The 260,066-nt window shown below is 42.1% G+C and overlaps 1 protein-coding gene and 3 non-coding genes across 4 annotated transcripts; 3 read left to right on the top strand and 1 right to left on the bottom strand.

The window, feature by feature from the left end:
• Positions 1-32,446: 32,446 nt before the first annotated feature.
• On the bottom strand, positions 32,447-145,750 carry LOC126188571 (uncharacterized). The gene is made up of 8 exons (XM_049930173.1): positions 145,663-145,750; positions 133,152-133,940; positions 86,907-87,043; positions 84,808-85,029; positions 74,982-75,161; positions 67,844-67,972; positions 53,028-53,196; positions 32,447-33,054 (listed from the first exon to the last, which is right to left on the bottom strand). The coding sequence occupies exons 1-8, from the start codon at positions 145,748-145,750 to the stop codon at positions 33,020-33,022; spliced, it is 1,749 nt and encodes a 582-aa protein (XP_049786130.1). The 3' UTR covers positions 32,447-33,019.
• Trnaa-cgc (transfer RNA alanine (anticodon CGC)) lies at positions 98,270-98,342 on the top strand. Its single transcript has one exon. It is a non-coding gene; the product is annotated as a tRNA-Ala (tRNA).
• On the top strand, positions 113,705-113,777 carry Trnav-cac (transfer RNA valine (anticodon CAC)). Its single transcript has one exon. It is a non-coding gene; the product is annotated as a tRNA-Val (tRNA).
• A 36,765-nt stretch (positions 145,751-182,515) lies between the features above and the next one.
• Positions 182,516-182,590, top strand: Trnas-uga (transfer RNA serine (anticodon UGA)). Its single transcript has one exon. It is a non-coding gene; the product is annotated as a tRNA-Ser (tRNA).
• Positions 182,591-260,066: the final 77,476 nt, after the last annotated feature.

Genomic DNA, 260,066 nt, shown 5'->3' with positions numbered 1-260,066 from the left:
AAAATGTGGCATCCATACTTCTTTTTCTTTTTTTGTTCTACAGTTCTAGAGTTGTCGTTTCTTCGCTAGACAAATTCTTGACGTGAAATGCAAGCACATACAACATGAGGAATAAACACAGCATTACAGGTGCCGCACATTTTGTAAACTGCAAGATAAAGTCTATAGGATGGACACGACATCCCGGAGTCGCAGGCCGACATGGCGCAACGTCGCAAGGGGAACGAACTGAACAGTACAGACTTCCCGACTGAACATACATAGTGCCATAACACAGTTTTACGTTAGACAGTATTATTTGTTTCCAGTAAATTTGTAACACACTCGTTTAAATACAACTAAATGTTAGGCAGGAGCATAAGTTCGTAGCGTTTTGCAATAAGTTTAAGAAGCATAACAGACTTTAGCCATCAATAATATAGTCTCTTTCACTATTTACAACAGTCGGCCAATGTAGGGGTAACTTTTCGATTCTGCGACTGTAGAAATCACGTTGTTTTGAGGCGAAGAATTCTTCCAGCCATGTTCGGAGCGCATTTTCATCCGGAAAGGTAGTTGCTGAAAAGTTGTTCGGTAGAGAGCGGAAGAGGTGACAATCTGAGGGCGCAAGGTTAGGTGCAAAAGGTGGCTACGGAATGAATTCCCAACCCAACGCCTGTCTAATGTGTTTTGACAGTCTAGCAGAATGCTGGCGGTCGTTGTCGTGGAGTAGCATCATTTCATGCATCCTTGCTGGTCATTGTTCTCGTATTGCCTCTGCAAGACAGTTGTTGACACCAAATGTCATCAGTGATGGTTGCATCCCAAGGAAGTAATTCGTAGTACACCATACTGTCGCTGTCTTCTGTGGATGCACCCAGGTCTTTGTACGGGGAATTGCTGCTTTGTTTGGGCTCAACCATTCCTTTCTTTTGCAGAAGTTAGCATAAGGCACCATTTATCGCCACCAGTAACGATACAGAATAGGGAAGGTCGGCGTTGTTCACGAGCCAATCGGTGACGAGCAAGCAGAGATGTACAAATGGCCACCAACTGATTTCTATGATTTTGAACCTTCTGTATTGCATGCAAATGTTGTACGATGGTGGAATGATCACAGTTCATCACATTTGCCAGTTATCACGTCTAGTGATGTGGATCATTGTGGATTAATGTGTTTAAACGATCTTCATCAAACCCCAAAGGTCTTTCTGAACATGGAGGGTCACCAATGTCAAAACAATCCTCCTTAAAATGAGAAAATCGTTTTCGCCATGATCTATCGAATGGCATTATCTCCATACATGAATCAAATGTTTCTGGCTCCGATCACTGTTGTCACCTTTCCACTGAACTCAAACAGAAGAATATGTGGGAAATTTTCCGTTTCTCCACTTGGCATTCTATTTTCTAGCGTCCACAGCTCCAGACATTATCTCGAAATGACAAAAGACAGTACTTGAAGTCAAAGCGCAACAGTAAACTACAGATACAAAATAGCAATCGATAAATAAACCCACAGTAACTGGAACACTAATGTGCAAAACAAAAACATTACAAACCCATGCACCAACCTGTTACAATAAAGCCATGGTTTCAGAAACCTATAATCTGAGTGATAACTTTAATATAATACATTCCATCATTTATGTGGTGGAAACAATACCCAGTGCGAATCGAAAGTGAAGGCTAAAGTTTCCGCTGAAATATTGTGTACCAGTGCAGATTCTGGCCTGCGAGTGAAATGGTCCATCATCGTGAGTAGCGTTGTGTCGCACACGCCATGTGTATGTGTGTGCAAACACTGTGGCGTCAAACATTCCGCGCCAGACACCAGAGCGACTGCGTTTTATATATGTGTTTTGGTTTTGTTTATTTTTTGATTTTGCTTTATATGTTTTTGTATCTTTCATTCCTAGTTATTAGTGCATAGTGACGGGATAATTCGAATGTATTGTTTCTTGCAGATTAACCATAAGTTGTGAGTTTGTGTTCTTAGAAGTCATTATTTTCCTTGTCGTTTCTCCTGTGACTGCATTCTAAAAAGTTTGTCGCTTTTGCATGCGGGAGTTTTTCGTGCAGCACAGTTTCGCCATATTGAGTTCCATGCAGGAGTAAACCATCGAATGACAGCCTACATGGTCTGTACCAACTAACTGGTTGCCCCGACGTGATCGCCTGTGTAACATCACGAAGGAGATTTGCAAAACGACATACATAACGGCTGTGACTGGTCCTACCACATTGCGAGTGGCTGTACAGTTACCATCTTTCTGGCCACACAATCTGGCTTTGTAGTTTGTGCAGGTGGAGGCTAGCTTTTTCTATTTCGGAATTTCAGTGGACGCTGCCCAGTTTGAGCTGGTAGTAAGACAATTGGATCACCAGTACTCTGTGAAGGTACAGGATGTAATTATCTCACTGTTAGAAGTTAACGCCTATGACTGGCTTAAAACAGAATTGGAAAGCATTAGGATCGCAGGGAGAAAGAATCTCACTCATTAAGATATGGAGACATAAAGCCCTCGCAGTACTTTCAGCACCTAGAAAGCAAAGTGGAAGCAGGAACCATACTGGACAACTCATTGTGCTTGATACGGAGCAGTTGTTTACCACTGCCTGTCAAAGCAATCAAAGAATCCCTGGCTGACACATCCTTGGACATGGTAGCAGAAATGGCAGATAAAATCCAATACACGATGGTGCTGGCCCCTGTCAGCACCACCACCACGCAATGCGCTAGCGTGACGCCAAACATTTCACATGCGGATTATGACGTCTTGACACACTATTATCTCATTGTGACTCAAGCAATGACAGAGGCCAGAAACGTTAGCACAAATACTCATACAGCAGATCATCAACGACCGCTTTTGCAACCAGGCCTGTGTAGCAAGGTATCTACTGATATCATTGAGAATTCTGGTAGCAAGCACCCAGATGCTCAACCCCCCCTGCGTTTACCCGTATGTCAGCTGCAGTCGGAAGTAGCCGCCACCTCTGATTTCCAGTCAGTGTGTCAGCGAGTGTTTGTTGGTAATTGGCAGTCCAGGTGGAAATATTTAATATACACTGGATCCAGTTTCTGTATTTATCCGGAGACCAAATGGTTCAAATGGCTCTGAGCACTATGGGACTTAACAGCTGTGGTCATTAGTCCCCTAGAACTTAGAACTACTTAAACCTAACTAACCTAAGGACATCACACACAGGATTCGAACCTGCGACCGTAGCGGTCACGCGGTTCCAGACTGAAGCGCCTAGAACCGCACAGCCACACTGGCCGGCTATATCCAGGGACCATGTTCAACAGAAGATAACCATCTGCATCATTCTATCTGACCTCTGTGAACAACTCAGTCATAACGACATATGGCTAGCATTAGATCTGGGTTTGTGTCGAGCTTTCACATGGGATTTCACCATCGTGTACATCAGCGAACGCACTATTGCAACAGACTTTTTTGCCGTATTACAACCTGCAGTTGGACGTGAAGAACATATGCCTGGTTGATAGCAGCACTCGCCTGACAGCGTCTGGATTTCAACAGGATGCAGCTGTGCACACTACCAAACTGATTCAAGTCACGGGTAGAGAGTATGTCTAACTGTTGCGCCGATTTCTGGCCCTGACATCTCCATCTGGCCCATCTAAGGAGGTAATGCAAAACACTGTTCATTATGTCAAGGCAGCCAATAAGCCTCCCACATCTTGTAGACTGCGACATTTGGCTCCAGACCTGCTGGCGATCACAAAGGCAGGGTTTGATGGTATGATCTGTGAGGGAGTCATGTGCCCACCCAGCAGTCCCCATTCCTCACTGTTGCATCTAGTTCTGAAGAAGTGTAGTGTGTGGCGCCTGTAGAGCGATTATAGAGCTCTTAACCTGAGAATAATATCAGACACATACCCTGTGCCATTGTTGCATAATTAGAATTATGTGTTAATAATGCCAATATTTTCAGTGTACTAGACTCTACTAAATCATACACGCTAATACTCATGATGGAACTGGATATCTTGAAGATAGCTATAATTACCACTCTGGGACTGTCTGAGTGAATGTTATGACGTCTGGTCTCCAGAATGTCGCAAAAACTTGCCAAAGGTTTACTGACTCAGTCTATCTTTTTGGTTGCCTATATTGACGATATTATGATTTTGTCAGCCTTGTCAGGGCAGCACCGTCAAGATTTAGAAGTGTTCAAACAGCTGGAATGACATGGAGTGGTCATCAACACTGCTATATGTATCTTTGGTCAGACACAAGTGGATTTCCTTGGATATAGAGTATCATACCTGAGACGGTGGAAACTGTCTTGTGGATTGTATGGCCAAGCACCACCAAGGAATTACGCCGATTCCTGGGAATGTTTAACTTTTACTGCCACCACCTGCCACACTCTGTTGAGCTACAAGAGCTACTAATTTCAGTGTTCTCTGGCCTGAAACATAATGGAAACTAATGGTATAACCTTGACATTTGAGGCAGCCAAGAGTATCGTGGATGCTACATTGTTCACACACCCTGAGCCTAATGCACCATTAGCACTGATAGTTGATACTTATCAATCGGTGACTAGTATGGTGTCATAGAAATGGTGCGATGACACGTGGCAACCACTAGCGTTCTTCTCATGAAAACTACACCCTCGCAACAGAAATGGAGTATGTATGACTGGGAACTTCTAGCCATGTACGAGGCCATTATATACATCAGACCTTAGCTGGAAACCAGGTACTTTTTATCTGTACTGATCACAAACCATTTATATACGCCTTTTGTCAGAACATCAAGAACTGACAGCCAAGACAGCAAAACCAGCTCATGCGCATCTCACGTTTTAGTTCCAATGTTCGGCATATCTTTGGTATTAACAATGTGGTAGCCAATTGTTTCTCTCAGGTAGGCACCATCTCCAGCACATTCAGTTACACTAATCTTAGTTAAAGCACAACAAATGGACCTGGAATACTAAAAGCAGCATCACCAGCATTCAACCTCCAGCTAATTGAGATTCCTTGAACTGATGTAAAACTGTATTGCACCGTTCTCATCTCACAATCTCGTCCTTCCCTACCAGCCACTTTCAGGAGAGATGCATTCGCGACTGGGTACGATCAATGACCCCTCTGGTGACAAACAGTAATGTTTGGCCAGGGATATAAAAAGACTACCGTGAATGGGTGAGCAGTGGCATTAGCCTGGATAGCCTCATTTCTGGGAAATGTGGGTCTGCATGTCTAGGCAAGATTCATGAGGATTTGGTTAAATTTTGATAGGATGGATTGGCTAACGAGAGGAAGCACAGTGCTGCTGGCTGACAAGTTTGGAAAGACTGTATTCCAATGCATAAACCTGTGAACACAAGGATCTGGTTACAACAACTTCGTGCAACTTACAGAAACAACTGTGTAAAAAGTGGAAGTGTTAATGGGCAGTGAGTGTGCAATCTACATATAGACTAACATGGGCATTTATTTTTCCTGCCCAATCAGACTCAATAGGATACTATCTAATTGTATATTTGAGTTGGATACATCGTTGGATTATGCATATATGTTTTCTAATGACAGTACTTACACTGATTAACTCACCACTATAACACTGTTCTACATGTTTTGGTGCCATTATAGTTATAATTAAAATGTTTAATATATAAAGTAATATGGGTTCACTCCATTTGGTGCTACTTCATGTTGCCGTTACTAAGGTAATGTCTCCATGAAGTGGGGGTATGTAAGGTAACAGGGGATAATATGGAACTCTTTCAAGTATGTATGGTAACAGGGGATAATATGGCACTCTTTCAAGTAATTTAAAATTTAAAGCACAGCAGCAGAGATAATATGCTGGGCAAAATAGACCGGAAAATACTTGTTTTGTGTTTTGATGGACGCTGTAGTTCCGTTGGATAGTGTTTTGGTTTTCTTTTAATTGCAACGAATTATATAAGTGTGGTGATAATTTATAAAATTATATAATGTATTTAGATTGAAGTATTTAAATATTATAAAATATTGTAAACGAATTGTGGCCATGTTTAGCGATTATTTTGACTATTGTGGTGTCATGTGACCCGACTCAGGACTGTGGATATGAGCGGGAAAATCGTGGTCTTTTGTGGTTGGCCGTTGTGGTGGCGAGTTGGGAGCGGCAAAGTGCCGGGAGTGCAAGCATGGACGCCAGGGTATGCGATGGAACAAAGTGAAAGTGTGTGGGTGTGAGACAAATAGTGTACGAATTGCACCGATTATTATTTGTGAACTTAAAAATGCATGGCCACAACGTTAAAGTGTTTCTTTTGAATAAATAAGTTTCAATCTGTACGTGTATAGTTCAATTCACTGCTCTTCAAAAGCCAGCCAATATCAGACTCAATAATAGGAGCGATAATGCAACCGTTTACTACCAACCCCCTTTACAGATGAGCCACGTGAAAAAATAGGTAGTAAACGACCCCGAGTTCAGTTGCACTGTCCACTGCACATCACAATGAACTGTGGGCAGCACTATGAGTCTGACCTGGCCGACCTTTGTGGCCGAGTGGTTCTAGGCGCTTCAGTCCGGAACCGCGCGTCTGCTACGGTCACAGGTTCGAATCCTGTGTCGGGTATGAAAGTGTGTGATGTCCTTAGGTTAGTTAGGTTTAAGTAGTTCTACGTTCTAGGGGACTGATGACCTTAGATGTTAAGTCCCATGGTGTTCAGAGCCATTTGAGTCTGACCCGTTCACCCAACTGGCTAAATTTTGCAGCACAGCTCACCACATCATGACAAGCTACCACCCAACCAGCAATGGGATCATTGAGAAATGGCACTACTCACTTAAAGCAGCAGTGATGTGCCTTGACACCAAGTTGACTAACAGCAATCGTATGATGCTACTGAGCCTAAGGAACACTTATAAAGAGGCTTAGATGCTTCACTGGTTGACCAGGAGTACATTGCAGCTATCTGGTGAATTTGTGGACTTGTACACTCTGCCACAGCTGGATCAAGATCAGTCCTACTTTGTTCATCGACTCAGAGACCACATAATCCAGTACCGCCCCCACCAGCCTTCCAGACATGGAATAGCCTCTACCCTAGTGCATCAAGACCTCAGTACCTTTTCTCACGGAATACTAGAAATGGAGGTCACCAAACCATCTCTACAGCCTCCATAAAGTGGCCCAAATTATGTACTCATAATGGGAGGAAAAACGCTTGACATTTCAATTAATAGGAAACTGACCATAGTTTCCATCAAGAGAGTCAAGCTAGCATACACATTTCAAGAAGCGCTCCCATATGGAGTTCCAAGGCTCTAGCCTTGTCTAACAGCTGCCCTGTCACCAACACTACCATTACTAGCACCAACTCCAGCACCAGCGAACCTGCCAGCCAGGCAACACGTTCATTTCCCAACCCTCTTTTCAGATATCACTCTGCTTCCACCAAATGGCTCATGTAGCGACCATCTTATGTCACACAGTGTTGTATTGGACACATCCTGTGTGTGCGTTTGCAAACAGTACAATGTCAGACATCTCGCACCAGACATCAGAAGCACTGTTCTTTAATATATGTACGAACACTTTATAACTAGAGATAGTTACTTGTTTTGCATTACATACTGATATTTACGTGTTTCGTATATAAATTGTACAGTGTGATCACAAAGTCCCATTACCCCTGTCACATGTCCACATATTATTCATAGATGGCTACATTGTGTTAATATGGAACCATAGCATAGGACAACTCTGAGATAGTGTGACTATTATTTATTATTTATTTCAGTCTGCGTGTGTGTGTGTGTACTCCATTGTTTAAAACAGTATGATTCTACAGCATGTATGATGCGAAATTCTCCTCAACAACACTGGCATGATGGTAGTAAATGCACATGTAGTGGCATCTGTACATTTTTCAACTGTCTCGTAATGTGTGGCAGCAACCTCCTGTTTAATGGATATCCATAAAGCATTGTCGCAAGATGACAGATCGTGACTTCAGGATGACCACTCCAAAGCTGCAGGCATATGGATAGAACCAGGTCTAAACCATTATCGGCAAATGCCTCATTGAGATACTGTGTAATGGCAATAGCTTAATGGGCTGATGCTCCATCTTGCTGGAACTATACATGACCGAACAATCCTCAATCTTGCAGATGTGGAATAAACCAATCATGTAACATGGTGAGATATGCAATGTGAGAACGGCACCGTCACAGAAATATAGACCTACCAAGTGGGTTGCAGACATTACAGACCAGATAATGACATGTGATGGGTTATATTCAAGTTCTTCATAAAAGTGTGGGTTTTCTTTACTCCAAAAATAACTGTTTCTCACTTTTGCACTGCAATATATTGCACACTTTCCCCAGAAAAGCACTGTTTTATTTCAATGAAGAGTTGTAAATACATTGACCATTCGCCCATAAGCCTGATGACGTTTTTGCACATCATTATCATTCAGTTGTTTTAGAAAAAAATGTTTAAATGCCTTTAACTTCAAACCATTCTTCCTATGGTTATGTAATGTCGAGTATGGAACTACTAGTTCCTGTGATTGCTTACAAATGGACTTTTTGGTGAATATTCTACAGGCACTGCAGTCTCCAATTATTTTTCCAGTCATGTAGGTGGTCATCCTGAGATGTGCTCATCTTTTAAGCAACAGACTGCAAACAGCTTTTTCTCCTGCCATAAAATTGTTAGTTTTGGTGAGGAAGGTTTCTGAAATGTTACAGCTATTACATGCTGAATACCTCTCACTGATTTTCCTGTATCGAGTCGTTCATGAGTCCACTTGTTCATTATGATCTGTTCCTCCATAGTGTAAGTAGCCTCATCATCCAGGCTTTAGTTGTATATCAGGACCTGTCACAATAAGAAACAACAAATCATTAATATCTATGTAATCTCCACCTATAACTAATGGATAATTTGGATATTTACTTCCTATGTACTCAAGACTTTCCCTGAAACGTTCTGCGACGTTTGTTGCGGATGATGGTGGTCTATAAAAACATCCTAATACAATGGTCAATCCTTGTCTGATTGACAGCTTTATCTAGACTATTTCCAGTCCGACGCAGTATCGATCTCAACTGCGTTTAAACAGCTGTTAACTGCAATGAACACACCACCTTCCACAGCATCAGTCCTATCCTTCCTAAACACTGTCCAATCAGAGTTCAAAATTTCACTCCTTTATATGTCTGGTTTCAACCAGCTTTCGGTACCTAATACAATATTGGCATTGCTACTGTTTATTTCGGAGATTAAATTAGGGATCTTGCTACAGACACTTAGACAAATTACTAACATGAGACTAAGCACATTTAAGTCCTTTGGAATGACCTGTTTAGGCGAACTAACAATTTTTACAGTCGGCACACCCACATCAGTGTCATGAACTGGTAATTTTTTTGTTTCCCATGGGAAGGAACCTAATCTAAAAAAAAAAAAAAACCATGTGCATGCCACAAGTACTGTCTGCTATCTATTGTATGACTGCCCTTTGGAATCTGTTATGATACGTGCTAAGCTCCTCGACATGGACGCATCTCGAGAAATCTCATGCATTTGAACAGGTTAGGGACACGGAAAGCTCTACTCATTCACGACACGTGGAGTGTAGCGGTTTTTATCTGCGCGGTTGCAGATTAATTCGGTAACGGTGCTGCAGGGCGGGTTGTTCAATTACTGTGTGAGGATGGTCTTTTACCCTAAGACGGCGGGAATGCTCTGTGACTCCCATACGCAGAGAGTTGGATCGTAAATTAAGTACTATACTCGAGGTTTTAGAAATATGTAGAGCGCTGTCTGGTATACTTTGATGATGTTCGAGAATTAACTGTGAATGGGCGTACTGAGCAGTCATCTATCCATGTTTGCCATGATACTCGCAAAGTAGAGAAGGGATGGTTTAGCTATGATACTGAAACTGGGGAAACATGCTGTCACATGATTGGCCGTTGTTGGAGTTACTGTAAAATTCTTCGCGCTATCAAGTGTGTTGCTTAATATTACAATGCATCAGCGGTGTCTTTTCCATCCCATCCGTGCGTTGGATACCACATAATGATTGAGTGACAACGCTTGTTTGAGTTGGGGAACAAGTTTTGTGGATGGGTGACAACTTCTGGGAGTTGCTGGCAGCGAAACAGTGATCGTGTACATGAGTGCAAAATGCGGAATCACTCGAAATGGAACCCCGGATTCCTCATCAATTCTGTCACTGTGACATATGAGTTTATATGTAGTGGCCACAATCACTTTCGGACGGTAGTTTGGAAACTCTCCACAACGCTGCCAAACTCTCCTAGTTTCCTTATGTTGTAACTGTCTTTTATTTAAAAATGATTCGATGTTATGCTATCCGCTATAAGAATATGATTTACACTGTGCAATGTCTAGTTTTCTGTGAGAGGTCGTGGATCAGAGCGTCTTAATGTCAGTTAAGAATCTGAGACAGGCATCGAAGTCATGGCAGAAAAACGAAATGTTTGGGGTTGTACAAAAGCGTGTTACAAAACAGTGTTTGAGACAAGTAAACAGGATCAGAGGGAACGTGTAATACGAGAATTTGGTTAGAGTATGGGTGATTAAACTTTAAACTGGCCTCTGCGGTGTCTGTATATTTAATAAGATTGTATCCACATAGGCAGCAGCGGTTTGATGTGTGAATTCGAGCCGGCCGGAGTGGCCGAGCAGTTCTAGACGCTACAGTCTGGAACCGCGCGACTGCTACGGTCGCAGGTTCGAATCCTGTCTCGGGCATGGATGTGTGTGATGTCCTTAGATTAGTTAGGTTTAAGTAGTTCTAAGTTTTAGGGGACTGATGACCTCAGAAGTTAAGTCCCATAGTGCTCAGAGCCATTTGAACCATTTTTGTGAATTCGATGTACACCATTAGGAATGCTTGGATGGCCGCAAGCCGGGTTATTCTGGGGAAGTATTGTGAATCCTGTTTCTCTGCACTGGAGGCCGACTGCCGCTATGCGTCATTGTGCCCGCAATGGTGCCTTCGTGACTTCGTGACTTCTAACTCCTATGAGCTTTAATAGTTCGTAATTTTTCACTGTTTGACGGGGGAGAATAAAAATGATAGCAAGTTGGCGTGATAGATTTGAATGGACGCGGATCGGTAGTACTTGTTTCTAGTTTTGGGACGAACCACATTGCGCGCATTTCCACCGAATGGTCAAAGCACGGTCCTGCTACAGTAACTCAGATCGTTCTGTTTCTACACAGGGTGCAGAAGGTGTTTGATATGTCTTTCTCCGACTTCAATTGGAGCTAGGACTTGTGGAAAGCTGTAGAAATGGGTTTGACTGCAGGACGTGTAGGGTGTGATTAAAACCAGGTTGTAATTTTACTGTAGCAGACAGGTTTGAGGAAGGTGACTCTTATAGAGATATGAGAGTGCTTGAAATATGATTCACTTGTGGGTGTGAGCCTATGACAGCATGTGCTTGAATGGACATCATTTCTAGCAGATAGGATAACACTACAGATATGAGAAGCTAGTGTACATTTTTCTTCTTACGACCTCAATCATCTACTACTACTGTCTGTCATCGCCTATAACTCAGTGGATATATCGCAGAACCTCTGATATGGTCTGGGGACAGAATGCGTTGCAAATACACTACTGGCCATTAAAATCGCTACACCACAAAGATGACGTGCTACAGACGTGAAATTTAACCGACAGGAAGAAGATTCTGTGATATGCAAATGATTAGCTTTTCAGAGCATAAACACAAGGTTGGCGCCGGTGGCGACACCTACAACGTGCTAACATGAGGAAAGTTCCCAACCGATTTCTCATACACAAACAGCAGTTGACCGGCGTTGCCTGATGAAACGTTGTTGTGATGCCTCTTGTAAGGAGGAGAAATGCGTACCATCACGTTTCCGACTTTCGTAAAGGTCGGATTGTAGCCTATCTCGATTGCGGTTTATCGTATCGCGAAATTGCTGCTCGCGTTGGTCGAGATCCAATGACTGTTAGCAGAATATGGAATCGGTGGGTTCAGAAGGGTAATACGGAACGCCGTGCTGGATCCCAATGGCCTCGTATCACTAGCAGTCGAGATGACAGGCATCTTATCCACATGGCTGTAATGGATCGTGCACCCACGTCTCGATCCCTGAGACAACAGATGGGGACGTTTGCAAGACAACAATCATCTGCACGAACAGTTCGACGACGTTTGCAGCAGCATGGACTATCAGCTCGAAGACCATGGCTGCGGTTACCCTTGACGCTGCATCACAGACAGGAGTGCCTGCGATGGTGTACTCAATGACGAACCTGGGTGCACGGATGGCAAAACGTCATTTTTTCGGATGAATCCAGGTTCTGTTTACAGCATCATGATGGTCCCATCCGTGTTTAGCGACATCGCAGTGAACGCACATTTTCGATCAGCATTATTTCGTATCGTTTGCAAGCAGTTATTGACGAGATAACATTATACTTAGTATTAGTGCTGGGTGTGTCGTATGTTCGCATTTGAGCATCAGGTTTATAAATTATAAATTATAAATTATAAATTATATGTGTTTGTGTAAAGGAAATGTCTATGTCCTATTGTAGGGAGGGTATGGGTTTAACTTGGAGTACTGTGATAGCAAAGGGAAGAGTATGTCTAGTCATAAGGAGGGTACAGATATTTCCAGAGCCACAGCGGTCAACAGAGTGTATTTCCGACACTTCGCTTATTGCCGAATATGGTTCAATTGAGACCACGATCGTAAAATTTAATTGTAAGTATAATGATAGAAGATATGTGTGAGGGGTTTTCTAGAATGTGTCCGTGTATGGAAAGTCTGTGGTGGTACTGATTCTCGTTCCCATGTTAACAGTAGCAGTCTTCCCAATGCACAGGCCTGTTCGAGTGTAGGAATGAATCAGAGTTAACTTTACCATCCTTTTTTAAGTGCACAAAAGGTGAATAGGCAGTGAGGTTATTTCTCACTGCAAATTTTTCAAATTACGTTTATGAGTTATGGTACTTCATTTATAAACATCATAAAAATTATGACTAATAACTTCACTGCTAAGCAGGGATATGTTGCTATAATATATCAAACTTTTTTACGAAATCACACGAGAAACGCCGCACAGCGAAAAGAAAAACCTGATGCAAATCCAAAAACACAGGGTGTACACGCGGACAAGGAAAAAAATTCCCGGGCTTTTCCCGGATTTCCCGGTTAAAAATACACCTTCTCCCAGTTGAAAACACGTTTTCCGTCTTAAGTGACAGTATATTTTCCGTCGGAACTGCAAAACTTATCAATCCTTTGGATGGTTATGGTTTTAGATGTGGGCGTAGAATTTCCCGGCACTTTAGAAATCTAAACTCAGGGAAAAAGACACGTTTTGGAAATATCTGATGTGCAGCAACATGTTCGCTGCGTAATTTTTGTATTACCAAAGTATACATTGGAATTCCACCAAACATCGCTTGTTACTTTCCGAATCATTGCAATCGAGATTGCGATGCACTTTTTTAAGCCAGTCATAGCTCATGTCACGTGATCTCGCCAGCCAATGACAGCGAATATTCAGTGCTTAGGACAGGTGATGTAGTCAGGCAACAGCAACATCATTGTTAAGTAGCGTGAACGCACAAGTTAATGGTTTAAATTAAAATACACAATGTTGCTACAAGAAAAGCAAAGCTTTCACAGGTTAGTATTGGTCTCTAAGGCTAATAAGCGACAAGGGAAGCTAAGCTTTCGCATATAATGTTGATCATTTTTGCGCAAGTTACACTTTAAGATATATCACACAACTGTGCTTGTAAAATTTTTAATAATAACATAAATGTCTGATCTTCAGGATTATAAATTCTTCTAAAGGGCTCATCGTTAAAGAGTTGATTTTAAAATGAGAGTAAAACGCTCTGTGATTTAAGAAATTCATGGTACATTATCGCACATAGTTCAACTTGGGTAAAAGGATATTTACTTTGAAAGTAACGCTTTTCAAACATTCGCGACCTGTTAGAAATAGGTTCGTTTGAGCAGTTGCCAGAGAGCGCTAGGTAACATGCGACACCCTGCTTGCGCAGCTACGATGACGTAGGAAGCCCGTATGTACGTACGTGTAAAACATTAAAAGAAACAAGACATCACAGGATACTCCAAAAGCATCGGAATTTCGCGGACCATACTAAAATGTGCACACATTTAAAGTGTATACTTAAAGTGCACATTCGTATGTCCAGATTCCCAATAAAGTAGACCTCGACCTGGTATTAAGCTTTTCAGGCTAGTTTTCGGGATGTAAATTTTCTTGGAGCACCAGTACTGTATTATATCATGTTTGGTTCTTTATTATGGCATAATGCCATACCTGCTAGAAGATGAAAACATGCACTTTAAATGGAGCGAACAGTTGAAAATAGCCAGTACTCTGAAATTAAACATTTTGTTTCAAATACATTGACTACCTCTGCAGATAAGGTTAATAAAAGTCAAATTTATTTAGCAAAAAGACAAAAATAACTTCATTCTCCTGCAAGGCGATTAATGCTTGGTTGTCAGAAAGGTGGAAATAAAATAAAATCTTAAACTAATAACATATTTTAGCCTTCTGTAATTATGTGAATGTATTTTAATTCACTTGATAGCTCCCGGCCACAGATATCCGTTTTGTTTTCATTTTACATGAGATTAAACGAAGGGGAAACAGCAAAATCACTAAAAGTAAACACGGGTCACATGGAGACTACCCACTGTAACTCAGACTGCTCTGGGCATCAGCCCCGGATCTACGATATTTGCGAACCGCATCAATACTAAAGAAAAATCGAATTTTCAAAAATATGTGCATCTTGTAGCATCTTTCTGAAAAGTCTGAAACATAAAACATGTGTTCGAGGAAATGTAAGACATGTTATTTGGTCTTAAGTGTGCCGAAGTGCAGTGCCATGCTTCTTCATACTGGTGTGGTTTCTCGATCTGATTACGTCTATTTTGTCACTGTCTGCTAGATAAAACAAAATAGGCCTTCCTAATATTGCAGCAATTTTGTAACACACACCAAATAAACGAGACTGTTTTGGCACAAATGGTCATTTTTATAGCTTGACAGAATATAATTCACGAAGTACCATTATCAAATGCCTATTAGGCCTACTACAAGCAAAAAGCTTTATGTTAGGAAATAGTTTCACATTTCATTCATACGCACCAGTTTCTCAAGCATGAAATCAAAAAGAAGTATTACGAAATTTTTACATACATTTGGAATCGTGTTATTCTTCTATAATTTGTGTGATGTCCCCGCTTTTTCTCGTTCCTCATCATAACAAACAATCTTGTCATCTCCAACTCTGTAGCTGTTCTTGTTATTGTCTAAATTTGTTCGCCGATTAACTTCACGAACCCTGCCAGAATCACCGGTTTAGTTAACCTGCGATTATTCTCCAGTTAGGTGTTGTTACACGTTCGTATAACATATTTTCTGCGTTACTTCCAGAATAGAACTTAAGGGGCTGCTTGCCGGGGACTGTACAACTGGTCCTTACTAGAGTAGCGATCTGGCCAAAACTTTTTTGTCAAAATTTCATTTTCTTGGATACACCGAGAAGATAATACGTAATATTTCTCACTTGTTATTCCTATTTCCATTCTGGTAGTCTGAATCTATGGATTTCGCTAGTAATTATAACAATGCTGATCATTCGCAAACCCAATCAACTACATAATAAGACAGCGATTGGCATTCATCCGCTCGGCTTTACTCCGCTCAGCTCGTATAGCCCCGTCCCCTTTTATCTGCGGAAAGTTTATTTCTAGATGCAACGAGGAATCTCCTGACAGAGACGTCGCGTACACCATGCACGCATTCAAAAATCAACTTATGATTCATTCTGAAACCAACGTAAAATATGTTCAAACATTTAAAAAAAAAAAAAACCAACAGGGATGCGCTTTAAAATCATGTGAATGATCGACAGATCAACGTGCGCTGAATGCTAGGCGCTTTGTGAAACAAGTTTTTCTTCCTTTAAGAATATGATTTTGGCGATCCCTTTCCCCCGGTAGCATCCAGCTGCTTGCTGCGACTGCTTGCACAGCCAACAGCCACATTCCTGTAGCCAGAAGCGGGAGAATCTACTACTCAAAACGCGACTCAACTGCGCATGCGCAGAAGCCCCCTCGTAACTGCTGAAACGAATCTATCAATCTAATGTAAGCAGTTGTGACTTCACGCTCATCGGAGACAATTTGTTGTTATGAAGCATTGCATAGTCTTACTAACGCCGTTGACACATTTTGCTGTTGGCAGACGCTTGCATGAGCACTGTGCGTCGTTGTTGTATATGGCGCATTTCCTTTGGAATTTAAGTTATTTTGGTTTTTTCTCTCTCGTTTATGTTTTATTGTTGAAGTATTATTCTGCAGTTTACTAAGTTTAGATTCCACTCACCACATTAATGTAGTTCAAGCCACAGTATTTCATTTTCCCCCTCATCTTGCAGTAGGTTGTTTGCTGAAGTACTCGGACCGAGTGAAGGTATCCCTGGTGCATATGCTCTCATGGTGCCGATTGCTTGGAGAACATTCTCCGGCAGCTCGTAATCGTGACAGCACTTACCAACACAATTAACACCAGCTCATATTGTAATTATGGCGTTCACAACAATAGTAGTTAGTCTGTTCTGGAGAAACGTTTTTATCAAATTTAGTTGGCTGAAGGCCCTATCCACCTCTGCGTTGGACAATGATAAAACCAAAAGCATAATAGGCAGAACTGAGAATTCGCAGAAAGGATTTAAGCCGCTGCCATCTCTGTATCAGTAAATTTCATTCCAGAACACTGCAGCATTGATTTGTTTCCATTGGACAGTAGGGAGCTTGGACCACTGAAAATCAATTTTTGTTACTGTACTGTCTGAAAAGCCCATTTCCTTAGCCAGTGATACTATTGGTTCTTTTATCACTCTCAAGCATTCTCTTGGAGCAATTAAGGATACTTTTTGCAGCACTTTTACATTTTAGGGCAAGTGGCGTTGCAGTTCAGAACAAGGGAAACAAGAAAATGTTCACATCTTTCCATTATGACATTCTCAACCTCAGATGAAATTTTGTTGGAAGTATTCATATCCTACAGTAAGACTTCGACTTCATGACCTAAGTATATTGTTGGAGACTTATATTTTCGAACATCTGCTGTTGAAAGATCGCCTCTATACCCTGGTGTAACAATTCTCGTTACCAGCCCACTGATTAGTAAAACATCGTTTAGCAGCCGTGATTGGTCTGCAGAATTTGACTGAAATTCCTCATTTACCAGCTGACATTGTTCCAAATAAGGTTTCAGAAAAGTAAGATAAATTTTGTTTACGTCATCACTACATATTATGGAGGACTTGGGCAGTGTAGCACTTCTCATGAAGCACTGCTATCTGAAAATGGGTTTTTAGTTCAAGCCATTGAGACATGTATTGCACTTCTGAACTATTTTCGGTGGATTAGCTCCGTCATTTATTGCACTGAATAACTTTCTATAAGCAATTTGGCGAGATGAAGACTTGGAAAACAAAAATTCGTTTCTGAGAACAAAAATTCCAAATTCTGGGGCAAAGTTTCAGCTGCTGCCGAAGATACCGCCAGCTCCACGGAATGGCAGACAAACGGAATTAAGGCAAGATGAGGAACTGCTCTTTTCAAATTCTAATACACACCATTATTGATGTCTACCATGACAGCTGCATTGTCAGTACCCAAACCGCGCATTAAATGAATGTTCAAGCCAAACTCATTAAGCAAAGATTTCAGACCATTGGTTACTACCACTGCGTTGCCTTCCCTAACTCCACCATTCCCAAGAATGTGGAAACAATGCGACCTTGTGCCTCAGAAAACTACCACACACGCAGCTAACAATATAATGGCACTAATGTCTGTAGATTCATCCAAAAGTACACTGAAATATCCGTCTCCTATGCCATTTTTCAGAATGGCATTGAAATGTGGCTAAAGAATGTTTTTAATCACACACTACACTTGCTTCCACGCAAACGCATCTGAGAGACATGGTCAGCACCTATAAAACACCTTTTTGAAAGGCTGCAGACGTGATCCACAGGTCTTAATTCGGAGTGGTTAGCCACAAATAAACACAATGCAGCTTCTGCAACAGGAACTTCATTGGACTACCTAACTACATGTGCATCCAGTTTCAACTGCCCCCATGAAGAAGAAGGTGACGCAGCTTTTATGTACTTTTTGCCTTTAGAATGATTCAATAAATCCAACAGAAGCGAATTTATAAACTGCACTGGCAAAATCGACACCGCATAGTAGGAGGATCGGCAGGGATCTCAAGGAGGCTGTGTTTCAATTGTTTGTTGCTAAGCCACTCTTTTCTAAAGTTTTGGGTGTATTTTTTGTTCTTTTGCTTCGACATTTTGATGAGACAGCTAATAAAAAAGTAAAAAAAATCACTGATTACAACGCTATTAACTGCACCTTAAACATTAACAGTTCAACACTATGCACTGTGCCGACTTTGGTCCACGATAACTCTTGTAACTGCAATGCTAAAAGCAAAGAACAAAGACTGGAAAGGATTATTCTGTTGTGTTGAGGCAGGGGAAACACTATATCGAAATCTTATTATTAAGAGTTATCTGGAGTCATACTGTTGCCAGTTTAGGATTTTTCACGCTAAATATAATTTCAAATTGTATAGTGGAAAGACTGAATTAAATGCAAAAATATTGTTGCAGACATCAATCAACAAGTCCGTTAAAAAATCCGTTGACTGCTAAATACAAAATTTCACCCGCTGACTGTGTAAAATCCGTCAAATTTAGCGGAAATTCCGCTATCTTGGCAACCCTGATACCGCCTCTGTGAGCCAGGGGTAACGTATTGCGATACTTAGTCTGGATAGTAAATCGTGCATACTAGATTACTGGATAAAATTATCTGTAATGCCTTAGTAAACTGAGGGCTGTTTTTAGCAAGAAAGACATGATCTAAGCAATAATTGCAACGGTTGATTGAGTGCACTGCTTAACTACTATCGCAGGGTTGGCTATGAGAAATGCGCCTCCTAAACAAAGCAGCATGTGTCAAATCATGAATGTATTATGTATTTCTATGAGACATAAATGGGGGTATTTGTAGCTATTCACATTAACTGAAGTTTTCATACGGAAATGTGAAATGAACAATGAACCTCATAATAACTTGTTATAAAGTAATATTTCGGAACATACGTCTCACTTTCATGATCCTGCAACAACAGTGGACTTTTTCTTGCTGCGGAATATGTGGATGATCTGAGTGCGCTTTCATGATTCCTAATTTCAGGACAAGCTGCAATGGGTTATGGAGGGATTTTTTTGCAATACTACATGTAGCACAAACGCATAGTCCAAATACTGGTTTTCTTGCAACTTAGAATAATTATTCAATTTTAGTTCTCAATACGATGTTATTATATATATGCAGTTTGCACCTTTCTGGTTCAAATGGCTCTGAGCTCAAATGGCTCGGAGCACTATGGGACTTAACATCTGAGGTCATCAGTCCCTTAGAAATACTTAAACCTAACTAACCTAAGGACATCACACGCATCCATGCTCGAGGCAAGATTCGAACCTGCAACTGTAGCGGTCGTGCCGTTCTAGAGTGAAGCGCCTAGAACCGCTTGGCCACACCGGCCGGCTGGCTCTGAGCACTATGGGACTTAACATCTGAGGTCATCAGTCCCGTAGACTTAGAATTACTTACACCTAACTAACCTAAGGACATCACACACGTCCATGCCCAAGGCAGGATTCGAACCTGCGACCGTAGCAGCAGCACGGTTTCGGACTGGAGCACCTAGAACCGCTTGGCCACAACTGCCAGCTGCACCTTTCTGTACGAGTTTAAACTATAATGTTACATACTGATTATCGACACCTTTGTTAATTGAACCTCTACTTACTTTGTTGTAGTGGTGGGGAATGTTTATTCAATGACCGCTAATTATTGCTGGAGCATGTCTTCCCTTTTTCCTGCTTGAGTCATTGGGGCTGATTTGTTCGCCATTGATACCGGTATTCCAGTGTAGATTCAGGCACTACTTTGTCGCTTTCGCATTGAGATGTGGTGCCCTCTTTAACTCAAAAGCATTTCCACTGTATCGAAAGTAACTGACATCTTTTTGCAAAAACCTTCGGGTACGCCACAGCTGCTGCAAATACTTTTCGGGTACCCCACAGCCCCCCTCCCCCACCTCATAAGAGTCTCACTGAGTAGTGTGGGAATATAATTACATTTACGTACTTCAGTGAACTACTGAGAGCAATCAGTATTGAGCTAGGTGATTTAGTCATTTGTTCACTGCCTTGTAATACATTGCACAAGTCAAAATGCCAACAGCATTCACAGTGAGTCCACTGTGAATGCTACTCTCAAACAAGGGATGAGTTGGTTGACGTTTGTAAGCAGTAGGGAGTCACACTGACTGATGTCAAACCATTGGCAGCTGCTGCAAATCGGTGTGTTGGAAGAGCTCCCGAGAGACATGTACAGTACCTACGATGCCTGTATCAGAGGTACCTGAAGTACTATGCTCTCCTGTGGACTCTGTCTCCTCTGCATAAAGTACAGGTTTCTGTCATTGCCTGTCCACTTGACTGCAAGTAGTGCTTCAGTGGTAGATTTAGGTACCTTGTACAGTGGTAGATTTAGGTACCCTGTACAGGGTAGGTGAGGACCTGGAAGGACTGAGAGTGTTGTACCAACCCTGTAAGCAACAAGTTTGAGATGCTGTCTTTTACTGAAACTGTGCAAGTGGGACTCACTTCACATGTTTTGAGGAAACCTGTTTTGTCCAGTGTTAGGAGGAGGCAAACGCAAATGGCAGGAGTGTATTAATAGTTGGCAGTTCAAATGTACAGTGAATGATGGTACCCCGTAGGGAAATGGCAGTAAGGGACAGGAAAGTCCACCTGGTGCACTCAGTGCGTATGCCTGGAGGCATCATTCAACATGTTCAAGGGACTATTCTGGTATCCACTGGGGGAACAAGGTGCAACAAGCTGCAGATTGTGGCGCACATTGGAACAAATGATGCCTGTCGTCTGGGCTCCAAGGTCATTTTTGGCCCATTCCAGTGATTGGCAGAGAAGACCAGCCTTGCATGTGGAGTTTCAATGAAGCTCACAATTTGCAACATTGTCCCCACAACTGATTGTGGTACTTTGGTTCTGAATCGAGTGGAAGGACTGAACCAGAGACTTTGAGGGTTCTGTGACAAGCTAGGTTACAACATTCTGGACTTGCGCCATAGCGGTGAGAACTGTAGGGCCCCCTAAATAGATCAGGTGTTTTTAGATTAGGCAAGTCTCCATCCAATCCAGATAACGATAGCTGTAGGAAACCCAGAAATATCAGTGTAAGATCGAAAGAAATGCCTCCCATAGATGAGAGCATTAAAATCCTAATGGTAAACTGCCGAAGCATTTGCAACAAAGTGCCAGAGTATGAAATGCTCATGAAAAGCAGTGAATCTCATGCAATATTAGGTACAGAAAACTGATTGAACCGGAAATTGAGAGCAGCGAGATTTTTGGGGAAAATTTAAGTGTATATCGAAAGGATAGCCAAATGGAAAATGGAGGTAGTGTATTTGTCATAGTAGACAAAAAACTGAAACTCACCAAGATAGAAATTGAAACTACATGTGAGATTGCTTGGGCAATCAGGGGTGGGCGTAAAATGATAATTGGATCCTTCTGTTACCCACTAGTCCATCTCTTGATGTAACCAAAAATTTCAGGGAAAATCTCAGTTCACTTGTACATAAGTTCCTCAATCACACTGTAATCACTGGTAGACACTTTAATCATCTAACAATAAATTGGGAAAATTACAGTTTTGTTAGTGGTGGACATGATAAGACATCCTGCAAAACTTTACTAAATGCCTTCTCTGAAAAATACATTGAACAGCTAGTTAGGAACACCACTCATGATAGTAATACGAGTGTCGTTCAGTAAGTAATACCCCAAATTTTTTTTAAAAAAGCCATTAATACACTTAGGCAAACATCCTTGTTGGTACTTCACATTGGTGTTTGTTCTGTGCACCGATGAAGTTTTGAATCATTCTGGCAGATGGCTGAACCGTAGTACAGTGTCAAAATGGCGTCTACATACGTCTCACGCTAGAATCAGTGTGCTATTATTGAATTCTTGTGTGCAGAAAAAGAAACCTGGTGAACATCCATAAACATTCGTGTGCAGTGTATGGCGATGCTCCAGTTGATAGGACTACAGTTGGGTGATGGGTAAAGAAAGTTACAGCCTTCAGGAAATGCAGAAACAGAGCTCCATGATCAGCCACACTTGGGATGTTCTGTCACAGCTATTGGACATCACTGCCTCATCCACCCTACAGTCCAGACCTGGCACCCTCAGACTTCCATTTCTTTGGGCTGCTTAAAGATTCTCTATGGGGAACACATGTCGAAGATGATGAGAGTGTCAGTCATGCAGTGAAAACATGGCTACACCTACAGGACAAGAGCTTTTACCAGCAGGGAATACATGCTCTTTCACAATGTCGGTGTATGCCACAGAACATTATGGAGAATATGTAGAAAAATAGGACATGGACAAGACAAAAATCAAACAATGGAAAATCCAGGATGGAATATAACAATATTATGAGAAGGAAAGTTAATACTAACCATTTAGCAGAAATGCTGAGTCACAGGTGGTTTCAGTTGCCTGAGACCGCAGTCGTGTGTGAGTTGCATTTGTGTGTGTGTGTGTGTGTGTGTGTGTGTGTGTGTGTGTGTGTGCGCGCCTTAATGGCCAAAAGCTTTAATTGTGAGAGTCTTTTCGTAGTGCCTATCTGCGACTCAGCATCTCCGCTATACGGTGAATAGCAACTTCCCTTGTCATAATATTGATACATGGACAAGACATTTCGATGTATATTGTCACCTAATTCTGACTCTTAACAATAAATATGTTCTGAACAAAAAAATGTGGGGCATTACTAATGAACGATCCTCGTATATTGAATCTAATGGCAACAAATAGACCTGACCTCTTTGAGGATGTCCACATTGAAACTGGTATCAGTGACAACGATATGGCTATGGTGACAATGATGAACCAAGTACAACTTAAAGAAGCACATAAAAAAATCAGTAATGTCATATCCCAATGAGGAACTTGAAACTTTCGGCACAGATCAGGAGCATGTAGAAGAACTATGGCTCAAGTTTAAAAGAATAGTTGACCATGCGCTGGATATAATTTACCCAGTAGAACAGCTCATGATGGAAGGGAACCTCCATGGTATACAGTCACTGTAAAGAAACTTCTAAAGAAATAGAGATTACTGCATAACAGGCTGTAGGTAGAGATGCTAAATGAAATGTGCTTGGCTGTCAGGAGTGCAATGCACGATGCCTTCAGTGACTACCGAAGTAGAATATTGTCAAATAACATTTCACAAAATCCAAAGAAATTCTGGTTGTATGTAAAAGCTGTTAGTGGGACCAAAGTTAATGTCCAGTCACTAGCGAATGAGACAGGAACTAAAATTGAAGGTAGAAAAGCAAAATCTGACATGCTTAGCCCCATATTCAAATGTTCCTTTACAAAAGAAAACCCAGGAGAATTGCCCCAATTTAATCCTCATACCACTGAAAAGATGAATGAAATAAGTATTAGTGTCAGTGGTGTTGAGAAACAGCTGAAATCGTTGAAACTGAATCAAGCTCCAGGCTCTGATGGAATCCCTGTCAGATTCTATACTGACTTTGCAGCTGAGTTAGTCCCTCTTCTAACTGTAATCTTTTGTAGATTCCTTGAACAAGAACCCATATCCAGTTTTTGGAAAAGGGCACAGGCCACACCGGTCTACAAGAAGGATAGTAGAAGTGATCCACAAAACTACCATGAATTATCCTTGACACCAATTTGTTGTAGAATCTTAGAACATATTCTGGCTCAGACATAATTAGGTAACTTGAACAGAATAATCTCCTCACTGCCAATCAGCTCAGATTTCGAAAACATTGATCATGTGGAACACAACTCGCACTATTTTCACAAGACATACTGAAAGCTTTGGTTGAAGACAACCAGGTAGGTGCAGTGTTTCTTGATTTCTGAAAAGCATTTGACTCAGCACCATACCTACGCTGATTGTCAAAAGTATTATCGCATGGAGTATCAAGTGAAATTTGTGACTGGATTGAGGACTTTTTGGTAGGGTGGACACAGAATGTTGTCTTGGATAGAGTATCATTGTCAGATGTAGATGTAACTTTTGGTGTGCCCCAGTGAGGTGTGTTGGGACCCTTGCTGTTCATGTTGTATATTAATGTCACTGCAGACAATGTTAATAGTAAAATCAGGTTTTTTGCAGATGGTGCAGTTCTTTATAATGAAGTACTGTCTGAGAGGAGCTTCATAAATATTCAGTCAGATGTTGATAAGATTTTAACATGGTGCAGAAATTGGCAACTTGCTCTAAATGTTCAGAAATGTAAAATTTTGCACTTCACAAAATGAAAAAACTTAGTATCATGTAACTATAATATCAATGAGTCACTGCTGGAATTGGCCAGCTCATACAAATACCTGGGAGTAACACTTTGTATGGATACAAAATGAAATGATCACATAGGTTCAGTCATGGGTAAAGCAGATGGTAGACTTTGGTTTATTGGCAGAATACAAGGGAAGTGCAATCAGTCTACAAAATCACTCCTGTGACCCATCCTAGAATATTGGTCAAGTGTGTGGGACCCATACCACATAGGACTCACAGGGGATATTGAGCATATACAGATATGGGCAGCATGAACGGTCACAGGTTCTTTTGATCCATGGTAAAGTGTCACAGAGATACTGAAGAAAATGAACTAACAGACTCTTGAAGACAGACGTAAACTGTCCTGAAAAAGTCTCCTAAAAAAGTTTAGAGAACAGGCTTTAAATGATGACTCTGCATACTACAGACCCCTACATACTACTCACATACGGATCTTGAGGATAAGATTAGAATAATTACTGCACACAGAGGCAGTCAAACAATCATTCTTCCCATGCTTCATATGTGAATGGAACAGGACAAAATCCTAATAAATGGTGCAATGGGACATACTCTCTGCCATGCACCTCACGGTGGTTTGCAGTGTGTAGATGCACATGTAGATATAGCAATGTCTTTAAAAACGTCTTCCTCAGAAGGACCAGCAATTAATGCTGGTTGTATGATGTTATGGAGGTATGTTAAATATGTAGCCATAAGGCACAAATGAAGATCAAATTCACATCCATAATAATAGAACCACAAAACATCATGGTGGCTGCTATTAGAAAGTGCTTCACAAATGTAACTAGTAACCTGACCATTGGTTCATTATGTTGTCAATAGTGTACTGTACATAATTATTAAAGTGTGAAATGATGTGTTATGTTGTGGGTGTATGTATGTAGTGATTAAAGAAATAATGGTACAGCAGCTGAAAAGGACAGCTAGATGAACCTTTCAGTCAATGTTGCTGCCTTGGTTAAACAGTAGAACAATGTCACTTTCATATTGCGATCAGTATTGATGTAATTATGTCACATTTAATTACACAAAAATGCATAGTCATCTTTTATACCTGAAAGCACACTCCTTGATTTTTGTTATAATATGTGTACTTACAAGTTCGCCACCATTACCCTTCTTGCACCCAAACACAAAGCTGCTGAAAGACCTCCATTATTTGCACATTTGTAGCATTTACGAAGTGACCAGTCACTCCACTGTATAAAGTCCAGGTATTTCTCAAAGTTAACACACTCAAATTGAATAAAGTTTCTTCTCACTCATACTTTTTTCAGAATTATTTCCAATCTCTTCTATTAGTTACTAGCACGTATCTTTCCTTGCCCATTGAGCTACCCTCAGTCTCTGAATGGCTTTAGAATTAAAAGTCAGTGTCTCCCTTCCATGAATCAAAATTGTTAACACACACTGACTTAAGCTTTCCATTTCAGTCACTTCAAAAGCTTAGTTGTCAAGATTGTGTGTAGTTTACCAAAAACAACTTTAGGCCCATTTTACTCCTTTGTTTATTTCTTTTCCTGACCATACAAAAACTCAGCAATTGGTTCAACACACTGATTTCATTGTTAATAAACACAATTCTCTTTTGATGTGTTGATTACACACTATTTTCATCTTAAATTGCTTTCTAGGTTCACTATCAAACTTGCTTCACTAAGTTCTTCCATAGCACTAGAGGCAAGCAGAACAAAATCAACTGCAAAATGAAAATGAATTTGACCCATAAATACACATTTCTTCTTTTTCTCCCAGGAGGAGGATCTATAAACTTTCTCGCTGAGAGTAGTTTTCATGACACAGAATCCTCTTAGTGGCAACTCCATCATAACAATAATCTATATACAAGTACGGTTGGTCCTCTGCGAAAATTGGAAAAATATCATACCAGACCTGATTCAGCACTGACTGGTTAAAGGGCACTGGAAAGGAAAGACAGAAGGGACTCCTCTATTACTTCTGATTAACACATTACACTGATGAATTCTAATGAAAGCTGTTGTGTCAATGTATGTATTTTTCAGCGTACTAACAATAACCGTTACAAACAACATGTGGAAGCTACTCCATTATGATGTCATAACAAAGGAAATAAACAAGATTCACCGATATGAGTTTCTGGCATGTTTAACTTCAATGAATGTCTTTAAATAACAAATGAAGCCCTGATGATGAAACTGTGACTTCAAACTGTACAATGGTGAAGTAAAAAACACCACTGAAAAGACAACAGCTGAAATTTATTACTAAGTTTTCATTTCAGTTATGCCAAGGGTGGCCACTGCCTAGCATAGTATTATGTCCATATTTAAGAATTTAAATAAAAATTTGTACTGCTAAAGTATCAAGCCTAAATATGAATGAGAATTGGACATATGACCTAAACTCCTTCTCCCCCTTCTCTTTGTCCATCTCCTCATCCTCCCTTTCTCTTCATCTCCTCCTCTCCCTCTCTCTGTCCATCTCCTCCTCCTTTCTGCATATGTCCATCTCCTCATCCTCCCTTTCTCTGTCTACCTATACTATCCCTGTCTCTGATCTTAAGCTCTGTATATTGTTATTGCAAATTCAGATTCCATAGTAGTAGTCTAAGTCTGATAAGTCTACTGTCATAGTTAAAACTGTTTGAGAGAAAGGAAACAAAACTGCACGCATTCACTGCAGATCAAAGCACAACAGTTTCTTTCTCATAGTCAGTTGTAACACAAAACTTGTACATTGTTGTTTAAAAAGATATATAGGACCTATGTGCACATGAATGTTTATTAAAGTTCCTGTAGAAGATTTAAGTAAATTGATCAAAAACTTTTCAAGGTTTTTGCTAACAAGTTTGCTATTACACATTATATATATTATAAAAATGTGTAGTCTAAGTCCATCCAAACATTTGTTAGAGTGACGTGTAAAGAGATGATGAAAATCGGTCAAAAGCTTTTTGAGATTTTTAGTAACAACATTTCAAATTTGTATATTCCATATATACTAATACATTGTATTTATTTAAAAAATATAGAACCTATGTCCATCTGAATGTTCATTAGAGTATTGTGTAAAAGTATGAAGCAAATTGGTTGGCCAAGTACTTTTCAAGATTTTTGGTAACGGTGTTTCCCCTTTCTATATTAAATACATATTTATATATTACAAGTGAATCTGGTAATGCTTCACAATTGCTAAATATGTTTGGGAATTGGATATACATTCTTATCTCCTTCTCCAGCCTTCTCTCTGTCCATCCTCTTCCTCCCTCTCTATCCCCATCAATCTCCTCCTTCCTCCTTGTCATGAACACGCTCTACTGTGCAGGAAAAGTTATCTCCATAAGGACACCATTACGGTGTGGCTAATGGCTGTATAGTACTTTAGGATGTGTTTGTCTGTGACTCATCTTCACTATATACTGAGTAGCAATCTATCCTTTTCTTTACGGCAAGACAATCATATACTGATGGGCAATAATGTAACTACACAATAAATGAAAAGTAAATTCAGTATTCACATTGATTGCAAAGAATATACCAAAATTTTTCCATGAAACCTGTAGAAATTTGTGGAGAGAGTCACATAATAGGTTTAGTTAGGAATAACAGTGAAGAAAACCCTATGGAGTGATTGAAATCAATCTTGTGCAAAGTGCAACTGGTACATAAACTGCAGGCCCATTATTCTGTGAAGATGCAGGCATTTTTTGAGATTTGATGGCCACTGATCTGCCAGCACAATTTACTAGAAGATCAAAAGCCATATTTTATTTACCTACACATTTTAATGGAAATAATATTCAAATCTGAAAACCCAAGGATTGCCAGGCTGCCACTATGATAAAAGTTATGGCCATAAAGAAAACGTGTTTTAGTAAAGTTCTAAATGAAATATTTGATCAGCTTTTTGCCGTGAGGACTACCATATCACTCAGTTAAGTTGAATATACTCGAAAACTAGTTAAAGATACAAGTCATGATGGAAGAGGCGGCAATGGGGGGGTTCAATTTCCAACGAGACATGACCCCACTGAATATAAATGAGTTCTGAAAGTGAATACACTCTGTGAACATTGCTGGAGAGCTTCAATGTATTTAAAGAACAGCATCATGGAACCACTAAAAGTAGCGCGATGTATATTTATCCACAAAGCGTTCATCTTCAATTCACTACATTACACACACACACACACACACACACATACACACACACACACACACACACAATGTTCTCAATTGGAGAGAAGTCTGGCGACCTTACTGGCCGAGGTAGCGTTTGGCAAGCACAAAGACATGCAGTCACCATGTGCGGGCAGGCATTATCTTACTGAAATGTAAGCTAAGTGTAGAATATTGTCAGTGTACTGCTGTGCTGCAAGGGCACTATGGATGACAATCAAAGGGGACCTGCCATGATAAAAAATAGCACCCCATAGCATCACTCCTTGTTGTCTGGGCATATGGTGGGTGACAGTCAGGTTGGTTTCCAATCACTGTCCAGGGCATCTCCAGATTCATCTTTGGTCTGGAACCTCATTGGCTGGACTAGAATCCTCTCTGGCGATGAGTCCTGCTTTGAACTGAGCCCCAATGCCCAACTTGTACACAACCACATCGTATCTGATCTGCCATCACGAACAAGCAATGGATTCTCTGGAACATTCTGTGTGACCCCGCACCATTTGTCAGAAATTAGCACCAGCCAGACTAGGGAATTACCATCCCAACATGTAGGCTGCTGTTAACACCACATCACAAAAGGCCGCAATTGGATTGGTGCTGGGACTGGAAGCATGGACTGCTGATGACTATCATCGCATTGTGATCAGTGATGAATTGTGGTCCTACTATACCGTGGATGACCACTGTTGGTGAGTATGGAGGTGACCTGGGAGATGTCCCATTCCTCCAATGCTTTGGAGTAGCACATCAATGTTACTCCTGATCTCACAGTCTGGAGAGCCATCGAATATGACTTAAGATCACAGCTGGTAGTGATTGAGGAAACTCTGGTGACACACTGGTACATGATCTCTCAAATGACACTATTATGGTGGCAGTTTTCAACAGAACACATCTGTCTATGAGCTGCATGCATTATGTTGAGGTATCCCTGCTGCCAGCAAGATTTACAGATCTGTCCCTATTACAGCATATGTGCAAACAGCAGCTTGGATATCAACTCCATCCCGGTGCCATTATAAAGGATATCAAGGACCAGTTACAACAGCTGTGAGGTCAGCTAGCGTCAGGTGAGGATACAATGGCTTTATGACAGACACCCTTCCCAACCAAATCAATGCATGCATCCAGGTCAAACAGGTACAATGTCATACTGATAAGTGGGCTCATACTGCCAAGTTCTTTCTAAATTTTCTTGATTTTGTGAGCACAGCAATAACAACACACACGATCTCAACCCATGACTTTTCATTTCATTTCCTCTTCCCCTTTCGAGTGTTCCATTTTCTTCGGCAAACATTGTATTTTTAATCTATCACCAAGTGCAAAACATGACAGTCCACTGTCTTTGATAAACTTTTGTCCAGACAGTATGCTGAACATTGGAAAGGTATGTTGAATTTTGTGCCTGTTACCTTATGAAAAATCCGTAAGATAACAGATGCATCTACACTCCTGGAAATTGAAATAAGAACACCGTGAATTCATTATCCCAGGAAGGGGAAACTTTATTGACACATTCCTGGGGTCAGATACATCACATGATCACACTGACAGAACCACAGGCACGTAGACACAGGCAACAGAGCATGCACAATGTCGGCACTAGTACAGTGTATATCCACCTTTCGCAGCAATGCAGGCTACTATTCTCCCATGGAGACGATCGTAGAGATGCTGGATGTAGTCCTGTGGAACGGCTTGCCATGCCATTTCCATCTGGCGCCTCAGTTGGACCAGCGTTCGTGCTGGACGTGCAGACCGCGTGAGACGACGCTTCATCCAGTCCCAAACATGCTCAATGGGGGACAGATCCGGAGATCTTGCTGGCCAGGGTAGTTGACTTACACCTTCTAGAGCACGTTGGGTGGCACGGGATACATGCGGACGTGCAGTGTGCTGTTGGAACAGCAAGTTCCCTTGCAGGTCTAGGAATGGTAGAACGATGGGTTCGATGACGGTTTGGATGTACCGTGCACTATTCAGTGTCCCCTCGACGATCACCAGCGGTGTACGGCCAGTGTAGGAGATCGCTCCCCACACCATGATGCCGGGTGTTGGCCCTATGTGCCTCGGTCGTATGCAGTCCTGATTGTGGCGCTCACCTGCACGACGCCAAACACGCATACGACCATCATTGGCACCAAGGCAGAAGCGACTCTCATCGCTGAAGACGACACGTCTCCATTCGTCCCTCCATTCACGCCTGTCGCGACACCACTGGAGGCGGGCTGCACGATGTCGGGGCGTGAGCGGAAGACGGCCTAACGGTGTGCGGGACCGTAGCCCAGCTTCATGGAGACGGTTGCGAATGGTCCTCGCCGATACCCCAGGAGCAACAGTGTCCCTAATTTGCTGGGAAGTGGCGGTGCGGTCCCCTACGGCACTGCGTAGGATCCTACGGTCTTGGCGTGCATCCGTGCGTCGCTGCGGTCCGGTCCCAGGTCGACGGGCACGTGCACCTTCCGCCGACCACTGGCGACAACATCGATGTACTGTGGAGACCTCACGCCCCACGTGTTGAGCAATTCGGCGGTACGTCCACCCGGCCTCCCGCATGCCCACTATACGCCCTCGCTCAAAGTCCGTCAACTGCACATACGGTTCACGTCCACGCTGTAGCGGCATGCTACCAGTGTTAAAGACTGCGATGGAGCTCCGTATGCCACGGCAAACTGGCTGACACTGACGGCGGCGGTGCACAAATGCTGCGCAGCTAGCGCCATTCGACGGCCAATACCGCGGTTCCTGGTGTGTCCGCTGTGCCGTGCGTGTGATCATTGCTTGTACAGCCCTCTCGCAGTGTCCGGAGCAAGTATGGTGGGTCTGACACACCGGTGTCAATGTGTTCTTTTTTCCATTTCCAGGAGTGTACATGTGACAGATTCTGAAACTAAATGCAATTATGTATTTGACACCAAGACTTTTGATGGTTACATGATGCTATTCCTTAAAGACTTCTTGAGTGAATGAAATGATTGTACACTAGATGCAAGATAACATGTTCTGGATGCATCTGTGCTGTTCATAATATCTCTCAAGCATTTAATTTCTTCCTGTGGGGTAACATCAAGAAGAAATTTTCCATCCTTCTCTTCGAGAATTGTTACCAGAACTGAGAAGGCTCATTATTACAAGCATAAAGAATATGACATCAAAAGCACTAAAAAATATGGACCTGGGTTTTTCTCATAAAACACAGAAGTCTTGCGCTGTAAAGATTTAGGTTTGATGTAAAAATTTCAAATCCTTCATTGAGATTCTAGCAACATCACATACTTACATTGAGTATTGGTAAAAATAAAAGCCTTATAAAATTGTATTATAATGTGTAACCACATTTGGTGCCAGCAGGGTAACCTGCTAAATGAGTCACTACTGTAGTGGTAGTTGTTGGCTGAAAATAAGGTAAGCTGATGCAACATAACAGCGTTCCTTCACCTGTCATATCTAGTTAATTATTGGTGCTATCAGGAAAGATATGTGCAGTTTATAATGATTTCAACATTGAACATTGCATATCTAATGAAAGTTTTATTAAAATATTATGGAGATCGTAGCCGTGGTTGAAAATATGACTCAAGGACATCATATTGTGGCTTATGAGCTCAGACCTTACCTTGAGTGCTGCAATTTGGCACTTACTAGGGTCAAAATCCAAAATGTTCTAAAAGTCTTATACTAATTTTCAAAACTTCTTGTAACAATCACAGTTCATATATTTTCAACAACTGTAATTCAGATTACATCATAAAATTCTAATTTATTCTGTACAACTAAAAAGGTTAATAACAATAAAGTGCTGAAAATATAAACACCAATAATACAACCTGCAACTGTGTTCTAAAACTGTGAAAAATCACGAAGAACAGATTTTTTTTTTTAAATAAAAGAAAATGACAGGAAGTTATTCTTACATCTATGAACACACAAAAGGAAGGATATCAGGACATATACTTGTAAAATGGCAAGAGTCCAAGAAACAACAGTCTTTAGAAAATATAGGCTCAATTTCCAGGCAGAGTGTTCTAGATAATACAATTGAAATACAGTAATTTCAGTGACATATAAAATACTTACAATGTTTGATTTGCCAACATACATACACACATACATGCACACATAAACATTCAAAATAGATTTATTAAGTACAATTCATATAAAACCAGAATTTTGCTTCAAAAATTTGTCACACTGCTTTGTACTTCTTAAATTATTCTTGACAATATTAACAGTGGACACATTGTGCTTTTTCAGGCTTCCAGCATTTAAGGAGATACAGATTGCTCGGTGAAAACATTTGCTGAAAAATTAAACACATTATCTTATATTACCTTTGGAAATAATTACATGAAAAAAGTATATAACAGACTTCATCAAATAAATTATGGTAAGCTATATTAAGAAGAAATGGTAGTATCTTTAATCAAATGTAAATATTCTGCCACTATTTGCACCAATCAACATGGATTAAAAGTTCATTTCTTGCATTTCAACCTGCTCTTGATTGAAATTATGATTCTACTGTCACTTAAATTAACAATGTTTTCTCTTCTTCTTCTTCGGTTATCAACCCACAGGTTGGTTGGCAGCAGCACGCCATTCCGTTCTTTTGTCAACTTTCTTCTTCATATCTGCATAGGTCTGGCACCCGATGTCATTTATTACTTGTTGAATGTAGGTTAATCTAGGTCGTCCTCGGCGAGTTCTTCCTTCAATGATTCCTTCTAATATTCTCTTAATGAAATTGTTATGCCGTAAAATGTGACCTATGAAGGTTATTCTTCTTTTCTGTATATTTCGCCAAAGAGATCTGTTTTCTTTCACTCTTCTGAGGACATCTTCGTTTGTAGCCTTGTCTCGCCAGCTGATTTTTTCCATTCTCCGGTAGCACCACATTTCGAATGCCTCTAATCTTCTCTTTTCTTCTTTTCCACAAGTCCAAGTTTCACATCCGTAAAGGGCTGTACTCCACACATAGGTTTTCATGACTCTCTTTCTTACGTCTAAACTAACATTTCTACTCGTCAGTAAGTTTCTTTTTCCATTGAATGCTATTTTGGCAAGTTGTATTCTGTTTTTAATGTCACTTTTGCTCCTTCCATCTGCTGTTATTTTGCTACCTAAGTAGTTAAATTCTGTAACCTGCCCTAGTTTCTCTCCCTTTATTGTTATTCGTATGGGTTCATTGTAGTTCAGGGCGCCACTCACCATCACTTTAGTCTTTTTCTTATTTATTTTCATTCCATACTGTTCTTTTCTATCTTCTCATAAATTTGTCTCTCTCTTTTCTTTCTTAATTTTTTTCTTTAAATAATAAAGAAATTTTTCACAACACCATCTTAACATATACATGCACTTGCCATTTTATATGAACATTTTCATTTTTTTTAAATCTCCAACTGTCATGTCAAGACACTGTAATGAAACTTTTCAAAATAATCAGCAATAAACATCACACCTGGGTATTAATAAACATTAAAAAACAAGTAGTGCAGGTACCTTGAATAAAAGCTTGTGAAAGAAGTACTCTGCCCTGACAGCGATAAACAACAATAAAGATTACAAAAGAAATGGGGTGAAAAGGAGCAGCACAAAATAAACCAATAATCAGACATTTGTATCACAAGACATGGCCTAAAAGATTTTGATAATAATAAGGAAAAATTCAGGTACAGGGTAATTACAAAGTCCATGAAACATTTAAAAAAATATTAAGAGTGAAATGGTACAAATCACAGCTTTTGTAAACCATAAGCCATGATAAAAAATTGTACTGTCTGCAGTTCTGCACTCATATGCGTAACCATCTTGAAAATGGAAACTTCGCAAGCATATTAACCTAGAGTGATGAAGCCACTTTTCATCTTTCAGGAAAGGTCAACCAACACAGCACACTTATATAGGGGATACAGAATCAACATACAACAGTCGAACACATCCAGGATTCCAAGAATGTTAACTGTCCTGTAAGATAGATGGTGGGCCATCCTGTTTCACTGGTATCACCTATCTCAACATGCTGCAGCTGAAGCTAATGTCACAACTGAAAACTGATAGCAGGGATTTTATCTTTCAACAAGATGGTGCCCCTTCATGTTTCCATAATTGTGTATGGTGTTACGTTACCTGAATGAGACAGACAGGTCATTGGATAGGTCGTGATGCAGTCATTGACCTGGTGTTGCTTAAGTGGCCACTACAGATGCTCTACTTGATGCCCCTCAAATTTTTTTCTTTTTTTTTGGGGTGGGGAGGGGGGTGGGGGTGGGAGGTGGGGGGTTGGTGAGGGGAGAGTATATCATTTATTTTCCACCTCTACCACAAAATTTTGAAGAGGAGCAGCTGTTCTCACCAACACTCCTGATATTCTGCATTGGGTTTGAGCAGAATCTACCCATTAGATGTGCAGTGTGTGATGAAAGGTGAGTGCACAGTTTTTTAACAACATTTATAAATGTTCTGAATGTTAGTCTTTCATGTACTGTTTCATGTGTTATGTTGTTCTTGGCCATTTACATGTATCAGTATTCTGAAATGTTTCATGGACTTCATAATTATCCAGTACACAATAAAACAAATCTCATTCTTCAGAAAGATAAATCAAATCTAAAACTTTCAATGAGAGGGAAGAAATGAGAAGACAGTTCTCAAGGAGAGAAACAAGTTGTAAAAGAAATGCTTCCAAACAGAGAGAAGAGCAATTTTTTAAAAATATTTGTAGCTTTACAAAAATGAGTCATGCTTTCAAGCAACAAACTGAAACAACAGTTGTTGACAGCGACAAATGTACTATCAAGTACTACAATACATATCTAAAATGTCTTTTGATTGTTATGCTAATAATTTAAATGATACAGTACATAACAGTTTTATAATTCTAAATGGTGAGAGATGGAAAAGAATTAGAAGACCCTCTCACTCATGACAATGAAAAGCAAGGGTAAGACACTTACACCTGTTAAGAAAGAACTATGAATGGTGTTGCATCTCACAAATTAAAACTGTGATGCAAAATAATACAAGGTCTGTCTAAAAAGTATCCAACCTTTGATTTTCCCACACAAAATAGAGATGATAGCGCGGCGCCACTGTACACAGTAAAGTAAGAGGCCTTTATGTGCATGTGTGAATTTTGTACCTGCCTTCCAGCATGTCAGTCACTGCCTGTCGGTCACTGAGTGAGGTGCTACACAACATGTTCATAGGATTACCGATTCTCTCAAGATGACTGAATGTGTTGAACAAAGATACAGCATCAAATTTTGTCATATGCTTGATGATTCTCTAAGTGAAACAATTCATAAGATTCAGCAGGTGTTTGGAGAAGATACAATGGGTGTAACACAAATTAAGGAGTGGTTCAACCAATTCAAAAATGGCCGCATATCAGCAGAGAGTGACTAGCGTTCTGGCAGGCCCCAAACTGCTTGGAGTGCAGCTGTTGTTGAGTTGTGTATCACGAATATGCACTGGAAGGACAAACAGTGGCAAAGGAGTACTATCAAGATGTTCTCCGGTGATTGTGATGCAGTTCGGGGCAAAATACCAGCCATGTAGACGGCAAAAAACTGACAATTGCATCACGACACTGCTCCCGCCCATTCATCCCACTTGATCCAAAATTTCTTGGCCAAACATGGAATTACAGCCATTCACCAACCTCCCTACTCTCCAGATGTGGCTCCTTGCAACGTCTGGTTGTTTCCAAAGTTGAAGATGTCACTGAAAGGATCCCGTTTTGAGAGTAGAGAAGAGATAATTCGGAACACGACGATGGTGCTGAACACCATTCCAAAAGAAGACTTCCAGAGGTGTTTCCAGCAGTGGAAGGATCGGTGGGCTAAGTGTGTGCAAGCACAAGGGGCCTATTTTGAAGTGGATTAGGGTCCCAACCCCGTCAGGTATTCGAAATATTTTTTCTGGCCAAATATCAGATACTTTTTAGACAGGCCTAATATATACGGCAGTAGGTAATAGATTTGAATTACTCAACATTCCACTACCAGATTGAACTTCCTTGACAAATAAAATTAAAGTAACAAAAAGAAAAATATGGTCGAGATAACAGTAGGGAGGATAAATTACTCAAAATACTGTGTCTTGACTCCTTTAACTGTTTTATGATGATGTCAGATTTACTTCGGATGCTTTCATAGCTGTTAACAGAACAATAATACAATACATATTCTTTAACTCTGACACAGAATTGAGGTTTTAATGAGATGTTTGTGGTAATTGAGGCTCTAAAAATGTATGATCATTATTGGTGTATAAAATGCATTTAGCAGTACAAAATAAGGAAGTACTAAAATATTATGTGACATACATAAGAACTACTTGCAAAACTATATTTAAAGCTGAGAGACTTGTTCTACATCAAGGAGGTTTGTGTGACAATTAACACCTCTCACTGAGTGAAACAAAAATATATTACCTCACTATCACCATTTCAGTTGTGGTCCAGAACTGGAATAAAACAGGAGGTAGAAAACTATTAATAGTGCCCACAGTACTGACAGATACAACACTATTCAGTAGTAACCACAACAAATTTCATAATTTATGGCCACGGTGACAGAGTAAGAGTTTTTTTATTGGTGTGTGCAGCATATAGGTGTTGGGAATGCCAGTGGAAATCTCAAAATCATGTATGCTTGTCTCATGTGGTTGAGGTTTTTGTCATTAATGTTTTAACAAAAACTGATACCTACAATATTTTCCACAAACTGTTCAACAACTAAACAGTAAATATCACAAGAAAGAAAACATAGTAAAGTCCAAATTGAATTTGTTAATTCCAAGTCAGTTTTGTTCCCCATAAGCATTTCTTCTTTTCTTTTTGATGACAGAATACAAACTTAAGTGAAAGAGGATTACTGACCAAGTGTGTTAATGGACAGAGAAAAGTAGTGGTTTGACATAGTTATTTCGTAAGTGAAAATTATTGGACAATTTAAGGATACAGACTTATCTCTTGAGAGGACAGCATCTTGCAAGGAGTTGCCTAGGAAATGGCAGGTCCTCTTCTTTTGTACAGGTCCCAGCAGATAAATCAGGTATAGAGTGTAACATAATACCCTGTTGCTCTCATGTCCAATTTTTCATCCCTTATATTACTAGCCAGTTTGAGATTGGCCAACATGGACTCCCTTATGATGAACAAATATAAATGGACTATATTCGAACTACTTTACACATATTAACTGTCTTTTGAGTATTACACACAGGTTACATTGCATTCTGGTGAAAGAATACAACATGATCAACTGATGTTGATTAACTTACTAAAGTGAACTTTTGCTAGCACACATTTAGCACCAAAATGGTTCTGTGGACGTCCAATTCTGAGAAAAGAGGCAGGAGGAGACAGTATGAAACTGTTGAGGGACTCAAGGTGTAACAATGCTTATCTGCCTTAAAAAAAAAAAAAAAGAAAAAAAGTAACACATGGCAAACTCTTCAAGGTTCGCTGGCTATTCTAGTATGCAAACAGTTATCGAGAGATACTAATGTTCTGAATAAGCTCTTGGAAAGTCATATTTTAGCTTTGGTGAAAGTAATTTGGGAATAATGGATTGAGGGTATTCAGACAGTGTTTGAAACTCTGGCTTATCTTATAAATAATGAATAAATTCACTTTCAGCATTCTCAAAATCAGGGCCATAAACCAAAGAATATCAAAGATTAAAAGGTAGGTGAAACATGAATTAAACAGAAAAAAGTTAGCTGTCTTGTTAGAACTAATAGTTACTACAGGCAGTTGCTGATAAGCTGGGAGGAGATGGAACAAGGGATAATTGCTTGGAGCTTGCAGATTAGTGCTCAGAGCATCCAAGGTGGGGGGGGGGGGGGGGGGGTAAAATATGGTACCTGCTTCTTTTGTCACATGAAAAAGGGCACACAAATTCAATGTCAGACAGTCTCAAAATGGGATGACTGCCTTTGTGAATACCAAAAGAACTACCTGTGAGGGAACTGGGAGATTATACTGACATAATGAGCATACTGGCCTGTGGTTTTACTCCCATGCACTGTTAGTCACATCAAGCAGAAGACGTGCTATGTTGTACTCCACCATTTTCATTGTTTCTAGTGGGACAAATTGACATAATGTTCATCTATCATGGTACAGAAGATGCCACTAAACCAACTAAATTGAAAATCTGTGTATTTATCTAGTTTACTTCCAGATCCAAGGTGACGTGCAGGGTTTCCTTTGTGTATGAGTGAGACAAGTGGCAGATAAATTCACTTCAAAATTCCAGATTATAACACTTTATGTACATGTCATTCCCCCATTATCTTTAATTGATTATATCAAAACTTGGGTAATATTCATTTTCAAATAGTAATGTTTACTACAAAAAATTTAATTTTTGCTATTTCATCAGTAGGAAACAACTTCTGTGTATTCTACCAATTTCAGCAGTAGCCTCATCATTCCCTCAAATTTCATTGTACATCAATCTTATGAAACGTATATTTTTCAGAATTTTGGGACATTTATAAGTGCTGTGCATAACATATTTCATAGTAAATCTATGGCTGTGGGCCACAATTCCACATTTTACAAGTTTTGGAAACAATATCTTACTGGGAAAATTATTTCTGTTAATTGCAGTGTAGATATTTAGACAATTGCACCAGGGGCCTGCAAAAGTGGCAGCTGAGGAGGATGCATCAGTTCTCCCACCTCTCATCTTCCCTTTGTTTTTAAGTGTCAATGAGAAGTCTTCAGCCAAGTCCAGCTTGGTCTGTGACTCTAAGCTCACACTGCTGCCACAGTGTCTTTACTATGACAAGTGTCATCCAAGTAGCTTCCAAAGAAGTAGCAGCTATCAAATGAACACCTGACATTAACCAGGGTGTATGTGGCAATACTGCTCTTCATTCATGCTGCTGCTGGCAAGACTTTGCAAATCTGTTACTGCTCATTATACAGCAATTGTGTGTGTCTGCATCACATGGAAGTGTATGTTTGCCAAGAGGCAGTGATTTTCATTGTGGAATGCTGCTACTTTGTTCATGACTTAAGATGACTGAGTTCCAAGCCAAACAAAGAGTGTACGTATTTCTTCGCAACCTTGACGACAGTGCCAGAAGAAACAAAGTCTTATTTGCACTGAAGATTGCAACAGCAAAGAAATGTGGTGTTTCACTACTGAGCATACAGACAATATTTAACAAAGCACCAGCAATGGGAACCTGTGGTCAAGATACAATGTTTCAGAGAAAAGAAATTGGTGGAAGAAGAACTGTCACTGAATTGGACTATTTCTAGAAATATGTTCATCACATTGTATTGGAATTTTCTGAGCATGGCTTATATCATATGAGGTAAAAAGAGAGGCAGATGTTTTAAATGACAAATTGCTTTTACAGGGGGCCACCATTCAAGTAGAAAAATTCTGAAATCTTTGGGATTTAGGTATTGAAAATGCATCGATGGAAGACGCATTCTGATGCACAGATCTGATATTGCAGCAGCCAGGGCTAGTTTTCTGTGAAAAATGCACACTACTAAGAAAGAAACCATTGCTGTCCTATTACATATCTCGATGAGACATGGTTAAATCAAAGTCATGCCACAAACCACATCTGTCTGGATCTGAAAGGCAATGATGGGTTGTGAAAGTACCAACAGGTAAAGAACCAGATTTTTTTTTCTGCTACGCAGGATCACATGAATATGGCTGCATAAAAAGCACAAAATTAATATTTAAATCCTGCAAATCCAGTGATTACCACTAAGAAATGAATAGTGATGTACTCAAACACTAACTTTTAGACTTATTACATGGATTAGAAGAGGGTTGTGTGATCATCATGGATAAAGGCAGTTATCATTCAAGAAACAAGGATCAAATTCTTACTTCAGTTACAAATAAAGTGGATAGAAGAGAAAAGTATTTTGATTACTGGCCGCTATATAAAATAGCCATACCGTAGGTGCAATCACAACAGAGGGGTATCTGTTGAGAGGCCAGACAAACGTGGTTCCTGAAGAGGGGCAGCAGCATTTACAGTAGTGGCAGGGGCAACAGTCTGGATGATTGACTGATCTGGCCTTGTAACACTCACGAAAACGGCCTTGCTGTGCTGGTACTGTGAACGGCTGAAAGCAAGGGGAAAATACATCCGTAATTTTTCCTGAGGGCATGCAGCTTTACCGTATGGTTACATGATGATGGCATCCTCTTGGGTAAAATATTTCAGAGGTAAAATAGTCCCCCATTCGAATCTCCGGATGGGGACTACTAAGGAGGACTTCGTTATCAGAAGAAAGAAAACTGGCGTTCTACGGATTGGAGCATGGAATGTCAGATCCCTCAATCGGGCAGGTAGGTTAGAAAATTTAAAAAGGGAAATGGATAGGTTAAAGTTAGATATAGTGGGAATTAGTGAAGTATGGTGGCAGGAGGAACAAGACTTCTGGTCAGGTGACTACAGGGTTATAAATACAAAATCAAATAGGGGTAATGCAGGAGTAGGTTTAATAATGAATTAAAAAAATAGGAGTGTGGGTAAGTTATTACAAACAGCATAGTGAACACATTATTGTGGCCAAGATACGCACAAAACCCACGCCTATCACAGTAGTAGAAGTTTTTCGTGCCAACTAGCTCTGCAGATGACGAGGAGATTGATGAAACGTATGATGAGATAAAAGAAATTATTCAGATAGTGAAGGGAGATGAACATTTAATAGTCATGGGTGACTGGAATTCGACAGTAGGAAAAGGAAGAGAAGGAACATAGTAGCTGAATATGGAATGGGGATAAGAAATGAGAGGAAGCCGCCTGGTAGAATTTTGCGCAGAGCATAACTTAATCATAGCTAACACTTAGTTCAAGAATCATGAAAGAAGGTTGTATACATGAAAGAAGCCTGGAGATACTGGAAGGTTTCAGATAGATTATATAAAGGTAAGACAGAGATTTAGGAACCAGGTTTTAAATTGTAAGACATTTCCAGGGGCAGATGTGGACTCTGAACACAATCTATTGGTTATGAACTGTAGATTAAAACTGAAGAAACTGCAAAAAGGTGGGAATTTAAGGAGATGGAACCTAAATAAACCAAAAGAACTAGAGGTTGTGGAGATTTTCAGGGAGAGCATTAGGGAACGATTGACATGAATGGGGGAAAGAAATACAGTAGAAGAAGAATGGGTGGCTTTGAGTGATGGACTAGTGAAGGCAGCAGAGGATCAAGTAGGTAAAAAGACGAGGGCCAGTAGAAATCCTTGAAACTGAAGAAATATTGAATTTAATTGATGAAAGGAGAAAATATAAAAAATGCAGTAAATGAAGCAGGCAAAAAGGAATACAAACATCTCAAAAATAAGATCAACAGGAAGTGCAAAATGGCTAAGCAGGGATGGCTGGAGGACAAATGTAAGGATGTAGAGGCTTATCTCACTAGGGGTAAGATAGATACTGCTGACAGAAAAATTAAAGAGACCTTTGGAGAAAAGAGAACCACTTGTATGAATATCAAGAGCTCAGGTGGAAACCCAGTTCTAAGCAAAGAAGGGAAAACAGAAAAGTGGAAGGAGTATAAAGAGTGTCTATACAAGGGACAATATTATGGAAATGGAAGAGCATATAGATGAGGATGAAATGGGAGATATGATACTGCGTGAAGAGTTTGACAGAGCACTGAAAGAGCCCCCGGGAGGAGACAACATTCCATTAGAACTACTGATAGCCTTGGGAGAGCCAACCCTGACAAAACTCAACCATCTGGTGAGCAAGATGCATGAGACAGGCGAAATGCCCTCACACTTCAAGAAGAATATAATAATTCCAATTCCAAAGAGAGCAGATGTTGACAGATGTGAAAATTATCGAACTATCAGTTTAATAAGTCATGGCTGCAAAATACTAACACAAATTCTTTATAGACGAATGGAAAAACTGATAGAAGCTGACCTCGGGGAAGATCAGTTTGGATTCCGTAGAAATATTGGAACACGTGGGGCAATAATGACACTATGACTTATCTTAGAAGATAGATTAAGGAAAGGCAAACCTATGTTTCTAGCATTTGTAGACTTAGAGAAAGCTTTTGACAATGTTGGCTGGAATACTCTCTTTCACATTCTGAAGGTGGCAGGGGTAAAATAAAGGGAGCGAAAGGCTGTTTACAATTTGTACAGAAACCAGATGGCAGTTACAACATTCGAGGGGCATGAAAGGGAAGCAGTGGTTGGGAAGTGAGTGAGACAGGGTTGTAGCCTATCCCCAATGTTATTCAATCTGTATATTGAGCAAGCAGTAAAGGAAACAAAAGAAAAATTGGGAGTAGGAATTAAAATCCATGGAGAAGAAATAAAAACTTTGAGGTTCACTAATGACATTGTAATTCTGTCAAAGACAGCAAAGGACACGGAAGAGCAATTGAACGGAATGGACAGTGTCTTGAAAGGAGGATATAATATGAACATCAACAAAAGCAAAATGAGGATAATGGAATGTAGTCAAATTAAATCAAGTGATGTTGAGGGAATTAGATTAGGAAATGAGACACTTAAAGTAGCAAATGAATTTTGCTATTTGGGGAGCAAAATGACTGATGATGGTTGACGTAGAGAGGATATAAAATGTAGACTGGCAATGGCAAGGAAAGCATTTCTGAAGAAGAGAAATTTTTTAACATCAAGTACAGATTTAAATGTCAGGAAGTCATTTCTGAAAGTATTTGTGCGCAGTGTAGCCATGTATGGAAGTGAAACATGAACGATAAATAGTTTAGATGAGAAGAGAATAGAAGCTTTCGAAATGTGGTGCTACATAAGAATGCTGAAGATTAGATGGGTAGACCATATAACTAACGAGGAGGTATTGAATAGAATTGGGCAGAAGAGAAATTTGTGGCAAAACTTGCATAGAAGAAGGGATCGGTTGGTAGTACATCTTGTGAGGCATGAAGGGATCACCAATTTAGTATCGGAGGGCAGTGTGGAGGGTAAAAATCGTAGAGGGAGACCAAGAGATGAATTCACTAAGCAGATTCAGAAGGATGTAGGTTGTAGTAGGTACTAGGAAATGAAGAAGCTTGCAGAGGATAGAGTAGCATGGAGAGCTGCATCAAACCGGTCTCTGGACTGAGGACAACAACAACAACAATACAAAAGTGGAGATGTTGGTGAAATTCTGGTGCCACAAGCACCTTTATATTCAATATGAACTGACAGCTCCATTGTCAATACAACACCATATAAAATGTGTGGGCCCTAGTGGAAGGAAAAGTCACATCCAGAAACCATACATTCAGATTAATGATGTGAAGAATTTATTTAGGAAGCAACTTTCGATGTCACAGTGGAAGACTGTATCAAGTGCATATGCCACACTGAAAACCAACAAGAAAATTACTTTCTGAAGGAAGGCATCTGAGTAAAGTTCATTGAAAGCATTGTCTTTGCTTCAAATGACTTCTTGGATAGTGAGTCTTCAGAATAGTATAACTAAAGAGCAATAAACTACATTAAACATTGCATCTGTTGTTCCTTTCAATCCCAGAATCTGTGAACAATGTTTCCTCTAACCACTCCCTGTCTCTCATCTTCCCTTTCCTTTCTCCTCCCCAAACAATTATCAATATGAAACAGAACAGCTGCCAGATGTATGATGCCTCTGCTGCTATATTTGTCAAGAGTTACTTATGGGGAGCAGAGACCTGCGTTTTTTGCTTTGTAATGGGGCTAAAACAAACATGCAAAGTTAAGGAATGCTTAAATGTTTATATAATCTGAACCATAATAGCTTTATAATTTTACAGATGACTACTAATAATGTATTTGGTTGTAGTATACAGTGTGTTCATAATTAACATTCCACTTCCAAAATACCACAGAAAGGGAACCATTGCTAAGGATGATGTCAAATTTGAACAGCATATTTTTGATGCAGGGAGAAAGATCACAGAAAAAAAAAATCAACAAAAATTTGTCCAATAGACCGTCTTGCAAGCATCAAAATATGCATACTAACAGATGCACAGCACAAGGGTATTCCTCAGTTTGCATCCAAGATGGCCAATGTGACTGTTTTCATGTAGGATTGTGCGCTGCTGGTAAACGTCTTTTACAAGAATGGCGACTGTGTGCAGTAGCCCTACAGATGTTCCAGACACTCAAGAGTGTGAAAAAAGCCATTGGTTTGATGTCTGTCTAGAGAAAAGATTATAAAATTCAGAAAGGTAGGTTCATAACAAGTGCAATGTAGCAGAGGAAGGAAAGTGGTTGAGCCAACATCTGTTGAAGACGTGGCCATAGCATTGCAGGAGGGGTCGAGCAGTGGTGTGCAAACATAAAATGCCCAGGGAATTGCTTGAATGTTAGATGTGCCTGTGAGCACAGTGCATAAAGTCCTATGAAACATCCTGCATGGTTATCCATACAGAATCAACCATATTCAGAATGTGCTTCCTAATGACCTGCTTGCAAGACAGATATTTGTTCTGGCATTCCTTGTTCACATGGAAGTGGACAATGAATGCCATGGAATATTCTGTTGACAGACAAAGCCCATTTCCAACTCCAAGTACATGTCAAGACTCTGAACAGCAGAATGTGGGCAACAGAAAATCCACATGCACATCAGCCAGGTACCATTTCATTCTACGAAGGTGACTGGGTGGTGCAGGTTGACAGTGTGGTTTATCATACGGCCATATTTTTTTGAGTAAATGAGTTTTGCAGATCCATTATCTGTACTGTCACTGGTAGATACCATTCCATCTCTTCAACAACATGGATGTGTGGGTAGGATCATTTTTAAAAAAGATGGTACTCCACACATGACACAGCAACTGCTGCAGAGGCACTTCAGAAATGCTACAATTATCAGCCGTCATTTCCCTACAGCCTGGCAGTCCAAGATTACCTTATCTTAATCTGTGTGACTTCTTGCTGTAGGGTATATGAAAGATGATGTGTTCAGTGCTCCAACTACAAACACAGCTGAACTGAAGGCACACATTGTGCAATGCATTCTGAACATGACCCCCAAGACACTCTGAGTTATTGTGGAATATGCTGTTTCTCAATTTCAACTTGTGGCAAAAAATGTTGGACAGCATGTTGGACATATCTTGCGCCAGTCTCATGAAAATTATGAACTGATCTCATTTTGCTTTTTATGGCATTTTTGGCCTAAGGATTTTGCTTTTTATGAGGTTTTTGGCCTGAGGACAATTAAAATCAATTTTTCCCATCCAATGTAATATGACCTTGCCACACCTGTTGACTGCTGAACTTTTGAGTCATGAAACTGAATAATGTGGATGGTGTCACATGCAGCTTGAACCACAGCTGTCACATAGTGATTCATCTGTCATTTGTAGCCAACCCCCATTTACATCTACATCTACATCTACATGATTACTCTGCAATTCACATTTAAGTGCTTGGCAGAGGGTTCATCGAACCACAATCATACAATCTCTCTACCATTCCACTCCCGAACAGCGCGCGGGAAAAACAAACACCTAAACCTTTAATGTGGATCACCTCACACTTTCCATTATTTAGTGTCAACTGCCACCTGCCACACCATACAGCAATCTTTTCTAAATCGGTTTGCAACTGATACTGGTCTTCGGATGACCTTACTAGACGGTAAATTACAGCATCATCTGCGAACAACATTATGATATTTACAGTGCCATCTATTGGAAGCATTTTTGTTGAATTTTTTTGTTCCATGATGTTCCCCATAGGAGGAAAATGTTAATCAGCAAATCCTGCCTCTACCAACTACTGTTTCCTTTATTGCCATGATTGTTAACTGGAACAACATTGCTTTCAACACTGTTGTTTATCTACACATTTTCATTAGGAACAAAATTACAATCATCAGGTCGCCATTGATGGTTATGGTTATTATTTCTCCATTTCCTACCTTTCTTAGGATGGTGAACACCTACTGTTCGGATGTTTACATTGCCATTCTGATCATTCTTAAAATTACTATTAGTGGTATTACTATTTGTATTATTACGTGCCTGCTCCTCATCGGCAGCAACATGCTCTCACATTCCAAATATTCAATGAAACAATCAAGATTGTCTCTAGTTTGCCAATACCATGGCAATTTAGCTTCAAGACCTAGTATTATGATTTCAGGTTTCAACTTTTCTGTCAAACGTGACAGACATGAAATCCAAGATCTGGCAAACTCTTTGATAAATTCCTTGCCTGCATTGAAGTGTTTCTCACTCCAAAATTCTCTCAACACCTCATTCTGCTTATGACTAGGCCAGTATTCATTAATGATAGCTGTCTTAAATTCCGCTAATGTGCTACACTTCAACATGACATCAACTGACCAATGCATGGCATCACCTGCCAAATGACTTCTAATAAATGAAATTTTCTCGCGTTCAGACCAAACTGATGGAAACACATCTTCAAAATCGTTCCAGAAATCTAGTGGATGGATATTTTTGTCTAGATCGAACTGTAAGAACTGCCAACACCTGATAAAAGCGGCGTTTGCATTAGATATAAAATGAGAGTAAAGTAGCTTCAGTAGCTTCTGGTAATGGTAGTGTACAACAAGTTGTAGCTGCAAAATGAGTTAATTATGCTCATAACCAGCATAAAATTGGCAATTGTACCTGAAATACTACTCTTTCCCATAGACACTGTCTCCTCTCCAGGAAATACAGGACCTATCACAATTCTTCAACTTGACTGTGAGTGTCATGTTAGTGGTGGGTTTTGTTTTTCTGGACAGCAAACAAATTAATTTTAACTAAACTTACTGAGGGAGTTCTCATCACAGCAGATTCATCTGCCGTGGGTGGCCAGACTGTATCAGAAAGAGTTTTTGGTGTGCAAGGGATGGCAGCTGTCAAAGTGGAGGTACTATTAGTGATAGGTGGGTTTGATGTTGACCAAGGTGTGGATGGAGCCATCCGGGAGGAGGGGTTCAACATATAGTTATGTGGTACGAAAGGTGGGGGAGGACCAGGTGAATTGAATGGGATAGAAGGTGTCGATGTTGTGGAGGAATGAGGATACAGTGTCCTGGCCTTGGGTTCAGGTTATAAAGACGTCATCAATAAACCTGAATTGGACCAGGGGTTTGGGGATTTTGGAAGCTAGGAATGTTTCCTCCAGGTAGCCCATAAAGAGATTGGCATAGGAGGGTGCCATGTGGGTTCCCATGGCTATGCTATGAATTTGTTTGTATACCTCCCCTTCAGAGGTGAAGTAGTTATGGGTTAGGATGTAGTTGGTTAGGTGTACGGGGAATGAAATGGTGGACTTGGAATCTGCAGGGCAATGGGAGAGGCAGCATTCAATTTCTGTAAGGCCTTGGGCATGAGGGATGTTGGCGTATGGGGAGGCTGCATCAATAGTGATGATTAGGGATTCAGGAGGTAAGGGTGTGGGAATGGTGGATAGCTAGTGCAGGAAATGGTTGATATCTTTAAGGTGGGAGGCTAGGTTTTTGACAATTGGTTGGAGACATTGATGAACAAGGGCTGAGATTCTTTCAGCGGGGGTACTGTAACCAACCACAATGGGGCACCCAGGATTGTCAGGTTTGTGGATTTTGGGGAGCACATAGAAAGTGAGTGTGTGAGCTGCTGTTGGGGTGAGTCGGAAGGTAGATTCAGGGGAGAGGTTTTTGGGAAGGATCTAAGGATTCCAGCTGGGACTGAAGGTTACATTGGACTTCTGGGATGAGGTCACTTTGGTAGAGCTTGTAGGTGGAGGTGTTGGACAAGTGGTGGAGGCCCTCTGACAGATGGTCACTCCACTTCATCACAACAGTGGTGGAACCTTCATCTGCGAGGAGGATGAACCTCCACAACATCCTAGTCCATCCCTATGCCACTCCCACCCCCAATTCCTGCCACAGGGCTCATACCACTGTGGAAGGCCCAGATGTAAGGCCTGCCCAACCCATCCATCCAGCACTGCCTACTCCAATCCCATCACAGGCTTATCCTACCCCATAAGAGGCCGGGGCACCTGAGAAATCAGCCATATTATATGCCAGCTCTGCTGCAACCATTGCACAGTGTTTTACATTGGTATGTCAACCATGCTTCACAACCTGTGCCATCTAGATCCTCCGCACCACCACCAGCTTTTTAGAGCTGCACAGATGATAGCTATCCTTGCAGCACATCTTTTGCTCCTGTAACCTTCCTGGCCTAAACATAAGGTATGCTGCCCCCCACCTCACACACACCCAATAGCCCAATTTGCGTCTCATGTCCTAGCCTACGAAATGCAGTGCCCAGCGGTCTACCACCTGCCCCATCTACCTGCACCCCTAGCTAGCACACAGACAGCTCTAGATGCTTCACCCCACCCCCTCCGTGCCTCCCACCTCTCTGCATCTCTTACCCCACTCCACCCCATATCATACTACTGTAGAAATAATACAAAGAAAGAGGCAGTAGCTTTATATGTAAAGAAAACTGAGTTAATTTGCAGGCCCTCCTGATTAACAAATGTCCTCTTGAATAGCTTTTTTGAATGCTGTGCCTCTATAATGGATACCGGAACACACAAGTTTTTAGTACTGACAGTTTACAGACCACCTGCAGAAAGTGTAGTAAGCTTCATAAAGCAGCTAGAAATAGTTTTAATATTGTTATGCAAACTTAACTTGAGAATTAATTTTTGTGGAGACATGAATGTTGATTTTCTGTCAAGCAAATCTGAGAGAGGTCATCTAGAGTTGTCTATGTCCAACTTTGGATTATTTTGCACAGTAATATTCTCTATGAGAACCGAAGCACATAGTGCAGTAGCTACTGAAAATGGTTTATCTGATCATGATGATCAAGTGTCCACAACTAAACATACTGATCAGGTTATAGAAGAGAAGTGTTGTACCATAGAATAATGAACAATAACTCAATAACAGTGTTTAGAGGGAAAATACATGAAGAATGCTGCAGGAAAATTATTAAAGCAGACAAAGTTGATGGAAAACTCAATTCTTTCTTAAACATATTCCTGCAGCACTTTAAGTCTTGTTTTCCCCTACAGCAAACAATGCCAAATTGAACAGAGCCAAGGAAAAGGGGCGAACAGCTCCAGGGATTAAGGAATCTTGTGCTAGGAAGTGAGAACTCTACTTAATCCAAAGAACAAGCAATAATCGAGTTTTGAAACTCTGTTACCACCAGTACTGTTGAATGCTATACCACTTCATTCAGAAAGTGGAACTCTTGTACTGTGCTCAAAAAATAAACACTCTAAGATTAAGGGTAGAGTAGTGTGGAACATTATTTAACAAGACAGCCCTCATAATATAACTCAGGCAAAAATGATGATACTTTCAAAGCACTGTCCACCAAATTCAGTCATTACTTCCTCACAGTAGCAGCAAACATTCCACCCAGAAATAAACAACCAAATACAGATGCATTACATATAGGTGTGCAGAATTTAAGGATGAAAGTAACTTTCGCATGATGTGTCATTGCCGAGTAACATAGCTCAATGAAACTTGGACTGTGCATAGGAAAGGAAGGAAAATTGGAGTTTAACGTCCTATTGACAGTGTGGTAATTGAAAATGGACCATATGCTCATATTACAAAAGAATCATAAAGGGAGTGACCAAGAGTGAGCCTGAAGCAATTAGGGAACTCAAGGAAAATCTAAATCTGGATGGTCGAATGGAGATTTGAACCATCATCCTCCTAAATGTGACTCCAGTGTGCTAACCACTGTGCCACTTTGCTCAGTCATACATAGAAAGCACTACTATAGTACAGTACGGTATAGAAGATAACAGAGAGAATTTCCCAATGAGATTAACAGAACTGACACTTTGAATCAAAGACGAAAACTACACTGAAGTCACCACAATTTATAATAGTCCCCTGGACACTGCAAAAGATGGCACCTGACTCTTAATAGGATTTGTGATCACAACAGACAGCAGTGCATGCTCTGCAATGTTCTCCCACGCTAGTCACACAGTTTGTAAGGAGTTACTGTGGTAGGGCTTTCCATCCTGCTATCACTGTTGATAAATGCTGGATGCTTGTTGGTGCAAGTGGACATGACACAGTACGTATCCCCAATGCATCCCCCAAATGCTCAATGGGATCTAAGTTGGGGGAATGAGCAGGCCAGTGCAGAATACCCTCTCATTCCAAGAACTCCTCCCTCTACACTGTTTGATGCTGTTGCGCTTTGTCATCCACAAAAATGAAGTCAGTGTCAAAAGTGCAACCAAAAAGAAGCACATGGAAGAGAAGTAGAATGCAATAGTAATGTCGACTGATGAATGTACCTTGTTCAAAGATATGGGGCTCAATGTGCCCATGCAATATTATGTCTCCGCACAAATAAACACTTGGACCCCCAAAACAACCTTGTTTTACAATATTCTTGAGTGCATTATTTATCCTCACATGGTGAGATGTGAGAACACACAATGCATCTTCGAACATTGTCAGGCATGACTGTTTTGGTGGTCCTGGCGTTATGGTATGGGGAGGCATAGGGATGTACGGGCATACTGAACTCCAAAATTATGAACCCAGTACACTCACCAGTCACCATTATGGTGGCACTGTACTCCTCCTCCATGTGTATCTTTTCAAGGGTGTGCATTTATCCCTGACTTCATTTTTATGGATGACTGCATCAAACAGTGTAGGTGAGGAGTTCTTCGAAAGAGAGGGCATTCAGAGAATGGAATAGCCTGGCCGTTCACCTGACTGATATCGAGCATATGTGGGATACATGGAAGAAATATAGCAGCACATCCACATGCATGAATGACCATCCAACAGTTGTCACCGATGCTAGTGGAGGAATGAAACGTCCTATCGCAAGAACTCTTTACCAACCATGTAGCCAGCATGGGAGCAAGTTGCAGAGCATGCATTGCTGTCTGTGATCATCAGACACCCATTAAGAACCATGTCCCACATTTTGTAATGTCCAGGGGACCACCACAAATCACAGTGATATCAGTCTGCTGTCTTCGAATAGAAGTGTGATTTCTGTTCATCTTACTGCCAGGTACCTTCTGTACTATACCATAGCAATTCTTTCTATGTATGGTCCAAGTTTCATCAAGCTGTGCTGCTTGGCAGTGACACATCACGTAAAGGTTACTTTTGTCCATTTAGAGAAAATAGGTGAGGAAAGATGTGCTCTGAAACCAGTGCTTTCAAAATCCTTTCTCTCAGTTATTCAACTCATGTAACACTCATCTGCTCCTGAAATGCAGAGCTCCAAAAATTAACAATATACTCATGACAATCAAGCATATGTAGTGGCCTGATACGATTAAAATATTGGTAGCTTTGAAGTAACTGATCAGTCATATGTAGGTAGTGCCTTGTTTTGTCCTGATTCCCAAGTAGAATACTCACATTTCTTCCCTTACGTATCTTCTGTATCTATCACAGGCACAGTGGCCATCATGCAATCACTAATGCTGCTCATGCCACTTGGAGAGAACAAGGTAAGAATTATCGGAATGGAAGAGTCCTTATTCACCTTGTCCAAAGAAGTTTGACATGTAAAACTGTCAACAAACACTTCTATCTTGATGTTCTACAATGTTTGAGGGAGGACATGATGAGAAAACATCTATAGAAGTGGCATACAAAAGAATGCCCTCCATAATGACAATGACAATTCATCAACACATATGGCCCACATCATTCAGAAATTTTTGATTAAAAACAAGATGACACTTGTTTCCCATCTGACATACTGATAGGCTGTAGATCCATGTAAGTTCTTTCTTTTCTCCAAGATGGAAATCAAGTTGAAGAGGAGAAGATTTGACAGGGTGGAGAAGATTCCAGCAGAGTCACAGAGGTTATTAAACGCCATTATGAAGAAAGGCTTCCAGGATGCATTTCAGATGTGGCAGAAATAGTGTATTCTCTCCCAAGCTGCTTACTTTGAAAGGGTTGGTGCAAAATAAGATCAAGTAAGATGCAATCATTTTGGATAATATATTTCTGGAGCTTTTGGATGTTATCTTGTAGATCAAATTTTCAACATGAAATATGTAATGACTGTATCTTGGCAATTACATAACAACCTTTAAGTTATATGAAACATAAGACATTATTCCATTTTGTTTGAAATACACCTCTTTTCACCATGATGCATAGCATAAGATAATAAAGAAATCACTGACAATGACATATTTTAGCAACTTGAAATGGCTTTATTTACATAGTTCTGTGATTAAAATATTTATCTTCCCTTAAATTTGTTAATATAGCTCAGTTCACATGCTTATTTGAATCTACCTGTTGGTGATGGCGATGCAGGCACATCTATGAGTGGCAGAATAGTCTGACGCAGAGTTTCCAGAGTCTTTGCAAGTTTGCTATTATTGGTAGCCAGTTCTGATCCTTGAATTTGCAGCTGCGAAAGTCGCACTTCCAAATCATGGATCTGCTTCTCTGTGTTGATTACCTGATGAATTTGAAGAATATATAAGTAATTGTTTGTGCTTTAAAACAATGACATTATTCATTTGACTGCTTTCACTTACAGAAATAAAATAGGCAGATGGAAGAAAAGAAATATAACTACCATAAAACAAAAACCGAGCACATGAGCATGATTTAAATATATTGCGTTGGTGCAAATTTGGTGGTTCATTCTAGATAAAATAAGTTATACACACAGTGTTGTGATTTAATACCAGTCTAGACATTAATTCTCAGTAATTCTCTATAGCTTCATTTTTTATACTTTTTACTTGTTAAAATTAATAATGCTGTCTCAAACAAACTGCTACCAGTCAACATTTGATAATATCTTGCTTAAACTGTTATTTTTAAAAGCTTCATCATCAGCCAACTATAACGAAAGAACTCTACCTGTCATCACTAGAAACAGAGCACCAAATTGTGACAAACTGCACTTATGCAATTATTACTTTCCATGAAATATTTCAGTCACTTTTCCTGAGTGTCCACAGAGACTGTATATACAATTTACATACAATGACATGCACAACTTAAGTAATGCACTAAGAGAGAGATGCTGAACCTGTACCAGTCATAAAAAACATGCATGCACGCACACACAAGCGCGCGCGCGCGCCCACACACACACACACTAATATGTATCACTGGCTGCTATTGATCCAGTGTAAAAGCCAAGAATGACTAGTATGTTGTTGATAGATAAAAACACAGTGATAAATTATGACAGAATGAATAAGAAGAAAATGAAAATAAATTAAATACAAGTTGAGAGAAAGAGTGATGACTAATGATGCCAAGTATGAAGCTACACGTAGGCTATCAAACAACAGCAACTGCTATAAGAAATATTCATAAAAGTTGAAAGGAAAATCCACATTCAGATACAATTGCAATTTTACTGTCTTAGCATAATTTTGAAGCTTGAGGCTTTAAGAATAAAACATAGGTATGGGTGTACACAGAACTTTATCTGGGAAAAGGATTGGGGGGGGGGGGGGGGGGTGAAGGCAGCATGACTAAAACTGCCATTTTTAATTTTTGACATAAATGAGTTGGTCAGTTTCAAAATGTGTTATGCAACAGGAGCTAAGGTAATACAGTGCTACAACTGGCTAAACAAGAGGTTTAGCTCAAGTGTATGAAAAATCTGTAATGAATGAAATGGTTCAGGGTTGAAGCGAGGAAGGGGAGTTGACATCACATGTGCCCCATCTTGCACATGCTTCTGAACATAAGTGTGATTAAAGGTAGATTTTCATATTTATTTACTAGAGTCTCAGCTCATTATCAGGAATAGGAGAACTGAATATAAACTATAATTTGCTGCACTGTCTAGCAGTCACGTGAGCTACAAAATCAACTGCAGTATCTTCTGGCTTGTGATGCAGTTCCTAGATCCCCAATCATCATAAATGTCACATATTCCAGCTCTATTCAGTCAAGTACTAATTCAAATGTCAAATGAAACAAAAATAATAAGTGAAACACAATTATCATTGTGAGGATGGCCATGGAAGGCTGGTGATGAGAAGTTTCTCGAAAACTGGCAGGTAAGGGTTGAAACTGGAGAGGGCAAGGAATGTAATCTTTGATTTATTTCTAGTCCTCAGGGAGATAGAAAAAAGAAGAAATGGGTGGGGAAGTGTGAAGGAAGAATGCTCCGCTAGACAGATCCAGAGGAGAAAAGTATTCACCCCTGACTTTGCGAGTTGTGCGGAATCAAAAGGACATTTCAGGGATTGGATATGTAAGTGCAAGTTCTAGGATTTTTGGGTAAGTGTTCTTATGCCCCTCTCCCAAATTTTTTCTTTAACCTTTGGCTTTTTGGATGAAGGCAGAAAATTTTAAAGCAAAAAATCAAACAATGCCTTTTTTGGAAACCTTTTTATTCCTTGCAGTTAACATAAATTCAATATTTTACAAAATTATACATTCTTTCTGGCTGTTTTGGATGCGAACTGTTTTATAATCCTGTATAATCTAACTAGCCGGCTAACACTAACTCTGTTGTGATCATAGCTAACACAAGAAACCTGCTCTTGCCCCACTGTAGTTCACAAACAGTTCTTAACTCTTTCAAGAATGGTGAATAACCACACTGCTCCAACAATAGTAATGAGCAAAGACCAGAAAATTTGTAAATCTACCATTATATTTGGAAATACATTATTAAAACTACTTATCAAGAGCATTGCGGAGGCACAGAGGGGAAAGTGGCTCAGACCCAAAATTAGCTGCATGATTCCTTTTTCAGTGCAAAGTTCCTTCTTTCAAATCCTGCTTATTAACATCAACACTGTACAATGATGCCACATTTTCTACACACTTTGATAGTGCAGAATCACCTAAACTGATGTAGTTCCATAAGATATCAAATGTGTCCATAATGTTGTCTATGTCCACTCCAATAGCTGAGTGGTCAGCGCGGCAGAATGTTACGACAAGGGTCCCGGGTTTGATTCCCGGTTGAGTTGGACATTTTCTCCACTCAGGGACTGAGTGTTGTGTTGTCTTCATTATCATTTCATCCTCATCAGTGGAAGGCAATGGGGAACCACCCAGCTGCTTATCATCACTATCATCATCATCACCACCACCTTCCAGTGAGCCAGTTTAGATGACCATCACCTATTTGCCTCCATTTTGCTCTTCCCTAGACGCTCATGCAATGGACCTCTCTGACGAGTCTTCCCCCATGACAAGACCTGCCATAAGGCAGAACATGAAGAAAAAAAAAATGTTGTCTACGGCAGCAGGCCTTATATTTATATTTCGTACAACTGCACTGAGAGTAACAATGAAAACATTTAATTTATAACCATCCTCTGGGCTCAGGTTTAAATCTTCTTCTGGCATTTCATCTCTACAACACTTTCTTTCTCCTTTCTGTTTTTCTATGCCGGAAATCATACAGTCAAGTCAGCTGCTTATCATCACTATCATCATCATCACCTCCCAGTGAGTCAGTTTAGATGATCATCAACTATTTGCCTCCATTTTGCTCTACCTTGATACACTTCTTGTCTAGATATTGTTTCCCAATGTTCGCCTCTAGACTTCTGATCTTCCTTAATTTGATCCAGCCACCTTTCTCTGGGTCATCCTTTTGGTCTTTTACCCTACACATTTATATCCAAGTACTGTTCTGGTAGGTGGTTATTCTTCATCCTCTTCGCATGTCCAGACCACTTGAGTCATGCACAACTCAGTCTCTAAGTGATTGACAGATCCACTCTCATCTCTCTGCTGATGTCTTCATTCTTAATTTTATCTCTTCTAGTCTTATGCACGGTTGATCACAGAAATGTCATTTTGCATACTTGCAACTGGCTAGAATCATTTTAATTACACAGCACTCCAAGCTCTATGTCATAGTCAGCAGGAGACACATTGTAAACACAGTCTGTCTGTCTCACACAAGTCAGGTGATATTCCAATATTACCTACTACATTGCAGCTTTTTGCATAAATAGTATTGCAACTGTTTCTCAATTCCTTTAAGTCTTCCTTAGGACACTTAATACTGACACTTTCATCATTTACTGTAACTTCCAATGCTTGAAGCAAAATGTTACGTATGTTTGCTGCAATAAACACTTCATATCACATACAACAAATATGTACCACATTCAAGACAGCAAGAAATATTGAAATGTTTGCAAATACTTCCAAATATCCTTTAGTTCAGTATATGCCTCCACAGTCATATTAAAGTTAAAAACAAGTGCAATGACTCTTCATAATCCTGACAAATGTTTAGCAAATGGGGACATGGCACCTATCTGCACAGACTGTCACATTTCTGTCATTTTGAGAAATGTGATTATGCCCATGCAACTCTCGGCAGCACGGACACCACTAAGATTTAATGAATAAGCAATGTAAGGTGAAAATTGCCAATGAATTTCTTTTAATACACGTGCTGGAGCACCCTAATAGATGCCACTCATATAGCTCCCAATGTCATAACCCTGTCCCCAAGTCTGAAAGTTGTAAGCTTTAACACTTCAGTTCATCAAAAATAATTTTAGTGATTGACAGACCAGTCTTCTGGTCACAGTCACCAAAGTCGAGAAAATACTCTCTATTTCTGTACTGATTTTCTTCAAGGGCCACATACTGCAGTGTTAACACCTTCTTCTCTGTTTGGGCTTCACTGGGAGTTGCATCTACCATAACAGAAAAATATTTATTAAATTTTGCCTATGTTAAAATAATCTGCCAAAAAAAGTCTCCAGTGATTTCAATAAATTCATTCTGAACTTCATGTGGTAGATAATGAACCATGCCTTTTTCTCCTTTTTGTGATGCATTAACATTTCTTAATTGCTCTTCTATAAGTGAATCAAACTTCACCAAAAGCTCTAAGACACCCGAAAAGAAAAATGGACATTTTGAGGCTCTCCAACTAAGGCACTATCACTTCTCGAAGCTAAACCTCTTTCCAAGAGAAAATAAATTGCTTGTATTATGTGATACAGTATTTCAGTTCAATATTGTTCTTCTCTTATAATGTTTTGGTCTAAAGAATTTTCTATTGCTGAACTACAATTTAGCATATTTTCTAATTTGCACCTTTCCAAGTACACAGTTTTGTGATCAGTACTACTTTCATGTCAGCTCACTTTTTCTCTTAGCTTTTCCAACCTGTTGATAAATCCCAGCTATAACCTAGAATCAAAGCAGACTTAAGAGATATCCATGAGTTGTGAAAACAATCAACGAGCATAGCAGTACAATATTTGCTTTTCTTTGCTCCAAACAGGCCAACATCTTTTTGAATTTTTTTTAAGATGTGCTCACACACATTTGAAGTCAAAGGTTGATTACTTCCTCAGTCTCACAGATGTCTTTTTGGTGTTTGCTCAGGTCCTCATCTAACAGTTTTTTCTACCTGTAAACTGCTGAAGCCCTTTTTTCACTGCAAAGATTGAAACTGACATCTAAAAGCTTTTCATTCCCTATTGATACAGCCATTAAAACATGTTCAGTTCTGGAATGATTTCATCACTATCACTGTTACTTACTTTAATATTCATTCTCACTTTTTTGTGTGCACTCCTCCTCAATGCAAATGTCACACTTACTGCCATCTCTCTCTTGATCAATGCGGTTCCATTTCTGCACCACTGATGCGACAAATGTTTCTAAATAGTGTCCTTTATTGATGATATTTGTTTTACGGGCATTAGGTCATGTTCCAAAGCACAATTATCTGCCTAATGTTTTGTCTTTCAATGCTGGAGACATCATCAGAGGCTTTAACACCACAGAAAGTAATTCAATCTTGATCAAGTTCAGCAAGCTAAACTTTTTATATGTATCCATGCAATATTCACTTCATGACATCATCAGATTGCTGTCTAAGATCACAGAGTCTCACAGATGTATGTTATGCAGCTTCTAGTGGGAAAGAATTAGCACTGTTTGTTTGATTTAGCACTATGGCCCACAACTTGTCTAATTTCAACCTTCTTCTTTTCTGTTAAAGTTGTTTTTACGCTTTTCAATTAATATGGCCCCTCTGCACATCCTAGTGCAGTAATTATTAGATTTTGCTAAAACCTGATCCCAGTCCATGATCTGCTATTGCTGATTAATCAGTCTTGCCCAGACCTCTATTGAATTCTGTGGTTAAATGTCCTTCTTGCATACCATTAAATGTCTTTCTTGCTTACCAACATCTGCAAAATTTTGAAAAATGGGACTAATTTTTGGGTGAGAGGGTTGTTTTTAAGTACCTAGACCACAATAACTTTAATCAATTTTAAGTATAACTGTCTAGCTAATGATGTATCTTCATTTCTGAGAATCCTGATCCTCCTCACTATCAATTAAGGAAGCCTCAATGTCATTTCCACATCCTTCTGACTCCTTTGACACTGTTGGTTTACTGAATGGCACAAAGGGCAACAATATAATCCCTTTTTCACAGCACTACTTTTTCTGCCTTATTCCTTCATTTGTGATAACCTGATGAAGCACTGTAACACTTTTTCCATTTGGATCATTCGTTTACATTATAACACAACTCCTAAAAGTGTGTGATGCAACAACACAAAAGGGAAAATTCCTACACAGGCACAAAAAAAAAAAGAGCGTACAGCAGCTATTCAGCTTGAGAACTGCTCTGAGAACTGCTTATGAGCAATGGCAAGCTGCAATACAAAAGAAAATACAGCTTTCACAAGTCCATTCTTGCACAAATTTGGTACTGTAATCTCAGATTGTCAAAACTTGCTTTTGATCATTCGGTCTCTACAGTTTCTCACAGTAGAGGCAGGCTGACAGCACATCAGCTGGCCAGCAGCTTTCTCAAATAAACAAAAGCGAAAGCATAAACCATTTTAAAATGACCAAAATGTAAACATTTTTGTTGATACTGTTGTCCTAATTCTACAAAAGATGAAAATCAGTTTGAAATGATGAAAAGAAAAAACTGCCAAATACAAAAACTGCAGATGACACTTAATAAAACTTTTTATGTATTTAACACTTATTTGGGGGGACAGAACTAAATTAAAAGCTACCCAACATGAAAACAGTTAAATCTTTTTGTATTGAATTTATCGTCATATGAAACTAGTCAAAAAGTTTTAAACTCCCAGTTATGATCAACACAAAAGAATGAAAAACTTTCTAAATCTTACATAACTTTATACATTTACAGGAAAATAGGAAAAGTTCTGTTTCAATGGCATTTGCAGTAACCACATACGCTTTCATTACTGTACACTGGTTGCTTCCAAGACCTAATAATAATTTAGATTATCTTCAGTTCTTCGATTTGATACTTGCACAGCACACAGTTTCGTCTCTCTCTCTCTCTCTCTCTCTCTCTCCGTGTGTGTATGTGTGTGTGTGTGTTTTTGTAAATTACACCTACACACAATCAAGTTTGTTAAACAGTTGAACACCCACCAGACCTCATTAAACAATTGCATATTATCGCAGGAACACTGCAATACTACCGTATTTACTCAAATCTTAGCCGCACTTTTTTCCGGTTTTTGTAATCCAAAAAACTGCCTGCGGCTTAGAATCGAGCGCAAAGTAAGTAGAAGTTCTGAAAAATGTTGGTAGGTGCCACCACAACTAACTTCTGCTGTCGAATATATGTAGCGCACACAGGCATGCTTTGCAGGCACGAAGATAAATACTGGCACCAAAACCTCTGTGTCAGTAAATAAATTTAAAAAAAAAAAAAAAGGTGGAAGACGAGCTTTTTTCTCCACCCCGAGTTTTGACCACTGCATTTTCATACATTATCCAACGAAGTAAATAAAAAATTCCATATTGTTCATCTTTGAATGTAGCAGCATTTCAATGTACTACGAAAATTCAACTGGCAAGACTGTTTGGGATGTTTGTCAATATGGCCAACCCTACGTTCTGAGTTTTTTCGTACCTGTGAGAAGAGATGGTTGCTAACAGGAACTTGTATGAATTGTGAATCACATGCAATGTTCTCTTCACCTTAAGAGTAATACGACTATAAACATTTTGCCATGTATTCTTTCGTGTTTGCTGCTATCTCATTTAAATCCTGTCCGCCTAATAAACTACGAAAGTAAAGTGAGACAACAGCAAACGCAGAAGAATATACAAATCATGTCATGTTTATATTCGTATTAGTCTTATGCTAATAGTGATACAGTCAGAAATGAAGCACGGCAATTGACTAGATTTTTAAATCTAAAATGACTAATTTCTCTGCAGAATGTAATGTACTAAAGAGGTGTCTGCAAAGATTTTCAAATGGAAAAAAATTTTCGCTAAACTCTCGTTCAGAACATCTTCTATCATATGCAGTCTATTATTTGGTTCTTGTTGATCATTATCAAAGAAAGCAGCAGTGTAAATGACAACAAATAGCAATCTCTTGCCATTGTTTCGCTAATGAGATGATTCCTTTTTTTTTTTAAATTGTAAGCAAGCGGCGACAGGCCGTAAACACTCATTATCAGAATGCGACAAACAATGCATGATACAGTACAGTAATGCATTTTCTGTTTAGAGTGACGTAAACACCTATAACAAAGAGAACGGCACTTATCAGATCAAAGAAAAATAAGCAATCGATTCAAACCAGATGAAGCACGTGAAAAAGGAAAGGTACCTGTATAAATACGGATGGAGCACCTGACGCATAGCAATGGCTACCTGGTGGTGGTTGTTGGGATGTTTAAGGGGGACTAAACAGCGAAGGTCATCAGTCCCCCATTCCAAAATCAGGCGAGCCGAAAATCCACGGAGCAGGTAAAAACCAAAGGGGGAGGAGACGTCCCCCCAGGCGCTAAAAGAACACAAATGGAGCAACAAACATTACAGACAAGAACAGGACAGAGGAACACCAGACAGAAAGAAACAGAAGAAAGGAAGACGGCCGGGGACTGGTTGACTGACCACGAGAACAAAAAAGGGAATGAGCCAACCATCTCACGGCACACCAGAACAGCAACAGACACAAGGACGAAAGACACAGAAAAGGAAAAGTGCAGGACCTCCCTAAATCGAACCATAAAACGGACTACCACGGATAAAATTTAAAACGGCATCAGCCATGGAGGCATCGTCAGATAAAACCAAAGCCAAAGTGCCCGGGAGATTAAAAGATTGCCGGAGTGTGCGCAGTCGAGGACACTCGAGCAAAATGTGGCCGACCGTCAGCCGGGACCCACACCGACACAAGGGGGGATCCTCCTGACGCAACAGATGGCCGTGCGTCAGGTATGTATGGCCGATGCGCAGCCGACACAGGACTACCGAGTCCCTGCGAGAAGCCCGCAGGGAGGAACGCCACACATCGGTCGTCCCCTTGACAGCCCGCAGTTTATTCGGGGCTGTCATGCCACGCCACTCAGCAGCCCACACCCCAATCAGCTTACGGCGCAACACCATCTGCTGGTCGCGAGCCGTAAGGCCGACCTCCAAAGCCGGGGCGTCGATCGCCCCTTTGGCCAGCCTGTCTACACGTTCGTTCCCTGGGATGCCAACATGACCGGGCGTCCAAACCAGGACCACCGAACGACCAGAACGGGCAATGGCGGAAACAGTCTCCTGAATGGAGGACACCAGAGGAGAGGAGGGATAGCAGCGGTCGATGGCCTGAAGGCTGCTCAGGGAGTCACTGCAGATGACGACGGACCTACCTGAGCAGACACGCATATGCTCAAGAGCGCGCAATATGGCCACCAGCTCTGCAGTAAAAACACTGCAGCCAGCCGGCAAGGAGCGCTGCTCAACATGAGCAGCATGAGCAAAAGAGTAGGCAGTGCGACCATCAACCAGGGAACCATCAGTGTAGACAGTCTCACAGTCCGAAAATGAGGCGAGGAGAGCAAGAAAACGGCGACGGAGGGCCATAGGCGGAACCGAGTCCTTAGGTCCCTGTGCCAAATCCAGACGGACGGATGGCCAGGACAAACACCAGGGAGGCGTAGGTGCACGGACCCGGAAGGGAGGCGGAAGAGGGAATGAACCCAATTCCGACAGCAGGGACTGAACGCGGACAGCGACGGAAAGCCCAGACCTAGGTCGCCGTTCGGGCAGATGGAGGACCATAGCAGGGAAAAGCAGGCGACGATTGGGATGATCTGGCGAGCAATGAACGTGGACAACATAGTCGACGAGCAGACGATGGCGGCGAATTCGCAGCGGGGGAACCCCGGCCTCCACCAGTAGACTATCCACGGGGCTGGTGCGAAAAGCGCCAGTGGCAAGCCTAACCCCACAGTGGTGTAGGGGGTCTAACAACTTCAACACTGAGGGGGACGCAGACCCATAGGCCAGGCTCCCATAATCAAGCCGGGACTGCACAAGGGCTCGGTACATCCGCAGCAGCGTGCAGCGATCTGCACCCCAAGACGTGTGGCTAAGGCAGCGGAGGGCGTTGAGGTGCCGCCAGCATTTTTGCTTCAGCTGAGTAACATGAGGAACCCATGTGAGTCGGGCATCAAACACGAGTCCCAAGAAGCGGCAAGTGTCCACCACTTCAAGCAGGTGGCCGTCGAGGTAAAGTGCAGGATGAGGGTGGACCGTCCGACGCCTGCAGAAGTGCATTACTCGAGTCTTGGGTGCAGAGAACTGAAAACCGTGAGTCAGAGCCCATGATGCTGCCTTGCGAACGGCGACTTGCAGCCTGCGTTCGGCGACTCCCGTAGTCGTGGAGCTAAATGAGATGCAGAAGTCGTCGGCATACAAAGAAGGAGACACCGACGACCCCACTGCTGCTGCCAGACCATTAATGGCCACTAAAAATAAGGAGACGCTCAACACCGAGCCCTGCGGGACCCCATTTTCCTGTATGTAAGAGGAACTAGAGGTGGCACCGACTTGCACCCGGAAAGAGCGGTGCAATAAAAAGCTTTGAAGAAAAGCCGGGAGCCGACCACGAAGACCCCACTCATGCAATGTGGCGAGGATGTGATGCCTCCATGTGGTGTCATACGCCTTCCGCAGATCGAAAAACACGGCAACGAGATGCTGACGTCGGGCAAAGGCCGTACGGACAGCAGATTCCAGCCGTATCAAATTGTCCACTGCAGACCGGCCCCGGCGGAAGCCACCCTGGGATGGAGCGAGGAGACCGCGCGACTCAAGGACCCAACACAAACGCCGCCCCACCATACGTTCGAGCAATTTGCACAAAACGTTGGTGAGGGTAATGGGACGATAGCTGTCCACCGCCAGTGGGTCCGCACCGGGCTTCAAGATGGGGACAATAACACCCTCTCGCCATTGCGACGGGAACACGCCTTCGCTCCAAATGCGATTAAATATCGCGAGAATGTGTCTCTGGCAGTCCCTGGAGAGATGCTTCAGCATCTGTGCGTGGATGCAGTCCGGGCCTGGTGCTGTATCAGGGCAATCGGCGAGGGCAGCGAGGAATTCCCTCTCGCTGAAAGGAGCATTGTATGTTTCATAATGACGCGTGTGGAATGAGAACGGCGTCCGCTCGGCTCGCTCCTTTAGAGAGCGAAAGGCGGGGGGATAGGAAGCAGTCGCAGAGCTCTGAGCAAAGTGCGCGGCTAGCCGTTCAGCAATGGCGGCAGCGTCCGTGCAGACAGCGCCGTCCAAGGAGAGCCCAGGGACACCCATAGGGGTCTGGGAGCCATAAATCCGCCGGATCCGGGACCACACGTGCGAGGACGAGACACGGGAGCCCAGGGAGGAGACGTACCTCTCCCAGCACTCCTGCTTACGCCGTGCAATAAGACGGCGGGCGAAGGCACGGAGCCTCTTAAAGGCGATGAGGGTCTCCAGAGACGGGTGCCGCCTATGACGCTGGAGAGCCCGCCTACGGTCGCGAATAGCCTCAGCAATCTCCGGCGACCACCAGGGGACAGTCTTCCTCCGAGGGAGGCCAGAAGAACGGGGGATGGAAGCCTCGGCCGCTGAAATGATGGACGTGGTTAAAACACGAACCACCTCGTCAATGGCACCCTGTGGGGGAGACGCAATGGTTGCAGCGGAAGTAAAAGCTGGCCAGTCAGCCCTGTGGAGAGCCCAGCGGGGCAAGCGCCCAGAAGAATGACACTGGGGCAGTGACAAATAGATGGGAAAATGGTCACTACCACACAGGTCAGGGTGCACTCTCCAGCAGAGGGATGGGACAAGGCCAGGGCTGCAAATAGAGAGATCGATGGCCGAGAACGAGCCATGGGCCACACTGAAATGCGTGGGAGCACCGGTGTTCAAGAGGCTAAGGTCGAGCTGAGCCAACACATGCTCCACGGCCCGACCGCGAACATCGGAGACAGTCCCACCCCATAGAGGGTTGTGGGCATTGAAATCACCCAGCAGCAAAAAAGGTGGCGGCAGTTCGGCTATCAGAGCAGCCAGGACATGCTGTGCGACAACACCATCAGGTGGAAGGTAAATACTGCAGACGGTGATAGCCTGTGGCGTCCACACCCGAACAGCGACAGCCTCTAAAGCTGTTTGTAGAGGTACAAACTCGCTGTGAAGAGAGTTAAGGACATAGATGCAGACGCCACCAGACACCCTTTCATAAGCTGCTCGGTTCTTAAAATAACCCCGATAGCCACGGAGGGCGGGGGTTCGCATTGCTGGAAACCAAGTTTCCTGCAGAGCAATGCAAAGGAAAGGATGACGGCTGAGAAGTTGGCGGAGCTCAGCTAGATGGTGGAAGAAACCGCTGCAGTTCCACTGGAGGATGGTATTAGCCATGGATGGGAAAGGCGTGAAGGGACTGGGGGGGCAGATTACGCCTCCGGGGCCCCTGCTGCTACTGAGTCACCACCTGGACAACAGCTATCCACTGCATCCGAGGGACTGGCGAGATCCATGTCCTCAGCGGACGCCAGGATCTCCACCTCATCCTCGGATGCAGAGGGAGAAGGTTGCGGTGGGACAGGTGCCACCGCAATTTCAGGATGCTTGGGAGCCTTTTTCTTTGACTGCTTTGCGCGCTGAGCCTTAGGTGGTTCTGGCTGGGAGGGCCTCACTGGGTCAGTCTCTGGGACTGAAGACGACCGTGACGCCCTACGACCAGCGACCGGTGGTTGTTTGACAACCTTGCGGGTGTCCACTTTGGCACTGGGCAAAGCCTGGGATGGGAGGGCCCCAAGGGACCCCTTCCGAGCGAGAGGAGCCGAAGAAGGCTCACGCTTCTCCGGCTGTGAAGGGGGAACAGATGTCCCCGGTGGTTGGGGTAGTGTTGCTCCTGAAGTAGATGGAGCAGGAGCAACAGGGAGTGAAGTGCCCCCCACAACCAAGGGGGCCGGTGAATGCTGACCGAGCTGAGATCGAACTGGTGTTGCAGCAGCGGCATAACTAGTTGGCATTGGCACAGGATGTAGCCGCTCAAATTTCCGCCTTGCCTCGGTGTAGGACAGGCGGTCCAGGGTCTTATATTCCATTATCTTCCTTTCTTTCTGGAAGATCCTACAGTCCGGCGAGCAGGGGGAATGGTGTTCTCCACAGTTAACACAGATAGGAGGCGGGGCACATGGAGTATCAGGATGCGAAGGACGTCCACAATCCCGACACGTGATGCTGGAAGTACAGCGAGATGACATGTGCCCGAACTTCCAGCATTTAAAACACCGCATCGGAGGAGGGATATATGGCTTCACATCACAACGGTAAACCATCACCTTAACCTTTTCGGGTAAGACATCACCCTCAAAGGCCAAAATGAAGGCACCGGTGGCTACCTGATTATCCCTCGGACCCCGATGGACGCGCCGGACGAAGTGAACACCTCGTCGTTCGAGGTTGGCGCGTAATTCATCGTCGGACTGCAGAAGAAGATCCCTGTGGAATATTATACCCTGGACCATGTTCAGACTCTTATGCGGCGTGATGTTAACTGAAACATCCCCCAACTTGTCACAATTGAGCAACCTCCGTGACTGGGCAGAGGATGCCGTTTTGATGAGCACAGAACCAGAGCGCATCTTGGACAAGCCCTCCACCTCCCCGAACTTGTCCTCTAAATGCTCCACAAAAAACTGGGGCTTGGTTGACATAAACGATTCCCCATCAACTCGCGTACACACAAGGAACCGGGGTGAATAGTCTCCACTGCCTTCTTTTGCCATACGTTCCTCCCATGGAGTGGCCAGGGAGGGAAATGATCGTGGATCGTATTTCCTGCCGTTGAGGTTAGACCTCGATCGCTTAGAGACTGCTGGTGGTGGCCCACCAGCGAGAGATGATGTACCACGCTTCATTGCGGGTCATCCGCCCTGATGCCACCTACTCCGACCAAGGGCCCTCCCCACGGGCGCCACCCAGCCACAGCAAAGGCCACCTGGCAGGATGGCCATTGCCGGGAGTCCCGATGCCCCGGGGCGATGGGCATCTACTCCTTGGCATACGTGGGGAGTTAACGGCGCAGGCATCAGTAGAGCGATCCCTGTGTTGTCAGGGGGCTACAACCAAGAGGGTACATGGCGGCCCCACCACAACGGACTGGCTACCGTGCTGGATCTTAGGTGCAAAAAATGGCCAAGGTCGTCGTCGCAGTTAAAAGAAACGCTGCAGAGTGCAGTGTGGTAATCGCCCAAGAGATCGAAAACGAGCGGGACACCATTGCAACGACGAGAAAGACGGCTAAAGGTCTAATTGCACGATGGATACAGTGCACCATGTAAGGCGCCCTTCCCCAATTGGCTCGCTCTTCGGAATAATTTAGAAAGATGGAGGTCAAACCCGAGAGGGGACCATCACATAAGGCCGAAACATGTGAGACTCCTTTTAGTCGCCTCCTACGACAGGCAGGAATACCGCGGGCCTATTCTAACCCCCGAACCCGCAGGGGGAATGGCTACCTGGTAAAGGTTAACTGCTAAGCTTACAACTTGAACCAAACTACTGTAGCTGTATCATCATTCATTCAACCTAAATTGTGTCTCATATTACAATGGACCAACTTTGTTTCGATTTGAAGGTGTGGCCTAAAACTTTTCTCCCCCCTTGAATTTTGAGTCTCAAATTTCAGGTGTGGCTTAGATTCAGGAAATTTTTTTTCCCTTGATTTCGAGTCTCATTTCTCAGGTCCGGGTTACATTCGAGTGTGGCTTAGATTCGAGTAAATACGGTAAATACACAACACATACAATTTTCATCCAGAACATGTAAACAGCAGCTCTTCATACCATCTCTGTAATATTGGCAGCTGTAGTGTTGAAAACTTCTTGGGAGACCATTTTTTTGCATTCTCCTTCAAGGGTTGTAACTCTTGCTTGGACATTAAGATTCTTGTCTTGAAGATCTGCCAGATTAGTCTGGAAAACAAAATACCAACTTCCACAGGCACAATTTTTTACAAGACAATTCTTAACATGAAAAATACATAAGTAATAACCAGATGCAAATACGCAAGCAATGAAACAGTTACAGTTATTCAATTAAACTGCACCACAAAGAGAGTATATTCTTGATGTTTCATCATTTTGTTTGTATATGATGTGTTTGGATGGACTGCATAAACTATGAGAGTGCACTTCACTCAAATATAACTAAGCAGAGATTTAAATTTTAAATATGGTCAAAACTTACATGTTAGGTACAGACAATAAAATTTATTCTAGAGTTGAAACTACTTTTCTCCAATTGTTCAAGGATTTGTCACAACTAAAGAAAAATTTGTAAGTAGATGAATCTTTAGGCAAAAATCAGAAACAAACAAAGCTGTAAATATTGTCTTCTTCTTTGTATGTGGTTATATTGATCAGTACAAACTAGAGTATTTCTTTATGTATTTGGAAAACTCTATTGAATACTATTTTAGCAGAGAAATATAAACAATAGCTTTATTGCAACAAGAGAATATTATGAAAAGGATAAGTGCTACCCACCATAAAGACAACACACTGAATTGCAGACAGGCACAACAAAAAGACTGTTACACATTTAGCTTTCAGTCAAAGTCTTCTTCAGAAAAGAAAACACCCACACATTTGCACAAGCAAGCACACCCGATGTACAAATGACTACCATCTCCGGCCGCTCCAGCCAGAATGTAACATTCGCATTGAACAAACACAGCAGTCCAGGATGGGGCAGGGAAGGAGAGGGACAGCAGGGTATGTGTGGGTGGGTTGGGGGTTGGGGGGTGTGGGTTGGGGGGTGGGGGGGAGGGGGGCAGTGACATAATAGTGCTGTCCAGTGGAGCAGGCAGGGACTGGGTAGCAGCAGGGAAAGACTGCTAGACACAGTATCGGGAGGCTGTGGGGGAGGGAGGGTGGAAGGGAACAGTGAGTGGAAAGGAGAGGGGCAGACTGGTGGGTGCATCAGCAGAGATTGGTGAACTGTGAGGGTGAGGGGATGTGAATTGGGAGGAGGTGTAGGATAGAGGGGACGAAAACTGTTGTGTGGAGGATGTGGGAACAGTAGGTTACTCTATCCTCATCCATACCCTGCTATCCCTACCCCTTCCCCACCTCACTCCAGATTGCTGCTTTTGTTAAATGTGACTGATGCATTCTGGCTGGAATGGCCAAGGGTAGTGGTCATGTGTATGTGAGATGTGCTTTTTGTTATAACTTCAAGTTGAACAAATATATTTCAAGGACGACACAATACATGAAAGTCACAGATCAAGTAAACAGAGTAAGACGTGTGTCACTTTAACAGTCAAATCATAACTGGGTCCAAGTCTAACGGCCGCTGGCTAGCTGACTGCTTAGGTGGTGCTGCTGCTGCATGGGTGGCAGACAGTACCACATGTAGAGGATGTGCGTAACTGCACGGCAGCACTTTGAAAGATTGGCGAGTCACAACACTTTTCCACCCTTTCAAGTTTTTGCACAGGTCTTGATGGAGGTGGCCTGTAGATTGCTAACATCCATAAGTGTTGTTTGACTGGCCGTAAAGTCTCAAGGAGGAGGCTTCCAGTACGGACGGAAGTGTCCCCAATGATAACGGGTCGAGATGACAGGAGACGTGTGGGTCGAATCTGCTGGGGCCCTGTGCACCAATCTGCCCGTTGCGGCAAGTCCGGTTGTTATAACAGGAGACATGGGCGATATGTCCGCGTCCGTAGGAGAAGGAGGCGAGTAGAGTTGCTCCGACAGATGGTGGTCATCTGGTTCCTGCATGAGCACGTCTCCTGTTGGCATCAGTTCTTGTACTGGCAGCGATATTATGGTGAGAGGACTGCATTGTGAGGAATGAGAGATTCCAGGATCCTGAGCGTCAGGTAGAGCCGAAGGTGGTGTAGCAGCATCCGGAACAGGTGTGGCCGGCAGAAGAGGCTGAAGCTGGTCCGAATGATGCACTGCAACACCCGTGTCCATCTGGATTTCATACAGGCATCAGCCACGGTGTCGTAAGATGTGGCCAGGACTCCATTTTGGCTGCCTGTCATATCCCCGTACCCATACAAGGTCACCGGTGGTGAACCGGCCAAGCGAAGGCACCTGCGGTGTGAGGTGGAAGACCGCAGAAGATGAAGTAGCGTGTGGGGCTGTCGGCCATGTAAGAGCTCAGCCGGGCTGTGGTCACCCATGGGGGTGAAATGGTAAGAAACCAGAATTTGGAGAAGCGCATCATCAGCAGCATAAGAAGTCAGGAGTTTCCTCATCTGAGCCTTAAACGTGCGGACCAGTCGTTCAGCCTCACCGTTTGACTGTGGATGAAACGGAGGGGCCGTGACATGCATGATCCACAAAATCGGAAGAGGCAAATTGCGGACAATTATCAGTAACAAGAGTAGATAGAAGGCCATCCAAAGAGAAAATGCGAGCTAGAGCATTGGTGGTTGCCGCGGTGGTAGGCGATGTGGAACGGACAATGAAAGGAAAGTTAGAGTAGGCGTCAATAACGAGAAGCCAATAAGTACCTAAAAAAGGTCCCGCGAAGTCAGCATGAATAAATTCCCAGGGCTTCTCAGGTGAAGGCCACGGTGACAAAGATGACTTCGGGGCAGTGGCCTGTGATGCACAAGGGCCACGGGCAGCGAACATGTGTGCGATTTCAGAGTCGACGCCGGGCCTGTGCACATGACGGCACACCAGAGATTTTGTGTGAGAGACACCCCAGTGCCCTTGGTGAAGGAGGCGCAAGACCGAAGCATGCAAAGACACAGGTACCACAACATGTGGCGAAGCATTTGCGGTGGAAAGGAGGATGACACCATACCTAGCAGTGAGGCAGTAACGCAAAGCGTAGTAGTTCCGCAACGGATCAGAAGTCTTAGCGGACAGACGATCTGTCCAACCCTTCTGAATACAGCGTGAAACCCGGGAGAGGGTAGGGTCAGAACCCATAGCAGCTGCCAGCCGGTCCCCGGTGATGGGGAACCCATCCACAACCTGCTGCTCGGCAACATCCAGGTGGAAACACAAAAGTTCGTCCCTATCGAATGCCAGATCAGGACCCATGGGAAGGTGAGACAGTGCATCAGCATTCGCACGTTGAGCCGTCAGCCGGAAATGAATCTCATAATTGAAACGAGACAAGTAAAGAGCCCAACGCTGGAGGCGGTGTGCAGCCTTGTCGGGAAGTGACGGTGATGGATGAAACAAGGAAACAAGTGGTTTGTGATCTGTAACAAGATGAAATTTGGATCCATAGAGAAAAACACCAAACTTATTAAGAGCATAAATAATGGCCAAAGCTTCTTTTTCAATTTGAGAATACTTTTGTTGGGCATCCGTGAGCGTTTTGGAGGCATAAGCAATGGGTTGTTCAGAACCGTCAGAAAAATGGTGCGCAAGGACTGCACCAACCCCGTATTGAGAGGTGTCCATGGCAAGAACAAGATCTTGGCCAGGTCGATAAGTAGCCAGGCACGGGGCCTGTTTCAGCATAGTCTTCAATTTCTGGAAAGCCGCACCGCATGACGCGGACCAGTGAAAAGGCACATTTTTATGCAACAGGCAATGCAACGGCTGAGCCACCGATGCAGCAGACTGTAAAAACCTGTGATATTATGCTATTTTCCCCAAGAAGCCCTGCAGTTCCTTAACAGATGTAGGGCGAGGAAGGGCATCGATCACAGGGACAGTTTGCTGGAATGGACGAATACCATCCCGAGAGAGTTGAAACCCCAAGTACGTTACAGATGTCTGAAAAATTTTGATTTCTGAAGATTACACTTAAGACCGGCAGTCTGTAAGACATGAAAAAGTGTGTGGAGATTCTGAAGATGTTCTTCAGTGGTGGACCCAGTGACAACAATGTCGTCCATGTAATTTATACACCCAGGGACAGTGAGCAATAATTGTTCCAAGAATCACTGAAAGAGAGCAGGGGCACTGGCAACCCCGAATGGCAATCGTTGGTATTGATAGAGGCTGAAAGGCGTGTTAAGGACCAGAAACTGCTGGGAAGCAGCTTCGAGAGGAAGTTGATGATAAGCTTCTGACAGGTCAAGTTTAAAAAAATACTGGCCTCGAGCAAGTTTAGTGAACAATTTTTCAGGTCAAGGCGTAGGGTAAGTGTCGATAAGGCTTTGAGCATTTACAGTGGCCTTGAAATCGCCACAGAGACGAATATCACCATTTGGCTTAGCTACGATGATGACAGGAGAGGACCACTCACTGGAAGTGACAGGAAGCAAGACCCCTGAAGCAGTGAGACGATCCAGCTCCCATTTGACCTGATCACGAAGGGCCACAGGAATGGGCCGAGCCCGAAAAAACTTAGGTCGAGCAGTGCGTTTGAGAGTGTTACGAGCTTCAAAGTCGTTTGCACGGCCTAACTCAGGAGAAAAAAGGGACAAAAATGTCGTCAACAAGGAATCCAATTGAGCATAAGGAATAGCATCAGAGACGCTATTGACAGAGTCATCTATGGAGAACCCAAAAACGCGAAAGGCATCGAGACCAAAAAGATTCTCCGCGTTACTATGGTCGACCACAAATATGGGAACAGAGCGAACGACAGATTTGTAAGATACCTCTGCATCAAATTATCCCAAGAGAGAAATCTTCTGTTTATTGTGAGTCCGTAATTGCCTAGTGACAGGTGACAGGATTGGAGAACCCAACTGAAGATACGTCTGAGAATTGATGATAGTGGCAGCAGAACCAGTATCCACCTGCATGCGAACATCTAGACCAAGTATTTGGACAGTGAGGAATAACTTCCCACAAAGGGAAGAAGTACAATTGACAGACAACACAGAATCAGAATCAGCGCCATGTTCATGAACATCATGTATGCAGTCGGATTTGCAAACGGATGACACATGACCCTTTTTTTTTTTTTGCATTTGTGACACATGGCCCAACATTGTGGACAATCCTCTCATGAATGTTTCGTAAAACACCGTGGACATGAAGGAAGTTGCCATGGGTTTTGCTGCAGTTTCTTAAAGGTTTGTTTATGGTTAGGCCGAGGCTGTGCGTGGGAGCGTACTGCGGCCACGTTGGCCGGCGGGGACATGCCACACGCTTCGTCAACAGCGCACAGAGGTTGTATTTCCCCGACGTCACCCTATGCCTCTATTTGCACTCCAGTGGCGCGAGAAATTTCAAAAGACTGAGCGATGGATAGGACTTCATCTAGAGTCGGATTTGCCAACTGAAGGGCACATTGCCTAACTTCTTTGTTGGGCGCCGATCAGATAATAGCATCCCATACCATGGAATCGGCGTAGGATTCTTTGTGAACTTCAGTAACAAATTGACACTTTCTACTGAGGCCATGAAGTTCAGCAGCCCAAGTGCGATAGGACTGATTCGGTTGTTTTTGATAACGATAAAAGGCAACACGAGAGGCTACCACATGCACACGCTTTTGAAAATAAACAGACAAAAGTGTGAGCACATTTCAGCAAAGGACAAAGACGCAGGATCTTTCAAAGGAGCCAACTGCGACAACAACCGATACATTTGAGGTGAAATCCATGAAAGGAACAGAGGCTTACATGTTTGGTCATCCGTGACATGAAATGCCAAGAAGTGCTGTGAAGACGTTTTTCGTAATCAGACCAGTCTTCCGCCATCTCGTCATAAGGAGGAAAAGGAGGTAGAGACAACGACGAGAGACGCCCCGCATTTGATGCCGCAACGAAATCATGAATCACATTTGTGAGAAGCGTTTGCTGTTCTATGGGACCTTGCAATAGTTGCTCTAAAGTAGCCATGGAAACACGTGGGTCAACGATGAAAAAGAAAAATTCACTACCTCGTCGCCAATTGTTATAACTTCAAGTTGAACAAATATATTTCAAGGACGATGCAATACATGAAAGTCACAGATCAAGTACACAGAGTAAGACGTGTGTCACTTTAACAGTCAAATCATAACTGAGTCCGAGTCTAGCGGCCACTGGCTGACTGGCCGCTTAGGTGGCGCTGCTGCTGCATGGCTGGCAGACAGCGCGACATGTAGAGGACGCGCATAACTGCGCGGCGGCACTTTGGAAGATTGGCGAGTCACAACACTTTCTTGTGTGAATGTTTGTGAATTCTCCTTTATTTTCTGAAGAAGGCTTTTGCCGAAAGCTGAATGTATATCTATCTTTTCATGGTACCTGTCTGCAGCTCAACATGTCATCTTCACAGTTAGTAACAATCTATCGTTTTCATAATACTGTTGATATTCCTATCTGGACTTTCCATTGTTTTATTATAGTATTACTTTTTTCAGGCAAGTACCACAGTCACAAAAAATTTCTGAAATAACACCATTTTTGCCGCTGACAATAATTGTTGCTTATTTTCCACTATTGGGTCAATATCTGCTATTGCACCACTGTCAAGTGGCAGCTGTCGTGCATGAAGACAGACCACCATACTATCCAGCAACCAGCAAGTGGCGGGAAAATACAAAACTTATAAAATTGTTCAAAAGTTATATCAGAAATGATGACAATGCTTAGTGCAAGTACACAATAAAAAAATAATTTGTCAGAGCATTAGCAATCATCAAAAAGTTAATAACATCACCAACTGAATGCCCTTCGAATTGTTTTCATTCATGTCAACACAAAGAGACACAAATGTGATTTTATCGCCATTTTTGGATATGTGTACAAGTGAAGCCAGGACCGAACAACTCTAGAAATAGATCCAATGTTTACAACAAATTAATGTTACTACAAAGGCAGCACATAATACCTGATCACATTATGCGTAAGTTTCTAATAGAAAGTCTGTTATTTTTAACACGCCTGACTGAATAGATTGTGTTATTTGTCCAAAATATATTTCCATACCCAACAATGATCACTGGCCTTTATCAGGCTTGTAATAACATGCCTTGTCAAGGCATTATTAAGGCATTCATCCAACTGGATTATGCACCAACTACTATTATCAACTTATTTCATTACCAACTTACTCGATCTGCATTCTGATCTTCTGTCACCCATGTTATCCTCTTGCTGAGGGTATCATTTATCTGAGAAAGGTTTTTTGAAATCTGATCCATAGTTTGAAGCATTAATTTTCTCTGACCACTGCTGTCAGCACCAGATATATCTGGTTGGTGTGATGTATTCAGCAGGGTGTTCACCAATTCCTGGAAGTAGAGCATACACACGCAAATGATAAAATGTAATAAATGTCCATAGTAAATATAACTTCCAAAGAAATGTAAAAATAACCTACGTATATGCAGAATTGATAGATTTACTGTAGGAAACATGTCTCATGCATTAAACATAATCAAATAACAAATATTTACGCACAATTTAGGGCACAAGTTGCAAGATGAAGTTCACTTATCCCCACGAATTTTGATAATACTATTCACGTAAAATATACTGGTGCCTAATTTGTCCCTAGCTGGTTAACTATGCCATATTTGTAAGTAGAATGTGACAAACCAACTTCGTCAATGGAAGGAATACTATGTTATGGTCTATTCTGTATAATGTTAAAATTATTGAATAATATTCAACATTTAGTACATAAGATGAACACACAAAGTGATCAGTGAACAACATGTTCCTTTATTTTCTTTTTCCTACATCTATTTATTATTGTTTGGCCACAGTCTAGTCATCTTGGACATGCTCAACATTTCTCTGAAGTCGTCTTCAGCTGCTTGATAAGCTGATGTCATATTAAGTTGCTCCATTTTTTCCATCTAAAGCAAGAACTACATTATTTAAGGTGCACGGCCCATGATTTTTATCCTGACAGTGGATGCCGAATGCACTTGATGAGCAAATTTTTTTTGTCTCTGAATTCAGGACTGCAAGGAGGTTTACAGCCAGAGAGTACAGAAATAATGCCGTGGAAGGTAAACGAACAATGTGGAGGATATGGATAACACTTTAAAACTGTCAAATATATAAATAAATCAGATGAATCAGCAAATAGAAAGTAACTTCTTGTTTTATATAAAGGTAAGAAAATTTCCACCTTTTTTGCAACCTGGAATATATTCTTGAGTCTCAGATATTTTGCCCATTCATGTTTGGCATCTTAAGTGGTCTATAATACATACAGAATTATTTAATTACCGGTATACATATTCTGATTGAGATTTGTGGTGAGCCTTTGGCAGTTTGTTTACAGCTAGCTATTTCTATTTGCAACTATATGTTCGTGTTTTTTATTTAATTCATTTTCGCAACATGTTTTACAGCATTTTGCTGCTCCATATGTGCTAAACGCACACGGTACAGATTTTTTCCCAGTCAATACTTTTCTGCACATAACCTGTACTGTAAAAAACTGCGCATGTTTGTAGTGCTCTTGGTTACATGCTATACAGCTGACTCCCTCATTCAGTTCCCATAATCTATCAGTCAGCTCTACAGCATGTGACCATGAGCAATGCAAACAAGTGCAGTTTTCTACAGTATAGGTATGTGCTGAGAAGTAAACAGAAATGGCTAGATCGAAACAAACTGATAGAGAGTCACTATACATATCACATCAAAATCTGTATAATTAAGTAATTCTATATGAATTATAGATCACTGAGATACCTAACAGGAATAGGTGAAACACATTGCAAAAGATGGAAGTTTTCTTTGTGATAAACTATAATTGAAGTTATTATTAGCAGTTGAGGAAAATGGCTGCAAATATTATTAATATAAACAGAAAATAGTAAAAACGCAGTGGCAAGAATGGGATATACAGGGTGTCTCATGAGGGATAGTCAATATTCAGGGATATGACAGGAATCATCTTTTGAAGGAAAAAACTTGACATTGACAAATGCCCTATCCTAATTGGTTTCTGAGATAGAACATTTTTAACGTACACTTGGTTTTGGGGTAGTGGTGCACGCATACGTGTCTTACCCACTCATCATCTTCGACATTTTATTCTAGCCCAACCTATCACATTGCTATCAACTCCTTTGCTCTGGGTGTCTTTCTACCATTAACTCACTGTTGTCCATCATGGGTTGTAAGTGAAGTTAGTGCAATCAACTGAGAGTGTATTAGAGAGAAACACTGATTGACTGTGTTTGTACAGAAGCTAGCTAAACTGCCACACATCTACACTAATGAAGAATGTGCAGGTATGATGTATAATAACAGCTTTTGCGACAGTACTGGCCCTGATGTTGAAGTTGGTGCTTTCCAACACATCGAATTCCTGATCATAGAGTGTTTACCAGAGTTTTCAGCACATTGTGTGAAACAGGTATTCCCCCTAAGTTTCCAGTTTCCTTGTGAGTGTGTAGTTCAGCAACCCATACAGGAACAGCAAAACATTGTTGAAATGGGGCAGCATAGCTCTACTACCAGTACATGGTGACTTTCTGCACGTATTAATTCTCTAAACACACATACAGGGAATAATACACGTGGAAAACTTGTGTCCATTTCATCTACAGTGTGTCCACAATCTTCACATTGGTGACAACGCTGCACAATTACTATTCACAGAAGAAGGTACATTTACCTGGAATGGAATCAACAACACATGTAATAATCATCAATGGTCATAGAAAATTCACATGCTACAGTGAAAACCAATTTTCAAGTTATTTTTTTTTTTTTTTAGCAATGTTTGGTGCAGCATGATAAGTAACAAACTGATGGGTCCAATCATTTTAGAAGAGTAAATGACAGGACAGAATTACTTACATTTTTTGGAATATTCATTTGTTTAACACCTAGAGGACATTTATTTGGCCTCATGGAGGACTGCAGTGTACTAGCAGCTTGAGAGAGCCCCACCACAATTTGCCACATGATTCAGGGACTATCTCAACCACACTTATCCTAATCACAGGATTGGTTGAGGGACTACAATTAATTGGCCAACAAGATAGATTTTTGTATATTGGGTTGGTTGAAGTCTGAGGTGTAGAAACAAAATGTGAATATGTCAGATGAACTGCTTAGTTGCATCATGGATGCTGGTGCCCTCATTAGGGAACATGCAGAGGCACTCAGACAAGCAACACAACATGTTCTCCCAAGAGTGTCCAAATGCACTGAAGCTGATGGTGGGATATTCAAACATTTATTGTGAACTGTACAACAGCTGTAATGTGACATGTACGATAATACTTAAAGTGTGTGAAATATATGAATTTTTGAATTGATACTTTACAAAAGTATGTTGTAATGTATACCAAGTGTTGTACATGTGTAAACCTTACAATGTATTGAATCATACAGAAAACAAATAACAATGTACATTAAATGTGCTCTGCCTCGGAACTGATTCGGAATACAAAGATTTTGCTTCAAATTATTATTCCTGCCATATCCCTGAATATTGACGATTAATCCTGGGATGCTCAGTATAGTGTCCTATCCCATTCACTGTGGAGTGCAACAACTGACCTTTCAACAGTTTCGCAGGAGATAGGGGTGGAGGGGGAGATGCGAGGGCACTGAATTGGCTTGGTATGATTCATAGCACCCCCCCCCCCCTCCCCCAATACTGCTACCAAACTACACATTTTTTTTCATTAATGGGCTCCAGAAAAACTACAGTTAGTGAACCTACTGACAGATATTCAAGAGTAAGGTATTAGTTTAAAGTGTAGTGCATACTCTCCCAAATAATATGAAATTGTCAATTTTGGCCTATCATTTTCTTTTTCAGTTATGACAACAACAAAAGAGGTGCTGTGCATCATTCTCAGAATATGATATCAGTCCTAATAACAATTACCAGGAACACATTAAGACAGAAATTACAGGGATAGCATTGCAACATCTGTCAAGTAAGCATCTAAAAGTGGCACATGTAGCATGAGCACAAACACTGGTAACATAAACACACTTATGCACACAATAGAGTGAGAACCAGTATGGCTGTGGATGAGTTCATAGGGAAGCTTGACATGAAATGGAGGTAGATCCAATATAAGAGTTTGCACTCCCAACTGTTTCATGACTTTCTAAGTTTCGTTAATGTGTCAGTATTGACAAAGAACTTAAGGAGGATATTTCAAGACTATCAATCTGGCGCCAAATGTGATCTACACCACTATTTATTGTCTTAAAAAGATTTGAAGATTGTCGTCGATAACATCATATCATTTGTTTGAGCTGAATTTTCAGGAGAGGATTTCTTAGATTTCCAGCTGTGTTCAAATCGCGAGAGATAATGCAGCAGAGACAAAAAATCAATTTTGGGTTGGAAAAAAAAATTCTATATTCTATTGTCTAGTGGCCTCCTCACAAAGCTACACTGGCTCTCAGAAAGGATAATTTTGTCATGACTACATAAGATTGTGATAATGCAGGTATAAAATCATCAAGTCAGTGATCAACATTCCTCTACCTCTTCGGGGGACACCACCTTGACAAAGCACTGTCCGTGCAAGTGGAGAGGCTTGTGTATCCACAGGAAGCTGAGGGCTATGCCGAAGGTAGAGTACCTACTGCCGGAAAGGCTTCAGCCGATGGATCAGACTAAGAGTGTCCCACAACGTCCCATCTTCCCTATCCACTCCTAGTCCTACCCTATTCTTTGACCCAACCCAAGGTGTGATGCGAACTGTGCTGAGGGGTGCATGGCCCATGGGAAGATGTGTCGCAAACGGAGCCTCAGGGATATCAGGCGACCTCCCTGAGTAATTAGCCTTACACCGCGCAGGGTACTCGTGGCGTGGACCTCCTAGATCCCCAAATCTCGTGGGGCCAATATGGACACAACTATAGAAAATAAAAAAAAATGAAACTGAGGGGCAAATTGAGACCTCAGATACCCAAACATCGGGGACAGAACTGACGGAAGGCATTTCTACTACTGAATCAGGGTCTAAACCTGAGCCAGAAGTGGGAACTGTAACTGAGAGGCTAGACCAGATTAAGATCAAAGGCTTGTCTGAGAGCCAGAGGAGGAAGCTACTCAGGGAATAGAGGAAAAAGGAAGGGAAAGAATGGCTTCCTAAAAACAAGTGGAGAGAAGTAAAGGGACTAGAACCCAAGACCCCCAGGAAAAAACTGGGACACACAAGGTTGAAGGGGACACGCAGACCCCCACAACGTCAAAGACAGGCAGTAAGTGGATAAGGGAGGAATCAAAGACTCCCTCCTCCCTGGACAAGCGAGTCCAGAAAAAACTGAGGGAAGAAATAAGGAAACAGATCTATAGTACTGCAGTCTTGGTTTTTGGGATGGCAGTTATCCAGGAAGGTTATCCACTGGTGGCCATCACTCCACTGCAGGAGGAACTAATACAGATGGCCCTCTTTGAAAATATTTTGGGGGGGAGGGGGGGCACTGGCCCAGGTCCCAACTTCAGGAGGGTATATCTAGATCGTGGTGCACTCATTTTTGTCTATGAGGGGGTGCACACAGTAGAATGTCTCAAGGACAAGGCGCCCATGATATCCCTGTGGGAAGATGCAAAGCTGCTGGTCAAGATGGCAGTGGAGCTTCTTAAGACCACAAAGATATCATTATGGGTACCTAAGATCCTTAAGGAAGTCTCTCCCAAGACTCTGTTCGGGAAAATAGGGGCCCAGAACCCAAAAGCCCCGACAGAAGACTGGAGAGTGATTAACCTGAAGGTTGCTCCGGAAGGATGAACCCTGGTGGTGAAGGTTGGTGAGAAGTCCCTGAAGGCAATGCGGGAGCAGGACCTGAAACTGTTTTTAGGGTTCTCACAGGTCACCGCCAGGGTTCTCAAAAACCTCAAAAATGGCAGTAAGACAGAGCCTGGAGGTGCTGCAGATTAATCTGATTCACAGTAAAGGGGCCTCTGCTGCCCTGAGCTGCTGCCTGGGGAGACAGGAAGTGGACATGGACCTGATACAAGAACCCCATTTATACAAAGGAGGTGTATTGGCCCTCGGAGGCACAGGAGGTAAGCTTATCTATGTTAGGAATCTAAGAAACTCCAGAACATGCATCTATGTTAGAAAGGGCATTTCTTTCATGTCAATGATGGATTTCTGCTCTAGGATCTTAGTGACCATCAAAATGCAGCAATGTGAGGAAGGTATCACGAGGGAAATTATTTTGGCCTCAGCATACCTTCCTTACAAAGACAGCTCTCCCAGACAGCTCTCCCCCTCCCTTGGAGGTGAGGAGACTGGTAGAGACTTGCCATCGGCAAGGTGATAAACTGCTGGTGGGATGCGACACAAATGCACACAACCTAGTGTGGAGCAGCAAGGACACCAACAGTAGAGGGGAGTCCCTTCTCGAATTTCTCTTAGCTAACAACTTAGAGGTCCTGAATGGGGGCAATGAACCTACATTCAGGAATAGCAGAAGGGAAGAAGTAATTGACATAACATTTAGTTCCATGACGATGGGTAGCTATGTCAAATAATGGCATGTGGTGTTAGAGCCATCCTCATCGGACCACATGTACATTAAATTCAAGGTTGAAATGGGAATCAGACAGACCATGACTTATAGGAATCCCAGGGAAACAGACTGGGAGACATATAGGAGGGACCTTGACTTAGGCTTATCAGAAATTAAAACCTCGATAAGGAAGCCAGTAGAATTTGAGGAAGTAGCAGAGGCTGTTACCTCTGCCATAGTGATCTCATATCTGGACAACTGCACATTCACCAGGAAGTGCACAAATAGGAGTGTTCCTTGGTGGAATAACAAACTGGAAACCCAGAGAAAACAGGTACGGAGATTGTTTAATATTGCGAGACGCAATGGGCTAAATATCGTGAGGCCCTTGTCAATTACAATCTTGTAATAAGACAAGCAAAGGAGGCATCCTGGAAGGCATTCTGTGAGGAAGTGGAGGGCACGTCTGCACAAGCCAGACTTCACAAGATTCTCACTAGAGTACCAACCAATCCAGGAAGTACGTTGAGGAAGGAGGATGGGGAATATACGAAGACAGCACATGAGATGCTGGAATTGCTCCTCAAAACTCACTTTCCTCAATATGCTCTGCCGGATAACACAGACCAGTATGTGAACCCAGAGAGACAACGGTTCTCAGGCACTCGAAGAGAGGACTGAGAATAGGCCAAGGAGTGTGTGGACTTCAACAAAGTCCAGTGGGCGGTGGGAACATTCCAACCGTTCAAGTCACCTGGCCCAGATGGAATTTTTCCAGCTCTCCTGCAACATGCAGGAGGAAAGCTTATGAGTCCTATGAAGGCTATTCAGGGTTAGCTTAGCAGTAGGAATCATTTTGAATGCTTGGAGGGCAGTGAAGGTTGTCTTCATCCCAAAGCCAGGGACAATTGATCATACCAAGGCCAAGGATATGAGACCAATCAGTCTGTCCTCCTTCATTCTCAAAACATTGGAAAAACTGGTTAATGTATATGTTGGGGAGAGGAGGCTAAGTAGGATACCTCTACACCTGAACCAACACACATACCAACTAGGTAAATCATGTGAGACAGCTCTCCACCAACTCGTTGGGGAGCTGGAAAAAGCACTTCACTTCCAAGGAATAGCCCTCTGCATCTTCCTGGACATCGAGGGGGCCTTCAGTAACATGACCTTTGATTCCATCGTAAGGGCAGCAGAGGTGCATGACCTGGAGACCACTATATGTAGGTGGACCAGGACCATAGAGGCTACCATGATGAATGAAAAGATGGTAATTAAGACCACTAGAGGCTGCCCACAAGGAGGAGTTTTGTCTCCTCTATTGTGGAATCTAGTGGTGAATGAACCCATTGAGGAACTAAATTCCAGACAGTGCTTCTGCCAAGGATACACAGATGACCTTGTCATAGTAATACTTCGCAAATTCACTGACAAAGTCAGGAATATGGCACAAGGAGGGTTGGATATTGTGCAAAAATGGTGCGTTAAACAGGATCTGAGAGTTAATCCTAAGAAGTCTGTTGTGGTGCCATTTACGAAGAGACATATTCAGCATGCAAGTTGGAATCTGCAGCTCTTCAATGAAACTCTACCTGTGAAGGGGACAGTGAAATATCTAGGGGTAACCTTGGATGAGAAGCTAACTTGGACCACTCATATTAAGAGTATCTGCTCCAAGGCAAAAAGTAGTTTAGTGAGTACTAGGAGGGCATGTGGCAAAAACTGGGGCCTCAGTCCCAGGAGTATGCACTGGATATACACCATAGTGCTTAGACCTAGGATTTCCTATGGGGCCGTAGTGTGATGGAAGAAGGTAGAACAGTGGGTTGCTGCTAAAGAGCTTGCTAAGGTGCAAAGATTGGCCTGTTTTGCCATAACATGCAGAATCAGTGGCACACCAACTGCTGGAATGGAAGCCATGCTGGATATGCCTCCACTTCACCTATGGGTTACGATGGAAGCAGCAGCTGGGGCACACAGACTTAAAACTGGCTGAAACTGGGTCTCATTCGGATATCCAGAATCACACACTACCATAATGAGTGAGGTAAATATAGTTATGGCTGGGGAAATGCCTGCGACTATATAATAACTCCCAACTGCTTCGACAAGCCTTACAACATAATAATTGGAAGTAGGGAGCAGTGGGAGAAAACAGTTCAACACCGTACGGGGGACATCGTTTGGTTCACAGATGGGTCGAAAACAGACCAAGTTATTGGGGCAGGGTAGTATGGGGTTCAGCCAAGACTGGAGAGCATCATCTCTCTAGGGAAACTGGCCTCTGTATTCCAAGCTGAAATTACTGCAATCAGGGCATATGTGGAGGAGAATATGTGTAGGTGCTACAATGACCGTAGTATCTACATCTATTCAGACAGCCAGGCAGCCCTGAAATCACTGGCAGCTCCTGCTACAAGATCTAAGATTGTTGCAGATTGCCACAGGGCTCTGGTAGAGCTAGGGGAAGCAATAGGGTGAACCTAGTGTGGGTCCCTGGCCACTCAGGGATCTGTGGCAATGAACAAGCAGATAGATTGGCTAGGATGGGGGCAACAACTCCATTTATTGAACCGGAACCTGTCCTGACAATCACTAAGGCTATGATCAAATTAGAACTATGGAACTGGCTTAGGAAACAGCACGTAGGATATTGGACCAAGGTCCATAAACAAAAACATGGTAAGGTAATGATGCCCAAGCCATGTTTTAAAAGAAGCTCTGCAATCCTGGGATTGAACAGGAAAGAGATCAAACTCATGACTGGACTGATGACTGGCCAAGAGAACTTCAAAAACACCTACACACAATGGGTATAATGGAAGAGGACCCTAAATGTAGGATCTGTGATGAGGGTGAAGAAACAGCATCACACCTAATCTTCGAATGCATGGCATTGGAGAGTAAAAGATACAGAATCTTCGGGACAACTAGACCTAAGGAAATTTTGTCTAACAAAAACTGGTAGGGGGTCTCCTTGCACTATTTAAGAACACAGGTTGGCTTTACTAGATATACAAGGAGTGATACCACACAATAAACCTAGTTTCGGTGCGGGCAGTGGTGGGTCAAACCTAAGCTGTTTTAGCTCTCCTGTTAAAATCAATCAATCAACATTCCCCTAAGTGTTGGCTTTCTTGATCATTGGTGCAAATGAAACCCACTTCTCTCCATACTAAACAAGTGTTAATGTTAGCACAGACATTTGATACTCTTAGAGATGAGGATGTCATGGAGAAGCTAAATGCACACAATTAAAGTCAGAGTCACTCTGTCTATGAACAACTTGAAAGATTCTGTAAGATATTTGTGGTGGTGGTGCTAATAATAATAATAATAATAATAATAATAATAATAATAATAATAATCATTAAACCATGAGAAACCTGTCATATTCCATGTATAATAGTTTTATTTGAATGATGTGACTAAAAAACACACACACACACACACGAAGGATTTCTAACATACCCTGACTGTTGTCAAGTTCTGCACAATATTTGTGGAAAGTTCTTGGTATTTTGTGTTCTGAGATTTGAGGTTTTCAACTGTAGCTGCAAGGTCCCGTATTTGGCTTCCAAAACCAGCAACACTGCCTTGTAGATCCTTGATGGTCTGAGGCACATTTACTAGCTCTGGAGCACCATCAAGCTTCTCTTGGACATTGTGGAAACCATCTTGTACATCACCGAGCTGGAAAGAAGTTCATCATTTTTTAAATACATGTCACACAATAATGATGTGCCTTGAAATGAATATGAATATTAATCTGTTATGTAATAGGTTATAGTCAGGTGTAAGGTGCAGTCAGTTTTGCTAACATATTTTTTTTGCCAGCAAAAACTAGCAGAGTAAGTAGTTGTTCAGCAATGCTGGAAAACAATTAATATACTCATTTTCTTAACTTTATAAAAACATTTCTTGGTACACTGCTATTTTTGTAATAACAATATTCTGATAACTTAAAATTATGTTGAATGTATGAGAGATCTTGTAATAACTAAATAGCTATGACATGTCTCATAATTTTAGACAACATTGTTGGGAACAGTTATTTAACAGTAAAGTAAAATTAGTTCTGTGACTGAGGTCAGCACAGCTGTTTGAAGTCTTGTCATTGTCAGCTGAATGGCCTACTAAAAGCCAGAACCGGTCATATTTTTAATAAATGATAATGCAATCAAAAGCACTTTTTATTGATTTTACTTTATGATGTGTCTGCCAATGTCCGTGCCACAGTGGTAGCACCGGTTCCCATCAGATCACCAAAGTTAAGAGCTGTCAGGCTTCGCAAGTAATTGGATGGGGGACTGTCCAGGTCTGCCAAGCAGTGTTGGCATGTGGGGTGCATTCAGCTCTTGAGAGGTCCACTGAGGAACTACTTGATTGAGAAGTGGCAGCTCCAGTAACAAAAACTGACAACTGCTGGGGGAGCAGTGTGCTGACCACATGCCCCTCTGTATTGGGCCTTCTGAGGCCTGCCTGTTCGGATGGAGATTATGATCTATCTAAGAGGTCAGAGCAGTCAATGACAACATGAATTTTGAAGCATGATAATGATTCTTCTTCCACCACAGAAATGATAGATTGAAATATTTTTGTTCTGATAAGAAAGCTACGGAGATAACATCAACATAATCTACAGGAACTTAAGTTATTTTTGATACAAAATAAGAATTTGAAATACTCTGCATGACAAAATCAAAGGCAAAATGCCATTAAATAACTCAAAATGTGTAACCAAGGAGTGCAAGCCACTGCAACAGGTTACCTTGTTTCAGTAATGTATGATATCCCACACACATGGACATGTTTAGAGATACAGTAGCTGTGGTAAAGGCGAGGGAATGAGTAAGTTGTGGCTTTACTGAAGGAATTGTGATGACTTTTGTCTCAAATGATTTAACAATATTTTGACTGTACTGAGACATGTCTCAATATAGCACAGTATTACATCAGAAAAGTGTTTCACATATGACAGTTCAATTATTCAATTGTCTACAAAGTGATTTAGAAAAGCAGTGACGTAAAAAATCATTTAAACATAGCCTTAAGCCTTTTCTAATAGAACAGTGCTATCACTCAGTAAAAGAATTCTTGAATTGTATCAAATAGCTTTTGTAAGTGAGAAAATCTTGAAATGTTGCAGAAATGACTGCCAATGTTGCTATTTGAACTTAGTCGCTATTAAATTAACAAAACATTAGTCCAAAGTGCTTAATTTATTTCTGTCACACACCATTTGGAATGAGAAAGACAGGTCCACGCCCCATTTTCCCCAAGCTGCACTGTTTGAATGAAAAACCTCACTTTCTGTTTCATGAACACAAAACAGCTTCCTTCGATTCTTGTTAGATTGTGTGCATTCTTGCTTTTTTATTGTTGTTTGTTATATAGAAATTATTAATCAGCATTTTAACCATACTCTAACTTTTTGAAAATTTAATTTCTGTTTCCCCCCGTTTTCTAAACTTTCACATATTCAGTATATATGGTATTCCCTGATTTTCATGAAATTTCATACATTTAAATTCCTCTTGAAACAACAATCAGTTTGTAATCACAATTACCTTTGAACTAAAATTTGCTAGCTGCTTTGCAAGCATGATGATCTGGTTGTACAGTGCAGTCTGATTCTTCTGTAGCTGCCTTGTGAGTGAATGGCACTCCTGAAGCTCAGTTGGAACATTTTGGTTACCTGCAACAACTAGATAACAAGATTTATTGTGTAATTTTTTTTACTGCATAACATTTCCAAACAAAAATTAATAAATGGACAGTTATTCCTCTTGAAATTAAAAATTAATATAGCAAGAGATCTTTAACGCCTAAGTTCCATCAAGCAACAGAAATATGAAAATATTTTCTGATTATGGAGTGTTGTGAGAAGTTAGACATGACAGTGATATGACGAAACTGTAGCTGACACAACTAACATGACATTCACATTATATGGATGGAACTCTATAATAATGGAAGTACCAAATAAAGAAAATGTACAAAATCACTGGATTACTGGAGGTTCATACCTAAAGTTTGAAAATTTTCAAAATGAAAGTAACAATTTCTATCATCATTGTTAAAAATAAAATTCACAACAGCTGCTGGAATGAATAGTCAATCTCCCATTTTTTACACCTCACATAATATGCAAATGCTGACACAAGGAACCACAATACAAATGCTAGCACAAGGAACCACAATACATTCACTGAACCAGAGGTTTAAATAGAGTAGAGATTTAAAGAATGACATGGGAGAAGACATACACTTATAATACAGATGATATATTCTGCAGTAACACTTTAATAAGGTGTCAAATGCTATAGGTCTCAGCTCTCAAAGTAGTGTGAACTGTGACAAATTCAACTTCACAAAGTTAGATACAATGACCAACACATCATTTATGAACCAGCCCATACCTTAATACAGATTTCATACAGTGTATGACTGTTATTTCCTAATGCCATTGGTTGTCTTACACCCATAATTTTCTAGTGCAACATTAACAGACAATGTTCATTATACATACCTTCTTATAGGCCCATATCTTTGAGAAGAGAAGACATGGGAGAAGTGATGATTGGGAAGGGAAAGGGGGGGGGGGGAGGGAGGGAGGTAAAGATCATTACCAAATGAGCATGATACAAATGAAAACATTTTTGTTTCCCACAACAACTATAGGAACTTCACAATCTGAAAATTTCCTTTCCATATTGCAAGTGAATGCAAATCACAACAATAGAGTATATGCTAAAGAATTTATAAGACAGTGTGTGTAATTTTTTACTACTGTCAAGTGTGTCCACAAAGCATTAGGACAATAATATTTGATGAGTAGTAGAATGCAAAGCATGGTGTACAGACTGACGAAACAGACAGAGTATCAAAATAATGGAAGCACACGGCTATAGGTTTGTTAATATAAAATACTTCAACTTGAACTTGACAATACTGATAGCAAATATCGATTGTAACATTTAACAATGGCTGTTTGTCAATCTGACCAAAGTATTAAGATAATTCATATAAACTGTTCATGAAGAAACTAGTCATGGAAATACTATTAACAGTGTGTCAATTTAACAAGTTCAACATTAGATAAATTGAGCCAGTTCAAACTACAATGTTACAGAGACAACACCAGTGCAAGGCTGGTTCAATATAGCCTGTTGCTGGGCTATATTCTTTTTAACAAAAATTCAGCTTTGTAAAATAATGTAACATTTGCTTTGTCATTATTTCAGTTGATATTAATAACATAGCTGTACGAGACTTGCATACTTCTGTTGCTATATAGCCTACACTGAAAGAAAAGCATTTATAATAAACCAAACAACTGAATATCAGTAACAAGAGCATGGATTCAGTATCACTCAGTTCACCACTCAACATCTTTTTAAATAATACACTCCTGGAAATTGAAATAAGAACACCGTGAATTCATTGTCCCAGGAAGGGGAAACTTTATTGACACATTCCTGGGGTCAGATACATCACATGATCACACTGACAGAACCACAGGCACATATACACAGGCAACAGAGCATGCACAATGTCGGCACTAGTACAGTGTATATCCACCTTTCGCAGCAATGCAGGCTGCTATTCTCCCATGGAGACGATCGTAGAGATGCTGGATGTAGTCCTGTGGAACGGCTTGCCATGCCATTTCCACCTGGCGCCTCAGTTGGACCAGCGTTCGTGCTGGACGTGCAGACCGCGTGAGACGACGCTTCATCCAGTCCCAAACATGCTCAATGGGGGACAGATCCGGAGATCTTGCTGGCCAGGGTAGTTGACTTACACCTTCTACAGCACGTTGGGTGGCACGGGATACATACGGACGTGCATTGTCCTGTTGGAACAGCAAGTTCCCTTGCCGGCCTAGGAATGATAGAACGATGGGTTCGATGACGGTTTGGATGTACCGTGCACTATTCAGTGTCCCCTCGAAGATCACCAGTGGTGTACGGCCAGTGTAGGAGATCGCTCCCCACACCATGATGCCGGGTGTTGGCCCTGTGTGCCTCGGTCGTATGCAGTCCTGATTGTGGCGCTCACCTGCACGGCGCCAAACACGCATACGACCATCATTGGCACCAAGGCAGAAGCGACTCTCATCGCTGAAGACGACACGTCTCCATTCGTCCCTCCATTCACGCCTGTCGCGACACCACTGGAGGCGGGCTGCACGATGTTGGGGCGTGAGCGGAAGACGGCCTAACGGTGTGCGGGACCGTAGCCCAGCTTCATGGAGACGGTTGCGAATGGTCCTCGCCAATACCCCAGGAGCAACAGTGTCCCTAATTTGCTGGGAAGTGGCGGTGCGGTCCCCTACGGCACTGCGTAGGATCCTACGGTCTTGGCGTGCATCCGTGCGTCGCTGCGGTCCGGTCCAGGTCGACGGGCACGTGCACCTTCCGCCGACCACTGGCGACAACATCGATGTACTGTGGAGACCTCACGCCCCACGTGTTGAGCAATTCGGCGTTACGTCCACCCGGCCTCCTGCATGCCCACTATACGCCCTCGCTCAAAGTCCGTCAACTGCACATACGGTTCACGTCCACGCTGTTGCGGCATGCTACCAGTGTTAAAGACTGCGATGGAGCTCCGTATGCCACGGCAAACTGGCTGACACTGACGGCGGCGGTGCACAAATGCTGCGCAGCTAGCGCCATTCGACGGCCAACACCGCGGTTCCTGGTGTGTCCGCTGTGCCGTGCGTGTGATCATTGCTTGTACAGCCCTCTCGCAGTGTCCGGAGCAAGTATGGTGGGTCTGACACACCGGTGTCAATGTGTTCTTTTTTCCATTTCCAGGAGTGTATATCAAAATATATCCACAACAATTTACAATTAATAAGAATGTCTCAAATCAAATACAATAATTACAGTACAAGATGAGATTCTCATGCAATTATTGAATGTAAATTTTTAAAATTAATAACACATAAAGGATGACAATTATTGAATTATATGAAAAAATTGTAAATTAGTTACAAACTATAGCTTGCACACACTTTATTTAACATGTAAATGTCACTACAGATATTTGGATTTAGGTTATGACATGTTTGATATGCCTGGCTATGATGTGGCGCAGACAAACAGCAAAATTCTGCATTACTTGCTGAAGCGTTGGAACATCAATGCTGTTGATGACCTCCTGAACAGCTGTTTCCAACTCAGAAAAGGTTTTGTGGTTATTGTTGTATACCTTGTCCTTAATATAGCCCCACAAAAAGGAGTTGCATGTGTTCAGATCTGGAGAATATGGCAGCCAGTCGAGGCCGAGGCCCATGCGAGTGGCATCTGGGTACCCCAGTGCCAGAATGCAATCCCCAAAGTGATCCGCCATAACATCGAACACTCTCCTGCTTTGATGGAGTCGGGCTCCTTCTTGTATGAACCACATCTTGTCAAAATCAGGGTCACTCTGGAAATAGGGATGAAATCATCTTCCAACCTTCACATGCCGTTTGGTAGACACCGTGCCATCAAGGAATATACCACTTATTCTATGACTGGACATTGCACACCACACAGTCACTCCTTGAGAATTAAGAGGCTTTTCAATCACAAAATGTGGATTCTCAGCCCCCCAAATGTGTCTGTTTTGCTTATTGACAAACCCATCCAAATGAAAGTGTGCTTTGTCGCCAAACCAAACCATGCATGAGCATACTAATTCCCATCATGTCCCACAGCCAATGATGCAGTGTGAAGATTCTAACACAAACTGTTAGAAGTTATGAGATTTTATTTCATATCGTTCAATAATTGTCACCCTATATTAACATGTTACACCAATAGAATTTATCAGTTATCCATAAACTAGAAATGATGAGTTTTCACCTGCATATAAAGTTCTCATTTAATAATCATGGACAATGAAATCTGTTGTTCCATGTTGGATTGAAAGGATGCACAATAACAATTATGTTAACAATTTACTATCCAACAGCCTGTGTCTCTGTTATAATTAGCAAGAATATAACTTTTTTATTCTTAGAAACTGATATATGGTTGATTAACTAGAAAATCAAGGCAGAGATCCAAGACCTCAACTGGAATTTCAATTTCCTTTCCAAATACAGCATCTCACAACACAACAAATTTACGCATGAACCCTGTCTAAAATATGTTAAACCTCTGCACCATAACGTTTTCTTAGGGAAGATGCCAACATCCTTCCTTCTACATCTACACTGAGGTGACAAAAGTCAAGGGATGCCCCCTAATACCATGTTGGACCTCCTTCTGCCTGGCATGATGCAGCAGCTTGGCATGGTGTGGACTCAGCAAGGGATTGGAAGTCCACTGCAGAAATATTGAGCCATGCTCCCTCTATTGCCGTCCATAACTGTGAAAGTGTCACCGTTGCAAATGGTTGTGGAAGAACTGACCTCTCGATTATGCCCTGTAAATGTTTGATGGAATTCATGTCAGGCAATCTGGGTTGTCCAATCATTCACCTGAATTGTCCAGAATGTTCTCCGAACTGATTAAGGGCAACTGTGGCAAGGTGATATAGGGCACTGTTGTTTTGGGACATGAAGTCCAGGTAATGCCTGAAATTTGGTATTTCCGTAAAACTCTTGATGTTATGGATCTCCCTAACAATTTCCAAAATCTGTTGATTTCTGTCATGCGGCCATGATGACATCTGAAACCTTTCCACGTAAATCGCCTGAGTGCAAATGAGTTCCGCCAATTTACTGGCCTTTTATACCTTTCGTACATAATACTACCACCATCTGTATTTGTGCATGTCGCTATCCCATGACTTTTGTCATCCTCAGTGTATATACATGTGCTGCAGGCCGTCACATGGTGCACAAAGGTAGGTACGTTGCACTACTGCTTGTGTTCACCCCCGGTAGCTGAGTGATCAGTGCGACAGAATGTCAATCCTAAGGGCCCAGGTTCGATACCTGGCTGGGACAGAGGTTTTCTCCGCTCTGGGACTGGGTGTTGTGTTGTCCTAATCATCATCATTTCATCCCCATCGACGCGCAAGTCGCCGAAGTGGCATCAAATCGAAAGACTTGCACCCGGCGAACGGTCTACCCGATGGGAGGCCCTCATCACACGACATTTACATTTACTACAGCTTGTCACCCCATTTCCCATTACACTCGCAAATTGAATGAGGGGAAAATGACTGTCTCTATGCCTTCATAGAAGCCCTGTTTTTCTTTTATCTAGTCCTCACTGTCCTTATGTGAGATGTATGTCGGAGGCAGTTGGATTGTGCTGCAGCCTATCACAAATGTCTGTTCTCTAAACTTTCTCGTGAGTGCTTTCAGAACATAAGACCCGGTTCCATACATTTGAGATGACATAGTATTTCTGTAATGCTTGGGTGCTGTTCAAACCTACTGGTAGTAAATCTAGCAGCACACCATAGAATTGTTTTGATGTATTTCTTTAACCGGACTTGGTGGGGACCCCAAACTCTTCGGCAGTATACAAGAATGGGTACACAAGCGTTACATACATTGTCTACTTCATAGATAATCTATACTTTCTTAGAATTCTACCAATAAACAAAATGACCATTCGTCTTTCCTACAACCAACCTTGAGTTCTTTAATGCGCTGTATAACTGAAACTACTCATTTTCGTAATACACAAGTATAAATATGAGATCCGACAATACGGCACATTAGCTTTGAAAGCACGGAATTGATGATTACGGCTGCTCGGTTTCTTTCCGTAAATCAATCAGAGCACAGACCACATGATATTCTCAGCAAATCATGACATATTAGGAAATATTATGTTGATAGTTATTACTTTAGATCCGCATAATCACAAATGAAACAAAAACACATTTTTGTGCCGTCCGCCTCTAAGCCAAAAAGCATGTCACAAGAAAGTGTTTTATTCAGTTGTGATTAGAAGGATCTGAAGTAAAAATTATCATCATAATATTACACACAAGTGAGGGTCAAGCATTTAAGGGTATCGTAATCAGTCGCAATAAACACCATTTGCGACTGACAGCTGTATCCTTTACTACTGGCAATGATACAGTCACTGGGCACAACTGTTTACCTACGGGATCAAACCTGACAACTGAGACTGACAGAATAACGCAAATTAGAACTAAATATTTGTAATACACAACAAAGCAAATACCACTGCCGCTCGTTTCAGGCTCAGCAACTTAAACCGCGATCTTAGTTCTGGCATAAACACACCCTTGCAAATCGCGACGTATTCGGAAAAAGGGGGAAATATTTCTGACAACCAATATTACTATTATAGTTATTATAGTAATTGTTACAAATATTCTGCTGTTGCGATTAACGCTGTGCTCTTGGGTCACAGCCTAATCATACCCTAGATATTTTGGGGGGGGGGGGGGAGGGGCAAAATAGCTGAATATTGCTTACAAGCAAAATTATAAATTTCAAACTGCGCGCTAACATACAGATCAAACTGCCACCACCATCTGGATTTTACTTTCACATTCGTTTGTGAGCTACAGATCAGTTTGTCACCACAACCAGATTTTTTTTTCTTTCACATTCGTTGGCTTCGCTGAATCATAAACAAGCTATTAGCTTCCATTCCAAGGTAGACCTCGGGCTAAGCTACAAATCAGTCTGTCACCATAACAACATTTTTTTCTTTCACATTTGTTGGCTTCACCAATTCACAAACAAGCTGTTACCATCCAACATAATCTAGACTAAAGGATAAGCTACAGATCAGTTTATCACCACGACACATTTTTCTTTATTTCGCCTTGGCTGATTTCGCCAACTCACGACCAAGCTGTTAGTTCTCAACCTAACGGAGACCTTGGACTAAGCTACAGATCAGTCTGTCACCACAATCAGACTTTTGTGGCAGTTCAAGTTGTGCTCTGTGTCTCAGCCTATCATACCCTCGGAATTCGCGAAATATTCGGGGGGAAAAAAACCAGCCGAAAACAGCCTAACCACATTCCTGGAGAATATAAATGTCATTCCTTCATGCACAGCAATTTGAGCTGTGCTCGTGCATCCAAACCTCAACCATACCCTTGGGAATCGCGATATATTTGTAAAAAATAGCAAAATATTCATCACGATCAAGAATAGAAATCTCTTTGTTCACCCGCAACAATGTTGTGACTGGATGCCTAGATCGCGATTACTGTGGTCGCTGTATTGGCTAACAAGATCCGGTGTCCTTTGATCGCTGTGATTGTCTGACAGCAGCAAATCGAGCAGTCGCCATTATTCTAGCCGAGTGATCCTGTATCCTTCTAAAGTCACTTAAGGATGACACTGTCCTAAATTAATATCAGCAAACAGTCACAGATTGCTCCTCTTCCTATCAATCAGATCATTTAATTATATAGAGAACAAAAATGGTCCTATCACACTTCCCAGGAGCAGTCCTGAGATCACTTCTGTCTACTTGCCATCCAGGACAACATACAAGGTGTTTTCTGGAAATCTTCAGTTCTTCCTCAGTAGCTCTACATCCGAGGCTTCTGTTGAATTTCCGTAATATTCTTTTTTTTACAGTATGGGGTTATTAGCCCCATGCCCAACCCCCAACCTGGAGGACCAGGATTTGTATGAGGTTTACTCCTCTAGGGAAGTTGGCTTCACTACGCCTCTAGAGCCCTCCCTGCCCTATGTTGTGGGACACACTTTGTCTGGCTCCTCTGTCGGGACCAGTCCGACTTGGGAGACCCTGACAGTAGATATGCTACCGCCGGCATAGCTCTCGACTTCACCGAAGCACGCAAACCCTCCCGCCCGGTACTGAAGGTGACTACTATAAGGCGGTGTCCCCTGAGAGGGTTTTCTGGAAATCTAGGAATATGAAATCAGCTTGTTGCTCTTCATTCAGGGTTCACAGGATATCGTGCGAGGGAAAGGGGAGCTGAACTTCGCATGAGCGATGCTTTCTAAATGCGCGTTAGCTTTACTGCATCGAGCAAATTTACTAAATTCGAACTTATAATGCGTTAAAGAATTCTACAGCAAACCGGCATTAAGGATGGGCCCGTTCTTTTACCCTTCTTCTATTCGGGAGTCACCTGCGCTTTTCTCCAGTCCCTTGGGACTTTGCACTGGGACAGAGATTCGTGAAAAACGCAATGTTTGGGACCATACCGAAGAATGCGTTCTGTAAAATTGAATTTAGATTCCACGAGGATTTGGCAACTTGTTTTCAACTCTCTGGCTGCTTTTAGCCTGCCGCTGTGGAAGAGCGGTTCTAGGCGCTACAGTCTGGAACCGTGTGACTGCTACGATCGCAGGTTCGAATCCTGCCGCGGGCATGGATGAGCGTGATGTCCTTAGTTTAGTTAGGTTTAAGTAGTTCTAAGTTCTAGGAGACTGATGACCTCAGATGGTAAGTCCCACAGTGCTCAGAGCCATTTGAACCATTTGGCTACTTTTAAACGTCAGGGATGTGCATTTAAATTCTGCGCGCAGTGATCAAACTATAACGCTGACCCACAGCACACAACGGTGCGCGGCCCCACTCTAAAGCCTGTTGTGGTTCTGAACGACGCCGATACAGTGCAATTAGCGGCATGGGCCGTAAGGGTTGTGAGACGACGCTGATCGAAAGTAAACTTATTCTGCACTTACATGTTGTTGTTGTTGTGGTCTTCAGTCCTGAGACTGGTTTGATGCAGCTCTCCATGCTACTCTATCCTGTGCAAGCTTCTTCATCTCCCAGTACCTACTGCAACCTACATCCTTCTGAATCTGCTTAGTGTATTCATCTCTTGGTCTCCCTCTACGATTTTTACCCTCCACGCTGCCCTCCAATGCTAAATTTGTGATCCCTTGATGCCTCAAAACATGTCCTACCAACCGATCCCTTCTTCTAGTCAAGTTGTGCCACAAACTTCTCTTCTCCCCAATCCTATTCAATACCTCCTCATTAGTTACGTGATCTACCCACCTTATCTTCAGCATTCTTCTGTAGCACCACATTTCGAAAGCTTCTATTCTCTTCTTGTCCATACTAGTTATCGTCCATGTTTCACTTCCATACATGGCTACACTCCATACAAATACTTTCAGAAACGACTTCCTGACACTTAAATCTGTACTCGATGTTAACAAATTTCTCGTCTTCAGAAACGATTTCCTTGCCATTGCCAGTCTACATTTTATATCCTCTCTACTTCGACCATCATCAGTTATTTTACTCCCTAAATAGCAAAACTCCTTTACTACTTTAAGTGTCTCATTTCCTAATCTAATTCCCTTAGCATCACCCGACTTAATTCGACTACATTCCATTATCCTTGTTTTACTTTTGTTGATGTTCATCTTATATCCTCCTTTCAAGACACTGTCCATTCCATTCAACCGTTCTTCCAAGTCCTTTGCTGTCTCTGACAGAATTACAATGTCATCGGCGAACCTCAAAGTTTTTACTTCTTCTCCGTGAATTTTAATACCTACTCCGAATTTTTCTTTTGTTTCCTTTACTGCTTGCTCAATATACAGATTGAATAACATCAGGGATAGGCTACAACCCTGTCTCACTCCTTTCCCAACCACTGATTCCCTTTCATGCCCCTCGACTCTTATAACTGCCATCTGGTTTCTGTACAAATTGTAAATAGCCTTTCGCTCCCTGTATTTTACCCTTGCCACCTTTAGAATGTGGAAGAGAGTATTCCAGTTAACATTGTCAGAAGCTTTCTCTAAGTCTACAAATGCTAGAAACGTAGGTTTGCCTTTTCTTAATCTTTCTTCTAAGATAAGTCGTAAGGTTAGTATTGCCTCACGTGTTCCAACATTTCTACGGAATCCAAACTGATCTTCCCCGAGGTCCACTTCTACCAGTTTTTCCATTCGTCTGTAAAGAATTCGCGTTAGTATTTTGCAGCTGTGACTTATTAAACTGATAGTTCGGTAATTTTCACATCTGTCAACACCTGCTTTCTTTGGGATTGGAATTATTATATTCTTCTTGAAGTCTGAGGGTATTTCACCTGTCTCATACATCTTGCTCACCAGATGGTAGAGTTTTGTCAGGACTGGCTCTCCCAAGGCCGTCAGTAGTTCTAATGGAATGTTATCTACTCCCGGGGCCTTGTTTCGACTCAGGTCTTTTAGTGCTCTGTCAAACTCTTCACGCAGTATCGTATCTCCCATTTCATCTTCATCTACATCCTCTTCCATTTCCATAATATTGTCCTCAAGTACATCGCCGTTGTATAAACCCTCTATATACTCCTTCCACCTTTCTGCCTTCCCTTCTTTGCTTAGAACCCGGTTGCCATCTGAGCTCTTGATATTCATACAAGTGGTTCTCTTCTCTCCAAATGTCTCTTTAATTTTCCTGTAGGCAGTATCTATCTTACCCCTAGTGAGACAAGCCTCTACATCCTTACATTTGTCCTCTAGCCATCCCTGCTTAGCCATTTTGCACTTCCTGTCGATCTCATTTTTGAGACGTTTGTATTCCTTTTTGCATGCTTCATTTACTGCATTTTTATATTTTCTCCTTTCATCAATTAAATTCAATATTTCTTCTGTTACCCAAGGATTTCTATTAGCCCTCGTCTTTTTACCTACTTGATCCTCTGCTGCTTTCACTACTTCATCCCTCAGAGCTACCCATTCTTCTTCTACTGTATTTCTTTCCCCCATTCCTGTCAACTGTTCCCTTATGCTCTCCCTGAAACTCTCTACAACCTCTGGTTCTTTCAGTTTATCCAGGTCCCATCTCCTTAAATTCCCACCTTTTTGCAGTTTCTTCAGTTTCAATCTGCAATTCATAACCAAGAGATTGTGGTCAGAGTCCACATCTGCCCCTGGAAATGTCTTACAATTTAAAACCTGGTTCCTAAATCTCTGTCTTACCATTATATAATCTATCTGATACCTTTTAGTATCTCCATGATTCTTCCAGGTATACAATCTTCTTTTATGATTCTTGAACCACCGAGCGAGGTGGCGCAGTGGTTAGCGCACTGGACTCGCATTCGGGAGGACGATGGTTCAATCCCGTCTCCGGCCATCCTGATTTAGGTTTTCCGTGATTTCCCTAAATCGCTTCAGGCAAATGCCGGGATGGTTCCTTTGAAAGGGCACGGCCGATTTCCTTCCCCATCCTTCCCTCACCCGAGCTTGCGCTCCGTCTCTAATGACCTCGTTGTCGACGGGACGTTAAACACTAATCTCCTCCTCCTCCTCCTGATTCTTGAACCAAGTGTTAGCTATGATTAAGTTATGCTCTGTGCAAAATTCTACAAGGCGGCTTCCTCTTTCATTTCTTCCCCCCAATCCATATTCACCTACTATGTTTCCTTCTCTCCCTTTTCCTACTGACGAATTCCAGTCACCCATGACTATTAAATTTTCGTCTCCCTTCACTACCTGAATAATTTCTTTTATCTCGTCATACATTTCATCAATTTCTTCATCATCTGCAGAGCTAGTTGGCATATAAACTTGTACTACTGTAGTAGGCATGGGCTTTGTGTCTATCTTGGCCACAATAATGCGTTCACTATGCTGTTTGTAGTAGCTAACCCGCACTCCTATTTTTTTATTCATTATTAAGCCTACTCCTGCATTACCCCTATTTGATTTTGTATTTATAACCCTGTAATCACCTGACCAAAAGTCTTTTTCCTCCTGCCACCGAACTTCACTAATTCCCACTATATCTAACTTTAACCTATCCATTTCCCTTTTTAAATTTTCTAACCTACCTGCCCGATTAAGGGATCTGACATTCCACGCTCCGATCCGTAGAACGCCAGTTTTCTTTCTCCTGATAACGACGTCCTCTTGAGTAGTCCCCGCCCGGACATCCGAATGGGGGACTATTTTACCTCCGGAATATTTTACCCAAGAGGACGCCATCATCATTTAATCATACAGTAAAGCACTTACATAATGAGTGAAAATCTTCTTACGAGATTGCTAAAGTAGTCGGTAGACCTAGTTCGACAGTATAGTCGATGATAGATCAATTTTGTGCAACTGGGGAGTTAAAGTCTAGGGGAAAAAAGGTATGTGCCAACACAATCAGAAATACCTTCAAAACGTCTGGTATCAAGGCTGGGTAGCGCCCAAGAAAGTTTGGGTCAGTGAACAGAACCGAAAGAAACGTCTTCACTTTGCGATGGAACATAGATTCAAAAAGAAAGATTTCTGGAATAGACTAATATTTTCTGATGAGGGTAAATTAACGTGTTCGGGTCGGATGGTAGGCGAATGGTGTGGCGTCAGAAGACTGCAATCTTGCGCCAACGGTTAAACACAGTGAGTGTGGGGCTGTATGAGTGCTGCAGGAGTTGTAAAATTACATTTCATAGAAGGTACAATGAATCACCATATGTATATCAACATTTTAAAGGATAATTTGAGTCCTAGCGCCGAAAAATTAGGTCTGCAAGGAAAATACATTTTTCAATAAGGTGACGACCCAAAGCATACGGCTCTAAATACAAGGCTATGGCTCCAGTACAAAACCCCAAAACAACTTAACACCCCTCCTCAGAGCCCAGACATCAGTCCTATTGAACACTTTTGGAAAGAACTGGAACATAGCATCAGGAGAAGACACAGTTCTAACGAGAGAGGCCTAAAAGAAGCACTTCAAGACAAAATTCCAGCCTCTCTGACGGCAAACATCGCCAAGTCGATGCCCAGAGTGATAGCTGCAAAGGGAAGTCCCACTAAATATTAATTTTTGTAATTGAGCGGACGAATACTTTTTGAAGTAGCCCTTGAATAAATTCTCCATTTTGTCAAATTTGTTATCGCTATAGATGTATTTATGTCCTTGTTCATCAATTAAAGTGACTTACCAAGGTTCGTTGCATATGACTGGATGTTCAAATTTTATGTTCCCTCATCTTCACGTGACATATACTTACTTAGTTTAAAAAAAATTAAAACTGGACGAATACTTTTTGGACTCACTGTATGTGTTATGCGTCAGTGTCGCGAGAAGCTGTATTGTTGAGTCGTTACAGCAATGGGGCAGTTTGCTTTATGCAGCGAATTGATATTGTGGAGTGTTACATAAAGACAGGCTCCATCACGGAATGTAGAGCAATGTTTCAAGCGAAGTATCCCGGTAGGAAACTCACCACGACCAGCACTACGGAAGATCTGTACAAGAAATGGAGGGATGTGGGATCCATTCAACATGTGCACAGGAATAGCCGACCGACAATGAGGACTCCTGAAAGTACAGACAGAATACGCGTGGACATTACGAGAAGTCCTCGCAAGTCGGTAAGGAGGTTATCGCAGTGAGCTGGTGTATCTCGTACATCGTGTACTGAAGGTGGTACAAGAGTTGAAATTTGAGAATCAGGAAAAATGACGTCTTTATTGTAACCGACTGATAACATCAAGCTAACGGTTACTTGGATCCCTTGCTTCATTTTAAGTGAGATGAGGCCTGGCTTCATTCGTCAGGTTACGTAAACTCCCAGAATTGTAGGTACTGGTCGCAGGACAACCACCATATTGTGCATGAAGATCCTCTCCACCCAGAGAAGATAGATGTTTGGTGTGTGTTCTCCAGAATGCCCATTTTTGGCACCACATTTTTCAATTACACCTTAAACAGTGCCAGACATCTAAAGATCTTTGACTCTTTCTAAGCACAATTAACAGATGCAAGGAAGCTCTATTTAGTATTCCAACAAGATTGGAGCAACTGCTCACTCATCCAAAGTATGAACCACATCACCAACGTTTCCTGATGACAGACTTGTCACTACAGGCCTCTGCCCCAAAGGTCCCCAGCCTTAACATCGTGTGAGTTTTATGTGGCACACTAAAAAGCAAAGCGTATGCTGACAATTCTCGCGCAATAGACGATCTCAAACGGAACATTACTAGACAAATCATCAACATCACCCCTGCAGAATTACAGCATGTTGTTGGTAACGTCATCACACGAAGTCAGCGATGCCCACGGCCATCACTTCCAGCATCTCATATAAATAGGTAACTACAAGTTTTTCAACGTTACTATTGCCTATTCTCTTCTAGTTAGTTCATTGTTTCTTGAACCAAGGACGTGAAGCGTATCGGTTTTACGTGGAACGCCCTGTATGTTCCCCATGTAAGAGTTTCTGCGGTGGTAAAACGAGGGAGTGTCTGTACGATTCTCCAACGTGAATCATTTGTCATTGTTTCATTCGATTTCCTGTCTATATCAGTGTAGGAATATCTAGTGCATTGTACAGACTCTCCCCATCTTCTTTACAAGTTCCCAACAAATTCTAAATAAAAGAACAGAATCGTGGACTGACCAACAGCTGTTGTAACGCATATTAATTCACACACAAACGGTTTCGGTCAAGTGGACATCTTCAACTCAGGGATTAACATTAAATAAAGTTAATGGAAGGTTAAATGGTGTAAATACATACTTTTTTCATTTGCACCTTCTGACACATATACGCAGTCAGTTCAAAAAGGTTCGACACTGGATTAATAAGAAACTGAGAACTGTTTAGATGGTCATTTTAATGCTCCTGGTGTTCTACATACTTTCTCCTGACTTGAGTACAAAGCAGGAAACTTTCATGCGACCAAGACAAACTGTCAGAAAAGTCCTTTTTGGGATGTTATTCAGCTCGCGCATTGATTATGTCGTCAAAGCGCTGTCCCTTCATGTGAATTTCTACACTCTGCCGTTTTGTGTACGTTTGTATTGATAATACCAAGTCTTGCCAATCCGTGATGATTTGCAGAAAAGAACTGTCCGTTTTGCATTTCAATGAAATAACGGCAGCTACATTCTGTACATAACAAAATTATTTTTTATATATTTATTGTGACAGCCATCTCTGTCTTGCAGTTTTACATAGTACGATTAGATTTACCTAAAAATTTCATAGTTACTTTTGAAGACAATATATTTTGTTGACGGAGAGATGCTCAACTAATTGGCCGAATGCACATCTCTTGTTTACAGTTGTTGACACTGCAGTTGCTGCGCTGACGTCGCTTATACCCCAGGAATAAAATCAGTCTTAGAACTTCTTGGACGGACGGTGTAGTTGCATCTCTTACCCTGCACATTATCATCAGTCAGTGTTCTGCATACTGTCTAACCAAAGCCGTATTTCCAGCTGATTACTCAATATAGTCAGAAAGCTGGTGCGATAGGCCTATTACGTAAATTTGTAGGCCATTGTGCAACATACTAATTGCTCACTTGCACAGGGAACATAAGAAAACAAAATAGATAAACTGAGTCCAGGCGGTAGGCGCCTGTGAGACTGGCACTCGTGGTACTTGAAGATCAGTCACTGAAACACAGTGCGTATGGTTATACAAATATTAGCATTTCAGCGCAACCGCACATACCGGCTGGTTATAATTAAAATGCAGCTACTCACAGAGGTCCAATGCGGGCTGTAATTATTGTACGGCAGCGAAACTTGGTAGATATGCTAATGAGTTAATGCGGGACCAATTTACGACGGAAAAAATTAGTTCTAATCTTGGCCACCACGTGCAAACCTGAGCATCTCGTCGACGTCCCCGGAGCTCACAGTCAACGAAATGTGTATATGGTGGTTAATAATAAAATAAACATTATGCCTTTCTCACTTGTCTGACCTTTGCTGCCCACGCCCCATTCGTAATTCACTACATACGGAAACACTGACACAAGTCTGTCTTTCATTCACAGCGCCAGATCTGCACATGGTGGCCAAAATTGGAAATAATTTTTCCCGGCGTAAATGAGTTCTGCATAACACAAGAAAATCTACCAAGTTTCGCTGCCATACGATTATTACAGTCCATACTGGGCATCTGTGAGTAGCTGCACTTTAATTATAACCACCCAGAAGCAGGTGGAAATAACTTCAACTACATTCTGTACATAACAAAAAATATGAAGCGAGTTTCTGATTCAGAAATCGAATTTTAATGTTGTTTGTTTGTGAGACAATCGTGTTATGTGTCGTGTAAGAAGGAGAAAGGTCTACTAGCGGCAGAATAATAGCCTGTCGAAACTGCTGTTTACCATTCGGTGCTATTGGTGCTTGCACTGGTCATGGTCCTACGACTGCCGTGCGAATTGGAATTGCTGCGTTCAGGAGGGCTACACTCAATGCTGTGTAGGATGCTCGAGGCAATTAGTGCCTAAGAGGACCGACATACTGTTTGCTTGACTTTGCACGTCCGTACAGCTACGTCACATGCGCTAAGTTAGGAAATGGGTTAGTTTCCAGTGAGAAACTATCTACTCTAAACGGTGAGTGCGGCAATGCCCGGAGCACAATGGACTGTCGGCACAGCGACCATTGTTGCGGCTTCCCTTGATTCGCTAGCAGACAGTAACGCGCCCAATGACAACACTCGGCTCAAGAATGCCATCATGTCGTCTTTTCTGAAGAGTGCCGATTCTGAGTGCAGCAGCACAATGAGCGTAACAGTGTGTGGAAGCTCCGGTCACTTCTGGTGGACATCGATGGTAATTTGGAGAGCAGCCGTTATATTTCTCGCTAGTTAAGCGGGTGGTCGACTTCTGCCCTACCCACTACTCAGCACGATCTTCAGATCTCTCATCCACTGAAAACATTTGGTCATTGGTTGGCAAGGTACTTGCATGCCACCACTCATCATCCACTACAATTCAACTCTGGTACATAGTTTTCCAAGCTATTTTCCTGTGTCTTACGTTCTGTTTAATCTTATTGTTCTGAGTCTTTTCTTGACACTCGTCTCAATCTGTTACTGAGCGGGCGCTGAAGACCTTGCCGTCGTGCGCCCTTAAAACCTTCTCCATCTCCAGCTCATCAAAAAATGGCTCTGAGCACTATGGGACTTAACTTCTAAGGTCATCAGTCCCCTAGAACTTAGAACTACTTAAACCTAACTAACCTAAGGACATCACACACATCCATGCCCGAGGCAGGATTCGAACCTGCGACCGTAGCGGTTGCGCGGTTCCAGACTGTAGCGCCTAGAACCGCTCGGCCACCCCGGCCGACTCCAACTCATCAATTCTGCTGTATAATTGACGCAGCATGGAATGACGTTCGTGTATCTGTTATCGAAGCCCAGTTCGTGTCAACGCTCAGCTAGGTTAGAACTGTTGTTGCTGTCAAAAGTGGCAGCTCAATGTATTAAATTTCGCACCATATACATGTATTTGCAGTTGCGAATACGGACAACCTTCAGCTGTACAATGGTGTGAGGACATTGAAAATTTGTGCTCGACCGGGACTCGAACTCAGACTTCCCGTTTGTCGTAAGCAGTCGTTTTAACCACTTCAGCTATCCGAGCAAACTTCATGGCCAGACCCATTCTTCAACATGTCATCTCATCGTGTATGTACCGGCCAAGCGACTTTTAACTAAAACCTCTCTCCTATATGGGAATACACATAATGACTACAAATGCTGGTTGTAGACACACAGACGAAGACATATGGAAGTCTGGATCTGGTTGTGAAGTGTGCTTAGATAGCCGTAGTGGTTAAGGCGACCGTTCGCGACAAGCGGAAAATCCGGGCTCGAGCCCCTGTCCGGTACAATTTTTTAATGTGCACACATCATTGTACAGCTGAAGATTCAACATATTCGCAACTGCGAATACATCTTATGTATGATAAATCAAGTCACGCTCAGATAATCTCATAAAGGACATGGAGATGTCACATGCTGTCCAAATCACCACCTCTCAGATTCAGAGTTTCTGTTTTATCTAGATTATCTTCCCAAAACAATTTTAAGAAATTCTAAAAATTTCCAGTACGAAAATGGAGTCCAACATGCCGCATTTCACCAGCGAAAGTCTACAGTAAGTGAGCTTCTTTATGAGAGGTTGTCTACCTCGCAGATTCAACCTCCATCTTGAAATCCCCACAATTTTCGTGGAAACAACTCAAATTCCATGTTCAGCATTGCCATATTCCGTGTGAATTGGCTGCACAGCTTCTCAGCCTGCTGCTTACGTGGTGGGTGCTAATAATGGACTGGGGAGGCACTGTGTCCGATTAGGGTAGCGAGCGTAATGTGCGCTCCGGCGCACACGACGTCATCCGGGTCAAAGACAAAAGGTCGGCGGCGACTGCGTGGTCCGCGAGATGCGCCGGCGCGAGGATCGATACGCAACTGCGGCAGGCGGAGCGTCTGCCGCGTCCTCCACGCGCCTATTGTCCTTGCAGATCCGAGTAAGCCACAAATCCCGGCTCACGGCAGGGATGCTGCAATTAACAGAGGTAGTGGGAAGTTTGCTGACTTACATGGGCGAGAGGTTGGCAAAAGTCAGAATGGATTTCCACAAGGTTCGACCTTAGCACCTCCCTTTTATATTGCGACAAAAAGAGCTATCTCTTTTTGGAGATAGTATCTCATCTATGTTCAAGCCAGATAACATATAAGTGGCAAGAGAAATGATAAATAGTATTACAAAAAATATTATGTCACGTTCTACTACCAATTTGCTCCAGAACATCGAAGAAAAAGTATTTTCAAGTTTGTATGTCAAAGATTATATAGTAAATAACTCAAGATAAAGATAATTAATTTTGGTTTTATCATTCATTTCACATCATTACAATTAATCACACAAATCATCCATGAAAATGTTTTGTATTCATGGTGCTCTGCAGCCTTTATGAAATTGATAAATGACATATATCTGTACTAGCCTCTTCCCTGCGGCTTCTCCCATATATCCATTCGACACATATAATGAACACACCTCCACCTCTGTGTCTGCCTCATCCCCCACCTCTATCTGTCTATATCCTTGTCCTCACTCTCTACCCTTTCATCTCCTCCTTCCTCTCTCTTTGTCCATTTCCTCCACCCCTCTCTCTGACCATATCTTCCTCCCTCTCACCATATTCTCCTCTCCCTCCCTCTTTCCATTTCCACCTCCCCCTCTTTCTTTTCCACCTGCCCACTACCCCTCTACAACTTCCACCTGCCTCATGCATCTCCCCTCCTCCTATCACTCTGTCCATTTCTTTGTCCCCCTTAAACTGTCCACACCTTCTCTCTCCATCTCAACCTGCCCCAGCCATGCTCATCGACATGTGCAGCCCCTGCAATATAGTTCCATAAAGCAGGCCAATACTACTGCCACAACACACCTGTTATGCAGTGCAAGCTACATACCAGGAAGTTGAAAATCCTTTATTTCCCCCTGATGTGCACGCTACCATGGAAGACAGGTCACTAAAGCCGACTGATACTATTCCAACACAACACACCTATCATGCAGGGGAATCTATATGTTGGGGCCCAGAAAACAGTTTCTTGCCTGTGACATGTAGGTTGTGATGCGAAGCTGTTTTGATTTGGCAGACCAATAATGTTCTCATGCAACGTGTCTGTCATACAGGGCAGCCTATACACCAGGGGTTGGATCAAACACGTTTGCACTAGTACTTCTGCTCTTATTGGAGCTAGGAGGTAATAAACCCTACAGTGCTGATACTTGTGAGGCTTGTAGTTTCTGTGCCAGATTTGGTTGAAATCATTCCACATGTTGGGATGACATCCTGGATATACATGCAGACACTCATATAATTTTTGTTTTGCCTTCGTACGATTTCTGTAGACGTTTTGAAGATTTTACTTTAATTTTTTGCTTGGTTTTTGACACATCCTCATGGAACTCTATATGAGGTGCATATATAATACAGGTGTCCTACTCGAAAGAGGCACCGCTAACAAACATTTGCTTAAATTACACTTGAAGTCTTTGCATGAAAATCAGGAAATGAAATGAACGTGTCATACCTTGTTTGTGGGGAAAAGAAGGCGAATCACAAAAGGTGCTGAAAGTGGCTGCCCTTGACTTGTAAACACAGTTGAACACAATGCAGCATATTCTCGAGTGTTGCTGCCAGAATCTCTGATGTCACTGCCTTGATTTCACAGATGATTTCTCTCGTAAATCTTCCAAGTTGTGTGGTTTGTTCCTGTATACCTTGACTTTCAGGCCACTGCAGAAGAAAAAGGCAGATGATGTCAGGTCAGGTGACCTAGGGGCCACAGTGTCATTTCGAAATCATTCTGTCAGGGAGGTATGATTCGACCTCAGCCATGGTCACTAGAGACGTGGCACCATCCTGTTGGTACCAGCTACAGGTGAGTTCATCATCATCCAACTGGTTCACGAATTCTCAAAACATTTAGATGTAAACTGCACTTGCCACAGTGGACTCGAAAAATATTGGTCCGATGATGCAATGCTGTGATATTGCACAGAACATGCCAATCTTTTGTGAGTGCAGAGGTTGCTCGATCAGTACATGACGATTTTCATTACACGAGAAATGTGTATTCTGTGTGTTTAGGTAGCAAGAGAAATGGAAGCATGCCTCATCACTGAACCATGTGTACAGCAATATTCCTGGCCTCTGAGGAATAAACTGCTGAAACCAATGGCAAAATGTATTGCCTTTGCCTTTGTCATTGATATTCAGTTCCTGAACAACTGTAAACCTGTATGGATTCAATGCTGGCTTTCTTTGCAGCTCTGTGACATGTGCACCGTGACATTCCACATTTCTGAGGTACACATGGGTCAGACTTCGCAGGAGAGGCCAACAATCGTTGTTTCACGTCGCTCATCTTTTCTATCAATAATGATGGCCGTTCCCCACCGTGAAGATCCAACATCGTTCCACTGCTCTCCATCTTGTTCACTAACTTTTGTACGCACCATTTAGATGGTATATGCTGGTCACCACATCGTTCAACAAATATTCGCTGATATGTCTTAAAGGAACCAGTGTACCATTACTGTTTTTCAAGAAACACGCGCTCTTCAACAGACTAGTGAACATTAACACGAATTACTGAACAATGAGCTCCATTCACAGAGACGCGCGGAAACACACTATTGCGTCAAACGATGTTGCAGACTGCAGAGTTGCCACGTCAAACGTCACACATAACACTGTGCCATTTCAGCGGAATTTATACACTTGTTTGTGGAGCTTATTTCAAGTGGGACACCCTGTACAATATGGACATACTGAAAGCCAGTTAAAAGACTAAAGTAAAATCTTCATAACATCAACAGAAATTCTATGAAGATAAGATAATACACAGTGGATGAGACTCAATTAGCCAATAATATAACCATTCACAGAGAAAACGGAAAAGTACCTTGAGTTGTCGTTAGATGGCAGCACCTTGAGTTGTCGATAGGTAGCACCACTGAAAGAACTGACGTGACCAAAGCCTACACATCAGAATCGGTGAAACAGACACATCTGCGTTTTGACAGCGAGAGTGTATCATTTCGAGTCCACGGAAGTGCTGGTGTGGAGCGGCGTGGCGTACGAGGGATTGATTGGCTCATTCTTTCTGGAAGGTCGCATCACAGGGGAAAGCTAACTTGAGTTACTGAGGGATACTGTACAATCATTCATGAACTTCAGAATAGACCAAGCACTGATGAACTGTGGTAGTAGCAAGATGGTGTTCCATCACACTTCACAAACACTGTTCGGGCATTCTTGCATGAAATGTTTCCTGAGCAGTGGATTGGTCGACGAGGACCTGTGAGAGTAGCCATCCCGATCTCCATACTTCCCCCACCGGCCTTTTTTTCCCCTCTAGGGTTACTTTAAGGTGTACGCTAGCCCATTACCAGTGAGCAACATCTGCATGAGGAGATTGTTCAAGAGTTCGACGACGTTCCAGTGAACATGTCCAGGGAAGGCGTGTGGAAAATGTTTCTGTGCATTTGCAAGCCTGTGTTACGTAGGGGGTGGCCTGGTCGACCACTACATTCAAAATCGATGACTGTGTCATAACAACTACCATCATGTGTGCACTATCCCATTTTTGTAACCTTTATTAGCATTTAGCAATAAAAATAACATATAATCAAAAACTGTCTGAGTCTGGCCTACTCTGTAGAATGCCCGATTAAAATAAATAAATATTGATCCCTGGAACATGAAACCAACTAACTAACTAGCTAAAACTAAATTGGTGCATACTTTGTAACGACATAAGTTTCAACTTGATCTATGCAGCGGGTTTGTTTATACGACTTTTTACAAATAGTGGTGTTAGGTGTGCTTCGTTAAAGGAATAAACAAGGAAGCTGCCCGCCTGTCTGCTTCAATATATGGATTTCAGGAAGGTCATGTGCGAGAAATACAAGCTGGGTTTTACATGATCGGGGTTTCTGGAACCCATGCTGGTTGGGATGGAGCTCTTTCTGTTCAAAATGCCTCGTTACATGTTCTAGGATTCTACAACAGGTGGACGTCAATGAGACAGGACATTAGTTTTGTGGATCACTTCTGCTACCCTTCTTGTAGACACGTGCGATCTGTGCTATCTTCCAATCACTAGGCGCGCTTTTTGTTCAATGAATCTATGGTATTTTATGGTTAACATGGGAGCTACTCAGCTGCAAATTTTGTACAGAATTTGAAAGACTTTCCATCGGGTCCTGGGGCCTTTCTAGACGATTTCTCTGTGGCCTTGACACTCGTATCTTCTTTGCAGTAGCACGGGAATTAAACTGGGTCAGTACATGAGAATATTCCTTAGTAAAGAAACATTTCACGTCGGAATTGAGCGCTGCTGCTTTTTTTTACCCTCAATTGCAGTTTCTATGCTCTCCACGAGTGTCTAGGCACTAACTTTCGTACCACTAAAAGCGTTTACATGGGACCAGAATTTCTTTCGGTTTTGAGAGAGATCCTTCGATAACATTCTTCCACAGTAGTCGCTGGAAGCTTCACCCATTGCCCTCCTGACATTGAAAAGCGTTTAATTGATTATCTCCTTATGTGTAGCCCTACGCTTTATTTAGATCCATTACGCAATTTATCTTTAGAAATTTTCTTTAAGGTGACCGTATACTAGGAGGGTATCTCCCGTCATGAAATGTTCTACTAGGTACATCCGCATTCACACATGGTCGACCATTCTTTCAGACTAGAGCCTCAGTTTTTCTACAAGCTCCTGCCCGTAGATAAATGTTTTTAGTCCCACTTTGAGACATTACACGACTTCCATTTTATCTTGTTTTCTAAGCATGCAAAATTTCGTATTTGCTTCAGCTGCCCTCTGCTCTTTAGTAATCATAGTTGCTACAGCTGCCTCGTGGTCATTGCCTCCGGACTCACTTCGCTTCGTCGGGCAGTGCATCTTCTAATTAAGTCGTTTATTCATTACAATATTGGCATTTTCTTATTTTATTTTTGCAATTTAACTTGTGACCACTCTGCAAGCAAATGCTTCAACTTACGTTTTAGAAACTTGTATATCTCTCTCTTTATATCGTAGAAAAACTAGAATAAGTTCGAGACTACATGTATCTCGGATGTGTTAACAGAGAATGAATGGAGTTGCGCACCACAACTCATACTTACAGAGAACAATTGGATATTTTGTATCAATTTTAACATCCGCCTGAGGAATTGTCCTTTGTTTTCTCTGGAATGCTCTCTTTTAAAATGTAGAAATTTAGACACTGAGGATGGAGGACAGAGTAAAACTGGATGTCTTAGTTGGTGTGACGAGGAAAGAAAAGGGGGAAAATGAGCTGAAGTGGTGAGAAGCAAAGAAGTGCTATGTTGAGCCGGTGCAGACAAATAATTATTAGCAGTAATAAAAATTCGTATCAAATGGGGCTGTATCGGGATTTCAAATTGAAATGCCCACGGAGACCAGGCCTCTGGACCTGGCGTTCAGTTTAATTCGTTAAACAAATTAAAACTGACAATTCCGGTTCTTAGCGTGGCACTGCTCCAGGTGATCGATAAATCGTAAAAATTAGAACGTACTCGTATGTCAAACGTTAATAAAGATATGGGCTACGAACTGAGCAATGGACTGAAATGGGAGGATAAGCTACTTTTACACGGTTCTTACTGGGGAGTGACGTCAAAAGGATGTGTGTTCCAGAAAAATCGATACGAGCACAAAATTCGATAGCATTAAGTGATTTATAGATCGCGCCGTTTAAAGGCAAAAGTGCAATGAAGATATGTTATAATTAAATGTCAGTTAAAGACACATTGGCAGTAAAAGCCTTCAGGTGATCCTAAGAAGAAAGCAACTGCTTACTGAAAGTTGCATGAGTCCACTGTGGTGTAATGCTTAGAGACTGGAGTTACATAGTCGAAAGAAGTAGGTTCTGGTACTGCTACATCCAAACACACTATTATATCTCTTCGCGTTTGTAAAAGATTCCAGAAATTTCTTACCATGTAACAGAAGTACTTTCTGCAATATTCGTTGTTTTTGTGACTTCAGTCTGATTAAAAAACGAAGGATTAAACCGCTGCGAGTGAAACCAGCAGCTATGATATTTATATTCTTGCTTATGACAAATATTTGGTCATTTATTGCCGAATAAATCGTGATTTGCGAGGGTACGGTTAGGCAGGAACCTAAGGGCATAACATAAATTACTGCGAGTGAAACGGGCGTTTGATAGCAATCGACAATGTGCTACGTCATTCTGACGCCACTTTCCCCACAGGAATTTGGCGAAAGTAGCCTCTTCCTTGAAGCGGGCACTCGATACAGAGATTACAGTTGTACAATTACATCGTGATGGCAACCATGACACTGTTCAGCGACAATTTATTGGTGGTGTCTATGCATTATCTGGTCGCAGAGGTACCAACGCGTCAGTTACATCTGTGGAATCCCGTCACCTGCTTGGCATAAGGTGTCTCTTCTGAAGACAATGGTGGATATTGTCGAAAGCTCGAAATTTTAAATGTGGAGAAGTTACGGGATAACATTTTACACAACAAACACATCAACTGCTAACATTTTATAAAACAAACAAATCGCGAACTCATCGAGCATGAACTCTACATTTTGGACTCATGGTTCGGGGAAACTAAAATCAGTAAATCATTACCAAATTAAGGAAAACTGGCGCACACCGTAATATTACACCGTTACGATTTACACTGGGGTCCATACACTTCGGTAAGTAAAACTGACCTGCCATTATTTAGATTTATGCACCACATCCAATCAGTGGCGGATGTTTCTTTCGTCAGTCGACTCGACTGAATCGAGTTATCGAGTAGTTGTACTTTCCTATTTAGCACGCGCGTCCGCGTCATCATATTTTATACGTTTTTGCCTGACACATAGATAAACTACCACATACCTACGAGAAAAGTCGCGGTGATTCTAGTGATCTCGATACGTTACTCTGTGTGGCATTTGTTCGAGAAAAGTCGCGAATATTCAACTGTTTTCTTGTACAGAGAACCTTCGATACGTAGCGTTATAAATACGGACTATTCACAACATAGGAAACAAGTTTACATTCAGAAGCAGAAATATTAAGACTGAAGAATGAATAAGTAAAAAGTCGTAGTAGTAGCAAGTGCACGTGTGAAGATTAGTCAAGAGTGAGAGTGATCAGTTGATTGTGAAGTATTAATAATAGTAATTCAGTGTCTTGTATATGTGTATAATCGGTTTAAATAAAACTGCCTTAAACTTTGCATGTGACTTGATATTTTTTATTGCGGTAAAAGTAAAGGTAGATCAAGATTTGTTTAGCGCCCCCTCCTTGAGAGGTTTTTCTGCATCCGCCACTGCATCCAACGCCTTATCAAAATGTGTGAAGTTACTCCACAATGTTCTGTTCCATTGTTCTGAAGTTTGCTGCTCGTTTCGTTCGCAGCAGTTTAATATTTTATTTTTTAATCAGACTGAAATAGTAAGAACGAGGGGTCCATTCACTGAGAGAATTCTGGGAAAGAATAGCTAGCTGCGAAGGTTCTTGTGCGACCCATTCTTGTGTACTGTTCTTTTGCTTCGATTTATCAGATCTTTGTATTAGAGGAGAAGACAGAAGCGTATTAGAGGAGCAGATCGAAGGAAATCTGAGGTTTACGCCCGTTTAATAACTGCCCAGTACAGTCAATACCGGAGTGTTATAAAGACTCTCAGGGAACTTGGGGAACTTCATACGTCTCTCTCATTTTGGATGATTACTTCTTTACACGAAGCGCTGTTTGGAAGTTCTAGTGAGCCACTTGTCCGTCCCCGGTAGCTGAATGGTCAGCGTTACGGATTGTCAATCCTCTGGGCCCCGTTTCGATTCCCGGCTAGGTCGGGGAATTTTCTTCGCACAAGGACTGGGTGTTGTGCTGTCCTCATCATCAGCCGCTGGGCTCGCACTGCCTGCTGCTAAGAAGGTGAATGTTTTTGCTGATATGACTTGCAATAACGACTGCGCGAAACGCCGCTATCTCGTTCGGGATGCTACGGCAGACACCCTCTCGAGCACCCCGAAGACTTCTTGAGTCCTCGGCTGTGATGGGTTTCAAGCTGTCAAAAGAACGATGGCGTGTGCATGCGCGGACGAGAGAAAGGCTGAGGCGTCTTCGAGTGCACAAGGATGGACTCGTGTTCGTCGTTTCCGTAGTGTAGCGGTTATCACGTCTGCTTCACACGCAGAAGGTCCCCGGTTCGATCCCGGGCGGGATCCTCATCGACTGCAATCGCTGAAGTGGCGTCAATTTCGAAGACCGGCACCCGGCGAACGGTCTGCTCGACGGGGGGCCCTAGCCATACGATAAAAAAATAAATAAAGTGAACCACTACTACAAACAGACAACAAAACGGATCGACTGGTTCTATCGTAAGTCTTGCGTAACGTCCGTAACAACGAGAAAAGAGATTATGGCGCGCACAAGTACCTACGGGAATTCATTTCTGCTGCATTCCATCCGCAAATGGTGCGAAGCGGGGCGGAGGGGGCGGGGGACGGGCGACGGAAGGGAGGTAAGGGTTTAAAGTCCTATCTACGCCGATGTCATTAGACATGAAGAACAAGCTCAAGTACGAAAAAGCGAGTGGAACAGGAAGGACAGCCTTCAGGTCGACTAATCCGCTGCAAATGCGTTCTTTTATTTCCCCTTGAAAAGTAACAGTGTTAGGTCGATGCCAACACAAGTTTCCTGAGAAATTAAGTTAAAAGGTGCCTAGGAGATAATCTTTGCATTAATAGTTCAGAAAAACTGTTCCGTGTATAGCACGGGCCGCCTATTAGTATTTCAACTCGCATGGGAAAGGAGTAGCAGCGTGAGCGGCGACGACGACTTGACAATAAAGCAAAGAGCGCACAGTGGCTGGCGCAGATTAAAAAAGAAGACATAAATCATAGTGTAATTCGTCAGCACTGGTTTATATTCGTGTCTGACTAACGTAATGCTACTGGTTGTGCCAGGGATGAATATTTGATTGAATTTGTTATTAACTGCCCTCACATAAAGAAGGCACAGTTAAAGATTACGAGGTACATTGAGTGTAATAGTTTTCATAATGTAGTCAAGATTGGGTGTTCAACAATTCACTGTTTACGTGTGGAAGGATGAACTTACAGATGCGAGATGAACTTAGTTCGAATTTATTACATGCAACGTTTTACTTAAAAACGCCAGATGCGTTACAGGGAGTGATAATTATTCTGAGACTAAGCTCTTCACCCTTCGAAACGGAACTTGATTATTGTAGGAATTACGTGCATATAGGCAGTCTAGGCTGACTTAGAACCCCGAGAAGACTTTTAAATGATTATCCGTTGGGCACATCGGGAATTTTGTGTACCAGGACCCGTTTTGAAGGACGGTTAATTCGAGCCAGAAGTATATTATTTATGCTTTGGAACGGGAGGTTGGGACAGTTATTAGTTAAATGCAACCATTTCAAACCCATTAAATAAGAGAACAGCCACAAAACGAAGATGTTTGAAGACTCTCAGGCAGAATACCAATATTTGTTTTAACAGTACACAAAAGACACTCCAGGGAAATCATGCTGGTCTTTTCACCAACATGCTAATATACTGAGCGGACCTAGAACGACTCTACGAAGAGTTACAGAGAATTCTAAATGACAGCAAATCCCACTACAAGATTTTAATTGGAGAGTAAAACGAAAACTAAAGCACGTTTCTTCTTTCTTCGTGTGTGTGTGTGTGTGTGTGTGTGTGTGTGTGTGTGTGTGTGTGAGAGAGAGAGAGAGAGAGAGAGAGAGAGAGAGAGAGAGAGAGAGAGAGAGAGAGAAAGAGAGAATGAACATAGCAACGACCAAAACGATATACATTTTATCAAACCATAAGTAGATTGTGTAGCATGTTACGTCACAAGTCCATTTCAAAAACATAAGCGACTGTAGCCTTCTATGATGCAAAGTAAAAGGAGATTCAAAGTCATAAAAAAATTCGTCAGGCGGGAATTCGGAAATGTAAATTATAAAAATTTATCCGAGAATAAAGACGTGAGGGTGATCCCATTAATTCTGATGCTGAGGATCTTAGGAAACGAAAATTATTGGCCCTACAGACGTAAATAATGGCGGTACTCTAGGCAAGAGGATTTTTGGCGCCCCGCCACTCCATCTCGTTTCTTTCGAATTTCTACGTTTCTAGTATTCGTTTGAATTTTCTGTTGCCCAACAAAAATTATTATTTAAAGCAAGTATAGCACGTGCTCCTTCTTTAAAAGATATCCTCGTGTTTACAATTACAATTCTGCTGTGAGAGGTAACTATATTGGAGCAAAGAAAGCCGCGCGGTATTAGCCGAGCGGTCTGAGGCGCTGCAGTCATGGACTGTGCGGCTGGTCCCGGCGGAGGTTCGAGTCCTCCTTCGGGCATGGGTATGTGGGTTTGTTCTTAGGATAATTTAGGTTAAGTAGTGTGTAAGCTTAGGGACTGATGACCTTGGCAGTTAAGTCCCATAAGATTTCACACACATTAGAACTTTTTTTTTTTCTTTTTTGAGCAAAGTAAGGATCACGGTCGACCTACATCGTATCACGTTTTGGATGGGAACGGGGTGTGTAGGAGAGAAACGCTATAGCCATTTATGGCTTAGAAGAACAACTAAAGACATCAGACCGACGCTGATTAATAATAGATAGAGAAAACACAAGGTAATATATTTTATTCCTTCATTTCCGAAAGTTGGAAACTCCAAGCTGCCATCTTCGAGGCCTCTTCAGAAACAACAGTAACAACAATATCGCTTCCGCTCCAAACTCTTATCACCACAGTTGCCATACATTGCATCACCATCAATGCCTCATTGAATAGTGTTACAATAAACCTTGACTGTTAATATTACTTATAGTAGAGATCGAGCGGTTCAAATCTCTATCTACACGCTTAGAATAATATCAGCCAAATGTTTTAGCTTGAACGGCGTCTTCCTTCTTTTGTTTAATAGTTCGTTTGCTATTTTATACACCACTTAGCTTCTTCGCGACACTCATCGTGTTATCAATTATTTACGCCATTCACCGCGTTATCAGTCACTCAAGATAAATATTTCTGGCAAAAACAGTGAGTAATTTTACTATCAGTGTCTCCGCGAACTGTATCAAAGTGTAAACATTCTTAACGCTGCAAAATTAACAGATACGAAGCCAAGATAATGAATTCCAGGCGACACCATCTATATATAAGGCTTCATTCTCAGATGAAAACCGAAAGAAACGAAGGAAGATGAAACTCCGTCACTGTAACATATCTTATGATCAGCGCGACGGCGTGAATGCCGTAATGATCGACGAAGTTTGTGACGGATCCGGATACCTGTTACATATACAGCACGAAATAACATCCCACGCGCACGACTACTTCCGTGATTTTTATCAGCAGCCAACTACAAAATCGCACCTATGCAACAAAATACTTTGGAGGGTTGAGAATTGCCTCACACCGGAAGACTGAATCATTCACGAAGAACGCTTTGCGGATGACGAAATCAAACTAGAAGCTTTGAAGGCCCAGAGAGGAAAATCTTCGGGTTCTGATGCGCTTTCCACTGAATTTTAGGAACATTTTTATGCAATCTTGGTGCATCACTATTGAATTTGCCAAATTACATATGACATACTGACCGAATACTCGAGAAACTCAAAGAGGTAATGATAGTTCTAATACCTATCACAGAAAAGTCAAGAGGATAGAGTAAATGATGCCTATCAGACTCCTTAATGTTGATTTGAAAATGACAAAGCGAGCAATCAAACTGAGGATGGGAGCTGTTTAGGGGAAAGCTTTGGAATGCCTCAGTACTGCGATACATCCGCGTGAAATGTTACTGCAGCAGGTACATTTAGAGATGTCATTTGCACAGCCACAGAATGTAAAACCAAAGGTGGTTTCCTTTTCATCGACTTTGAAAATATCGTATGGTAGAGATTACTGTTAAAAGACGAATAATAGCTAATATGCGCACTGCGTAACTGAAAACGAAAGCAATGTCAACAAGTACACGAATCACGAACAGATGAGGAAAAACACAACTGTACTGCAATTGTAACCTGCGACTACAACAATCGCCGTCCAACTAAAGTAAATAATGAGCCAAACGCCATGCTAGGGGATGTTATTGTCGTGTAACCACTCCGTCACAGGCCGTGCATTATGAATAGGTGCTAGTTCGTGTTGAAAGATGCAGTCTTGGTCTTCAATAGTGGGAAGCAAGAAGGTGCTTAAAACATCAATGTAGGCCTGTGCTGTCATAGTGCCACGCGAAACAACAAGGGGTCCATGCCCCCTCCATGAAAAACACGACCAAACCATAACACCACCGCCTCCGAATGTTATTGTCGGCACTACATACGCTGGCAGATGACGTTCACCGGGCATTCGCCATACCCACACCCTGCCATCGAATCTCCACGTTGTGTACCGTGATTCGTCACTCCACATAAAGTTTTTCCACTGTTCAGTCGTACAATGTTAACGCTCCTTACACCAAAGGAGGAGTCGTTTGGCATTTACCGGCGATATGTGTGGCATATGAGCAGCCGCTTGACCATGAAATCCAAGATTTCTCACATCCCGCCTAATTGTCATAGTACTTGCAGTGGATCCTGATGCCGTTTGGAATTCCTGTGTGATGGTCTGGACAGAGGTCTGCCTATTACACATTACGACGCTCTTCAACTGTTGGCGGTCTCTGTCAGTCAATAAACGAGGTCGGCCTATACGCTTATACGCTGTACGTGCCCCTTCACGGTTCCACTTCACTACCACATCGGAAACAGTGGACCTAGGGAGGTTTAGGAATGTGGAAATCTCGCGTACAGACGTATGACGCAAGTGACACCCTATCACCTGACCACGTTCGAAGTCCGTGAGTTGCGCGGAGCACCCCATTCTGTTCCCTCACGATATATAATGACTACTGAGGTCGCTGATATGGAGTACCTGGCAGTAGGTCGCAGCACAATGCACCTAATACACTCCTGGAAATGGAAAAAAGAACACATTGACACCGGTGTGTCAGACCCACCATACTTGCTCCGGACACTGCGAGAGGGCTGTACAAGCAATGATCACACGCACGGCATAGCGGACACACCAGGAACCGCGGTGTTGGCCGTCGAATGGCGCTAGCTGCGGAGCATTTGTACAACGCCGCCGTCAGTGTCAGCCAGTTTGCCGTGGCATACGGAGCTCCATCGCAGTCTTTAACACTGGTAGCATGCCGCGACAGCGTGGACGTGAACCGTATATGCAGTTGACGGACTTTGAGCGAGGGCATATAGTGGGCATGCGGGAGGCCGGGTGGAAGTACCGCCGAATTGCTCAACACGTGGGGCGTGAGGTCTCCACAGTACATCGATGTTGTCGCCAGTGGTCGGCGAAAGGTGCACGTGCCCGTCGACCTGGGACCGGACCGCAGCGACGCACGGATGCACGCCAAGACCGTAGGATCCTACGCAGTGCCGTAGGGGACCGCACCGCCACTTCCCAGCAAATTAGGGACACTGTTGCTCCTGGGGTATCGGCGAGGACCATTCGCAACCGTCTCCATGAAGCTGGGCTACGGTCCCGCACACCGTTAGGCCGTCTTCCGCTCACGCCCCAACATCGTGCAGCCCGCCTCCAGTGGTGTCGCGACAGGCGTGAATGGAGGGACGAATGGAGACGTGTCGTCTTCAGCGATGAGAGTCGCTTCTGCCTTGGTGCCAATGATGGTCGTATGCGTGTTTGGCGCCGTGCAGGTGAGCGCCACAATCAGGACTGCATACGACCGAGGCACACAGGGCCAACACCCGGCATCATGGTGTGGGGAGCGATCTCCTACACTGGCCGTACACCACTGGTGATCGTCGAGGGGACACTGAATAGTGCACGGTACATCCAAACCGTCATCGAACCCATCGTTCTACCATTCCTAGACCGGCAAGGGAACTTGCTGTTCCAACAGGACAATGCACGTCCGCATGTATCCCGTGCCACCCAACGTGCTCTAGAAGGTGTAAGTCAACTACCCTGGCCAGCAAGATCTCCGGATCTGTCCCCCATTGAGCATGTTTGGGACTGGATGAAGCGTCGTCTCACGCGGTCTGCACGTCCAGCACGAACGCTGGTCCAACTGAGGCGCCAGGTGGAAATGGCATGGCAAGCCGTTCCACAGGACTACATCCAGCATCTCTACGATCGTCTCCATGGGAGAATAGCAGCCTGCATTGCTGCGAAAGGTGGATATACACTGTACTAGTGCCGACATTGTGCATGCTCTGTTGCCTGTGTCTATGTGCCTGTGGTTCTGTCAGTGTGATCATGTGATGTATCTGACCCCAGGAATGTGTCAATAAAGTTTCCCCTTCCTGGGACAATGAATTCACGGTGTTCTTATTTCAATTTCCAGGAGTGTATTAAAAAAACGTATGTTTTTGGGGGTGTCCGGATACTTTTGATCACATAGTGTATGTATAACTCAACAGACGAATCAAAAAGAGAGATGGGTCTTAGTGGAAAAATGTCATTCTGTGAGTATTGCAATATGAGGTGAACGCAGCCATTCGACTTACGAAGAAAAGAAATGGATCAGGTAGTAATGGTACTTCAGTAGCAGTGATTCAAGCTGAAGGAAAAGTAATACAGAGGGGACGTGCATAATTCTTCAGAGAACGTCTGCGAAGGAAGACAGTGCCACAAAATTAGAACAGTGCTGTAACTTTTCCTCTGTAGTAAAACGGAAACAGACAATAATAAAAAAACCGTAGATTTATCAGCCTCTTCCCCGTACTTCTTCGAGAAAAAAGGCACGGGGTCAGTCCATGCTAAAATACTGCAGAACAGATACATCAGTGCTCCATCATCCGTTAGACTTGATCAGTATACGGGAAATTTGTACCTAAAACACGAGTCAGGCAAACTAATCCCGCATCGCCAAAATTATTGAAGTAGCCACAGGGAAAGTTTTCAGATAGCAAAACAAGGAAAAACATGTATTAATATGCGTCAATGGGACATTTATGAACCAGATTTCTTTTTTTTTTTTTGACATTGTGCGGTTGCGTCTAATGCACACAAACTTCAGCACTGAATGGTAGAACTTAATAGAACAGGTTCAGAAGTAAGTCTGAAAATATATATTGTATTGTATAGAACTGGGGACCTAGAAACGACGGAGAGGCTTCGTCCCCCTCACTGGTTCACACACAATAGGCTACAGCAGTCCATTCACCCCACCGCCGCCCCACACCGAAACCAGGGTTATTGTGCTGTTCACCCCCAGTGGACGCCCCAGGGGGACGTCTCACACCAGACGAGTGTAACCCCATTGTTTGCGTGATAGAGAAATTATTGTGTACGCGTACGTGGAGAAAGTGCTTGCGCGGCAATCGCCGACATAAGTGTAACCGAGGCGGAATAAGGGGAGCCAGCCCGCCGAGGCAGATGGAAAACCGCCTTAAAAAGCATCCACAGACTGGCCGGCACACCGGACCTCGACACTAATCCCACGGGCGGATTTGTGCCGGCGACCGGCACGCCTTCCCGCTCGGGAAGCAGCGCGTTAGACAGCGCGGCCAGCCAGGCGGGCTAAAATACATATTACTAAACGACTAATACGGTTTATTGCACTCGGCACCTGTTACAGGTTGCATATCTAACGGCTTCCTGAGGTAACAAAATTTTATTACTGTAGAAACTGCATAGTCTTGAGTGAGCGTAACTCACCGTGTGCAAATACCCAGACCATATGCGTCCAGTATTTGAGAAAGGGAGCACTTAGTGACTTGCAGGAAAAAAGTTTATCGATTACTACACTTTCGCTGTCCATGCAGTCAAACTTCAGCATCAGACATGACGTTTTAATTTATTCAAAATTATGTCACTTTACGACACAGTTTGGGAGAAATTACGTCATAAACATTGAAATGCGTGAAAAACTAGCTTTTGCTTACAATGGAGCGCAAATTACCCACGCTTCACTAATCCATTGTTTGATAAAAAAAAAAGTCGTGTGACTTGGGCCTCCCATCGGGTAGACGGTTCGCTTGGTGCAAGTCTTTCGATTGGACGCCACTTCGGCGACTTGGGCGTCGATGGGGATGAAATGATTATGATTAGGACAACACAACACCCAGTCCCTAAGCGGAGAAAATCTCCGGCCCAGCCGGGAATCGAACCCGGGCCCTTAGGATTGACATTCTGTCGCGCTGACCACTCAACTACCGGGGGCGGACAGTGTTTGATAATGAGAGCACTTCCAAACAATTTCACACCTTTTCTAAACTTTTTCTCCATTACATGCTTAATATCAAATTTTTAACACGTTAACTCTTAAGTAATTACAAGTTTGAAACTGTTTTGTATATGCAGGTTGATTCTGTAAAGAATCTGGGATTTACTGATTTATTATCAAAAGACTGCAATAATGTATAATCAACACAGCGCAAAAAAAATGTAAGTATAAACAATGAATCACAGAATCAATTGTCGAGTTTCTTTTTGGATTTTAGGCAATTTAAGTCAGTGGCTAGGTGAAACAGAAATAGCCTGTAGTGTGTTTGGTAAACTAAACACAGTTTTCTAAACTAAGCTTATAACACGTATCAAAAGAAAAGTTTACGGTCACTGCACATTCCCAGTTCTCACTTATGACAATGAGGTATGAACTTTTAAAGCGAAAACTATTAAAATATTTAGGGTGACTCAACGACAAATAGAGAGATGCCTGTTGGGCGCAAGTAAGCGATACAGGAAGAAAAATGGATCAGTAGATAGGCTGGAGTGGAAGACATAATTATGATAGAAATGAAAATGAACAAGAAAAGACCAAGGGGATGACTGACCTACCTGAATGTGGGAAGTTGACATTAGAAATCGCGCACGAGCGTTACGGGTTTGTATAACTGAAGAACGTAATGCATAGAGAATTGCAAACAAACTTTATATCCAGTAGTGAATTTCGAACGGTTGATGTGCTCATATGTCGATAAAAATGATACGATATTGGAATTCCAATATAAAAGACAAATTTAAAATGCAGGAAAGTTTCGCTACAGAATAGACAGATGAATAATTTTAGTGGAATAATTTTCGTATTTTATATGTTGTGATGGGGCTGAGTAAGCTTGATTTGAAAATGATAGGAGGAAAAAGCACATTCAGTTGAACTTTCACAGAACAGACAAAAAAAGAGACACAATAGTAGTTTAATGGTATGTCTAATAGTCACATTACTTTTTACACTAATTAAGGAGGGCGAGCTTTCGACACCGTTCCTTACAAGAGGTTATCAATCAAATTGCGCACCTGTGCAACATCGTCTGTTGTGCGCATGGATTCGTGATTTCCTGTCACAAAGCAGCGTTTTGGCCCTCTAATTATGTAAGCGAAATTGGAGATCATCTAAACAGTCTGTTATACTGTTTGAAGACATGCCGTCGTTTACCGCCTGGTTAAGCCATCATACGAGCAAAGCGAAATTCAAAATGATTTGGGCAAGATATCTGCATTTGGATGAAAAGTGGGAATTGACCTTGAACAACAAAATGTGTGAGGTCCTCCACATGAGTCGACTACTAAAAAAATTCGTTAAATTTTAGTTATATGACAAATCATACAAAATTAAATGTTGCCGATTGAATTAAATACCTAATGAGCAGCCTTCTGTACAACTTAAGACTGGCACAGTCGCATTAAACGAATGGGGAAGGCGAACCATATACTGGGTTTTATTGGCAGCACACTTTGAGTGGGTACTGGAGAGGTACTAAAGAGACTGCCTAGACAACACCTGTCTGTTCTCTTCTGGAGTATTACTGCACAGTATATCCTTACCAGATATGACTGCGGAGGGAAGTTCAAAAATTGGCTCCTACATTAGTATTAAACCGAAGTAGGGCAGCGAGTGTCACTGTTATGATTAGCGTGTTGAGATGGATATCATTAAAACAAAGGCGTTTACCGTTACCTCGGGAGCTTTTCACGAAATTTCAATAACCGACCTGTTCCTCCAAATGACAAAATATTTTGTTGCCTCCCGCTTACGCAGGAAGAAATAATCATTATGATATAATAAAAGAAATTATACTTAACTGTTCATTTTTCCATGTGGTGTTCGAGAGTGTAACGGTAGAGGAGGAGCCTGAAAGAGGTTCTATGTATCTTCTCCAAACACTTAAGTGTGAATTGCAGAGTAATCATGTAGATGTAATAAAGACAGCCAGGACTGGCTGCAAGGAATGGCCAGCAAGCGACATACTCAAGCTTCTCGTTTGTCTGTACAATAAACAAAGGAAGTGATAAAGTGGGATGACGCCAACACTTCGTGACGTGCAGTCGTAAACAGTTTGCGGTCGCCTGCGTCGCTAGAATGTAACTGTTGGCGGGAATCACGTAACGTTCTTAACGTCTCCCGAAGGTACCACGAAAGGCAAATGAATTCTACAACAAACTGTGTGTGTCATCAGATACAGAACACTTTTCGCGATCGTCACAATGTGAAAAATCTACCTAAATACAAAATGAATTTAGACAAGATTTCCTATGCACCTTACTGTTCAAAAGTATTCGTCTACCATAAATCTTCTCAAATATTTGTTAATAAATCTGACCAGTGATACCATATTCATGTCTTATGGTTATACAATTCCTCACTGACACTGAAACTCTATACACCGAGGTGACATAAGTCATGGGATAGCGATAGGCATATGGCGAAAGTATCGCGTAAACAAGGTACAAAAGGGCAGTGCATTGGCGGAGCTCTATTTTCTACTCAGGTGATACGTGTGAAACGTTTCCGACGTGATTATGGCCGCACGACGGGAATAAACAGACTCTGAACGCGTCGGACATTCCATTTCTGAAATCGTTTTGGAATTCTACATTACGAGATCCACAGTGTCCGACGTTAGCGCGAAGTTGTCACTGCTAACAAACAAGCAACACTGCAAACCGCAGGAATCAATGTGGGACCTATGAGCAACGCAACCGTTAGGATAATGCGGTGAAATTTGGCGTTAATGGGCTATGGCAGCAGACGACCGATGCGAGTGCCTTTGCTAACAGCACGACATCAACTGCAGCACGCTCGTGGATTCGTGACCATGTCAATTGGATCCTAGACGACTGGAAAACCGCGGAATGGTCAGATGAGTCCAGATTTCAGTTGGTGAGAGCTGATGGTAGAGTTTGAGTGTGGCGCAGACCCCACGAAGCCATGGACCCAAGTTGTCAACAAGGCACTGTGCAAGCTAGTGGTGGCTCCGTAGTGGTGTGGGCTGCGTTTATATGCCATGGACTGGGTCCTATTGTCCAACTGCACCGATAATTGACTGGTAATGGTTATGTTGGGCTACTTAGAGACCAAACAACGATGGAATGTTTATGGATGACAATGCGCCATGTCAGAACACTGGACAATTCGAGTGGTGATTTCGCCTACCAGATCGCCCGACATGAATCCCATCGAATATTTATGAGACGTAATAGAGGGTCAGTTCGTGCACAACATGCTGCACTAGCAACACTTTCACAATTATGGACGGTTATAGAGGCAGCATGGCATAATATTTCTGCAGGGGTCTTCCGACGACTTGGTGAGTTCATCCCACGTCGAGTTGCTGCACTACGCCGAGCACAAGATATTCGATACGATATTAGGAAGTATCCCTCGATTTTGTCACCTCAATATATTATTATTATTATTATTATGTTGACAGAGAAAGCATGTACCTTTTGATGTAGGGTCTAATTTTATATTTTATTTTTCAACATGACAGAAAGAATTCCACAGTTTTTACACCGATGTAACTTTTCATGCGGAAAATAGGTAGGCCTCGAGGACACGAAGTTTTTGATACTTCCATTTACGTAGCTAGCAGCTTATATGTTAGGAGGTATCCCATGACTTTCGTCACCTCAGTGTATTATTATTATTATTATTACTATTATTACGAGCTCATGTTCGTAAAATGTTTCAATTTACCATCAAATCACTAACTTCGTTTTTCTTTCAAGTAAATAAATCTTTCATTGCAAAACTAGACATCACACTGGTGAATCTTTATGCCCCGTTTGTTCATTTCCCATTCTTCGTTTGGTTATGAGAATTCGGACAAAAATCCATTATGTAATGTCTACAGAGTCTTGGTTTTTTTCCGCTCAAACATTTGACCAATAAGGCATCAGTCCAGATAGTTGGGTCAGTTCGGAAACATGACGATGGAAGAAAGGTGCTATCGTGTTTGGAGGTGCCCAAAGCCGCACCATGAATGAAGTTGCCCAGTTTGTTGATCTATTAACGAGGACTGACCAACGAGTCTACAAGAAATAGTGTACCACTCGGAGCCATGTAACACGGCATAAAAACAGCGTTATAAAAAGAACCTAACCGTCAGAGATCGTCGGTTTCTTATCAGTCTCAATCGGTTTCCAACCCGACAGGAACTGTTACTGTCAGTGGGTGCTAGTCCGTCTCAGATTGTTCCCGAACGAACATTCCGAAAAGAAGATCATGCAAGGTCCACCTGGAATCATAAAAGGTCATTGTTTATAACAGCACATATAGCTACACGTCATTCAGTTCACCAAACAATATAGGAACTAGGCAGTAGCTGACTGGAGGCGTATAGTGTGGTCCGACGAGTCTCAAGAAGTGACACTTGCCTCCGGTCCCTGTCGGCTAGGACCCGTTTATGACCACTGTTCATACGCCGAGTTAAGTGGTAGCGGGTGGGACGTCGGACATTCCACGTTGATAAGCCAACAAATCGGGCAACTTCTTTCATCGTGTTGTCATGAGCACATCCAAACACGGTAACTCATTACTGCCACTGTGTCACATCTCCACGTCGACCTATCTTACTTCACTGATTCCATGTAAGTGACTGGCACATACACATTCACTATCTTGTTGAGGAGGGGTCTCATGACCTGCTGGTCACAGCTCAGCGCCATCTACAGCGCTCCAAAGCGAGCAGTGTGACCTTTTAAAGGGGGTTCTAATATTTAGTCCAATGAGATTATCAATACATTCGTCCATCTATGGTTTCGATTACGTCCTTATGAAATACCTTAAACACTTTCCTGGCGAGTTTCAGTGCGACTGCTCTGAAAGGAACGCCTCTGTTCTTCTACATAAAACATGCGGATTAATGAGTATTGCAGCAGACGTCGCGGTATTGTCACTGTGAAAGATGGCTACAAGATCATAATGTTAGCGAGGGTTAGTAGAATACATACTAAATCAGAATAAACTACAAATTCGCAAACAAGTGGGTCTGTTAGCCGTGGTGTCAGGTCATCTAGATATAGGAATTTAGCGATGGAAAACATGTTTTTCCTCTGCGTTATTTCATTCGTTCTACAACAGACTGATGTACGTTAAGTTTCGTTTAGCACAGTTTGTGGGAGGAATGCACGAGAAATTCCTGGAGGAGGTTGAGGATATTAACAAATCACAGAAAATACATTTACACAGTCTAGAATACTACTAATTCACGATAATGAAACTTTCAACTCAATGTTGAGGTGGAGCCGGCCGGGGTGGCCGAGCGGTTCTAGGCGCTTCAGTCTGGAACCGCACGACCGCTACGACCATAGGTTCGAATCCTGCCTCGGGCATGGATGTGTGTGATGTCCTTAGGTTAGTTAGATTTAGGTAGTTCTAAGTTCTAGGGGACTAATGACCTCAGATGATGAGTCCCATAGTGCTCAGAGCCATTTGAACCATTTTTTAACGTAGCTATCTACCTTTGGTGCGACGAAGACGCTGGTGTCGTACACAAACGTAAACACAAACAAGACACCACTCAACGCAAACACAAACAAGAAGCCCCTCACGCCCCCATCCTAGCGCAACAGTGAATGCTCCCGGCAACGTCGTTCCATAGCCAAATGTCCTCGAGCGGATGTTTTCCGAGCAATTTCGTCTGTCTCATTTCGCTAAATTTTTATTGCGGTGCAGACAGTGATTCGAAAAGCTCTCAAATTTGCTTGAGAGTATTGCAACCTACAGCAAACCGAAAAGTGAGAGAGTAAAATAAATATCCAAAAAATTGGGTCAGTGCGAGTAGGGCTCGCGGACTGAGGGTTCCGTACAAAATTATACTGGGAGTCAGTCATAGAAGTATATATATACGACCGTATCAACATTTTTACAGTAGTTCTTCAGACTACCACGGACATACAAAAAGAAGTGAGAAGGGGAATGCAGTTTATATACACTATGTGACCAAAGGTATACGGACACCCCAAAAAACATACTTTTTCATATTAGGTGCAATGTGCTGCCACCTACCGCCAGGTACTCCGTATCAGCGGCCTCAATAGTCATTAGACATTGTGAGAGAGCAGAATGGGGCGATCCGTGGAACCCACGGACTTCGAACGTGGTCAGGTGATTGGGTGTCACTTGTGTCACACGTCTGTACGCGAGATTTCCACACTCCTAAACATCCCTGGGTCCACTGTTTCCGATGTGATAGTGAAGTGGAAACGTGAAGGGACACGTACAGCACAAAAGCGTGCAGACGGACCTGGTCTGTCAACTGACAGAAACCGCCGACAGTTGAAGAGGGTCGTAAGGTGTAGTAGGCAGACACCTATCGAGACCATCACACAAGAATTCCAAATTGCACCAGGATTCACTGCAAGTACTATGACAGTTAGGTGGGAGGTGAGAAAACCTTTGATTTCAGGGTCGAGAAGCTGCTCATAAGCCACACATCACGCCGGGAAATGCCAAATGACGCCTCGCTTGGCGTAAGAAGCGTAAACATTGGACGACTGAACAGTGGAAAAACGTTGTGTGGAGTGGCGAATCACGGTACACAATGCGGTGATCTGATGGCAGGGTGTGGGTACGACGACACAGCACAGGCCTACATTGATGTTTAAGACCTCTCCTCAGTGCAGCACTCCGTGAAGAATGGGCTGCCATTCCCTAAGAAACCTTCCAGCACCTGATTGAACGTATGCCTGCGAGAGTGGAAGCTGCCATCTGCCATCAAGGCTAAGGGTGGGCCAACATCATACTGAATTGCATCATTATCGATGAAGGGCGCCACGAGCTTGAAAGTCATTTTCAGCCAGGTGTCCGGATACTTCTGATCACATAGTGTATGTAGGGAGACAAGATTTATTAACACTTTTTTTTACTTACTAAAACATGACTACAACTTACAATTTATGTTTGCATAGAGTAATGTTTGGATATTATGCTTTTGACGGATGATGAATGCAATGTATGTTCAAATTTCGTATAGATACTTGTCATGTGATATAATTACAGTTTAACAAGTTACAAATTTCTTACTTTACTTGTACTGTGAAATCTTATTTTTTGCTGAATTTCATGATTCTGGGGCAATGAGAGGTACTCCTATAGGTTTTGATTAGCCAGTTTGCAAGTATCGAAATATGAGACATAAATGATCGAAGCTTTTGATTGCACTGACTTAGAAGCTTATAATTTTTGCAATTCTAAGGGACCATAGACCTTAATAAGGTGAGCTTGATAGGTCTACCCGTTGCTCAGGAAAAGGGTTCTTAACAGTAGTATGGACGGACGGACAGCCAGCTGGCCAGACAACAAAGCCATCCTGTCAGGGACCCTAATATAGAAAATTATACGTGAACCACTGCGGAATAAACGAAGAGGTACATGAATATCCTTTCTGTGGCCATAGGACTGGTTTACAATGACAAGGTCGACTTAGTTGACGAAAGGACGCCGGTGTTTCCACCCCTTTGATGAATGTCAGTCCCCATCCTCCGAATCCAAGTAATGGATGGGGAAACTGGCTGAGGAAGAATGGATAGAGGATTGGCGTCTTTCAGTATTATGCGATAAGGGTCAATACTACTCAGCGATCCAACCATTAACAGAAGCTACCGCTCCGCCGTGGTTTCACAAATTTAAGTGTAGTAGGAAAATGATCGTGCCAATCATGGTTCAACTCCTTCCTTCTTACCATCGGACAGGCATAAAGGATAACGTTTCTTACGACGGTCAGACGAAGGACGAAGAAAATGCAAACCACTTGCTGTTATCCTGCAGTTTCTTTGAAACACAGTAAATCTGCTTACTGCAAAACCTCATGGAATTAAAGATATCTCTTCGAACAAAAGCTCCTGTTTTATTGTCATGTTGATATTCAGATATACAAAGCCCTGCTTGATTTTATCGGCTGGTCTCGGCGGAGGTTCGAGTCCTCCCTCGGGCATGGGTGTGTGTGTTTGTCCTTAGGATAATTTAGGTTAAGTAGTGTGTAAGCTTAGGGACTGATGACCTTAGCAGTTAAGTCCCACAGGATTTCACACACATTTGCACATTTTTTTTTAATTTAATACGAGATAGCAACACGTGTTTATGAAATTTGGAATACTACATGTGGTTAAATAAACACCCTCACCACCAATTGTATGCTCACCAAGTCCTGCTGAGTTCTTTTTTATATTCTGTTTTCTCTACGGGTGGTAATCTGTAAAGGTTCTTTAGTTATAATTATTGAACCTACACGGGCGCTCTAAAAAATCTTAAATACTTGTTCAAAATCTTTAAATTGTGATTTCTGTGTATATGTGTTTTTACGAGTGATTTTACTAAATAGAGACAAAGGGCAGAAAGGATCCCCGGCACGATAAGGAGCAAAAAAAGACCTGTGGACATACGGGCGGAAATGCATTCAAAGGAAGGTACACACACTTGAAGCTGGAGATAGAAGATCTTCGATTTGACAGTGTAGGTTCCAATGACTGAAAGCACATACGAGAACGCATAAAGGAAGTGGGTATCTTCTGTATGTACTAGTCTTTTAAATCCACAGTGAAGATGGCTTTTACAGTGTCCTGTAGGGTCACTGCTGAGCCAACTACTTTAGTATAAAGCCTGCACGTGATGTAATTGATTAAAAGTACAGGCAGAACACTTCCACTTTCCTGGTATGTTCTTCTTGGCTGCACTTCCCTTTGGAATGTTTTCTGGCCATATATATGAAGATGGTATCTGTTCTTTCGGACATGTCCGCAAGAACAGATACCATCGGTGACCATGCAGCTCGTTGGAATGAAGTTACAATGAAATGAATACCCATAGTTGCATACAGGAGTTGATATATGTCAACGGGGACAGTTGAAAATGTGTGCCCCGCCCGGGACTCGAACCCGGGATCTCCTCGTTACATGGCTGACGCTCTATCCATCTGAGCCACCGAGGACACAGAGAGGGTAGAGCGACTGCAGGGACTTATCTCTGGCACGCCTCCTGTGAGATCCACATTTGCAACGTATTGTCCCGCACTATATTCATCAACGCCTGTATGCAGCTAGGGGTATTGATTTCATTGTAATTTTGTTTTCTGGTCAATGTCCATATGACCATTTCTGTTCCTTATGCTCTCAGGGATCATTAGCTCAGTTTGTGCCCATTTAGCAAAACTTGGGGACCCGTGTGAAACTTTCATGTTTTAATAGTTTGAAATAATGACAGTATTTGGAATAAACGTAGTCGTTGGGATCAGGGTAGTTGTGAAAACGAAGAGAAAAAACATATTTAAAAATGAAATGAACGACGTGAAATAATAATCATGAATTTCTGATACAACCTTGTATGTACATTTCGAAGCATTAATACTTGTAATTTCCAACTTTCGACCGTAATATTTACATTTTGCGGTTGTCGAAGAGAAATTTAATGAGAAATACGAATGTAAAATACAAAGAAGTAAATAAATGCAAAATGCGTAGGTTAGAAACAGTGTTCGCTTCTTACCTCGTATATCACTTATGCCACAGTAACCTCTAACGGTATTTCGAGATTTTAAGTGCACTCCGTACTTTATGTAAGCACGTTCGGCTGAAGTAGCAATAGGCAAATCACAGTTCAGGGTGACAATGACAAATATGTTGGTCATTTCCGAAAATGTATGCGTTTTGAAAATTCAAGCTGTGTGGTGGGCAAAGATAATTGACTACCTCAAAGGTCACGGTTATTATCTATGACAATGCTGTATACAAATCATCCAGTTAATAAGTACTTTAAAACAAATAAAATGGTACTTGTAATAAGATAATATGAAAAGGGAGTACCTTATTCGTGATTAATAAGTTACCTTCATAAAAAATATAGGTATGAAGCCAAGGTGTCCTTTTGCCTATGACAGATTAAAGTCTCATTATAATATTTTCCAAAAATAGTGAGTTTTAAAGCAAAATCGGTATGCAGTGTCGGAAGCCGATTAAAAACCTTTCTAACAATACGTCACGCGTCCCTGTACGATTAGTATGAGTTGAGAAAAAGGAATGTTGCCTTTCGAATATATATATGTACTGAGGTGACAAAAGTCATGGGATGGCGATATGTACATATAAATATGGCGGTAGCATAATGTGAAAGGTTACCAACGTGATTATGGTCGCACGACGGGACTTAACGGCTTTTGAACGCGGAATATGTGTTGGGGCGAGATGCATTTCATTTCGTTCCAGAAATTGTTCGGGAACGGAATATTCCCAGATCTCCAGTGTCAGTAGCGTGCTGAGAATATAAAATTTCAAAATGGAGTCACTTCACTTAACGACCGAGAGCAGCGACGTTTGCATACAGTTGTCAGTGCTAACAGACAAGCAAGCTGCGTGAAATAACCCCAGAAATCAATGTGGGACGTACGACGAATGTATCCGTTAGGACGGTGAGGCGAAATCTGGCGTTAATACGCTATGGCAGCAGACGACTGACGACAGTGCCTTTGCTAACAGCACGGCATCGTCCGCACCGCCTCTCCTGGGCTCGTGACCATATCAGTTGGACCCTAGACGACTGGAAAACCGTGGCCTGGTTAGATGAATCGCGATTTCAGCTGGTAAGAGCTGATGGTAGCGTCCGAGTGTGGCGCAGGCGCCACGACGCCATGGACCTAAGTCTTCAACAAGGCACTGTGCACGCTGCTGGTGGCTCCACAATGGTGTGGGCTGTGTTTAAATTCCATGGACTGGGTCCTACGGTCAAAGTGAACTGTTCATTGACTGTAACAACGATGGATTTTTTATGGATGGAAATGCGGCATGTTAGAACATTCTGGACAATTCGACCGAACGATTTGGCCACCCAGATCGCCCAACATGAGTCCCATCGAACTTTTATCGAACGTAATGGATAGGCCAGTTCGTGCACAAGATCCTGCACGGGCAATGTTTTCGCAATTATGGACAGCTATAGCGGCAGCATGGCTATATTTCTGCATGGGCTTTCAATGACTTGCGTCCATGCCAGGGCACGATGTTAGGAGGTATCCCATGACTTTTATCGCTTCAGTGTAAGACAGCCTTGTACATTTGTATCAAAGTTGGCAGTATGGTTGAAAAAATCCAAGCCAAATGAAAATCTTCAGTGCTCAATTATCAACATTTATGGTGGTATATGGTATACGGTACTTAAATTAGCGCAGGTTTGGCAAAGGGCGGCCAAGAAATGGGAGACTGGCACGGTGAAAAGGCCAAAACGTCGAATGAGAAGATTGTTACAAGAATACCAGAATGCAGAAAGATTTTGATACGCAGAGTCCCGCTTGCGCGCAGGGAGTGCGAATGTGGCTACCTTGGTCGATCTGGGTGCGTAGCGCAGCGACCTGGTCGCGCAGGTCGACGAAGAGCCACATGACGGCGAGCGTGGCGACGACGCACGCGAAGACGACGAAGGCAGCGCACGCGCGGCAGAGCGCGGCGCACGCCCCCTTGGCGCGGCCGCGGCCGCGCCGCAGCAGCAACAGGTGCGCCGGGCCGGAGCTGGTGCCCGAGGCGCCGCCGCCCCCGCCGCTGCCGCCCCCGCCGGCCGCCTTGGCGCGGGAGCGCACCGCTCGCCGCCGACCGACCGCCGCCCCCGGCGCGGGCCCCCACTCGCGCTCGTCGCCGCTGGAGGCGGAGTGCAGCAGCGCGGCCGACTTGGCGCAGCCGGCGAGCGCGTCCAGCTCCCGCCGCTTTCGCATGCGCTTGGCGGCCGTGGCGGCGGCGGCGGCGCTGGCTCCGCCCGCGGCGCGGCCCCGCAGCGGCAGCTGCAGCGCCACCGAGCCGCCCCCGCCGCCGCCCCCGCTCTCCGAGCCCAGCGTCGGCGTCGGCGTCGACGTCGGCAGCAGCAGCAGGTGTCGCCGGGCGGCGCCGGCCGTCGCCGCGCTGTCGCAGTCGGCGCACCACGGCAACTCTACATACGCGTAGATCGCGCTGGTGCTGCTGCTGCCGCCGCCGTCGCCGCTCGCGTCGCTGCCCCGCCTACTGCCCTGCCAGCTGGGCGGCAGCTCTGCGTGCTGTCGCTCCCCGCGGCCAACACAGCCCACTCGCCTTAGCCTCGCCGGCTTACCGTGCCCTCTGCGCCGCACTAATTTCACTGTCACTTCTCACAGTCACAAACGAAGGGCTCTGTACAAATCGGCGCAGTGATTGTGCCCAATCCCGAAGTTTATGGCATGTTAAAAAAGACTGGATACACCGTAGATTTGTCCCCTAAGCTGTCGCGTCCTCAAACTCGTTTCTATGTAACAAGCAGCAACGTCTCCACTCTCCACACAGTCATAAATGACTGACAGTCTACGAAACGTCTCGCAGTACTGTTACACTCCGCTGATTTCACTTCTCTGAGGCGTCAGTACAAGTTAGTAAGAACGACTTGTCCACTGGCTATCCAGTTCCAAAGACTATCGATGAAATGCTAAAATATCAACAAACACAGCATTAGACAAATCGTAGATTTGCGTGAAAAGCTGACGCGCCCTGAAGATCACTACCACATAAGGAAGCTGAAACGCGTGCGCTTTACACTGTGGCACAGTTGTATGGCACTTTATGTAGCACGGCGGCGGGCACCATTACAGTCACTCTCTCGATCAACAATACCACGTAATTTCCTCAGTTACTCGAAAAAGAGCGCTTTATATAGCAGTCAGATTTCTTTGCTAGAAGCTGCTGAGAAGCACGTATTTAAAAACCACCACACACGAATTAGTTCTCAAAAAGTATTACAAACATCCACAACCACAGCACTCTATTCTCCAGTAGCGCTCTTCTCTCGCTTTGAGTGGGCTGAACTATGTATGAGTGACAGGCTACGAGCAGGAATGTGTGTAACAAAGCAGTTTACATACGTAGAGAGATGAACCTGTCCGCTAAGAACACAATACAGTAAGCAGCAGTGACTGTCGATAACGGATGTTACAGTAACTCTAAGACAGGGACGAGCATTTCAAAAATTTCGGAACAGTATACGAACCCGTCGGAGGACGTATCTTTTTTGACTCCTGAGTGGGAAATCACTTCAAGCTTGGCGTTTACTAATTGTCGGCGGAGTTGTTACGAAGACAATAGACGGCTAAAAGGATCGGAACGTCACACTAGTCAACAGTAGTAAGGAATGCTCTGAAGATAATGCTTAGAAAACCATCTCGGATCAGTCCAACACGAACGTCAGAGCGCAGTGCATCAGAGCAGAACACTTGCACAGTCGCACTTTCTTGATGCAACGAGAGTTCTGAAGCTGTCACTGGGGAGGACAAATGCGGGAACGTGCTGAGACGGGCAAAGTAATCGACTGTTAGTGCGCCGCGGGTGGATCCGGTTGTACGCGACTCGTGTTGGACGGCAGGGAAGCCCCTGGGGAGCCGGGGCGGACACACCCCCCGGCCACGCCCCGCTGGCGGGCGGACGCGCAGCTGCGTAGCAGAGTGCTGGCGGGACGGACTGCCGGGCTGTGCTGGCGTGCGCTGCGTCGGCCGGCCGGGACGCGACTGCAGCAGCGGCAGCGGCACAGTAGCACGGGACAGCTGACGATCGACCGGCGCGGGGCGGCGGCGGCCACGGCACATCGAGCGACGCACGCCGGATGCGCGTGGGCGTAGGCGCGTGCCCTACATCGCCGCCCGTTTGTTGTCATGAGAGGCACAAGTCACTGTCCCCACCTATGGACGGCGGGATATCTCCTTGCTGGACTACGCTTCTCTTCAAACTCCCACTATCGTTAACAGAATAACGTACTGGCGGAAGCAAAGCCGCGAGGGCTGGTCGATGAGTCCTGTGTGAGTAGCTCAGTCGGCGTCCCGAGATATGCAAAGGTTTCAGGTTCAGCTCCCGCTGTGTCACATAGTTTTAATCTGCCAAAGCTTTTCACTACAGTGTTCAAATCTCGCGAGGCTTATAGGTCGTATAATTTTTTGACCTGAAAACGTCTATTCGGTAGTCGATCGAACAGTTTTGTGTGACAAAATGCCGTCACATTTGAATTACTGATAACTACGAGACTAATAATGCGTAAACTGTGGTTGAGTCCGAAACGATAGATCATATTTGTACGTGTTGGTTGCAAAGTATTTGTTTTGCCTCTGAAGTCATCGTACCAATGTAGGTCCATGATAGTTACGAATTAGCTTTGTGTAAAGTTATAAACTAGTGTACGATGGAAACACGATTAGCAAGGACATCGATTTGGGGAAGAACTTCCAAAGGGGTACTACGGCTCAATATGAGAATCGGTATTAAATTGAAAATTACAAAATAAAGAAAGATACTGTCTCAGATGACTTGTAAACATGCTAGAAACTGCAGAAAAAGCAACTCAGTGGACGGTTCGCCGAAAGGAATCCAAAAAACCTAAAAAGTAAAGTGCCGAGCGAATGCGAGAGCTACAGCAGGTGGAAAACAAAATGATAATACTCTGTGTCACCACTGAAACACTTGTTAGGTTTTTATCCCGACGTTTTCACAAAAATCAACGGCGCGGACGCGAACTGCGCATAATGTTTTTGGATACCATATTAATTAGATTCCGTTTCATTTATTCTTTGCGACGATTTCAAATTTAAAAAAGACCGCCATAGTACGTGGCAGAGAGGAAGGTATGAAGGTGCATTAGGTCTGTGAAGCATTTTATTCCGTTTAACATGTAAACATATGATTTGTCATTGTATATGTGACACGTTCCACATATAGCTTCTCTGCTGCAGGACGTATGAAAGTATTAAAAAAACTGCCTCATGTTATGAAGGGACTGTAGGAAAAACACGTTGACACTTTCACAGCGAATAGTCTCGTGTGACTGGAAAAGAAATCAGGTCACTTCTCTATACAAAAGAGTAACAGAGAGGTTTCCCATTTTTTTCGGTCCAAATCAAAGCAGGACATATTACTGTATTTTGTTGGGTCCAAAAATGTTCAAATGTGTGTGAAATCTTATGGGGCTTAATTGCTAAGCTCATCAGTCCCTAAGCTTACACACTACTTAACCTAAATTATCCTAAGGACAAACACACACACACACACACACCCATGCCCAAGGGAGGACTCGAACCTCCGTCGGGTCCAACCCAGGATATCTTTTCCAAGCTATTTGAGAGTCTTAAGTGTTTACTGAAACATTAAACTTTATTTATCCAGCTGTATTTTTCTCCTGAAATGACTTTTTTCAGAAATGATTTTTTGCTTTAATTGCATTATATAATTCATAACAAGAAAGTTATGAGTTAATTTTAACATTTAGAATATGTTTAACAGTAGATATTGAAAGTCTGCCTCTTTCTGCAGACCAAATGTTCCCCGTAATAGAAAGAAAACCCTCTCTTACGGGGAGCAAATGTCCCAGTCAGACATCGCAAAAATCGACTAGTTTAAAAATATTGCAATATCAGAAATCAGTCTTTTGGAACATAGTAAAAATTGCTTTCCTCTTTCCTTCAAAAGTATGTGGTACTGTTTCAAAAGCTGAACAACAAACAACCAATTGGTTTCAATTTCCCGTTTCGACGATAAACGTTTATCAAATAGACCATCAATATTTCTGCCCGCCTAGCTAGTCGCGCGATCTAACGCGCTGCTTCCCGAGCGGGAAGGCGTGCCTGGACCCCGTCACAAATCCCTCCGAGGGAGGGGGGAGTCCAGAGGGAGCCGAACCGCACAGTAACCGTTTGTTCGGTGTGGGGCGGCGGTGGGGTGGGTGGACTGCTGTGGCCTGTTGTGGCGTTGTGACCCACTGGGGGCTATGGAGGGACGAAGCCTCTCTGTCGTTTCTGGGCCCCCGGTTCAATACACAATACATGCACACAATATTTATGGAAGCTTTACAAATTTCATTAGCAACTTGTACGCACTCTTCTCTATTAGATCAAGCAATTTCGGCTCGTAAATTTACCCACTGAAACCAATACTGGTTACTAAGTTTATAACAGAGAGGCACGGCTGCAAGAGAATGCTTAAAAACGCGATGTCGAACATACAAGTCTAAAATGAGTAAAAAAAAAAAAAAAATCTTCGGCAGTCATAAAATTCTCAATTTCCGGGCATTACCCCAGACAGCACTAAAAATCCAGAACTGCCTAGGCTAGTCGTGGTCGTATGGTAAGCCTAGTAATAGATCGCATGCACCGATATCGTTGACGTCCGTCTGTTGGAGAACCCTAGAGCTGGAAGCATTATGACATACCTGGAGAAAAACAAGTTTCTCTCAAATAACCACCGTGAATTCATAAAAAACACGATTATGAAAAATAGCTTGCTTTATTCACATACATCCTGCAAACAATATATTTGGTTGAGCAGCCAGCTTCTACGTTCTTAGATATCCAAATGGTGCTAGACACTATATCATGTCGGATACGATCATAAGGAGTATCGTCGCAAATACCGGTATGTGATGGGCTCCAAAAATATGTCGCTAACAGAACGGCGAACGTTCCACGGAAACGAAAGTAACTGCGGATGTGTTGTAAGGAAGAGTAACAGGCCGGCCGAAGTGGCCGTGCGGTTAAAGGCGCTGCAGCCTGAAACCGCGAGACCGCTACGGTCGCAGGTTCGAATCCTGCCTCGGGCATGGATGTTTGTGATGTCCTTAGGTTAGTTAGGTTTAATTAGTTCTAAGTTCTAGGGGACTAATGACCTCAGCAGTTGAGTCCCATAGTGCTTTGAACCATTTGAAGAGTAACAGAATCTGTAATGATTTCAACAAACGTAAAGATTTATCAGGCAGGATCAGCAGCACTATCAGATTGTTTGCTGATGATGCTGTTGCTATTGGAAAGTATCGTCGTTGGACGATCACAAGGAACTGCAGAAAGAATTGGACAAAATTCCCACTTGGCTTAGTGAATGGCCGCTCTCATTCGAAGTCGACAAATATATGGTAATGCGCATAAAAAAGATAAAGAACCTACATTATACCAAAACACCTAAGAGGTGAACATGTCGGGCATCTCACATCGTATAAGACTATTAAGAAGGTATATTAAACGGTACGATCACGTTAATATTAAAAATGACGAATGGAAGACTTACGTCTCTTGGAAAGGTTCTGGGAAAATACAATATATCTATAAAAGGAATTGCATACTACACACTGGTGCGTCTTATTCTGCATTTACATGTACACAGACAATCTGCAATCCACCGTACGGCGCATGGTGGAGGGTACATGCCATTCGTCACACCAACTAGAAATTTTGTCTAAGTCGTCTTGTATCTTCCTACAGTCACTCAAGTTCGACACCTTACCATACACCACGGCATCGTCAGCAAACAACGGCATATTGCAACTCATCCTGTCCGCCAAATCATTTATGTACACAGAGAACAACAGCTGTCCTATAACACTTCATAGGGCACTCCTGACGATACCCTTGTCACTGATGAGCACTCGCCGTCGACGACAACATACTAGTTTCTTATAAATTAAGAAGTCTTAGAGACACTCACATATCTGTGAGCCTATTCCATATGCTCGCACCTTGGTTAAGAGCCTGCAATGGCGCACCATGTCAAATGCTTTCCGGAAATCTAGAAATACGGAATCTGCCTGTAGCCCTTTATCCATAGTTCGCAGTATGTCATGTGAGAAAATGGGAAACTTAGTTTCGCACGAGTAGTGATTTCTAAAACCATACCGATTCGTGGACAAAAGCTTCTCGGTCTCAAGAAAATTTATTATATTCGAACAGAAAATATGTCCAAGGATTCTAGAGCACTGTTCCAATGTTTGGAGCCCTTATCAAGTAGGTGTGAGAACAGACATCGATCGAATCCAGAGAGGCAGTTCTAGGGTCGTAACAGACCCACTAGGCGATACGAATGTGTAACAGAAATTCTCGGGGAACTTGAATGGGAATCCGTGCGAGAAATATGACGTAGTTCTCGTGGAATCATGTGTGTGTGTGAATTCTTATGGGACTTAACTGCTAAGGTCATCAGTCCCTAAGCTTACACACTACTTAACCTAAATTATCCTAAAGACAAACACACACACCCATGCCCGGAGGAGGACTCGAACCTCCGCCGGGACCAGCCGCGCAGTCCTTGACTGCAGCGCCGTAGACCGCTCGGCTAATCCCGCGCAGCGCACGGAATCATGTTGAGTAAATCTGGAGAACCTGTTGTCGAAGAAGACTGCGTGTCCATTACACTACACCAACGTAGATCTCGTGTAGGGGTAATATGAATAAGCTATTAGGAGGCGAAAAGAAGCATGTGAACCGTTATTTTTCCTTCGTTCAAAATGTGAATGGAACAGGAAAGAAAACGATAATATTGTCACAATGTATCCTCCGCCATGTGCTTGTGAAATACTATACTTCGCTGCGTAGACGAAAGGCATCAGATGAGTAGCTTATGCTGTACGGAAACCAGAAGGCAGTAGATTATGACGGCCACGTTGAAGCTGTATTGCTTGACCTTTTGAAGGCGTTTGATACAGTTGCGCACAGTCACCTAATGAACAAGACATGAGCGTACAGAAAATCAGACCAGTTTTGCGATTAGATACAAGAATTCCGCGCAAAAAAATCGTATCATGTCATTCTTAAGGGGGAGAAATCTTCAGCCATCGAAGTGGCTTCAGGGTACCCCAAGGGACCATTACAGGACCATGCTGTCTGCAATACATACATGGTGAATCGCATAAAACGTAACACTCCTTTTATTTCGCACAAAATTCAAGAGTCCGGAACGAGGTTTTTGACAAACGATGGTACGCAGAGGGGTAGTACGATGCTTAACGTTCTTAACTCTTGTATCATCTGAGACACTGAAGCAAGTACACAGAAAAATATTTTTGTTAACGGGATTTGAAAGCTCTCGAAAATACGAATACAGTGACATAAAGCTTGTTTTTTGTATTTTTTATTGGCATCTACACACAAGTTTTAATCTTTAGTACTTTACTCGTAAAATTTCTTGGTGCGTTTTTAATTGGCTTCCATAGGTACAATACAATACTTTTGCTTACGAACATGGCGAGACATAACTAGTTAGAAACGAAGATTCAGAAATACAACGCTTGTTAATTTACATAAATTTCTACGTTTGGCTTGTTTCATACAATGATGGTACACTGATCAGCCAGAACATACCTAATAGCCGGTATGTCCGTCTTTGGCATGGAAGCAGTGAGGCCTTGGTAGACCGCTGGAGGCACCACCTCTGCGCACACAAGTCACCTAATACGCATAAACTTCGGCGAAGGGGGTGATAAGCTCTGACGCCACCTTCAATCACATCCCTTATGTGTCCGATCGGGCCGGCCGCGGTGGTCGTGCGGTTCTAGGCGCTCCAGTCCGGAGCCGCGCTGCTGCTACGGTCGCAGGTTCGAATCCTGCCTCGGGCATGGATGTGTGTGATGTCCTTAGGTTAGTTAGGTTTAATTAGTTCTAAGTTCTAGGGGACTGATGACCACAGATGTTGAGTCCCATAGTGCTCAGAGCCATTTGAACCATTTTTTTTTTTTTTTTTTGTTCGCTCGGACCCAGATCTGGCGGGCTGGGCTGCCAGCACGTCAACTGGAACTCGCCACTGTGTTCCTCCAACCACTCCTCCATCATACTCCTAGCCTTGTGACATGGCGCTTTATCTTGCTGAAAAATGCCACTGCCGTCGGGGAACATGTTCGTCACAAAGGGGTATACGTGGTCTACAACCAGTTTAGGATACTGTTTGGCTATCATGGTGCCGTGCACGAGCTCTACTGGACCCATGGATGCCTACGTGAAAGTTCACCAGAGTATAATGCAGCCGCCGCCAGCTTGTCTCCAACCGTAGTAGAGGTGTCAAGGAGCTGTTGCCCTGAAACGACGGATTCGCGCCCTTCCATCGGCATGATGGATCGGGATTCATCAGACCACGCAAGGCTCAGCCACAGCGCCAACGTCCAGTGCCGATGATCACGTGTCCATTTCAGTCGTAGTTGCCGATGTCGTAGAGTTAACATTAGCACATGCATGTGTAATCGGCTGCGGAGGCTCATCGTTAGGAGTACTCGGTGCACTGTGTGTTCATACACACAAGTACTCTGCCTAGCATTAGAGTCCGATGTTAGTTCCGTCACAGTTCGCCGGCTATCCTGTTTTACCAGTCTGCCTAGCCTACGAAGTCCGACATCTGTAACGCGGGGATGGTCACCCAACCCCACGACGTCTAGAAGTGGTTTCACTTTGGTTTCGCCATGTGTTGTAGACCCTCACCACAGCAGTCCCCTAACACCCGACAAGTCGTGCAGTTTCCGAAATGCTCGTGTCCAACCTCCGGGCCATTGCTATTTGCCCTTTGTCAGACTCAGATCGCGCGCCTTCCCATTCTACACACGGACAGCACGTTCACTGACACTACACATACCGTGTGTGTGTCTGACGAGCAGTCATTCCTCGCCACGTAACGCTGGAATCGCCTGGACGGGTTCTATCAATAGCGAGTCGGTGGTCATAACGTTCTGGCTGATCTTTAGTGGCGCACCACTAAGAGGTGTTTAGTATTTTAATCAAACTTTTAGTCTACTAAAAGAAGAAACCTAAAGATTTCAGAAATCCATGCTTAGGAAACTTAACATGGAAATCTCTGAAAGAAGTGTGGCATTATTCTCACGAAACGCCGTTCGGAAAATTTAGAGGACCTGTATACGAGTAGAATTTACGATATTTTTACTTCTGCTATCTAGTATCTCACGTAGAAATGATGAAAATAACATAGTGAAAATTACACCGCGTATGAAGGAAAACCGACAGTAATATGTGTCTCGCTCTGCAGGCGAATGGAATAGGACATGGAGTGAATGATATTGGAGCGGAGTACTGCAGAACGGCAAGCGAAGTATGTCTCCCTCACAGCGAATTCACTTGCTCCTTCTTTGGTGCCTTTGAGGATATTTTCGTGGTGCAGTAGGTGGAGCCATTCTAAATCAAAATTGTCTCGATTGTTTCATGTTCACGTAAACGTACTTTTAAATCACGTTACATACAAAAAACCGTGAGAAAATGGAATTTCACTAGATCGACATAACTATCGGGAATAATAAATTCTTTTGCATGCAATTTGTTGGCAATAACGAACAAAGATTAATCAGTATTTCCAGCAATGGTTAAGAAAGACTGCAGCATGATAATGTGAAGACAACGCAGTGTGCGTGGGAACCGCACTTATTCTTTGTCGGAAATACTGATTACTCTTCGTGTTTTGCGCCGGCCGCGGTGGTCTAGCGGTTGTAGGCGCGCAGTCCGGAACCGCGCGACTGCTACGGTCGCAGGTTCGAATCCTGCCTCGGGCATGGATGTGTGTGATGTCCTTAGGTTAGTTAGGTTTAATTAGTTCTAAGTTCTAGGCGACTGATGACCTCAGCAGTTAAGTCGCATAGTGCTCAGAGCCATCTTCGTGTTTTGCTGTCACCATCGGTAAATATCCTTGAACTGAATATCGCACCAGTCTAATTTCAGGCCGCTGTATCGACTGGACGCATAAAATTATACATTAAACAGCATTCGCTTTGTAATGAGGCTCAAACTGACATTCTGGCTTGACACTGGGCGCCCCATGCAACGGCTGACGCCCTCTGACACAAATGCACGCGCACACAAGTACGCACGCACACACACGCGCACGCCCACACACACACACACTGAAAATATATTCAGACACACCACAGAAAAGACGTCTCTCGTAGTTTAAGTCGGACACTTAGAACTTAGATGTTGCCAACACGCTGAACAACAGATTCCTCAACACACAACTGAGTTAGGTGGTGCAGTCGTAAGGCACTGGACTCGAATTTGCGAGGACGGTCGTTGAAATCGCCGACCATCCATATAGAGTTTTTAGTTTTTCCGTGGTTTCCCTAAAGCGCTCAAGACAAATGACTTAAAGGTTCTTTTGAACAGGATACAACCTATTTTCTTCCCAGACTGAGCTCGTGCTCCATCCTTAATGACCTCGCAGCCGAAGGGACGTTAAACGATAATCTTCTCGACAAACAAACACACACACACACACACAGGCGCGTGCGCACGACTGATGCAGTGAATTCGTCATGATCTAAAACCCTGCGTGCAAGAAGACGCAAGGAAATTGAAATGGTTGAAACATTATACATGATATCTTATCACAACAAAAGAAGACACTCCATCAAACATGAAATTTTGAAACGTCTATGTTAAGGCACAGCATACTTTCGGATTCAAGTGCTGGAGAAACCTATCTTGAGAAGGGTGAGACTGATATTTTATCCAGCCTCGGTGACTCGAATGGGTAGTCTCACACCGTATAAATGTTGTTGCCCTTAAATTTTGTTTCCTCTTGATAGTCTCATTTACCAGCCAAGTGACAGTGTGCAGGGTGGTACCTCATTTTTGGACGCTTTAATCTCTTGTCCTTGTCTCTGATATCGGGCTTGCTCGTTTCCCCATTCGCATTGGAATCCAGCAGAATGCTACAATGCTTCCCCGTCCCCTCACCCCCTTTTCACTTTACTTTCATAATAGGCGAAGGAAACCCTGGATGTTGTGTCTGATAAGTATGTACGCGAAAGTGCTGAGAAAATAATGAGGGGTTCGAGACAGATGATATACTGCCGCCCACGGCCAATCCCGGATCACATTTACTAGCTTCAGTTTCTTCAATATCACGAACAGCTTTGCACTGAACACTACAGCTTAGTGGGAAGACGATTTCTGAAGACGCGATCGCGAAAACAGAAATACTATGCGAATCGTGCTACGTTGTCTCATCAGTGCAGACAACATTAAAATTATAACAGGCAAACGAAAACACTTTGTTGCGAATAGTTTCTTTGCTGAACTTTCTCGACTCCTGAATAAATCTATTCCTCCTATGAAGCCCAACTATACAACTGTACCACTCTTGACCTAAGATACTGAGATCAGTGACACAGTTTCTAAACAGCAGTTCTTAGTGTGAATCTGAAGAGGCTTTGTTGCCTTCAAACGGTTATTAGAAATTTGTTCCATTGGTGGGCAAGGATTAGCATGGTATGCTGGTGTCCATTGAGCAGTCTACATTTAACCGTCAATTCCCTCTGCTCGAGCTTCAACGCATCAAACACACTAGCTCGGCACTGGTGAATGGAACTGAATCTGTCGTGTGTTTAAGTGAAATTCTTCTGCACATGTGATTGCGACATTATGCTGGCTGTATAAACATATTCACCTTGACGAAGGCCATAACCAAACAGTGAACGTCACGGTAGAGTATTCGAGCACTATGAGGTAGTGAAACAAAGAGATAAATTCAATTCTGATTGGTTCCAGTCGCATAATTCTACACTTATAGAAAATAATATTATAGCCACGGAAATAATTACTCACAATAGTCTCCGTTATCTCAATTTGAAGATTAAATTCTAATTTTTGATATGATCAAAGTGTAACGATCACCAGTATGAAGTTTGGCTTCAACACGCAAGGGTGTTACTAAGTACGATCTGGTTCGAGGTAGTACGGAGTTGCTCCTCTGTGACCTGCGAACTGACGGCGAATCTACTGTTTATCGTGGAATTCGATCAAAGGCAACTTGCCATTGTTCACTTGTACAAAACGTTGCCAAAAGTTGCAGTTACTTTATCTAACAGACAAAGAAGGCGCAACCGTATCCGAGATCCCTAACGCACCCTAGTGCCGTGACACGTGATCCAGAGGTGAAACTGAGTCCTGGTGGCGGACGACGAGGTAGAGGAGGAGATGTAGTGACACGAAGTTCCTAATCGTCCGATAGGCGCCAATACACTGAGTTATATTCCAAAACTCTCCGCTATATTTCATGCACTTTGTGTATGTAGCTGCGATACATCTGGACTGCCCTAAAAGACAAACCAACACTGAAGTAAATATCAATGAGAGGATGGGCGTCGGCTTTACTATCCTGGATGACGCAGACCGCCTCGTTGAATCGAGATGCCATAATGAGTACGATTTGGACATGGGAAAAAATTTGTTGAGATGAAAATGACGTCTGTTAGCAGTGTGGTGAGGTTGACATCAGAAAAGAAATTGAAAGAAGGAAGGCGATAATCCATTTCCGCCCAATACATAAAAGAATATGACCTGCAAATACAATGAGGGAAAAAACTTTTAAATGGGCTATGCAACAGTCGCAGTTTTACTGCAAAGCTATAGATGCAGTTTTATTTTGTAATCAATAAATTGTGACTAGATTTACGTTACGGTACACAGGAACTGGAGGCAATTTCTGACACGTAACGCGGGACATTTCTGAAAGAGTTAAGTTTGGCACGTAACGCAGGACACAGCTCAATTAACGCACCTGGAAAAAATGTCACACTGCGGTATTTACATGACGCCTAGACCACATCCGTTTCTTCAGTCATCTCCCTTGACAACAAAAACAGAATAATATTGCAAGGGCTGATGTTTTCTAAATGACCGAGCGCCAGCGCAATTTTGAAATTATTACTTCAAATACCGAAGGGCCTGGTAGTGAAAAGTTCAAAACTGCAGCAGTAATGAGCACTATAAGTAGCATCAACATCAGCGTAAATGTAGGCAGGACACGTACCTGAAATCTGAGAAGTGTGGGGAATTTCTTACAGTTGCATTGATAGGTTTTGTTAAATAAAAGATTAATGTGTGGTTAAAAATACTAGAGGAGTTAAACGTATTACTGCCAGATCAGCGTATTATGATAAATATTTTGATCTCAAACGAGCCTCTATCACGTGTCCCCTGCCAGAGGATATAGCTCTCTGTGGTGCTGTTATTTGTCAAACGTTTTTGTTTTCCAGGAGGTTGGAAGTTTCAGGGTTCGAACAATGTAAGAACTTTGTTAACGCGCATGGACACGTACATTATGATCATACTAAGTCGACTATCAACTATTTAGTTCATACATACCACGAGTAGGGGTATTAGAATTTTATAGCTAGATTCCACGCTCAATTATGACAGAAACACCAAAAATAACAGAGGAAATTGGAGGGTAAGTGGTATTATTTTTTGTACAATTTACAATACTTAATATACGAAAGGTCACTACGTCTCGACCAGACAGTAATTATCCCTGAGGCTAAAAAGAAAAGAAAGAAAACGCAAAATTGAAAACTAATCTAAATAACAGATACGCGTCAACTAAAATTTGTGATAAATACACTTCCACAATGCAAATAAGGGAATCTGGTAAAATAAAGGACACACAATTTAGTCCATGTGATCTACCCGAGTTTAGATACAACCAGCCATGGCACAATAACAGAAGCATACACAATTCCAGTTTACGGTTTGGTAAGCGACGATCAGTTTTCTAGGAGCTGATAACCAAATCAAGAAATGAAAGGAAGGAGCCGCCGTTCTGGTCACAGACAGACTAATCGGCCCCGACCGACCGCTGTGTCATGCTCAGCCAATGGCGTCATTGGGGTGGGATATGGGGGGAGGGGGCTCAGCATAGCACTCCCCCGGTCATTAACAGATTAGCAAACCTGGTCCAGCTACTGCTCGGTGTAGTAGCCCCTCAGCTAGCATTCCGAGGGCTAAGTGAACCCCTTTGCAATCCTCACCTGGCAGTACCGGAATCAAGCCTATGTCTCTCTCAGGGCGGTCAGCCGCGCTGAGCACTCAGCTACAGAGGCGGACGATAAATAATTAGACTCAACAGAAATTTAGCAAAAGGGAAGTTCAAAAAGTATGCGGTAAGTTCTAAAAGTATGCGGTAACTGGTGATTACAATGTTACTAACTCTCACTTCTACGACGGATTTTGCGCATTACGCGAGGAAGAAGGTATTGTGGCAACGGAACCGTTAGATATCATAAAACAAGCGACCTGAGACTACCTAGTATCCGTATTAACTTCTGTTAATTTTGACGTGGTGAAGGGAAGAGTCGATTATCGTGCTGACACACGGTTTCAGTCTGCGCCGATCCATCCTCCAGTTGTTTTGAGACATTTGTCATTAAAGTTCCATATTTAACACTCTCTTTTCATCAAGAAGCTTCTTGTCGACGGCTACTCGAAACAGCGATTAGTACAAGACGAATCACCGCAGATCGGAACTTCGGCGGTATTAATATATTAAAAAACGAAAATATATTCTAAGACACAAAATCGACGCACTACGAAGAAATTATCCGAATAGGACGGAAATCGATTGATGTGAAGTGCATGTACACACAAACATATGATTACAGTTTCAGAAAAGTAAGATGATTCATTCAAGAGAAAGAACTTTACAGATTGAGCACGTCAATACCGCGTTGGTCCACCTCTGGACCTTATGCAAGCAGTTATTCGGCTCAGCGTTGATCGGCTGAGTTGTTGCACGTCCTCGTGAGGGGTATCTTGCCAAAGTCTGAACAAATGGCGCGTCAGGCCGTCAAAATCCCGAGCTAGCGGAGGGGCTCTCCCCATTATTCTCCATAAGCTCACAATTGAGGAGAAATTCCGCTACCTTGCTCGCCAATTTAGGATTTGCCATGCGCGAAGACCAGCAGCGGAAATTCTCGCTGTGTGCGAGCGGGCATCTTATTGCTGAAATTCAAGCCCAGAATGGCTTGCCACGAAGAGCGGGAAAAAAACGGGGCGTAGAATATCGTCGACGTACGGCTGTGCTGTAAGACAAGACAACTGTACTCCAGTCAATGAGATTCAAGGCCGAAGACGTGTCTGGAGACGCCCTGGCCTGCGGTGGGATACCAAACTGACTGTCGTCCTCTACCACACGGCCCACCAACCAAGAGTGATAGTGTGGGCTGCCACTTCTTTTCGTAGCAAGGCTCCTTCAGATGTTATTCGCGGCACGCTTGTAGCACAGCAGTACGTCGACCACATTCAACGTCTCGTTTCGTTGCCCACATGACAAGCCATCCTGGGCTTCTATTTCAGCAAGATAATGCCTGCTCCCATACGGCGAGAGTCTTGGTGGTTCATATGGTTCTGAGCACTATGGGACTTAACATCTGTGGTCATCAGTCCCCTAGAACTTAGAACTACTTAAACCTAACTAACCTAAGGACATCACACACATCCATGCCCGAGGCAGGACTCGAACCTGCGACCGTAGCGGTCACGAGGTTCCAGACTGAAGCGCCTAGAACCGCACTGCCACACTGGCCGGTGCGAGAGTCTTGTCTTCGTACTTTCCATACCATACCTTGGGCATCAAAGTCACCGGATATGTCCCCAACTGAGAACGTTTGGAGTGTTATGGGCAGGGCTCTGCAACCATCTCGAGATTTTGACGATCTAACGCGCCAAATGGACATAATTTGGCACGATATCCCTCAGGAGGACAGTCGAATAAGTGCTTGCATAAGAGCCAGAGGTAGACGAACGCATTATTGACTTGCTCAATTTGTGGAGCTCTTTCTCTTGAATAAATCATCCAGTATTTCTGAAGTTGTAATGCTTTGTTTGCCTGTACATTTACGTCACATGTACCGAATCCCGTCCCATTTGGATAATTCCTTCGTAGTGCATCGATTTTCCTGTCTTCTCTCTGTCTATACTTTTTGGAAGAATTCCTATTTCTTTTATTGTTTTTTAGTATAGGCTACGCTGTGTTATAAAAAAAAAACTATTTTCGATAAAGCAGCACAGATATGTGTTTACAGAGCGAAGAATCTCAGAAGTCATGAAGTTTGGCTCGTCAGGATCAGATTTTGTTTCAATAGTTCTACTTTAGGCTTTTCAAGGATGCCTCGAAGCACTCCGTGTGAGGTCTGGACTGTTCCCTCAACTGTGTCTATACCTATTCGTATTCCTTTCTCAGTCGTCTTCGACAGAGCTGTCGTGTTGTCTCTAATGATCCCGATGTCAATGTCACTTTAGTAACGTCACCTCCGCCGCCCGCCCCTCCCCAAAAATGTAATCTGTTGGGTTACTTACAACTTTCTTGATGTACGCCTAGTGACAATGCGATTCATTCTTCAGATTTTATTCATCATGGAGCTGAAGCGCAGCGTAATCTTTTCTTTTGAAACATTGAGCGAAATGAGAAGGATACGGTTTATGAGAGTAATTGTTTGGAAACGGCACGGTCACTGAAAAATGGATAACGAAAAGAGCAGACGGCGGCGTAGAGCGGAGCTGTGGTGAGGCGCAGTGTAGCTTGGCGACCGCCTTGGCTGGTTACGCCACGCCCCGTGTCGTAACTGCCGTGACGCAGGTTCTCCTGCGACAACACGCGTGACAGGCGTCGCAACTGCCTCCCACCAGTCAGCGCTGACACTGTACCGAGAGTCGACCAAGCTTCTAGCGAACGGGGACCCAAATGGGACACACGTTTGCTGACGCTCGGCGCATACCACAGGCAGCGACTGCTGCAGCCTAAACGTGCACGCAGAATACACGCTAGAATATTCAGAAACAATTAGGGCGCGTAATTTTATTTGGAAAAAACGATATTTATCTATTTACGCGCCAAAAAATTCAAAACACTCCCTTACAAAACAAATACACGAATACAAAGCCAACAAGTTGGCCTTAACGCCGTAAGATAGGTTGTCAGTCGTAGAAGACTGACAATTGTTTCGGAACCAGACTCTGAAGAGCAAAACAATGTGCTCCATATCACATCTATAGCTGTCAGTATCTATAGATAATATAAAGTCCCCAGTGGCAATTTTTGTCCATATGTTCGGGCTAATAATCTCAGGTGCTACGGTCGCAGGTTCGAATCCTGCCTCTGGCATGGATGTGTGTGATGTCGTTAGGTTAGTTAGGTCTAGGGGACTGATTACCTCAGAGGTTAAGTCCCATAGTGCTCAGAGCCATTTTTTTAAATAATTTCAGGAACTACTGTAGAAAGTTTTGCACGTTTTTCACTAACAGAATGATTGATGCACTTCGAAGCTGAGTGAATACAATTTATTACCGCTAAGTAATGAAGAGTGTGTAGTATATGTATTCTTAGGTAACTAGCGGGAAAAACAGTAAAATAACAGCCTTCGCAAATCCAAAGAGCAGCGAGGCTTGACGAGAATCTACACACATTATAAAGTCACCCGCCGTTTTTTTCTGCCAGTTTGTGAAGGCTAATCTCAGGGATTACTGCAAGCATTTGGATACGGTTTTCACTAATAGACAGACTAATTCACAAGGAAGGTTTCTGTATGTAACTACATATTGTAAACAACTTGACCGACAATAGGTACTTAGTACACGAAATGTATCCGCAATTGTGAATACGGACAACCATCACTGTGGAACACAATGGCGACGATGAAAATTTGTTCCTGACCGGGACTCAAACCGGATTTCCCATATCGCGATCGGTCGCCTCACCATTTGGCTAGCTGAGCACGACTCATGGCCAGGCCCAAACTTCCATATGTCATCAACCATGTGTCTCCAAACTGCACTGGTACATTCGTTGTGCATACTCCCGTAGACGGAGACTTAACTAACTGAAAGTCACTTGACGTTTTACAGAAGTTTATGGGCTAACCATTGTGCTATACCACAACACTCGGTTTCGGTTTCATGCAACGTAGTGCGAAGCTTATCTATTCTAAGCCGACGCCTTCGTTTTATGGTAACTGTATATGTGACGCTGAATCGCGTTCATCAGCATCGTTTTGCGTTTCTTTTGTTATCATGAGCAACGAAATACGAAATAAAAGTGTCAAACCAATGGTTCGAGATAAAAACACGTCACGAAAGAAAGCCGGACAAGGAAATGGAAGTAAACTCACCAATTGTTATGGCAGTTTGGCAATGGCGAACGTGACGTTGATCGCTCTGATTGAAGGAAACTAGCTCCACCGCGTGAAGTGTCAATTATCTTGTAATTTCAAGCGGACTATAGTAGTGTGGAATCCATTGTTTTCGGTGTTGGTGGACTGGACTGACGGGTTCCTATGACATGCCAACCATACTCACAACCTCAGAGGTGCAATGTGAATGACATGTGAAAATTACTTGAGTCTTACGTTTGAGTCAAATCCATCATTTTCAGGATAGCTATGCTAACTGAACAGGGTTCGAATGGTGACTGATTCATAACGTTGGGTGTGTGGTGTTGGGTATGGCAGGGGAGGGCGACACCTAAAGCTTGCTGTGGAATGCATGGATTAATTAAATTTCTTGATACACATAATTTACTGTATGGAAAATCTCTTGAGAGTAAGACCTGTCTAGTACATTTAAGCATGGGGAAGAGTTAGGAACGCGGCGACAAGAAGAAAAAGCGAAAATGATTCACAATATTAAATAGAAAACACTTCTGCAAAAATTATTTTCATTCGTTCACCAACCATCTTTCGACATCTTAGGCAGTCGGCTGGTAACAACTGACTGTCGGAAAAACAAATAAAACTAGGTGCGACGTACAAAGAAGATGAAAAATGGTGACATGTAGAGTGTTTGATAGTGTTACATATTTATGTCACACAGTAACAGGTATATTTAATTACAAATGGAAAAAAAGTTTTCTTATATGGATAGCATTATATTTTCAGAATGAAATTTTCACTCTGCAGCGGAGTGTGCGCCGTTATGAAACTTCCTGACAGATTAAAACTAGGAAAACTAGTAAATTCAGTTTGATCATTTATAAACTATGTCGGCATTCTGTGACATAGGTTTCAATTTTAGACATGGCTGTGGGACAGCAATCGTACAAGAATAAGACAAGTATAAAACAGTCAACTGGTTGCAACAAAATTTTACTTTCACTAGGTTTCGGCGCCAACTTGGTCTCGTCACCATCAATATCAGAATTACGAAAAAAATTACTAACAAACATTAACACAGAGTAGAACTAAGGAATAACAGATTTATAAAAAGACTGTACACGCATGTAGCAACTGACGAACAAATTTAAGAGTAATAATGCTCCCGTCACATAAACATACTTTCTCCAGTTACTGTTAACGCCTCATATAATTAATGCCGTTGAAATTGACAACGCTATCGAGTGCCAGTAAAATTATAGCTACATGGGCAAGAACACGCCGCTAAGGTCTGCAAGAAAAAACAGTCCCTAGAGGTGACATCAGGCTACGAGGCTCGCATGCCGAAGTTGCCACAACGTGAACACGAAACAAGTCACGCCATCTAGTAACAGTCGAAGATACCACCTGTTTAATTTACGGAAAATATTTTATATAGCGTATTAAGATATAGTATTACGCGAAATGAAAAATTATGTAAGACAATGCTACAACAAATATTAGGTACATTTTGTACGAAACAAGTACAATGTAATAAATGAAAAGGAGAGAGGGAAACGACATTTCAGCGTCTACTCTAAGGAAAAAGAGGAGTCAACTTTAGGCGTTTCTAAGTAATGGCTTTACACCAGCAAATGTTTTTTATTACATAACAGCAACTATTCATTAAGAATGAAACCTTAATTCAAAGAAAGCGGTTTGAAATTTTCAAACTCCCTCAAGAATATTAAGTCTGATGCCTTTACACTCTGTGTGCAATATACAGACGTCATGAACTTCTTTAGGCTTACGGCCTACAATTAATAATTAATCGGTAAAGAACGAGTTGTATATGACTGCATCTTTTCCTCCTATAAAATTATCTATGACACATGTCCAGCCTGTTGTACAGGACAAACAGGACGAGCAATTTCTGTTATGCGCAAAGAACATCTCTTAGGAAAAAAAGGTACAAACATATATAATTCATCCTTTGCCGATCATTTATTAATTATAGGCCGTAAGCCTAAAGAGGCTCAGGACGTCAGTATATTGCACACAGAGAGAAAAGTTGTCAGACTTAATATTCTTGAAGAGTCTGAAAATTTCAAACAGCTTTCTTTGAATGACGATTTCATTCCTAATGAATAGTTGCAGTTACGTAATAAAAAAAAATAACGGTATAAAGCCGTTAGAAATGTCTAAAGCTGACTGCTCCTTTTCTTCAGAGTACACTCTGAAATGTTGTTTTCCACTTTCTTTTTCATGTATTACATTGTACTTGTTTCGTACAAACATGTACCTAATATTTACTGGTGCACTGTCATACACAATTTTTCATGTTGCGTAATACTGGATATTGATACTGAAGTGACATACCTACAGCACCCCTTAGCGGCGTGTATCGTGATAGAACATGTAGCTATGATTTTACTGTAACCGCTTTATGTCAGTTTCAATGACTCTAATTTTATCTGGTTTTAATATTAACTTCTTAAGGAGGTATTTTTTTATGGGACAAGAGCGTTATTTCTCTTAAATTTGTTCGCCAGTTGCTACATGCGAGTAAAGTCTCCTTACAAATCTGATCGGAATAAAAACTGTTTATTCCTTAGTATTTCTCTATGTTAATGTTTATTTATAATGTTTTTAGGTAATTTTGGATTCTCTGATGAAGGCATTCTCAGTCGGTGTCGAAATCTGGCAAAAGTAAAATTTTGTTGCAACCGCTTGACTGTTTTATACTCACCATGACATACGATTACTGATCGTCTGCTTTTCTTAACAGAATATAAAACTGCACATTCTTCAGCATACGAGTGGTTTTCTGCTCAAAGTTGCTCGGCAGAAGTTGAATCTCTCTTCCTGAATCTCCAGCTTCTCTCGCATCCAGATAACGTGACATAGCTCTGCCTGACCGCTATGCTTATACACACCACTACGTGGCAAAGATTGCAATTAGCTTTACTACTGAATAAAAATTTTGCTGCTGCTGCTGGTATTATAAAACTTAAATCTGTAGTTGCGATATTTTAGCTCCTCTGCGAGGTCATCTGACTGGTATTATAGTGTAATACTTTAGTCTCTAGATCGTTGTCTAATTGGTGTCAGCCGCGATGACATTTCACCTCTTCTGGCAGGGTAGAAAAATTGGAAATTTGTAGTAAGGTCTTATGGGACCAAACTGCTGAGGTCATCGGTCCCTAACTTACTCTAACTTAAACTAACTTACGCTGAGGACAACATACACACCCACGCCCGAGGGAGGCCTCGAACCTCGGGCAAGGTGAGCCGCGCGGGGCAGGGTAGAGGAGGGAAGTGGAGGACATGTAAACACTGCCGAAATAATTTTACTGAAACTCACGTCGAATCCAAAGTTTTCTCTATGGCTTTCCTACATAACGACTGGGATAGACAAGTAAGCGCGCGACGCCAGGCCGTCAATTAGTTACCCACTAACTGAAAGACGCGGCCACGAAGTCGTAAAGTACAGTTCAGTGCATATCCACGCAGTAAATTCACGGTCTAGTTCCGTACACAAGTTGGCATCACTACACCGGCACCAACGTCGCCTTTAAGGAACCGTCACAGGTTCAATATTTACTGCAGAGCATTGAGCGTGGCATGATAATATTAACTGTCTGAGATCGGTGTTGACGTTTTTTGCAATATATAAAAGAAGACTGCAGAGCTTAAAAAATATTGATATGAGTTCAGTAGACTGGACAATATGTTGTACCATGTAAGGGTGGTATTGCGCAATACACGTCAGTTCCTACCGAGACCGACAATAATTAATCAGTTCGCTCGGAACGAATTTCCGCAAAGAAGTGCAAAACGTAAATGACACGGGGTTAGAAAGTGGGATGGGCTGGAAGGTGTATGTAAAGCACCATGTGGCAGTTCGAAGAAATGTCACGTACATCGCTGTTCACAACAGCACAGGAAACTTCGTCATAGCGTCATGACAGAAAGCAGAAATGTTTATTTTACCTGTAGCAGTTCTCGGGACTGAAAATATCAGGTCAGCTACCTAGTGAGCACACATGTTTATTTTTCTTGCAGTAGTTGTCACAGCATAGACATAGGATCATGAAAGCTAACAATCAGAATAATAGTGCGATTCCCTTTGCTACAGTTTACAGTAGAGAAATAAATAGAATAAAGCACTTGTACACGATAAATTATATAATTCACTTGTTTAATGTGTAACGAAATATGGTTTACGAAACTACGCTGATAGTCCCTGGGCCACAGAAATGTTCACAGAAAGTTTTTTCGGACTTCTGCTTGTTTTCTGTTAGGCAAGCAACTCAGTCGGAATACACATACACATTGTCGAGCGCCGACATATTAGCTACGCAATATATTGACAGTCACTGTGTCTGTAATCATGATGGTGTGTGGGCGGTCACAGGTTGTCCCACATACCGTGGCCAAAGTGAATATTTCATAAATGGCTTGCATTGGCCTGCATGTCTGTTTTGATTAAAAACATCATCAGAAGTTGCTTTTTTCCCTACAGCGCTGCGAGCATCATACTATGCTGTACACTCATTTTTTAAAATGTGTTGTAACTTGATAACGCACAAACGGGCGAAAGTAGCTGCTTACTAAATAATGAAACAATATTTATTTTACAGTAAAGGAACACCCTACGAAGGAAAATGACTTCCTTTAAGAAGTTTGGACGGGTCTCCAGTCTTCCTAGTCCGCTCTCTATCCATATATTTATTCATATTCATATATTTATACGTTGTGAAAGCGCGTGATGATCCTCCTTCGCGAAGTAGATAGAAGAAAATCACAAGACCCAAAACCCCAGAATATTTTACTTGCATTTCGTATATCTACCGTTCGAGACTCGTAATTCTAAATGCTGGAGTAATTAGACAAGTAGAGCGTTTTAAATATGTAACTATGTAGTAATTTCAACGGCATACAACAGCACGACAAACGAATAGCACAGAAATATAGCAAAGATCAATTTTGGCAAATTCAACCGTGACATGCACTAATTGTTAGGCTGCAGCAGTTTCGCGCCATATTTCTTTATAAAAACAGCCTTGCAGGGCCGAAACTTGGATGTACAATTTGGCCTCACTTTTGGCGCATTTCTCTATTTTACGAAACATTCCACTGAGAACAACTGTGCGTGCTAGATCATGGTTAATTCTAATCAGCTTGTCGGAGACAGCCGGGGGGAAGCAGTGTATGGTGAGAACGTTACAGGAAACAAAACATCAAGAGTTATTTTACCGATATGTACCTATAAGCTCGAATGGTTAAATAACGTGAACATTAATGTAAATACTGAAAGTAGGCTAATGCGACTAGGTGCGAAAAATGAGACATCTATTCGGGCAACAACTTTTTCTCAGTTCAAAATTTTGGAATGTCTCCGGAAAAAACCATGTAAGCGGGAAAAAAATCTGATAATGATAAAGAACGGCACTAATTTTGTCTATAACCACAGACTCTGGACATACATTGCGATAGAATCGGCTACAACAACCTAATACATCATACTCTGAATATAGCCGAAAAGGTATGTTGTGGGCATATGTTCTCAGCATGCATGAGTCAAAACTTTATCAGACATTGGAGAATATTCTCTTCGCCATTCAATATAGAGTTACGATTCTTTCACGTGGCGAGATAATGGACAGAGTCCTACTTCAGGCTGTGGATGTCGCGTAGAAATTATCACTCGCTGTTTACTGTAAAATAATTTCCCATTTCCCTCAGTTTGTAGGGTAGAACTGCGATGACAGCATAAATTCTTCGTTTCCCATGAGCAAACTATCAAGCGCAGTCAAATAACTTGCTCATTTCAGAAATTTACCACCTTTAACACATTCATGGCGCAGTGCACGATTTACGACGAAATTTTCGAAGCGCTCTCTTTTGGTGACCTCCGATGTTAACAGTATGAATTTAGTTTTTTAAGTTCAGTAAACTACTAAGGCAACATTGTTTCACAACACAACATAAATTCCAATCAGCCCAATTCAGTTGGGTTCCCCCTCAGAACAGAAATTATTTTTGAACCCGACGTAATACTCGTTTACAGCGAGGAGATCGTCATACGATTATGTCTTCCCTTAAGGCATATTTTGAGCTGACTAAGCAGAAAAGGGTCACTCGGAGGCAAATACGTGCGACCAGTCTGACTGATGGCATCATCATATATATCGCGTAGGGCTTGTGAGAATAAGAGAGATCAAGAGGCGTACAGAAATATTCCCCTACCTCAGAAGTAGTACTACTAGTATGGTATTCTGCCATACGCCAGGTCTTGTCATGGGTTAAGCCTCATCCACTTTTGTCTGTCCATAACCAGTAATTTCATTTCTGAATATTTGCTCCTTTGTATTGTCCAGCATTTGATATCTTCTTTTTCCTCTTCCCCTTTTTTCCCTCCACCATTCCTTCTATTCCTTCCTTCAATAAACAGCAATAAACAGTCCCTCCTAAAACAATGTCCAACCCAGTTTCGTTTTCTCTTTCTGATGATTTTTAGCACGTTTCTTTCTTCTCCAACTCTTCTTAATACTTCTTCATTCCTTACTCGGTCTTCCCATTTCACTTTTTCCATTCTTCTCCATATCCACATCTCTAGTGCCTCCAATCTTCTTTCATCTTCCTTCCTCAATGTCCAGGTCTCCGCACCATATAGTGCAACGCTCCAGATGTAACATTTGGCAAGTCTTTTCCTCAGATCTTTGTTTAGTGGTCCATAAAGTAATTTCTGTTTCCTCTTGAATCTTTCTTTTGCCATTGCAATTCTTTTCCTAATTTCTGTTGAGTAATACATATCATCCATCATTACACTTCCCAAGTAATTGAAGTTGTTCACTTGCTCTATTTCCTCTCCCCCTATTTTGATACGGCATTTTCTCCCCTTTCCTCCAATCACCATGTTTTCGTTTTTTTCTGGTTAATCTTCATTCCATATTCTTCTAATTTTGTGTTTAGATCATCTAACATTGGTTCCATCTCTCTTGCACTCTTTGCCATCACATCCATGTCGTCTGCAAATCTTGAACACTCCACTCTCCGACGCCCTATACAAATTCCTCTCCTTCCATCAAAACTTTCACTAATAATTTCCTCCAGATATATATTGAACAGTGTTGGTGATAAACAACAACCTTGTCTTACACCGCTTCCCAGTTCAGTTTCTTCACTCATCACACCTCCTGTTCTTACTCTTGCTCTCTGGTTCAAAATTTCTGATTAGCCGTCTATCCCTCCAGTCAACTCCATGTTTCCTTACGATTTCCATCAGTTCGTCCCATCTGACACAGTCAAAAACCTTCTCCAGATAAATGAACACAACATACAACTTCCTTTTCCTCTCGATGTACCTCTCCCCTATCACTCTCAGTAGCCCAATGGCATCTCTAGTTCCCATTCCTCGCCTGAAACCAAATTGTTCATCTCCAATTACGGAAGTCAGCTTTCCATATAGCCTTCTGTTGAGCGTCCTCTGCAAGACTTTGGCTGCATGCGATATCAGGCTCACTGTTCTATGTTCCTCACACTTTTTGCTGTTCTTTTTCTATTCTATAGGCATTAAGATACTTTCTGTAAAGTCCTTTGGCCATTTTCCTGTCATGTATATTTGATTACACAATTCAATCAACTCCCTTTTCCCTTCTTTCTCCAATGACTTTAACAGTTCCACAGGAATCTCATCAATTCCCATTGCCTTCCCATTTTTCATCTCCTTCATAGATTTTTCAATCTCACTAGTTAGTATTGCATTTCCTTTGTCATCATCTGCAACTTCATCTTCTTCTATCCCAAGGTCTTCTTCACTTGGTCGGCTGTCTGCAGCGCATAGCCATTCTATATATTCTTTCCATCTTCTAATTATTTATTAAGGTTCACTATTTTACCGTCTGCTGCCTCTACTTCCTCAGAACGCGAATGGAATAGGACAGACACTAGCTAGTACTGGTACGAATTACTCCCCTCCGTGCAACGTAAAGTGGATTGCGTAACATCTAGATGGATGTACAGGGGGTAGACAAAAAATGTCGAAACACCACAAACGCAACACATTAACATGTCTAATAAGGTGTAGGAAAAACGTTCGCATCCAAAACAGCTTTCACTCGTCTCGGAATGGATGAATACAGGTTCTGCATGGTTTTCAAGGGAGTCTTATACCACTGTTCTTGCAGAACAGTCGTAAGTGCAGTGATTACGCACGCTTCTTTCCAAAGTAGAATACAAAAGATCAATAACATTGAGAGTTGGTTCCTGTGGCGAGCAGGGGAGAAGCGATAATTCATCTTGGTGCTCTCAAAACCAGTCCTGGACGATGCGAGCTGTGTGATCAGGGACTCTACCGTCTTGGAAGACATCGTCACCATTGGGAACAAACATTGTGCCACGGGATCAGCCAAAATGTCACACAGTCCTTGGCAGTAATGTGACCTTGCAGAGTTACAGTGGGGACCATGGAACACCACGATATGGCTACCCAAATCATCAACCGACATGTTACTCTCTATATACACCGACAGACCCCCTACCATGTTTTACTCTTAGGACATGCACTTGGCCAGAAGTTAGGAACAGTATGCAGCATGACTCATCGGACCAAATGACTTTCTTCCATTGATCCACGTTCCAGGTTTTGTGGCTTTGGCACCACGTTTTACTGTTACGGACATTAGCATCACTGACGAGTGGTTTTGGGATTCCAGCTCACCCTGCAATTTCCTGTTTATGGAGCTTCCTTGCTGTTGTTTTGATGTTGGCAGGGTTCATTCGCGTTGTCACTTAGCGGATGATGATTTTTCTGCTTTCCCTGTATGCGCTATAAATCTTCGATACTGCGCGTCTTGAACCACGAAGCACTTCAGCTTCCTTCGTTACGGAAGCATCCACTCGCTAAGAAACAATTTGTCCACGTTCGAAGTACTAGTACTTAGCCCAGAAATAATGAATTCACGACCACACAGAAGACAGTTCTGACCATGACTGATAAGTGCAACGAATCGAGGACATAGCACAGATGCCGTTCGCGGTTCAATAAAACAGCAGAACCTGCGGGCATGGCTAGCATCTGCATTTGTTCAAGCAGGCATTTCTCGCCGTGTACACACATTTTTGTCCAATCTCTGTAGATCCGAATAAACAAAGGAGTGTCAGAGTTAAACTTTCGGATGGCTGTTATTAAATCGGTGATCGAACCCTGCAGCCCTGAACCTGGGCACTGACTCTTACACGGAAACTTACCAATGCCGATAAACCACACGTTGCATCTCTAGGAATTAAAAACAAGAATCACGTTTACCAGTAGATATTACTTTTAATAGATTTTGTACAGCTTGCTAGATTCAACAGAGAGCACTCTCCTAGCGTTCCACCTGAACGTACACGGAGTGTACTATAAGTGTGCAGGTATGAAGACCACCTGTAGACAGGGCAGAAATCAGCAGCTCGAAACGGAGCTGCAGGCTTCTTGTCGGAAGACACGTCGTTGAGTCTGGCGTCCCACAACCGAGATGGTATACAAAACACGTTGCTGCAAAGGGGTAAACATTTCCAAGTCCAGCACCAGATGAGTGTATAACCACCTATCACGGTCCACTGTTCTGCCCCTCTTAATAGCAGGTTCAAGTCGACGACAGAATCGCCGAGCTATTACTGCTGGTGATCAGAGAATTCGCAAATGTTTTTTTTTAAAAAAAGGATAGGGTGTGACAGCGTCCATGTATACATGTTTGCTTCTCTTATCCCAGCTTTTACCATTTATTCCAGGACCATTCACACTTCTGGGGCAAGAAACAAATTTACTATACTGGTTACTTAATACAGCTGCCTGAAATTTCTGTAGTCGACAGCAAACCACTACAAGCAGCAGGTTTATTAATAAATTGATTTTCGTATTTAGTGTCCAGTTCTGAATTTTCTTTCAGGCGAATTCCATTAAACTTTGCTATCGTTCGCTGTTTTGCTTGTGATACTTCGAACTTATCTTGAAGTCGTATCAAGCTCCAGCCGATAGTGTTGCATTATCTTAGTACTTATCAAATCATAATGATGTTGCAGTTTCGTATTCGTATAGGTATCTACGAGGGCAGTTCAATAAGTAATGCAACACATTTTTTTTTTCTCGGCCAATTTTGGTTGAAAAACCGGAAATTTCTTGTGGAATATTTTCAAACATTCCCGCTTCGTCTCGTATAGTTTCATTGACTTCCGACAGGTGGCAGCGCTGTACGGAGCTGTTAAAATGGCGTCTGTAACGGATGTGCGTTGCAAACAACGGGCAGTGATCGAGTTTCTTTTGGCGGAAAACCAGGGCATCTCAGATATTCATATTACGGTGATCTGGCAGTGGACAAAAGCACGGTGAGTCGCTGGGCAAAGCGTGTGTAATCATCGCCGCAAGGTCAAGCAAGACTGTCTGATCTCCCGCGTGCTGGCCGGCCGTGCACAGCTGTGACTCCTGCAATGGCGGAGCGTGCGAACACACTCGTTCGAGATGATCGACGGATCACCATCAAACAACTCAGTGCTCAACTTGACATCTCTGTTGGTAGTGCTGTCACAATTGTTCACCAGTTGGGATATTCAAAGGTTTGTTCCCGCTGGGTCCCTCGTTGTCTAACCGAACACCATAAAGAGCAAAGGAGAACCATCTGTGCGGAATTGCTTGCTCGTCATGTGGCTGAGGGTGACAATTTCTTGTCAAAGATTGTTACAGGCGATGAAACATGGGTTCATCACTTCGAACCTGAAACAAAACGGCAATCAATGGAGTGGCGCCACACCCACTCCCCTACCAAGAAAAAGTTTAAAGCCATACCCTCAGCCGGTAAAGTCATGGTTACAGTCTTCTGGGACGCTGAAGGGGTTATTCTGTTCGATGTCCTTCCCCATGGTCAAACGATCAACTCTGAAGTGTATTGTGCTACTCTTCAGAAATGGAAGAAACGACTTCAGCGTGTTCGTAGGCACAAAAATCTGAACGAACTTCTCCTTCTTCGTGACAACGCAAGACCTCACACAAGTCTTCGCACCCGAGAGGAGCTCACAAAACTTCAGTGGACTGTTCTTCCTCATGCACCCTACAGCCCCGATCTCGCACCGTCGGATTTCCATATGTTTGGCCCAATGAAGGACGCAATCCGTGGGAGGCACTACGCGGATGAAGAAGAAGTTATTGATGCAGTACGACGTTGGCTCCGACATCGACCAGTGGAATGGTACCGTGCAGGCATACAGGCCCTCATTTCAAGGTGGCGTAAGGCCGTAGCATTGAATGGAGATTACGCTGAAAAATAGTGTTGTGTAGCTAAAAGATTGGGGAATAACCTGGTGTATTTCAATGCTGAATAAAACAACCCCTGTTTCAGAAAAAAAATGTGTTGCATTACTTATTGAACTGCCCTCGTATATAGTTTGCAGTCTACACTCTTTGTTCTGGTCCTAATGTTCTGTTAACTCGTGTAGCATTACCACAAGAGAACAACGCGCTATTCCTATGGCAGATACCAGCGGCTAATAAAGATTTCATCGTACATTAGAATGCATCCAGTATTTCTGCAAACAGATAAGTGAGAAAAGACTACCAAGCTAACCTATCCTCCACGTGGACCCTTCCATAATCTGTTGAACGCCTTACAAGTTGTATGACAGAGCAATGGCCTTTGTGGTATCCTAGAGGTCGACACAGAACTATTTGAATATCCCAAATGTACACGCTTTTTGTGTGTTGATATAGAGATCGGAGTACATTTTTTTCCCTACGAAGATATTTATTCTTAAGCTTTACAATTTGTTGTCAATATCAATCATTTCTTTAACATGTGGTATTTTTCCACATAGCCTCCACAAAGTTCTGTGGTCTTAACACCGGCGTTGTGTAAGAGCATGTTTTCCCTATTGGTAAAAGCTCTTGCCCTGTGGTTTCACTGTATGAATTACGCTGTTATCATCTTTAATGTGTGTCCCACGTGGAGAACCCTTAAGTGATCCAAACAGATGAAGCCCGAGGCAGCCCTGACTGTACTTTACAGTGGACGATGAGCTTGGTAGTAACACATTATAGAGCATGATGCAGAGATACGTTTTGGCGATACGCCTTGACATTTTATCTTTCTGGAAATGTACGTTCCCGACCGCATGTGGTATTGTATTTTCCGGAAGAGCCATAGTCAGGGGACCAAAGAACCTCATGTGACTCACGATCTTCGGTTTGCCTACGACTGACTTAGCGGGCTGTAGGAAACCGCCTAAAATCCACATCCATGCTGGCCGGCACACCGACCCTCGTCGTTAAACTACCGGAAGGATTCGATCCGGGACCAGTGTATCTCCGCTCCCGGAAGCAGCGCTTTAATGCGCACGGCTACCCTCTATCCCGGTGGGTCTTGCAGACAATATTGTTTTGTAAAATCAAATTAATAATTTTGAAACACCCGTTACTCCTACTCCTACTCCTACGCCTACTACTACTACTACTACTACTACTACAACGACTACAACTACACGCACGTCTCTCCAGTATACCTGGCATGATGTACGTCTTGTTGTTATATTACTTGACGGTCGTCGTACACGGCATCAGCTAACAATATTACAGTCAGTTTACTGACAAGAAGCTGGAAGACCTTGCGAAATCAATATCCCAATTTGCACTCCCTGCGATGGCCCATCGGCTACTTAGTGGAACGCACTCCCGCCACACAGCTCGCCCTGTATCGATCGCCCTTCCACTTCAATTATATTAAGATGCGGTGTTTTATCACAGTGGCATCAAGTTAGCACTCGGTAAAGTGGACTAAACACAATACCGCTGCGTTAAAATGTGTATCGCCTTTTACACTGACACTCTACTCGTGTACGCAGCAGAAATGTCATTTCATCTTAGACGTCAGTTCCTGGCAAGTTAATTTGTACTGAGGAGAATCCAAACTCTGGGGACCCCTGCTTCTCATTGTCCTGAAATTAACTAAGGTACAGAAGCTGCTTCTCTTGAAACAAAAAGCGCGCCACCGATTAGTAATCGCATCTTAAGGAACGCTTCTTTATTATCTAGCTCATCACCCCAACCAGCTCTTCGAAATTCCTTTCCCTCAGCTTCAATTCATGCCGCATCCATAAATTCCTCCAAACTCGTCACAACGATGAATTAGTGCAGCGTTGGTTCAGTCTTCGTTGCATCGTTTGTCAAGGTGCTTCGGTCACAGTTCATAGTAGTTTCGTACTCTATCAGTATTGCCAAATCAGTTGCTTTAGAGCTAACTATGGGCTCCTTTTAACGCATTTTAGCTGGCAAATATTTAGCTGGGGTCCGGAAATCTGTCTTTTTTTTTACAATCATTTAGTTTTTTCATGTCTTTCTCGTCACTGTCTATAGCAAAGCATTAAAATCCATGTTGATTACAGGAAAATTATTTGCATTTAACTAAGATTTCAATTTACCATGAAAATGTATTACTAGAGTGAATGAAAAACTACAATAAAGCAAAGTAAAGCAGTGTTGGTGTGCATTCCGGGCTCGTCAGAATACAAATACACAAGAACAAAAACATAAGTACGAAATATAACGGCTGAGAGCGTTGCTGGAAATGGTGTTGTAGCATAGCTGACATCAGCAAACTGTCGCAACTTTAGAAAATGAAGGAAGTTGTTCTAAGCAAAGCAGACTTTGATTTATGCAGGATGAATCATAAGTCATCTTGTTCACAGCTGAAATAAATAATGTAACAGAGGCCGAACTGAGGAGAGGAACAGCGCACTTCTATTCAGGGCGGTAGTTTGCTAAGGTGTCGGCCTCACAACAATGCACAGATGATTTGGGTAAAGCAATACTACATATAGGTTTCATGGGAAGTTTTAAATTAACAACAATACTTATGCTTATCATCCGTTTCGAACTTTTAAAAATGGAGGACTATTGTTTCCTTACTATCAAGGATGTCTAACTCAAATAATGCTATACATTCACAGTGAACTCTCTGTATTAATCTAATGCTCAGCAGATTCCCAATAAAGAAAATAAATATGAATTCATGCCAGTCTATTACATAGGATAATTATTGCAAAAATAATTGTAAATAATATACCGTATTTTATTTCAGCTTTTTCCGTCTCATTTTTAAACAAGTATTTAGCTTATTTCGTTTTGGAGAGTTGGCTACACTGTACCGACTGCTAAGGGCAACGTCTTAATAAGTTCCTATCCCAACAGATGGTAGATGCATTTCTTCTGGCGTTTCGAAAGATGTGTGTCAACATGTAAATGGAGCCAATGCAGACTTAAAATAAAGAGTTTTGTACGATGCATTGACGTGAATGGAAATATCTTTCCCTTTATCATTACAAACTGAGAGCGTGTCCCGCGTCTCAGCTTCGGAAGGGGATGCGAGAATTCGTATTAGTTTCGTGGAATGTGGGAAAGGTGGAGGAAACAAAGTATTATTTTTTACACAATAAAAAGCAAAACTATTGAGAAACTGATTATTACTCACAAAAGTTACTAAAGCTACCTACTATCTATGACAATCTTCACTGAGAGATGAGATAATATGAAATTTTTAAAAGTTTTTATCTCGTCAGGCAAATACATTAGTTATTCACATTTTTCGTACTGGTTGGTAACACGAGAGAAAAAAAAATCACGAATTGAAGGTGCAATGGTACTGAAGGCTTTTAGAACGCACAGCATAGGTCATTTTCAGTTATAAGGAAAATAGCGGTGAACTGTTTTAAGATTCTACCATTAATGGCACTGAGATCACCTGCTACGAGTTAATATCGTTTTCATGGCCAGGCTTTCTTCAGACTGACGCTAAACTGATACTTCCGTCTGTGTGTGAATCGGGGCAGAATGACAGTTCCGTTTGTAAAGATCATGCACATGCTATTTCCCTCTCTGACCCTCGCTGTGTACACCGTTGGATTAAAGTCTGATTTTACTTGAGTAATTGATAGTGTGTTCTTAGAATGGTATTCTGTAATGTTCGATTTGAAGAACTTTTGTTGATCTTGACAGTATAAGCCTGAAGGCTAAGCAGTATTTCCGCCAGGGTTTGTGCACGACGGTTGTTGTGATGGGATTTTGAAGCGTGACTGAACTGAACACATCCTACTCGCTTGTGCTCAAGATAGGACGTAATTTCTGTCGATAAATATTCTTGAACTGAGACTAATTTGATGTCGGACCATCACTGGGGACACTAATTTACAATTCAAACGCCGATCGGTGTGGCCGGCCGGTTCTAGGCGCTTCAGTCTGGAACCGCGCGACCGCTACGGTCGCAGGTTCGAATCCTGCCTCGGGCATGGATGTGTGTGATGTCCTTACGTTAGTTAGGTTTAAGTAGTTCTAAGTTCTAGGGGACTGATGACCTCAGATGTTAAGTCCCATAGTGCTCAGAGCCATTTGAACCATTTGAACAATTCAAACAATATTATCCGAAAGACCACCAGAGACGAAGTCTCAAACCGTACTTGCCTTATGTTTAGCCAACGACATTATGTCTGGCGGCAAAGGCAGGTCAAAGACGAAGCGATGCTTGCTACGCTACGACGAGGAAATATAAATTTCGAGTAACATCTGCTTGGACATTGTCGTATTGAAATCACTGGCTAGTAGTGAACTTAAGGAAGGATAACGTCGTCGCGCTGCTAAATTGCTCTATATATCTACTCTGAGAGTGCGTAGTGTACCAGAAGCTTTTTTCCTCCAATTCTAAAAAAAAATGGTTCAAATGGCTCTGAGCACTATGGGACTCAACTGCTGTGGTCATAAGTCCCCTAGAACTTAGAACTACTTAAACCTAACTAACCTAAGGACAGCACACAACACCCAGCCATCACGAGGCAGAGAAAATCCCTGACCCCGCCGGGAATCGAACCCGGGAACCCGGGCGTGGGAAGCGAGAACGCTACCGCACGACCACGAGATGCGGGCCCCTCCAATTCTATTCCACTTGTAAACTGTACGCAATTGGACTCTCCGTACGCTGCATTTCTCTAAATTTGCCCTCTTAACCATTGCGCAAGACGTACGTTGGAAGAGGTGATGTGTTTCGTGATTCATACTGGGACGCGGTCTCCCGAAACTTGGAATTAGCCGCTACTGCGAGGCTGAATGCCTTTCGTAGCACACTTCGAAACGCAACTGGGTCAGGACCCTGAATCGCTGGCGTATGAGTTGGCAGCACAGCGAGTCACAGGAAAACACTCGCTTGCCTTGAGTCCAAACGACGCCCCCAGTAGGTGACCGATATACACTGAAGAGCCAAAAAAACTGATACACCTGCCGAATATCGTGTAGGGCCCCCGTGAGCATGCAGAAGTGCAGCAACACGACGTGGCATGGACTCGTCTAACATCTGAAGTAGTGGTGGAGGTAACTGAACCATGAGTCCTGCTGTGCTGTCCATAAATCCGTAAGAGTAAGAAGGGGCTGAGATCTCTTCTAAACAGCATATTGCAAGACATCCAAGATATGCTCAATAATGTTCATGTCTGGGGAGTTTGGTGGCTAACGGAGGTGTTTATAAACTCAGAACAGTGTTCCTGGAACCACTATAGCAATTCTGGGCGTGTGGGGTGTCGCTTTGTCCTGCTGGAATTGCCCAAGTCCATCGGAATGCACAATGGACGCGAATGGATGCAGGTGATCTGACAGGATGCTTATGTACCTGTCACCTGTCAGAGTTGTATCTTGACGTATCAGGGGTCCCATATCACTCCAACTGCACACACCCCACACCATTACAGACCCTCCACCAGCTTGAATAGTCCTCTGCTGACATGCAGCGTCCGTGGATTCACGAGGCTGTCTCCATACCCATACACCTCCAGCCGCGTTATATAATTTGAAACGAGTCTCGTCCGACCAGGCAATATGTTTCCAGTGATCAACAGTCCATTGTCGGTATTGACGGGCCCATGCGAGGCGTAAAGCTTTGTGTCATGCAGTCATTAATGGTACACGAGTGGGCCTTCGGCTCCGAAACCCCATATCGATGAAGTTTCGTTGAATGGCTCGCACGCTGACACTGGTTGATGGCCCAGCATTGAAACTGCACCAATTCGCGAAAGGGTTGCACTTCTGTCACGTCTAACAATTCTCTTCAGAAAATGGTTCAAATGGCTCTAAGCACTATGGGGCTTACCATCTGAGGTCACCAGTCCCCTGGACTTAGAACTACTTAAACCTAACTAACCTAAGGACATCATACACAGCCATACCCGAGGCAGGATTCGAACCTGCGACCGTAGCAGCAGCGTGGTTCCGGATTGAAGCGCCTAGAACTGCTCGGTCACAGCGGCCGGTCGATTCTCTTCAGTCGTCGTTGGTCCCGTTCTTGTAGGATCTTTTTCTGGCCGCGCGATGTCGGAGATTTGATGTTTTACCAGATTCGTGCCATTCACGGTAGACTCGTGAAATGGTCTTACGGGAAAATTCCAATTTCATCGCTACCTCGGAGATGCTGTGTCCCGTCGCTCGTGCGCCGACTATAACACCACGTTCAAACTCACTCAAATCTTGATAACTTGACAGTGTAGCAGCAGTAACCGATTTAACAACTGTGCCTGACACTTGTCTTATACTGTATAGGCGTATAGGCCTGTATACATCTTTCTATTTGAATACGCATGCCTATACCACTTTCTTTGGCGCTTCTGTGTATTACCAAATGTACTTCGAAGCGCCACACTAAATGAATGACAGACGTTATCTACCCCTACACAACTTACAGTAAGAAGTTCGTTTGATGTACAGGTATGTGGAGTTCCCTCAAGTACTCACAGCAAGGAGATATATTATCATTTTATTGTAAACTTCCCCAGGAAATCAGACATGAAGTGAAGTTGCTATTGAAATTCAATTAGCCGGCCTTTCTGGCCGAGCGGTTCTAGACGCTTCAGTTCGGAACCGCGCGACTACTACGGTCGCAGGTTCGAATCCTGTCTCGGGCATGGGCGTGTGTGATGTCCTTAGGTTAGTTAGGTTTAAGTAGTTTTAAGTTCTAGGGGACTGATGAGCTCAGATGTTAAGTCCCATAGTGCTCAGAGCCATTTGAACCACTTGAAATGCATTTTTTGTCACTGTATCTAAATGCCAAAAACAAAAGTATCAAAGCACTATTGTTGATCTGTTTGAGAATTATTTGTGATATGCGTGCATTAAGATGCCTATAGTGTAATAACTAAACATAGCACATTTACAAAAATAAAGACACAAACATATTCACACAGAAATCAGATAATTATTCTCAAACACTTAAATAAATAACAGATACAAAAAAATTAAACTCACTTAATCGTGAGCGAATAGGTAGGTGTCTACTGTGTACAACAAATCTGAGAAAAATGTTGTTGTAAAGTAGCTACATGTAAGATTTAGTGGACTAAACAAAATACAGTCAAATACAAATTCAGTGCACATTGTCCAGAGAAGAACAAAATCAACGGAAATTTTACTGTTTCATTTCTGAGTAGATCTACTGTGCCTATTCTAAGTTGTAGTTTAGAAGCATCATTTTTGATAATTTTTCAATTGAAAGACGAGATTGTCTGTCTTTGTTTGCCCCTGCTTTGAAAATATGCGCTCACATGGAACAGAGGTGGCCATAATACAAAGACGTCGTTTCATTAATTCAAGCAGCGTTGGAAACAACACATGATTTTCTTTCCACCACAGCAATAGCTCTTGTGATCTGTGTGTCAGCGGCATCTTCATATATTTATCAAGCTGGACTATACTTTCAGCAAGTGGATTGTCTACACTTTGGAACAAGCCTCCTCCAGCTTGGTCAAAATCGTGCCAAATGTTGTCGCTGCTAGAGTTGAATGCGCTCACCACAACTGGTTTGGCTGGTGGTGGATTGTCTGTAGAAAAGTCAAGTGGGTTTCTGTCGTATTGCACAGCACTTGTTAATTATGGGATCTTTTGTTTCTTTTAATCGATGCCCAGTTTTTGGAAATCCATGCTCCCTGAAGCGAGGATCCAATAACGTTGCTTCACAAATAATTGCTTTATCTGCAAACTTTTGAACGTGACAGGTACAGATCCCATCCTCAAATATAGCAATTACTATATTAATGGCTTCATTGCTGTAATCTGAGGTTTTCAGATATAGACAATGACTTTGTAAACCTTTGCTTAATGAGACAACTTTTGACAATGTTACATTATTTCGCTGCTGTTTCTGTTGCGATTTGCTCAAAAGCAGAAAGTATTTCACAAGATTTTTCAATAACTGACCCGTCTTCATTGGACAGTTTCGTTTATGAATCCGCACTGAGGATGGCGAGGGTGCTCTGCAAAGGCTCTTTGATTTTCAAAAGCCTATCAAACATTTCATACATGGAATTCCATTTCGTAGGCAATCTTGTTTCGGTGTTAAAATAGGGAAGCCCATTTCCTTCTGAATACTGCCTAATTTCTTAAGTCCTCGAGAACTTCTTTTGAAAAATTCCACTATTGATTTCACTTTTGCCCTTGCGTCTGTAATTGGTTCAAGACTTGCTTGCACAATTAAATTCGGTGTATGTGCAAAACAAGGTTCATGCTACCATTTGCACATCATCACTGCCTTAATCACATGATGTGCATTATGTGTAGTGCAAGCTACAATTTTATTGGTAATACTCCACGTTGAAGTCACATTTTGTAATTCACTGGAAATGTTTTCAGCTGTATGTTTGTCATGGAATTTAAAACTAGATTACGAATATGACTTCAGATTGCAGTTTTCATCTATGAAGGGGCAGTCACTGCAATACTCATTTTTCACAGACGTCCATCCATCAATCGTAATGCAGATGTAGGGTGCAGCTTGCACTGCAGATCTTACTCGTACTAGTGTGTTGTCGACCACTTGAGAAAGTAAACTGTTGGAGAGTGTTTTTCTACTGGGTGGTACACAGTTTTCATTTAATAAATAAGTCATTTTTCTAAACTCTTTCAACTACATTAAATGGAAGATATTCTTTGACAACAAGTCTTAAAATCTGTTCGTCTATTTTGCTCGTTGGATGAAGGCACTGGTCTTGATGCAAATCCAGTAATCTTTGTTTGCCTACCGCACCCACCCAGAACTGAACCGATGGAAGTGCTAGGTATTTCTTGCACAAATTGTTTATCTTGATGCAGAGGCACTGAAATTGTAGACTCCTGAACAGTTGCCGTGGAAACTGAACTGGCTTCGTCACTGATCAGACTCATAAAAACTGGTTCACTTAAATTAACTATTGGATGCTTATGTTGCAAATGTCTGTTTAAGCAAGACGTTGAACTTCTTTTAAACAACACTGCCGAGCACAAGCTGCATTTAATTTTCTCAGGATTCATCTTCATAAAATAATCCCACACCGGGCTTCGTAACGCCATAGCTGAAGACAGAAGAACCAACACGAAAAGAAAGCCGGCCGTTGTGGCCGAGCGGTTCTAGGCGCTTCAGTCTGGAACCGTGCGACTGCTACGGTCACAGGTTCGAATCCTGCCTCGGGCATGGATGTGTGTGATGTCCTTAGGTTAGTTAGGTTTAAGTAGTTCTAAGTTCTAGGGGACTGACGACCTCAGACGTTAAGTCCCATAGTGCTCAGAGCCATTTGAACCATTTTGAACGAAAAGAACTGGAGGAGCAAACTACAGAAACAATGGATACGCTACGGGGATTTCCACATTCCGTTAGTATGGTTAATATACCCGTCCTGATAATTTACATGCACACAGAAGGAATCATTGTGGAGAATAGGCACAATGACTACAGACACACAAATAAGAGAAAAAAAATTGTCCCCAAGGTGTTTCGAACCATTACTATATATTCACCCAGCTTCCCAGCCCTCTCCGTTCACCAGTACACCATCAATGATCCATCTATCACGTTGCTTGCAAGTATACCTACATCCAATTTATGTGTATGTCTAAAAACTGCCACACCACACCCCCTTTTTTTACTTCAAAATGCTGTAGATTTACTTGCGTTTTTTAATACGATTACCGTACATGAACAGAGAAGCGTACGTTATAAGAGATGTGTAATTTAACTGAATGTTTTTCACACTTTTATTATTTTGAATGCGAAGAGCGTGCGTTATTTTATTGTTTGTTAGTGTTTATAAAGCAGATATTACGCCATTTCGGATAGGGGCAATCAATAAGAAACGAAGCTTTATTTTTGGAAATCTCAAGCTTCGTGCTGTTGTGTGTCAAAAAGATTTCGACACTTGAAAGTGTTTTATGAGGTGATATGTTAAAAGTGTTCAGTATCTGTGCCGTGCCCGAATCTCATCCGAGGCAGAGCGGAATGAAACATCACTGCTTCGATACAATTAGTCCGTTCCAAGCACAAGTGGACTGAAACAGCGATATTTTGAAACAACGAAACAGTTTCTGTGTCTGGCTCGAGATCGAAGGTAGTCCCGCTATCCGAGACAGAGCGGAATGAAACATCACTGTTTCGAAACAGTGAAACATAGCCGTTTCGAAACACTAAAACAGTTTGTTAGCTGTATCGATACACTGCATCGAAAAATAGATGCAGTGGCCAAGTCTATTTGGCAATCTCAGAGGATGGACATGTTGTCCAACGCGATATCAGTTCAGATTTAATGTGCAATGTGTAGTTTGTTAAGTGTGAGAGCTAGTTTGGTAGTGTCGAAGGAGGGACATTCTGTCCGCCGCGATATCAGTTAAAACTTAAATTATAATGTCTAGTTTGTGAATAGAGCTGGTTTGGCAGTGTCGGAGGACAGACATGTTGTCTGCTGCGGTCGGTGTTAGGTAAGACGTTCTTAGCAATGTATGGTTATTTGGGCATGTAGTTGAGAACAGTGCGATACTAATTACGGAAATATGCAGTTAATTAATTTGTTAAAGAATAGAAATCATTTGTGACTCTAATAAATGAATATAAGTATGCAGTCTCCTGTGTTCGACCAATAAAAAGTAAATGGCATCCCGTATAAACAAAGTGAGTGGAAATTTAATCATTTCTAAAACAACAGTTCTTCGCTAACAGTTTCTTACAGTCTCAAGATAACGGATTCACAGCCTATGTGCTGTTTTCTGGGCAGGGGACAACAACTATACAGGACTGCATGTTGGTGAACATTTACTACAACGTATGCATTCCACTCAGGACGATGGAAGCAAATAGGCACTTCGCATGCACTGCAATCTTAGTACAAATGAGATCCGTGACATGTCATCCATGCTAACACAGAGGAGGTATGACGAAGAGAAATATTTTTGAAGAAAGGAATTTATCATACGCACGTACATATACCTCATCTCTCTCTCTCTCTCTCTCTCTCTCTCTCTCTCTCTCTCTCTCTCTCTCTTTCAACTTGCCACAGCTACCTACTAATTTATGTGATTTTGGTTAGAGCGTTGGGTACCGGTAAACCCGATTTTTAACCTTCCCTATTGCATGCAAATATCGCACGATGGTGGAATCATTACAATTCATCACATTTGCCAGTTCTGGAGTATACTGACATGGATCATTGTGGACTAATGCGTTTAAATGATCATCATCAAACACCAAAGGTCTTCCTGAACGTTTAGAGTCATTAAAGTGCTCCTCCTCAAAACGAGAAAATCATTTTCTTGTCGTGCTCTCTCCAAAGGTATTATTCCCATACACGGCGCAAATATTGCTGGCTGTCACCGCTCTAAGGAACTCAAACTGAAGAATATGTCGAAAGTGATCCGATTTCCCCACCTGGCACTCCATTTTTTAGCGTTCACAGTTCCACTCACTATCTCCAAATGACAAAATGTAAACTCAAAAAGCAACAGTGAACTACAAATAAAAAATGGCAATCGATAAATAATCCCATATCAATCGGAATACTAACATGCAAAACAAGAAAGCTATGAACTTATGTACCAACCTAATAAATGGGTCAAATCATTAAAGTAGGTAATACTTTAGAAATAGAGCAGGCGTATCTTTTTTGGTGTCGTAAACTAAAGATAAGAATATCCTGATGCAACTCAGCTGTGATAGGTTGCACTGTGGAGAAAAGGTGAAAGTCCAATATACTTGTTCATGCATTTTTTGGTCACGTGTCTCGTTTCGACCACGAGACACCTACTCATGGATTCAAAGGAAATCGAAATGTGTATAAATAAATAAGGTATAGCGGTGACTGTACAGTATTCGCATAGATGAGCATGATGAAGGCATAAAACGATTGTGGTATTAACAAGTATCCAGAAGTTAAAAGCATATAGTGGACCCTGCCTATCAACTACGTCTTACTCCGCTTTATATCCTTGTGGAGCGTGATAATTTCATTAGCAACGTTCTCGCTTTTGGTATCTACTTTGTGGCCAACAACAAGAAAGCTTCGCCACAATGTGTATTTCAGCTTCTACGAATCATGATACCACTGTTGTGGTCTTGTTTCCGACTACTGGTTTGAAGCAACCTTCCACGTCAGCGTGCGCAAACCTCTTCCTGTCAGCATAGCCGCTGCAACCTACTTCCATTAGAACTTGCTTATTAGAATAAATCCTTCATCTCTCTCTCTAAAGTTTTTAAACCTCTCATCCTTTATTATTAAACTATTACTTAATGCCTCAGGATGTGTCGTCAACAGATCCATTCTTTTCGCCAAGTTATGCTACTAATGTATTTTGTCCCAGATTAGATTCTGTGGTATCGATAGCTACGATGCCACAACGTAGTAGGTGCGCTCTCGTAGGTTGGCACTGCAAAAGCGGACGAACAACGCCGACCACGGCGCCCTCTAGCCGACGCTGTGCAGCTCTACGAGCGCCGCTCCAAATTCAGACCATTTGTTCACGAGTAGACGACCAACTAACATTGTTTCATTTTCATAGCGGGCGAGCTACTACTGATTCTGCCTGTGTTAATTTTGATACATCCGGCTTCGCACCTACGTGCTCCTCAGTACAAAGTTATGTATTCAAATTAATATTGTGTTGTGATATAGTAAAACCACTTTTATTTTAAAAGCAGTGCCGAGAGTTCTACCTCACCTGCTCCTCCTAGCTTCCTACATTCGGCCTACCCTTCAGTTTTCAGGAGCAGACCCACGCGTCGCCTTCCAGGCGGGATACAAAAGATTATTTATACTATTTATCCATCTGACCTTCAGCATTCCTCTGTAGCGCCGCATTTCAAAAGCTTCAGTTCTCTTCTTGTTTCACCTGCTTACCGCCTGCATTACACTTCCGTAGAGTACAAGGTTACACTCCATACTAATACTTTCAGAAAGGAATTCCTTTAACTTAAAATTATATTACGTGCTAAACTATTTCTCATTTTTGGACATAATTTTCTTGCTTTGGCCAGTCTACTTCTTATATCTTTTCTACTTCTGACATCGTCATTTATTTTACTTCTCAAATAGCAAAACTTGTCTTCTAGATGAAGTGTCTCGTTTCCTAACTTAATTCCTTCAGTAATCCTTGCTTTACTTTTGTTACTGCTCATCTTATAATCTCTTTTTAAGGCACTATCCACGCCGTTCAATTGCCCTTGCAAGCCTTTGCCGTCTGACAGAACTGCAATGTCATCAACAAACCACCAAGCTTTTCCTTTGCAACATTGTAGAGTTTGATCAACGTAAGGGATATCCTACAACCCTGTACCACTCTCATTTCATTTACTGCTTCCTTTTCTTATCCTTCGGCTCCAGTGCCCTCTGGTTTCAGTTCAACCCGTAGATAACCATTCGCTCCCTGTATTTTACCTTCCGTATTTCAAAGAATGTATGGCAGCCAACACCATCAAAAACTTTCTAGTGAAACTGCAATGGCATGAGTTGATGTTACAGGAAACTTTGCGCTGGTGAATTGCATCAAAAGTCTTGCATACCACTCCTACACGATGCAGTGGCTGCAAAAGAGAATGCTACCAGAAACGCATCTGGCTGCTGTGTATCATAATGACCTGGCCTTCTTTGGCAGTACAGGAATTGCTTCAGCCGTTCGCGCTGCGCGCTCGTCTTGCTCAGCGCATTATCCGTGTCAGACGTCGCGTCTTAGCTGCGGTGCCGTTCGCTTTTGTTTATTTTCTGCATATCTCGCTCGAGGGCGATTCACTTCATGGTACTTATGCGTCGACTGCTGGCAGAGAAACATTGTCGTTACCATCCGCTACCCTAGTACATTACGCAATTAGTTTTATTTCTGTTTTAAATTATTTTTTTCAAAATGAAGTTATCATTACATAAGAAAACACATTATTTACCTCTCGCTCAGATCCTTTTTTTATTTTACATGACCAATGCGTAGTGCCACAAGTCCATTTTCCACAATTACTGTTATTCACATTTTTTGATGTTCAAATAACATCTTTGAAACAGCAACGTTAGAAAATGTAGGTTGGGCAAAACACAGAAAAATAGGAAAAAAGTATTCCTTATAATTACAGCTTTCCACCAAGAACACACAATTACGTCACTTACAATGTTTTAATTGTATGATGGCGTCTCCTTCCTCTGTTCTCGTTTTTTATTTGTGTAATAATACAACAATTTCCTATAGCTTAATTTGTAATTTCCACCAAGTTTCGCTACTGGCCGTTAAGAAGTCTTATAACTTAATAACATGTCCTCACTCTGTTTTAATCTGATCATACACTCAAATTTTATCTATGCCTCTAACTATGGCTAGGATTTTTACGACCTAATTATTGCCACAATATACACGCAGCTGGGACCAAAAATTTACAAAAATATGCACAATAATATAAAAAATGTGACCTAATTTCTGTTGTCATTTTATAATGTATTTATCCAACAATAAATATGGAATCTGATATTATAGCAAGCTTTTTATTAAAATTACATGACAGATAACCTATGACTTCTTTCAGATTCTCTTTTTTGAATCCGAGTTGCGATATACAATGAATATGCGTGAAAATTTTCAAAGAAGACCTCCTATTGTAAGCCAACAAAGCCTTGTAGCTCGAAAAAGTTTTTTCTGCTTCATCTGACACAAGACGAGGATATTTAAAATGGACAATATCATTTAAATCTAAATGCGTAAGAGAGAACTTTCCATCCAGCAAAATAATTGCAATGGAACACAGTGTATGATACCCTCCCCCTATTTTGATTGGGACTTCTTTTCCCACTTACCACAAACAGCTCCTAATTTATTTACAATTTATATACTTGTTGTATCTGCTTCACTAGTGCCACTTCTGATTGCTTCAAAGCAGTTATGGCAGCATGAATAAATCCCGAATTTAATTTTATGTACGAACGTTTACCTGAAATTTCAGCATTATACATTAATTCATGGGCTGGTCTAATTGGAATGGTTTCATTCCTATCAAACGAATCAGTGATATTTCTTGTAGTAATAGTTGCAGCCATCAATGGAGGATCCCCATCGTGTCAAAATGGGAGACGTTGCTACGGAAATCTCTCGAACTAACAACTTAAATGCTGCAACACGTAAAGGGGGTTTCAAAAATATCTTTTCCACACACCCAATAAATTTGTCAACATCACAGAACTGAACACAAGTGTCTTCTGCAACTCTGTGAACGGCTTGAACTAAACAAATAACATGTACCATTTTACTGTTTAATGCCTTTAGTGAATCGACAGTTTTCTCCGTAAAACACTATAGTCCGCAGATTTTGTCCAAGGGGACACAAGGATCTAAAATTGCTAGATTTGGTATGACTGATTTGATGAGTCTGAAATCGTATTGTGCCACAAGAGCTAAATTAGACAAGTAGACAAAACTTTTAATATTGGTATCTTAAATGACTGATGGTTACCCACTTAAAAATACGTAAACGATAAGCATATTTCAGTACTATATGAAAAGCTACTATTATGAAAATGGATTACTTTCAACGATCTCACATCACATCTTCATAAAAGCTATAAAGCATTCCCAACATACGCATTCATGTTTCCACAATGTCTGGTTGCAACTGAAATTGATAAACCTGAAACAGAAATAGGTCAAAACGGTAGAGAATATATTTTATTTTATTTTATTTTACACGGCTATTTCCGTAGGACCAAACTGAGGAGCAAATCTCAAAAGTCATGGAACGTTTCAGTACACGAAACAACATAAAAGTAACAATAGATAAAATAAAATGTTTACGAATACAAAAAAAGACAAGCCATAAGTTTGTGTAAACGCAGTCAACAATACAACACAGGACTCAGCTTAATTTTTCAAGGAACTCCTCGACAGAACAAGAGTGACCCATGGCCATGAGGAAACACTTCGGTTTCGTTTTAGAAGCGCGTGGATTACTGCTAAGATTTTCGAATTCTTGTGGTAGCTTATTGAAAATGGATGCAGCAGTATACTGCACACCTTTCTACACAAACTGGATTTCTGCAGTGAATGCTGCTAATTCTTGGGAATAAGCTGATATTGTTAACAAGAAACAACAGTAAATATATATAATGTCAGATTAACCAGACTAATGAAAAGGGGTCGATAAGATATTCGCGAACTTACACCAAGGTGTTTGTATCATTCTTACGAACCGCCCGTTTATGAGCCAAAAATATCCTTTGAGAATCAGCATTAAGTCTTTGAATAAGATCCTGAACATGGGTTTTCCACGACAGTTTACTATCTATCTGAACACCTAGAAATTTGAACTGTTCAGTTTCACTAATCATATGCCCACTCTGTGAAATTAAAACGTCGGGTTTTGTTAAATTGCGTGACAGAAACTGAAAAACGGAGTCTTACTGTGATTTAGCGTTAGTTTATTTTCTTCAAACCATGAACTTATGTCATGAGATGCACTATTTGAAACAGCGGCAATGTTGCACACAACATCCTTTACTAACAAGCTAAAGTGCGTGTCATTCACGACGGCAGCCGAGTTTAGGTTCGTTCTGTGCATCTGACATCACAAAATACAGTCAGCCAATGAAGAGAGAACGACGTTGCCAGAGCTTGACTGCAGTGCAGACCACGGACGAGTGGCTTCAGTTTTAGAAACGTTCAGTCATAAATAAAGTAATTGAACAAAAGCAATGTCTTGATAGCAGACTTTCTTTTATAGAAAGTTCGGAAAAAGCATTCTTTATACCAATTGCTTCATATTATATTAATTAATTAAACCAAACAAGCAATAAGCCCCCTAATTCAGGCGATAGCAAGGAAAGGTGTTTGTATCATTCTTACGAACCGCTTTTTCGCAATAAAGAACAGCGGTAATTGTTTACTTCCTATTGTACTTCGACGAAACGTGAATAATTCATAGTCGTATCAACAGTGTTTGTCGGTATTTTGCGTAATGGTAAAGATGTTTGAATGCTAAACGGAAAGTTTAAGAGTTCAAACCCTGTTAGGTGCTTAGTATTTTGTTTATTTAAAAACAATATCGAAGTGTCTTACTTCATGAATTTTATTCGTTTGAATGTAATTTTTTGAAGTTTCTAATTCTTTATCCCTTCATTATAATCATAAGTTTTCGGTTTTTCTAATTTTGTCCTCCAATATTCCTTTTCACAGCAATTAAAAACAATGAGAAGGCACACATACAATATTCATGTTATCTGTTTTGTATGTATATCTTCTCTTCCGCAGTCGCTGTTTTACTATTCATATTGAAATATATCCTTTGCGACAGTATTAAAAGTATTATTTAGAGCAGAATTTCGGCTCGTACGTTGCCGAGCTACTTGATTTTCTGACGCAATTCTTTGCTTCGCTGCTTTGGCAACATCATCATATTCAATGTTTTCATCAACTGATCTATGTTTTGGCAAGTACTTTGCTGCCCGTTATGACAAACACAAATTTTTTGCGCATTGCGCCTCACTGACAATATATTTTAGTTTCTATGTTTTACTACATCCACAATTCCGTTTTGTGTACTTCGCCAATTTTAAGCAGAACTTTTTAGAAAAAAGCGAAATGACTCTGGTATAAATAAAACTTTTATTACAGTCGCGAAAGCCGGATTATTTCTCAATATTACATACGACACTTATCTGGTACTGAAATTAAATGAGATGATGTTATACAGTAAATTTTATATGAAATTTAGGTATATTGTCCACATTTCATTCTCAACATTGTGGCAACTAAAATCGACCAGACGGAAAGTATACCCTATGGACCTCTGCAAACTCTTCAAAATTTCGTGCAATGGTTTGCCACATTTAATGCTGCACAATAACTGCGTTGAACATCGACACAAAATTAAGTCATTTATGAGGGGAAGGTATCAGTCAAAAAGACGTGTAAAAATCAAATTTTGGGGCCATATAATTTTTGTGAAATCGAATGATAAGTGTGTCAAAGCTGTCGGAACACCATATGTCTGCACAGGCGAGCAGTGCAGTGATAACAAAATCGCGCACAGCGCGGAATGCGGGGAGCACATCTCTGTAGCAGCGAAAGGGTTAATGCGGCCGTGGTGGCTTTACTTCGTAAACTGCGCGCTCCCTCCTTAACGTAAGTTTGCGAACTATATTATACAGGGTGATTCAAAAAGAATACCACAACTTTAGGAATTTAAAACTCTGCAACGACAAAAGGCAGAGCTAAGCACTATCTGTCGGCGAATTTAGGGAGCTATAAAGTTTCATTTAGTTGTACATTTGTTCGCTTGAGGCGCTGCTGACTAGGCGTCAGCGTCAGTTGATGCTAAGATGGCGACCGCTCAACAGAAAGGTCATCATTCCCATAGACTTAAACCTAATGTCTGTATATGGGGCACTGAGAATCCGCGGGAAACAACTCAGTATGAACGTGACTCGCCTAAGGTGAACGTTTTCTGTGCCATTTCAGCCAATAAAGTTTTTGGTCCCTTTTTCTTCGAAGGTGCTACTGTAACTGCACTACAGGATCTGGAGATGTTAGAGAATTGGCTGTTCCCTCAGCTCGAACAAGAAGCACAACAATTCATATTTCAGCAGGATGGAGCGCCACCACATTGGCACTTATCTGTCCGTAACTACCTGAACGTCAACTACCCGAGGCGATGGATCGGCCGCCAGGCAGCCCGTGACAGAGCACTTCATCGCTGGCCTCCAAGAAGCCCTGATCTTATCCCCTGCGTTTTTTTCTTATGGGGGTATGTTAAGGATATGGTGTTTCGGCCACCTCTCCCAGCCACCATTGATGATTTGAAACGAGAAATAACAGCAGCTATCCAAACTGTTACGCCTGATATGCTACAGAGAGTATGGAACGAGTTGGAGTATCGGGCTGATATTGCTCGAGTGTCTGGAGGGGGCCATATTGAACATCTCTGAACTTCCAGAATGAGATTTTCACTCTGCAGCGGAGTGTGCGCTGATATGATACTTCCTGGCAGATTAAAACTGTGTGCCCGACCGAGACTCGAACTCGGGACCTTTGCCTTTCGCGGGCAAGTGCTCTACCAACTGAGCTACCGAAGCACGACTCACGCCCGGTACTCACAGCTTTACTTCTGCCAGTACCTCGTCTCCTACCTTCCAAACTTTACAGAAGCTCTCCTGCGAACCTTGCAGAACTAGCACTCCTGAAAGAAAGGATATTGCGGAGACATGGCTTAGCCACAGCCTGGGGGATGTTTCCAGAATGAGATTTTCACTCTGCAGCGGAGTGTGCGCTGATATGAAACTTCCTGGCTGATTAAAACTGTGTGCCCGACCGAGACTCGAACTCGGGACCTTTGCCTTTCGCGGGCAAGTGCTCTAACCAACTGAGCTACCGAAGCACGACTCACGCCCGGTACTCACAGCTTTACTTCTGCCAGTACCTCGTCTCCTACCTTCCAAACTTTACAGAAGCTCTCCTGCGAACCTTGGTAGAGCACTTGCCCACGAAAGGCAAAGGTCCCGAGTTCGAGTCTCGGTCGGGCACACAGTTTTAATCTGCCAGGAAGTTTCATATCAGCGCACATTCCGCTGCAGAGTGAAAATCTCATTCTGGAAACATCCCCCAGGCTGTGGCTAAGCCATGTCTCCGCAATATCCTTTCTTTCAGGAGTGCTAGTTCTGCAAGGTTCGCAGGAGAGCTTCTGTAAAGTTTGGAAGGTAGGAGACGAGGTACTGGCAGAAGTAAAGCTGTGAGTACCGGGCGTGAGTCGTGCTTCGGTAGCTCAGTTGGTAGAGCACTTGCCCATGAAAGGCAAAGGTCCCGAGTTCGAGTCTCGGTCGGGCACACAGTTTTAATCTGCCAGGAAGTTTCATCTCTGAACTTGTTTTTGAGTGAAAAAAAAAACCTTTTTAAATACTCTTTGTAATGATGTATAACAGAAGGTTATATTATGTTTCTTTCATTAAATACACATTTTTAAAGTTGTGGTATTCTTTTTGAATCACCCTGTACTATGGCGCTGCTTCTCTTGGCGCGTGCGTCGTTTGCAACTGGCAACGCAGCAATCTCCCGCGTCTGGGCGGGCATGCGCGAGCTGCAACGATAAAAGAATTCAACTATAGTGTCATCAGCAAACGGAAATGTTTTAGAACCACCTGTAGCACTAGAGGGCATCATTTATATAAATACGAAACAGGAGTGGCCCCAGCACTGAGAACCCCTCCCCCCCTTCCAATCCCCCCATTTGACTGTGCCTCATTCAGACCCCACATCATAGCCGTTCTCAACAATGTGGATAATGACCTTTTGCTGTCTGTTGGTGGAGTAAGAGGTGAACCAATTGTGAGCTACTCCTCGTATTCCACAATGGTCCGACTTCTGGAGCAATACATTGTGATCAACACAATCAAACGCCTCAGTTAAATCAAAAAATATGCCTAGCGTTCAAAACCTTTCGTTTAATCCTGTTGGATGTCAACAAAAATGGCCAACAAAAGTGTCACTTACCTTGTTCAAATTTTATGACACCTATAACATTTCATTTGCTGGCAAAACTTCCCATTTTAATGAATTTATTATGCTATTTTTTATGTTGACTAGCATAATTAAACTTGAAAGTGAGAAACGTCCACAGCCATCCTAAAACTGTCAATGAACTCGACTTATAGCTGGCTTGGACTGAGCCAAGTCAGTCTTCGTCTCTCTAATTCGTCACATTGCTTTGCAGCCATGCCAACTGAACTGAAGAATTCGTAGCTTTACGACAGCATGCGGTCGGTGCGGTGTTGCAACCCATATACTTAGAACAACTCCCAATTCCAGGTGAGGTCATCATCTCAACCTTAAGATTTTAGCACTTCTAATAATTGTTTCACCTGATGCATCTGTGCCCACACATTAAAATAGATGTTCCCACCTACAATGTAAGATGTCAGAGGGCAATGAAATAGCCTGCCGCGTAAAACTGAATGTAGAATCTGCAAGCACTCTCGGGTCTTCTTTGTCCTTAGACAAATGGAGAACTACTGGTGTGACTGTTATGCAGCAAGGACGGGTGGGCTTGACAGACGGGGCTCGTATTAATAAACTCAGCTGCTGCCATGTATTTATGTTGTACTGGGCATCTGCGTGCCAGGGTGTTGGACCGATGCCTTTCAGTACGAGAAAAACTGACGACACTATTTCAACACTGTTCTGTAAAAGTTCGCTCCGTTTTGTCCACAGAACGGCGCCGAGAACGCTGCCGCGTTAAGGAATCAGTATTATCTCCCGTGAATATTGTGAAAAAGAAGAGAAGAAGAAGACGAAGAAAAACAACAACAAGAAATATGTTGGTTGCTAAGGTCGTAGTACGTATTTTCGATCGCGCTAGGCAGCGTCACATCTAAATTTAAAGGGATGTCAACATTCATTGCCAGAAATGCGTGAGAATTCTGAAATGAATGAGAAGTTTAGATCTCATATACCAGAAGGGACAAGTGCCCCCTTCCCACCCGTCCTTAATGCCTTCGGGGCATGTGGCACCCATAGGCAAATAATGGAAAAAATTACTTTTTATAAACGTTTACAATTTATAGCAAACTTTTCGCCTGCACTTTCTTCTTCCAAATTTCCCACAATGGAATTTGCAATGTATCTTCCCATCGAATATGTGGTTTCATGAATTGATACTTATATTTTTTATTTGTGACTTTTTTGTCTTATTTGTTGCTGCGTTTTTTCGTATTTCGGCTGACGTAGTCCTTTCTTAATGTTGAAAAATCGGGGAAAATTGGCTTGGGCATTTTTCTAAGAATTCACAAAATTTTGGATTGTTTAATTTAGGGGAATGTGATCACAAAGGAAAGCTGCACAAAGTTCTTCGCACTATAGTGAATAAGATTGTCGGGATTCCCCTAGAAGCATTTGCAGTACTTTTGTGTTCTTCTTGCTGAGTTTAAATGGCTTCGCAGTTACTCTTAAAAAATGGTTCAAATGGCTCTGAGCACTATGGGACTCAACTGCTGTGGTCATAAGTCCCCTAGAACTTAGAACTACTTAAACCTAACTAACCTAAGGACGTCACACACATCCATGCCCGAGGCAGGATTCGAACCTGCGACCGTAGCGGTCGTGCGGTTCCAGACTGTAGCGCCTTTAACCGCTCGGCCACTCCGGCCAGCTACTTACTCTTAAGTCGCACAGTTAACAATACTGTATTTTACAATCAGTTGAAAATACTCTCTCATCATATTGAGGCACTAACTGTTGAAATTTAACTTGAATACTTAGCGACGCTTAGACATTTTTTTCTGAACTGTACTGCACACACTTCCGCCTTCAACAAGACTCAATAACACAATGAGACCCTTGTCTGCAGTCGAGCATCAAATATGGTTCAAGTGGCTCTGAGCACTATGGGTCTTAACCTCTGAGGTCATCAGTCCCCTAGAACTTAGAACTCCTTAAACCTAACTAACCTAAGGACATCACACACATCCATGCCTGAGGCAGGATTCGAACCTGCGACCGCAGCGGTCGCGCGGTTCCAGACTGTAGCGCCTAGAACCGCTCGGCCACTCCGGCCGGCAGTCGAGCATCAAGAATGGCTTAAGCGAGTACTTGCTCTAGAGTAACAATGCACTACACACACTCACTGAGGTGAAGCCTACATTGTGAATTCAAACAAAATAAGGAAGGAAGACGGATATTTACCATTTTCAGGAAACAAAATTAGGTGCACAGTTCTGAGAAAAGTAACATGGAAAAAAGACACTGCAAGAGAAAAGTTATTTACTTCTTGAAAAAGTGGAAATACAACAAATTTAACCATTTACTCACTAAAACATGCTGTCAGAGGGAAATGGACAAACACGACAGTAATTAATTTGGTTTTTTCATAACAAGCATTTATATGTATTTAAAGAAAATGTCAATCTTATCCAAAATATGTGTCCTATAGTAAAAATCTTAGCCCTACGTAAACTGATAATATACTACTGTTCTTTGCTTGTTATTTAGATCTGTTACCACAAAGAGATGGTGTTTCTGGAGATCGAAACCAGTTACGGATGATTTTAAAAAAAAATATTTTAAAATTTTTGATTTGTTTTTTATTAAAATACAAAGTTTTCATCTCAAAAGGAAGGAAAACAAATGCCTCTCATACTTTTGGTTTCAATTGACATGCAATATAACTTGAATAATCAATTATTTAATAATTGAAGCTCGTATGCTTTGAATAGGAAAATCCGTAAAGCTTCTGGCAAGAATGTTTATGGTGCTTACTCATGATAGCGCCTCTAATGAGCTCATATCGCTTAGTCTTTAAAGCCGTACTAGCGGTTCTATGTGATAAAGGGAAAAAAAGTGGGGCAAAATATTGTCTAGAGCCCAGTCTCAGCAGATTATTCTTTCTCCCTTATTCAGATGAACCACGTTTCGAAATTTTGCTGTCTAATAATCAGTAGACTTTTCATGCAGGGTTTCACATACGTATACTGACGCCTGGAATCGTTAACGAGTATTTTGAGGTAAGGGACCAATGGTAGGAATGAATGTGTCAAGCGGTACGGGGACATGAATGAGCAACGCCTCTAGGAACGCATCTGTAGATTGCGTATGTTTTCCTGCCGCTACAAGAAACAATACACAAATACACAATCATCAGTAGAGTTCAACACTGGTTTGACTGGTTGTCGAAGTGCAGCACTACTCGTTACTGGAATCTGTAGAATTACCTTTAATATACGGTGTAGCACGGCGTATTGATCCGGAAATCGGAGCTAATGCACAGAGGAAAGTTTCGCAGCAGGGCTTCTCCCAACTGGAATAAATTATCGGCATACGTAGATCCTAAGAGAAATTGGGATGTTCAAGCCATAGTGAGCTGGTCAAGGACCTCGAAGAATGAGTGTTGGCATAACAGACTTCGAGGAGTTTCATCAATGAGCCCCGTCAAGCTTGACCGCGAAATGCACACTAGGAAGGATCATACTGCGTCGAGAGTACTGGTGGGGGAGGAACGACTGCCCTATCACAAAAAACGTGAGCAAATCATGGTGCCAAATGATTTTGAACCCATACTTCAGCTCTCACAATAAGTTATGCAGTAATGCAAGCACCAAGACTGGCGTTCGTCACCTTGAACAGTTGATATGAGCTAAAACTGTTGTTACAAGGTGTAAATTGGGGTCAAAAGAAATTTGCGATACTTACCGTCAGCTTTAAACAGTGGCTTAATGGTAACGGCTGCTGAGAAGTCACTTTTCGAATTGTACTTATTTCTAGCGCTGCTTCTTGTCTTGTTTTCGTTGGTTTCGAGAGAAATTAAATTTTTAATCTCTGCTGTATATGAGGAACAACAGATTGTGTGTTAATATTCATATACTGTTTATCGTGGTCTCCATTACAGCTGAAAAGCGTTTTCTCGGAACTGATTTACTCACGATACATACGTATGTTACTAACAACGTATAGCAGTCTGCACTTGAGACATAAAACTAAAGAGCGTTTTTCGATACAAGCCTCGATTTCTCTAGAATTAATTTCGTTTTGGTTCGTGCTTCGTTACAGCTATAGCGCTTTTTTCCGGTACTCGATTCGTTTTCTTTTCGATATACATATAAAGTTCTTTTTGTGTGATATCCTTTAGATTTATTACTAATACATAAATATATTCTGTGTATCGCAAACTCCACTGAGCTATGTAGATGAAGTGTATTTTCCCGGGAGTAGCAACGATTTATTTACGATAAATAATTTTTAGTTCGTACTACGTGTCAAGATGTCCATTAGAACTGTATAACTTATTTTTACGATACTCGATTCGTTATATTTCCAAATATAGTTTCTCTTATTTTTATATATGTGGCAATCAAATGAAAATGAGACGGATGGAAAAAGAAAGTACACTTTATTGTTTCAAAAGTAATCGCCATGCTGTTAGTAGATTTATCCCACTGAGAGACAAGAAGGTCAATGCCTTCATGGAAAAATGTTTACGATTACCAACGCAACAACGATTGTACACAAGCGTGCATCCCTTCGTCCTATGCAAATCGACGGCCACGAATGTCTGTCTCCAGGGCTCCAAAAAATGTGGTAATCGCATGGGGGAAAGATCGGGACGGGATGGAGGATGTGAAGGGGCCTCTCAGCGCAGTCGAAACAACAGGCACGCCAGCTCCGGGAAATTCGTTTTTACCTTTGACTGCAAAGGAAGACTGCTTGCTGACTTGCTAAAACACGGAACAATTATTAACACACAGCGGTACGTGGAAACCTTGTAAAAAATTAAAGGGCGCCATCAAGTCCAAAAGCGCAGGAATGTTGACAAGTGGCATCATTCTGTTGCAGGATAATGCCCGCCCACATGCTGCAAAAGCATCACTGGCAAGTCCCTGCGCATTCTCCATTACAGTCCCGATCTCTCGCCATGAGATTTCCATATTTTTGGTGCCTTGAAATTAATTCGTGACCTTCGATTTCCTTCGGACGAAGAGGTGCCCAATGTGTACAGTCGTGGTTCTGTAGGCAACCGCAAACGTTTCTCCATGGAGGCATCGACCGTCTTGTCTCACTGTGGGACATTTGTATTAAGTAATGGCGATTACTTTTGAAATAATAACAAATTTAAAAGTTTACTCACTTTTTCGATCTGTTTCGTTTTCATTTGACTGCCCTTATATTACTGATTGTAATATTTATAATGCTATTTTTGTCAGTTTGGTAAACTCTTGTCATCAAAACTGCCTGTGTTTTTCATCTTTCAAAATATTGCCGACGATAAGATGATGATCGGCATGTTGTTCACGACGTTATTCAAATGTTAATTCCGTCACTAGTCGAAGATGACAGCTAATTTTGCAATTTCCTCTTACCTGTACATCGTTCATATATAAACAAAAAAAAATTTGCGACCTATGGTTTCTTACCTCTAGGGACTAACTTTAGAATCCTGTACAATCTGTATAATTTTGACTACTTGTGTTTGGGACACCTTGCGTGATGTTAACTATATTTAAGCGCAACTGTGTAAGAAGTTTGAATATTGTTTTATGGGCACTAGGCCTTGGTTCAAAGCTTGTTTCAGTGCATAAAGTTTGGTGTTCTAATGCTGGAGACATCATCAGAGGCTATAAAAACTTAAACAAGCTGAGAAGCCTCAAATGCAAGGAGTCGAGTGGTGACGGCATCACACCTCTGCCCAAGATTGTGGAATCGCACCACTGTGTAACGGAGATTGTGAAGTGGAATAGTTGGCGCTGTTTGCTTTATTTAGTACTAAGGTCCACAACTTGCCCAATTTCAGTGCATCTTTTACTGCGTTACGAGGGGCGTTTGAAAAGTCCGTGCAAAAATAAAAACTACTTACGTGTTTGGGGTAAACCTTTTTTTATTTTTCGACATAAGTCTCCTTTTAGACTTATACACTTCGTCCAACGCTGTTCTAATTTGTTGATCCCTTCAGAATAATAGGAATTGTCCAAGTCTGCAAAATAGCTATTCGTTGCTGCAATCACCTCGTTTGAATAAAATCTTTGTCCCACCAGCCATGTCTTCAAATTGGGAAACAAATAGTAGTCTGAGGGAGCCAAGTCTGGAGAATAGGGGGATGTGAAACGAGTTGGATTCCTATTTCCATTAATTTTACGACCGCAACTGCTGAAGTGTGTGCTGGTGCATTGTCGTGATGGAAAATGATTTTTTTGCGGTCCAATCGCCGGCGTTTTTCTTGCAGCTCGTTTTTCAAACGGTTCAGTAACGACGAATAATATGCACCTGTAATAGTTTTACCCTTTTCCAGATGGTCGATGAGGATTATCCCTAAAGACAGTCGCCATAACCTTTCCGGCCGAAGGAATGGTCTTCGTCTTTTTTGGTGCATATTCTCCCTTGGTAACCCACTGTTTAGATTGTTGTTTGGTCTCAGGAATATAGTAATGTAGTCATGTTTCATCCACAGTGACGAAACGACGCTGAAAGTCCTGCGGAACCTTCCTGAACAGCTGCAAACCATCCTTGCAACACTTCACACGGTTCCGTTCTCGGTCAAACGTGAGCAATCGCAGAACTCATCTTGTGGATAGCTTTCTCATGTCCAAATGTTTATGCAAAATATTATGTACCTGTTCATTCGAGATGCCCACAGCATTAGCAATTAAACTGTTTAAATAGCTCTAAGCACTATGGGACTTAACATCTGAGGTCATCAAACCCCCACTAGCAATCACATGCACCTTAGCTCTTCTGTCATCCATCACCATATCATGGATTTTATCAATGATTTCTGGAGTGGTAACGTCCACAGGGCGTCCAGAACATTCAGCACCACTTGTGCCCACATGGACGCTCCAAAAATTTTGAAACCACTTATAAACTGTTCTAATCGAAGGTACAGAATCACCGTAATGTTTATCAAGCTTCTCTTTAGTCTCCTGAGGCGTTTTGCCTTTCATAAAGAAATGTTTAATCACCACACGAAATTCTTTTTCGTCCATTTTTTGACAATCTCTCGACTTCCTTGATTCACACGAATGCCAAACACAAAGAAATAGACCAACATGGCTGTACCTTGGTGTGCGTTCTTTCCAAAGATGCTACTAACTAAACATGACCTCGATACGCGCCGTTCGTGCCGTCCTTCGGACTTTGCACGTACTTTCCAAACGCCCCTCGTACAGTCGGTTTTGTGCTTTTGAATTTCTATGGCCTCTCTGGGCATCATAGCACAGTAATGATTGGATCTTGATAAAACCGTAGTATCGGAGAAACTAATTTGCTGGTTCCCTGGATCCAGTGCTTGAACTGCTGCTGTTAGTTTATCCGTGTTTCCTAACAGATAGTTGCTTATTTGTTCCTTAAGCCGGGTGTTAATGCTTCTTTTTGTAGTTCCTATGTACACTAGACCGCACGCGCAAAGGATTGTTTATACTACTACTGCGGCAAGCGTCCGGTGTATGTCTTTTCCAGTGTTCCATTATTCAAGCACCTTTATGCTGGTTTAAACACTGTCAATACTACATTTTCTTCGCATTCTGTTGATGCAAGCTGTGTGTTTTTAAAGGGAGGAAAATTTTACATTTAATTAGCTCTTTGTCACTACATGTTCCCTGTAATTTTCTCCGAGTAACTGTTTATTCTGTAAGTAATTAAGCTCTTCCTCAAAGTAGTGTGATCGACAGATTCCTTTAGCATGGCCCACCAATGTTTTAATCGCTCCCTTCTGTGAAGGTATCTACCCATGTGAGTGGGCTTTTTGTAGACTTCGTGTCCTACTGTTTCCTCAGTTTTGCTGGAAATTTGTTTACGAATTAATATAATTCAGAAAACTTGGAAATTCTGAGAGGTAGCTTTCCCCATGTTGTTTATTACCTTGCTCCACTTTTCTCCAAGAAAAATGGGATTTTTTTGCAGATGACGATAAGTTTCAGTATATCTTGGACATATACGTGAAGGAAAAATGACCTACTGGCTGGCAGCAGCATCTTAGTGACTATTCTGTTACTTCACTTCTGTGGTGGACACACCAGATCATACGCCACCATTTCTCAGTCCCAGGCCCATTGTTTTCCCTGAATAGCTCGAGCACTGTTTGAGGTACAAAGATATGACGTCACGTACTGATACGACCAGAAGCCGGTGATATACGAGGGCTTAGGAGAGATTTACCCGCCGGAAGATGTAGAGATTCTGAGAGTACACTTGTACCTACATGTTTACAACACAAATAAGAGGCGCATTTTACGTTCAACCAACCTCTGCGGCCAAGATCGCCTAAGCTGCTTAAGCTCTCTGCTCAACGTAGCTGATGCTCTTTCCGATGCTGCAAGAATTTTTCCTTGCCAGTATCTTGTTTGAGTACGAGAGACACATGACAGCGAACGGTTTCTGATTGGAGTTCGTGTGCTGCTGTGGAGGTTTAAATTCCAATTCCCTCATATGGAGAGCGATGGATGAAACACTGTTGATGGTGACCCACATGTTCAACAAAGATGTTAGGCTCTCTAGCTCTCTTGTTTCCGTTTCATAGGAGTAGAATACGCGCATCGCCATCTTCTCTTCACCTCTACCATCATCTTTCTACGTCTTCTCCTCCGTTTTCAGCCATACGTCTGTGGAAGAAACTATCCAGTAACCTCTGTAGACTCAAAACCGTGATGCCTGTAAGAGGATCTATCCCTGCCGTGTATTTCTTTATAAATCTCGTTACTTCCATTCGGCAGGGACGTTATATATATATATATATATATATATATATATATATATATATATATATATATATATATATATACAGTAGACCCGCAACCGAGCGCCTCCCCAGGTGGCGGATAGGGGAATGCCTCCTAGATATAGGTGGTACCGAGGAAATGAAATACTCGGGGCGGACCAAAACTACTAGTAGCGTCTGTTCCCACAGTGGGCGGCTACAAAAGGCGTCTGCTCCACATGTCAGTGGCGGCCTCAACCAACCTCCTGATCTGGAAAGTCAGGTTGTACTCGGCAGCATGCCAAACATCCAACTACTAAACATCACGATGGTACAACGAGAAAAATCTCATTACCCCGGGCCCCAGTCAATAGACTGGGATTGTCGTGAGCATCGGATTCCGGGGGCTCACGGACATGATGAGAAGAATCGGAGCTTCTCAAACTCCCTCAAGACCAAACGCAAACACTACATCGGCACACTCAACGTGAACACACTGATGAAGACAGGAAAGATGAAACAACTGACAGACACTCTCGAAAAATTTCAAATCAAAATATGTGCACTGCAAGAAACACGATTCACAGACGAAGACCATTTCAACACGGAAAATTTCAGAATATACAAAGGAAAACCATCGAGACAACTGAAAAACCTAAAGCTTTTTGGCACAGGATTTGCAGTACACAGGTCCATCACGGACAGCATAATCGACTTTTCGTCACCAAACGAAAGAATCAGCACCATCACAGTGAAATCAGCCAATAAATCCTACACAATAATCAACGCACATGCACCGACTAATGACTAAAACAGGAAAAACCCGGACGAAATTGATGACTTCTGGACGTCAACGGAAGAAACTATCAGAAAAATTCCTGCACATAGTCAAAATAATACTGGGAGACTTCAACGCCAAACTCGGAAAAGAAAAGATATACAGACATATCACAGGAAAACATACTCCACACAAGGACACCAACAAAAACGGAAAACATCTGATAGACTTTTGCAAAAGCCACGACCTCGCCATTATGTCAACAAAATTCAAGAAACCAATACGAAAACTTACCACATGGAAATTCCCCAGTGGAAAGCAAGAACTACAAATCGACCACGTAATAGCGCAGAAAGACTCACAAAAAGAAATTTTGAACATAGACATCCGTAAAGGCTACTTCGACTCAGACCACCACCTACTACAGATCAGGATTCGTTTTTTGCCCAAGAAGAAGCTCCAGAAGAACAAAATTGTTAGACCAGATCCAGAATACGTTACTTTAAACCAGATACAAATATTACACAAAATTAAAATGGAGAAAACGACAGACTGGACACAACTTTCACGAAGAATCCGAGAGGCCATGAAACTAGCACAAGCACCACGCACACGGAAACACCGTTGGTGGAACCGCACATGTGACCAAGCTATTGACCAACGAATCAGTGCATGGAAAAAATTTAGTAGCCATAAATCCCAAGAGAATTGGATGAACTTCTTGAAAACACAGAAGCAATCAAGCAAAATCATTCGCAGTGAAAAACGACAGTATGACAAACGGCGACTGACAGAGATCGAATCGGACTTCACGAAGAACAATACAAGAAGCTTCTACAGAACGTTCAGAGAAAATATGACTGGATATCAACCACCCAACTTGTGCTTCAGAAGACCGGATGGAACCCTAGAAACCAATACCAAAAACAATTGTGACATTCTGGCAAAGTACTTTGAAAAACTGCTCAACACGGACCTCCCCATGGAAGAAATGATGACAGAAACGAGCACATACAATCCAGATAGTGAACCTCCAACTCTAGAAGAAGTTAAAGAAATAATAAAGTCACTCAAGAATCGTAGAGCACCAGGAGAAGATGGCATCATCGCGGAAATCTGGAAGTTGCAAGACCCAGAACTCACCAAAGACATCCACAGGATCTTGGAAGACATCTGGAAGACCATGAAAATTCCTGACGACTGGAAAACTGCCCTGATACACCCACTACACAAAAAAGGTGACAAGACTGACCTGAACAACTACAGAGGAATATCCCTACTACCGGTCACATACAAGATCCTCTCTAAAGCTTTACTGAACAGACTAGAATGCCAGACCGACCACTTGATTGGGGAATACCAAGCAGGCTTCCGTAAAAGGCGGTCTTGTGCGGAACAAATTTGGAACCTGAAAATGATTTTACAACACAAACAGAACCTGATCATTACCTTTGTTGACTTCAAAAAGGCGTACGACTCTATCGACCGGAAAACTCTCTTCAAAATTCTAGCAGAATACAAAGTAGACAACAAAACACAGGCTATCATAGAGCAAACTTTAACCAACACGACCTCCAAAGTAAAGTTCTGTGGGGAACTATCAGAGCCCTTTGAAATTCGCACAGGTGTCCGACAAGGCGATGGCCTCTCACCTCTCCTTTTCAATTTGGTGTTAGATAAGGTCATAAAAGAATGGGAAACATCACAACAGGGGATAACCTTAGGAAACCTACAGATTAAATGCCTGGCTTTTGCAGACGATTTGGCGATTGTCACGAAAGGTATTAAGGAAACAAAAGACGCTATTGAAAAACTGCACGAAATCGCTTCCAAAACCGGACTACAGATCTCTTACGAAAAGACACAGTTTATGAGCACAAAGAAACTCTCATCTCTGATCACAAAGTATGGCACGATTTACAAAACGGCAAACTTCAAATACCTCGGTGAAACACTACAAATGAGTGGACATAACAGAGACTCAAACGAAGAAAGAAAGACTAAACTGGAGAAGGCATACAAAGTAGTGTGGAATCATTACAACAAGAAGTCTATCTCACAAAAAGCCAAGTTACGCCATTACGACACGGTGGTGCTCCCCGAGGCACTATATGTAGCAGAGACCACACTAATCCTAGGGCATACACGTATCAGACAATTAGAAAAAGTAGAAAGGAAAATACTTAGGAAAATATTTGGCGCAACTAACAACAATGGAATATGGATCAAGAAACCTACAGAGGAACTGTACAAACAAACGGAGACAATCACAGAAAAGATTAGAAAACGCAGACTACAATTCTACGGACACCTATACAGAATGCCATCACACAGGCTGACCAAACAGATCTTTGACTGGGTAACCACTAGAAACAACAAATGTGTGGCAGAGGTAGAAAACGACCTGAACCAACTCAACATAACAGCAGACACAATAAACGACAGAATAAAGTTCAGAAACATGATTAAGAAAAGTAAACTACATGAGATACAATGTGACAAACGAACAGGCATAAAATGGACCGAAGAACGCAAGCAAGATCACAGCCAGAAGATGAAAGAAATATGGGCAACCAAAAAGGCAATCAAGATGAAGCCGAAGACACAAAGCCGAGAAGAAGCATGGACAGAGGACCGGAAACAGAAACACAGCGAGCGAATGAGGGAAGTTTGGGCAGCAAGGAAGGCAGCAAAAGGAACTGGCCATGTAGTTTAGTCCAAATGCGCTCTTTAAGGGCAAAACACCAATAATATATATATATATATATATATATATATATATATATATATATATATATATATAATGTACTTAATACAATGTTAATAAGACTGACAGTACAGTAGTATTTACATTTATTACTCTTATTATTATTGGCTCACTCATTTTACACGTTACTGATAGAGATTTACATTGCAAGCTATATCTTAATTCTGTTCTTGAAGACTCTGAAGAACTACACTATGTGATCAGAAGTATCCGGACACCTGGCTGAAAATGACTCACAAGTTCGTGGCGCTCTCCTTCGGTAATACCGGAATTCAATATGGCGTTAGCACACTCCCAGCCTTGATGACAGCTTCCACTCTCGCAGGCATACGTTCAATCAGGTGCTGGGTTTCTTGGGGAATGGCAGCCCATTCTTCACTGAGTGCTGCACTGAGGAGAGGTATCGATGTCGGTCGGCAAGTCGTGGCACGAAGACAGCGTTCCAAAACATCCCAAAGGTGTTCGACAGGATTCAGGTCAGGACTTTGTGCAGGCTAGTCCATTACAGCGATGTTATTGTGTAACCACTCCGCCACAGGCCGTGCATTATGAACAGGTCCTCGATTGTGTTGAAAGATGCAATCGACATTCCAGAATTGCTCTTCAACAGTTGGAAGCAAGAATGTGCTTAAAACAGTAGTGTAGGCATGAGCTGTGATAGTGCCACACAAAACAACAAGGAGTGCAAGCCCCCTCCATGAAAAACACGACTACACCATAACACTACTGACTCCTAATTTTACAGTTGGTACTACAAACGCTGGCAGATGATGTTCACCGGGCATTCGTCATACCTACACCATGCCATCAGATCGCCACATTGTGTACCGTGATTCGTCACTCCACAAAACGGTTTTCCACTGTTCAATCGTCCAACGTTTATGCTCCTTACACCAAGCGAGGCGTCATTTGGCATTTACCGGCGTGATGTGTGGCATATGAGCAGCCACTCGACCATGAAATCCAAGTTCTCTCACCTCAAGCCTAACTGTCATAGTACTTGCAATGGATTCTGATGCAGTTTGGAATTCATGTGTGATGGTCTGCCTATTACACATTACGACTCTCTTCAACTGTCGGCGGTCTCTTGTCAGCCAACAGAAGAGGTCGGCCTGTACGCCTTTGTGCTGTACGTGCCCCTGCACGTTTCCATTTCACTATCACATCGGAAACAGTGGATCTAGGGATGTTTAGGAGTGTGGAATTTACTATCATATCGGAAACAGTGGATCTAGGGGTGTTTAGGAGTGTGGAAATCTCGCGTACAGAAGTATGACACAAGTGACACCCAATCACCTGACCACGTTCGAGGTCTGTGAGTTCCGCGAAGGGCCACAGCCTACTCTCTCACGATGTTTAATGACTACTGAAGTCGCTGGTAAGTAGTACCTGGCAGTAGGTGGCAGCACAATGCACCTAATACGAAAAAACCTATGTTTTTGGGGGTGTCCGGATACTTTTGATCACATAGCGTATATCGAACATGTCCACTAGAATTGTCTCCAGCAATTGCCAGAGGGGTGAAGGATGCAATTTTAGGTTCTGTAGCCTCTTCTGTTTTGGGACAATGCTGGTGTCCGATGTTACCACAGCGACGATGTCCACCGACTTCTGTCATCATATGGCTTTCACCTTGTCTGCTAGGTCCCTGTATTTGGCCGTATTACCATCGCAGGTGGTCTGCATATTACGAGTTTTGTGCATGGCGATGTCAATGAGGAAGGTGACTTGCACAGTCCTCTCTTATCACTTTCTATTACAATGGCTCGTTTTATCGGTTATTATGCTGCAAGTTTCATTAAATTCTCGTCTTCTAAAACAGTGAGGGGGATAGCACCTGTGGTATAGAGCAGAGTCTTTCATTAATTGGTAATGCTGTTCCAACTTCTAGCAGATTATTTTGATGGCCTCATCATGCCTTTTCAAATATTCCTTGGGTGCTAAGGTTCTACACCCAGATATGACGAGTGGTATTCTCTCATACTGATACCTACACTGCCTGCAATTATCATCTATTCCTTGCTCTTTCAGGACACACTCCCGGTAGTCCCTCACCATAGTGACCTGATCTTATATCATTGTCAGAGGTACTTCTGTTTCTGCAAACAACCTGTGGCGTCAACTAGTTTTACGACGCTCGCAAATCAAAATTAACCTGTCTGAGATTGTTCGCCTGTTTCCCTTGCAGTTCTTTCCTATGCCTGCCTATTAGTCTCAATCTTACCAAACAAAATAATTACACTTATAAAATAAATATCGCCATTCTCATTCATTCAGCACATGGTGCAAATAATTTCATTCAAGTTTTGTATCATATATATGTTCATATCCTGCACGTTCTTGACAGAATTGCGACCGATTTTCAAGTCAACTGCTTTCTGAAATAACGACCAAAAGGATATTTTGTTTCAGTTGCTGGCCTTATTTCACGTCTGTGAATAGTTCTCTTTCTGGTGCTGTTTGAGAAACAAGAAAGCACGTACTCGATACAGCCAAGAAGGTGGATCGCTTAGCTGCAGCGCTTCACTTATATCACAACAAAACGCTTATTTCTAGTTTACCGTCGTTATGTTTGAATATTCACGACACTCCAATCGGTCAATGAAGGGCAAGTATGTCAGGAATATTTTATTACTAGTGCAGCTTTATCATAACGTGTGATTTTATGTCACGAAGAGTGGTTAATTACGCAAACAAACTCCAAAAATAAGATTCCCTACGTATTACAGCTGCTTGTCCAATGTCATCTTTTTAGGTGCCAATGGCAAGGACATGTTCTGATAAAATATCGCCTACATCACACAATGAACCGGAGGCCATTTTGCATCATATGTAAATAATCGTTGAAACACAGTTAAGTTGAGCTGGAATTGTTCGTGAAGTCTTACCGAAACTGCGATCTGGCAATTTTCCAGCATATCTACACTGATATAATTATCCCTGTTTTCTCCTTGCTACTCACTGATATCGCATTTGGTTCACTGCTCACAATACTTCCACAGTCATCTCTCAAGTGCACGACTTACTAAATGCTACACCATCGTCATGTGAAGTAAATAAACGATTTTACGTCTTCTGTCCTTACGTCTCCGGGTGGCTTCATCGTGCCTGAAAATGGTATACTCGTATGGAGAACAAGGGCCACTAGAAGATACGTGAAACAGATTGTCGAACAACTAATGGATAGGTGGTAAGTTGTTAATCTTAATAGTCTATCTAAGTTAGTATTTGCTTGATTATGCACACACACACACACACACACACACACACACACACACACACACTAATCGCTGCGCTGACATGTTGCGCTGTACGATGAGCTACCGCACAAACTACCTAATATGTCCCGTGATTTTCAGTGACACTTCAGAAGAAACGACCTAGGCCTTATGCGTTTTTGACTGCTTACGGAAGACTATATATATTCTCATGTGGGCAGCCTCAAGAACAATGGAGAAAATCGTCTGCCAATCAACCAGGAAAAAACATTGTCATTAAAACTAAAACGACAGCTTCTGATAAACAATGGAAGCTTTTCATGGGATGTTTACAGTGACGTCACTGTGTTTCGGCACAGCACATGTCCTCGCCACAGGCAAACCAAAAACAGCAAGGAGGGCACTGTCTTTCTCAGGGGCGGATACAGAATATTTTGAAAGGAGGGGGTGATGCCGCCCCCCCCCCCTCCACCTCCCGAATCCGCCATTGCTCATTCTTCTTTTTTATCTTTCTTTCTTTCCACTACCGCAAATGAACAGCTAGTAAAAATAACTTCTCAAAATCTATTGCTAGTTTTTCTCTAAAACATAATATCTGAATGCACTGATAAAAAATCTATAAATAAATAATCTGAATATCTGCTTTAATATGAGTTTAAAAACAAATTCAAATTTTCTTTTTATTGTAAGGCAACTCTATAATATTTATTGTGATTTTTCTTTTGGTAGTAGTAATAGCAACAAGAGGTATTTCTTAATCTTAATTAGTATTTTCTTCCAACTGCACATGCAAAACAATCTACTTATTACTTTTCCTACTTGTATATTTTACAGAGTGCCACAATCGTCGATAGATTCAGACTGGTGTTACGTCTTCTTGTGTAACAAACATATATTACTCAAAATAAGAAGCAGCTTTCCTTTACTTTTGAAGCTTGCTTTCATAATTAATTTCTACAACAATTTATTCTCATTTTATGAACATTAAAATATATGATATTGAAATAGTCTTACTTTTCAACAACATAGTATTAATTGCAAATGAAAGTTGTGTATGTTCAACAATGTTAGCATACTTCTCACTGAACCTGCTTTCATCCACTAGATCTGATCTAGAAGAGATGTTCTGCATACAAACTTCTGACACAACCACTTGTTCAGCTGTGCAACAATGCCCCGTTTCTTTATGCCTTCTAAAGAAGTTCATCAAATGGCTACACTGAGGAAAAAACTTATAAAACACTAGAGAAATATTACCAATTCTATGTTTTTCACAAGCCATGGCTGGACAGACTGCATGAAGATTGCAATAATATTACCATAATAAAATGAATACAATATTGCAATTTAAACTATGATAATAAAATGGATACTATAAAATACATTGAAGCTAAGCACTACTACACAATAACAACACAACTATAAAATCAATACTAGAACATAGTTGTAATTAAACAGCAGAGTTGCTGACGCTGTTGTAATAGTTCTTTCAATTTACACAAAATTTTGGATGTAAGTTACTTCACTGGTAATGAGTGAATAACCTTAGATAGTGCGTTAATTAATTCTAGGGCCACAATTGGAAAGTTGTTTTGTGTCTTTAACTGACATCTTGGCCTGTCTATGTCTTTCTTGCAAGTGCTGTGTTGATGAACTTCATTTCTCTTTCTGTAGGTCTCATGATGCATCTTTGTGGTAAATGAGACAGTTGAATATATATTGGCCGAAAACAGGCAGAACTCCTAATCAGTAAAAAATTGATCAACAATGCCCCATTTTGTCCTTGAGGTAATCATCCTCACTGGTTTATTTTGCAATGAAAGCACATTGTGGAGCCTGCAAAGTGGTCCCACAGCAGCAACCCATAGCTGATATGGCTGTTGAACACTGCCTTGTAAACTGTTACTAGGGACTCTTTTAATACAATGTATTTTAGTCTCCTCAAGAGATACAGGACGTTCGACAGTCTGGGACATGTGTTTAGGATGCTGTTGCCAGGTTAACTTAGTATCAATGAAAATACCCAAACGTTTAATGGCTGGTGTCCCTTGTGCTCCTGTAATACTAAGTGTACATGTCATCCTCTGTGTTTTACACTCATTAATTTTCATTTTATTCATGATAAACTATTCCCTGGCCTTCTTACTGAACAGCCTGAATGATACCCTTCCCTTTTGAGAACAAGCTTGTGTCATCTGCAAACTGCAATGAGTGCTTAGTGGTACTTACGTCATTACTGAAATTCAGGAAAAACAGAGACCCTGTTACATTTCCCTGTGATACACCATGTTGTAACTTTCTTTCATCTAAATCTGCACCTTGCAATGATACAATATGTCATCTGCTTTTATTGTATGATTCGAGAGTTGCAGAAGAGCTCCACCAATACCAAATGATTTTAGCATGCTGAGAATGGTCTTCTGTGGGATACAGTTGACTGCCTTACTAAGATCCCAAAGTACCAGTGCTAACTAAGGCAAATACTGCTGTTGTCATTGACCTGTCTTTCTGGAAACTGGGAAACTGTGCTGTACATCGTAAAAAAGGTTATTTCCTTCGAAATGAGTTAATATTTGATCCTTCGTTGTGGACTCCATCACACTAGCTAGCACTGATATAGTTATAGATGTGTATCTTGACAATTCATTGTAAACTGATACTGTGTGTGTTACTTTTAGGAAGTGTGGAAATTCCCCTGCATGGAGGCTTTATTTACTACTTCTGCCAGTGGCTGACGAATTTCACATATTATGGTTTTTAATATAATGCAGGACATGATGTTAATACTGGGGGTCCCTGAGGATCTGCAGTTTTTACATTTTTTTTTTTACTGTAAATTTTGGATACACACTGTTACACATTACTATACTGCATTTATTTGCAAATTTCGCAGCATCTTAGGATCTATTGCAAATTTAGAAATTTCATCACTTACAAAATATTCATTAAGGCCATCTGGACTGTAAGAACTAGAGCAAGAGATGTTCATTAGGTAGGTTCCTGTGCTGCCTTGGAAGGATTATGAGCTGCTTCAATAAATTTAGCACTGCTTTCCTTCTTTGTTTTTTCTGCTTCCTTTCCATTGATGCTTTTGGCACATAAATAACTGCAGTACAGGCTGTCCTTAGCTCTTTTGACCTAATCATTTGGTATTTGGGAAAAGCATTTTATTTTAGCTAGTCTAGGGGTATACCATCTCTTTACTTTTACAGTTTTCTGTATGCATTTTGATTTGACAATTGGATGTCTCTTAGTTTTACAGGAAAATTTTCATCAAATTTAACTATAAATGTCTAGGACAGGCAACTCCACAACCCATATTTCAGCAAGATAAAACAGGAAGTGCTACAACATGTAAATCACAAAACAAGGAAGAGAATGACACATTAAAGACTACAGCTTAACTGCCTAGTTCTTTGAAAAGAGGCAGAATACTAAAAAAACAAAAGTTTACAGGATGTTTTGTCCTCCAGAAAAAAAGCAAAATTTCTGCTGTACCTGAGGTCAGTGAAAGGGGACAGAGCTGTTGCAAGGCAGGAGTTAATGAGATATTGTGTGAATGTGACAAATCTTACACAGGGAAAACAATGTGTGTGGTTCAGGAGGGCATTGGGGAAAACAAACTGCAATTAAACATAAATTTGTCCTTTTGGGAACTACAGCATTATGGAATTTAACCATAAATCTACAAGATTACTCCGCAATTCACAGTTATGTGTTTCGTACAGAATCCATATAACTTTTTTACTATTTCTCAGCCATTCCATTCTCGAACAGCAGGTGGGACAAATGAACATCCAAATCTTTCTGTGCACAGCCTGATTTTATCACAATGTTTTGGAATTCAGAGGAGACAGTTGGTGATTGTAATTTTGCAAGAAGATCTCCCGAATTCGTGACAATCTCTCCCTTTTTTGTGATAATGAAAAATGAGCTGCCCTCCTATGAAGATGTCTGATCTCTTCTGTTAGTCCTATCTGGTAAGGATCACATATTGTGCAGCAATATTCCAATAGAGGATGGGCAAGTGTAGTGTTGGAAGACTTACTAGTAGATTAGTTGCACCTTTGAAGTGTTCTGCCAGTAAACCACACTCTTTAATTCACCTTCCTGGCTACATTTCTTTTTTTTTTTTTTGTTGAAGTTTCAAATTAAAGATGTTCATAATTGTAATATCTAGATCTTTAATTGAATCAGCAGCCTTTAATCATGTAATAGAAAATAACAGATTTTTCTTAATACGCATGTGGAGAGTCTGACATTTGTTGTTGTTCAGGGTCATTTACCACGTTTCATACCACACTGAACAAAAAGGCAGTGAATGGGCTACTGACATGATGACTATAGGTAAAGTACAGCCTTTCTTTGATGTGACACTAGAAGGCTGAGGGTGGCAAGCCCATCACCCAAGCTAGTAGGTTGAGTGGACCTGGGGCAATCCTGTACAGATTGGAGAGAAAAAACACCACAGTCCCTATCCGAGACAGAACCTGATACCTCCATGACTTGGTAGACCACCATGCCCATACACCATGCAGAAATATTGTCTAAATTATTTTGTAACTTACTTTGACCTTTTGATCACTTTTCTAGATGGTAAACAACACTGTCTTTCACAAACAAGTTAAGAGAGCTGTTTCGATTGTCTCCTAAATCATTTACATAGATTAAGAGCAGCAAAGGACCTCGAATACTTCCTTGTTGAAACAGAGGTAAACCTACAGTTTCACTAGTTAACTTCCCTGTATCACTTGGTGATGCAGCCACCAACTAAACAGTCTTGTACAGGTTGTTGTCATAGCCCCTGCTCACTAACAACACTTCCTCTGGAGTTAGAGACAAAAACAAGATGCAGCAACAGACACACACTAGATTGTTGATTTGTAGTTACTTACCATGCGTCACTTGTGATGTGCCTCCAGAGCGGCAAGTTATATATTTAGCTTTCTCTGTGTTTTCTTACAGTTTGATTCTTAAATTCTGTGCACTATTTGTGTTTAAGAGGTGTAAACTTATGTTTTACTAACTGTAAAGTGTAGATGAAGGATCATGGCATGATGAATTTGATCTGGTCCTGGAGCAGTGTCTCTGGTTGGGGCACAGCTGATTCTAATTCCCATATGGAGAATAGAAGATTGTAGACCACTGAATTACATGGGAACCAGCATAGCCTCATTATCTCCACAGTTCTGTGAAACACATAGAATGCAGATGTTCATCTGGATGATGCAGTGATGATAAAATTGTGTTCATCTAAAACCTGAGCTGTGTCTTTTGGGGTGTCCACCAAGATTTCCTTTCTCAACAAGGCCATAAGAGGTGTAGTACTGTCATTGCCTAAAATTCGCCTTCTTGAGGTGCAGTGTAAATGAACCGATTAATGGAATTACAAATTCCTTTACAAAGATTCTGCTCCATACTTTTATCACTTGCCTAGCTTGTGGTGCTGCAGATCTGAAGGCATGAAAGTTTTCTGTAGTTAGAAGATATTTGTATTTCTGCAGAGTTGTATGCCTGCCTCTGATTGCCAAGCAACATTTGTTATTCTACCAAGGGACACACTGTCATAAGAGGTGGTTGCTAGACTAGGGAATGGAATCTGCAGCAGCTCATTGGATCACACTGGCAATATGGTCCACCATCTCCTGGGCACAACCTTGTTGTTCAATGATGTCCTGCTGGCTGTATCACAACCAGTTTGTCTTTCAAACCACATTCAATAGGCCTGATGTACAAAGCATTGGTCTAATCATTATTAGGAAATGCTGGAACAAGTGTTCCATTGATGATAACACAACAGATGAATGCCCTAGGGACATACATATTGACATCTGTGACATAAGTGTCGACGGCTATGACCCTATAGCAGTGACATCCAGTCTGCGTGTGATATTCTTCAGTGCAGTATTGATCTTGAAGACCTGAACCATTGGGTAGTTGTCAACAACAAAGAACCAATTTCAGAGATAAAAAATGACAAGGACATTATTAATGCTGTTCCAAATGAGTAGTGAAGCAGGCGATGATGAGAATGATAAAGCTGAAGAAGAAAGTGTAGATGATGATCCCAGTACATGTGAAATATTGAATAATAATACATAAAGTGACTGTGTGGATGGAGGAACAAAGTGAACCAAACCAAATCGAGTTGTTGCACTTGATGAACATAAAACTTTCACCAAAGAAAGTTGACTGACTTCTTTAAAGCAGCAGAATAATGATGTACTGTAACTTGCAGGCAGTGTTGTAGATTATCATACTGTATTTTATAGTGATCTTTATATACTGCATTGAAACTTGTGTTATTGTTTGGGAGACATTTCAGTGAAGTTTGTCTAATTGCTGTACCCTGTTTGGCAAGTTTCTGAAATGTTTTACTTTTAATGTTCTTTGAATCTTAATACAGTACAGTATGTGTTACATTGCATTATGCATTCTTCCTAACTTTCCATATGTAGTTTGTCATCATATGGCTCACTCTCAATATTCTGCGGGTACACTAAAACTTGGAAGTAAAGCATGCCCTCCGACAACAGTGTTATATCAGGCTTCTACTGTACATTGTTGCAATAAGTTTATAATAGGTTAACATGGAAGTAATAAATGTCCTGATCATGAGCTTTAACTGCTAGTGTCAAATTCAGCTATCTGCAGTTGCAGTGTGTCTGTTTCAAAATCTGATGCAGAACATTTTACAACTGTTTAAATGTAATGCAATTAGTTAATGAACTAGCATTGTGTCAGTCACTGAAATTTACTTCTGCTTCATAAAGATGATAGATAGGATTTGCCATGTCATATATCATGTGACACTAGCTTTTGCAATCGTACTGGAAACAGTTGTGGATCTTTGCCACTATTACCATCACTATGAGTTCCAGGTGTATCCGCCTGCTAGGGTGTGAGTGTTTGAGTGTGCCAAGTGTAGTGTCGATGGGTGTATGTACTTAAATCAATTACCAACTGTAGCAGTGTGATCCTGCAACTACAAGCTACTTGTAGAAAGCATGCACGCGAGACAGTCTCCGCTGCACATCTATCGGTGACTCGTGTCTTTATACGCACGGAACAGCACTGACTTACTATCGCTATGTTCTTTTACTTTGTATTGCTTACATCAGTTGTTCTGTGTATCACTTATGTTGCACCTTCTGTATGGATCTTTTGTCACGTGTGGTGTCACTAGAGTGTTATTTCCGTTATCGCTCAGCTGTTTATGAATAAAGCCACGTTTGTTTTACTTGGTTCAGTTCCATGTATTACTTGGTTACTACACAATTTGTGATGATTTTCAAATGGTTTCCACATGTACAGTCTTCAAATGTGGTTTCATCAGGTTTAGTCCTTACAGATGTCATGCTACTGGCCCTGACTGAACAGCTTGCTTTGACAGTAATCACTTTGTCAGCTTCCATTAACAGACAGGGTACTTTTCCACCAATCTATCCACTCACCTTTCCTCAGTATGATGATTCAACTGAGAATTGGAAGCTTATGAAGAAAGACTCGGGCAGCATTTTTTGGCTTTTGGTGTGACAGATTCGAATTTGTGGAAAGCCCTATTCCTTCTAAGATGTATCAATTACTGTGTCAACTTTCCCCTTTACAAGAACTGGAAGCTCTCATTTTTGATCACATGAGCAGTATACTGTCCAACTTCTATGACAAATGAATGCATGTATTAGTGATGCAAGTTGAATTCCACTAATGCCACAAGAAACCAAACCATTCACACAGGGCCTGGGCAGCCAAACTTCAAGGCCTTAGCTGTAAGTGTCATTTCGTTAATGATGTCCATGATTACTCTCATGCAAGACTCTATGGTGTATGATGCAATTATCTGATTAGCTCCAAACAAGGCAGTGAGCCAGAGGGCATTACTCTGTGAAAACACCCCACTGGCAGAAGTTTTGCAAATAGCACAATCTTTTGAAGTTTCTTGGGCAGCGGGTGACCAAATTCAAGCATAGGGTGATGTGGCAGTGGTGTCACAAAATGTGCCCACTGGAATGACATATAGCTTGCACAATTCCACAAAGAAATGGCAGTAAACATGTGGATCCAACACCGAGCAGACCGAGGCCTGCCCAAGCACCTGCGACCATCACAGTGGCAGTCCAACATTCTCTGTTTCTGTCTTGCCTTTTCCGTTTTGCACAGCAGGGACATTTGGTGTGCCCTGAGTGCTGAGCTATTTATAATGCTTGCCAGAAGAAAGGCCACATCGCCTCCGTGTGTCATTCGCTGAAGGTTGTTCAGGATATGGGTATAGTTGTAAACTGTCTGATTCCACGTTGTTTACTGACTTAAGTGAGTTTCATCAAGTGCTCTAGCTATAGGGTGACACAGGTTCTACAGTGACATGACTGAATTCTCAAACCTATGTGAGTCTAGGTTCGTCACCACTGACACTGGCCACTTGGAAGCTGGATCAGTATAACAAATAGGACATTGCTGTTGGGACAATTTATGACATCTGCCTCTTACAAATCAGTGGTCCATTCCATTACTTTGTTGGTGGTTGCTGCTGCTTGAGAACTTGTTCAGGATGGACACATTTTTGACATTTGCATTTTTTTATCACCAACTCAGTTCACCTTGTGTCTAATCAGGTATCATAATCTCAAGTGGAAACACTGTGTGAGGAATCTTTGGACTTGTTTCTGGAAGGTATTGGGTGAGCTATGAATTTTTCTGCTCACATTTCTTTGGTTTCCACAGCTCAGCCTCAATTTTCTCATGCGTGTCCCATTCCTGTTGCCCTGAACGATCAAGTGAAAGCAGAACTGGAGAGACTTCAATCACTAGGAGTGGTGCAACCCGTTATGGCTAATAAATGGTCATCTCCGCTGGTCATAGTTTGGAAGCCGTTGGGAAGCTTCGTCTCTGTGGCAACTTCACTACTACTGTCAACATGCAGCCAATAGCGGATATGTACACTCTCCCATGGCAGGATGAACTGTTGGTGAAAATATTGGGTGGCCAGTACTTTTCAAAAATTGATTTGTCTGAAGCCTATCTGCAGATTCCTATGGATGAAGAGTCTCGGTGAGTTCTGGTTTTGAATACTTCTTTTGGTCTATATACATGTTTATGCCTTCCTTTTGGTGTGGTTACTCCCCCAGCTATTTTCCACCGATTTTTAGAGCAATTGACTATGCCTGTCCTGGGTTGTGTTAACTATCTAGATAATATTGTTTTCAAGGGCTCCTCCACAGCCGGTAACTTGAAAAATTTGTGCACTTTTCTGTCTTACTGGCCACAGGTTTACACTGCGACCTCATGAAACCTGTTTTTTTCAATCTTCTATTGTTTATTTGGGGGTTCGAGGATGTGCAGGATAGGGTTCGCCCTCAACCAGACCACACCTCTGCTGTTACGCCTATGCCTAGCCCCTCATCCATGAAAGAGAGTCATACTGCCAGGGCCCCCCCCTCCCCCCCCCCCCCCCCAATGAACCATGGACCTTGCCGTTGGTGGTGAGGCTTGAGTGTCTCAGCGATACAGATGGCCGTATCGTCGGTGCAACCGCAACGGAGGGGTATCTGTTGAGAGGCCAGACAAACGTGTGGTTCCTGAAGAGGGGCAGCAGCCTTTTCAGTAGTTGCAGGGGCAACAGTCTGGATGATTGACTGATCTGGCCTTGTAACACTAACCAAAATGGCCTTGCTGTGCTTGTACTGCGAACGTCTGAAAACAAGGGGAAACTACAGCCATAATTTTTCCCGAGGGCATGCAGCTTTAGTGTTTCTGAAGAAGAGAAATTTGTTAACATCGAGTATAGATTTAAGTGTCAGGAAGTCGTTTCTGAAAGTATTTGTATGGAGTGTAGCCATGTATGGAAGTGAAACATGGACGATAAATAGTTTGGACAAGAAGAGAATAGAAGCTTTCGAAATGTGGTGCTACAGAAGAATGCTGAAGATTAGATGGGTAGATCACATAACTAATGAGGAGGTATTGAATAGAATTGGGGAGAAGAGGAGTTTGTGGCACAACTTGACAAGAAGAAGGGACAGTTGGTAGGACATGTTCTGAAGCATCAGGGGATCACAAATTTAGCAACAGAGGGCAGCGTTGAGGGTAAAAATCGTAGAGGGAGACCAAGAGATGAATAGACTAAGCAGATTCAGAAGGATGTAGGTTGCAGTAAGTATGGGGAGATGAAGAAGCTTGCACAGGATAGAGTAGCATGGAGAGCTGCATCAAACCAGTCTCAGGACTGAAGACCACAACAACAACAACAACAACTGCCAGGGGAGGCCACAGTGGCCTAGCTGTTGTGTGCCTTGTTATGCAAGAATGTACCTTTCAGATGGAGTTCGGATTGCAAATGTGCTTTACAGATGTTAAAATGCAAACTGCTCTCAGCCCCTTGTATGGCTACATTCTCTAAATCACATAGTTTTGGTGACTGATGCCTTACAGTGCAGCCTTGGTGCATTCCTACCACACTCATATGCCAACTGCTCTGAATGACCTTTTGCTTTTGGCTCTAAATCTCTAACTCCGAGCCAGCAGCATTACTCTTAAGGTGGAAAAAGAGGCTCTTGCCACGCTCTCCAGAAATTTCATGTTTTTTGTATGGCTTCAGGTTTCACCTCACTACTGACCATAAATGCTTGGTTTCCTTGTGTAACCCTCACACTTCCTAGCCCGACAAAGCAGCACATCGCCTACAGTGCTGGGCACTGTTCTCCTACAATTTTGATATCCATTTTCAACTTACATCTTAACATGTCAATGTGGATGCTTCGTATTGCCTTCTGTGGGTTCTGATCCCAACTTTGCTTTGCTTTGCTTCTCCGATATTGAAATCAAGCCTTGGTCGAGGGTTTCCCAATTACGAGCTTGCGCATAGCAGCTACTGTTGTCACTGTTATGTGTCAGGTAGTTTAGTTGGTTCAACAGGGTTGGCCAGATAAACCGCCAGGTCGGGCTTCAGCCCCATGCACAACTATTTTTCCTTAGGGTTTTGTCTCTCTGTTTTTGACAATGTTCTGTTGTCCACTGAAGACCCCTCTCCCAGAGTAGTCATTCCTGCTGAATTACAGCGTGAGGTTCTACATCATCTCCACCTGGGCCTTTGGGGAGTTTCACACACTAAACTGCTAGGTAGGAGACATATTTTTTGGCCATGGATTGATGGTGATATTGTCCATTTTGTCGTGACTAGTGAGCAGTGTGCCTGACAACAGGAAGCTCCCAGGTTTCTTTGCGGATCTCTTCTTGAATTCCTATTGGCTCTTGGTTGTGGATGCAGTTTTTCACAGTTTCCTTACACTCTCAGGTGTGTTGACATTGGTTAAGGTCACAATTCATACACTTTTGATGGTTTTCTTCCTACTGAGGGGTTGCCTTGTACCTTAGTTTCCAATACAGGCCCCAGCTCATCTCTCACACCTTTCAACTGTTTTGTTCCCATCACAGCATTTGTCATGTTACGGCTCCTCCATTCCACTCTCAATCAAATGGCAAGACAGAACAACTAGTGCGTATGTTCAAGCCCCAAATGAAAAAGTTTGGCGTGGATTCTTCACCGGACGATGCCCTTCTCCATTTCCTGAGCACCAATTGCTTCATGCTTATCGGGGAGTAGAGCCCAGTTGAGTTGGTTCACAGACAGCAGCCATGCATACCTTCTGTGGCCTGCACCCCAACTGCCGCAGTCAGGTTCATCAAGCAGCTTCGCACTGTGATCCCCAGTTTAGGAGCGGGGTTTGGTCACCAACTCAAGTGGATAGGGGCCACTGTTGTCGACTCTCAGGGACATCATCTTTATGTCATCTGTAACGCTGATGGGCAGGTGGCATGCCACTTTGGTCAGTTTTTCACACAAATTCTTTGTTCCAGTTTTTTTTTTATAATAATCGAAAATCGCCGAACACACTAAAACACATCTAACCTTTCTATCTGCCAAAATGAAACAAATAATGCTGTACACTTGAAACTGTGAACATATGTTTGGGACATACGTACCAACATAACAAAAAAAAATATCCAGTATAACAGGCACAATTTCTGTCAGAATAATATGACTGTTGCAAATCAGGTCAACATACATGCATCTTCACTATTCAATCTATTTGCTTTTCTATTACAATTACTCACCTTGCTTCACTGTCCCATCCAACTTCGAAAGCTCTGCATTTAAGACAATAGCAAGCCATGTGAGAACCAGCAACCAACACAGAAGCAGAACTGTGGCAAATATCATGCCCACCATCTGGCCCTTGCATCGGCAGCTCTGGCTCTGACGAGCCTGGCCTGGTCTCACACCGCGTGTTCGTCTGGAACGAATGGCATGAAACAAATATGAGAAGTAGAACCATATCACGCAAAAGACTGGTGATCATTGGTACATGGTGGTCTATTTCAGCCATCCCCAAAGTGAGGTGCACTTCCTCCTAGTGGGGCACACAAAGTGATAGAGGGGGGGCACCAGCTTTTATTAAAATATTTGTTTCATATTAAGTAAGAAAAGGATTTATGGTGAACATATATTCCTAGCATCAGATTTTAATTTCTATGAACTAAGTAACCTCCTCCAATGTTAATTTGCTGTCTTATTCCACACGAACTGACCAGTAGATCCTATCAGCAGGGGTGATGTGAAAAGTCATGAGTAATATTTCATCACACTGCTCCCAACCCCGATTATCCGCAAAGTTAGCTCCTTATCAAACCTTTAATGACCACTAATGACACCAAGTTACTAAGTTACTTGACAATGTGACAGCCAGTTCCTTACATGACTGACTACTAGAATAGATTGTTAATCACAGACATTGTGACTGTGCACTAAATTCCTGCCAGGCTTCCAGAGGCAGCTCAAGCGTTGTGAGTGAGCTATAAGTTGAATTCTAGTACAAATTCACTGGAAGTAGTTTCCTGAATTTAAAAGAAATTGATAAAAGTTCTGTCATTGCCATGGATAAGTGGCGATTCACAGTGATACAAGAGATCCCATGGAATTCATTCACCTGGTGTCTCTTCTCCTTTGAAAGTATGCAGTTCTAGTAAGGAAGAAGACTCAGATTTAATTAAAATACATTCTTCTTTCCCATCTTCCCCTGTTTGAATCAGCAACGTCAGCTCTAAACAGAAAACCAAAGTGTGTTATGTCAAGCTGGCTGATTGTCCAACATTAGGCTTTATCAGCATTCTTTTGGAAAATGAGGAAGGGCAGCAAAGCATTCTTCGTCCGGAGATGTTAGTCAGTGATAGCTTGAAGTGTATAGAGAGACACCTGCCAACAAAACATCCAGACCATGTAAGTAAATCCATCAAATTTTCTAATAGGATGTGACAGATTCCTCAGAAAACAGATATCAGATCCTAAGAAAATCTGAGAAGCATGCGCCTCAATTGTAAAATCCAAATGACCACACATCAAAATGTGCAAAATCATGTGTGGAGAAAGGTTTGGTGAGAGTCTGAAGTTGGTATCACTCTAAGACAATTAAAAATCAATTTTCACCACACTTCCATGACAGCCCAAAATTCGTCATGCAAGCTGATGACTGAACTAATGTTGGAAATTTTTCCAGCTCCACGTTTTTTATGCTAATGTTATAAAAATAAAATGCATGAGGTCTGTCTGTTTTATGAGCTGTCTATTTTGTAAATCTCTGAAAGGAAGAACTACACAGAAGACATTTTCTTCCTTGTGAATTTCTTTTTTGTTGATAATGAGGTGTTAATGACAAGTTGTGTTGGTATATGTACCAGTGAGATGGCAGAATTTACTATGACTAAAAGGGGATTCATGGCAAGAGTGTGTGCTGTTTCTCCTTCTGTAAAATTCTCACACTGCATGATACACAGATACGGATTAGCTTCTTTTCTGTTCTTTGCGAGGAGATGGATTCGATTCTATTGCACACAGAGGCACTTTGATTGTGTTGTAGCAAAGTGATTCATCGCATTGTGGAGGTGAAGGATAAACTTCTTCTTTTTCTATTGAGTGGAAGTTCTATATTTGCGGCTCTTTCTGGATGAGAACTGGCTTCCAATACTGTGCTACTTGGATGACATGTTTGACAAACTGAACAATCTAAATGTATTACTTAAAGGCTGAAATAGCAATATCATCTTTTTAAGTAAGAAAGTACTTGCATTTAAGAGAAAACCTGGACTTTGGAAAAACCGCTTGAAGAAGTATAACTGTGAGGTGTCTTCTCATATGAAGGAAAATGAATTGGATGTAGGTAGAATTAGAAGAACTGGCGTAGTACATCCCAAAAACTTTCATCAACAATTCGATAATACATTTCCAGAACCTTCTTCTGAGTATTACTGGATCCACAATCTGTTCGATAAGATTGTAACAGACCACTTGTCAGCAATAAAGCAAGTGGAACTAATAAAACTCTCAAGTGATAGAAGGCTTTGAAATGAATTTAAATTGCATTCTCTTGAAAAATTTTGGGTGTAGGTTTGAAATGAATGTCCCAGTTTAACAAGAAGGGCAGTGGACACATTATTATGTGCAGCATCAACTTACTTGTTGAGTCAACATTTTCTGCAACGGCATTCATCTGACAAAACATGGCAGCTGGAAGGGAATCTAAGAGCAGTTGTTTCAAAGATCCAATCAAGACTGGATCTCCTTTATTCACAAATTCAAGCACACACGTCATGATAAATGCGCAAAAGTCATAAAATTTCAGTACATTTTTACACTTGTTTATTTTCTTTTTGGATGATCAATTTAGATATAACAGTTTTTAAATTGGCATTTAAATGTCAACTACTGTTCTATCATCATTTGTACATCCTTCTCATTCATTCTGGTGAATCTGTCCTGACCCACAGTTCTGGGTGACTCTTCAAACTCTCCTCATTCCTAAATCTCACCAGTCCCTTTCCTTCATACCTTGTCTTTCCCCTTCAACCCTTCTCCCATAAGAAAAAACCAATGGCTCTGAAAGCTTACAAATTTAATTGATCCTTATATGTCTGTGTTCTCCTGCCATTGCTTGCTGAATAGATTATTTTTATTTATTCAGTTACACTATATTTTCAAATATTGATTGTTTTCGTTGATGTATTCAATCTATCCTTTTCAAAATATTGGAGACCTATTTACTTTCATCTCTGCATTCTGTGCAGTTCTACAATACAAATATGATTTCCTGAATGTATCAACTTTATCAGTAATTAGTTTATGAGAAAGATGGATGCATTGGAATTATGGGCAAAGTTTAAGCAGATTGTAAATCATGGCCTGGAGAGTTATATGCCTAGTAAGCAGATAAAGGGCGGAAAAGACCCACCATGGTTTGATGACAACATTTGGTGGATGCTGAGGAAGCAGACGTTGCTGCACTCTTGGTTCAAAAGGAAACACACAAATGACATCAAGCAAAGGGTAGTACAGATTTGTGCGAAGCATACAACAACTATCACTGTCACATCTTATCAAAAGATCTGGCAGAGAACCCGACAAAATTTTGGACTTAGGTAAAATTGCTAAGCTGGTCTAGTCCCTTATTGACCAGTCTGGTAAGGCAGTTGAAGATAGCAAAACGAAAGCTGAAGTTTTAAATTTCACATTTAAGAAATCATTCATACAGGAGAATCATACAAACATACTGTCTCATCGGACAGACTCCCATATGGATGACACAGTAATAAGCATACCTGACATAGAGAAAGAACTGAAAGATTTGAAAGCAAATAAATCAACAAAATCTGGATGGAATCCCAGTTCGATTTTACAAACAGTACTCTATGGCATTGGTTCCTTGCCTAGCTTGCATTCAGTAGAGTCCCAAGCGACTGTAAAAAAGTGCAGTTGATTCTAGTTTATAAGAAGGGTAAAAGAATGGACCCACAAAATTACAGACCAACTTTGATTTGCTGCAGACTCCTTGAACATATTTTCAGTTCCAATATAATAAACTTTCTTGATACTGAGAAGCTTATTTCAACAAATCAGTTTGGTTTTAGTAGGCATCGCTTATGCAAAACTCAGCTTGCCTTTTTCTCACATGACATGCTGAGAACTAAGGATGAAGGGCAAGAGGCAGATTCCATATTTCTAGATTTCCGGAAAGCATTTCACACAGTGTCCCAATGCAGGGTGTTAACAAAGGTATGAGCATAAGGAATAAGTTCACAGATATATGAGATGCTCAAAGACTTCTTAAGTAACAGAGCCCAGTATGTTGTCCTCGACAGCGAGTGTTCGTCCCAGATGAAGGTAACGCGTCAGAAGTGCCCACGGAAGCGTGATAGGACTGCTGTTGTCCTCTATTTATGTAAATGATTTGGCAGACAGGATGAGCAGCAATATGCAGTTGTTTGCTGATGATGCCATGGTGCTTGGTAGGGTGTTGAAGTTGAGTGATTGTAGGAAGATATAAGACAACTTAGACAAAATTTCCAGTAGGTGTGATGAATGGCAGCTAGCCCTAAATATGGAAAAAATTAAGTTAATGCACATGAGCAGGAAGATCAATCCTGTAATGTTCAGGTATATTATTGCAGTGTCCTGCTTGACACAGTCACATCATTTAAATATCAGGGCATTACACTGCAAAGTGATATGAAGTGGAACGAGCGTGTGTGAACTGTGGTAGGGAAGGCAAATGGTTGACTTCGGTTTATTGGGAGCATTTTAGGAATGAGTGGTTTACTTGTAAAGGAGACTGCATATACGATGCTGATGTGACCTGTTCTGGAATACTGCAAGAGTGTTCTGGGATCTGTATGAGGTTGGACTGAAGGAAAACAGTCAAAGAAATTCAGAGGTGGACTGCTAGATTTGATACCGGTAGGTGTGAACAACACGTGGGAATCTCTGGAGAGAAGATGATGTTCTTTTTGAGAAATGCTGTTGAGAAAACTTCAAGAACAGGCATTTGAACCTGACTGATGAATGTTTCTACTGCCGCCAACACAGATTGTGCGTAAGGACCACGAAGATACGAGAAACTAGGGCTCATATGGAGGCATATAGGCAGTTATTTTTCCCTCGCTCTATTTGTGAGTGGAACAGGAAAGGAAATGACATGTATTGTACAGGGTACCCTCCACCAAGCACCATATGGTAGTTTGAGGAGTATCTATGTAGATGTAGATGTAAACAGCCGTGTTTATAGCTGGGTGGAAATTATCTTTTATCCCTGCAAATTTTCTTTCACTCTTCTGATAAATGACTCAGGAAGTGGAGATGGTATGCTCCACCCTACACCATGAGTGTTGTGTGAAGAAGAATGGAGTGGAATGTTGAGCTCCACTTCGCAACACTGGCCTTTAGCAGAGATAAATGCAGTGAAGGGAAAAGCTCCTCCTCGCTCAAGTAATGTTGCCAGCAAGATGAAAAGAAATTTAGTACTGAACGCCTGATTTACAGTAAGGTCATTAGTGATGGAAAGCACTTGTTCAGATGGAAAGCACTTTTTCAGATGGTCAAGATAATGGCTTCCAGAAACTACAGAAACTTAAACCGGGAAGGCTACAGGGGTCTTGGAAATGCATTATTGGCAAATATGAATCTAGTGTTTTACACATTATGCTGCCTTGGGATCATAACAAGAGACCCAAATTTTCCACTTTCTCCAGAGCACCAAAACTAATATCTAGTCATAGAATACATGGAGCATGGTCTACAACGGCAAACTGATATAAGCAAGATAATGAAAGATACAGAAGTTATAGTGAGCATAAGTATTAAAAGTGGTAGACATAGCAACTCTTCTGTGTTGCATGACGTGGTACGACGCAGTGCTGATGTTATGCATAGTATTTTTCACAGGACGTTGTTTTCCCATAGCATAATTTTATATTTCTTCATGTCAGTGCATGTGTAACTGGTTGCAGTAGTGATAAGGAACATTTGTCTCAAAGTTCTTCTCTGGTCCATTGGTTCATAGCCAACTTGATTCTTCTTAACGCTGCTACACTGTAAGCTACTGAAGCTACCATATTTATGATTTCTGTGGTACTGATGCACTGATCACTTACCAGCTATCTCCAGATTTGCATTCTTTACAGCTATAATTGCTATTAAATGTTAATTCAGACACTTGGAAGCAATTAAGAAGCACATATTAAGGCTAACTAATGAATTGGAAGAAGAAACCAAGAGATATCTTTTGTGATACATAGCAATCATGGTTAAGTTTTCAGCAAACAAAATGGGAGAAAGTGAACAATTTTCACCACAAGAACTCTTAAAGAGTACGTTGTTTCAGTGTTGTGTCTCAGTCAAGAATACAGCAGTATTTAACACACACAACATACTTATGAAATAAAGCTGGGGAAACAGGTTCAGCAAAAAGTTTTTGTACAGATTTGGAAGTGACTGAAGAGTCACTATTTCATAAGAATAATGAAAAATAATAATAAAATATTTACAGACTAATATAGTAAAGAGATATGTGTGATTTTTAATAAACACAGAAAACTATACTAATATAACATATTTCAAAGAATTTCTCTAAAAGGAGACATTTGAATAATCGTACAGTACAATGAGATTATTTGGTTCTATCCACCAGTCAAAAGTCACTATACTGTTCACATTATAAGTGCATGATGGCTTGTAGTTTGTGGGAGCAGTGCAGTACTACAATACAGTATTCAAAAAATGAAAGAATACTGATATTTTAGGTAGAAAAGTTGTGTTTTAACATTCATGACAAATACACCTCTGGCTACTAAAACTGCAGAACCAGGAAATCCGGTAATAAAGGCATTTTACTTATTGTGCATATACAGTATGGTATGAAAAATTCACAGTTATATTTGTAGGTGATTTTGGAGTACACACTTTGCATAATTTAGTACAAAGAGCTGCCACCTCTGGCAGTAACAACGGATCTAACCCAGCTGGGCAACTGTCATTCCATACTGCTTGAACTCTATACCCAAGTTCATCAAACACAATGACTGGCAAGTGGTGGTGCGCTAGTCTCTTGGTAACCCATGACCAAATGTTTTCAATACATGAGAAATCTGGAGAACGAGCTGGCCATGGGAACAGTCAAAAACCCTGTCTATCCATGCAAATGAGGATGAAACTGGCAACATGCGGTCTTGCGGTATCTCGCAGAAAGATAATGTCAACCTCAATGACATGGCCCAGTCACCAGCCTTAAAACATCAGAAATGTTATGACTGCTGTTTAAATTACTGGATATGTGAACCAGAGATGATTGCGCTGTATATCCCGTACCATGATGTCGGGTGCTAGCACTGTATGATGAGAATGAATGCATTTCTGGCAACATTCATTCTCCTCACATCTCCCATGCATGGGTACCTTGATGGTGTATGTTCAACTGGGTTTCGTCTGGAAGTATGACATGATTCCACTCTTGTGTCCAGTTCTATTATTGGGTGCTCCACTGTCAATAATGTGAAATTAAAAAAGATTCAGTTCAATGATGCGATTGTGGGTACCATTGTACAGTTCAACTGCCAAACAGCGAATGCTGATGCAAACATACACTCAGTTTACAGGTTACACAATCCAAATAGTTGCCTGGTAGTAACTCATGTACAGTTAATATGGGAAAAAGGATTGTTATGTATATTAAGACAGATCACACATACAAAAACATTGAGGTAAGTAGGTTTTATAGTGATCAGGATATAAGTGTGTGCTGAAAAATAGTACACTTTTAACTGTAACTGTACATGGATTCCCACTGGGGATATCCACCCAACATGGGTGGATAATGACAGAAGAACTCTAACTGATAATGTTTTATTTTCTGAAACTAAAAGTAAAAATAACCATGTAGCCAATAACAAATACTCTTGCAGTAGCCACCAGAAAGATCGTGGGAGGTGCACATAGGCACAGTGCGGCATGGACAGTAGTTGCCGCAAGTAAAGTCCCGTCCACCAGATGGCACGCGAGAATTCGGCCACGCCCTCTGCCGGTGGAACAACAACTCAGGCAGCACGGGCCGTGCCCAGTCAGTTTTACATCGGGCATTCCTAGCAGACAGTTCCCGGTCTACACTATGTGAAGTGCGACGGACAACGTGAATCATGTTAACACACAATTGGCGACGAGTAGGGTCGTTCTTTCACGTGTTGCGTGGTTGTCCTGGTTTCGCAGCTTATCCATGGCATGGAGGATTTAGTGTGGGTTTTGGTTGAGCAGCAGACGGAGCTCATGGCAACCATGAAACAAGCACTTCTGGCGTTGCTCTCCACACAGTCTGCTCCAGCGCCGTTCCCTCCTCCCTTTCCCCCATATGACGAGACGGCGGAGGATCGGGATGCATATGAACATTGCCTTCGGCAGCATTTCCAGGCATTTCATGTTGCCGATGCAGAGGTATGTCGTACTCTTTTCTTGTCTTGGATATCTCCCTCGCTGTATCAAGTTTTGCGGAGCTAGCGCCGTTGCAGGAACCCTCGTCCTTGTCTTTTGACGCATTGTGTTCATTGCTGTCTTCATATTATCGCCGCCACACACGTTTTGGCGGCCAGGGTCAAGTTCTATCAATGCAAGAAACAGCCCCATCAGTCTTACCGGGTGTGGGCCACTACCCTGCACGGTCTTAGTTGCAAGTGTCATTTTGTCACGGAGCAGTCACGAGAGTCGTATGCCCACGTTATGATGTGCAACGTCATGGCTCATTCGGCCCCTGATAGGGAGGTCTGGCAACAGGTCCTGCAGTTGGAAGACCCTTCCCTTGAGGAAGTCCTGTCCATTGCTCAATCGTATGAAGTCTCTCACGCCGCAGGTCAACAGCTGGAAGCATGGTGCAATGTCGCGGCAGTTCAGGGCGGCGCAGCTGCGTCCACTGTGTCCTTGGTGGACGACGTGCGAGCGGTACAATCCAGCCGTTACGGCCGCTCCCGCACGGCGTGTAAATAGAGTTCCGGCCGCCGGCCCCTGTTACCATCCTGTGCGTCGTGCTATATACATCATGATCGGTCAGAGTGCGCCCAGCATTGGACCGTTTGTCGCAAATGTAATAAAAAAGGACACATTGCTAAAGTTTGCCGCTCAGCCTCAAAAGAATCAAAGGAAGCACGCACAGAGGACATGGACATTGACATTCAGGAAGTTTCATCAGGCCAGGCTCCCGACGCATCAGCACACAAACTCGTTATCGAGGTGTCGGTTTGGTCACACCAATTACAACTGCAAGTAGATACGGGCGCGGCAGTTTCCTTGTTGAATCCACAAACTCGTCTCTGCGGTTATGGTAAACAGTTCATTCCCCTACTGGGTCAATTCACTACCGACACTACTTACAAATCAGTCACTCGGCCTCTTACTTTTATTGTTGTCAGTGATGCGAGCTCTGCTAACCTTTTTCGATTGGATGCATTTTAAGCTATTGGTTTTTCTATTGCAGACACCGTGCAGTTGGTCTCCGAAGACGTTCCCTATCAATCATTGGAATCTTTGACTTCTGACTTTAAGGATATCTTTGAGGAGGGCCTGGGGCGTTTTTCAGACTTTGAAGCTCACTTAATGTTGAAGGCGTCGGCTCGCCCACATTTTCTACGCGCGAGGCAGATCCCCTTGGCTCTCCGCCCTCAGGTAAAAGCAAAGCTAGACCGGCTGACAGCCCTCGAGGTCGTTCTTCCCATTTCTTCTAGTGAGTGGGCTTCGCCCCTCGTTATTGTCAGGAAACCCTCGGGAAAATTACGTCTTTGTGGCAATTTCAAGGCCACCATTAATACCCAATTGGTGGTGGACACCTATCCCTTGCCTCGTTCTGATGCATTGTTCTCCGACGTGGCGTGAGGCCAATATTTTTCGAAAATTGATCTTTCAGTGGCTTATCATCAGATACCACTTGATGAGGACTCCAAATGGCTGGTAGTCATCAACACCCTATTTGGCCTTTACCAATACCAGTGGTTGGCCTTCGGAATATCCAGTGCCCCAGCGATATTTCAGCATTATCTTGAGCACATCATATCGACAATCCCTCATTGTATTAACTACGTGGACGACATAATTGTCACAGGCCGCAGCACGAAGGAACACTTGCACAACCTTCGAACCCTTTTTCTCAAATTCAGGTCCGTGGGCCTGCGTTGCAACCTGCGTACATCGAACTTCTTCCAACCGTCCATTGAGTATGTGGGCTACACCACCTCTCAGCACGGCGTCCAGTCGCTAGGAAGTTTGGTCCAAGGTATCGTCGACCTTCTGCGGTCCTGGCCCATCGCAACGCGGATGGCTCCAAGCAGCCACTGGCGTTTGCATCTAAGACTCTTAGTCCTGCGCAGGCCCATTACTCCCAGGTGGAAAAAGAGGCTTTGGCCATTGTCTACGCTGTTACCAAGTTTCACCCTTTCTTGTATGGCACGCAGTTTCAGTTAATCACCGACCATAAGCCATTAATATCGTTATTTGGCCCCGCCTCTCAGATTCCGGATAGGGCGGCCCACAGACTGCAGCGCTGGGCTTTGTCCCTCTCTAAGTACCATTATGACATTCATTTTCGCCCTACCGGACAGCATGCCAACGCTGACGCTCTTTCCCGTCTTCCGGTGGGCCCGGATCCTAAGTTCGATCGGGAGGAGATTATGTGTTTTCATTTGGATGTGGCGTCCTGCCAAGCGGTTGATGGCTTCCCGCTAGAGTCGCCAGGGAAACGGCAGCTGACCCGGTTCTCCTGCAAGTAGTTCACCCCGTTCAGCAGGAGTTGTCATCCCGACCTCCAGGCCGGGCCTCGGACCCTCTTCGTAATTATTTTGTTCTATGAGACCGCCTCTCAGTCTTGGAAGGAGTTCTCCTTCTGGCTACCGATGATACAGCTCCTCGCGTGGTTGTTCCTGCAAGTTTGCAAAGGGAGGTCCTCACGTTATTACATGACAGGCACTGGGGTGTTCCCACACTAAAACCTTGGCTTGCAGACATGTGTACTGGCCCGGTATTGACAGAGAAATTGAGCACTTTGTGGCGCCTGTTCCCAATGTGTGAGCCAACAGGCATCACCCAGGTCAGCGTTCTCTTCATGGCTGCCTGCAACCCAGGCATGGGAACGTGTTCACATAGATTTTGCGGGCCTGGTTCTCAATGGCTTTTGGCCCATTGTCATTGATGCTTATTCCCAATTCCCATATGTGGTTCACTGCTCCTCAACCACTTCAGAAGTTGCAATCGAGGCACTCGCAAAAATCTTTTCTGTGGAAGGTCTGCCAGTCACCCTGGTATCAGACAATGGACCTCAGTTTATTTTGCAGACCTTCCAGGATTTTTGTAGGCACTTGGGTATTCGGCACATTTGCTCTCCTCCCTTTCATCCACAATCGAATGGGGAAGCCGAGTGCATGGTACGCACATTTAAGACGCAGATGAAAAAGTATGTGCAAGAATTTCCTACCTAGGACTCTGCTGCACCTCCTCCGGCCTGATCCTCGCAAAACGGGGTACCCGGCTTTCCACCGTGTATGTCGGTCAGGGCACGTGGGTTTGGTCACAATCCACGTTGGATACCGGTGGTGGTCCTGCAGCGCAATGGCCGCCGGCTCTATACCTTGCAGGTGAAGGACTGGGAGGTACGTCGTCACCAAAATCAGCTATGTTCACATTTGGGCACCCACCCTCCAACCCCTCAGGCGTCGGCTTCCCCATTGCCGGCATCCATGTTGTTTTCTCAGGGGACGCTACCGCCCCTCCCACCTGTGACTCCCCCACCATGCGATGGTTCTCAGCCTTGGCGGCCTCCAGTAGCTCCAGCACCGGCATAGCCATCGTTAGAGATGCCCCGGCCAGCCCCCTCGCCGGCCCGGTTTCTCAGGAGGCTGGTTCACCTGTGATTGTGCCTTCCCCATCATCCCCACCACTGGGTCTTGCCCCCTCCTGAGTTGGAACAGGATCCAGAGTTCGACAGCTTGTTGCCCGTTCTGTCCTGGGCTCCGGTGATGGGACGACGGAGGCCTCTTCGTGTGGGTCACTTCCAACTGTATTCAAAGGTTCCGGCTCGAGGGTTGGCAGATCCCCCCGACTCCAGCATTCCGATCAACGTGGAGGTCATCGCTACTGCAGAACGCTCCACCTTCCGACGCAGTGGATCACAGTGGCTTCACCCCCCGAAGGAGGAGTGCAGTAGCCACCAGAAATGCCGCGGGAGGCGCACACCGGCACGGCGCGTCACGGACAGTAGTTGCCGCAAGTAAAGTCCCGTCCACCAGAGGGCACGCAAGAATTCGGCCGTGCCCTCTGCCAGCGGAACAACAACAGCTCAGGCAGCACGGGCCGTGCCCAGTCAGTTTTACATTGGGCATGCCTAGTAGACAGTTACCGGTCTACACTATGTGAAGTGCGACGGACAACGTGAATCGTGTTAATACAACTCTCTCTACTTGTGATGCACATTTAGCTAGTATAAATAAGACAGTACTGATAATCCTCTGTGGAAAACAATTACAATAATCAATGACTCCACAACAAACGCTTTTAAGAATAGTTTACAAGAGATGACCTGGAATGAAATTTATAATAAACCAGGTGCTGACAAAAAATTTAATCCATTCCATGATAAATTCATATCACAATATTCTCCCAGGTAAATGGAGGTTTTATGGACTTGATGGTATAGCCAACCAATGGATGTCTTATCTAACCAAAAGAATACAAAAAGTCGTACTTAGGGAGATCCTTCTGACCGAGATCCTGTATGGGATCCCTCAAGGCTTAATCTTAGATCTGCCATTGTTCCTCATATCAGAAATGATATTATGTCTGATATACGGCAAGCAGAACTAGTTATTTTTGAAGATGACACTAGTATTGTAATCAATCCAAGTGTACATACAACAACAGTAGAAATGGTAAACAATGTTCTTAAAAGTGTCATTGACTGATTTCCTGCAACTGGTCTCTGTCTCTCAATTTTAAAAAGACAACATATTCAGTTCTGCACATCCAGAGGCACTACACCAATGGTAAGAGTGACACATTGGGGCCAAATAATAAATAGGGAAGAAATTTCAGGTGTCAATATTTATGAGAATTTAAACTGGGAAAAGAACATTTTAGAACTCTTAAAACAACTTGGTTCAATCAGATTTGCACTTAGAATCATTGCAAATCATTAAGTAGACATATTTTTCAATTTCCATTCATTTATATGTGGAGTATTTTTCTGGGTAACTAATTTTTACAAAAGAAAGTGTTTATTGTTCAAAAATGTGCCGTATGAATAATATGTGGTGCTCATCCATGATCATCTTGTAGGCATTTGTTTAAGGAGTTGGAATAAGGGTACTGTAAAGCAGCAGTCAAAACACCCATCATGAAGTTTATTATAAATGATTTTCTGAAGTTCAAAAGAAACAATGATGTACACAAATATAATACCAGAAAAAAAAGAGACATTCACTTGCACACAGTAAGGTTGTCTTTAGCACAAAAAAGGTGTGCACAATGCTGCCACAACAATTTTTGATCAGTTACCCGTTGATATAAAATGTCAGACAGTAAAGTAGAATTTGAAAACAAACTGACAATTCCTTCCTTTCCATCCAAGAATATCTATTATTGTGACCTATAAAAGCTGGTGGATAGAAATTACTAATTCACATCAGTAATTTTTTTTTTTAATTTATAAAGATTTAGTGTGCAGCCATTCTACAAATTAACTTGAGATGTGAATGCAAAATCACTCATTCCACATCATTGCAATATATCATGAAAATGATCCCTGAAACTAACTAACTGTAATTCATGCACCAAGTACATTCAGTTCTTAACTTTCATTTTCCCTGCTAGATTAGTCAATGGTCTACTTCCGCAACTGTAAGTTACGACAAACGAAACTGGTATTCTTAAGAGTTCTTCTGATGACAATAACTGTTAACCACTGACCTTTCACTATAGTAATGCCAGTTTTGTTTCATGATATCAGTTTATAGTGTGTTGTCTTTTCAAGGTCCAAGAAATTATACTTTTGCACAAATTTCACTGTCTGAAGTTATTCATTCACAGAAACAGGCCTTAGAACCCTGAAATTTACTTGTCAGTTTTCCAAATTAGAAAAATAGTTGCAATTAGTGTTTACTGTTGGTGGCATGAGATCATTAGTATGACTGGATGGACAGCAAAAAATGTAGTGTGTCTGTAAAGTCCTGCTGTTATTTCAAAATATCGTAATTTGGAAACTATAAGACATAAAAAACTTCATGTTCTTGTAAGAGATTTAGCTCTCAAAGCTTTCTCCTTTGTCCTTTGTTGCAGATCTGAGTCGGTGTGCACCAAAATGGCAACAGACTAGGAGAAGGCACAATTATTTATCTGGTATCAACGACAGTATGGGATGGCACCACCGAAATAAACAAGCATAATGAAGTGCTTCAAAAACTTAAAAATGAAATGTCACAGACTTCCTCTGAAGTGATGTCTGCTTGGGCCTCAAGCAAATGTTGACTGAGTGTCAACAGCATTTTAACACAGCCCCCAGCAGTCAAATCGTTAAAGATCACATGAATTGCAGGAATTGAGACCAACTGTACATAGTTTTACATAAGTGATCATGCCTTTTGCATACAAAGTGAAAATGGTCCAAGCATTACAGCCAAATAATCATTTTTCTGTGGCATTCATTCATGAGTTCTATGCTGTTGACCATAGATGCTGAGAATGACAGCCTGAAAAAGGGCCGGTTTTCAGTTACAGCAACATTCCAAATTTCTGGACATGTGATTTGCCACAACGTTACAATTTGGGACTCCAAAAACTCACACAACATACGTGAACACATCTGTGGCAGTTCAAACCTTAATGTTTGTTTTGTTTTAATGCTCAGTAGGGTGACAGGCTCACTTTTCTTTGCAGAGAAAACCACAATGAGAAATGTCTATCTGTACATGCTTGAACAATTCCTGCTACCGCAGACTGAGAGCTGCAGCCATCCATCATCTTCCAGCATGATGGCATACCCATGTTGGAGTTTGAGCATGCAGGATGTGCTAGATGACACACTTCCTTGGAGTATGAAGATGGTATCTGTTCCCGAAAGAACAGATACCATTGATGACCATGCAGCTTCTCTAGAATGAAATGATAATTAAATCGAAACCCTTAGCTGACAATAGGTGTTGTTGATATACATCAATGGGGACAGCTGAAAATGTGTGGCCCGACGGGGACTCGAGCCCAGGACCTCCTGCTTACATGGCAGACGCTCTATCTATCTGAGCCACCTATTAGGAACACTATGAATGTAGGCTGTGGACAGTTGAGAATGTGAGTCTCACGGGAAGTGTGCAAGGGATAAGTCCCTGCACTCGCACTATCCTCTGTGCCCTCGGTGGCTCAGATTGAGCGTCTCCCATGTAAGGAGACAATCCAGGGTTCGAGTCCCGGTCGGGGCACACGTTTTCAGCTGTCCCCATTGATGTATATCAACAGCATCTGTCTGCAGCTAAGGGTTTCAATTTAATTATCATTACTTCCTTGGAAGTTGGTGGGTCAGAAAATCCCATCCCACGACCCTTGCGATCTCCTGCTGTCATGCCATTAGACTTCTTTTTGTGGGGTTACATCAAGTAACGCATCTACGAAGGGCACCCATAGGATAGGGAGTCTAGACCTGGGGGTATGGAATATTTTTAATATTTTGGAACATGAATGGTGACTTGTAACTAGCCATAAGAAAGTTCCAGTTCTGCCCCTGTTAAAAACCTGAGTAATACCAACTTTTAAATCACTTTCTTAAAAGGAAGACACCCCTGGCTACACTACATTTCTTCCTTTCCCTGAGAGCGGAGGCTCGATTTCTTAATCAAGTATTTTACTGCATGTCTTGGGCACCAAATGAGCTTACAGATTGCCAGACATATTTATTACAAAACTCCTATTAAACACCTCTAACAACTACAAGTGATTATTATCTGTTTAAAGGAAAATGAGAAGGATAAGCTGCATGGAAAATTAATATTTAAAACTGAAAGGAAAAGCAAGTTTTAACTCACCACCAATGATATTAGAGGCGGAGAATAAGCTTAGATCAGACAATTACAGAGAAAGAAATCGGCCCAGCAGTTTTGAATAGAACAATCCCGGTGCTCAATCGAATTGTTGATTCAACTTTTATGCACAATATTTAGACAACCAATCTAGTCACCTTTCTTATTGTGCTGTTGTTATGCACACACGATGCCTGGGCTTAACCAGATCGTGAATTTTGCTTTTCAGAGTATGACCTGTTATTCTTTAAACCATTTTCTCGGTGTTTTCTAGTGTAATCTTAAAAATTAATGTTGAACCTCCACATCTTTTGCCCTACTGCAATTAGCAAGCTTAGAAGCAATGGCAGTGGGGATCCAAAAAGCACATGGGGAGGGGAAGGTGAGGAGGGGAATGGAGGAAAAACACAGAGGTCGGGGTGAAATGGTATGAGGGGGTGAAAATGGGTGAGAAGAGGGTGAGAGTGAGGGGACTAATGTGGGAAGGGATGAGGGGAAGGAAGGGAGAGAGGAAGAGGAAGGGTGGGTGGGATTCGGAGGAAGGGAGGGAGGAGAGAGGAAAGAGGAAGAGAAAAGAAGGAGACGAGAAAAGGGATGGAGGGGGGGGAGGAAAGGAGGGAGTAGAGTAAAGGTGAGAGGAGGAGACAGAAAGAAAGAAAGGGAGGGAGAGAGGAAAAGGGAAAGCAAGGATGGGGGAGGGAAAGGACGTGAGGAGGCAGAGGGAGGGAGGGGAGACAGGGAGGGAGAAGGGAGAGCAAGGAAGGGAGGAGGGGGAGTAAGAGGAAGGGAGGAATGCAGAGGGAGAAGGGGGAAGGAGGGGAGGAATGCAGAGGGAGAAGAGGGAAGGAAGGGAGGCAGAGGGCAGGGTGTAGGAGGAGGGTGAAGAGAGGATAGGGAGGAGAGAAAGGAGGGGGGAAGACAGAGATGTTGGAGGAGGGGGGGAGGGAGAGAGAGGGGGGGAGAGAGAGGGAGAGAGAGAGAGAGAGAGAGAGAGAGAGAGAGAGAGAGAGAGACTGACTAGTATTCTTCAGTAGCACAAAACTGGATAGTGTTCTCTCTCTAGTAACAACAAAACCGGAGACAACTGTTTACTGGTATCGCTCAAAGTACATTCACATTTGCTGTCCATCGGAAGGCTGGGGCAGATTTCCATTGTCCCATTACCATACACATGTTATTTATAGTATATAAATTTCTCATGGGTTTCAATGTGTGTACACTTATTCCACAGACGCAGCAGTCTCATGGGCCTTTATGGTAAAGTTGTACTTTCTCCAACACTCCAATGAAATGCGTATATTGTACTATATTTCTGTCATGGGCACCTGCCACTGTATCAAGAACGAATCTATTTGGTATCTAAGTGTATTTAGACTGTTCCTAAGACATCAGTCCCAAAAATTTCCAAGCACTGAGGTTGGTCTCATTGTAACCTCTGACTTGACTACCAAAAGAAGGATACTCTTCTTTTCCTGTTGAAAATTTGTAAGTAGGTTATGAAACAATTGTTTCGACCACAGAAACTGTTTTATTACATATTTTGTGACACAAATATATCAAAAACGTGAAGAGCAAACAACTCGCACATTACAAAAACATGTAGGATGTCGGACTTGACTTTACATTCCATAATATGGGAGGGAGAATGTTTTGGAAACGTAGGAAATGGTTCCTCCTCACCATAGTATGATACTTCCATAAATTAGACTTGCCTTTCTTGCATTGACACCATTTACAAAACATTTTATAATTTGTCTGATGGTCCCTTGCAGCTGTTAGGGGCTACAACCCCAGAACGCGCTCTCGCTCGCTCGCTCTCTCTCTCCGCCACCCTTTCGGCCTGCGGATTTTCGTTTGAAATATTCGACACTGCGGCTAATCAGACTTTGCGTTTCAAGCAATACCAGAGTATTTGAATGGAGGGTAACAACGGTAAGTTAAATTTAGTTCTTGAACTTTCCAATTTGGAGAAAGACTTGGAAAAATAAGACCGTGCCTCACTGAACGAACAATCCTGACATTTGCCAGAAGTAATTTGTGGAAAAGACCGACAGCCGTAATCGGAATGCTGGAATGGGGCTTTGTATAACGTTCCTTCTCGAATAGGAATCCAGAGGTATGAAACGTCGTCTCTCCGTCTAACCGAATGTGCATTCTGTTTTATACATCCTAGCACTCAAAAAAAAAAAAGTGTTGAACTTTATTTTGATGCAAAACGCGATCGAATAAGTGCACATATTCTTGTAGCGACTTACTTCTGTTGGACATCACTTTCAATACTCGGTGCTAAAGCTAATGTCACTTCGTTTACCCGCAACAGAAATACTGCCCGACAACACGAAGTTTAAAGAAACAAACTGCCGACTGTTTAAATGTTGTCGCGATGTTCTGTTTCGCATAACAATACAAAACTTTACATTTCGTTAATTTTGTCTTGTCTCATAGCTAAAGAACAAATGTTACGTTAGCTTGGTACAAAATAAGAATTGAGCTTCTAACTACTAATTCCTTTCATCTTTTTTTTCTTTCATTACGTTTTGTGAACTAAGTGCTCCCATGCTGATCGAACGGTGTATATCATGTAGATAACAGGTAAAGGTATATAATTATGAGGTCCGGATCATGCGAATATTTTTCAATGTTGGTAGTGTAAGGCGGTGTTGTTATTTTGATTACCTAAACTTCGTACAATTCAATAGTACTTGGTTACTGCACAGACGGCTGAAATAAAATATCACTGCTCGTGTTAAACGCCTGGAAATTATTGGTTAAAACCCTACGCTGTTTCAGGATAGGATGTGGTCTGTATTTTCGAAATTTCAAACAAGGTGATTTTTATAACAACCTGTGTATTGGATATTTCTAAATAATTGATAATTTGGGACCATTTCGGTCGTAGTATAGTAATTTGACGTTTGGACCTGCTGGTGCTACTTACATATCGCTGAATTGCCTGTATGTAGCGCCATTCCCGCTGTCGACGGCGCCCTTAGAAAACCGCTGCCAGTCTCTTACGTGAACCATGAATGCGAATGAGCCACAACCCGCGGTGCTGTTTTGCTGATGATGAAGACAGCAATATGCAATTGGTTGCCAAAACATTGCCAGACCACGATTTGGAGTCATAATAAATATTGAAGTTACGCCACATACCTCGGACGTTCGCTTGTCCGAGCGCGCTCCATTGTCAGAGACGTCTTGTCAGCAACTCGAATACTGACGCCAGTTTGCACGCTTCAGCGATACTGCCAGAATATCAAGGGATTTAAAATTCGAAAAAGAAGAAAATAATAATAAAGACAACTCTGATTATATTACGCCACGTACGACTGAATGATCAACATGAGTTCAATCCTGAGTTTAAAAAAAGGCAATACATCCATTTGTTTTTGAAAGGCTTTCTCATTGGTTACGATGTATTACTTTACCTAGACAATTTTTAGTGGAGTAATACAGGCTTATGGGAAAAGATACCAGTGCTATGGTTTGCAGATGTCATAGGCATACTGACCAAATGTAAAGTAGACTTCGACTTGCTGACTATAAATTCTAGTCAAAAATGAAACAAAGTAAAGACGAAAATGACGGATAGGAATACAACTAACACGTTAAAAGTGAACATTGAGAAAGAATTAAACTGTATATGAATGACGCCAAAGGCTTTCTTCAATGAATGAACTACTCTGTTATTAAGTGATGACATGTAACAAAGAAATATTTTTCCTGAAGTGGAGTGCCCGAGTAGAGCACTGTACAGAAGTGTACTGTTAGTTTTGTGTTGTTACGGATGAAGGGAAGGGAAAGAGCAAAACCCGATACCAGTACATAGCCACCTTCTTGTGAATAGTGCGAAGAGATCAGCTGAGCTAAATTATCCCATCTGAAGGGTGGATCACATGCCTTCATGAGACACTGCAATTCAGGACATTGGTGTAAAGACTGCAGATCAGAAACTTCATGCAACCACCTCTCCTCTACATGCCTGCCAAATACTGGTAGAAAAAATTATCCAGCACTGTGATTTTGAGTCGTGTGCCACTGTATGGCTGTGTGTTAGTGACTTTAGCTACAGAGGGGGAAGGGGGGGTGTATTTACACTATGTACAGAAAATAAGATCCCATATATTTGCTCCCAATACCAGCATCTTTTTTTCTTCTTACTAAGGTGGCTACAGAAATCTCAACAGAATGCAATGTAAACGGTGTTTGTACACCTAATACAGGACTGGTCTTGCCACATAGGTGAAATAGACAGCCACTTATGACCAAAAATTTAGGAGGCGGCACAATTCAGGTAGAAATTCAGAAAATTTGAACAAACTAGGATTAATCCTTATGATATTGTCAATGATTTTGACCCCCTGACCTGCATAATAAATATACTTTGGAATCATCACTCTTGTGATCACACAAGTGACAGTCACATACAAGCCCATTCGAACATGAATGAAGAAAGGTTAGATCATAAGATAATAAGATCATTAGTGATGTAGTACAAACTGAGATGATATACAACAACAAGGTAGGTCTACAGAGGGAAAATAACATGGGTCATCAATGCCCTGTTAGCTGGATCAGTCAGCAAGACCCTAATTATGTCTGGCACCTCTACTCTGGTCTGAAAATGGAACATCTGATAATTTTCTGTTCATCTTTTTACTAACAAAAATGCAATATCTATGTCCTTACACATTCACAGCCATAGTCAGACCCCATAAAATTCTTCTACATTGCGCACTGGGTCATGTTGTAAAATGTTGTGGCACTACAACATGTGACATTTATCAGGACTTGTATTATAAAACACGTGTCATTTAGAGAAGAAGGAAAAACAAACTTATAACCTAAATGTGACAAGACAGTCAGAGAATGCTTTCTGACCCCTTCCTTCAACCACACATACACTGCCATATATTACTTTTCTGTTGAAAAATCTAAAATGTGCACAGCCCAGCTGTTGATTTTCCTGCAATCTGAAGAGTGATAAGTGATCTGCAATTCTTTTGTCTCATATCAATAAGTAGACTTAAGTTGAAGTAGTGTAATTATATTTTTGTATTTCTCTGTGAGACTTAAGGGCTATGGCATGTGATTGTGTATTTGCAAAATAGTTTCCATTATTTGTGAACACAGAACTCATTAGGAGATGACAATGCAAAATATTAAAACAGTTCTTGTGACCTTTGAAATTACAATTTTACTACTGGGACTACATCCTACCTTACGCAGCAAATTACTTATAGAGAATCAGATTGGGAGAGTGAGAAACAAGGAAACTCCTTGAACTACACACACACACACACACACACACACACACACACACGACTTACTTACAAATAACATTTTGTATCAGAATTCCTTGGGAATAAGACATGGTCTCATCACTCCTGAAAGCACCATATTCATCTTAGGCTCAAAAATACACCTAGTATACAATCTATAAAAGAAAAGCACTAATCATGTACTCGTAGCAAAATTTGATCCCCACTGGTTCCATGTCCAATCCGTTTCTAGTAGAATAGCTGGGAAAATATATTTGGACATAATGTCACTGCCGTACTTTCACATGATAGCTGAGGGTTAGTCAATATGTATGGAATATTGTTCCTTGTAATCCCATAATTCTGACATTTTGTTAGTATTCTTTGGTCTTGCTCTTCATCTTCAAAAATTAGATCTAACAAATTCTTAATTCAGACACAATGTAAACAATAAAATATCGAAATTGTGAATTTTGTTGTTGTGGTTGTGTTTGTAAGGCTTAAAAGCTGGCTCCAGCTGTACCTATTATGCACCAGAAGAGCACCAAGTTAGGTAGTTAGCTTTTCCTGTTTTAGTTTAATTCTTAAATTCCATGTGTTTTTTTATATTTAAGAGGCGTAATATCATGTTTTCGTAACTGTAAAGTGTAGTTTCTGGCAGCCTGTAGGGAGCACAGTTGTTATTCGTTTGTTTGTTTTGAAGAGCAAGCAACTGTTCGTTTCAGTCTAGTCAGTCAGTTAGCTTCCAAGTGTTGGCAGTTTCGCACCAGCACTGCAGTAAGTTACATATTTAGCTTTTTTTCATACTTTATTCTCAAATTCTGTGTGTGATTTTGTGTTTAACAGGTGTAATCTCACACTTTAGTAACTGTGCAGACTCGCATAGTCTGGAGCAAACTTGTCATTTGTTTTGAATGGCCAGGATGGCTCTGTAAGGCATCAGCCACTGTCAGTGACATGTCAGGAAAGGAGCAACTTGCATATCTGAGTTTCTCTGTGTGCTGTTAAAGTTTATTTCTTAAGCTAGTTTTGCTGGAATGTGTAGGGCGTGTCCATGTTCTGTGCAGACTACGGTCAGCTGTCTTCATGTGGCTGCCTCACGGTGTGATGGAGAATCTGGCCATCACATGGTACAGCTCAGATGTTGCTTACTTCACCTGCTCCACTGTTGAGGCACTTTCCAGTCAAATCAGTGCAGCGGATCCACCCCCAATGCAAGGTGACTGACAGATGGTAACGCATTCACGTCACCCGACTTGAAGGGTCATTGTGAGGCTTGCCGTCTAGCTTAACCCATTCACTCTGTGAATGGGCAGGTGGCCACTCCTTCAGCAGAGGCCAAGAAGGTACACATGGAGAGGGCTTTGTTAGATGCCAACCAATGTTAGTGCCTTATGGAGTCCATTAGGGAAACAGTGTACAGGGCCAGAAAGAAATCCAACGTGCATTTGTATGTCTGTCGGGTATCCTCATCCAAGATGTGGAGGAGGTCTTGCCTGCAGCTACTGGGTGTGCAGGGTACAATCATCTGCAAGTTGTGGCTTAGTGTCAGCACCAGTGACATCTGTTGCTTGGGTTGTAAGGCCATTGTCAGTTCAAATGGACAAGTGGTATAAGTGATAAATACTGATGGTCTCAAGTGCAGTGTGCAATCAGAGCTCACAATTTGCGTCACTGTTCCCAGATTTGATTTGGGTCCCTTGGTTAGAAGCTTAGTGGAGGGTCTTGGCCAAAGGCTTCATCAACTTTATGGTGGTCTTGGCTGCAAATTTATGGACCTATGTTATCAGGTGGAGAGTTGCAGGACTCCTACTGATAGGTCAGGGGTGTACTGCACTTGAGTAGTAGAGTGCATGTGGAGTGCACATGGGGTTTTTTAGGGATGCCGCATTTTAAGGTACCATACTCTCATGTACACTAGTCAGTCGTTACACAGATAACAAGATTAGACCATGTCAGTGTAAAGACAATTCAACAGTCAATATTTTATCTGTAAATTACTGAAGTGTTTGTAGCGATTTTCCCAAACTTACTGCCGTAAAGGAAGTTTCTCGTGCCCAAATTATTCTTGGGAACAAGAGCTGGCTGAAATCTGAAGTAGGAAGCTCTAAAATATTTAGTGTGTTCTAGAAAATGTATTGAAAAGACATTAGGTGCCACAGGAGAGGGAGTGTTCGTGCCAGTCATAAAAATATTCTCTGTACTGATGTCAAATTTAAGTGAAACTGAAAAGTTGTCAATGTGTGTTTAAGAGGTTTAAGTGAAATCAAATTAATTGCTGGATGTTTTTACCGGCCACCCGATTCCACCATGGCAGTTTTAGCATAATTCAAAAAAAGTCTATGCTTGGCAGTGTGCAAATATACAGATCATGCAATATTAGTTTGAGCCAACTTCAACCTACTGAGTGTAGACTGGGACATCTATGATTCATTGCAGAGGGTATGGTCAGGCAGTCTTGTGAAGTACAAGAGTGGTTTGAAAAGTTCTTGAAATCACCATGAGAGGTCAGCACTAGTGCAACAAGTTGTTCATGTGATACTCATTGGACTGTTGCCTGTAAACACGTGACACATCAGTGCTCTTGGAAGAGAGTTGTGGTGGTGACATGACCCTGTTGTTGTTCCTGCGTAGTGATTTGTGAAGAAGGGAAAAAAATCGAGATTCGAGCAGTGACTAAGTACTTCATAAAGGAAGGATATTCATGCTGATATCCAGAATACACTGGGGGACTCTGTTTCTTCATATTCAACTGTCGCCAAGTGAAAAAAATGAATTTAAATTTGGTCATGAGAGCTTAGATGATGATCTGTGCAGTGGTCAGCCAAGATGTGTCATTACTCCATAATTCATTGCAAAAGTGCACAAAATGGTCATGGAGGATCACCAATTGAAAGTGCATGAAACTGCTCATGCTTTCCAGATGTCATCTGAAAGGGTATATCACATTTTAACTGTAGAATTAGAAATGAAAAAATTATCTGCAAGACAGGTGCTGCGACTCTTGACGCTGGATCAAAATTGTGTGCCATCGCCATGGCAAAATTACATGAACTAAGGTATGAATTGTTGCCACAACCACATTATTCACTCGATATGGCTCTGTCAGACCTCCATCTCTTCCCAAAACTGATCATTTTTATTGGAAGGACGAAGAATTGATAGCTGGAGTTGACAAATATTTTGCAAGCCTGGAAGAAACTCATTTCTGAGATGGGATCAAGGCACTGGAACAGCATTGGACCAAATGCATTAATCTACAAGGAGACTACACTGAAAAATACAAAAAGTCTTGATGATTATTTCTGTTCCATTCCAAGAACTTCTCAAACCACCCTCATATTCTTGAAAATGTGTTCCAAAAAGTGTCTTGAACAACTAGTTTGAGACTGACACACAATGGAAATGTTTTAGAACTCATAGTTACAAATAGGCCTGACCTTATCGATGGTGTCAGCATAGAGACCGGGATTAGTGATCATGATATCATAGTGATGATGATTACTAAAATAAATGAATCGATCAAAAAGACTAGGAGAGTATTTTTGCTAGATAGAGCAAATGTGCAGTTGTTAACATTCTACTTAAGAAAATGAACATCATATAGTTCCAGTATGATGGAGGTAAAGGAATTATGGACAAAATTTACACAAATTGTAATTTGTGCTCTGGAGACGTCTGTGCCGAGGATGGAAAATAGTGATCATGTTTTAAAAACAAAACTAAAAATTTCTGAGAAAGCAAAGCATGATGCATTCTCATTTCAAAAGAGAACACGCAAATGATGACAGGCAAAAGGTAGTAAACATTTCCGGGTCTGTAAAGAGATCAATACATGAAACATAATACCGCTAACCACTGTGATACCTTAGCAAAAGATTTTGCCAAGAACCTAACAAAATTCTTGTCCTTCGTAAAATTGCTAAGCAGCTCAATGGCTTTTATTGAGTCACTCTCTAATCAGTCTGGTGTGGCAATTGAAGACAGCAAATGGAAAGCTGAAGTTTTAAATTTCCCATTTAAGAAATCATCACTCAGGAGGCTCGTTCGAATGTACTGTTGTTTCATCATTGCACAGACTCCCACATGGAGGACATAGTAATAGGCATCTCTGGTGTATAGAGAAACAACTAAAACAGTTGAAGACAAGTAAGCTGCCTGGTCTGGATGGAATCCCAATTCAAGTTTACATAGAGTACATCATTGGTCCATTACTTGGTTTGGATTTATTGAGAAACTCTTGACCAGTGTCAAGTCCCAAGTGACTGCAGAAAACTGCACTTGAAACTTGTATCTAAGAAATTACAGACCTATATTCTTAACATCAGTTTGCTGTAGATTTTTGAACACATTCTCAGTCTGAATATAATAGATTTCCTTGAGATGGAAAGCTTCTGTCTACTAATCAGCATGCTTTTGGAAAGTATCGCTTGTGGGAAACAATTTGCCCTTTTCTCACATGATATCTGCAAACCAAGGATGAAAGGCAACAAGCAGGTTCCATATTCGTAGATTTCCGAAAAGCATTTGAAATAATGTCCCACGGGAATGTTGATGAAGATACAAGCTTTCTCTCACTATTTGTAATACAAGAGCTTGTGGAATATATATGTAGATGAGACTGTGGAGAATGGAAGCACCAAATATACTGACAGTAAGTTTTCATAAGAATCTATGTAAATAAATAATCTGATGGACAGGGTTAGCAGCAATCTGTGGCTGTTTGCCAAAGGTGCTGTGGCGTATGGGAAGGTGTCATCATTGAGTAACTGTTAGATGATACAAGATGACTTAGACAAAATTTCTAGTTGGTATGATGAATCATAGCTAACTCTAAATATAGAAAAATGTAATTTAATGCAGGTGAGTAGGAGAAACAATCCTGTAGCGGTCAAATACAGAATTAGTGTGCTGCTTGAAACAGACATGTCAATTAAATATTTAGGCATAATGTTGCAAAGTGATATGAAATGGGACAGGCATGTAAGAATTACAGTAGGGAAGACAAATGGTTGACTTAGTTTATTGGAAGAATTTGAGGTAAGCAGACCGCATATAGAAGAGTGCAACCCAGTCTTGAGAATTGCTCAAATGTCTGGAATCCCACCACATCTGCTTAAAGGAAGACATAACAGCAATTCAAAGGCAGTCTGCTAGATTTGCTACCAGTAAATCTGATCAATACGCAAGTATGTTGGAAATGCTTTGGGAGCTGAAATGGGAATTCCTCGAGGGCTGGCGGATTTTTTTTTTTTTTTTTTTTTTTGTTTTTTGTTTTTAGAGAAATTAGGGCTTGTACAGAAACATATACACAGTCACTTTTCTCTCACTATTTGTAATACAGGAGCTTGTGGAGTATGTATGTAGATGAGACTGTAGAAAATAGGAGCACCAAATATACTAGTTAACAAAGTCAGCAATCTACCTATCGCTGTGACTGATTTCATACACATGATGTTACAGCACAACAGCTGCTAAGATTTCTGTACTTGTGATTGGAAGAAAAAAATGTGAATAATGAGAGTGAATATAACGACTTATACTTTGGTTATGCACTGAAGAGTCACGACACCATGACTGCCTACTTAACAGTGTGTTGTTCCACCTTTAGGAATGCAATACCACAGTGTTTTCGTGTGTTTGTCATCTCTGACAAGTCCTTGGTAGTTTTCCGGAGATATGTAGCACCAGATGTCTGTGTACAGATGATGCAATACCTACAAGTAATAGCTGGTGGTACGTGTGTGGGGAGCTGGTGTCTGATAGTGTCCCAGATGTGTTCCACTGTGCTCACATCTGTTGAATTTAGTGATCAAGACAAAGATGCAAGTTCATTTCATGCTCCTCAATTGTGAAGTGCAAGAGTTATCCTGCTGGAAGACGTCACTGCGTGGGGAAGACAACAAGCATGGAGGCCTGCAGATGTTCCTTAACCCTAAAGTTCACCTAATCCTCAGCTATCACAGTGCCTTTGATTACAACCAAAAGTCTAATGGAAGTCCACGTAAATGTTCCTGACAGTATAACAACATATTTACCAGACTGCATCTGTGGTATGGTGCATGTTTTGAGCAGCCATTTGCCTGGATGACAAAGTATAAGTATCTAATGGCGACTATTGATCTGGTGTACAAGAAATATGATTCATCCAACCAGGTAACACGTTTCCATTGATCCACAATCCACTTTTGATGGTCCCGTGCCAAATGCAGTTGAGAATGTCATTGGGTCAATATGGGAACACACATGGGTCGTCTGCCATGGGGGCTCCTGTTCAACAATGTGCATGGAGTGGATTGCTCCGGAACCACTTATGCATGCAGCAGCACTGTACTCTCTCATCAGATCTGCCACAGACCACCACCTATCCTGCTTTACAGAGAGGGAAAGCCTCCAACCTCAATGTTCTGTGTTAAGGTCTGGATGTCCAACACCTTATTGCCTACTTACAGTTCCACTGTCCTTGAACCCCTTTTCATGGATGTTTTTAGCATGCAAAATGCTTCACCATTTCTGAGGTATTTGTTCCCAGGAGATAGATGACGACAATCTGCCCTTTGTCCAAGTTGCTTACATCAGTGCATTTCTACCCATTTGGGATCCATAACATGAACAGAATGATTTCCCATTCATCTTCGCTACAGTTACACATTTTCCTTAGCACAACACATGAACACAACATCAACTGGTGGCATTCAGTCTCACAGCGGGCAGTGGTCATAACGTTAAAAAAAAAAAAAAAAAAAAAAGGCTCTAAGCACTATGGGACTTAACATCTGAGGTCATCAGTCCCCTAGAACTTAGAACTACTTAAACCTAACTAACCTAAGGACATCACACACATATCCATGCCCAAGGAAGGATTTGAACCTGCGACCGTAGCAGCAGTGCGGTCCTGGACTGAAGCGCCTACAACTGCTTGACCACAGCGGCCAGCTAATGTTTTCACTGGTCAGTGTATAGTGTTAACCTAAAGGCATACTTACTGTAGGTGGGTGTGAAAATAACAGAAATCTGAAAAAAAGGAACTGTGACAACAGTGGCTGGCTGCTTCAAATTCCTTCCCCATAACAACCATCAGTCGCAGTGTCCTTAAACCATAATGGAGAAAATAATGCAAACTAATTGTATTTACGTATTCATTAACACGGTAAGAAATGGTCTTGAACTATTTTTGACAGTCTTCAATATTTGTTTTGAAATTAGTTTTAGTTATTTATTTTTTATTCTACAGCACCATTCTATTTTTGAGATTTATGCTGTTCTCTGGAAAGCAGAATTAATGTTTTTATATCTGCTGATGTTGCTGTTGCAGTATTCAGCCCGAAGACTGGTTTGATGCGGCTCTCCTCTGCACTAGTCTACCTGTGCAAGCCCCTCCATCTCTGAATAACTACTGTAGTCTACACCATTTGGTGCTGCTTACACACTTCCCTCCACACCAAATTGATGATTCCTTGAGGCCTCAGTATCTGTCCTATCAACTGGTCAATTCTTTTAGTCAAGTTGTGTCATAAATTTGCCACGGTCCTAAGAGACTTTTTTTAAGGACAGTTTGTAAACACAGTCTGGTTAAGAATAACCAGGAAGACCCTCATGCAAATGTTTGGAAGAAGAATACTGATTTTGATCTGGGAAAAAACAAAGAAGATCCAATTTGCACAACAAAAGCTGTCAAAGCCTTGGAAGACAACTTCTACAAAACTAAACTCTAACAAAAGTCATGTCTGTCTGATATAGCCTAGTAATGTCAGTATGAAGAGAGATTATTGCGAGCATTTAAGTATCACTTCTACAATCCAAAGAGGATATAAATTCCAATATTCTTTCAACAAAGATGAGCCTAACGTGGTTTATGACTAAAGTTTAGAACAGGAACAGTGACAGGCAGTATGCATTCCGCGCGCGTGTGTGTGTGTGTGTGTGTGTGTGTGAGCACGCATGCTTGCAGGTGCTCAACATTGAGGTTATCAATGCCCTACCACACATCAAAAGAAACAAATGTGGACAAAATTAGCAAAATGGGGCCATACAAACAGACAGTGGGAAAAAACTAAAGATGTTATACAAGAGACTAAAACATTAGTGAAATGAGAAAGGAGCTAAACAGACACCACAGGATATTGTCACTGGCTGGCCCCTTACAAGCCAGTCATTCTGTGAATGAATTAGAACCCTCTTCCTAAAATCTTGGTAAAAACATCAGAGAATTCACAAAACTTTAAAACTCTAACCACATTTGTTTGATTATTACCTAAAAGAGATGGCAGATCCGTCAGCAAATCAGCCGTGGCCCACCGCTCAGAAAATAAATTGCAGTCCAATACAGCATGGTGCACAGTGATCTGTAGGCCACAAGCACTACAGATTGGAGGGTCCTCTCTATGGAGCAAGAAACCACATGTCCTAGAGCTGTGGTTTGTGCGAATATGAGTGAGGAGAAACTTGTCCCATCTACGTGGCTGGAAGGAAGTACACCACACCCGCATTTTGGGCTTTACTAAACGGAGCTTACTGCTGGCCACTTCCAGCCACTCATCCTCCCAACGACACTGGACTCTTGGGCTCAACAGCAAGGTGATAGCATGCAGGGGGGTGGCACAATGAAATACCTGTAGATTGAGACATGCTTCCTTGGCTATTAGATCTGTCCTTTTGTTCCCAGCAATGCTGATGTGCCCTGGTACCCAGCAGAAAGCCACCTTCCACAGTCGTCATAGTTGGAGGAGGATATCTTGGATGGTCTGGACTACATTATCTGCTGGGTACAAACATTTCAATGAGTGAAGGGCACTCAGAGAATGGGAACAGACAAGAAATTTAGTGCTGGAAGAATAATCTTGTCTGCTCCAGTGCCCACAAGATCAGACAATTCTGCATCAAAGACAGTAAACGCTTGAGGTAGTCAAACCTCGAGGACACGATACAGGAAAACAACAGGATAACCAACAGAACCTCCCTTTTTCAACTACAGAGTTGTGGTGCTCAGATAAGAAAATGTCGCATTAAAAATGGAACCAGGAGTGCAATCTCTCTTTTACCACACCAAATCTAAAATCACTCTGAGCCTCTCCAGTAGCTAGGGTGGCAGGTGGTTAACGCCCTGAATTTGGGGCCGTACTGGCTCAACACCGCCGAAATCCAGCACAAGTTGTGCACAGATCCCAAACAGCCTTGTGCTCACAGACATTTGGAAAAAAAAAAGTTCCAGAGGTGGATGAGCAACAGTATGGTGTGCGGGTAAAGTCGGAGCTGCGAGAAATTTACACACCTGATGCACCAGGAGGAGCTGCTGCCAGATGGTAAGTGGTGGTTCCCCAGCCTCAGCACAGAGGCTGGGTATGGGAATGATCCTATAAGCACCTGTGACCAGCCAGAGCTCCTCATGGTGGACAGCATCAATGATCTTCAAATATGAACGCCTCACCGATCCATGCACTGCGCACTCCTAGCCTAGTTGTGAATGCATGAGAGCCCTAGAAAACCGGAAGTGACACACCCTGTCTGCTCCCCAGGATCAGATTTTCAGTGCCCTCAGAGTTCTGGCTAAATGAAAACACACACACACACACACACACACACTCTCTCTCTCTCTCTCTCTCTCTCTCTCTCTCTCTCTCTCTCTCTCTCTCATCTGCAGAAAACTGAAAACCTGTCTTTGATGCCCACTCCTCCAACCTCCATACTATAAGTTGCAACTAACAGCTTGCTGATGCAACAGTGGAGGAGGAACAGAAAACAGCAAAATCGACCATGAATTAGGAGCACTGCACTGAAGTTCTTACCACAGACATGATACGGTTGATGGCTATGCCAAAGAGGATAACACTTAAAACACTGCCCACATGGACACCATTCTCCTGCTCAAAACAATCCGACAGCGAATCACCAACTGGGGTGCTAAGATAGCGCCAAAACAGGAAAGACCAGATGAAGATGGGCAGGTGGCCAGAAAAGCACTGCTGATGCAGTTGAGCAAGAATACAGTGTCATCAAGTAGTATTGTATGCCTTACTGATATCGTAGAGTATTCAAAGGCAGTGATGTCTACGTAGGAAAGCCTGCTGAATAGCCGCCTCTAGCAGAGTCAGGTTGTCAAAACTGGACCGAAATCTTCGGAATCCACACTGAGAGTGGCTAAGGAGTTGCATGGTCTCTAACAGCCAGACCAGATGATGATTAAGCATTCGCTCCATGGTCTTTCCTACACAGCTCGTTAAGGCAATACTCTGAAAGCTACTGGTACATGTGTGCTTCTTTCCTGGTTTGAGGAGAGGTACCAAAATTGCCTCTCTCCACAAGTTTGGGAAGTTACCAGTCTGCCATACAAGATTAAAACATTCAATCTTTCGATGCAGCTGGCAAATGTTTAAGCATGCAGTACCGGATCTGGTTGTGACCTGGTGTAGTGTCACGAGTCTAGGACAGGGCGGATTCCAGCTCCCACCTAGAGAAAGGGTAGTTGCAAGTTTCTGAATTCTTGGAACCAAAGTCCAACTTTCTCCTCTCTGCAGTCACATGGTGGTGACGAAATGCCGGATCCTGGCTGGCATTTGCAGTAGTTTGTGCAAAGTTCTTCAACAGCTTCTGAGCAATGTCTCCAGACACCATTTGGAGACTGCCTCATGTCAGCATTGCGGCTGTTGGTGGATAAATGCGTTTACCAGAAATCCTCATGATGGCTTCCCATACTTTCATAGAACAAATGGAATGGTTGATAGAGTCCAGAAACATTTGCCATGACGTTTTCTTGCTCTCCTTAACCAGAAATTGGGCATTTGCTCTCACGACCCTAAAGGCTATAATGTTGTCTGCTGGAGGGTAGTTTTTAAATTGCTGAAGAGCCACAAGTCTGCTCCGAATGGTTGGAACAGCACTCATCTGTGTACCAGGGTACAGTTCGCCTCTGAAGATCACCTGAGGACTTTGGGATAGATAAGTCAGTGGCATGATGGATCATTTGTGTGATATAGTCTACCCATTCCTAGATGCTGTTGCAATGTTCAAACACAGCTAGCTGGCTGACCAAAGCCCAGTTAGCTCTGTTGATCATCCATGTCGGTGGCTTCTCTTCATGTAGTGAAGACACTGCAGTCCCTACTCCAGACAGGATCATCGCCACAGCATTTACACACTTTGGAGGAGATGCACAACCAACACCTTCATGGGTGGCCTTACCACATTTACCACAAGTGGTTGCCCCCTTACAACCTGGGGTGGTGTGCCCAAAGCATTGACAGGTAAAACAGTGCATCAGATTAGGGAAATAAAGCTACATGTTAAGATGGAGGAAACCAGGCGCTCAGGAAGTTCTGTGCTGCTTAAAGTCAGTATAAATGAGTCAGATTTCATGAGATCACCATCCATCTGTTTCATTATGTTCTGTACATCAACAATGCCTTCCTGGGACCACACAGCTTCAGTTTGGGGGATGTCAACCAGATCCCTGTGAGTGGCAACACATTTGCTATAGTTAAAGGTGTAGTGCAGTTCATTTTCTACTGCATACTGCCCAAGGCACAGAGTTTTCTGGATGTTCTTGACTTGTTGGGAACTGGATGTTTCTACCAACAGGGTCCCATTTTGCAAGTGCTTAAGAGATTTTAATGTTCCAGCAATTCTCTCTAAACCTTTTTGTATATACATTAGTGAAACTTTCTCAAAACTCCCCTCCTTGCATTTAATTATAAGAAACACATCTGGCCACCAGCATGTGTTCTTTTACTCAATATTGACACAAGCTAAGTAAATCACAAGTCTGGAGGACTGGCTACATGAGTGCTCTTGTTTGATTGGGTGTTGGTAACTTCTGCAGCCCACCACCTTTGTCCCATGAGCAGCTAGGGAACTAGAAGTTCACCTGGACAGAGCCCCATGTGCCTAGGTAAGCCTTATACAACTAAGGTGCGGCAAATTCCCCAGAGGTTGCCCGCTAACGGCTAACGACTGTTCCACCTCAACAGCCACGCATCTCATAAGCACGCAACACATCTTGAGATTGTGGGATTTTTTTTTTACAGATTTTTACCCTCCTCACGTTCCTTGGTCATTGAAGCATGCCCAGAGCTTACAGTGACAGGAGACTGGCGGTGCTTACCAGCCCCAGCTCAGGAACCCGGGTCGACAAGCCCGTACTCAGCAAACGAATGCTGAGCCCCTGAAGGGACATTTCACCTGTGATATGTAGGCTGGCAATATGTGAGTTTAACATATCCAGAAAGGTAGTAGTCATAGGTGACAAACCTTTTTTTTAATTAGAAAAATTAAAAATAAAACACTGTTAAGTTGTGCTATTACAAGATTCCTGATGATGGGGAGTGGTGGTTAAAAAAAATGTTGTTTACCTAGTAAATGAAAACTATAATGTGCCAGCCATCCAGGTATTCATACTAACAGCAGATATAAGTGGCTAGGTTTGGCACTAAAAATGAAACCATTTTATATTCTTCTCAGACAATTCATGGTTACAATGCATAATGAAGATTGCTTTAATTGACAATGCAACTGTTTCAAATTTCCTGTTCTTTCCCACTCTTCTTTGGAATGAAAGCTGAGGGGGAAAAATGATCTGTAGTGTAGTCAGAAGGCTTGGTTAGCTTAAAAGGTGATAATTTGGTTTCAAGGTGGCAAAGCAAACACATATGATAAGATAACCTCCATTCCAGTTAAAGATAATTGATACAATAAACATGTTGCAAATTTTTAGGGCTACAATTACTGTTTTCCAAATAAATTACATGTTATCTAGTTTTAGTGATCCCAGAATCTGACAACTACCTCAACTCATGTCACTTTTTTTTTTTCCTCCCGTGTCCCCTTTCATTTGGTATACACAACCAGTTGTTGACACATTCCTTTGCATTCCTGTCACATACCATGGTGATTGCTGCCAACATTGTTCCACAAAGCATGTAAGTAACAGAACTGCTCATATTTTGAACATTTAGCAATTTCATATTTTACGATGAAATCACAACATGAGCGACAATGTTGTATATAATAATCCAGGAGGATCACCATCTATATTTTGCAGTACATGAAAAGACGTGGATGTTGATAAGTTCACCCACAGTACAGCATTTCTCAACTTGTATGTTAATATCTGTTTTATGAATGATAATGTGTGCTGGATTCTTGACAAATCAAAATTAATTCAAATTACAAATTAGATTGGTACAGTTATATCAAATTCAACAGCAGCAGTTTTAAATCAAAGCTCTTGCTACACAATAAGATACTGTATGAAAATGGAAACTGGTGAAAGATATATATGTCACTCACTAACACCTGGCAATATGCAGCTGTTTCTGATACTCTCAACAGAAGAACAGAGGTAATTATGAGAAAACAGAAATGGACAGCACAATTAACAGAAAAAGAGAGAAATCTTTTGTTGGTCACTCTTTACCCCAATGAGGATGCCCTCAGAGAAGCAGGAATGATTCTACATCTTACTTTCTTCATACGATGAAGTTTCTTCTGTACTAAGATCTACAACTGAAAGCAACATGAAAAAGCAAAACCCGAAAATAAACCTCCCACAAACTGCATCCTGCTCCCATACATGTAGTCTGGGATACCATTCTGTGATATTCATCACAAACTCTTTTCATTGTTATTTTATTACATGACATGAATTCATCTATATTTTGCAGTACAGTGCTACTTTATATTTCAGTAGTATATATAACATGCTACTAACCATTAAGCCTACAATTGTTGGTAAAATAGGATTGTACTCATACTTAGCTACATTCTTAACTGACACAATATGTCTGTAAACTAATGTTTCTGTAAAAGTTCAAAGCAGTCTTTTTTTTTCATTGTGATAAAATCAAGTAGCTTCCTACATTATGTATGACTTTCTCCCAATTTCCAGAGTTAATGTCCGAAGAAACTTGCCAGTTACAAGGTGAAGAATATATCAAGTTAACGTTGAAAAGCACTTTCATCACAGAATGAGTTCTCTCTTGTGATCGATGGAAAACTGGCTGGAAAAGAAAGAATTTGAGGGAAAGGAATCAGGATAAAATTGGAATGTAATGTCACCTACAAAACAAATTTCTGGACAGCTTCTTATGTGATGTTAATGAAGTGGTATTTCAGTAGCATTTGATGCTGTCTTTTCAGTCAGATTTTTGTTGGAAGAAATCTGGTTTGTCAAGAGACGTCAACATTTATGGTTACAGTTATGGGAAGCAATTTGCTTCACACAATATCTTCTTTAACCCATATGATCACCTGTGGATAAATAGAAAATTTTACATGAGTAGTTGTGTCCTTTCATTAACACTTAGCCACTAACCTCCCTTTTTTATGTTATATTAAAAATCACCCTTTTTTTTCTACCAGTAATGACACTGTGCTCCAAATGCGAAACATTGTGCAAGAAATAATTGATGACAAGGAAGTAGTGTGCACAAATCAATCATCAATTGCTGCTTGTATAGATTCAGTTAAAAATGTGTGTTACCTACATAGTGGAAATATTTCTCTCTCTTTTCCCTTTTCCCAAAGAACACAAGCTTGGCACATAGCTTAAATCATTTCCCCTCATTCTAGGGTTGAATTTATGTAGGTCATCATCACAGATAAAAAATGTTCAGGGCCTCATTAACGCCTGATTTTCTCAAGTCAAATTAGTCCTTTTCGAAGTGATTATGTAGTTTTCTTGCCGTGTATTGTGCACAAACATTATCTGCCTAACTAGCAGAAATGTTTTAGCTGTGTCTACTGCCTTTGAGCTTTGTTAAACTCAGACAAGAGCTTGTTGGATGTGTGTGTTCCCCCACCTCCCATCTGACATCCCATCTTGTTTCCCTCAAAAACTGCACAAACTTTCTTAGATCTCCAAAATTCATGGTATATTTACAGATAAAAAGCTTCAAACAAAGAATAACATATGATAACCCGACCAGATGTTGGATAGATGGGAAATGAAGATGATAATGAAGCATAGAAAAGCACTAAAGCATTATGGTTAGAAGAAAAAAAAATGCTATGAAACTCTCTCTCTCTATCCAGAACATTCTCAAGCCCTGCACCATAATGAGCTTTGTTGAATGTGTCAACAAAGAACTAGTTCTTCAGAAAGAAGGGAATCATATACAGAAAAAGGACTGAAGGCTTGGTACCCAACTACTTGTGTGTGTAGCTGCTACAATCTCAGAAATGCCGACCATTTCTAGCCTCAGAACATGTGAATGCCCACAACAAAATGCCTCAACAGCTTGGTAATTGGCCACCTGCACTTTGTAAACTGTTAGTGGTAAAGCTGTTTAACTAGTAGAAAATCAGAAGAAGTTCGTCTTTCGTAACTTGCACTGGTGAGTCTCCATAAACCTGTAAGTTTTTAATTGAATGAACTGTGGGTCCTTGGTGAAACATTGTAAATTAACTAAACAATCACTGTTTCTTTGCCTTGCTTTACAAATTTTATGATTGTTACTGTACAACCTAGGTTTCGGGTTACAAGTCCATTTTCAAATACATCACTGATTCCAAAATGATAATACAAAGATAAACATGATAATAAAGCAAAGATCTCAACTTCTTAATATATCGGTCCTCAGTTTAATGTAAAATTACTTCAGTGAACATGTTAATGTAATTGATGTAATTCCATGGTCACTTAAGTTATTTTTATATTAAGCCAAGGATCGATACATTATGAAGTTGAGATGACTATCTTTGCCTTATTACTGTGTTTATATTTGTATTATCATTTTGTAATCAGTAATGTACTTGAAAATGGGCTTATGACCTGAAACCCTAGGATTTGCAGTAACAATAACAAAATTTGTAAGACAAGGCAAAAAACAGTGATTGTTTGGTTAAGCCTGTAATTATTTGGGCCAGGGTGACAGGCACAGTGATGCCCCAGCTGTTTGGCAATTTACAACAGGTATTGTAAATTATGCAGTTAGCACATACTAGGTGTACAGCAGATGGATAAAAACGTAGTTCATGTAGATTAGCAATAAAACTGTGCTAAGACAGCTATCATAGCTCCTTTATCCTGAGGCAGAGGACATAAGGTGCAAAGAACGAACCCAGACAGAATGCCAGGTGCACCGGACTGAAAATGTCACAGGATGCTTCTAGTGGGAGCACACATGACTCACATTTGGAAGGATCAGTTCAAACCTGTGTCCAGCCATCCAGATTTAGGTTTTCTGTAAATTTGTTAAATCACTCCAGGTAAATGCCGGGATGGTTCCTTTGAAAGGGCATGGCCGATTTCCTTCCCCATCCTAGACGCAATCCGAGCTTGTGCTGTCTCTAACGACGTCAATGTCGACAGGGCATTAAACCCAATCTTACTTTTTTCTAGTAGGAGTGGACAGTGGAGGGAACACCTAGAGCCACAATGGACCGAAAACAGAAACTGATCTGTAGCATGGTCCAAAACCTACTTTTGGCTAGTGGATAAGAGTTTGGTTATGAGTTGGCAAAGCCAACAATGTCACATTTATGAAAGTAATTACAATAACTATACCTAGAAACAAAGATGATGTGACTTACCAAATGAAAGTGCTGGCAGGTCGACAGACACACAAACGAACACAAACATACACACAAAATTCAAGCTTTCGCAACCAACGGTTGCCTCATCAGGAAAGAGGGAAGGAGAGGGAAAGACAAAAGGATGTGGGTTTTAAGGGAGAGGGTAAGGAGTCATTCCAATCCCGGGAGCAGAAAGACTTACCTTAGGGGGGAAAAAGGACAGGTATACACTCGCACACACACACACACACATATCCATCCGCATATACACACATATGTATATGCGGATGGATATCTTTATGGATGGATCGGATGGATATAAGTCTTTCTGCTCCCGGGATTGGAATGACTCCTTACCCTCTCCCTTAAAACCCACATCCTTTCGTCTTTCCCTCTCCTTCCCTCTTTCCTGATGAGGCAACCGTTGGTTGCGAAAGCTTGAATTTTGTGTGTATGTTTGTGTTCGTTTGTGTGTCTGTCGACCTGCCAGCACTTTCATTTGGTAAGTCACATCATCTTTGTTTTTAGGTATATTTTTCCTACGTGGAATGTTTCCTTCTATTATAACCATAATTACAATAACTGTTACAGCATGTAGGGTTATTTCACACATTATGGACTTCAGTAAGTGATTTATGGCAACAGTTTTGATGCGTGTGGGTCAAAGCAGACACAAGTTACTGGTAAGTCCAGTATTTCAGTACCTCTCATTTTCCTAACCAGCTCAAACATATAGTTTAGTGTGTGTGTGTTGAGGGGGGTATCTTTTCATTATCCATATGTAGGACAGAACAAATGCTGTACTTCAAAACGTGAGATCAGTGTCTCAACAACTGCATGGTCTTATCCAGTTGGTGCCTATTGTACAATGTATAAAAAAACTCAGTGAGGAACTGAACAGCATTCTGCATTTTGGTGTTCATTGTACAGAAAGAAGTCTATTTTTTTATTGCTTTTTTGTTTGTTGTGTGTACAACAGTGAAGTTCTTGAGCGTTCTGAGATGGAAGCGTCCGATTTCACCTGTCTGCTTTGACCGATGATGTAACGGTGTTCGGGTGTGTGATGTCACTACGGTGTGGAGTTTCTGGGCTGGTTGTGTGTGTAGATGTCATGTTGTATTCGATAGTGCCCTCTGGTGGTGGATGTGCCGAGTTTAACATGTGGTATTGGGTTCATTTGAATTTTGGTTGTCATTGGGCGAATATGGTTTGTAGTTTAGGTAGTTGGTGCGGTAAAGTTGGTTACGGAAGTGTTCTCAGTGAGTTATTAACATTTTTTTTCTGTGTTTGGCGTTTTTGTTAGGTCAGATTAGTTTGGTGTTTTTTGTGTGGAAAGAAGTCTAATTTTTTATTGCTTTTTTGTTATGTATGAATACGTCAGTGAAGTTCACAAGTGTATCATTATGCCCTGAGATGGGTGATTATATGATGTCAGATGTAAAGATGTTTGGTTCTTTTTCTGAATATGGTAGGTGTCACATTTGTGGCAACAACGTGAGGTTGACAAGAGTTCTGGTGGCTCGGACCAGGGACATGTTTATATAGCGATGTCAACCAGTGAGTAGATGGAAAACCTAGGTGGCATTGCCGGAGGTTTTTGTTGGTAAGTAATTTTGTTTTTATTCTATAGTAAAAGCGGTAATTTGTGGGTTGTATATTTATGGTAGGTGAGTTGTGTTTTAATTGACATAGTGGATATTGGGTATTTGGCTTTTTGAATCGTTCGGATTTTGGTTCCACTTTTCAGAGTTGTAGGTGTTGGTTTCTTGGTATCAATATCTGCAGTTGAGCTATATGGGTCAAGGGAATGTTCAATCCCACTTTTTGGGGTTATGGGTGTTGGTATCAATAGCTGCGATTGAGCTATGTAGCTCAAGGGAAATGTCTGATTTGGTGTAGCGGAACACTGTAATTTAAATTGGTTTTGATATTAATTGTTTTGGGATGGTGCGGTGTTTTTTATTGTTATATATTTAGCTTGTCCCCATCGTAAATCCTCAATTTTCTGTGGTTGTCCTGTTAGTTTCATTTTACTTTTGGAGTGAGACGTTATTGTGTCATTTTTATTTTTGTTCGCATTTGTTGGTGACTGTGTGTAGTGATATCACTGTCTTCAAATTGGTACAGCCGTTTCCACCATATTGATACACCATGGGTCAAAATAGATGGGTGGAATCGCATGCTTCTATAATGCTGTCAGAGCTATTATTAAAATTCCTCTCAGTGAGGAAAAAAAAAAAAAAAACAGTACAGCAACATTACATCCAGTGCTGTTTTTAAAATCCTCCACACTTCAGAAAATACTGGAAGAACATTTGCATGGCCTCTACATATTTGTTGAGCCAGAATCATAATCATAGTATTAGCAGATGTAATGTACGGGAAACACGAAAACTGGCCGTCAGTCATAAAAAATATATTATACAAATAGCACAGAGAAGGAGAGAAGTATGGGTGTAATGTAAGACATCAATAGTTTTTTATAAACTGCATTAATTATGTTGTTACTTGCCTGTTTTCTAAAAGGGGGCCAAAAAGGTACAGAAATATGTGTTTAATAGGCTGTGTTTCATTTAAATATACAGAACATGGTAAATCAGTATAAAAGCATTTCCAAAATGAAAGTAAATTTTCATGAATTAAACGCATACTACCAGTCTCTCTTTGTTACCAAACTGCATTTCTGCAAGAAGTCGCCCTATTTTCTCCCATGCCCTCTAACATTAGTTATTTAAAATATTCACAAAAAGAGTCAGTGTGCGACAAATAAAGAAAATAGAATGTTTAGCCCAAGTTTTAATTCGTAATTAGGCCTTTCAGAAATAAGAAAGGAACTGAAGATAGCGAAGCAGCAGAAATAACAAGAGGAAAGAAAAAAAAGCTGCAAGGATATAAAATTTGCTGGATAGTGTTTTAGTTGCGAAACAGCTGCTCTACACTCTGACAGACTTGTGTAATTAATATCCGTACTATAGTAATTGTTCAGTCAACAGTATTATCATTCATGACGAGCGATGGTAAATTTAAATAAGCCCAAAACTTGCTCGCCTAAATACGGAGTAAACAAATCACATACGGACCACAAATATGATAAAGAGCTGATCAATAAATTGTTTACTTCTCAAGATGGATCTAGACAACCACTACGTAAATTATAAAACCTGAACAGCTTTATGGAAACACAAAACAAACACAGAAGTTAAAACTACGAAAGGTAGAGAGCAAGACAGGCTCTCACATTGCACAGTTATAAGGGAAACAAAACTGCACAATGTATTACCGTAATAATCATAGTATGGGCGCTTAAGTGCAATACACACTACAGTACCGCCAAACAGTTGATGTTCTTGTTAACACCATTTGGGAAATTGAGATACTGGAGGTATAAGAACTCGACTGAGATGCTACTTGGAAGCAGAAAACATAGCTATAGCATTATTTCTTCATTTGTCTGTACCTGATTGGGTCAATGTAATTTTCACGCGTGCAGCATAAATTAATGATCTGGGCATGAACTTTAATAACCACAAGAAAATAACAGTATAAAGATACTGCTTCCATTGTAAAAATATCTAGACAACGGATAACATCCTAACTTTAAGTTACTCAACTGTTGTGAGACTATCGCACCTTCTCAGTTTCTTCTTCCTTGGATTTAATACTACTTCTGGTACTACGGACTCTGAAGCACTCCCGGAGGATGTCACGTCCAATAACTTGAAAGATTCCTTGTTGTTGTTTTCCATGTTGAGCGAAACTTCGTTATATATGACCATTCCAACATCACAGAACCATTTCAAATCACTATTTACAGAAAATTGTTATCACGAATATTTGGTAGTATTTACAACACTGTACACATAATGAGGATGATACACGCCCATCTTCTCTCTCATACTAGTTACATTATCTTATGCCATACGGGATTCTGCTAATGTTGACATTACAACACTTTTCAAAGATAGGTTTCATTATCAGCTGACTCAATGAATATAGAAAGATATAACACAAAGTTGGACCAAAAACATGAATGGAAAGATATATCACAATTTATATGTCACAGGACTGCCACACTGGGAGATGGGGATAAATAAAATTGGAGATATTAGATATACTGGAAAATGGTGTCGACCTTCTGGCTTTGTTTCTTTCAGAATGTTAATTACAACATTTTGATACCCCGATTTCTACCGACGTTATATATTTATTTGTTTACATTGTATGGCCACAATCTGGCATAAAAAAAAGACTGTGGTATGGCCTTCATTGGACCACTCTAGCCAACTTTATATAAAGAATTTTCCAGTTTTCTGTCAGCCCAGTACTTCTTCATTCTCTCGGACCTTATCCTTCTCTCTTCACCCTTCCTATTGGCTGTTTGTTGATTATCGTTTGCAGTCTGATTTTTTTGTCTGTGAGTTTCCTGATTTTGTCAGTTTTGTTTTTTTAGGTCTTCCAATGTAATCTGTAGCTCATCCATATCGTCTTTGATTTCTGTAATCCACTAAATGTTTTACATACTATTCCACAATTTTTCTATTATTCTCCTGATGGTCCTGTTCTCTGGTGTTCTGATTAGATGTTCGAAAAATGAAATGCGTTTCTTCCTGATTGTACTCATTGCCGGTTCTATTTCCTTGTAGACTGTTTCATTTGTAGCAACTCTCCAGTGTCCATATTCCTGGTACTATTTGTTGATGCACTTTCTGATGATTCTTCTCCCTATTTTGAGTATTTTGTCTATTTGTGCAGTGTTAGTTGTTTGAAGTTGGTTTCAGTTGTGTATGTTATTTCTGGTTGAGTGACTGTTTTTTAGTGTATTAATTTTTTTCCTATTGGCAGGCTTTTTTTGTTTTAGATGTTCTTGGTGATATATTCTGCTCTAGTCAATTTGTTTATTCTGTTATGCCATGTTGGCTTTTCATTGAGGTTATATGTTATGATTTCTTGGGAGAAATATTTAAATTTATCTACAGCTTTGATTTCTTGGTTTCCAATGGCAATTTTGGTTATGAGTGGTGGGTCAGTTAACATGATAACTGGAATGAGATTTTCACTCTGCAGCGGAGTGTGCGCTGATATGAAACTTCCTGGCAGATTAAAACTGTGTGCCCGACCGAGACTCGAACTCGGGACCTTTGCCTTTCGCGGGCAAGTGCTCTTCCATCTGAGCTACCGAAGCACGACTCACGCCCGGTACTCACAGCTTTACTTCTGCCAGTACCTCGTCTCCTACCTTCCAAACTTTACAGAAGCTCTCCTGTGAACCTTGCAGAGCCAGCACTCCTGAAAGAAAGGATATTGCGGAGACATGGCTTAGCAACAGCCTGGGGGATGTTTCCAGAATGGGATTTTCACTCTGCAGCGGAGTGTGCGCTGATATGAAACTTCCTGGCAGATTAAAACTGTGTGCCCGACCGAGACTCGAACTTGGGACCTTTGCCTTTCGTGGGCAAGTGCTCTACCATCTGAGCTACCAAAGCACGACTCACGCCCGGTACTCACAGCTTTACTTCTGCCAGTATCTTGTCTCCTACCTTCCAAACTTTACAGAAGCTCTCTTGCGAACCTTGTAGAGCCAGCACTCCTGAGAGAAAGGATACTTTCTTGCACTTGCCCGCGAAAGGCAAAGGTCCCGATTTCGAGTCTCAGTCGGGCACACAGTTTTAATCTGCCAGGAAGTAACATGTTAACTGTTTTTCAAGGGATATTCCAAGACCAATTTTCTGTGCAATTTCCTGCAGTGAGATAACTTGTTGTTTGGTTTCCTGAATACTGTTGGACAAGTGAGAAAGGTCATCAGCAAATTCTGGACAACTTAAACTTATTTAGTCCGTGGGTATTCCAATGTGGATGTTCTTTGGGTTAATATTGTACCATTCCCTCATGATGTATTCTGTGTGTGTGTGTGTGTGTGTGTGTGTGTGTGGTTTGAGGTTTTCGGGCACTAAACAACATGGTCATCAGCGCCCAAACGCATAGAAACAGGAACACATGCAATGAAGGGACGAAGACGGACAGCAAACAAGGAGAAGGACTAAAAGACATCGACCTGACGCAGTTCCAAATCCTCACGTACAGAGGCAAAACAAGAGGAGAAGAAACACACTAAAAAAGGAAAGGAAACACAAGGAAAAGAGAACAGAAATCGAAATGAAACAAGTAGGTAATCGTGACTGGCGGATCTCTCACCTAAAACATGGGTGAGCCAGTCACCCAGCAGCACATTAAAATCCTCTCCCTAAAATCCGAGGCAACAAATTGGACACGACACAAAACCGTAAGATCTTAGCCACAGTCGTTGCGTCGTCTTGCAAAATAGAGGGCAAATCCGGTGGCAAGGAAACCACCGCTCTCTGGTCAGAGAATAAAGGACTGTCAAGTAAAATGTGGCGGACAGTAATCTGTACGCCACAAGCACTGCAGATTGGGGGGGTCCTCCTGCCGGAGTAAAAAACCATGCATTAAGGGACTGTGCCCGATGCGGAGGCGAGTGAGGAGAACCTCATCCCGTCTGCATGACTGATAGGACGTATGCCATGGCCGTGTGGTGGCCTTGACCAGACGCAGTTTATTTTCACCAACTGCCAGCCACTCCTCTTCCCATTGACGCATAACACGAAAATGCAAAAGGGAGGTAACAGCATGGAGGGGGACGGCACATTCAACAACGTGAGGGAGGGAACATGCATCTTTGGCAGCCACATACGCCAGTTTGCTTCCCCTAATACCCACGTGCCCTGGCACCCAGCAGAAAGGAACCTCCTTCCCCTGCTGTTGCAGGTGGAGTAGAGCATCATGGATGTTCTGGACGACCGTATCCGCTGGGTACAAGTGTTGCATGGTCTGAAGGGCACTCAGGGAGTCAGAACAGATGAGAAACTTAAGACTGGGAACACATCTCATCTGCTCCAATGCCCGCAAGATCGCAAACAATTCAGCTTCAAAGATGGTAAATGCCGCAGTAAGCCGTAACTTGACGACTCGATCAGGGAAAACAACAGCACAACCAACGGAGTCCCCCTGTTTAGAGCCATCCGTAAATACAGGTACATGTCAGGATGCTGGTTTAAAACATCGTAAAATAAGGAGGTAAAACCAAACGCAGGAGTGCAGCTCCTCCGGTACTCTGACAAGTCTAAAAGGACGCTCGGCCTCTGGAGCAACCAGGGAGGCAGGCGGGTAAAACCCTGGAGTTGGGGTGCCACACGCTCCACAGCAAGGGACTCAAGCAAATGCTTGGCACAAATCCCAAATGGTCTCGTTGCCCTGGGATGACTGGAAAAGAGATGTTCCATAGGCAGTCGGGCAACAGTAGGGTATGCAGGGGAGGTAGGACAGGCAAGGAATTGACACACCCGTCTCACACCATGAGGAGTTTCCGACGGATGGCGAACGGCGGTTCCCCTGCCTCAGCACACAGGCTGGGGATGGGACTGGTACAGAAGGCACCAGTGGCCAGCCTGATACCCTCATGGTCTACTGCGTCAAGAATCTTCAGATACGAAGACCTCGCTGACCCATACACGGTGCATCCATAGTCAAGACGCGACTGGACGAAAGCCCTAGAAAACTGCAGCAGACGCGCCCGATCTGCTCCACAGGACCAATGGCTCAGACACTTCAAAATATTCAGTGCCTTCAGGGGCCGCACCTTGAGGTCTTTAAGGTGCGGCAACCATGACAACTTGGAATCAAAACTGAGGCCCAGGAACCTCACAGTGTCTCTAAAAGGAAGAATGGTGTCCCTCAGACGCAATTCAGAGGAGGTAAAAAGACGTCGAGAAGGATTAAAATGAACACACACACATTTGTCTGCAGAAAAGGTAAAACCCATCTTCGCAGTCCATGCCTCTAATCGCTTTATCGTAAGCTGCAACTGCCGACTAGCAGTGACAAGACCGGAGGAAGAACAGAAAACAGCAAAATCGTCCACAAACAGGGGGGCATTGGGCAGGACTCCGGATAGTGGACGTGATACTGTTAATGGCGATGGCAAAGAGGGTGACACTTCAAACGCTTACCTGAGGAACACCATTCTCTTGCACGTACAAATCAGATAGCACATTACCAACCCGATATCGAAAGAGGCGGTGGGAAAGAAAGGACCGAATGAAGACGGGGAGATGGCCACAAAAGCCCCACTAATGGAGTTGATTGAGGATAAGGGGGCGACAAGTAGTGTCATCCGCCTTATTAATGTCAAAGAATACACCTAGACAATGCTGGTTATGTAGGAAGGCCTGCTGGATGGCCGTCTCAAGCAGGGTCAAGTTGTCTATAGTTGAACGACATCTCTGAAAGCCACACTGAGAGTGGCTAAGGAGCTGCCTGGTCTCGAGCAGCCAAACCAGGCGACGGTTGAGCATGCGTTCCAACGTCTTCCGACACAGCTCGTCAAAGCAATACTCCGATAACTACTGGGATGCGTTCGGTCCTTCCCCGGTTTGAGGAGAGGAATCAAAATCGCCTCCCTCCACGAGTCAGGGAACGTGCCGGATAACCATATCATATTAAAGCAATTTAGGAGAACTTCCTTGGATGGCAGCAACAAGTGCTGCAGCATGCTGTACCGGATTTGATCATGACCGGGCGCAGTATCATGAGCCACAGACAGCGCCGAATCCAGTTCCCACATTGTGAAGGGGCAGTTGTAGGGTTCAGAATTTGGAGACCAGAAGTCCAAGTGACCCCTCTCGATGGCAGTGCGGTAGCGGCAGAAATCTGGATCACAGTTACTAGTGGCGGAAGATTCCGCAAAATGCATGGCCAGCGTCTGGGCAATGTCTCTCGGCGCCGTGAGGAGACATCCCTGATGCAGCAATGCCGTGACAGGTAGTTGGTTGCGTTTCCCGGAAATCCTCCTGATGGCTTCCCATACTTTCGTAGAAGTAGTGGAGTGGGAGATGGAGTTCAAGAATGATTGTCATGACCATCGTTTGCTCTCTTTGATCACTTGTCGCGCCTTGGCCCTTGCCACCCAAAAGGCCGCAAGATTGTCAGCTGAGGGACGGCACTTGAAGTGGCGCAGAGCTGCACAGCGGGCTCGGATGGCTGAGCGGCATTCAGTGGTCCACCAAGGGACAGGACGCCTCTTGGGATGACCTGAGGACCGTGGGATCGACAATTCAGCACCATGGGAGTTCACGGCTGTAACATGGTCGACCCATTCGTGGACGCTGGCATGGTGTTCCAAAACAGCCAAATGGCTGAAAAGTGTCCAGTCAGATCTGCAGAGGGCGGCACTGGCAATGCCACAGCCTCATCCAGGAGGCGAATCCAAGTGATGTATTCTAAAGCACAGTTGAACAGCAGGGGAGCAATCTCCTTGTCTTAAACCTGTTTTTATGATGAATGGCTCAGAGAGTTCCCCTGAACGTGACTTTTGACACAGTGTTGGTTAGGGTGAGTTCTATCAATTTGATTACTTTTGTATGGAGCCCGAAATTTCTGAAGATTTTTTAACAATGAAGGTCTATAGGTACAGTCATATGCTCTTTTAAAGTCCACAAAGGTTATTACAAGAGGTTTGTTTCGTTTCTTGTAATATGCTATGGCTAATTTTAAAGTGATGATCTGTTCTGCACAGCTTCTCCAAGGTCTGAAGCCTCCTTGGTATTCACCTAATTCTTCCTCTAGTTGCTCTTTCACCCTCTTGTATAGGATTCTGGAGAAAATCTTTTATGTGCCGTTTAAGAGAGAGATACCTTTGTAATTATCTGGGTTGCTTTTATCTCCTTTTTTGTGGAATGGGTGGATTATGGCTGTGGTCTAATGTTTGGGAAACTTTTCTGTTATCCAGATTTTTGTTAGGGCTGTGTGTGAGGATGTTCAAATTGTATCACTGGCATATTTCAACACGTCTGCAAAAACGTGGTCTTCTCCACATTACTTATAATTTTTCATACCTCTGAGTGCTATATCCACTTCTTGGATTGTTGGGGATTTATGAAATCAGGTGGAGTCTTGATGGGTGTCTGTATTAATTACTAAAAGTTCCTGGAGTCCTTCACAATTCAAAAGTTTACTAAATGCTTTCACCATGATTTCGGCATTTTCCTTGTCATTAAGTGCCATTTTCCGTCTTCCCTTTTCAGCATTAACGTGGGAGGGGCAAATTTGTGTAATGGTCTTCCAAACATTTTGTAAAAGTCTCTGGAATTGGTTTTATGGTAATTTTCTTCTATTGCGTCGATTAGATCTTTCTGTGATTGACCCTTGGTTTGCCTGAAAACTTTTCCTGATATTTTTGAGCTTGGTTGCATTTTCTCCTGTTTTGTGTGTTTGAAACGTTATCCATGCATGATGTCTTTCTTCATGAATTTTGTCACATTCTGAGTTCCACCAGATATGTCTTTTACATGGGTTCAATGGAGCTAAATTTAATCCTTGTTGCTTGAGAATTTGAACCAGTTCTTCTAAATTATCTGTCAGTTTTATACTTTGTGTGACTTCTCTATATTTATCATTTCTAATTAACTGGTGGGATCGAAGTTCCTCTTTCGTTTATTGCATTTTGGCTTCTTTTTTAGTGGGGTGAGCTTAATTTTGATTTTGACAGTGTAATGATTTGAACCTTTATCTACTTAATACTTTAACATTGTAGATTTCTCTGTGGAAGAATTTGCCCATAAATACATGATTCAGCTGCCATTCTCCTTTTCTCCAATCAGGATGTTTCCAAGTTTTAAGTTAGTTTGGCCTTCTTTTGAAGTATGTGGACTTTGAGGTCAGTTTGTGTTCCCTAAAGATTTCAGCAAGTCTTTGACCATTATTATTTGTTTGTTTACATGGAGCCCATTCCCCATTCATATCCCGGTATTTCTTTTCTCTTAGAAGTTGGGCATTGAAGTCCCCTAACAGAATCTTGGCATTGTTAACATTTACTTGGTTTATTGTTAGGTCAAGGAGATCACAAAACTTTTCCACTTCTTTCCTAGTTTTTGTTAGAAAATCTTTTTCATTAGTAGGGGCATGGGCATTAATGATGGTATAAATTTTGTTGGATGCTTTTAAACTCAAAGTTGCAATTCTAGGGGAGATGGCTTGAAAATCGATAATTAAATCTATTATTTTCACATTGACTATAAACCCAGTTCTAAATTGGGGAAGTTCTTTCATGACCCTTATTCCAGGTTTCCCATTGTAAATTCTGTAGCCTTGTGATTCGAATGGTTCTTCTGTAGTATTTCTCATTTCCTGGAGTCTTGCTACTAAAATTTTCTCTTTATCTAATTCATCCATCAAATTCTTTAGTTTTCCTGCTTTAAGTAGAGAAGTAATATTATGAGTTGCGATGTAATTGATCTGATCTTCTTTGATCCTGTTCTTATGAGCTGACATAAGAATGGGTGATTGCCAATGCTCCGACTCAGTGACGCCTTCTAGGTGGCTACCCACCAAATTCGAGGTAGCCTTCTCCTGCATTCTTGGACTGGACAGTGGAAATTCTTTCCTAAACGACCTTTCCATGGTTGACTTTTGAAGGTAGTTAACCTTGGGTGGAGCAAGCTCCAATTTAAAACTGTGGTTGTTAACCACTGAGGCACAACCCTAGTGTCCAGGGTTTTATATATACTACATTGTTATAGGTTTATGTAGCATAAGTTAGATTCAGGGAAATTAGTTTTTCTCAAATATGACAAAATTCGATGTAATGCATACTTATATGTTTGATATGAGAGAAACAGGAGAG

This window comes from Schistocerca cancellata, chromosome 5 (genome assembly GCF_023864275.1).
Source record: "Schistocerca cancellata isolate TAMUIC-IGC-003103 chromosome 5, iqSchCanc2.1, whole genome shotgun sequence".
NCBI lineage: Eukaryota > Metazoa > Arthropoda > Insecta > Orthoptera > Acrididae > Schistocerca > Schistocerca cancellata.
The sequence above is the reverse complement of the archived record's forward strand: the minus strand, read 5'-3'. Positions and strand labels throughout refer to the sequence as shown.

Bases quoted from the DNA above. Each gene is read 5' to 3' on its own strand.
- LOC126188571 (XM_049930173.1), bottom strand. From the start codon at position 145,750: ATGGCATCTCGATTCAACGAGGCGGTCTGCGTCATCCAGGATAGTAAA. The intron at 133,941-145,662 runs GTTTGTCTTTTA...GACTGTGAGAAG, and splicing joins TGATATTTACTTCAGTGTTG to TGACAGTGAAATTAGTGCGG. The intron at 85,030-86,906 runs GTAATTGTGATT...ACTTCTTTCCAG, and splicing joins TAGCAAATTTTAGTTCAAAG to CTCGGTGATGTACAAGATGG.